Source organism: Akebia trifoliata, chromosome 8 (genome assembly GCF_017979445.1).
Source record: "Akebia trifoliata isolate Shusen 1 chromosome 8, ASM1797944v1, whole genome shotgun sequence".
In the NCBI taxonomy this organism is placed as follows: Eukaryota; Viridiplantae; Streptophyta; class Magnoliopsida; order Ranunculales; family Lardizabalaceae; genus Akebia; species Akebia trifoliata.
This window is the reverse complement of record NC_141382.1, coordinates 39967756-40218559: the sequence shown is the minus strand read 5'-3', so window position 1 is coordinate 40218559 and position 250804 is coordinate 39967756. Positions and strand designations below refer to the sequence as shown.

Below are 250804 nucleotides of genomic sequence, written 5' to 3'. Positions count from 1 at the left end.
TTTGGATTTTTTTAGAGATTTAGGCCGTAACGATTGCGATGACCATCATCATCCTTTAGTTGAGCTATCTATGGGCTAGGTTTTTGCCTAGCTCATCCCAGTGTGGATCATGTTTGGGTAATGTTAATAAGATCATTTAGTAATCAGGTAGAGCTAGGTTTGATTCATGTTTAGAGTGACTAAGTTGGGCCTCGTTAGTGTGGGGTGTGGGATGCCTTAATTGAATTTATTGACCTGTCAATGATGATATGCATGCCTTGTTGGCATCTATATGAATTTATTGGCATTTTTAAGATTTGTGTCAATCTAGAAGTGAAGACGCATATCATCATTAGCCCCCTACATGATAAGAATATGTAGTTTATTATCTTGCAAAACTAGATATTTTTTACGGCTTTGGGTGAGATCTTCAAAGCCTCGCAGAGAAAAGCCCCGCAGACCAACCCACTCTAACTCCACCACCCCCATGTACCAACAAGGAACATATAAAGCTACTTGAAGCTCAGATGGCCCAACTATCATGCCTCGTTGATGGTACTGCTCAACTAGGTGATCGTCAGGACACGTTCGATAACGAATCCGTGACCATCAATGCTAAATTGATTGACCTTGAGAAAGATACCCGAGGATCCTTAGTACACCTATATGAACAGAATACAGAGCTCACTACCAAGGTGGTCTCCTGGTAAGAGTCGTTGATAAGGAATGACCTATTGATGGTGAAGTTCCTCCCTTGCGCATACGAGTCCCTGAGCCACGTGCCTTTAGTGGTGCTTGTGATGCGAAAGAAATAAAAAATTTCATGTTTAATATGGAGCAATACTTCTGTGTTGTTTGCCCTGATTTAGAAAAGGTAAAGGTCACCACGACTTCCATATATCTAACAAGTGATGTTAAACTATGGTGGCATACCAAGTACTCCGAAATGGAAACTGGCCAATGTTCCATTGACACATGGAATGACGTCAAACAAGAGTTGAAAAATTAACTCCTACCAGAAAATGTGGACTTCATTGCCAGTAGAAAATTGAGGCAATTTTGCCAGACAGATATCGTGCACGATTACGTCAAGTAGTTTTCCACATTGACACTTGATATTCGTGACATGTCCAAGAATGACAAACTATTTTCATTCCTAGAAGGGCTTAAGTTTTGGGTTCAAATTAAATTCCAAAGGCAACGTGTGCAAGATCTTACGTCTATTATTTCTGCAGTCGAATGATTGATTGATTATACTTCCATGAATGGGGACAAAAAGAAGGTACATCTTCAATTGAAGGGGTACTCCCAGCAGCGTGAACATACTTAAGAGTTCTCTAAAGATAAGAATGGAAGACCTAAACTCAGTTCTAGCCAGGGATCCCAACGAGATTCTTCCCATTTGAAGAATACAGGTGCCTCGTCTAATAATTACCACAACAAGTTTAAATTCATTTTGTGTGGTGATCTTCATAATACATTCAAGTGCTCACAACGAACTACGTTGAACGTATTATTAGCCTCCTAATCACGAAAGTATAAGTGGCCGAGATGATGACGAGTCTCCTCACATGGGAACTTTACATTTGTTGAATGCAATCAAATAGACCTCTATAACTCATAGCCTTCAACGAAAGGATCTCAAATATGTGGACATCAAAATTGGTGGTAAGAATACACAGGCAATGGTCGATACAAAAGTTATACACAACTTTATTTTTCTTGTAGAGGCAAAGTGCTTCAATATTTGGCTCGAGAAAGATTCTAGCCGCATGAAAGTTGTTAACTCCCAAGTCACTCTTATCGAAGTATCAGCCAAAGTCGTGTCTATCAAGATAGGCACATTGAGGGGTAATCTTGACTTGTTCGCAGTTTCACTCAATGAATTTAGAATCATTATTAGGATGGACTTCTTATGATAGAACATGATTGTTCCAATGCCATTCACCAACACACTAGGCATACTAGGTGATGCCCAAACTTCATTTTCGTATCCATAGGTAACGAAGAGAGAAATATGATCTCAGCCCTTCAACTAAAGAAAGGGTTGAAGAAATGGGAGCAAACTTACCTTGTTACCTTACGAGTTGAGCCTAATGATTAGGACTATAGTTCCACTCCTAATCTGATTCGATATGTATTAAGAGAATTTGATGATGTGATATCGAATGAGCTTCCTAAAGCCTTAGCTTCACGTAGGCCGATTGACCATTATATTGAACTAGTATATGATATTACACCTCTTACAAGGGACCTTACAAGATGAGTCATCCAGAACTAGTCGAGCTACGCAAGCAACTTGATGGACTTCTAGAGCCTGGGTATATCATACCTTCCAAGGCATCTTATGAGGTGTCTATTGTGATTTAGAAAAAACAAGGTGGGTTATTGTAATTTTGTGTTGATTACCGAGCGTTAAACAAGGTCATCGTTAAGAACAAGTATCATATCCCACTGATTATTGACTTATTTAATCAACTTGGGGTAGCCAAATACTTTTCAAAGTTGGATTTGAGATCAAGTCACTATCAAATTTAGGTTGCAGAAGGATATGAGTCGAAAACTACCTTTTCTACTATGTACGGTGCCTATGAGTTCTTAGTCATGCCCTTTGACTTAACTAATGCACCTACTACGTTCTACACCTTGATGAATGCATTTTTTAAATAGTACCTCGATAAGTTTGTTATGATATATCTTGATGATATTATAGTGTATAACTTTATTCTCGAAGAACATGTTCAACATTTACGCAAGGTGTTTCAAGTGCTTTACGATAATCAGTTGTATGTCAAGCTAGAAAAGTGTTCATTTTCTTAAGAACATATCATGTTTCTAAGCCATACTGTGGCAGTTGACAAATTCTGATGGATATAGAGAAAATACGTGTTATGGATGAATGGAATACCCTCTCAATCATTACAAAACTTAGGTCATTCCTTGGTCTTGTGAACTACTATCCACGTTTCATCCAAGGGTATTCCAAATGTGTCGTACCTCTCACAGACTTGTTGAAGAATGATCAAAATTTGGTATTGAGTCAGACCAGTGCCATAAGGTGTTTGAAGGCCTCAAGCTTACTGTCATGCAAGATCTTATCTTAGTTCTACCCGACATCATCAAGTCGTTTGAAGTTTAGACTGATGCATTAGATTTTGTTATTGGTGGAGTGTTGTTATAAGATGGGCATCCACATGTTTATGAAAATCATAAGCTCAATGATACCGAAAGAGTTGTTAGCCGTCATCCATTGCTTAAAAATTTGGAGATATTATTTGTTGAGATCACAAGTCCATGTGAAGACTGATAATGTAGTCGTAAGCTATTTTTTAACTCAAAAGAAATTAACCCCAAAACAATCTCGTTGACAAGAGTTCCTCATAGAGTTTGATTTGGCCTTGGAATATAAGTCAAGGAAGGCCAATAGCGTGGCTAATGCCTTGAGTCGCAAAGTAGAGCTAGTAACCCTTCAACGTCATGTTTATCAAGTAACCAACAGTTTATAACAGAAAATTTGAATAGTGATCCCTAAGAAAAGTTCATACTCGATATGGTGAAAAAGGGGAAAATACATCATTTTTAGCTCGAGGATAGGTTGTTATATACCACAAAGAGTTGCATATTTAGTTCACGGTTAGACGGGTTGAGACGATAACTAATAAAAAAGTGTCATAACACTCTATGGGCTGGTCATACAGGCTGTCACCGCATGTTGCTCTTCTAGAACGAGAATAATACTGACCGAACATTTGAGATGATGTGTTGGACTATGTAATGACCTGTCTCATTTGCCAACAAAATAAGATCAAGTGAGACAAATCTATTGGGTTGTTCCAATTCTTCAAAGGCCTTGGGAAAGTGTCTCTATGGACTTTGTCTCAGGTTTGCCAAAAGTTGCCGAGTATGGTTCCATCCTAGTAATTGTAGATCGTTTCTCCAAATATGTCATGCTTATCCCAGCATCGACACATTGCACAGTAAAAGAAGTCACTTACTTATTTCTCAAGCATGTCATCAAGTATTGGGATGTGCCAAAAAACATTGTCAGTGATAAAGATTCAAGATTCACGGGGAAGTTTTGGACTGAATTATACAAATTACTTGGGTCTCAGCATGACTTTTTGACAAATGGACATCCTCAAACAAATAGGCAAACGGAGTGATTTAATGTTATATTGGAAGAGTATTTAAGGCATTTTGTTAATGCCAACTGCCAACTTTAAAGATTGGACGAATCTTCTTGATGTCACGCAATTCTGTTTCAACCTTTAGAAGAGTTCTTCCTCCAATAAGAGTCCTTTTGCGCTTATTACTAATCAACAACTTTTAACACCTCACATTATTATTGTAGGCTATCAGGGACAATGTCCAAGGGCGAATAGATTTGTTAAGATTTGGCAAGACAAAAATGAAATTGTCAGTTCTTACTTTGGAAAAAACGTCTAAACGAATGAAGAAATGGGCTGATGAATGTTGTCAACCAGATCCTTTCAAAGTTGGTGACTTAGTTCTTTTCAAGATAGATCAGTTGAGAAGGTTCAACCAAATTTAACGAGCACATAAAAGCCTAATACAACGTTATGAAGGACTAATGCTCACTTTATCCCGAGTTGGCAAAGTCTCTTACAAGTTAAAGTTACCGCACTGGTTACGCGACATTCACTTTGTTTTCCATGCCAACTGTCTCAAGCCCTTCCATGCAGATCCAACAGATCCCACACCCAGCATTTCAACACACATACCTTCTCATTTAGCAATTCAACCAGAGTGTGTTGTTGACAATGTCTTTGCAAAAGCGTCAAGTTAATAATAGTTCAAGCAACAACACGTGAAATACTTCGTCAAGTAGAAGAATATGCCAGAATGTGAAGCTACCTGGGAGAGTGGAGAGAACTTACTACATTTTAAGCAGAAGGTGGAAGAATTTCTCAAGGACAATGTGACGAAGACGTCTACAGAATAGGTAAGGGAGACCGTAAAGGCCATGTACTACGACACCTAGAGTTAGGTGTAGCTCGTCCTACAGTCACCTAAAAACATCCATGTAAATCTTTGTAAGGCTTATATATAAAGCCCTATTAGCCTCGTGTTAAGGTATATCTATTAGTTTAGTAGTATTTTTGTGATAAAAAAATATGACCGGCCTCTACTTTTGATGTTTCATTTTGGAAACCTAGCAAAAATTAGCGTACTCTTTGTAGGAAAAGTGTCTTTGTACCCAATTCCTAGCTTACACCCACATTAACCTTGAGCCTTCGCCTAAGCTATGTGGTGTCCCGGTTGTACTAGATCACTAGTTACTTGTAACACACCTTATTCGTTTTTGTAACGTGTTACTCCATGTAATTGCATACTATATCAACAAAGTTGCCTTCAGACTTTACCTCGTGTTGCCCTCGTTCTCTTGTATTACTAGATATGTTTTGTGTGTATGAACTATTTCAAAGGCTTGCTTGCAAGTTATCACCCCAAATGCCACACGACCATGACACTTAGGCATTTTGAGCCAAGATAGAGGTTTCCCCAAAAGGCAGACCTTGTTTACGTTAATAAGAGGTTTGTCCAAAATGTGGAAACCCTTTGGCCTTTTGAGCCAAAAGTAGGGGTTTTCTTAAAAAGTTGATGCCTCTTTGATGTTCAGCTTGGCAGCATGGGTTTAACCTATATGTTGGGGTTTCGTTTGTGTTTTGAGCCAAAATAAGGCTATCCCAAATGAATTTTGAAGTTATTTTTCGAAATGTGAAAAAAAATCTCGATCATAAAATCATTGATTTGATGCGAAAACAACACGCAAAACTCAACCGTTTTTCTTTTCATTGTCATAATAACTAGTAATATGATCTTATCATCATAAAAATAATATGTTATACAAGCTAAAATGTTATTGCATATGTGGTTGAAAAACTTGGTAGATATTCTAGTAATCCTAATTCCGCTCATTGAAATGCATTAATTGATGTTTTTAGATATTTAAAAGGCACTATGAACTATGATTTGCATTATTCAGGATTTTCAATTGTATTAGAAGGATATAGTGATGTGAATTGGCTAACTATTTCACAATAATGAAAGTCCACTAGAGTATGAATATTCACTTTTGGAGGTGATGTGATCTCATGGGGATCGAAGAAACAAACTTGTATCACATATTCAACTATGGAATCAAAATTCATTGTCTTAGAGGTATGTGGAAAAGAAGCGGAGTGGCCACAAAATTTAATTTTAGAGATTCACTTGATGGTTAAACCATTGCCTCTCATATCTATAACTATGATAGTGAAACAACACTATCAAAGACTTAAATAGTAAAACATGTAATGGAAAAAAATAGACACATTGGTTTAGGGTGTCAATGGGTCGGTTCTGATTCTATTCCTAAGAAACTTAGAACCATAACCATTATATTTAGTTTGGTTTTGATTCTTGTTGGTTTCGGGTCTAGTTCCAAAATAAATGGTATCGAAACTGAAATCACTAAAAACCACGGGTACCCATCAATTTTGGTTCTCAAGAATCGAATGAGAAAAAAAAATCAAATCATTATGAATTTTTTTCTATTCAAAAAATTAACATATTATCAACAAAATTATTAACTTATTTATAATTTGTTATTCTAAATATACATGCTAATGTATTTTTTTTTTCAAAAATAAAATTTATCTTAGTTAAAAATAATAATTTTTTAAAAGATTAACTCATTTTAAGCTCTAATCGAAAATTTATATGAAAATTTGAAGAATTTTATATAACTTGCATTTATTTTGAAATAAAATTCCTTAAATCATGAATCATCTATAATATGAAAATAAATGACAAAATAAATCGGCTCTAGGTACCCATTGGATAGAACCTAATGATTTCGGTTCCTATCAATTCGATTCCATTTTAAATCCGACTCTAATCAGTTCCAATAAAAAGGGAACTGAAATTGGGGTTTTCGAATTCGAATTCGATTTCGATTTTGTTGAATGAGTACCTATTAGTTAAAGAAATAACTATGTAAAACAAGTCCTAAGAGATTGAATAATCTTTGTAACTAAAGTCAGGTTTGCTTAGAACCTGGCTGATCTATTTACTAAAAGTCTTGAAAAAAATAGAGTGTATAAGACGTTAAAATGAATGGGTTTAAAATCAATTACCTAAACAATCACTTACAACGGGAATCTAATATAATATCAATTTGTCTAATGTTTAGGTTCAATGGGAAGAACAAGTTTTAAATTTGCGATGAATAGAGGGACACTACAAATTGATAAGTAAACTTCTAGTTTTCATCCAAGGTGTAATGATAATGTCTCACCTGTAATGGATAAAGGTAAGATGAGTATTGCTTTTGATAGGTCTATAACACTTTGTGTTGAGATGTTACAATTATAGGGATATCTTTGATAGATTTACTTATATAAGTGTGAAAGTGCATCTGCTTTCAATGATAAATGATTTTATCTCACAAACACTTATGAAAATCAGGGTAATAATATAAGGCTTAAAATGATTTAATATTTTGTTGGAAACCATTATAATTTTGAAGCTTGTGCGTCGGATGGTTTTAATTTGTTGTATAAGATCATTAGTTCAAGACTTTGGTTCACTAAGAGTCTTAACAAACTTTGAATTATTTTCACTAAGTGAATGTTCAAGTCTTCTAGACACCTTCATCAATGAACGATTTTAATTATTTAGTTTTGGCAACCATTAACATTGGATTTTCAAAATCAAAGGGTGTCTAAGACATCCATTTGTTTACTATTTATATAGATTGTTTTATCGCATTTGACATCAATTCCAACACAATAATTTATAATAAAAAAAAATCTATTTTTTTGGCCCACAAGTGCTTTAAATTTGATTAAAGTGTTTTTAATATTTTTTATTTTAGAGGAGCATGGCAGATTTGACATATCCATCACAAGAATTTAGATTCAGACTGTTGTATCCTAGAACCTACTTTGCCGGTAATCTGTTGTCTATCACGTGGTAAGGACAAATATTGATTTTAAAACAATGATATTTCTTATGCCTTAGATTGACTCTCTGAATTTTCTCATATTTATTTCCTCTCTTTTCAATTTCTCCAACGACGAAGATGTTCACAAACTACAATGTGAATTCTTTTGGAGGGAAGCAAATAAGACACTTCAACGTTACACAATTTTGTTAAATACTTTACATTTTTTGGATACATTATCTTCTTACTTTCTCGAGTATCTTACTTGTAATTAAAGGTTTATGGAGTCTAATCTTCCTCTTATCGAGAAAGAAAGAGATTGTTTGAATATCATGACTTAGTTCAATTTTTAGCATAGTTCAATTCAATTATTTAGGTAAATTCGTGAAAAGTTTTGTAAAAAAATTGAAAACATTCTAAAAATGTTCAACTGATTTTTTGGATTTCTTGTCAAAACCCATAAATTTTTAATTTCCTCAAAAACCCTATTTTGTTATTGAAGAAACTAAAATTTTGAGGGTGAAGGATAAAAAAATACTACCATATCCCATAATTAATCAATATATCAACGATTAATTCGATGATTCATGGATTTAATCAGCTAGTCTCTTATTTGAAGAATTTTATGTGTATTTTGAAAAAAAATAGGATATTAAAGTTTTGATGATGTGTCATCCATTAGCAAGAGAGTGGGTGCAGGTGCCCCAATGTCTCTAATATGGGATTTGGCTGGATCTACACGATACCCATAACCAAAATAGGGCTCCAAGCCGGGCTGCTTCATTCAAGTCTAGGGTCGGGTATTGATAGGTTCCATATTTCTCTTCGACACGGACCAAGACGGGAAAGAAGCTACCAATCTGAAAGACCCAGTGAGCACCTCAGTCAAACAAGATCGATCGCTTCGCTCCCCAATGCCAAGCCGGTCAAGCAAGAGAGAGTCATACATGCTTCACATGATTTTTTTTCAAATTGAAGAACTAAAACAGCATATTAAAGTTTTGATGACGTGTCACCATTATATGCTTCACATGATCTTTTTCAATTTGAAGAACTCCAATCTCTCTCAGGCCCCCATGTACTCTTTTTACATAGTTACAGTTACAGATTTCTTTTTTTTTTCACCCTATAATGGGGGGTTAAGTTTGTGCCCAAACTCAAACACCACACCCTTGAAAGCTCCACAGAACCCCAAAACTCCAAAAAAGTACTCTCTCTCTCTTTTCTGCCTGTCTTTCAAATCCCCCCACTGTGGTCTGTTGTTGGACAGACTCACAGACTACTATAGCCTGAGCTGGCGTGACTCGAATGGCAGATGTTCCCTTTATCCAACTATACTACCTCTATCAACAACAACTACACCAATAAAACCGAAATATTTTAACAAGCCCTACCCCTCATTACCCATCAGTTCTTCAACATTATCTTCTCATCCCTTTTTCTCATCTCTTCTGAAAACAAGACCCCATCTTTTATTCTCTCATAATGTCCAAGAAAACAGCCATGAATGGAAGCTAGACAACACTACAACAACTACCATTACCAGCCATGGAGAACATGGGTTCCTCCCCTGATTCTTCACTTAATGGATTGAAATTCGGCAAGAAAATCTATTTTGAAGATGTGGGTATTGGTGTTTCGGCCAAATCAGAAGATGGGTCGTCGTCTATTTCGGGTTCTAAGGGCTCTAATTTGAAGAAGGGAAGAGGATTTGTGCAGGGAGGGAAGCTTCCGAGGTGTCAGGTTCAAGGGTGTAAGGTGGATCTGAGTGGTGCCAAGACTTATTACTCTAAGCATAAGGTCTGTGGGATGCATTCCAAGTCTCCTATGGTGATTGTTGCTGGTTTGGAGCAGAGGTTTTGCCAGCAATGCAGCAGGTCAGTTTGATGAAATGTCAGGGTTTTCTTATTTGTTTGATTTTTCTAGTAGTTTTGCTTTGAATGCTTTTAATAGAGTTGATGATTTTGGAGATTTGCATTTTGTTTGTGTTTGGGTTCTTAGTTACGCGGGCCCTTTTTCTTATTATTGTCCATTATACTGTGTGATTGTTTACTTATGTTTCTGTTTTTTTATTTTTGATAAGTTAAAATTTTATTTAAAAAGGAGGATGGGTCGAGATGACCCCTAACATACAAAAACTTTTCAAAAGAAAGGGAAAATGAAGCTCTTAATTTGCCTCCAAGTTACTAATAAAATCCCAAAGAACAACAAAGTCCTCAAAAAAGATCCCCTTAAACTCCGTAAAGGCCTTCCCCCAAAATAACAGCAACCCCAAAATGGATAGGGTGATGTCTAGAAATTGAAACTCCTTCCCCCTCGAAAGTGCGTTTGCTCCTCTCCTTGGAACCCCCCCCCCCCCCCCCCAACTCGGTAATAGACCCTAGGAAGCATCCAACCACACCAAAAAGGCCAAGGAAACGACACCAAACTTCACGTGCAAGACCGCAATGCAAAAGAAGATGATCAACGACTCCCCAAGCAAAACAAACAACAATTTGGAGATTGGAATCCTCTCAAGATCAACTGGTTCATAGTGGTTAATCCCCTCAACACCGTTAACTAAATAAAAATTGATACTCGAGAGAGGACCTTAGCTCCCCAAATGAAAGATGCCGGAAAAGAAGAATTCGTGGACACCAAACCAGCCTTATACATTAAACGCACAAAAAACTTACCATCCTTGGTACCATCCCATAGTTGAAGGTCCTCTGTCTCTATCCCAACTATTGTTCCCTCGATAGTTTTTAAAAGCTGTCTCACACTACTCAACTCTCAATCATTAAATTTCTTCGAAAGCTAAAGTCCCACATCCTATCCAAGGAATCACCAACCAAAAAAGACTTGATTGGCTTACCCTTCTTTGTAGACACCGCATATAACTCTGGGTAAAGAACCACAAGAGTTGAATCCCCACACCACCTATCTTCCCAAAAAGAACCTTGTTTCCCTTTCCTACATTAAACTTCGCATTCTTTCGAAACAAAGAAAGTCTTTTGAGAATGCCTATCCAAACTCCGCACCTGAAAGCCCCTTTTGCTTCCCCATTTTCCCACCCATGATTTTGCGTCCCAAACTTTTGTGCAACAACTTCCCTCCAAAGACTATCACTTTCCTCCCCAAGTCTCCAAAGCCACTTTGATAACAAAGCCGAGTTCATAACAACAAAACTTCTAAAACCCAACTCCCCAACCTTCTTTGGCAAGCACATCTTCCTCCAACTTAGCATATGATACTTTCTTATATCATCTTTATCATGCTAGAAAAAGATCAACAAATCTTATCCATTTTCAATTTCACACCATGAGGCAAAGAGAACATGGAGTGATAATAGTTAGGAATGCTGGCCAAGGTGCTCTTGATTAGAGTTAATTTTTCCCCTTTCGACAAATGCTGAGCCTTCCAAGCGATTAACCTCTTCCCTATTCTCTCAAGAATTGGATCCCATATGTCTTTACTTTTATATTCCGCCCCCAAGGGAAGCCCCAAATAAGAGAGACAACTCACCCACCCTAAAACCGACTGAAGCCACCATGATATCCACCCCATGAACACCACTTATCTCGAACACCTTACTCATGTTCAAATTAACTGGAATGCCTGAAAGCAACCAAGAATATTTCTAAGGAATCTCAATTTGACAGTGAAGAGGTCCAAAAAGACCAATGTGTTGTCTGCAAAATGTAGTTGGGAAATAAGATGGCCCTGAGTACCTACCTTAAAACCAGACGAGTTGCCATTCGACACTGCCTTGGATGGTGTATGAGTTAGGGCTTCCATGACCACCAAAAAAAGGTAAAATGAAAGTAGGTCTCCTTGTCTCAGTTCCCTTGAGCTTTTGAAATAACCTTCTAGGGCCCCATTTACTAGAAGGAAGGAATAGAGACACACTTCATTAACCAGAAAGTCCATCTTGCCTCGAAGCCCATTCTCCCCAGTAAATATTCCAGAAAAGACCCACTGACATGGTCATAAGCTTTCTCCTAGTTGATTTTGCGCACAAGGCACGACTCTTTCATCTTTCTTCTAGAGTCTATGCATTTGTTGGCTAAGCACACTGTCTAGAATTTGGCGGACAACAACAAAAGACCCTTGAAAGGACCAATCACGCTTTGGATCATGTGCTTCAATCTAGAAGCTAAAATTTTGGACAAGATTTGTTAATTGAACTAACTAGACTAATCGGTCTCAAATCTATGATATCCTCCGCCGAGTTACAAAAGTGAAATGCAACTCGTGATCCAAAAAGCCATTGTAGAAGAACTCCAATGCCGCCAATAAGTCAAACTTTTTACCTCCCAACAAACTTTGAGAATCCCATGAAAAAGCCATTCAAGTTGGGAGCTTTGTCGTCTACCATCCCACTAACAATCAAACGAATCTCTTCTTCCTCAAAGGGTTTCTCGAGCCAATTTTTCTGATCCATAGATCTACTATCAAAATACAAATTGTTGAGCAAAGGCTGAGCCTGGAATTTCTCAGTATAAAGATCACCATAAAAGTTGACCACACCCGAAGCTACCTCTTTACCACCAATTCTCCAAACACTACGCACCTTCAACCTTGAGATACATGGTTTGCTTATCTTGATTTCATTGTTTGTCTCTCTTTCCTATTTTGTCTATGACTCATGGTCCACCCATTCCCTCTCCCTTACCACTACCATTGCCACCACACTCTCACCATGACCTGATACGTGCCTAAATTCATACTCGTGTTAGACATGAAGATCTGATGTATTCTAATATGTATTGAGCTTGTGTTTAAGTGGCGATTTGTGATTAGTTAGTAATTATAGGTGCAGTTACTAGCTTGTGTAAGAGTCGTTGCTAAGCTTTTAGGGTGGTTGCTTGAGTGTAGGAGTGGTTACTAAGTTGTAGGGGGTCATGAAGAGTTGATGTGTATTTAAAATCTTCTTTGAGTAGAGAAGGCATGCCAGTTTTCCCATAATTCACTAGCTTAATTAAGGAGATTGGTTACCCTTGAAGTAACCCCTTGTCTTCAAAATTGCTAAGAATAAGAAGGCATTGGCATTGTTGTCAAAGTGATTGATTTTGAGATGGCAGAGGGAAGCCATAATTCTAAACTCGACTAGATGATGGGTTTGTTGAGGGTAACGATTGAAATCTATGAGTTAGTAAAGTGTGGGATTATGTAAGCGCCGTTTCCAATTCTTGTAAGAGTTGTTGCTAAGTTTATAGGGTGGTTGCTTAAGGGTAGAAATGGTTACACTAAGTTGTAGGTCATGGAAAAGAGTCGTGTTGTATTTAAATTCTTCTTTCAATAGAGAAGATAAGCTGATTTTTCCATAGTTCACAAGCTTATCTAATGAGGTTGGTTACCTTCGAAGTAATATTGTGTCTTCACAGTTGTTAAGAAGAAGAAGGCAAGTAACACGATCATTGCCACCACTATGATCAACACCACCACCACTGCTTCCACAAACAACATGAACCTGTTGCTCATTTGATAGGACATAAAAGTCCCATATGGCATTCAATATGAATTAAATAGCATCACCAATGTTTGCATTCTTATGCACCTAGGGTTTAAATGGGATATACTTTTTGTATGCACTTATAATATCCAGGTGGCCCCAAGCTTGTTTAGCCTCATCAGGTTCTTTTGCTAAGGTTAGGCCAAAACCCTAGCACTTTGATCCCCTTCTTCCCTTATCTGAGTGGTAAAGGGGTTCTGGTTGAAAGAGGGGGATAGTAATACATGTTTTTTTCATAGGGTGACGATGTGTCATCAGAGGACCAATTACATCTCTAGGTTGAAAGTGGGAAGTATTTGGTTGAGTGGGGTGGATGTTATTCGGGATGGGGTCATGGATTACAATTAGAGATTATACACAAAGGAGCATGTTGTGAGACCCAAGCTTGATGGTTTGCATTTTGATAGTATGTCGACTAATCAAAAGGAGTTGCTAGAGAGAGACCCTTCAATGAGGAGGAGGCCTTGACATTTATTTCAAGTATGTGTATAAAGATTAGGCTCCTGGTCCAGATGTTTTCTTGATGACATTTTTTTCCAGGTTTGCTTAGATATGACAAAAGGCGACTTGATGACTGAGGTTTTGGACTTCTCTTACTTTACCTTTTTGGATAATGGGTCGAAGTGTTCTTTCGTTGTGCTGATTTTGAAGAAGCTTGGTGTGGAAGACATTTTGATGAATGAATGGAAGCATGACAGATCAAAACATAGATGCACTCGCGAGCGATCAATGGCCTCTCTAGAACACTCGTACGGACTGAAAGAACGAATTCCTTTCAGCCAACTCAAGAGTAGGTATATATTTTCTTATAAGGTAAGGGTGATCGTAGATCAGATGAGAAAATGGCACAGTGAAATTCTTCACTTCCTTTAAATTAATTGAGCCTCTTTTCGCGCTTCCAATGCATTGGGGTGTACCCTATGTCGGGCTGATCCCAGGAAAGTCCCACGTTCCTAGTAAGCGGGGTCACAGTGGATTGTCAACCCCGATACCGTAGTTTAGAGAGGTGGCGCGGTCTGGTCCCATCCTTGCTACACTAAATTGTTTTCAAAAGAAAGGGATAGGAGTAAGCGCCTCAAGCGCTGGGGCTTACAAGAGTATGTTGAATCTCGACCAGGCTCGTGTCCATTTGAAACTGGCGTACTCTTTCTTTGCTTCTGGGTCAAAAGAGTACGTATATCGGAGCTCATATTACATTGACCCTCTTTAGCTTCTTTTTAGCTTCCTTCGCATGGAGCGTAGCTGTTCCCTGGAGGTTGCCGGGGTTGATAGATTTATGCCAGGCCAAAGAGGAAGTACTAAATGTCGTATACGAAAGAGAGAGCTGTTGACTTGAGGCAAATAAGTTTGGTGGGGGGCTACTTATATAATTATCTCTACAATGCTTGCAATAAAGTTGAAAGAGGTCCTTACTAGTATTATTGGGGTGTCAAGGGGCTTTCTTGAAAGGGAGACAGATCTTGGATGGGAGTTCTAATTGCAAATGAGTGTATTGACTCAAGGATCAAATCTTCTATCCTGGGTGTGAAGTGCAAGCTGAGCATGGAAAAAGCTTATGACGATGTTAGATGTAGTTGTTTGAGACATATTATGGGTCAGATGGGTCAGATGAGTTGTAGTGAGCATTTGAATTTGACTAATTATGCTGCAAAAATGTTGTATCACTAGTGCCTTTTTTATTTATTTGAATCCTCGCTTAATAGCAGTTCCATAGTGCTTTGATTTGGTAACACTTATAGTAGCTGATTGTCATCAGTATTAATCACTTGTCTTTCTTAGTTCTCATCATTATTCGTGGTACTCAAGAAATTCCAACTCGTAGATTCATTAAAACTAGTTTCAAAGTAGTTGTAAAAAAAAAAAAAAAACTAATTTCAAAGCAATTGGGGTCATTGTGTTGGTTAGGATTTATTTGTTTGAACTATGTACATTCTTCTCCATGATTGTGTAAATGTTTCCCCTCCTGTTAATTTCATCATCCCATAATATGTTAAATGAATTCGAATATCGATTCTTTAAAGTGATGGCCCCTTTTGGTAGTTTATGCACAGATTTCATCAGCTACCCGAGTTTGACCAAGGAAAACGAAGTTGTCGTAGACGTTTGGCTGGCCACAATGAACGTCGAAGGAAGCCACCATCTGAACCTTTATTATCTTCACGTTATGGACGACTCGCCGCATCTCTCCAAGGTTAGAGGACTCACTAGTTTTAACATTAGCACGAAAAATGACGAGTTTTTATCCAAATGTTTGATACCTTCATTGACAGAAAATAGCAGCCGTGTGGGAAGCTTTGTCATGGATTTCACGACGTACCCCCCAAGACTGCCAAGTAGGGACATGTGGCCAATCACAAGAGCTGGGGATCGCATACCGGACAATCAACACATTACTACGGGAAAGTTTCTTCCACATCAATGGCAGGGAAGCTCGGGGAATCTTCCAACGAATGTCCTCTCTCAAACGTCCCACCAATATCTGCAAGATTCATCAGGTGTGACGGCCTTTTCGAGTTCCGAAATTCCTTCGGGCGAATGTTTTACAGGAGTCTCCGACTCCAGCTGTGCTCTCTCTCTTCTGTCAAATCAGCCATGGAGCCCTAGAAACCGAAATCCGTGTCTCATAGTGAATAACTTAATGAGCAACGAAGGGACTCCAATGGCTCAATTAACGGCACCACCTCATTGTGCTGCCACAAATAACTTCACAATCAATGAATGGAGCTTCAAGGGCAATGAAGCTAGTACTAGTTCACATGAAATGTTGCGTGATTTTGGCCTTGTTCATCAAGCCCCACAGCAACCTCTCCACCTATCTGGCCAGCTTGAGTTGGCTCTGCAGGGAGACAACAGGGCTTATGGCTCTTCCACTCAACAGATGCATTGGCCTCTTTAAAGACTCTTGGAGCTCTGCATCTGTGCTTATCCTACTATTTACTCTATTTTCTTTCTCCGGGTTTGCCTGGACATCTTAAGTTTCATCTCAGGTTTGGCCTACCTTTGAACTAACTTTGGTTGGCACAAAACTACTCTTTGATTGGAACTTCTTGGGTTGGTTTGGCATAAACTCAAAAGCACTCTTTTATTGGACATGTGTTCCAAGAGGTGTAGAGTGCAGACTTGATTAGTAATGATTAAATTTCTTGGTTTTCCTATGATTTGTACGTTCCTAGAGTGTTCCATGTCCCAATTGCTTGAGCTCTCTATCATTTGCAACTGCAGCACCTTCTAAAAGACAAAGTCCACTCATTCTTACTGTGCCATGCCCTTTGAGAAAGTTGTGTCACATTACTGCTTTCACATTCTAGATTCAAGTTAGAGGCCGTGAATTCTGATTCTTTAAGCACAAAATGCAAGTTTTGGTAAAGAGAGTAAGAGATCTTACAATGTCAAGGAACTGAAATGGCTGCTATGACCAGTACTTAATCACCCCAAGTTGTTTAGTAGAACGTCAAATATGCATTACTAGGCCCAGAAACATTTGCAGCCCCCATGAATGTGAAGTAGAACATTCTTACTGGAAAAAAAATTTGCATTTTGTTTAAACATCAGTAAAAATGCAGGTGGTATTCTCTCTCAATCAATAGTTGACACAGGTGCCACAGCCAACACAGTTGTCTCAGTGAAATGTTTTTTATTTCATTTTATTTTACTTTTGGTCTTAAAAAAAAATCTCCTTTCAATCCTTTGAGCTTCATCCCTTTTGCAAGCTGGTGGAAATTTGGATAGGAAGGAATGGTGTTTAAATGTAAGAAACTTTTGGGACAAAAGAAGTTATTTTCAACATCTTGAGATTGGATCTATGATTTTAAAAAATAAAATGATTTAGGGTTTTCTTCTTAAATATTTTGTGTTTAGGTCGGGATGATGAGCTGTATCTTGGGTTGTATCTTATTAGATTCAGCCGGTATAGCGGTTCTGAATCCAAACCACTCCAACCGAGTTCAGGTTTTAGACTGAGATTGATAGGTATGAAAGAGAAGGAAGAGAGGATCTCCATCTGAAGGTGGTTGTTATGCTTGCTTGCTATGATATTCGGATTGGTGTGTTTGCCTCTCACGGAGGTTGAAACCCTGAAGAATGTTAAACTCGTGAGTTTGCTTATATATATATAGGGTCCCTATCCGTGGCCAACAGTTTGGCAAACATTTTGGCAAACACTTTTTCAAAACATGGGTTAGAGGTCTTGGAATGGGCTGATTTTTGGTGAGGATGATCTTTATGGTGAGGAGATCATCCTCACCAAAAATCAGCTCATTCCAAAACTTCTAGCCCCATTTTACAAGTTGAAAAATCGTGAACCGTCCATTTTTTGTAAACCATTTTTGATGAGGTTAGAAGTTTTGGAATGGGCTGATTTTTGGTGATGATGATCTCCTCACCATAGAGATCATCCTCACCAAAAATCAGCCCATTCCAAGACCTCTAACCCATGTTTTGAAAAATGTGTTTGCCAAAATGTTTGCCAAACTGTTGGCCATTGAACGCTACTCATATATATATATATATATTTCATTGTATGTCATTAACGTATCAGATAACGAAAAAGGGAAATTTCATTGACATGCTTCAATACTCCAAGGCCCTCTAAATTTAAAAAAAGAATTTTGAAAGGTAAATGTTTTAGAGCACCTCACGAACTAATCCCTCTCTAAATTCCTTATCCTCCATCTATTGTACATTGTCTTCTCCGGTGAACCAAGATGCCAAAAATTTCAGGGCTCAACACCGATAATCGGAGTCAGAATCTCATTGGAAAATTCTATATTTTCTAGAAATGTGAAAATTTTCTGCAAATCCTTGATGGTAATCCTTTGAAATCCTTAAATCACTTTTTTAAATGTTTAGTTTAAGTCATACTTCTCATCCTTAAACCTTTCTCTTCCATCTAAGGTTGTATTTTCCTTGTTAATTAAATAGGCGATTAGAGTGTTTGAAGATGCCTTAAAATGAGATTTTTACAACTCATTTTTATTTGATTTTTGAAATAAATGCAAATACCAGTTATGGATGCAATGCAATGTTGCATATTTGCTTCATTTTTAATGTGTCAAATGTATACTTTTGACATATGTTTTACAATGTAGGATGTTAGCCCTTGACATGACTTCACGCATATCGAATATCCACTCTTGACACAGTGAATAAAAATTAGGAATAATTTATGTCGGATGTGAGCCATTGACATTATTTTAAGTATGTTGGATGTCCACTCTTGACACAATGCCCTTCGTCATTACAATATCTAATCTCATTAAGAAAATCCCAAATTGAAGGAAATTGCTTATTACTACAAAGGATTTCAACAAGAATTTGAAATCTATCTTCGTTGTGAATGAAACTTGGTAATCTCTATGCCCAAACGAAGAATTAACTCAAAAATTCTTATGTCTTTTCAAAATCTGCTCGACCAAATGAATAGATATAACTGTGAAGAAACAATGTAGGTTGAGTCTAGATTGTGATGAGGGTTTTGAATATCACTAAGAACATGAAAGATCTGATTCTAATCAAAATTGTTGGATTTAATGGAGTTAAGAGTCACAAGAATAGTCGAAACTGTTTCAAATTAGAGGATGACGACAGTTCAAGATTATAATTTAAAAGTTAAAAAGAAGTGCCCTTAGAAAGGGAATGTCCTAATTTATTTTTAAATTTTTTTAGAGCTGCCCTCAAAAAATTGGAGGACTTAAAGAGTAGTTTGGCATGTCAATAAAATTTCCCCAAAAAAAGATATATCATTTAACTCCACTAAGGAAGAGATATAGAATTTTACTCCACTTATTTATATCGACTTGGATAAGTGTCACAATGAGGGTTATTTCATTTTTAATCTCCATTCAGCACTTAAAGTGATACCTGATTAATCTCCACTTATTTTATTATTAGAATCAATTGGAAATGAACCAGTAAGCCAAGCTTCTTTCAAGAAAGTGGTATTATTTGTTGGTACTAGAACTGCAGGTTATGATTGTACTTACATTGATACCTCAAACAAAAAATGACCCATTTTAAATATTAGCTGATAGGCAAGAATGAGAATGATGGTATATATATAAAAATTGGGCTCACAAACCCTATCGACTTGCTAATACTTTGCTAGAGTATACACGAATTATTAGCTTGATTGGTGACTTCTTATCATTAAATTTGATTTCTATTTGTTCTTGATAACCTAGTATCCGTGTAGACAGGGGATCGGGTCCGAGTCCGAGTCCCAGAGCACGTGCAACACCTGCACATCACATGCACCAGGTAAGTGAGGGTATGCCCTTGTTGGTGGCCCCTGAGGAATTAATGCTCATACTAGGTATCAAGTTCAGTACCTACAGGCATTAACCGCTTATCGATCCAAAATTGACATTGAGCCAACCCCTCAGGGTTTAGTCAAAGTAAAATTTGATTATTATATTATGGATGGTCAAATCTAACTAGTGTCTATAAATCACCAATCAAGCATATTATTCGTGTGGTCCACCAAAAGATAACCCAATTATTCATAGGTCTGTGGGTCCTAATAATTTAGAAGAAATAGACGGCTTCAACTGCATGCTTCTTGTGTGATGGTAGGACATCAAATTTACCCTAAAACTGAATTCCTAATTTTTTTTTTCAGCTTCATAATCTTTCTTGGTGCGAAGGTGTGATATCGAATTATATTCTATGATGGTACCCATATGAACTAGGATGTGTTGATGATGGTACCCAAATTCATAGATTTTTTTTTTGAAAAAACAAATTAAAAATGAAGCGCTGCTACTCGACCTTCATAACGGCAGCAAAATTCAAAAAACCGTTAAAAAATTCAAATCAACAACAACTGCTCACATTAGTCGAGTCTTGCAAATCCATGGATCAAATCAAGCAAGCTCACGCCCAATTGATAACTACAGGCCTTATCCTATACTCCATCCCTGCAAGTAGACTCATTAAACTCCTTACTCTCTCACCCTTCCCTTCTTCTCTCTCGTATGCCCATCTCGTTTTTGATCAAATTCCTTCACCTGATCTCTTCATATACAACACCATGATCAAAGCCAATTCCTCTCTTAATAATTCTCTCGTTATCTTCCGATCAATACTCCAAAATTCGCGTATTCTTCCCAACCGATACACTTTCGTTTTCGTTCTTAAAGCGTGTTGTTATGTTTCGGAAGGTGAACAAGTTTGGGTTCATGCAATCAAACTTGGGTTGGATCATAATGTGTTTGTTACGAATGTTTTGATCAACATGTATGCGAAAAATTGGGGATTGGTTGATGAGGCAAGGAGGGTGTTTGATCAGAGCATCATCCACCGGGATTTGTATTCTTGGAATTCGATGCTGAATGGGTATGTTGGATGTGGTGATATTCATCGGGCTAGGGAATTCTTCGATGAAATACCTGAACGAGACGTTGTCTCTTGGACTACATTGATCGTGGGCTTCGTACAGGTATATTAGATTGCACTCATGTGGTTTTTGATTGATTTTGGGATCAAATTCTTTGATAAGTACTCCAATGTTTAATCTTTAGGCAGGCTGCTTCATGGAGGCTATTGAGCTCTTCCGTGACATGATGAATATGGGTCCCGCTCCAAATGAGTTCACTCTGGTGGGCGCTCTTGCGGCTTGTGCGAATCTAGTGGCATTAGATCAAGGAAGATGGATCCATGTCTATATAGGTAAAGCTCGAATCAAGATGAACGACCGTTTACTTGCTAGTCTCATTGACATGTATGCGAAATGTGGAGAGGTAGCATTTGCATTTAAAGTTTTTTGCAGTGAAGACAGTACTCGTAGACAAACAATTTGGCCTTGGAATGCCATGATCGGTGGGTTTGCCATGCATGGGAAGTCGGAGGAAGCGATCAATCTTTTCGAGCAGATGAGGATTAAAAATATAACTCCAAACAAAGTCACTTTCGTTTCGTTGTTAAACGCTTGCAGCCATGGAAAATTGGTAGATGAAGGAAAACGGTATTTTAAGTCAATGGCAAGTTCTTATGGTGTCGAGCCAGAAATAGAGCATTATGGGTGCCTGGTGGATCTTCTAGGCCGTGCTGGGCTCTTGAAGGAGGCGGAAGAGATCATATTAACTATGCCTGTGGCTCCGGATACAATCATATGGGGAGCGTTACTTGGGGCATGTCGGATACATAGAGATATCGAAATGGGAGAAAGAATAGGAAAAGTTATTAAAGAATTAAATCCTAACCATGTAGGTTGTCATATCTTACTAGCTAATATGTATTCAGCTTCTCAGAGATGGAAGGAAGCAAAGATTGCAAGGGAGAAGGTTGAAGTAGGAGGCGTGAAGAAGACTCCGGGTTGTAGTTCGATTGAATTAAATGGGATGTTGCATCAGTTTCTCGTAGGAGACCGATCCCATCCACACACAAAGCAGATTTACACATTTTTGGATGAGATGAGTAGTAGATTGAAGGTTGGCGGGTATATCCCGGAAACAGGAGAAGTCTTACTTGACATAGATGACGAGGAAGACAAGGAGACAGCTCTATCAAGGCATAGTGAGAAGTTAGCTATTGCATATGGGTTGATCAACACAGCACCCGGAACACCGATTCGTATAGTGAAGAACTTGCGTGTTTGTGGGGATTGCCATGAGGCAACAAAGTTCATATCTAAGGTTTACAATCGAGAAATTATTGTCAGGGATAGGATCAGGTTTCACCATTTCAGAGATGGAATGTGTTCTTGTAAAGATTACTGGTAGACAATGGAGGTGTTGATATCCAAGGAGTCACAGATTGATTTGATCTAATTGACTTAGCTCTCACTGACCTCATTCATTGGAAATTCAATTACGGAAAGAGAAAAAAAAATATAAAAAACACGGTACATCATTTTATTCTGATAAAACTATACTAAGAAAAAGTCGGCTAAGATGATTTGGGCATGTTCAATGAATGCCGATTACAACCCTCATCGAAAGAAATATTCCAGTTGAAAATCTTAAAATATTGCCTAAAAGAACGTGGCATGGATATTGTTTCTGGAATCTACTTAGGGATCAGAGGATGGTTGATGATGATCTCGAATTTTGTGTTGATTGCTCCTTGATGTTCTCACACCAAAAATTCTCCTATGCCAAAGTCGGATTTTTATAAGCATTTGAAGTATTTTTTTTGCCTTATTTATTAGTTAATATTCTAGACGGGGCTTCCTGGATTCTTGCTTAATTAGGGCGCTGGTGGTAGCACACGTTTCACAATGCCCTTTCCTTGAATTAGACATGCATGTCTCGAAGTGTTATTCCCATGTCAATTTCCCTATCATCTGAGAATTGCATCTTGGAACACTATCCCAACTGTTCTGAGTCTCCCTCCGACCATGTTTCCCAAGAACGCTCCTCGATGAATCAAAACAGTACATCTTGATCGAGGTCTGATATGAATCCTTGTGTCGATTTAACTCTCTATGGAGAACATAAAAACACATATTAAAGATGAAGTCACTCTCAATAATAATAAAAGACTTAGTTTGGATAGAGTGGAATGGAGGAATAGGATTCATTTAACCAATTCCAAATATTTGCGTTAACAAGACCAAAATACCATTTTATTCTTTCTATGTGGTTATGTAACTATAATTAAACATAATTATAAGATAATCTCCTTGATAAAGTATGGATACTATTGCTCAACAATATCAAAATAACTGTATAGATCAAATGATATTATAAGTCGGTTATTCAATTGAGAAGGGTACCGATTAGTGGTTCAGTCTAGTAGGAACAAATCTGGTTTCAGGTTCACCACTCTAGAACAAATCCGATTTGTAAAAGATATTTTTGTAACGAGCATTTATATTAATCTCAAAAGAAGACCTAGTTCAAGAAGGCATATCATTATTTTGAAAACATGGGTATCTTTAATATTAACCAAAGCCTGGGGAGTGAAGGTTTAAACCATTGACACACCCCTTGATCATGGTCTTTTTTTTTTTTTGAGAAGTATAATATATTGATCAAAGAGGACAAAAAAAAAAAAATAAGGAGGCCGAGAAAGCCTCACAAATAGCACTAAAGGAAAGAAAACTACAGAGTTAGTAATTACATAAAGAGTGCTATCTCAAAATAAAATCTTCAAAAGTAGTTCCCGAGAACTCTATGCTGTGCCTTGACCAAAGGTATAAAAAAACCCCAAGATCTCCAAGAAAATCGTATGGAAGGTACTACTCTGTTGTTTTCTTTCGTTCCAGACCCCCCAAGCAATAGCCGAAGGAAGCATATTCCATAAGATCTATTTTCTGTTGTGGAAAGCATTACTGTCCCTTGATCATGGTCTTTGATGAGCAGACTAACTTTAAAATGACCAAAAACAGAAAACAAAAATGCTCAAGTGACCTCAGCCTATTGCATGGGAATCATAAATGATTTTCATCGAGATACGAGTGAAAAACATCAATGGTTCCTATCCACTTTCACATCAACAAGTGCAATATGAGGTTCCAGCCTGCGGTCACTCCAGCATGACTCAACTGAAAAACATGCCCATCTTCAACATTTTGCCAAGAAACATTGAAATTTTGTTCAAAATCGGTCGATTCCACACATTTCTAACTTTATGATGAAAGCTTTGATTTATTTGATTAACCCTGTACTTTTTTGCCCCCTTAAAATCAAAATTTCTTTTCTTATTAGACTTGGAAGATGAAATGACAGAAAATTGATTAACTAATTAATTCTTACGAAGAACAATTAGTAATCTTAACGCCAAAATTTAACTCCAAAGGGTTGGTGAGATGGCAAGATCACACCTCAGAAAGTGGAGGTCTTGAGTTCAAATCATCCCTCAGGGGCCACCCTGTAACACTAGAGACCAGGCACACTATTATGATAAACCCATTTCAATCTTGATTTGGATAATTCAACTGTGTTTAACATATTTCCGAAAAATAGAAAAGCATGTCTTTGCTTGTACAAATCATCCAAATATCAAAGATAAATTCAAGAAAAATATACAGTGCTTTAAGCAAAGTTTCAGCAGTATGCATATGATGACAACCATTTTTGTGAGGGTACAACAGCACATAGTTGTGCAAATAAGGATCAAAATTCTGAAAATTATTGCAAAAAATAAAAAATAAAAAATAAAAAGTAAAAAGGAAACACTATTGGCATCAAATAAATTACTTTTTGCACATCCTCAAGCGAAAAATAAATAGAAGTAAACAAAGTTCGCCTCGGTTGAAATTTTAAAATGACATTTTTCGCTATCATGCAAGGGTGATTGGAATTTTACCATAGAGAATAAATTATGCCATCCCATGTATGATTTTTTAAAGTCCAGAATCACCATCTGAACTGAGTGCATAATTTGATTGGAAATGCGTGCAAAAGAAGCTTATGTTGAGTTAAAGAAATGGATCTTTGGTTGATACTGACTTTGGGGGATCTTTATTCCAGCTTGTCGCATAAAGATGTATATGCCGCACTGCAAAGCTTGAATTTTTCCTCTGCAACAGCCTGTTCATTTGATCAACTAGTTAATTTTTTTGGTCACAAATCCATCTGTTTTCACTTTGAAAATCAGTAAGACTGAAATAAGAGATCTTATATTGCCACACCAACTTTTATGACCAGCTATCTTTTATGGAGCATAGTAGTGTAACGTTGGGCTGTCAAGAAGCATCATATTAATAAATTGTGTGTAGCAAAGATGAGGATATTTAAATGGATGAGTAGAAAAACTAGGAAAGATAAAATTAGAAATTGGCTCCATAAGATGATAAACTAAGAGAGAGCCAATTGAGATGGTTTGGACATGTTCAACAAAGATTGATTACAACCCCAGTTAGAAGATATTTATAGGTATAAGGTTAGTAGTTAGCAAATGAAGTTGGGTTCCAGGGAGTTTGAACCTAGGATGTGGGAACAACACTCCACATGTCTTATCACTTAGCTAAGTTGGCACTTCAGTTAGAAGAGATATTCAAGTTGAAGGTTTCTAAGAGAGAGAGTAGATCCAAAGAACATTAATGGAGATAATGAAAACAAATATGAACACTTCTAATAATAGAAGATGTGGCTTTGGACACAGTGGAATGGAGCAATATGATTCATTTAGTTGGTCCCAAATCTTTGGGATAAGTCTTTGAGGATGAATGATGTGGATAATGATAGGTGCAAATAACCACTCTACTTTTTCATGATTGCACCCCTTTCCCATTTATTATTCTCCAAGCTATTTAAGTTTATTATTTTTTTGCTAGGCAAGCGAGATCTATAGTCGGTAATTAGTAGGTGGATGTGGGTTTTGAACCCAGGTCATGGTATCAACGCTCACAGACTTTAACCAACTTAGCATGCTCACACTTTCTGGGTTCTACTTCAAATGAGAAAGCTCGTCAAGGTTTAAAGGAACATGATATGGGAGACGGTCATGAGGAAGAAATCGAAGGTTGCCTTTTTCTGGATTGCCATTGCAGCAACTCATTTCTTCCTCCCCAACCCCATGTTTTTCTATTTTATTTTTTTCAAAACTCCTTTTATGGAGTGATATAATTTCATTGGATTGTTACTAAAAAATGATGTGGCAATATAAGCTCTAAAAGTTAACAATGTCAACAATGGAAATATCTAAGTCTACTTTTTCTCTCTGTCATTCCCACGAAAATAGCTAATATCACTCATAAAGATGAAAGGGAAAGAGCCTACTAAGAAAGAAGTAATTAATGAAAAGAAAATTTAAGATACCTTGGAAGAACCATGATGACGGTCTGGATGCCATTTCAGGGCACACGCTCGATATCTGAAAAAAAAAGGTAAGACATTGGCAAAACTAAACATGTTACTTAGCTGTCCCTATAGGACCTCAAAATGGCTAATACAACGGAAGAACATTAAGGACTCCAAGGCAACGAGTGCTGTTAGCAAGATGGTTTTGAAAGAACTTACGCGGTTTTGATATCATCGAGTTTCAGAGGACCAGAAGGACTCAATCCAAGGATAATTCGATCAGAAGCTAAGTCTGATTCAGAGCTATCGTTGTAATCTTCATTGGTGTTGTAATCATCTTCAAACCTGTATCTCCAATTCCAAGAGCTCCTACTATTTCTAGAGTGGTTTGACGAGCTCCTCCAATGAGAATAATCATCATTAATGAAGGACCAATAGGAGCATCGCTCCCCACCGAACGCAGATCGAAATATGGTCTCTACGTCTTCATCATCAACGTAGCAGAATTGAAAACCCTCTTTTCCTGAACAACAGTAATAAGACATAGGCATGTGATGCAAATCCCAGAAAGAAAATCTGGTATTCTACAATGAATGACATTTACATGCACATGGTGGCACATATGAGAGTGGGACTAACCAATCTGAGGGTCACATTTGGGACCTCTGCTACATTAAAAATCAATAGAAATCAGATGATCATATATTCATAACCATCCAACCAAAATAACTATTTAGCCAAATGCTATTTTTCCTGACCAGGAGAGTGTACAGTAAATGGTTACAATCATCCACTAAGGTCTACTCTTGATTTAGGAGATGATGGTGGAAACCATAGTAACAAAAATCAGTGATTTTTTTGAAAAAATGGGGATTAAATCACGATTTTATTAGTTGTCGATTAAATCATGGGTTTTACAAAAAAACGTGAAGTTTTTGAAAAAATCTTTTAGCTTTCAAAAAATCATGATTAATGGTGATTTAATCGATGTTTTTTTTTTTTTTTTGTTGAAAAAAGACGGATTATGTTTATTTTAGCATTTTAAGATGTTATTTTATCATTTAATATATCCTTTATTTATTTTTTATACATTTTTATTCTTAAAATTTTGTTTTTATTTATTCAATGTTTTCCTGACTTTTTCCGAACCTTTCCTTCTCTTGCCGAATTATTCTCAAACCCCGACTTTGTCTCTAAGGTGGAAACTGTCAAAAGGCATACTCCACAAGCACTGAATCTTATGTATAGATATGCCAGCAAAGCATACTCTAGAGCAAAGAGGCAGATTTATAAAATGGTTGAAAAAACAGGTGACCTTACCTCTGCGCCTATAAGTTTCCCACTGAGGTTCATGAGAACCAGAGCCATTCCATTTTGTTCCTCTCGTCCAATATTGTCTCTTAAACCACGAGGCACCTCTACTAGAAGATGGGTCTTTAAAATCATCATCATCCTGCCAGCTCTGAAATCTCGGGAAAAAGATCATAGAACATGGTTAGAAATCTATCCAACATGAACAATTGGTTGCAAGTTGTAGCAACCATGTGTGGGAATGGATGAACAATGAATAGGAAACTAAATTAGTATGAGAATTTGATTCCAAATTAGGATCTTCAACCGGTAATTACATATATTGAACACACCTATGTTACCAAGAAAATTAATGTTTAGATTGAAGTTGGAGAGAAATTATCAAATCATAAAAGTTGAAATAGAGAAAATTTGAAAATATTGGGTCAAAGTGGACCAAACTAAAAGGATGGCCTTAAGTAACTAACTTGGAAAACAAATCAGTGAGTTGTGTTCTCCCATTTTCTCTGCTAAAATTAAAGAAAGTTTTCTGTCTGTTCGATGGTGCTTGACCACATCTGATTCCCATTCTCCCACCTTTTTTCCCTTCCGTACAATCTTTGAGGACTGTTAACCAACCAACTACTCCAAAAGACTGATCTGTTGGAGAAGGGGAGAACTATGAATATAAGAGGGTCACGGGGCTTAACTGGGGTATGACTCATCTGAGAGTGGAGGAAAATATACACTCACCAAGGACTTTATGGGTAGATGAATTCAAAGGTGTCTTCTTTGAGGACTTTATGGGTAGATGGGAGTCAATTTGTAGACTTCCTTGATTTTGTTGGCTTTCGTTCTGTAATCTTTGTTGGTCACCTCGACCACTTTTAATGAAATCTGCTCTTACCGATAAAAAAAAAAAACCCTGGTCCATGGTGTTCAAGATCCAACTGAATTACTTCAACCAATAGCAAGTTTCAAGGAAATCCTATGACAATTTCCAAAATTGGGTTTTGGATAATTTGTGTTTTGTTCTTTTGTTAAGCGATCGTTGGGTGCTTGCTCAATTCTTTTCAGGTCAAATTCAAACTGAGAGAAATGGAACACCTTAGCTCTGGACTGATGTTGCTAATATCAATTACAAATGGCTCTACTAGAGATCCATCGTAATCTTTAAGATGAGATGCAAAACTTCTCAAAGCTACACAAGCTGGTGCCCGTTGAAGCCATTGGAGGCAGTTTTGGATGAGAATTCAAAGCTCAATAGTAAACACAGTTGTAGATATGGTTTGGTTGACGAGGTAGGCTACATTTGTGAGTTCAACAGATCCCACAATGAAATGGCCAAATACATGGAATCCATGGTTTGAAGTATTTTATTTTATAAAAGTAGTAAAATATTAACAGAATATTGCATTGATAAATTTTAAAATAAAGGCCAAAAAGTCTAGAGACTACACTTTTGGACCATTTGGTACCACCTTTATGAAATATTGGACTCTGTGTAGTTAAGAGTGCAGAACACACTGAAGTCGCTAAGGCCTCCTTAGCACCTAAGGTGCAAGGCACACACTTGAGTGAAGCAAGGCACATATAGAATAATAATATAAAACTAGGAAAGTTTACAAACTTAAATAATGAAAGGCAGATTCAAGACAGTTCATAATTGTTGAAATAAGTCTAGATGTCCTTTTTGGTCTTTTTACCTACTTAGATTATGTAAACACTTTAAAGCCCAATTAGGGCTAATTAATCAAATAATCTTTTCTCTCAACTTTTAACTTGGTATCAGAGCCTGCGATCTGAAACTCTGTCGAACTTCTTCTTCTTCCACTACAAACTCAATCGACTCACTCCCTCCTTAAAAAAAAAAACTCCACAGCATTCGTCTTCAACCCATATCACCCCTACGGGGGTTCTTTGTTGCTGCAAACCCCATGCGATAGGAAGTTAACGTGGTTCAAAGCCTGCGATCATGCTATACTCACAGCAACGATGCTGTTTAGGGCTTGCGACACCTAAGGTGGCTGCATCTCAGTCGTGCAACACCCCTGGTGGCTGTAGTGAGGTCGTGCGACACTCCTGGTGGCAGTCTGGACATTTGCAATCACAGCAGGTGATTTGTTGAAGTTCTTTTAACACAGCAGGTGGCTGTTCTGCTTCGTGCAACACAGCTGGTGGATGTCTGAGCCTTACAACTATAGCAAGTAGTTGAATCTTCAGCAGATGACACTAGGAAGGTGTTGTTCTGACCTGTGCAACACAGCAGGTGGCTGTGTTTTTAATTTTTTGATTCCCGTAGTGGTTATATGAAGGTGCCGGTAGTTTTTTTTGAACACCTACGAAGTTTTTCGATCACATCAGGTGTTGTTTGAGGTTGTTCTCCCACTTATCTTGCACATTGATTACCTATACTTGCGGTAATGATTACTTGGGTCACCCACAACAGTGCTTAATCAGCCCTTACAGCCCTTTTGATCATGCATTGTCACCTTTAGGGGTGCTGCGATCACTTTATCATAGGGAGTTGTGCCCTCATCTTCTTGAACTCTCTTCAATCCAAAGTACTCGGATTATTTGATGACCTCTGAGTCATCCTCTTCCTCGATCACTGGTACTAATAATGGATCGAGTGGTTTTCCGTCTCATTCAACCAACTTTCCTGGCATTCAAATCACTACTGTGAAATTAGATGGTCCTAACTATCTTCTTTGGGCACGATTGGTTGAAATGTTCATTGGTGGAAAAGGGAAGATCGGTTACCTCAAAGGGGCAAACAAACAACCTACACAGACCGACAGTTCTTACTCCCAATGGTTTGCTAATGATTCTATGGTTCGTTCTTCGCTGGTCTCATCTATGCAACCACACATTGCAGTTGGTTTTATGTTCTCCTCGATAACAAAACAGATATGGGATTCCGCAAAGAGTATTTACTCACAACGACAAAACAATGTCCGGATTTTTAATCTAGAGCGTGAGATTTCTTGTCTCTCGCAAAGTGACTCTTCTGTTACTACCTATATATCACAACTACGTGCTCGGTGGGAAGAGTTGACATTTTATTCCTCGTACTACGCTTGGAAGGACCCTCTTGATGAAACATTGTATGCGTCAATTCTGGACAAGAATCGGGTTTTTCAGTTTCTAGCAGGTCTCCGGGATGAGTTTGAGAATGCGAGAGTTCATTTATTGGGTATGGATCATTTTCCGTCCCTCCAGACTGCGTATTCTTATGTCTTGGCTGATGAGAGTCGCCGTGCCGCTGTCCTACCTCTTTCTTTAGGAGATCATTCCGCTAAGCTTGCTCTCCTACCTTCTCCACAGCCCTCTGGTGGATCTCTGCCTACTCGTCAGCGACATAAGTGTGATCATTGTGGAAAGTTGGGTCATGTGAAGGCTCGTTGTTATGTACTTCATGGTCGTCTTAATTAGAACCGCCAACAGTCTCAACGATCTTCAGCTCATGTAGTCTCTCAGCAGACAACTGATTTAGCACATTCTTTAGCTCCTACTTCCTCATTGGAGTCGGTATCTCTATCCCAAGTCGAGCTTGACAAGTTCAGGAAATTCTTCAATCAAATGGAGACCTCATCTCAGTCGGTATTTACCTTCGCTCACTAAGGTACCTTTGCATCTGCACACAGTGTTTCCACCATTTCCTTACCATGGATCATTGAATCTGGTGCCTCGGATAACATGACCGATACGTCTTCTTTTTTTCAAACTTATAGTGTTTGTTCTGTTCATCGCAAGGTTCGCCTGGCCGATGGTTCTTTGTCTTCTATAGCTGGTCAAGGTCATTTTCCTGTTACATCTTCGTTATCCCTACATAACACACTTCATGTTCCTTAACTTACTACTAACCTTATATTTGTCAGTAGTCTTACTAAAAATTTGAACTGCAGTATAACCTTTTATCCCTCTCATTGTGTCTTTCAGGATCTGGGGTCGAAGAGGACGATTGGAACTAGACGTGAAGTGAATGGATTATATCTCTTGTACGTACCCGGTTTACCTAGTACCCATTCTGTTTTTCAACTCAGTAGTAGTAGTCAATCTAATAAGGCTCTTGTAATGCGGTGGCACCTACGCTTAGGCTATATTTATTTGGTTATTTGAAACACATGTTCCCTACTTTATTTAATAATAACAAGTTGCTTGATTTTTCTTGTGAAACTTGCCAATTAGTTAAACATGTGCGTTCGTCTTATCCTGTTAGTATGAATACTACTGCACTTGCTTTGTTTGACTTAATTCATTCAGATGTGTGGGATCCTTCCCCAGTTGTATCCACTCTTGGTTTTCGATATTTTATTTTATTTATCGATGATCATAGTTGTACTACTTGGGTTTATCTTATGAAACACAAGAGTGAAGGGATCTTCAAACAATTTCTTGCTATGGTCCAAACCCAGTTCGGTCATACAGTCAAAACCTTCTGTTCTGATCATGGAACTGAGTACACCTATAATGAAGTTTTAAAACTTTGTTTAGAGTCTGGCATTGAGCATCAAATGTCTAATGTTAAGACCCCTCAGCAGAATGGTCGTTTAGAACGGAAAAATGTCATATTCTAGAATTAGCCCGTGCCATCTCTATTGGTATGAATGTGCCACAATCTTATTGGACCGATGCCGTTCTTACTGCTGTATATCTTATTAATCGAACCCCCTCCCGGGCTCTTCAGTTTGCCACGCCTCTCTCTCAGCTCTGTCCGGATCGTCCCGTGTTTCCCCTGTCTCCACGTGTATTTGGGTGCACGTCTGTTTTGTTCAAATTCTTGACGAAACACGTACTAAACTTGACCCTAAGGCTGTAAAGTATATTTTTTTGGGTTATTTTTTTACTCAGAAAGGTTATCGTTGTTATCATCCTCTTTCTCGACGGTATTTCATTTCTCGAGATGTTTCATTTTTTGAGCATATCCCATACTACAATGGGTCCGTTGGCATTCAATCTGAGTGGTTTCCCCTAGACTCTCCTGATGATCCCTTGCCTATACCCTTTCCTCTTCCATTCCCTGTTCCTCCCTTTTCAACCCCTGTCAGTTTGTCATCTCTTCCCCTACAGGTGTACTCTCGACGTCCACGTGATACTACCATCACTCCTATGCTAGATCAGCTTGCCACCTCGCCTCCGGCTCCGCCTTTTTCTGTTCCCTGTGATGATCTTCCTATTACCACTCGTAAGGGTAAGCGCACTTGTACTTATCATATTTCTTTCATTAGCTTCTCCTACCCATGTTTGTTGTCTTCGTCGTTCGCTTTATGGACTAAAGCAGTCCCCCCGCGCATGGTCTGAGCACTTTACTACGGCCATGCATCAATTTGGATTCCATCAGAGCTCTGTTGATCACACTCTGTTTTTACGTCACTCCCAGGGTAAACTGTTGCGCTGATTGTTTATGTAGATGATATTATTCTTATTGGAAATGATGATGATGGCATTACCGAAGTAAAAACTTACTTAGGCCGTCAATTTGAGATTAAGGACCTTGGTAATCTTCGCTATTTTCTGGGTATTGAGGTTGTGCGGTCCCGGTCTGGTATATTTATTTCTCAACGCAAGTATGTCTTGGATTTACTGAATGACTCTGGTCAGCTTGGTTCTCGTCCCGCTGATACTCCTATTGAGTAGAATCATAGGTTGGCTGATTCTGAGGGGGAGTGTGTGTCGGATATTGGTTAGTATCAACGTCTTGTAGGAAAATTGATCTATTTTTCTATGACTCGTCATGACATTGCCTATGCTGTCAGTGTTGTAAGTCAGTTTATGCACTCACCTCGAACATCTCATCTTACTGCAGTTTATCGTATTCTTAGATATCTTAAGGGATGTCCTGGTCGAGGTATTTTGTTCAGTAATCATGGTCATCTTTGTATTGAGGCATGGACAGATGCAGATTATGCTGGTTCAGTGACTGATAGACGGTCCACTTCTGCATATTGTACTAAAGTTGGTGGCAATTTGGTAACATGGCGCAGTAAGAAATAGGATGTGGTTTCTCAGTCGAGTGCTGAGTCAGAATACAGAGCTATGACATTTGAAGTGTGTGAGTTGTTGTAGCTCAAGATCTTATTAGCTGACTTGTGTCTTCTTGTGCCAGTCTCATTCTTATTATATTGCGATAATAAATCAGCTATTAACATAGCGGCAAATCCGGTTTAGCATAACAGAACGAAGCATATCGAAGTTGATCGTCATTTCATCAGAGAAAAAATTGTTTCTGGACAAATTTGTACTCCTTTTATTCCTACATCTCAACAACTCGCTGATGTTCTTACCAAAGGTGTTAGCAAAACCACCTTTGAAGGCATCCTATCCAAGTTGGGCGTTATTGATATCCACGCACCAACTTGAGGGGGAGTGTTGAAATAAGTCTAGATGTCCTTTTTGGTCTTTTTACCTACTTAGATTATGTAAACACTTTAAAGCCTAATTAGGGCTAATTAATCAAATAATCTTTTCTCTCAACTTTTAACTATAATTTTAACACATTATAATTAATTTTATGAGTTTCTAAATCACCCCTCAATTTGGTGATTATTTAAGACACCCCTGTGTTTTCAAACTGCTAGCATGCCCCCTTTGACTGGGTTTTCCCCTCAAGTCCCACCCCCCCTCTTTCCAAATTAATTTTTTGAATTTCTAAATCACCCCTCAATTTGGTGATTATTTAAGACACCCCTGTGTTTTCAAACTGTTAGCATGCCCCCTTTGACTGGGTTTTCCCCTCAAGTCACCCCCCTCCCCCCACCCCCAACACACATAGACCCCCCATTTTTTCTTGGATGATTGAAGTTTTGCTGAATACTAGAGATACCCCTATTTGTTTCCAAATTGATAACATGCCCCATTTGACTGTATTGCCCCATAAGGTGTACGCTTTAGTCAAAATGAGAAAAAAAATTGGGTGTGCCTCCTTTAAGGGATAACCCTTTTCAATATTTCTTAAATAAAATGTAAGCCATTGATGAAAATGGCCATTCTTTAAAGTCTCAAGGTGTTTTTTGAGAACCTTGCCTTGACTCGGAGACTCCTTTAATAGCATTGGTTAGTATACTAAAAGTAGCTGGGCTTTCTTCATGAGAAACAAATAGGATTTTAACACTATCCTACAAATAAAGTTTTACTGTAGATTCAAGAAGATGTTGCAGGTGACAACACCTTGGATTTACACTAGTCTAGAAGGAATACAAAGTGGAAACAATATGGACCAATTTGCCTTAGAGAATTCAGCTAAGAATATGACGTAAAGAACCATGATAAGGTTCATTTCTAACTCATGATCAGCTGGACCTAACTTCATATTTTAAGTAAACATAATATAATCAAATTGGCATTATGTACTTTTTAAGCATTTCGTACAGTAAAAGAGGATGAAAGAGATTAAGTAGGTCATCTTGACCAAGAAGGCATTGTTGTCTATCTTTATTTGTTTTTTGTTTTTTTCAAATAAGACTTTATGCTTGGAAAAACATTGAAATATAAAGTTCACAAGGTAGTACATGAAAACCTGAAATAAGGACTCCGCATAAGCACTGACATTGCGCAACAACGTCTGTTTAGAATGTATCTTCCTGAATCTTTTCGAATAATTGTTAAAACTCTGCAAATAAACCAGTTCCAAGCAAGCATGAATTTGTCGTTAACTTAAGGCATTAATTTATTAAATAAGAAGAAATGAATTTCATATAGATTTTTCTTTATTTTATTTAAGGCAAATGAATTTCAATAAATGTTTCATTCTTGTCAAATGGAAGAGAGTTAAAGGAAGGAAATCCTTAAAAAAAAAAAAAGAAAGATTCAACCTTTGATGAATTTCTAGAAGCACCTCCTCCACCCTGCAAAAAAAAAAAAAAAAAAGGTTACATGCTTTTGATTAATTTTGTTTGTAATACAAAATGATAAATAACTAAGGAAAATAAGACTATACAGACAATCAGCTCAAAGATTATGAAGGCTTAATCAATCTCCTTTATAAAAACCAATCTATTATCTAGTTTCATTATTGAAATTCCCTATTTATTTTGTGTGATAATTAGGGATTGAAATTGCAAGTTATAATATTTGACTGAGAGTAACCTCTTCAAGTTATAATCAGGGATTGCAATTGCAATTTATGATTTTTTCTTTGTTGGTTATCAAAAACAAGTTATAATTTTTTATTAAGAGGAACCAATTCAAGGGTAAAATAATGATAAATGTGGATTTGGATTCTTATTTCTTCCTTCAAAAAATATATGTATATACATCAAAATCCAGAACCCAAAAAGAAAATTTCATTGAAAGAAAGAAAGAGGGGAAGAAAAAGAAAACTGACAAAATCCCAATGAGTCCGCCTCTTCCGCTCGGAAACAGGAGTCGAATGAAAAAATGCAGCTCTCAGGTAGATGTTGTTGTTCAAGTTCAAGGAGACAGCTTTCATGGCTGTACCACTCATATTTGCTCAAAGAGAGAGAGAGAGAGAAAGATCACAAAAGGTTAGAAGGGCCCTAAGAAATGAGCGTCCACTCCAGAAGAACTCGGGTCACCCCTGTTTTTTGTACAGCTGCTATTGGCACTCCAACTTTTACTTATTACACTCCAAGTTCTTTGATTATTTATTAGATCCTAATTAAAGATAAAAACCCACCATTCAAAACATTACAAAAGGTGGATTCAAGTTGTTGTTATTTCAGTATTACAATTAACAAAGCAATTTCAACAGTTGACTTATTTTTTAAAGAGAAATTTTAATAAACATATACAACTTATAGCAAAATTCTGATTCTAATACATTATTTACTTTAATTTTAGTTGGGGTGCCAATAGCATGTCATGCCTGAAATTTGACTATACATCGACTCGGCAACATGATTGGGGATACTCGACCATGTCCAAAATCTGAAACTTGAGCATAAATTTCAATACTATGCAAGGGAGAGATCTGTTAATACCTGAAGTTTATTGGTCTAGATACCACATACTAGAACTCCTATGATTCCCAAGGTATGGGTTAAGAGTTGAGATAACTCAAAGGCCTTTCTATTCAAAGAAATTTTAAATTACTTAGCAATAGAAGGAATTAATTATTCCATAAGCTAAGAGTTAGTAACATAATAATTTTATTTAAATCATAGGTGATACTATCATATAAAGATGTTCAGTGACATAATATATCATAACAATAACAAATGAGTAGTACATAGGATATAATAAAAGTATGAAACAAAGTACGTCCCGAAGGACAATATACATAAATAAGCCAAAGACATCTCAACATCTAATAAAAGATATACTATTGAGAAAAGCAAATTGTAGCAGCGGCAAACAAATGCTCCTCAAGGCACAACCTTTGCATCAAGGTCTGACTCGTAGTACAACTCTAACTTTGGTTCCCAATATGACTCATCCTCAACGTACTTCTCCACCAAGAAGAAGTTCTTTATAGGAAAATCTGAAAGGTGAAAAAAAATAGTATGAATGACAAAATCACTTAGCACGTATCAACTAACCCTAAGTTAGTCACCCAGGGGTGAGAAAATAATCTAATTTATAAGTTTTGTGTCTTTAAAATACGGTGTGTGAAATAAATTTTATTTATGAAAATCATGATGCATAAATCGAGAATTATATCTAACTATGTTTAAATGCATCTACTAATAAAAGAAAGGAAGTAAATCTCATGATAGTCGCATATTTAAAACATTGCAATAATAATCAATTGATTTTAGTTCAGTTATAATTATATAATGACATAATAAATATGCATACAATATCATATTACAATACATAAGATGAGGGGTATGTCTAATAGGTCCAAGTTTGTGTCTGATCTTCCAATCAAAATTGCCCTTTCAATCATTTAGAGTTCTACTATGTACTGGTGTAGAACAGAACTAGGGTCCCATTAATTTACCAATGAGAGATTCCTAACATTATTGGCCTTTTAATACGGGCCGAGTGTTTTCACTTGTCATGATTTTTCAATCTAGTGTGGTAACCATTGACTCCCATGGAGAACGTGGGATAGTTCGTAATATGCCATTTTTTCTGCCCAGGTTGCCATTTGACAATAGAATCAATGATCCAATTAAATCTTATGGCAATCAACCATTCGATGACTATAGTTTAGGATGGATTCATGTCTAAACCAAGTGTGAACCTCACTTTTAATCCCTACCAGGCATACGTGCAATCTCAAATCTCTCTAGCTACTAACCTCAACCTCTTTACAATCAAAATCAAGGTTTATCGGAAAAGATATAACCAGTACTTCCTAGACTTCGTTGGGATTGATCGTCTCCAAGGCATCCCATACTACCAAGGAATAAGTGAAATTCATCGACATCTTAGGTAATTCCTCATTTTTGGAAGAGCCAAGGAATTACTCATAAGGTAATTTCACGAACCTTGACTCATCAATTATACTAAAATAATATATGCGTTTTATTTAGAAGATATCCCGAATATTTTAGATTTTGAAAAGTATTAGTTTAAAATTAGTAATACAAATATTTTAGAAACATGCCGGGTAATCTACCTAGGGTGAGAAAGCACACATCTTCTTAAACCGCAAGCACATCTCGCAAAAATTTCATTCCTCGGTCTCAGTTCTGTACCCAGTTCCACTACCTTGAGTTCTTTTTGGGTTGAAATACAAAAAGACGTCATTAAGTATAAATGTTTATAGTTTATATTCTAGCTAAAATTTCCTTTACTAATAGATCTTACCTAAGGTTGTATGTGTTCCTCTTCAAAAATACTTGAAGGTGAACTCTCCTAGAAGAGTTAATGTTATAGTTTCTAAGTGAATAGAGAACCTAATAAGTAAGGATGGTGTAAAATAAGAATTTGTTAAGAGAAAATGAAAAATATAGAAGAATATGTAGTAATGGAAAATCACTTACCTTAATAAGTATAAATCAAGATTGTTGATTTTTCTTCAAAAATCTTTTAGAACTTTTTAATGGTGTTGAGAGAAGAACTTTAGAAGAGTCATATACACAAAACTTGAGTTATAAAGATTTGTAGAGGTAACTGAGGGGGATGAGAGGTTTCTAGAGATGCTTAGAAATGAAGAATGCATGTAAGGGTAAAAACATGGAGATTTACCTAATTTTTATATAATAGAAAGAACTATGAGTTGAAGTGGGAATATGGAGTTATATGGACTAAGTGGAGGGGGTCAAGTTGTAAGAAGTGTTTGCATAAGATCATAAAGATTGTGCTGAGATTTAATCATGGGTAGAGATAAACTAGCTAAGATTGAGTTAGTTAACTAAGTTAGTTAGAATTTCACTTTACTTAATGGATGACTGTGATTGGTAAAAATTTAAAGCAACCATGGTTAAATTAAGTTCTAACTACGAGTGATGTATGAGAGTTAACTATACATGTCTCTTAATTAAAGACATGGTGTCTTTAAATGAAAATTTGATATGGTGGCTATTGTGAGGTGGATATCAATAAGAGGATTAAATTTTTACGTGACAAGTATGATTGAAAGCATGGTAGGTAGGTTGGACACATGCAAGACCATATGTAATGATTTGCAATAATGATGTTTCTAACGTAAGTAGTCAGTTTGAGGTGATTAGAGATAAAATTTTCTATGGTATGCTACATGTAGTAACATACAAAGTTATCTCCGATGGACGAGATTTCGGATCGCTCTTTCAAGCTTGTTTTGAGTTCGATTTTAACGATCCAATAGTTGATTCTCATCTATTTAAAGAAATCTATGCAATGATATAGTTTGATCTCATCGATGATGCTCCGATCAAGGATCATCTTACAAGTAGTATGCAAATCTCAAGACAATACCTCAAGGTCCGATTTACACAATCTAATAATTTATCTTACTTGATTTCTATATATCTTTCTATTGGTCATACCTAAGTTAGGTGATCTTATAATCCATCCTAAGTAGTTTTATTTTTTTTCTTTATTTTTGAGAGAGAATCATTGATGATGCTTGTTCATTTGATTAATTCCTACGTTAACCTTTAATCCTCTTCTAATTCTAGCACCTATCTTGAGGAATTATTGAAAGACATAGTTATATGATTGTATAATCATTCTTTTTGAGACGAATAACTGTATAACCAATAAAGTAACATGAAACAATTAAATTACAAGGCCTTTCTTCACTCACTTCGATTGACAGGTCTTGACATATGATTGACAGGTCTTGTATTAACCTTCCACTTTCAATATTTGTCTCAACGATGTATTACATCTTCAATTGTGAAGGAAAGTGCTCCTTTTTAGGCACTAGAAAATTCAAAAGAAATAATGGTGACATGAAGTGACAAAAGGACGAATCACAAGATCTTGTGCACAAGTCGAAATACAAATTCCTCCTCGTCGTAGAATATTTACAAGTTTAACACTTAAATTTAGCTCTACTCTGATGACAAAAGTGTGCAGAAAACCATAGAAGTTTTTTTTACAGACAAGGAAAGCCTACCGTTAATGCTACTGGAAGTCACTATAGCAAGGCACTTTAAATATATTATTAAAAAGACTTCAAATGTAACAAGTCAATGTGCAATAAATATTGTAAATACTTTTACCAAAACCCTTTCAATAAAAGAAAAGCACTGAAAGAGAGCTAGGAATAAAAATTCATGTGACGTACCATACCAACACCAAAAGAATTAGAACACATCTTGGGGTGACGGTAGCAAACATTGGTTTGGCAATAGAAGCTCTCATAAACAAAATCACTACAATAAAAGTAAATTTTCATCTCATCAAAAATAAAAGTAAATTTGTTTTTTTTTTTTACAGATGCTCCGACCCAAAAATTAGTAACAGTTCAATGAAGAGAAATCAGATCAATTGTCTTGAGTTTTACCCCCTTTGATATGAATGCTGATCACAACTCACAAATAGATTACCAGTGTTTAGTTAGAGAGGGAGTTCTAACATTTGAAAGAGAAGAAAAGAAATTTACATTAGTTAATCTACAACCCTAACGACGGACAACTAGCGGGTAATACAGGTGTGTCATATCCCAGTATTAGGGTTGTTTCCTGCAAGGATGAGAGAGATCTCTAACCCACGGCTGAATGCCTGGTTGAACATGAGACGGGTCTGGAATGTCGACACAAAAGGGAACCATGAGCAAATAGCAATAGGGATGAAAATGAGCATCCCCATCCCAGCATCATAGAGACGGGCAATTGAACGGATGGATTTCCATAACCCCAGCTTCTTCATCACAGGCTTCCAAGCTGCAGCAATCTGAAACCACAGAACCACTTCATGTTAAATGAAAGAACAATAGCTGTTCCGAGAAATTAAATTTTTTTTTATTTTTTATAACAAAGACAACGAAATTGGCCACGACATCACTGAGTTGATCCAGTTAGATTCATTCCCCGCACAGTTCTGCAAATAAATTGCGGGTTTATGATAAATATGAAGAGATCATAGCCTAGATCATATTTTGTGTGATTTCAGTTAGTGGACCCTTCTTACATTTCTCAATAGAAATGGCCAGAGTAGTATTAAGTAAAGAGTAATCAACAAGTTTCATCTTCTGCTGGATTAGCATGGAAGAGAAAACCAACAAACCTATTTCACAGAGTCAGAAACTTTCCTAGTCTTGAATCTTCTCAATTTTCAGTCTTCAACATGGCAGATAGAAAAAGTGGGGATACACTCAGTGGTTCAAATTTTTGGAAGAATATCCTCGAATATGTTTTGGAATTTGGAGTACCTCAAAGGTTCCAACTTAGCTAAGTTCGTGAAGGTGTGTGGAGTATTGATCCCACAACCTAGGTTCAAATCTCATTGAACCCACCTTCACGTTGACTATAACCACCCTTTGCTTGCCTAGCCAGAAAAAGAAAAAAACACCTAAACCATGAATAGCCTATCAAATCTAATTAGATGAAATTGAACTTTTACCCACGTAATAGGTTATGCAGCAAAGACCTCGAATTCAACTATGGGTCAAAATCAGAGATCAACTTCCCTGACCAAATTTTCAGAAGTCCTGAAAACCTAAACAAAATCCAAGCCTATACCGGTTGACTTCAAATTTTAAATAGCTGAACTGAAACTCATAATCCTAGCTACGGCAAATTTCATCCCAAATGGATCATTGACGAACTAAATGTAGCCAAGGTTCAAAATCTTGTAATGTTTCAATGTTTCAAAAAACAAAAATATCAAAGATACAATGGGAAGAATTCCTTTTCATTAATTTTTTTTTTTGCATGAATAAGGCCGGGCCTGGGGACCTGGACTGACACTAGTGTGGGCACAACACTTCAAGGCATTGAATAATTTCTTGGACAAACGGGAACGGTGCATTGGACCATGGGATATAGAATGCTGAAGTAATTACTGAATCTGGAAGGGAAAATGTCACATGATCCTCATGGTCTGAATGTGTTTCTTCATTTCCTTTCCATATGAAAACCTCTTCGCAGCTGTAAGAGTCAGTCTTGACTTTGGTGTTTTGAGCAGACTCTTTAGTGTTTCTCACCTATTCATATATTATTGTGATGACCGCTATAGTGTGGTAAGAAAAAGCTAGGTTTGATTTTTCTAAGAACATATGCCGTCCGCCGTGTATATGCCTAGAAATACCCAATATTTTATTAAAGAGAAAAAAGTATCACAAATGTTGCAGGAAACTCACAGAAAGAATTCCCCATCCGGTCGGTACAAATGCTAGGATGCATGCAAATATGTCAGGCACGGATAAGTCCGTAAAAATAATTGCAACGGCTAAACCAGCCGTGGCTAGCATAAATGAGAGGCCTTGGATTAAGCGCAACAACAGCTGGAAATTGACAGATATTTTCTGGCTGAAGGTGAACACCTGAAAAAATCGACATGAGATGATTATAACTAGAGATCAGAAGCTGCACTCACTTCTAAAAATTGCGGTATCATATTTGATTGCACAGTTATATAACACACCTTGAAGAGAATTGTTAGCACAACCAGAACGATCCATGACAGGCCAAATACCTACAAATATTACAAATGAGCCGAGGAGAAATTATTTGCAGTCAATCTTTCCAAGTTACCCTGGTTAACGTATGTGCAAGGCAAAACTTGCAATGGAACAAATGACAAGATAAAACAGAAAGTGACTTAAATCTACATGTTGAAGAAAAAAGCTTTTTCTTTACTAGCTAATTTTTTGGCTCATTTTATTTTACTGTTTAATGCAGAACTAAATTTTATTTTTGACTATAAACCATTTATCATAACAAAGATACTCCAAACATCAGGAATCTAATGCACTACCTAACTATAAGGTGCCGCCAAGATAGAACCAAAAGCAGGTATGTTCCAACATCCTTTGAGAAAAGCTCAAAAGATAGAACCACAAGCATTAAATCCTAAGAATCTTGTCGATGGTACATCGACAAAATATGGACCCCCAAAATCAGACAATCCATCATCATGGAAAAATCCTGAAAGCTTTTCATTTGCTTTCCATTACTAAATAAATATAAGAGAAAGCTGACTCCAGAGCATGCAATCATGTGAAATGTATCTAGTGACATGAATAACTTTGTACTAGGTCAATACAGATTTTCTTTTTCTTTTTCTCTTTTTGGTACTCGATAATTATATCTGGGAAGTCAATCTAGGGTTAGCCATTCAAGAAAGTAGGCAAAAATTTCACCCAGTTTTCAACGAAAGCAGGCGAATAAAAGGAATATGCGATCCAAACTGCAATTCAGAAAATACTCACTTTCAATCAACTTTTGGTATAGAAATTGGTTATGGCTGTCAATAATTAACAGATGTTCAAATATTTCAATCATATCAATTTTAAGAAAAAATTGATTTTAGAAGAGACTGACAACAATCGATAACAGAGTGAAAAAAAAGGAATGTATGAGTTGTCTACAAACTTGGTGGAAAAAGACTAATGATGGTTGATAAAATATAAGTTTAACTAAAGATATTGAAATTTGTGGAAGAGGATTTATACCGTCAATGAAGTATCACTTCCAGATACATTCAGCTTGTAAACAACACCATATTGGAAAATAAAAAACCTTAAACTCAGGATAGTCTCCATTAGCCTCCCCCCAAATGTTCGGATATGTACCTGTACATGTGATATAGTATAACTGTTAACAGGAATAGTAAAAACGTTGTAAAAACACAATGAAGTAACAAAACACCATAAAGCATACCCTATCAGGTCATTCATTAAAGATTAAGGTCATGACTGGGTTCTATAATGATACAATAACCTATAAACTATAACTAAAAATTGATAGGGCTCAGTTCTCCAGGACTTGAATATTTACATAAGAATGAATTTACACTTCAAAATAATTTTTTGCTGATACTCACGGCACAAATATCAAATGTTTTCATTTGATGGGTAAACAACACTTTGAAATGTCTAACATACGATAAATTCCCAAAACATGATATATTAAATATATCTTGTAGTATCAATCACCATGATTTCATGTTCGTATCATATACAATACCACGTGGTGTCAAAATCAGAATCCATTTTGTTCTTCCACTTTCCAACATAAACACAATTTTTTGCAAACAAGGTCTAGGACTCTAGGTATACATCTACAAGAGAAGCTGCATAGTGCAATGGGAGAGAATGAGGCACAATGTTGTGGCTAGGTTAAGTGCAAGCTAACATTACTTTGAAATTGAGGAGGATTTATTAAAGTGACAAAACTTAACAGAATCCATTGGTGCACTGATGGAAAACTTGGGGCACTAAGGGTAAACCACTACAACCACCACCACCACCACCAACTATAACAATGATAATGATGGTTAATTTTTCTAAAGCTTAAAACACTTGTAACATTGATTTTACATGTTTAGGTGAACTTGTAAATGCTTAGCACCTAGGCACTGCTGTTGTATTAGTGCATACGTAGGCCCTCCTTTGTAACTAAGGATTTTAGCCAGGAAAAGCAATTGCGAAGTCAAAACTACCATCCCAGTAAAGAAATTTAACTAACAAATATGATCACAAATTTAGGAAAAACAATGAAGAACACACGTCTTTCTCTAAAATTTTTTATGGGACATGTGAACTTAAACATTTTGATGTAAAATCTGTGTGAATACATTTTTGATAGTCACCATAGATAAACTATGATTCTATGCACATTCTCATGCTTGTGATATTAAAATTAGCATGGTGGCATATTGTCGGATTACAACAGTGATCCCTGAAATATAGCAGTAAAATTAAAGTGCGACCTGGGCCATTATATGAAAGGACTAGAGAGGAGTGATCCTACATGATTAGGTAATACAACATTTGTCAGCAACAACATACATTGTTATGCATTTAATTTGTTAACTTATTATGAAATAGTTGAAATTCATGTTCATTGACCACATGCCACGTGGAGTGGAGTTTCTTTGACTATATTACTGATGGGTTTTTAAGTGTATCATCTACCTCTTTTTCCACTTGTAAATATCTCATCAGGAATGAGAAATTCTTCAAAACATAGTGAGGATGAAACAGCGAAGTGAGGAGCTAACGGCAGAACGGAAGGTATTCGAGCTAAACGAGGTTTGGATCCATCGCAAGAGAGGGATGGAGATTAAGGAGAAAGGAAGAAGATTGGAATCTATACTTCAGCTCTTGGAGGAAGAAGCACTATGGGTAGCTAAGCAACTTGAATTGGAGAAAACTTCATCGAAAATCTACAAGGTGAAGTATTCGAAGGATGGTAGAATCTTTCTGATTCAAGGAGAGCAAAATATGTATGATAGATACCTGAAGCTCCAACAGTTTTCGGAAAAATTTCGATCACGTGGGATAGTGTTCCCAGCAGGGGTAGGAGGAAATGGATGGGGAGAAGTAAGTCTAGCGGTAAAAACAAGATTAATCCCGGAAGAGAAGATGAAGATGAAGGACCCGGTGAAGGAGGGTGGGCCAGTTAATCCGTGGGGGAAGGTTTTCAATAAAACTACCGAGTCTAAGATAGAGCTTCCTGCTTCGTTAGGAGAGGAGAAGAGCCAGAGTCGTGAGGTCAAGCAAGCTCACAACAATGGGATTGTGTTCGGCAAATGGAGATGGGCATTCATATGCAGTTCGAGTTCTATGGAAGCAGAATGGGAGGAATTTTTCTCTACAATGAAGAAATATCTGCCAGAGTCTACGAAGATAAAATTGTTAGCATGGGAACCAAATACTCAGATTCTGATGGTGGGTAACATAACAAAATTCCAGAAGGTAAACTTAAGGAGAACAGTTTTGGCAGGGAATGATCTCTTCAATTTACGACCATGGTTTGCGGACCGCAATGCTTTAAAACCAACTTGGAACGAAAAGGGAACTTGGGTCTGCATCAGTGGTTTGCCATTCCATTTATGGATCAACGACGCCTTTCGAAAGATTGGTACTCAGTTAGGCGGACTCCTAGAAGTGGACACGAATACTCTTTGTTGTGCGAGACTGGTCACTGCGAAGCTTAAGGTAGGATGTAGTCCATGGAAGATGCCACGTGGTTTGTATTTATGGGTTGATGGATTCAGGTATAAGTGAGGAGTCGAAGTGGCAGGAGAAGATATTCAGAAGTTGGAATCTGTAGTAGAGGTGGGGATAGGAGAAGATCATGGGGTCGAAACGGCAGAGGAGACAGATATCCAGGCTAACGATAAAGACTTACAGCCAGTAGAAATTGTGGGAAGATTGGAGAAGAAGAAACCTGAAAATAACAAATCAGATAGGGTTGTATCAAAGCTGGGCGGAGGTTGCGTGAGATCCCATTGAAATTTCAAATCTTGTCAATGCTTAGGGACAAGTGTTGCTCGAAATAGAAAGCTGAAGCCTTGCCGTCAATTTGCAAAAAACGTGCATACAGTGCTGTTATTTAGAAAGGCAGCTCGTAATCTAGCCTATATTAGGTGGTTGCGTGAGAACAGATTAGTGGAGGTTACCAAGCCCAATGAAGCAGGTATCGGGCCTTGGTGTGAAGGGGCCCAAGGTGATGATGCTCGGCCCACAACCAAGAATGGATACAAAGACGACAATGGGCTAGGTTGTGCGAGCCCATTGGGTAATAGCAAGGTGATGAAAGCTTCAGGCCTAGTTGGGACTGGGTGTGTAGAGGCCCAAGGGGATGAAGTGCTATCCACATTAGTCAAGAATGGGTATAAGGGAGATACTGGGTTGGGCTGCGAAGGCCCATTGGGCAACAACAAGATTACAATAATTTCAGGCCTATGCCCAGTTAGGAAAACAGCAGGTCAGAAACTTAGGAGGACTAAAATTCGAGCAGGCCCGATCACGACGAGGAATGGATTGAATTTGAAGAAGGCCCGCGGATGTTGTTTTTGCGTCATCGAGTTTATGAGAACTTTAAGGAGGGAGTTAAAGAGGTAACACAATCGTTATCTCCTCAGCCTTTGGGTTCTATAGACAGAAATCTAAACAAGGATACAGATCAGGAGGTTTGGAGGGAAATCGAAGCTGAGGACACTCCGACCATTGTGAACGCAGTTACAGATCAAGCTGGGAACGAGATTAGAGTGATTGGGCAGAATTTAACTCATAAAGGGGACTTAGAGGCGGGGATAAGAATGGAGAGATGTTTCGAATATGTGCGAAGGGATCTTCCAATAGACTATCCCAGCGACATCTCCAGTCAGAAGGTGGTTAAGGCGACGCGAACATCATCATCATCATCACCAAAGGTTCAACCGAAGCAACTTGAAAGTGTTGCTGTGGAGGAGTTTGAGGAGGGGCATTTGGAAGTCTGGATGCAGCCTGTGCATGGGGCAGTAGTTAACTATACCATAGAGGCGATGGATTCATGGTCAAATATTCGACGAGAACTGGACAAAACGGAAAGGGAGCGGGTGATCGGGACTTACGAGGCAACGAAGACACTAGAAGCTCCAAGGCAAGAGAAAAATGGAGAGGAGCAAGTTAAACATCATCTAGTTGCGGCGTCTAGAATCTGGGATAGATTGTGAGCTGATCTATAGCGTCACTCGGTTGTTTCGAAAGTTGCGAAAACCCCAAACAGTAGACTGGACGAGTGTAGGACCATGAGGACCTTAATCGTGAAAGTTTTTATTGGCCCATTCTCCCTTCCTCAGGTTTTTTCGGTGTCTCCTGGTGAGTGTTTCCATTTTAGCGGTCATAACTGTCATGCGTTAGTGTCACTGCTTTCTTCTACATATATTCCGTTGTGTGGTCCACGTGTTGTTTTCTCTAAGTACAGGTCTCAAACTCCTTCAGCACCCATCGAATCTTCCCACTCCCTTGACCTTGTTCGAGAGATGGAAGGTAGAAGGGAGAATAGGACAGATGACCGTCAGTTAGCTCTAGTTTCATTACCCTCAAATCAGATAACAAGAAAGGGGAATGTTGCCAATCAAACAGAGGTGAACAGTGATGGAAATTGGGTTGACAGAGACATGGATAAGTCAATAATGGAAACTTGTGAGGAGGAGATGGTCAGGACAGAGTTGGAGATGATGGAATGGCTAGTTAGTGAAGCGCTGATTTTGGCAGAAGACTTTGGATTAGTCTCAGAGATAGAGGATAGGGAGTCTTCCTTGATCTTGAGAGTGGCTGTGGGGGATTCGCGAGATAGAACTATTCTAGAAGAGGAACTCAGACGTATCAATCAAGCTGTCGGAATTGAGGAGGAGGAGCAAGTAGACAACGAGAACCCTCAGGAAATCAGAAGCCATAGGGATGGCGAGAATAATGAGTTGGTGGTGGTCGCCCCCTTGGAGATGACAAGGAGTTTAATCAAGCCAAGAGCGGACAAAGCGTTGGTTAGGTCGGCGAAGAGGTAGGTGTCTTTGGTAGCGGTGGGTTTAGTTAAGTGTCTAATGTCGCTCAAAGTTTTATCTTGGAATGTTAGGGGATTGGGGAGCAGAAGAAAAAGAGCAGCAGTGAAGGTTTTTATTAAGAGTAAAAATCCCCTCATTGTCACACTTCAGGAATCGAAATTAGCTAATTGTGATGAAATGATCATCAAGGAAATTTGGGGGAGAAACATTGATTGGGTAGCCTTTCCTGCCATAGGTTCTGCCGGGGGTATCCTTATGATGTGGAACAAAGAGTGGATCCAAGTGACAGATAATTTAGTAGGGGTGGTTTCAATTTCTATTTTGTGCAGGAATCGGAACGATGATATTCAATGGGTGTTTTCAGGGATTTATGGCCCAACCATCAATAGGGAGAGAGAGCAATTTTGGGAGGAGCTTGAAGATGTTGCAGGTTATTGGGATAAACCTTGGGTTCTGGGAGGAGACTTCAATGTCACCAGATTTACCCACGAGAAGAACAGGAGATCAAACATATCTAAGGGGATGAGAAATTTCAATGAATTTATAAGTAGCCACTACTTAATGGATCTTCCTCTTCTGGGGAGACGATTCACGTGGTCAAACAACCAAGGTAATTCGAGGATGTCTAGATTAGACAAGTTTCTAGTTGATAATGAGTGGGAGGAAAAGTTTCAAAATGTGTTTCAATCAGCTAGTCCTAGCCCTGTTTCTGATCATATGCCTATTTTTTTGGAAGCAGGTCACCCTAGAAAGTACCCTCTTCCTTTCAGATTTGAAAACATGTGGTTGCTTCAACCAAGCTTCTTAGATCTTGTTAGGAATTGGTGGAATGAGTGCCCCTCAATAGGGAAGCCAGGTTTTGTGTTTAAGAAGAAGCTCAAATTTCTGAAAGATAAATTGAAAACATGGAAAAAAGAGGTCCTGGGAAGTATCGAAGAGAAAAAAAAGAAGATTTTGACAAACATTGACACTTCGGACAGAAAGGAGGAAGAAAGGGATTTGAGCTTGGAAGAAAGAAGTAAGAGAATGGAGTTGAAATCGGAATTCTAAAGAGTGGCGCTTATGGAGGAGATAAGTTGGAAACAAAAGTTGAGGGTCAAATGGTTGAAAGAAAGGGATAATAATACTAAATTCTTTCACAAAGTCGCCAACTTCCATAGAAGAAGTAAGCGGCTTGAAAATCTCAACATCAAAGATTTCATGAGGGTAGGAGAGGACGAAGTTAGGGAAGGGGTGGTGAGTTTTTACAAAGATTTGTATAAGGAAAAGGAATCCTTAAGACCGCGGCCGGATAATTTAGAGTTCCAAGTGTTTGAACCAAGAGGACAGGGTGTGGTTAAAAAGACAAATAGGGGAGGAGGAGGTTAGGTCTATTGTCTTCTCGATGAGTGGGGATAAGGCGCCGGGACCGGATGGACTTAATATGGAAATTTTCAAATATTGTTGAGAGATCGTCTTGAGAGATTTCATGGAGGTCATCAAGGAACTGCAAGATAAGGAGTGTATGAATTACAGCCTGAATAGCACTTGTGTGGCTCTAATTCCCAAGAAAGCCGGGACGGATAGCATAGAAGATTTCAGACCCATCAGCTTGGTGAGCTCGGTATACAAGATTATATCCAAAGTGCTAGTGTCACGGTTGAAAATAGTTATCCCTAGTATGATCGGTGAGGAGCAAGGGGCTTTCATTAGGAGTCGACAAATTCTAGACAGAGTTTTGATGGCGAATGAGTGTCTGGATTCTAGGATTAAGAATAAGGAAGAGGGGATGATAGGGAAAATAGATTTACAAAAGGCTTATGATCATGTGAGTTGGGACTTCCTAGAGTACATGATGGAGAGGATGGGCTTTGGAGAGAAATGGATTAAGTGGATAATGAAGTGTGTCACAACGGTTTCTTACTCGATTCTTGATAATGGGAGTCCGACTGGTTTTTTTAGGGGGTCGAGAGGATTGAGGCAAGGGGACCCCTTATCCCCATTCTTGTTTCTTATTATAGCGGAAGCCTTGGGTAGATTATTCAGAAGAGCGGTTGATTTAGGTAAGCTTTTGGGGTTTAGGGTGAAAAACGGATCACTTATCTCCCACTTGCAATTTGCGGATGATACACTTTTTTTTTGGAGCATTCAAAGGACCAGGTGAGGGTGCTCCGAGTTCTATTATGTTGTTTTGAGGCGATGTCAGGATTACACAATAACTTACAGAAGAGTAAGCTATTTGGGGTAGGAGAGGTAAATGATATTCATGTGATGGCTGCAACTTTGGGTTGTGGGTATGATACCCTGCCTACGTCATATCTGGGATTACCATTGGGAGCACCCTACAAAAGGATCAAAATTTGAGATGGCGTAATTGAGAGATTGGAGAAAAGGTTGAGCACGTGGAAGGCAAATTATTTGTCGAAAGGAGGGAGAGTTACTTTGATCAAGAGCACTTTAACGAGTATTTTAGTATACTTTCTCTCATTATTCACGCTTCCAAGGTTCGTCGAAATTAGATTGGAAAAGCTAATGAGGAACTTTTTGTGGAATGACAGGAATGGCATGAAGAAGTATCATTTGGTCAGATGGAAAGTGATCTACAAGCCCTAGAAGAATGGGGGACTGGGTATTAAGGGGCTTAGACTAGCTAATAGCTTCTAGGAAAATGGCTTTGGAGATTTGGGGAGGAGAGGGATAGTTTGTGGAGGAAGGTTATTAGGGCCAAGTATGGGGAAGGAGTTTAGGTTGGTATAGTGGCAAGTCTAAAGAATCGTATGGGTGTAGTGTTTGGAAAGGGGTTCTTAAAGTGAGCGAGGATTTTGAGAAAGGGTTTAGGTACAAAGCGGGTTTGGGAGATAGAGTTAGATTTTGGGTGGACAGATGGTGTGACACCTCGTCTCTGGCAATTCAATTTCCGTCTTTGTATGCTTGTTCTATTAAGAAGAATTGCTCTATCCAGCAGTGTTTGAATTGCAATGAATCCAGTCCTACTTGGGATTTGGGGTTTAAGAGAAACTTCAATGATTGGGAGCTAACTGAGGTGGCATCTTTCCTTGATCTCTTGCATACGGTCCACCTCAATGACAACGAACAGGAAAAGTGGGAATGGACATGGGCCAAGGATTTGAGATTCTCTGTCAAGTTTTTCTTTAAATGGCTCACTCCGTGTGCAGAACGATCCCTATCAGGACTCATCATTTGCTCCAGGTTAGTCCCCTCGAAAATTTCTTTTTTCGTTTGGCTGGCTTCCCTTGGTCTGATCCTTACATTGGATAATTTGATAGTGCGGGGTTGGATTACTCCCAATTGTTGTCCCATTTCCTTGAGTGATGGGGAATCGGTTGATCATATTTTAGTCCATTGTTCATTTTCTTATATTTTGTGGTCAACTTTCCTTGACCTGTTCCGTATCAATTGGGTCTTTCCCCGTAAGTTCTCCTCGTTGTTAGAAGAATGGACTAGTACTGCTTTTCATACCAGAAAGCGGATCTTGTGGGCTATGCTTCCTTCGGCTATCGCTTGGGGGGTTTGGAAAGAGAGGAATAACAGAGTGTTTAATAACAAGAATAGTAGCTTTTATGTGACTTTCTTGGAGATCTTGGGTTGTTTATACCTTTGGTCCAAACAGAACATAGAATTTGCGGGAATTTCTATTGTTGATTTCGTATTTAGATGGCACTCTCTATGTAATCACTGAGATTGTAGTTTTTTTTCTTTGTTTCTCGGGAGGCTTTCTCGGCCTCCTTGTATCTTTTGCCCTTATCAATATATTATACCTTTTCAAAAAAAAAATATATATATATATATATCTCATCAGGAAGTTTAATTGGGAGTTCCAAGACTTGAGGCAAGGTGACCACGTCTTTTCTTCTAATTAGTTACCATAGTAGCAAAATCTCTTAGAAGCTTGGTATGTAAGCTCGAACAATTCAGAATTTTTTCTGCCTTCCAGAGGGGATTATACCATATCCAAAAGGCTTTGGGGCCTAGTCTGGAAAAGAAGTTGGCAAGTTGGATAAAAGCTATTACTTCTTTTTAATTTTATTTATTTCCATTTGGTAGGAGGATTACATTGATAAACAGCACCTTACCAAGTTTGTGTTTTAGCTCTATGTCAAAAAATATAGTCTATTTGGTAAACAGAATATAGTTGGTAGAAATAACTTGGAGGCAATGAATTCCCAAGATTGAGAAAACCGGATAAGGAACTATCAAAAGAAACGGAAAAAAAAAAAGGGAATTTTGAATAAGGCACACTTGGTAAAATGGTTGTGAAGATTCAGTATGGAAGAAAACTTATAATGGAAAAGAATTGTAGGTCACGAACATGAGGTCTTATTGATGGCTTGAGTGAGAGGAAGTGATCTCATTTAAGGATAGGTGTTGAAAAAAAATGGATTCTGAAAGTTCACAAGGAATTTGTTATTGTTGTTGTCTCATTCAAGATGGGGAATGATGAGAAGATTAGGTTATAGGAAGAAAAATGTGTGTTTTAATTTTGGTTGGTGGGATTCTCAAGGGAAAGAATACGTTTTATCCATTTAGGAGTCACAGATCTCTCTTAGAATGGAGGAATTGATTAGTCGGTTGCTCTGGGAAGAGCAGAGCGTGCATGCATTGTGTGTGTGCAGGCGGGGGCGTGGGCGTGATTGATCAGTGGGATTTTCAGAGGAAAGAATGTGTGATATCTATTAAGGAGTCACAAATCTCCCTTAGAATGTAGGCATTTATTTGGATGGTTGTTCTGGATAATATATTGATGGTAGCTCACTTAAATCATCGTCAGTTGATTAAAAAAAATGCACGATGTTCAAGGAGCACAAGGAGTTCATTAATCAGTTATTAATCCACTACAAGGAAACTCGAGCTGTGTGGAGTATTTTCCACTAGTTGCTTGGAAGTTATTGAGTATTTCCTAAAGAGATGGGGCTTCTTTGCTTATTGGTGATATAAGTTCCATGAGAATTGTCGCGTTCAGTATTGGGGCATTTTGAAGGAGCATAACAAATGGATCTTCATAGATTGTAGTCTGGAGCATTCGACTGTGCGTAAGGCCAGAGTAACTTGTTTCCGAGTGATCTTCTATTTAAAAGGAATCACAAGATTAAATTGGAACTGGAAGTTTTTTTTTTTTTAAATTGAGGGCCTCTGATTCATGAATAAGTGTCTGTGGGAGGGAAAAGAAGGCCGGTGGGGGCATTCCCCTCGTATTTTTTTCTTTTTAGCCCATGTTTTTGTTTTATTACTTTGTGAGGGAAATATCTCCTCTTAAGATTGTAGTCTTCACCTCTTTCAACATAAATACTGGTTACCTACACACACAAAAAAAAAAGGTTCATGCTACAATGCAAAGATCTAGAGACAGAAGGAATACCAGTTCCTCATCCCACCAAGCTTCCCAGCTTTCCTCTCCCTTAACTCCAATTCCACCTCTATAAAGAAGCCAATTTGTCCAGTCTCTGAAGTCCTCAGCTGTCCTGAAAAGGACAAACATAATATGATTTGTTAATACCAAAAAATAAAACCCTAAATTGAGAAAAAAGAAAAAAAAGACTTACTTTTGCCACTCAAAACCAGATGGATTAAACATATAGGGAGCGAAAAGCCAAGAAAGCGCCATGAACCAACTGCTAAGAGTAAGAAGAATATAGGCTAATGCACCCTCTTCATTAAATCCATATGCGATGTATACCACCAACATTAGCACGACTTCAAATCTACACATTTTGAGGGGGAAATTGTTTTAGAAATTGCTCCAGTTTCAATACATGCATTAATGTTAGAGTGATAGAGATTACGAACGCTTTAACAAAATGACTACGGGAGTAAAGCCTGTAATTCTCTGAGAACTTTATATGGCGAACCACAAACCCTCTACCAGTTGCTTGATACTGTTTAGTGATAAAAATAAAATAAAAATCGATCAATTATTCCCATCTCAAAAGGAGAAAAAAGAAGCAGGAGAAGTGAGTGCGAACTTGCCCTTGCACCACCATGGAGAATTGTCCGACCAAAATAATGAGTCTTCGTGCCGAGGGAGAATGTGAAAAAGACGGAACAAAGCTGAAGCTGCATTGTGACAAAACTGACAACTGCCTGCAGAAGGAAGCACATGACATCATAAGTCATAACTTATAGTCAAAGCAAAGAAAATTACTTCAATACTAATGCAAACTTCATTATGGAATAGGTGCAGAAATGGCTTCCATGTGGCAGCTAGATAATATGAATATCATTATATAAGATACAGTAAGTCATGATTCATGAAGAGACTTAATTGCAAGATGCTGATAAAATTTTGAGAAATGAACATTTGAGTAATGTCCCAACTCCCAACTTCATCAAGAACTAAATTTATAAATTTCTCTTGAGATTGAGAAGCATTAGAAAAATTAATCAGATAACGTGAAATTCCTATGGAGACCAAAAAGCATAGCATTGTCTAAAAATGAAGATCACATAATTATTCAATAAACGGCTTATAAAATGATATAGCATTAAATTATAATGCTATAGCTCGGGCATTGTGGGCGATTCAATCCTGTAATTTTTAGGCTAGTGCAAAAAAGGCATATAAGCCATAGAAGTTATATCAACCTTTTAAACAACATTATTGGCTTTCCAAAATAACGAGAATGTAATAGAATTACGTAGCAATGGTCATATTAAAAAATGTCTTCTGAAATAAATGTATTTAAAATAAAATCTGAATTTTAATTTTGAACTTCAATTACAAAATAATGGAAAACAACACCACTTAAACCCTTTTTGTCTTTTGCAAAAAAATTTACTTAATGCCGATATGTTAACTTTGTTCATATTCGTCAAGATAATATATTTCTTGATTTGCTAAGGTCAGGAGGATTACAAACTAATTCCATTCACAATTCAATGAGCTGTACTTTGGCTAGGATCTAACCTATGATGTCGGATGTCCTAATAAGAAGTGAGATACAAGTTGACATTTCCAAAATCTATGATACTGATATAATACATTAAGAAGGGTAACATACTCACTCCCTAAAGTCTCTGACATGGATCCTTGAACATATATATGCTATTATGAAGAGCATAACAAACTTGTGTGTAAACATAGAATAGAAGGTATACAATAGTTAAACTAAGATCAATAATATTGAAAAATTGATTTAAACTGTTACTGACACACTAGTATTTTTGTGTGACTTCTGCTATAAATAAGAGAAATATCCTACCAATATCTGTGTTGTATCCTATAGGTACTGGTACTTTGGCCAAATATAGGTATTTTTTCATACACAGCCATCCAATTATCATGTCATTCTTTCAAGCAAAATATCTGGTAGGGGAGCTCTCGATATAGTTGTCACATGTGACCGCATATGCCATTCCTGGTATCTGTTGGCATACGCGATTTAGTGTCCGTTAGGTCATCATGCAATCCTATACAAAAGTATGCAATGCCATATTGTTCAATGGTAAAATTTTGGCCATTGGGCAAATTATTTTAACCTATTCCTATAAATATACCCCCCCCCCCCCCAAAAAAAAAAAAAAATACCCGAAACATCCAGCCACTAACAAAATAATCTAACCTACTTATATACCCATTTAAGCTCACTTCTAGTCTTCTAATCTATTTTCATTTAAGCTTCCATGATGCAACATAGTCTACATTACAAGTCACTAAAAATAGGGTGGGGCAAGTAGCACGCTAATTGTTTTCTGTTTAGCAGACCATGGAGCATCAAGGAAGCAAACTATATGCATTACTTCTTCAAGATTCAAGTCGATTCCACATGGAAAGTGGTGGTAGTGGAAAAGGAAACAAATTTGATCAATAATCATGAAATGTGCACATTCAGAGCATTGCATAAGAAGAAGTGTAAAAAGTGAATTCGTACAATTGGGTGTGCTAGCATCACATACCTGCATGAATACTATCTCATTTAGGGGAGATTGTTGCATTTAGTGAGTGATACTTTTGAGGAAATTGGTGATAGTTTGGACGCAAACATTAAGGGAAGAGACTCTAACAACCATTTTTGACAAATTTTGTATGAGCAGACTCAAATTACTTGATAACTCTTGGTCAGACTCGGATGGATTTATGGTTTTGTGGCATAATTAGATGCTTTAACACCCCTGGAATTGTCAACAAGCTTAGATGGCCAATAACAAGTATATAAAACCTTCTATAAATATCAAAGAAAATGCTGGCAAAAGTAAGCATTCATGTTTAAAAAAATCAGTTTGACTAGATTTGAGGGTTTTATTGATCAAATATCAGATAATCTCGAGAACAATGATGCATCACAGAGATCTAATATTCTTCAAGCATTCTGCAAAACCTCCTAAACGAGAGCACATTATGTTTTCCTGAATTTACAGTTAACATGGGATGTTTCATGATCACAGTATCAGACAGCATTATGCACTAAACCTTTCAATAAAGAATAGTAAAAGAGCTCTATTTCAGTGAGATAAGAAAAATAAATATACCCTGAGAAAACCCTCTTCCAAAATGCAGCCCAAGATCATTGGGATGGCAGTAAAAACACCAATTTGGAGAAGAAACTGTGTATTGAGAGCAGCAGTCAAAGACGTATTATCCATTATCTGAGCTTGTATCTGAATAGTTGCGCCAACTCCAGAGAGTGCCTGAAACAAGACCGTGCATTAGTTTCAACATGATGTGAGAGAAGAAACTAATAAAGTGAAATTCAATTATAACTATCTACTCAAAATATGTGCATTAACCAATTTGAAAGCATGGCAGAAAAAAAAAAAAAAAAGCAAGGGAAAAAAAAACGGGGAAAAAGAACATGTAGAAAAAGAAGTTGAAGAACCATGATATTTTTATTTCCATTAATCATTATACAAGAAACATTAAATTGGAAGCCCACAAAAGACTCATTACGATAAAGATTATAAATGTAAGGAAGATGTTCTGGACCTCTTTTTAAACTGATAACTAACTAGTCTGTATAGTGTTCAGGACCTTCAGGTCAAAATAAAAGGATGGACCTAGTTCAAAACTACCAATACAATACGAAGTGATACATAGTTCAAGATCACAATTCAAGTGAGGCAATAATGGACAAGTCGGGAGTCAACAATCACGAGACAACTATAGTGAAAAGTCCACAACATCATTTAACCAAATAAAGTTTGTGATACTGTCTCCTAAACATGACATCACACATTCCTTCACTACAAGTGATACATAGTTCAAGATCAAAATTCATGTGAGGCAAAATGGACAAGTCGGGAGTCAAGAATCGAGAGCCAACTATAGTGAAAAGTGCCACAACATCATTTAACCAAATAAAGTTTGCAATACTGTCTCCTAAACATGACATCACACGTTCCCTTCGCTGCTAGTGATACATAGTTCAAGATCAAAATTCATGTGAGGCAATAATGGACAAGTCGGGAGTCAACAATCAAGAGCCAACTATAGTGAAAAGTGCCCCAACATCATTTAACCAAATAAAGTTTGCGATACTGTCTCTTAAACATGACATCACACATTCCCTTTGCTACTAGCCACCGTTGTAAAAGACAATGTCAATTAATGAAAGACAAATAAATTGTTTATCATGGTATGTAACAATGGAAAGGACAGATATGTTAGATAGTGACCAGATTCTTCTGTTAAGGGTGCTCCTCTCGTTTTCAAACTTCACTCTAATGCTTTGGAAGCTGATCCTTCTCCAAAGCCCACTCAACATCAAAACTTTTAATTGTTAAAATACATTAATTATTTAGTACTAATAAGTAATAATATCAATCAAGAACTAGTTGGTTTAGCTTGGTGCAAGTTGTGAGCTTGATAGAATAGCAATTGGTGGCACAAGTTAGGTTCAAAGTTTTGTACCGTGTCGGTGTAACATACCATGAGAAAATATAAAAAATGGAGAGTCCTTGCTGCGTTGCTTCACATAAAATTTAAATTCACAACAAAATGCATTTTACAGAATAGCAAAAAATGTAGATGTCAAGAGAAATTGAAGATAACACATGGATTTCACATGCAAGACATGTAACCCTGGAACCTATGAGGACCAGAAGGTCATCATCATGACTTTTCCAAGTAAAACACACATGCTTGAATGGATTATGGAAAGAGACGGACATGATATACTCTTTCCACATCAGCATATCTTCCAGAAAGTCAGTGGATTCAGAAATTTCTTGCATCAACATGATATGATTTGCATATTTAGAAAAACAAAAATCCAACTCACCAAATACGTCTTCCCATAAAGAAAGATGTATACAGTCAGCACTGTAAGCTGTACAAACAAAAAAGGTTAATAGTCATTGGCAGAAGAAACCAAATAAGTTTTTAAGTGTCATAGTTGCATCCGGAGTAATAAATGTCAACATATTTCTGCGAAATATACCTAAATATTTTCATTTCCACAAGATCTGACACGACATATAATCAACAGTTTCTTTATGTATATATTTTGGTGAAAATTACTATTCATTTCACGAAACATTTCAATGATTAGTGAATTTCGACTGAAATAATCAAATGCTAAGTATAATAATACAAAATTTTGGTGGAAATATTTCAACCGATATATTCATATAAGTACGCACATACAATCATTCATTTTCTAATTAGTTAGATACATTAGCAACTTATTCATAAATATTTAAATGATAAAAATATATATGAGAAAATGAGAATAAATGTTTATAATAAATTATAATAATGTCATAATGTATTAAATATAGTTTGTTCATTTATTAAAGTATTGTTGTTATGTGATATAACTAGAGTTTACCCGTGCCTACAGCAAGGGCATCCTCTTTGGGGTTAAAGGGTTAAATGAGAAAAGGTTGTAAAGTTAAGAGGCATATTATTGAAAAAGGGGGTAAAAATAGTACAAGGATATTATTGAAAATTGTGTGGGTGGGTGGGTTGGGGGGGGGGGGGGGGGAGGGGTTGTGTGTGGAGGAGAAAGACAATGAAGTTGAAGGGGATGAAGAGGAAAGGCAATAAAATTTTTGGGGGGTGAAGAAAAAAAGCAGCAAAGTGGGGTAGTGTGAACCCCCGTCCACTGTAGCTGGAGTGGGACGTTTATACCCCACAACACTATAGCAGACTGGGACCCACCATTGTATTTTATTGTATAGATTATTCACATTTCCAAGAAGCATATAGTTGTTTCAGGTGTCACTTTTAGATACTCATTTCAGCGTGTAACAAAATGTTATTAATCTTTACTTCCATAATCCATATGGTTGTTTAACATATTTGATGACTTAAAAGTGTGTTTTCATTTATGTTTTATCATTTCTTATACTTTAAATTTCATAAAAACTTCCTTAGCATTTCTGTCATTCCATAATATTTTCATCATTTCCTCAAAATTGTATTGATTTGCACATTGGTCGAAATATTTCCAAGAAGTATTTCCATTTCCAAGATAATCGAAATAGACATCAAAATCAAAATTTAACACCTTGGTTGCATCTTTGATCATAGTACACATAAATTGATACATGTAGCTTCTGAGTTTGAAGAGCAAATCTATGTTTAGTCCATTGCATATTGTTTGGTTATTTCCAAATAAGTTCTTTGCCATCTAAAGGTTAAAGCTCTGGCGTTTGGAATAGAGCATGCATCTCTTCCTTCCATAGTGATTATAATCAAGGTTTAAAATATTGTTTCTACTCATTGCCTCGGTCAGGTGAAAAACCTAGACTGTCTCAACTGAGACAATTTGAGACAATCCCAAACCTTCAATGTCTCGAGGTTACACCATTTGTTCGACAAGCTTAGATGTCTTAACGGAGATTGTACGAGAGAAATTGAGACAATGATAAGATGAGCTCGAGACAAAAACCCAAATTTCTCATTTCGACCCCTTGCCTCAACTGAGATGGAATGAGTCAGTGTCCAGATGAACTCATCATATGAACACAAACAAAAAAAAAAGAAGATAAATAGCAATTGGTGGATGCTGTAGTGCATAGGTGAGAGAAATGCAATGTTCAAATAAATGCAAGGACAACTTAATAGAAAGTGTAGCAGGGGTGAGGATGTAGAGATGGATGAGTATTCATGAAAATGAAGGTCTAGCTCAAATAAGTTATACACTAGGGGAAAGTTTCTTAAGATGGTTTGGTCATGTACAATTTAAACTGATGACAGCACTGATGAGAAGAAATGTAAAGGTTGAAGGTTCTAAACGGACGAGGGGAAGTCACAAAAAGATGTAGTTAAGGTACAGCAGCAGTTTTGAATACAGTTCAATTGATGGAAGGCATAACTTAAGATAGAACTGAATGGATGAATAGGATTCATTCAGTCGACACCATTTCTGTCTGGAAAAATGTTACAGTGTAGATGCATTGAATTTAATCATGAAATCTAGCATCAGGATTTTAGATTTCGGAAATATATAGTCAGAAACTTTACAACATATATAAAAATTGAAAACCATGAAGCAATTACACAATGAAAAATCTTGGTTTCAGCATCAATTTTAGTTACACAAAATAAATTCAGAAGTTTCATAATTTACTCAAAAATTTGATCAAGATATTGTTATTGGGTCTGAACATGCCCGCCAAAATTACTAGTCATTACTGATGACTAGTATTACTGTATCTTGTCAACAAATGACTCCAAATAATGTAAACAATCTGGTTAATTTAATAATTAGTAGGATATTTCATATTGCAACAAACAATTATCTTATAGTTGTAAATATTTTGGGATCTTTATGACATTAAACAATCTTCCATAACCCCCTCACCAAAGTTTTATATAACCAATCCTGTACTAGGGAAATCAAAATGCAAAAAGTATGTGAAACAAAATTTCAGAACTATAAAGGTTTATTTCCTTTACAGTCATAACTATCTCCATTATTGACTATAATTATTTGTATAAAAATTCAGTAAACAAGGATCCATTCAAAAAATGCATTGTTATATTTTTCACTAAAGCTGGTTATAGTAGTCACTTCATTTGTAGGTTCAAGCGTGGAGGTGAGTATTTTATCCCAGGTCTGTGGTACTACCACATAGCATATCGAAGCCTTAACCCAAAGAATGGGGATCAGTTACATGAATCTTGTTCCTCCATTCAATTTTGTCAAGAGCTACACCTGCTGTTATTTAAAGTTTACAGATCTGTTATTTAAATAAATCTTGCATACTCCAAACTGGGCTGTAATCAGCCTTCGTTGCATTTGACCAAAACATCTCCTTCAACTTTCTCTAAGTTAATCAGCCTTCGTTGCATGTGACCAAACATCTCCTTCAACTTTCTCTAAGTTCATCAACTATTGGAGTTACTCCTGCATTTTCTTGGAAGTGTTCATTTCTAATTTTATCTTTCCTAGATTTTCCACTCGCCCATTTAATTATATATAATCGAAAATTTGTTAAAGAATTCAGAACACTCTCCTATTTTGTTTTTAAAACAATAATCACAACTCAAGCCAACCAATTTGAACCAAAGCTTGAGCAACTCAATGCTTACTAAGGCAATGGTGCCATGCACTATTCTCATGCAATGCAGAAGTAGCATACCATGGTACAGAAATAGAAACCGACAGTAGTAAAGTAGAATGACAGCATGCGGAAGAAATCCAAGAGCTGCCCGAGTCTGTAAATGTCCCTACTAAGAACTTGTTCACCATTGCCACTAGCTACTTTTCCCTCAAATAGCGCAATCTGATTCAGCCCAACATCTCGTCCTTTTCCAACCTGTGGATTTGAAATCAGCAAATTTTCATCCATATAGATTCATCAAATAAAGTAATGGTCAGTTTTACCTGAATGTACTCATGATGAGTAATATTTCCTTGCCGTAAAGTAGAATTGAACCCTGTATGTAAACTGAAAAATTAGAGATAGCTGGAGAAATATAAAATTTTCACAATTAAAATGAAAACAGTTTATGGAACATTTGTATAAACAAGTTCTTACTATCTCAAAGCAATATAATTCTCAAATCATTAATATCATCATAAAATGGCGTTAGCTGAACAAGTCCTGTCCGTACATTAGCTTCTATGTAGATTGTAGAGCCGTGTATTTTGAAATTCAAGTGTGTTTTACATCCTTTCTCACCACATCAATCCACATCCTTTTTGGTCTTCCTCTCGCACTTTTATAACTTGCACTTCCTTCTAACTAGGGCTATTATCCGTCTTCGATGCATAAGAAAAAACCAGTGCAAAAGATTCCCCTTAGTTTTTAACCAATTGGGAATCTAAATTTTCACGAATGCAATCATTTTGAGTTTTTATTTCTTGGTCTTTCCACTAATCCATCTCAGTATCTTTATCTCCACTATGTTCAATCTGAACATGATATTTCTTGATTCCACGAAATTCAGCTCTATAGAGCATAGACATTCTTGCCAGATATTTATATAATTTTGGTTCAGTTTGATTGTGACGTGAACTTCATATAACACTCTAGAAGCACACCATCACTTTAATCATCCAATGCTACTTTTATGGCCAACATCCTCCTCGGTCTCTAGATAACATAAATGATAGCTTCAAGGAACTTCTTGGACATCAATTTTTGTTGAATTGTACAGTTGTCATGGTTGACTTGAATAGTTGTCATAGGCTAATTGTTAGGAAAGAAATCATCATGTATATTTAGTTAGGAAAATTATTCCGATCCCTTGAATCATGGGATTTGTAATGATAGGAATTTTTTCTGATTTGGGTAGATTAGTTTCCTATTTTTCTCCCTAAAATAGCTTATATATTTCTGTGTACCAATTATTCTAATTCAATGGGAAATTATCATTCTCTATCCCTTTTTACGATATGGTATCAGAGCTTTAGGCTCTTTTCTGGGTTTCTATCTTTGATTGTAGCCTTCATTGCTGTGATATTTTATGTTTCATCCTCAATCCCTTTCTTCCAATCTTTTTCTCCTTTCGATCACCATGGCCACATCCAAAACCGAGGCTTCAAATGCCTCTACTCAAACAGACGAGGTCAACGCATATCAAATGACTAGAGATCTGCAGAGTGTTCGGGCTACATAATGATTGAATGAGAAAAATTATCTCAAGTGGTCCTAATTTGTTAAAACGTACCTAAAGGGTAAAGGGAGACCAGCCATCTTCTCGGGACCGGACCGAAAAAAGGGAGACTTAAAGTTTAAAGCATGGGATGAAGTTGATTCTATGATCGTGTCATTGTTATGGGACTCTATGGATCCTACAATTAGTGACACCTGTATGTTTTTCACAACTACAAAGGAGATTTGGGACTCCGTTAGGCGAACCTATTTAAAAGCTCATGATGCAGCCAAAGTGTATGAGATTAAGGTGAGGACCAGTGCAACCAAACAGGGAGGCAAAAGAGTGACATAGAATGCCAATTTACTAACGAACTTGTGGCAGGAACTTGATCACTATTGGGTATTTGAGATGAAATGCCCAGAAGATGTTATCTTGAAAAACTTCATTCAAAAGGACTGAGTATATGATTTCTTGGCTAGACTGAAGCCTGAATACGATTAGGTTTGGGTTTAGATACTTGGCAAGGAGGAACACCTTCATTGGAAGAGCCGATTTCTCTATTTTGGGCAAAAGAAGTCGAAAGGGCATAATGCTTGAACCTCAAGCTTTAGATGGCTCAACCTTGGTGATTAAAATTGAACAACCTTAGATGAAAGAAAGGTGAAAAGCAGACCTGTCAAAATTATCAGGGAGAGATAACAAGGATAATTTGTGGTGTTCCTACTATAAAAAATCGAGGCACACCAAGGAGAATTGCTGAAAATTGAACGGTAAACCACTAAGTCGAGAATGGGGAAACCATGGAGGTCAGTAGAGGTCTCAATCTCAGGTTCATCTGACAGAACAAATCAACCAAAACGTGGGACTCAATAGTGAAGAGATTGAAAAACTCAGAGGCTTGATTGAATCTCTAGAGAATCCTTTTGCTGCATGTTCATTGGCACTCTCAGGTAAGTCTTCATTTCCCTTTGGATTACATGTCCCAGAAAAGTGTTTGATCAACTCTTGCGTAATTGACTCGGGGGCCACAAACCATATGACTTACATCTCACAATATGTCAACGCTTATACTTCGTGTCCTAGTAGTAGGAAAATTACCGTTGCAAATGGGTTTTCACTTTAAAATACAAGACTAATGGTTCTATTGAGAGGTATAAGGCGAGATTGGTTGCTAAGGGCTGTACTCAGACCTATGGAGATGATTATCAGGAGACGTTTGCTCCTACGGCAAAAATGAACACTATGAGAATCTTATTTGGCAGCTCAATTTAATTGGCAAATTCAATAGTATGATGTGAAGAATGCCTTCCTGCATGGTGACCTAGAAGAGGAAATTTACATGAGCATTCCACCAATATTTGAAGGAAAGGGAACAACCAACAAGGCGTGCAGATTGAAGAATGCCCTATATGGACTAAAACAGTCACCCAGAGCTTGGTTTGAGAGATTTGCTGGTGTAATGAAAGCAACAGGATATAGACAAAGTCAAGGAGACCATACCCTTTTCATCAAACATTTGGCAACAAGGGGAGTCACGGCCTTCTTGGTATATGTTGATGATATTATTGTCACAAGAAATGATGCAAAAGAGAAAGAAACTCTGAAACAATGCTTGATCAAAGAATTTGAAATAAAGGAGCTTGAAAGACTAAAGTATTTCCTTGAAATTGAAGTTTCATACTCAAGACAGGGAATTTTTATCTCACAGCCAAAATAAGTGTCGGATCTCTTGAAGGAAACCGCAAAACATGGTTGTAAACCAATAGCTACATCTATTGAGCCAAACCAGAAGCTAGAGGAAGTAGGTCTGATTTGCATGCCTTATGTGCCTTCAAGGAGTCAACTAACAGATGTCTTGACCAAAGGACTCAACAATGCAACTTTCCATGGTATTATTTCCAAGCTAGGAATGGAAGACATCTATTCCCCAGCTTGAGGGGGAGTATTAAATTGTATAGCTGTCATGGTTGACTTGTATAGTTGTCATAGGCTAATTGTTAGGAAAAAAATCAGCGTGTATGTTTAGTTAGGAAAATTATTTTAATCCCTTGAATCATAGGATTTGTAATGATAGGAATTTTTTCTGATTTGGGTAGATTAGTTTCCTATTTTTCTCCCTAGAATAGCTTATATATTTCTGTGTACCAATTATTCTAATTCAATGAGAAATTATCATTCTCTATCCCTTTTTACGATAGATTTTAATGGCCCTTCTTCTGTACATGTTACTAGTAAAGCTACACTCCACATACTCTGTTTTGGTCCTACTTATTCTAAAGCCCTAGAACTCCAAGACCATGTGGGATCTGGTGGTTGAAAAAGTAAGAAGGAGACCCCATTCTTGGCAATCAAGCTATCTCCCTAAAGGGGGCAAGCTGATCCTTAATAAAAGAATGTTGGCAGCATCCCTATGTACTTCTTGTCCTAGTTTTCTTTGCCAAGGAGTGTGGAAGCGAGGTTGGACCAATTGTTTCATATTTTCTTATGGGATGACAATTTGGGCACTGCAGAAGAGTACCTATGCATCATTTGGTGAACCGTTGCACAACCATGGAATCAAATATTCATCAACATTTAAGATTATTACTCAATGAATTTTCATTGTAAATTCTGAAAGTGGAATAAGTAAATTCTGAAAGCAGAATGAGTCATCCACCATGCATGAGGGCACAAAAATAAAATGAATTCATCACAATGGACCTCAGTAAATGAAAGCTTTACCCGCATATATATCTTCGCTAATGTTAATGACCTGTGAAGCCTTGCTGATACCACCTCTTGTTATGTGGAAGACTCTATCAAAAACATCTGGATGACCATAATGCATGCGGACCCTATATATTGGATAAGATTTCATATTACAATATTCCTTAACTTGAAGATAATTCAAGTAAAACAAATCATATACATTGTAAATGTTAACTTACTTAAGAGGATTTGCCAAAACACGCTGACCTAAAGTTACAAAGCTTGTTTCTTGGTTGGACATAAATGAAGCTAAGGAAGAGACACTGTGATTCATTACAGAAGTAAATTAAGATATAATAATGCAAACTATCACAGAAACAGATTAAAGTGCAGATAAGATAAAATTGAAAACAACAAGACATTAAAGGAGACAAACCTTCCTGTAAAGATATGTTCTCTAACACCAAGAATTGTTGGAGGACGAAGACCATGATCACGATAAAATTCCTCAAGAAGATTTCTCATCTTCAAAGCTTCCTCAAAGTAATTATCCTAGGAAAGAAAAAAAAAAGGAATTAAAAAAAAAAACATAAAATTAAGTAATAGTACACCTCCTGAAGATGTAAAATTGACAAATAGGAGTATGCAACCAAGTAATGAGCAGGAAAAATCAGTGTAAAAGACAGAATATTTATCTTAACGTCTGAACCCAAGGAAGGCATAAAAATTCAGCTGGAAGAAAAATCACGAGTTTTGACTTTATTCACGTCATAACCTTAGAAAGATTAAAAGTGCTTGGTTAGTATACATTTATACTAGAACAAACATAGTTCACCTGATTCATATCAATCGTCTGAACTGCGTTTCCTCGGGTGAAGATAATAGCATGGTTCTGATTTTCAGGCTTTCCTTCACCAATTTTTGGATTTCCTGGCAATTTGATAGAATAGATTTCCTGCAACATGAGGAGAGACTTTATCATCATGAATAAAGTAGAGTTCTAAACAAGCTACGAAGAGTAATCAAAGAAGCATAGAGAGAATGGTTAAGATGTTTGCACAAATAACCCTGATTAGGGAAAGATGCAATCACTAAAATTAGAACATAGTTGGTCCCATTGCACGTTCTTTCATTCCATTTGGTCCCACTTCTTTGGTCTTTTTAAAGTTCTCTGGATTGCCTCAAATTCGGTGTTGTCCCTTTTCCAGAGTTGGGATTCTTCTCTGTTTTCGGGGAGAGAGAAAATTATGTGGAGCTTCCTTCCTTTTGCTACCACTTAGGGGTTATGGTTGGACAGGAATAAGAAAATTTTTAAGGAGGCAGAATCATCTTTCCCGGACATTGTGTTAAGACATTCTTGGGTTGTTTTTTTGGTGCAAGTTGTACCCGGACTTTAGGGGAGTTTTCTTTGAGGATTTAGGTTTTAGATGGGACATTGTTAGTTAGGTGCCTTTGTCCCTTTTCCTTCATTAGGTCAGTCACCTCGACCGTCGGTTGTATCTTTTCTGATCTGAATAAATTTATACTTATCAAAAAAAGAAAAAAAAATGAGTACAGTGTAAAATGAGATGCTTGGTTAGGGAAAGATTCGATCACTAAAATGAGTTATTTATTGAATGCCTCGACCTGCATTTATGACTAAAGGGAGAACAAATTTCAAATTTATCTTTAGTCACAACCAACATAGAGTAAGAGCTCCTGAATTTGAATTTAAAAATTAAAATCAGCCAAGTTAGTAAAACATTACATCTGTGTTTGATTGTCATCCACTATAACAAGTTTTGAAGAAATGAAAAAAACAAAGTCAGGCAAAAAACTAATGCCCTAGGAGGCTAATGAGCTGGAAAGTCCCTTTGTCACCTAAAGACAAAAAAGTCCATTTTCAAAGAATCTTCCATGTTGGATTTTGTGTAATAATCATGTGAAATATGCCAAAAATAACCACAAAAAAAAAATCTCAGTTTATTCAAAATATTCTGCTTTCAGCTACTATTTAAGTTTTGATTTATGGAGATATAAGTTTCCAGGTTCTTACGTCGTATCAACATGAAAAATATTTTAGAACATTTATTCTTCACCGTATGAAATAAAATTTTCAAACCAGCTGCTTAATTGGGGTTTGTGAGGAGCAGTGTTTGACATCTGTCTGTCTTCATTACAGTTAGTTATGGAAGACGAACTTCTCCTTCCACCACCAATTTTATAACACTAAGGCATAAACCATTCACTACTGAAAAATTATACAAGTAGGAGTGCATCACAATTTTCAAGAATTTCCTGATTGGTGAACCCAGGTTTGATGCCACCAGACCAGGTACTATCTAGGAAAAATGAAAAAGGAAGATTTCAAAATAAATAATACACACATTTTTCTTTCCAATAAGGAGTACAGTAGATCAAGCCCTACTAACTTAGTAAGATTTCAAATCTTACTAAGGGCCGTTGAGCCCACCTTGTGGAATCCAAAAACATGATCTGATGCCACAGGACACAAGTATATGAACATTTAAAAAATAAAAAAATTAAACAGATTATTTTTCACCATTAAATTTTAATTTAAAATTTGGGAGTTCAATAACCATCCATTTTAACAACCTTGGATCAAGCCCCCCATTTTTTTTTTTTTTTAATTTTATTGTGTTTTTGGATCTGAGTTGTTCCATGAAATTTAGAAGGCTGTGGTGTTGGATTGCCACTTTAGTAATCCATTTGAGCTCAAAGACCCTAAATAAGATTTGAAATTTTGAAATCTTAATAGGTGACTAAGGATTAAACAAAGTGTTTCTCCAAGGAATATATCATATAAATGGAAGAAGAAAGAACATCAGTGTAGAAAAAAGAATCAATAAGACTTCCAAGGTTAGCGAATTCACCAACTAAAAATCCAATATAAAAACCTACAATTAACCATTTAAGTTGGTACAATGGATCAAGGAATACCACTTATTAATGATGGAAAAAATTGTACAAATAGTACACTTTAGGTTTCATTTTTTTTCCGTTGATCGATAGAAGTACAATTATCATCATCGTCAAAGCCTTATCCCAAATATTTACGATAAGGTAAAAGAAAAGTATAAAGATTGAGAGAGAGAGCATGTGCAAACCATGGTGGCAAAAGCCACAAAATGTATATATGGGAGATGCTAACATCCAAGACCTTATGGGGACGTTAGCATTGTCCACCACATTTGTTTCCAATAATACTCATCCCCATTTTATTTTTTAGTGAAAAATACAAGAGTATGTTAGTCTTTTACATAATAAATACATTTATTATGCCTTTACTAAATGCATTTATTATGTTGGCATTGATTGCCTAAGCATTTACTACAAAAAAATGCATTAAAATCAAAAGACTAAAATGCCTTAAGCATTTATTATATAAAAGACCAACACACCCTTATCTTTTTCACTAAAAGACAAAATAGGGAGGGATATTATTAGAAAGTGAATTTGGTGGGCAATCCTAACGTCCCAATGAGGTCTTGGACGTTAACATTCCCCTATGGAAGGGTTCAAGGGACAAACATTTTGACATGTTACGTCCTATATAGGTTAGAAATTTCAGAATGTGCTGATTTTTGTGAGGATGATCTCTATGGTGACAACAATTTTTGTCTATATGGGTTAGAAGTTTCGAAATGGGCTGATTTTTGTTATCTCTACGGTGAGGAGATCATCCTAGCAAAAAATTAGCTCATTCTGTAGCTTCTAACCCCATCAAAAGTGGTTTACATATAATTTCCCTGTCCATAATTCTTCAACATTGTAAACTGGGGTTAGAAATTTCAAAATGGCCTCATTTTTGTGAGAAAGAGTTCTATGGCGAGGAGATCATCTTAATAAAAAATTAGCCCATTCCAAAACTTCTAACCCATATAGAGAAACCGTTATCATAAATGCTAATGTCCAAGACCTCATGGGGAAGTTAGCATTCTCCACCACATTCACTCTCTAATAATACACCTATCCATTTTATATTTTAGTAAAAAGACAACGGTATGTCAGTCTTTTACAAAATAAATGCAATTTTGCCCTTAATAAATGCATTTATTATGTTGGTATTAATTGCCAGAACATTTATTGCAAACAAGGCATTTAAATCAAAAGATTAAAATGCCATTGGTATTTATTAGGTAAAAGCCAAACATTTATCATATAAAAGACAAACATATCCTTTGTCTTTTTTTATTAAAAGACAAAATGGGCAGGGGTATTATTGGAAAGTAAATGTGGTGAAGAATGCTAGCGTGCCCTGAGGTCTAGAACGTTAGCATTCCCCTATATATATTATAATGTCTGAAGTATTGGTCTTGCCCCTATACCCCAAAGATTTATTGGCTGGGAAATTTTAACACTATATTCCTATATACCTGCAACAACAAATGTAGTATGAAAAAAAAATAGCCATATTATCAATGACAAGTCGATCAATTAGAGTCGCACATTTTTTTCCCTTGTATTCGTATTCCTTGTTAGGTGCCTTCTCAATCAAATATATATACTCTAATTGATCAACTTGTCATTGATAATGTGGCTATTTTTTTTTCATACTGCATTTATTTTTGCAGGTGTGTAGGAATATAGTGTCAAAATTTCCTAGCCAATAAATCTTTGGGTACAGGAGCAGGACCAATACTTCAGACATTATAACATTTTACTATTTCTTTTGAATGTTTTTTTTTCTTTTTATAAGTGAAGCTTAGTATATTAATCTAATAGTATTTCTTGTATTACTAGCAATCAAAAAAATTATTTCATGCATTACTGCATTAGGAAAAGATTCTGCTAATCCATTTTTAAGCCACTTACAAATGCCACATCAATAGGCTACCTTGAGATGACCGAATCGTTTCAATCTCCACCCTTCAACATGTCTGAAATAAGTCTGCAATACGTCACCATTCAAGCATTTAAAATTTGATTTTATATGCGGATAACTTCACCTTTGTAATCGCCTACCATTGTCTTCAGCTACTTCCCAAGCCCAAAGCATCCCATGAGAGAGATTTTAAGGGAGACTCAGAATACAGCACCCCCACCCCACCCCCTTCCCTTTCCCTCTGCCCCTGCCCCTGCCTGCCATTCCCTTTTCCACCTTTAGTTGTCTCTATAGTGTTTTCCCCATTATATGTTCCAAAGTCTGGATCATTTTTTCCCAATTAAAAAAGGTTCATCATCCTATTTGATGTGAGTGCATCCTCTATGTTTGGCTTTTGGTTTTTTTCTAATCTTGCCAAATCCTCTTTTTGATACTTAGGCAGAAATCAATAGTGTAGGCCTCCCAATTACCAATGTCGGGTCCAATTATGCACATACAGTGACGACATTCTCACATTTGTTATCTATCCAAGGGCTTATAATTCACCCATCTTTGGACTCTCTCACCTTTCTTCCAAATGAAGTTGACTATTGGCTAGTGCTCCAACACTTATGAATGATCCAATCTTCATCTTCATTTCTTTTCCATCTTCTACTATGCATATACACACGTCATCTTTGTAATCCTAGTATTGTCTCAGTTGTTCTATCATTGAAAATCTGATTTCTTAAAAACCAAAAAAGACAATGAGTGATTTTAAAGTTATTATTCTTCAGATTATTGTTCAGAGAAAGGGAAAAACGAAATAGGATCAGTTCGAGTGATATATAACTATAAGACGAAGGAAAAACCACATCAACATAACATTGAAAACTAACATGGGTGTCAAGAGAAAATGGTTGATCATCATTTCATTAAGTTTTGGTATTTAACCTGTAGACACCCCATTTTTGCTTGCGTTGATACCGAGAGCATTAAAACTTTCTGAGAATGGACTCAACACAGAGAGTTTACTAAGTAGTTTAAAGTCCGAATATCAAGCACGGGGACTTAGTAATTTGGAGAGGTTCAACTAAAATTATTGGGAACTTGAAAATTTAGGACCAATTTATTCCTAAAGGTCTCCCAAAATCTTATAAATAGTAGACCCTTCCAAGTCAAAAGAAAAAGCTCATTTAGTGATCCAAAATTCTATCCAAATCTCTCCCAAACCTCTCTAAGCCTTCCTATTCTCTCAAAACCTCTTTCAAAATCCCTAGAAGAGAAATCCAAGAAGAAGGAAGACGAAGACCAAGGTGGGGTTTAAGCCCTCCATTCCCCATTTAATCTCCCTACTCTCACTCTCCCCTTTCTCTTTACTTTCAAGCACTTTTCTCTATTTAGTTTACTTTCATGCTTTCTACTGTAGTTATTTAAATTTCTAGTTTAGATGATTGCAGAGAGAGAGAGTAATCCCTCTTTAATGTAATCTCCCCCAATAAGTCCTCAATAAGCTCCTTGAGAGCATTAGATTAGGATGCTTTAATTTCATTTACTTCACACAATTTAAATTTCATAGTATAGATGCGTTACTTTCTTTACTTTTCTTATACTTTAAGTTTTCTAGAATAATAGTTCTTCGTTTTATTTTTCCTTAGATGGCAATAGAGTTAGAAAGTAAACCCTCTTAGGAGGTAACCTTCTCTTGCTAAGTCCATCCCATGTATACACTTTTCACACACACCCACTTTCAAAATGGCCACAAGTTAGGATGTAGGTCTTCATAGGTTTATATCAAACCTTTAGAGCTAACAAAAACAGTTCAAAAATGAACAAAATCTCATGCATGTAGTCTTGATTCCTAAATGGTGTGATTCAAATCATGAACCTCACTAAAGAATCAAACCTTAAACAAAGTCCCCCATGGGAGCACATAAACTTGTCTAGTAACTTTGGGACCTCAAATGATGAAATCCAAGTGAATTTTCATCAAAGTCCTTGGCTCACAAAAAAATCCAACAAACACCTATTTCTAGTAAAGACTTTTTCCACGCCCCTCAACCGAACTCCCTTACCAAAGAATCTCTAGGAAGACCTTTTCCCTATCTTTTGGATATGGAGTCACTACAAGTCAAAGAAAAACAGATTTTAAAACATTTTTATAATGTCCATTCACACTTTAATTGAATGGTGGCGACTCCTAAACTAGTGTAGATGAGCTCAAACCCCCAAAGGTTTCGAAGTCAACGTATCTACAAAACCAACAAAACATTTAACACAAAGATGCAAGTTTAGGAAACGATTTTAAAAAAAACCTTATCTTTCCCATTGACATCGGCCTTCACAAGTTTTGAGAAAAACTCCGTGTGAACTTTGCCATCCTTTAGAGTTTCAACATCATCAATAAAAGCAACTCTAAGAGCTTCATACCTAGTAGTAAAAGCAAATCGCAGATGTCAGAAAATTCCAACATAGATATCATATACTAAGGGAAAATAAATTATATACTAACTGTTGCATTAACAATGCAATATCTGTAGCCTCTGGTTTTTGTTCTTCCTTCTGTTTCCCATAAATTTGACATGTAACAACATACGTAAACTTCAGATCTGCCTGAGCTCGAGCTTCGGGAGACAACTCAAAACCTTGACCTCCAGTTGCATCCATACCAGCTTCGACATCTGTCATTTCCACCAAAGTATGAGAACCCATCACAACATATGCTTTAAACAATAAATCTAAAAAGTGGTATGTGCCAACCTCCAGTAGCAACCCTTTCCATATAGCTCTGAAGCATAAGAGCCTTTCTATAGTACATCATTCCCCGAACTGCATCATCACCAATAAGTCATCAAATTGCATATTGCATACATGAAGGCATGTATGCATGAATGCATATATATAATTTCAGCAGAACTGGAGGAGCTAGGAATTAAAAACCCAAATATCTGGAAATCTATAACATTTATAAACATAAAGAATTTTTCTGTTATAATAATCCCAATGTGAACAACAACCAAAGGCTAAAGCTTAGCTTTTACAATTTCTTTCACTTTAAGAAAGCACTATTCTTGTCACCAGTGGCTGAACTGGTACAATTGTGTTCTATGAGAACTAAATGAAAAAAATATGAAATAGCATGCCTAACAATGGTGAAACATAAATCAACATGTACAGTAACTGCTTGATTTAAAACTTCAAAAGCAGGAAAAGTACAAGAAAAGAATTAGTAGTAATTAGAGGTAGATTCCTTTAAAACACAATCAACACGTGTTCCCTAGTGTAGGGCAAAAAGGAATACTAGGGAAAAGACAAGGTAGAGAACAAAGAGGCAGATACTAGAATCCACCAATATCAAAATTAATTTAGTTTCACTGACCTAAGTGACATTGGCACTATTAAAATTAATTTTTTATTATTATCTTGGAAAAAAATAATAATAATAATAAAGAAGGTTCCAAGGTACACTTAAAATGGCTAACATGAACTAGTTGAGCCCCTGAGGCTGAATATAGGGATACTTTATGTACAGATGACCACAAATTTGAAAGACCAATGAACTCCTGAACACGTAATTCCAAGAATAAATTTACCAGTTCTAGCTAATGTTTGCCCACGGTAAGAAGCCCAAAACCGAAGTTCCAAAATATCATTGGCACTATCAAAAAGTTCGGTGTCTACTGCATTTTCATCACGCCCTATTCGAGAAAGAAAGTTCTTCCACTCATCTGCAGTCACCAGCATTTCAAATCACCATAATAAGTGAGAAGATCAATATCTTTTTTTGCAAAATGTAAATCATTTCAAGACAAAAAAAAAAGTTGCTCAAGAGAATGGATAAAATGAAAGAAATGCTAGCTAACAATATCTACCAAATTCATGTAGCAATCAGAAATAGAGACTCCTAAACATGATATTTGTATCAGTTAAGGTAACTCTACGCACACATCCCTCACAGTTAAGATGAAATAGCCTCCAATATTTCAGTAGTGAATATTCACAAATTATAAGTATCCTCCACAGTAGTCTATGCTATGTTCATTTAATAGGAAGCGATTAGAGCCAATGACCCACTACCAGCTTACCCTCTATTAACCCGTTACCCTAACTGCACTCTTGGTTCTTATGATTAAGGGTATATTCAAATTAGTGTATGGATATGTATTAGATTCGCTTCTCTTGTGCCCTAGAAAAAAACTACAAATGTCATTTTTTAGCATTGGAATTAATGTACCACATTCTCCATAACATAGGCTCATGAGGATGCAATGACGATGGCATCGAATTTGATGATTCTAACCGGTTAATGAATCCTAACATAGGCTCATGGAATTTGGTGATTTATTATTGTAGTTTAGCAATGGACTTGATTGTATACCATGAGAAACCCCACTTAATAAGAATAACTACACAGCCCAAGTCTAGCTCGATTTTTCCACATTTGCTACAAACCCTGACTTGGTGACTTTGAATACAATGGTATGTCTTACAAGCACACACAACATAACATGAGCACACCATGTATGCGACTCCATTGTATAAATAGCCCATCCCCCAGATGATCATTCCTCAAACCCCAAAAGACAAACAAATGTGCATGTAGAGGTCATGTACCAAAATGTCAAGAAGAGCATAGCTAAAATACTACAGTTTGTTAAAATTGCATATATGTACTACGTTCCGAACAGAATTGAACAAGAACATCAGTTTGTTGATTTGAGTACAAGCGCTGATCATACCTGGAAATATCTTTTGAAGGTAAAACAATATTGATATCCCATCTTCATTTTTCTTTAAGAGTTCGTGCATACTATAAAGTACAGTCTCAGAATAATATGGAGTAAACACACTGCAATGTAAAATTAAAATTAATCATCTCTATCGAACTTGGATATAAGAATGACGCAAGAAGGGTGCTCAGGAAACATAATACCTAAAGGAAAGCATTTCCCGAACTGGCTTAGGAGTGGGAATATCCATAAAAAGTGAATTTGTGAAGAACTGCAGTCTTCGTCTTGCTTCTAGGTTTTGGGGAATATTTGCAGCCGATTCTTTGATCGTTAAGAGTGAATGCAATCTCTTAACTTGTGCTTTCTGTGTTTCTTATGCAATTACTTAATTTTATACAAGTGGATTTTCTATAGCATGTAACATAAAAGAAAAAAAAAAAAAAACAATCCATATATAAAGGTCATAAATATACCAACTCAGCATCTTTGGGCCACTCCAACTTTGAAAAGAGACGACCTTCAGTCCTTGCTTTCGATAAAATATTCCAGGTTTCATAATTATCTCTGGAAATTTTTCATGCAAGCATAGTTCAACCACAGAGAAAAATGAAAGCAAGAGTAGAAAAGAAGTATGGTAAGCATACCTCATATTAACAAAAAAAATATCATGCTGCACAACATCGTAGATATCTTGGATGGCTTTCACTGCTCCTTCTGCTAACTCAGGTGTTTCTGTCCCTTTCTGTAACAGTCAACAAAATAATCCTATTATTTCTATGTAATTCCTACTATTCTATCCCTTGAGATTTTCATGTCATCGACTTCCATGATTCTTCTTGAACAAAATCACACATCTTCTTGTTGAATAAGAAGGTAATACGGCTAAAAAATGACAACCAAATCTAAATAATCCTTTTTTGCAAATTAATGAGTAATGAAAAGTTTGGATTTGCTGGATGACACAGTTTAATGACTGAAGCATGAAGCAAAGAAGTAAATGATCAATTTCATGTAAAGAGAAAACCTAATATAGATCATGTGGTAAACGTAGAACACCAGATATAGAAACAAAGCCAAAAGAAAAACAGATCACATTGCACAACATCCTTTATACACCAACAAAACTGAAACCATGAATAAATAATACATCTGTCAGGAGACAACCAATGATACTAACCAGTATCCCAACCAGAGCAGTAATCCTTGAAATCACAAGTGGCAGGTTTTTTATCTGAAAGTCAACAAGAATTGCCTTCTTGTCCATACTTTCTTGAATATCTTGATAAATCCTCTCCACCCTATCACAGCATGATAGAATCAGAACAATAGGCTTCATTCAATAGTGAAATTATTAAATGCTATGAACAAGTAGTCATACTTACCACATCTTTCCCTCATCATCAAGTATTGCAGTCAAGATAAATTTAATAATGTGGAAGCACTCCTCAACTGCATACATCATATAATCATCCCGAGAAATCCTTTCGAACAGCTCTTGTGAATCTTTACTTTCTATTGCAATGTCCTTAGCAAGAAATATCTGAAAAAATAATAAAGAAAAACCAATTGAATTTTTTTTAGCTACATAAACAATAAATGGAACTCCTAATATAGGAAATGAGAAAAAAAGAAAAAAAAAAAAAAAAAAGGCAACGTATGGTAATAGCTGAATGCATGCAATAATGAGGGATGACCTTGCTAGCAAGAAGGAATAGTGGCCATTGAACCAGCGGAAGTTTTCCAGAGTTTAGTGGCATCAGAAGCAAATCCATTTCCCTGCAAATCGCCCGGGGTGGGTGGGTGGGTGTACTCAATAAGTGTCATGAGCAAAATAGAAAACAAAGTTTACCTGAGGTGCCTTATGATACTTACGAATCACTAATGTAATCTTCTTCACGCAGATTCTTTATAATTTCATTCCAAAATGGAGAAAATCGAGTAGCATCCACCTTATTCTTTTTAACATCCTTCAGTTATACAAGTTAATAAGTTTCCAAACAGTTCAACACATCCACTAACTACTGTACAAAGGAAACAAGTAATATCCACCATATAACAAATTGGTCCAACATCGACTACTTAAACAATATTCCAGCAAGGAAATGTTCTGTTTTATCTACTTTTATTCGTTTTGTGCAGTGTGTGCCAGAAAAGCAGCACAAGAAATAAAATCAATGGGCACGTATATGAGCAATGCTTGCAGCGAGTTAACAGGTGCACACTTGGATATTGAAAGAACACAATTATATTATGAATCATGATACATTTATACACGTTTCTGCTCCCACCAGTGGGACCACTTGGCGATCATGTTCAATCCAACCACACAGTGAGATTTCCGCCCCATGATGATCATAACTGCCAAAATTCAGTCCATTCAAGCATTGTAAACCATATAAATATTTAACCTGAAGTAATTGTTTAAATGGTTAATTTTTTACTAGACTAGCCCTCACTGTACGGTAAACTCATTGAGCACTTGGAATGTCCAACATGATCTCCATAGGGGCACCAAAAATGGGTGTAAGAAATGGGAGTATCGAATAGTTACAGATCAAACCTGACAAAATAATTATTTTTTTTAATAAGTAAACCCAACTAAATAATCAACAGTTTCACTAACAACAAACGAAAGATATGCTCATTCTAGGATATTTTTTTCCTCGATAGGTCTAATTTATGGATCTATGATTAATATTGGAAATAATGATTATGTTTATGTTTTTCTGTTTTATTTATATGTAAGGGCATTTACGTCTATTCACTCTTTTATTAATATATATATATGTCAAGCTCTCATTATGAGATTGACAATTTCTCTTCTATTATTCTTCTTGGTATCAAAGCCCTAGAGGACCCACGACAGCCCCTCCTTGAATTTCTTCCTCATTGGTTTTTGACTCTTGAAGCTTCATCGCTGTTGTCATCCTCTTCTCTTCTCTTCCTCATTCCTTTTTTTTTATCCTTTAGATCTGTGATGACCTAATCACAAGATGCGATTGGATTCTTTTGTGTGATAAGGTCAGGCTATGCAATATGGCTGTTGGCTGTGGTGTGCGATAGTTCTGCTGTTGGTTGTTGGCTGTTGGCTAGTTTCTCCTGCTCAAAGCGACAGAACTGTCGACTGGATTGTGCAATAAGGCAGCCCATGTTCTGTGCGATAGGACTGTTGGTTGGACTGTGCAATAGGACTACCCTACTATTTTTCTAGGATGTTTTTTGCTGCTGCCTATGATAGGAGTTTTGCTGCTGGACTGCGATAAGCTTTCTTTTTATTGTTGGTCTTGTGATGGTGCTGATTAGGGCAGTGTGCAAGTGCTGTGGTTGTTTTGGGCTGCTATTCTGCGAGTGAACCTACCTTGTGATAGGGCTTAGGGCTGGCTGGTGTGGCTGCCCCCCCCCCCCCCCCTTTTTTTCTGTCCGCTGTTTCTTTTTGTTTTCTAGTTCATATAGGCTGCTATTTGGACTGACAGCACTGCTGTGATTGCTACTGTGATTGGACTACAAGGGTTTGGCTGGGTTGTGTGATAGAGTTTCAACCCCCCCCCCCCCCCCTTCTTCCTATTTGAGGCTGCCCTTTGCCCTTTGGTGATCGTGAGACCTCCCTTCAAACAAAAATTACTTCTTTTCCAGCAAGTAATGACAGCCAATCCAGAATCTAAGGATTCTCATCCGACTCTTAGGGAAAAATTTTCAGTCCAACGTATCACCACTACTCTTCTTGATGGCCGGAACTTTCCATCATAGTCCCGATCTATGCGACTCTATATAGGCAGTAGAGGGAAATCTTGATGGCTCTCTGAGACTGTTACTAAACCACCACTTATTGATCCTAAATTCGAATCATGGGAGATCGATAACTGCACTATCCTTGAGTGGCTATTTAACTCCATGCAGCAGTGCATCTATACCATGTTCATGTATCATGAGACAGTCTCATCTTTATGGTCAGCACTTATTCAGACTACGCTCATGCCAAGAATGATTCGAGGATTTATGAGTTTTATCGAGACATTGCCCAGATTACGCAAAGGATTCAGAGTGTAGCCGATTATTTTGGATTCCTTCAATCACGTTAGGAGGAACTTTCTCATCATGAGTCTATGGCTGAGTTGTCTTTAGAAACAGCTGATTTTGTGGTTAAGAAGACTGCTCAACATCAGACCAATCAGTTTCTTATGTGTCTATGTCCAAAGTTTGAGGCACTTCGGACACAGATCCTCAACACCACCCCTTTACCTTCTTTATTTGAGATATTTGCGACCATTGGCAATGATGAGCGTCGTCGCCATATTACTCCTCCCCAGACTCAGGTCCCTGGCATTCTTTCTACTCCAGCTACAAATTAGATGGCCTTAGCTGCCAACTCAAGTTTTTCCTACTCTCATAACCTTAAATCAGGGAATCGTGGCCGTGGTAGTCGTGGTCGTGGTAAAAGGAGTGGCATTACCTACAGTCATTGTGGTAAGACTAGTCATGAGAAGACCCGTTGCTTTCAGCTCTATCCTTATCTGATACCACAATCTTCATCCACTTTGTCTTTGGGACAGACTGCTCCTCGTGCCACTACAGTGGAATCATCATCTATTCCTCTCACTGATTCTCCTTCTCCACTTGACACGATTGACTTGCAAAAACTGGAGACTCAGATTGCCACTATTGTCAAGGATCAGATTCATGCTCACACTCACCCCTCTCCGACTATGGCCTCTGTTACTATGCCTCCAGGTACATCCTCTGCATTCAATGTCACTTAGTTTGACTCTACTCCTCTGACATGGGTTATTGATTCCGGTGTCTCTAATTACATGACTGGTGAGTCTAGCCATTTTATTTTTTCTGCTTCTCCCACCACCCATAAGGAGGTACGCCTTCCTGACGGATCTCTTACACCTATGCACAACAAGGGTATCATCCCTTTATCCTTTGAGATTTCTCTAGATTATGTGCTTCATATCCCTCATCTATCTCAACAGTGAGCTGGAGGGAAGAGAGTGGGAGGAAACCGTACTTGTCATCTTATGTTTCTAACTATTCCTAGTCGCAGAAGTTGGAAGCATTACCAAATAGGCCCTAGGCCCTAGGTTTGTAAAACCAAAGCTTACATCAGCCCCTTGAACCCCATAAAAATTCCACTACACACTAACTTTAAAACCCTACAAAATCTGTGCAGAAATTTCCCATCACCTAATCAAGTCTGTTTTCATAGTTTCACCCATCTAAACAGTCCAAAAGCTGAATAAATAGATAAAATAAACAGTCTAAAAGCCTTTACGCCCAACCCATTTCCATATAAACACTATCTATCTCTTGTTCCTTCTAATTAAAGGGATAAGTGAAGGAAAAAAAGCCTCCTGGTATTGCCTGGCATCACTGCACGATAAAGATCGTGTATTAATGTGTATCTAAATAGTTCATGAGTAGGACAACATACTCGTAACTTGTTCAAGACAAGTTGGAAACTTGCAGCAAAACAACATTAAATTCAACCCTGCTTAATGAGAGAGACATGTAGATAGTGCAAACTTAGTTTCAACATCTCACCTGACTGGAGCTATGGAGGGAAGTCCTGCAAGACAGAACTCACATTAAGATGCTTAAATAAAACATAGTGGGTTGACCGTGTGACAGAAATGAACACAGTGATATAAAGAAATACAAATGCCACTTTTAGTAAATATAAGCCATCATCACCTTTCTGATAATGGAACATGAAGAGTGTCCATAAAAGCGCCAGGAAATTTTTCAAAGAGGTTATGGACGGATTCCAATGATCTAATCTGAAGCACAAGAAAAAGAAATGGAAAATATTACCGGCTCTCTAATAACCCAGATGCAAAGTTGTTCTTTTTATGTCCCAGGAAATCATGACGTAAATTTCTTGGAAGTCAAGTGGTACTGTTAAAACTAGAAACAAAATCCCAACCTCAGAATTTAGATGAAACAGTTTAATCTTTCTTCAAAATATTCTCTCTTACTAACCCATTTAAGGGAACTCAAAAGTTCTACCACAGAAAATGACTTACCTCTCCCAAACGTGCTCTGGCTCCAAGCAAGAATCCCACAACAGCAGAGATAATGGTGTAAAAGACATAAATATCTAAGAGATATATCTGGAAAAAGAAAGGCAATTCAGTAAAATCCCAAATTACCATTACAAACTAGAACATAAAATAGTACCAAATCAGAGTGCTAAAACAAATGGAGTCGATCGGCACATGTTCTAAAGTCTCTATTTGATGAACGTCTTAGATGAAATCAACTAAGATAGCACTACAAGAACCAAGACATATTGAGACAATCAGAGATAAACCCTGAATGTCCCATTCCAATTACCCCTGAGATCAAGACGTTTCGCCCAAAACAAATTTTGAACTGAAGGCAACTCAATTAAGTTCACTTAATGACGTCAGAAAATGGGCTGACTCAACATATTGTCAAACTACTGGTATATTGATCAACACTCAACTCAAGATGAAAAGTTAGTTGAGATCTCAATTCAATCGGATCTCTCAACTTATTCTTGTCTATTTCTAATTAATAAGGTTTAGGCATTATCATCCTCGATTCAATCAGATCTCAACATTTTTTCTTTTGCTCATTTTATTTATTAGATTTTGACATTAAATTTAGGTGTAGAAGGATAGAATCATTCCCGTCCCCACATCTTAGATAAAACACAAACCCAGTTCACCATATTAAATTACATATGATGTATTTAACACATTTCCACATACAGAAATACTTTCATTTCCACAGGAATTGAAAGGATAAATTACTGGCATATTTCCATCTCCATGAAATAGATAATTAAATATAATATGAAGTTATGTACAATTTTTCAATAAATAATGAACTATTTGTAAATAGAGCAGGTAATGGCGAGCTCATCAAATATTAACGTCAAGTAATTAGTTTACATTTAATCCAACTGATTTATTACATCCACAGTTTGATTTTGATAACAACATTAGTTCTAATGAAGTACTTGTTTTAAAAAATTAGAAAGAAAAATAGGATATCATAGTTTGTGTGACCACGTGGGTTATGTCCTCATTACATCACAAATAAACAACTCTTGAGTTTTATCTTCTTGAATGACATGATTATGAACATTTAAATGTGTGAGTCTAAATATGAGAGTCCAACAGTCAAATAATTTTATTTCCGAGATGATCAAAATTTAAACAGAAATCTAAACTTAAAGCCTTGCACAATGTATTAGATCAACTACTACATTAAATTATATAAAGTCAACACAATAATGTGGTGGATGTCTCAAATCATTGCAATGACCAATCATTGGTAACAAGGTTTAAAATCTAGTCTTCAGGTAATGTTCTGGTCAGGAGAAAAACCAAGACAGTCACCGAAACATTAAAGACAATCTGAAACATCAAATGCCTCATGGTCCATGTTACCTCTTCAATGAGTCAAAATCAAAATGTCTCAGATGAAACGTTCTGAAACGATACAAAACCATAATTAGCAAGGCTACTGTTTCTAGATCATGAAGCTTAGTTTTAAGAAGCAATAGGTGAAGGGGACTCAGGTGAGAAAGTAGGAAGCTGTTGTTGCAAACCAATTTCAATCGAATCATTTTAGGAAGGGGACTCTGGTGCACAAGTGGGAAGCTACAGTTGCAATAATTGAATAATTTTAAAACATCACAGCAGGAGTGAGGTACCAGATAGAGAAATGGAGCAACACCTAGAGAAGAAGGCCCCTGCAAGATAGTTTTGAAGTGTGTGCACACAAGTAGCAACTAAATAGGCTGATGGTAAAATAGGGTTTATACTCCATGTCAAAACATAAGGCCAAACTACAATTTTTTTTTTTAATTTTTTTTTTACATTTTTGTTGAGTGAACTATAGTAGTTCAAGAGGTGAACTGCAAATAAAACACAATCAGATACCTTCTAGTGCTTTCACCCTGCGTCCTGGATACTTAAGCAAATTCTCACACTCGCAACCGGACAATGTTGTCATATTCATCAATAATAATAAAAAAATGGTAAATTGGTATGTTTTGGGGTAAATGTGACTTTCCTATAGAGAGAAGCACTTGATAGAATTATTAGCAGATATATCAATCAACTTGATAATTCTAGTTTATTGGAGATATATCAACCAACTTGATAATTATAATTTTAGGAATCCTCTACCAATCGACAAGAAAAAAAAATAGAAATTTTTTTTATGCTTAAGCGTGATACAATAGCTCAAGCCTTTGATGGTGTACAATTTAGTCAATAAGATGGATAAATAGAAGAAAATCATGCACAAGAAAACAATGAAATGTGAAAAAAAAAAATACTTACAGCAACCACTGGTGCCCATAGGGAAACGATTGTCAAAGCATTATGGTTATCTGCAGCCACAAGTAGAATTTTCATCATGCAAGTCTCGAGTGGAATAGGAAGAAAAGAATACATAAACCCTCCAAGCACACCCTTCTATATGCATTACTAAGGTAGGGCATTAGAGAACTTCGGATGAGATGCATGGTCACAAGGTGCCTAGATGATTCTCGAAAGCCTCTAATGAATGAGGTCCAGATAATGATGACCAAGTACATGATGTCTTATTCAACGAAAGAGAACTACTATGCACATTAATATTTGTTGGTTACCTCGACCACTTTTAATAAAAATTGCTTTTACTGATTTAAAAAAAAAAAAAAATACCATGCACATTACCATGATTATGACCAATCAGAAAATGTAGGTGTGGTCAAGGTAACAAAACTAAATAAAATGTATACGATCTAGATTTTTTTTTTTAAGTATGGGATATTCATTTTTCTTAAAGCCAGAGAAAGGGACCACTCTCTCACATCTAAATATCTACAATGTTGAAATGAAATGTTTCTAAATCCAACCAAAGCCGTATGGGAGATTCTTCAGAATATCTTTTCTACTGATAGGAAACACCGAGAAACTGCAAGTATTTGAAGATAAAATTTTGAGAGATTAGATCTTATGTTATACATTTAAGAAAGTTTTAGGATATTGAAGCAATTAGTCATTACATTAACGACAAGTAAACGGATGGAGGTTTGAGTGGGTAAGGAGTATGGACACAGATAATGGAAAGGGTGTGCATGAGGGGGGGAATGGTAGTGTGATGGACATTGGACAACTATTTTTCTACTAGAGAATATCAGCATTGTAGAGGTTGAGAGACGTGTGTGATGAGAAAGCATTGGTGTTCACTATGAGTAGGAGAGTAAGCTCTAGTGAAACCTAGAAAACATCTTCCCTTCTCATAGGAAGTTTCCCCCCTCCATCCCAAACTCCATTTTAAGGAAACAAAATTCTAAAACAATTATTAAAAAAGGGACGAGAAATTCCAAAATACAAAGCTTATCAAAAAGAGGGTAAAACAAAGAAAACCACAACGAAACCACGAAAGCTATCACTAATCTCCCAATTTACAAACGAGATCCGATCAAACCACAAAATCTTCAAAGAAAAAGCCTTCAAACTCTTCTGAAACCTTTCCCCTATGGAAAAGTAAACCCAACACATTAAACTTGAGCTTTTCAAAAGGTGACTCCTTCCCTTCAAAAATACGCTTATTCCTTTCCTTCCATAAACCCCAAAAAAAGGCAAATGACAATAGACTCCACACAATTCGCTTTGAACGACGAAAATAAAACCCCCAAAACAGCCACAAATCCAAAAGATCCCAAGAGGCACTCCACACTACTCAAATCGTGGAAGTGAGAAAAAAGGAAGTCAGATTCAGTATTTCAACCATATACAATGAGCGTACAGTAAAGCCCCCTTGTACTATCCTATAACCTATGAGCATCTTACTCACAAAATGTAGTACCCTCATCAACTATCTTCAAGAGGCACTCCACACTACTCAATTCCCAATATTTGAAGTCTTTCCTAAAACCAAAGTTCCATGCTCTCTCCAAACCATCTGCTACTAAGAATGAGTCAGTTGAAAATAAGAGAACAAAAAAAAGTATTTCATTACTAAGCCCTAATTAGGCTTTAAGGTGATTACATGGTCTAATAAGTGAAAAGACTAAAACGGACAAAAAAATTGTAAAACTAATAAAATAAGAATTATTAAACACTCCCCCTCAAGTTGGTGCGTGGATGTTGGCAACGCTTAACTTTGACAAGACACCTTCAAAGACGGTTTTGCTGACACCTTTAGTAAGAATATCAACAAGTTGCTGAGACGTAGGAACAAAGGGAGTACAAATCTACCCGAAAACAATCTTCTCTCTAATGAAATGTCGATTAACTTCAATATGCTTCGTTCTGTCGTGTTGAACCGGATTTGTCGCTATGTTAATAGCTGACTTATTATCACAATATAATGAAAAATGGGCTGTCACTGGAAGCCACAAATCAGCTAGTAAGGTCTTGAGCCACAACAACTTACATACTCCAAGTGCCATAACTCGGTATTCTAACTCAGCACTGGACCGAGAAACCATATCCTGCTTCTTACTGCGTCAAGTTACCAAGTTGCCACCAACCTTAGTACAATACCCAGAAGTAGACCGTCTATCGGTAACTGAACCAGCATAATTTACATCTGTCCATGCCTCAATGCGAAGATGCCCACAATTATTGAATAGAATACCTCGACCAGGACATCCCTTAAGATATCTAAGAATACGATAGACAGCAATAAGATGAGATATTTAAGACGAGTGCATAAACTGACTTACAACACTAACAGCATAGGCAGTGTCAAGGCGAGTCATAGACAAGTAGATCAATTTTCCCACAAAACACTAATACTGACCAATATCCTCCAAACACTCCCCCTCAGAATCAACCAACCAGTGATTCTGCTCAATAGAAGTATCAGCGGGACGAGAGCCAAGCTGACCTAAATCGCTGAGTAAATCAAGAACATACTTACCCTGAGAAATAAATATACCAGAATGAGACCACACAACCTCAATACCCAGACAATAGCGAAGATGCCCAAGGTCCTTAATCTCAAATTGACGTCCTAAGTAATTTTTTACCTCGGCAATACCAACATCATCATCTTTAGTAAGAACAATATCATCCACATAAACAATCAGATCGACAGTTTTGCCCTGGGAGTGACGCAAGAAAAGAGTATGATCAACAAAACTCTGATGGAAACCAAACTGATGCATGGCCTTAGCAAAGCGTTCAGAGCATGCGCGAGGAGACTACTTCAGTCCATAAAGAGAACAGCAAAGACGACATACATGTGTAGGAGAAGCAGATGTGAAAAACCCAGGAGGTTAGACCGTATAGACTTCTTCCTGAAGATCACCATTAAGAAATGCATTCTTGACATCTAACTGAAAAAGAAGCCATCCTCTAATAGTGGCAATAGAAAAAAGAACGTGAAAGGTGGTCATCTTAGCAACCGAAGAAAATGTCTCCTAATAATCTATACCATAAGTCTGAGCATAACCCTTGACCACTAAACGGGCCTCTTATAACGAACAATAGAGCCATCCGGATTAGTCGCAGCCTCTAAATACCACCCTTGTGGTGATCGCAGTCGCTAAATACCACACCTGTGGTAGTCGCAAGTACCAAACAATCCTGTTGTAGTTATAGATTCCATACGATGCAAACAACAGGTCGTGGGTTCCAAAACAATGCAATAGCAGGTTGTGGGTTCCAAAAAACAATGCAAACAGCAGGTCGTGGTTCCAAACGATGCAAATAATAGGTCGTGGGTTCCAAAACAATGCAAATAGCAGGTCATGGGTTCCAAACGATGCAAACAGCAGCCCTGCTGTGATCGTGGGTTCTAGACAATGCACATGCTATAGTCGCAGGTTCCAAAACAACAGCCCTAATGCGACTGTGGCAAACGACCTAAAACCTGCTGCCGCAAGCCTCTAGAGCCATCGGTTGGTCTAAGAACAGCAACCCTGTTGTTGCCGTAAAGCTTCAATGAGGTTTAATGATCCTATCGCATGTTGCGATTAGGGATGGAATAAAACAACCCCCTTAGGGGTGATGATTTAAACTAGACTGAGAGGTTGTGAGGTGGATTTAAGAGAGGGGTTGTGCGATGGGGTTGCAGCAAGAAGAAAGGAGAAGAGATAGAGGTAGGCTCTGATACCAAGTTGAAAATAAGAGAACAGAAAAAAGTATTTCATTACTAAGCCCTAATTAGGCTTTAAGGTGATTACATGGTCTAATAAGTGAAAAGACTAAAAAGGACAAAAAATTTGTAAAACTAATAAAATAAGAATTATTCAACAGAGTCAATGGCCATATCCCCTTTTTGCTTGACACCACAAAAAGATCTGGAAAATTTTCTTTCAAAAGAATGTCTCCACACCACTTATCTTCCCAAAATTGAACTCTATTACCCTTCCCCCCTTAAACCTCACCTTCTTGCGAAAAGAAGGTAAGTGACGTAAGATGCTCTTCTAAACCCCACACCCATATACCCCCTTAGCCTCTTTTGTTTCCCATCCCAACTCCTTCAACTCAAATTTGTCAACCACTACCTCCCTCCAAAAGCTACCTTCCTCTTCACCAATTCTCCACAAATAAAATAGCAGAGTTCATTGTCGCAAAATTTCAAAGTCCCAAACCTCTCTTAAACAAATTTTTCTCCAACTCACCATGTGGTACTTTCTTTATCCTCCTTATCATGGAAAAAAAAACCCCTACAAATCTTAAGAAATAGTTGGGGATGCTAGCAAGTGTACTCTTAATAAGTGTTAATTTATCCCCTTTAGATAAATACTTGGCTTTCCATCCCCTCAACCTTGTGCCCATCCACTCTAAAACTAGATCCCAAATCTCCTTCTAGAATTCGCACCAAGTGGTAAACCATGATAGGAAGTAGGCAAAGAACCCCTAATTAAACCCAACTAATGCCGCTAACATGTCTACCCCTTGAGTCACACAAACCCCCATCACCATGCACTTGTTAAAATTAACAGGTATGCAAGACACTACCTCAAAACACCCAAGAATTCTACTAAGAAACCCCAATTATGTCGACGACGAGTCTAGAAAAATAAGAGTATCATCTGCAAATTGGAGATGAGACATGTGATGCCCATTACTGCCCGCTCTGAACCCCGACAAATTACCATTCTAAACTGTTTTTGATAGCATTCTGCTAAGAGCCTTCATTACTAACAAAAACAAGTAGGGTGATAACGGATCCCCCTGTCTTAGACCTCTTAAACTTTTGAAGTACCCTTCCAGTAACTCATTAACTAAAATAGAGAATGAAAAAGAAGTGACACATTTCATCACCCAGTTGATCCATAAATTACCAAACCCCATCCGTCGTAACATGTACTCAAGCAAGGACCAATTGACATGGTCATAAGCTTTTTCGAGATTGATCTTAACAAGACCTGCTTAATTTAGTTTCCTTCTTGAATCAATGCATTCATTCACTATTAAAATACCATCCAAAATCTGGCGACCCGCTACACAAGTCCCTTGATAAGCCCCAATAATGCAATGCAACACCATCTTCAATCTCTTTGCTAGCAGTTTGGATAATATCTTATACACCAAGCCAATTGAACTAATCGGATGAAAGTCAAAAATATCAGTTGCCCGTTCCTTCTTCGGAATCAAAGCTAGAAAAGTGCAATTCAAACCACGATCAAGAAAGCCTTCTTTAAAAAAGTCATCAACAACCGCTAAGAGATCCATATTGATAATGTCCCAGCAATACTTAAAGAATGCCATAGAAAACACATCCGGGCGCGGTGCCTTGTCATCCTTCATACTCTTAACAGTGGAAAACATCTCTTCCTCTTTGAAAGGTCTCTCAAGCCAAGCCTGTTGTTCCTACGAAAGACACTCAAAATGGAGAGTTTTTTGCATACAAGTCCTTGTAGAAGTCAACAATTCCATTTGCTAAATTCGTAACCCCCGTTCTCCACTCACCACGAATCCTCAATCTTGATATTTGATTCACCCTATTATGATAGTTAGTGATTCTATGGAAAAACCGGGTATTGATATCTCCCTCCTTGAGCCATATAACCCTTGATTTCTTTTCCCATGATAATTCACTCATAGCTACCAATTTCTGGAATTCCACTCACAAATCTTCTCTCTTACCTCTTCCTAATTATTCACATCTCCTACCTCCTCTATTCTATCAAGCTCCCTAATTTCCCCCAATAATGCCTTCAATTTTTCATCCACTAAACCAAAGACCTCTCTATTCCATTTCTTTAAATTATCTTTAATCGCTTTGAGCTTACTTCTAAACACCACACCCGGTCTACCAACAAATGACAACTCATCCAACCAATTCTTAACCATTTCCTTGAAATTAGGATGCCTCAACCACATGTTCTCAAAGCAAAAAGGTATTGGCTTGCTTCTACGATCCCCGAAAAACAGAGATATGGGGCAATGATCAGACGCTGGATTTGGCACCACTTCTAGCACTATCCTTCTAAATCTCTCCTCTCAACTTGGCGAAACCAAGAACCGGTCCAATTTATTAAGAATTGGGTCTTCTTGACAATTAGACCAAGTAATGTGCATCAATTAAACCATTAGAATTCATGAACTCTCCAAAGCATCTCATCCTTGAAGAGATCTAAGAATCGCCCAACTTCTCAAAAGAGAATCGGAAGACATTGAAATCTCCACCCACACACCATGGCACCTCCCAACAAAAACTTACATCCTCCAACTCTTCCCAAAACTGCGACCAATCACCATATAGCAGCAGACCATAACAGAAACATAATTAAGGACTTAAAAATTTTCAGAAGTACACAAGGGAACAAAAAAAAAGAGGATTGAGCAAGGTATTAAATTCGGATTTCCATTTCAGTCATCCTAAAAGTGGAAATATTTAGTTGAAATGTTTAGACCAATGTGGAATTAATACAATTTTTGAAATGGTGAAAATATTATGAAATGATAGAAATGTGAAGGAAGTTTTTCATGAAAGTGTAGGAAAAAATAAAACATACATGAAAATTAACTCAGAAATCATCAAACAATAATAAGCAAGCATATGAATTGTCAAAGTGAAGATCAATAGCATTTAGCAATATGTTGGCATGAGTATTTAAGAATCTGATATCTTAAACAACTATATGCTTCATGGAAATAAGAATAATAATGCCACATTAACTACAAATACTTTAATACATAAAAAAACTTTCTTATATGAACAAACTATTATGTACTACATTCTCACATTATAAACGGTTATATGTGCAAACTTATATGAATGTTCAGGTCGAAGTTAACTATTCATTGAAATATTCACTGAAATTTTGTATTTTTATATTTGATTATTACAGTCGAAATTAACTGTTCGGTGAAACATTTCACGAAATGAATAGCGATTTCCATCAAGAAATTGTCAGTTAAATTTCATGTCAGACCTCGTGAAAATGGAAATATTTCTGTATATTCCATAGGAATATATCATATTTTAATGGGTCAGAGTTTGTCCCTTCAAGGATGCAAATAGATTCAGTGAAAAAAAAATGTAGCAAACTAAATGGCATATGATGCATCATGTGTACAGGTTATGTGCTTACTTTTAGATACAAAATCATGCCATGAATATCGTATTGGATCGAGATCTATTATAATCTGTGTGGGTTCCACCAATGGTTTAATCTGCATTAACCAATAAGTAAATGTTATAAACCTATAAATCATAGGAATCATTTAAAACACCACAGGAAATGAATGTGTTGAATGCATCTTTCCTGAAGAAAATAGGCAAATGAAAATTTGCAGCCCAAAACAACGAGCCAGAAAAGTAAATACCTGCACTATCAATAATGTTAGCAAGCATGTTTTGGAAATCATACAGATAATGCACTCTTTAAAAGTACTACTGTTTAAGTCAGTAAAACCCTAATTGAATAACCAATAATAAAAGAGGAGGGGGGGAGGGATTTGAAGGTTCTTTCACAAAATTATACTAAGAAACCATGCATCATCTTAAAATCCACATTTAAATAACAACTAAGGGTATGATGTGTAAATGGTGATTCAAAGTTCAAACAATTACCAAAGCATCGTAGATACAGAGATCACCATCTTTTATTCAAAAAGTCTTTAGGGTAATAGTTTTAGTTTTCAAGGAAATGGTGAACATTTACACGTGCACAGTGAAGGTAAGTTTGAAAATTATTTTGAACTCGTAAGGGAGGAAGAAGCTTACCCTTCAAAAATTATCTAAAAAGAAAAGAAGAAAACATATCCTACCATAATACAAAGCAGGAAGGAATTAATGTTGTGAATACAAGCACACTATAACAAAACAGATGGTGACAATCAATATCCATAACAGCCAGAAATGGAAAGGCCCCCAGTAAATCTTCCAGCAATGAGAAAAGCCTATGGAGATCATTGAGAACATGAATATGAAACAGAACATCTATACAAATGCAGGAAAATTTGTGTAGAACAACAGAGATGCAAGATTTACTTGATAAAATCACTCGTCCTCTCATACATCCCACGTCCTAGGTAGTGTCGCTCCTTCAGAAATGGACAGAAGGTAGCATAATTAGATATAGATATATATATATACAAAGAGAGAGAAAGAAGGTGGGGGGAGAAAAAACTATAGGTTACAAAATGAAATATAGAAAACCAAGAATATTTACATGGAAACAAACGAAAACACAAACCTGGCGCATCCACTTAAAAAAACGAATTACAGGAAAACGATCACATTGATTAGTCAGACTGTGACATGCTGGTATGCGCATGAGGAAACTAAAAAAAAGTTGGACGCCACCATAAATGCCTAAAACAATGATGTATATCCTGAAAATAACCGAATTTGAATTCGGTTTACTTTCCTCCTGGAGGGCTTTCCTGAAAATAGAACAGAACACAATTACAAGATTACCCCTTGATCCACTAATGAAGATGAGCACAAGACAGGACAAAACATATCAAATCAAAAATGAATATATGGAAGGTATTTAAAAGTAATAAACAAAACTTACACATAAAGATAAGAAATGAATACAGACGCCATGCTAAACCAAAGAAAACGGAGAAATATTCGAGAAACAGCCAGATGGCGTGTTGTAGAATATGCGCCATACATCATGAAAATGTCCAGTACACCTACATGACAATACGGATCCGTTAAAAGAAAATTGTGGTGTGGTATGTGACAGAATAGAGATATTTTCCTTTTATAGTTGCAGCTCATCAAGAACATTTAAGATCATGGCATTTTTAACAGTTTACAAACCAAAATAAACAAGTAAGTACCAAGTTTGCACAACAGATGAAATCTAAAAGAACCTTCATAAATTTAAATTCGTGCAGAACCTTACTTTCAAAGAACTTCATTATGACAAACGTTGGGCCAAGACTGAGAACTTCTCTTATGGTCTTTGAGTTAAATTTTCCCTTGTTAAAAGCGATGATGGTCAGACCCTGGAAATAAAGGGAAAAAAAAAAGATTCAAAAACCCATATCCACCATGGACTCTAAACAAAGTATCGATCGACTTCAGCAATTAAAAAATATTCAAAAAGTTGATAAACCAAACATAAAGAATGCAATCAGGTTAGCAGAAGCCATTCATATAGTGATTTAATCTTTATCAATCTTAATTAATCCCTCAAAATATTGTGGAAGTATTTAACTTCAAAAAATAGAAATATACCCAATTTACAGTAACTCGGAACAACCACAATAAGAAATAAAATACTTGAATAAAAATCAAATATGTAGGCAATAAAGCCAATAATAGCAGCTACCAAAAGCTAGCATCATGGCACCGCCAATATAGGCAATGGCTCCAAATTTTTCAGTGACTAAAAAAAACAGCCTAACGATGACAAAGAATGCCAAAATAATGTCAATGTTAATTAAAGAAACTCAAAATAAGGGTTGCCAAATTTTGGACAGAGCATTGATTGCCAATGAATGCATCAAATCAAGATGAAGGAGAGAAAGCCAAGGGTCGTTTACAAGATTATATTTTTCTTAAGGGTAAACTGGACTTGAACCCATGACAACAGAGTTTTCAAAAGATGGAGAAAGTCGGTAACCAGAACAACTAGGATACAATAATGAGATAGGGGTTGTGAGGAAAACATTCACCTTCAGAAACCATATTAGAGTGGCTGAGAGAGGAACCAATAGGGGCGGGGATTTTCTGAAAATCTTAGACTTGTCTCCAAGAAATCAGTGCAGCCCTCTTATGCTCCTTGAAGGGACCAATGGTTTAGGATGGAAGTCTTTGATTAAAGGTCTTGGAGAAATCCCAGATTCTATAGCTTGTCCAACCATTTGTGGAGGGCATCAGGTTGATTTTCAAAAAGGTAAACCCCAAGAGACTACTAGTCCATTAGTGGTTGATGAAGATTGCGTCAATTATTAGATTGTGGTTCCATATCGCAGATTTGGTAACTGACCTAGGAGCATTATTTGCGAGGGTTAAAATTTAACGAACTGGATAGATCTTCCAAAAGTTTTATTCAGTAAACTGAAGATCATGTAACTTACCTTCGTATGGGGAGGGACGCAAATTATTATCAGTGATTTTTAAGGAGCATTTTCATTGGCTCCTGTTCACAGGATCAGTTCTTTTGACAAGGAGTTCAGTTACTTTTCACTTATGCCCACTCGAACAAGCTACCGGACCATTGGGAAGAAGAAAATACTTGGATTGATATATATGGCATACGTCTACAATTCTAGAATTTAGAAGTCTTCACCATCCTGTGCAAACAACTCAAAGGTCTAGTTAAGGTGGACGATTCGATGATTAACAGAAGTAGATTCAAGCCGGCAAGAGTTTTGGTCAGCAATCAAGGTGGAAAAATAGCTAGGAGGGCGAAGGTGACAATTGGTAATTTCATGTACGATGTAACTTTTGTTGTGGTTGGTTTGAATTTCTGACCAACTGTATTGAAGTATGTGCTGAAGGGAAGGGGGGCAATGGTAGAATTAGGTGGTGTAAATGCTGTTAAGCTGGGGGATACAACAACTTTTTAGCATTGGTGCGAGGGCAAATCATCAAAGAAGATGATAGCCTCTAAGAAGGATCTAGCCCATGGATCATGTCAATCGGGCCTTGATTCTCAAGCCCAGGCTCAACATGTTGTTGAGGCTGTTTCAATCCAGCAAGTTGTACCGTACATAGTATCATTGAATGCGGCGACAGAAACAAGAAGTGTTACCAGTAGTAGGTGAGTTGCAAGGACAAAGGGTCAGAGAAAGTTTTCCTACCATGTAACCAAGATAAGGTTTTGCAATCAAATCATCGCCAAGAGGCAGGGGCTGTAAGCAGAAAGGAAGAGATCTACCCAGATTTGGATACCAGTGGTGAGCAATCCAATCAAGAACTTTCTCCGTCAATGTAACGTAAAATCACCCCTGGATTTGGACCATGAAGCATGTTCATCATGTTGGAGTGAAGATCAATCGTACAATTCAACTGAATCTTCTGGGAAGAACTTTGTTGATGATTCTCCTACAATGACGAGAGGAGAAGATGGGTCTGAGAAAACGTCTTTGGAGAAAGAGGATTTACCTATTGGGGTTGAAGGGATAGGGACAGGTGTTGGATTAACAACAAGGGGTGCTGGTGATGAGCTAGCAACTATTAAACATCGTCCGAATGGGCGTAGGATTCCCATGCGCAAACTTCAAGTGGGTTATTTTTATCGCAAGTGCATGCAATTGGGCTGATCAAAGGCCAAGGTAAAGAAGCCCAATGGGCGTGCGATTGGGACGTTATTATACGCAGGCCCTATTAGCGACTGGACTTGGACCTTTGTCCTCCGGGCCGGGTTATTGACTCGATGAAAGAGGGCTCAACAGCTTGGACCTTCTAAATTCTGAGTGAAAAAGACCTTTTCGTTTGTGGGCTAGACCTGGGGGGTTCTCATGAGGACTTAACTAAGCCCAAAGACATTGAGTTAAGGCGCGATTAGTAAATTTTGGGAGGTTTGATTCTCTTCAAACTTATGTAAGGGTGGGAGCCAACGATAGTGTATGTATTCAGAGTTGCGAGAAGTTCTCAGGGGGTCTCATCAGCTAGGCATGCTGCAATCTTTGACGAAGCAGAAAGTTCTTCAGGAGTGAATAAGCATAGTAAGGTCAACTCGTTATCTTCATCGCTTCGGGAAATTGACCGAGGTTCGCTAATTCTTTTGGATCCAAAAAAGGTTAGTGGTCCGATCTCTTTAAATCCTATCTTGTTAAGGAAAATTTTCTTTCTTGCTCGATTTCTTGGCCTTTTGATTATCTTTGTTACTCTTTGAGTATTATCCCCAAGATTGCAGGTCTCAGACTAAGTTGTTCTCATTGTTTTGTGTTACTATTTTCATTACCAAATCCTGGGTCTCCTTGGAAAGCCAGGAACTACATGGTAGTGGCTAACATGTCGAGAGAGAGAGATTGAATACCTTGAAACCCCAATCTCCGTCACCTCCTGGTCAATCCTTTGGGCCTACGTTTGAGAGGAACCTGGAGGGTAAGGGCAAGGAGGCTTTAACCTCTGAGATGCAAGGCCCTAAGGCGGCCCAAACCATGGTTGTCAAACATGGGGCCTAGGCGCCGAAGAAGCCGCCTAGCCTACTCAGGCACCCAGTGCTTAAAGCGGGATTTTTTTATATAAAAAAAAACTCCACCTTTTCTTTAGTCTTTTCAAAAAGACCATGGTCAAGGGTGTCTTATTAGATTTGTTAAAACATAGGGATGTCTAAAATATTCACCAAAACTTGTTTTTAGTATTTATACTTCTAAGACTTCTCAAAGTTGAAAGCTAGGGCTCACTTTCAAGCGAAGGAGGGAGATGACGACGATGATGACAATCGTGGTGACTATGCCCTGGTCAATTGGAGGGATGAGGGCAATATTGACTTTAGATTACGACATTTTGATAATTAGTTGATATCTACAAAAACTAAATTGAAGATACTCTATTTACATATTTCTCTTAATTGTTACTTTGATGGATTTTAAATAGCTAATATTCGGTTGACTTGTTGGGTTATGGGTTTTTGACTTGCAAGTTTGCTAATTAGTTGATGTTACCTTGGCAATTATTTTTTCCTATTTCTTATTTTTTGCATTATTTTTAATAAATCTAAATTAAAAGAGACTGTTCTTTTTTGTCACCTAGGCCCGCTTAGTGCTTTTAACAACCTTGGTCCAAACCAGTTCGAGGTCTCAACTATCTTTTGGGTGGGGGGTTGTCAGGAGTTGGGAGAGTGATGTATGAAGAAGTTATCAATGCTAGGAGGACAATGTTAGCCGAAGAAATAACTGGATGGCTACTGACCCATGTGTTGGACATCAGGGTCACTGTGGAAGTGTCCAAATTTGATGTGTTTAGCGGAGCTGAGATCTTGATTAAATTTGTGGTGGATAGAAGAATGGAGCTCGGGTTGGTGATCAGGAAGGTAGATAAGGCAAGAATTAACAATATTTTTGAGACGAATTTAGTTGTTTTGAAGGAATCCAAATTGGGTGGTCAATCAAGTACGATTTATAGGTTTAGGTTAGATAAGAACCCAAGGAATCTTGCAGACCATACTTTGAACGAGCTGCAAATAAGGGAATATGAAATTCATCCCAAACAAAAGAAAAGGAAAGGAAGGTGGTAAAGAGATGGAGACTTTGGAAAAAGATGTCATTGAATTCCCGTTAAATTCCGGTGGAAGTAGGAGAAGATTTAGGAGAGAGTCAAGTTCCAATGTTAGTTAAAATCTAGTCTTGGAATGTGAGGGATTTGGGCAATAGGCGGAAAAGGGTTGTGGTGAAGAATCTAGTCAAGAGTAAAAATCCCCATGTCGTCATCTTTCAAGAGTCAAAGTTGAAAATTGTTATTGACTTGATCATTTCAGATGTGTGGGGTAGGGACTTTGTAAGTTGATTGTCCCTTCCAGCAATTGGGTCTGCGGGTGGCATCATCGCGTTGTGGGATAACAGATTTGTGACAAATTAGGGTTTTTTATGTCTCTATCTTGTGCAATTGTGTTGGGTCTAATGAGACATAGGTCTTAACTGGTGTTTATGGACCGACGAAAGCTTGGGAATATGATCAATTTTGGCGTGAGCTAGATGATGTGGCTTCTTTTTGGGATAGGCCCTGGTGTGTAGGTGGTGACTTCAATGTCATTCATTTCGCTAATAAGAAGAAAATAGGTAGGTTGTGTGCCTCAAGTATGAATAAGTTTGAGGCCTTTGTGAATAGAAATCAGTTGGTAGACATTCCTTTGGGGAGTGTTTGCTACGCTTGGTCCAATAACCAGGCTATTCCAACTCTATCTAGATTGGACAGATTTTTAGTGAGTACCAATTGGGAGGATTTGTTTGGTTCTCTTCTCCAGTCATACATTCCTAGACCAATTTTCAACCATTCACCTGTAATTCTGGAGGCTAGATTTGAATTGAAGCGTAAATCCCCGTTTCACTTTGAGAATATGTGGCTGCAACACAGTTTTTTTTAGCTGATTAATTTGTGGTGGAATGGCTGTGCAGTATTTGGGAGACCGAGAGCAATTTTGAGGCTAAAGTTGAAGGAGTTGAAAGAAAAACTAAAAGTTTGGAATGTCGAATACTTTGGTAGAAGAGGTTAAGAAGAAATCTATGTTGGACGATATTGCTACTCTGGATAGAGAAGAAGAAAGGAGGGTAAGATTGAAAAAGAGAAAATAGTTAACCAACTCAATTTAAAAGTTGAGTTTCAAAAAGTGACTTCAATGGAAGAAATAAGTTGGTAGCTGAAAGCCAAAGTAAGATGGTTGAAGGAAGGGGGACAAGATGAGGGTGGTTGGAAAGACCCTTGGTAAAGATGAGGTGTTCCAAGTTATTGATAGCATGTGTAGCGATAAGACTCCAAGGCCTTATGGTTTTACAATGTGTTTTTACAAATTGTGTTGGGAAGTGATCAAGAAGGACCTACTACTGGCCCTTAGGGATTTTTTTAGGAAGGTTTTCTGGATTTTGATTCGAATGCTTCATTTATAACATTGATACCTAAGAAAGAAGGGGCAAAGCAGTTGAGGGATTTCAGACCAATTGGTTTAGTATCTTCAGCATACAAGATTCTGGCTAAGACCCCCACCTCAAGATTGAAGCTAGTAATCCCCAAGATCATTGGAAAGAAGCAAGGGGCTTTTATAAAAGGACGGCAAATGTTGGATGTTGTATTGATGGCTAACAAGTGCACTGATTCTAGGAGGCAATCGGGGAAAACGGGTCTAGTGTGCAAGGTGGATATTGAAAAAACGTATGATCAAGTCAATTGAAACTTTCTTTGGCATTTAATGCATCAAATGGGATTTGATGTGAAATGGATCAAGTGGATGAGAAAATATGTTTCTTCAGCATCTTTCTAGGTTTTGTTTAATAGTAGCCCAGCTAGTTTCTTCAAAAGTTCTAGAGGTTTAATACAAGTCGACTCGTTGTCTCCTTTCCTTTTCAACATTGTAGTTGCAGCTTTGGGGAGGATGTTCGTTCGGGTTGGGAGCCTTGACAAGTTTCAGTGTGTCGGAGTCGAAGCCTAAAGTAACTCACTTCAGATTGTTGATACGCTAGTCTTTCTAGATGCTAGGGCTAGTCAGGTGTGGTTTCTTAGGAGTCTTTTGTGTCGGTTTGAAGCGGTGTCTAGCCTTCTGATTAATTTGAGGAAAAGCAAAATATATAGTATTGGGGAGGTCCCTGACATTAAGGCTTGGGCAAACTTTTTGGGTTGCCAGGTTGATTCCCTACCCACGTCCTATTTGGGTATTCCTCTGGTGTGGCTTATAAATCTTCGGTGGTGTGGGACAAGGTTCTAGGGAGGGTCAGGAAGAGACAGGGCTCATGGAAAACGAAATACCTTTCAAAGGGGGGTAAGATGACGTTGATCAAGAATACGTTGACTAGCATCCAAACACATTTCCTCTCGTTGCTTGTCTTGCCTAGGAGTGTGGAGTTCCAATTGGAGAAGTTGGTGAGAGACTTTATGTGGAATGATAGGAGTGGTAATCGTAAGTTTCACTTGGTTAATTGGAAGTTAGTGTATCGTCCTAGGAAAGTAGTGGTCTTGTGATTAGAAGGTTCAGGGATATGAATAAAGTGTTGTTGGGGAAGTGGATTTGGTGTTTGGAAGTGGATTTGGTATTGAAAAAGAAGAGCTTTGGAGAATCTTGATAGTGGACAAGTTTGGGGAGGATCATTTGGGTTGGGAGTGCAAACAGAGCACAATTCCCTTTGGGTGTGGTGTTTGAAGAGGTATTTCTATGTGGGGAGCTTCCGTGGGCAATCATATTTACCATGAAGTGGGTAGAGGTGATAGTGTGCACTTTTGGGAGAATCAGTGGTGTAGTCATACCCCTCTTCAGATGTTCCCCGGGTTGTACTCGTTATCCATGAGAAAAGGAATGTTGGTCTCTAACTTCTTGGTTCCTAACGATAGGGGTGTTTCTAGGAATCTTGGTCTGAGGAGGAGACTGAATGACTGGGAGGTCTAGGATGCAATCTCTATAGTTGATTTCTTAGCCGCTACTGGCCTTTCGCTAGATAAGGTAGATTGTCGGATTTGGAAAGGAAGCGGTGATGGTCGTTTCTCCATCAAATATTTGTATTCCTTAATCGAAGGAACACAAGACTAGTGTTTCCCTTTTTCCTTTAAAATTATCAAGGCTTCAGCCTCACCTTGAGAACCGAAAATGCCTCAAGTGCACCTTCTTTAAAACATTGATCATGGGCATTCAATTTCAAGAGAAAATGCAATGATTCAAACATTCATTTTATTGCTAATCTCATTAGTCAAATTCCCACAATCACATCTTTCCTGGATGAGGATCAGAGTTGGACTAGTACTTGATTGAGTGTTGTCGATCAAGTTGTTACTTCATATGAAGAATTTCCAACTATTGTTTTCAAGGCCCCCGAAAGTCCCATCCAAGGTATCCTTCTTCATTTGGTCAATTACCTTAGGCAAAATCTTAATTATGGACACATCATAACTCGTGGTATTATAGCCATAGTGACAAAGTTGCGATTCGGGAACAATTCAACAAAGGAAAATACCAGAAAAATTAGCAAAGTTGGTGAAAAATCAAGAAAATAATAATAATAAACATATATACTATTACCTATGAATAATAAAAAATGTACAAAGTCATATATTATTAATAGATTTTATATTAAATAAAATATATATTGAGTTAGAGGATTAAATCGTTGATTGAAAGAATCATGAATTTTTCAACAAAAAAATATATATCGAAGAATTTTGTCACTAGGCGTACGGGAAGTGGAGAGTACTAATCATTTTCTCATTTTGTAATTTAGTTTGGAAAGTTTATCTAATTTCACATCACTGGTGCAAAATTTCTAAGTGTTTTCCTTGTTCTGTAGTATCCTTTTTTAAACTTGGTAGTCGCAAGCTTTTTTCAAATAAAGAAAGAATTTATAGAGTTTGAGCAGCCCTAATGTTGTTTCTTGCAGCATGTAGAAGGAAAGAAACTAACGAGTCTTTTAAGAGTGGAAACACGCAATAAAAGAGGTATCATTGGATTGTTGTTCTTTTGGAGTAAGCTCTTCAAAGAGTTTAAGGGTGTCATGTTTTGAAGTTTTTTTTTATAGTTGGGAGTCGTTATGAAAGGATGGGGGTAAGATTGTCCATCCTCCATTGTAATTGCCAGAAGAAGAAAAAAATCAAGAAAATAAAATAAAAAGATTCAGATTTTGGGAGAACAAAGATACAATGCCAAATGTCCATGTAGTGGGGACAGAAGACTAGGATAAGATGATTAAAAGATGGAGACAATGAGGAAACATCATTGGGTAAGTTAGAGTAAGTTATGTTTGCCCAAGAGGAATAGGGGTTTGGGTATTCGCAATTTTGGTTCGATGAATTCAGTTTTGTTGGGGAAATGGCTTTGGAGGTTTGGGGAGGAGGGGGGAAGCCTTTGGAGGAAAGTAATAGTCAATAAATATGGGATGAAGGTGAATGGGTGGGAGAGCGGTCCAGCAAGAAGCGCGATGGGTGTGGTGTGTGGAAAGGTATACTCCAAAGACTAAAACTTTTTAAGAAAAAAGTGAAGTACAAAGTCGGGAGTGGGACTAAGGTGAGATTCTGAGAAGACTGGTGGTGTGGGAGGGGTTCCCTTAAGGAATTATTTCCCGATCTTTATGATTTGTCTTTGAAAAAGAATCAAGTTATCTCAATATTCAAGAATTTCGTTAATGGCATGACAACTAGAACTTTGAGTTTAGAAGAACTTTCAATGATTAGGAGGTGGATATGTTAGCAAGGCTAATTGTGGTGATGGAAAATAGCTATGTGCAAAACTCCTCGGAAGACAAAAGAGTGTGGGAAGGTACTCGGGATGGGAAGTTTACGGTTAAATCTTTGTACGAGGGTATTATCCCTACTAGTGGTACAAATTTCCCTCATTTTTTTGTATGGGGTGATAAAACACTTCCTAAGATATCTTTTTTTCCTATGGTTAGCGGCATTAGAGAGACTCGCAACGTTGGATCAATTAATCAAAAGAGGTTTTATTTCCCCGAATCAGTGTTGTATGTATGGTTCTCAGGCGGAAACAGTGGATCATATCTTCATTCATTGTCGGGTGGCTCATCACATTTGGTCACACTTCGTATCCTTATTCGATATAGTTGGTTGTTTTCCTCGCTCCATCAAAATCAATCTTGGAAGCTTGGTTGTCATGGGGAGGTTCCGTCTCGCCTTCTAAGCAGATTCTTTGGTTCTTGGCGCATTTTGCGATCTGTTGGGGGTATTTGTAAAGAGAGCAACCGATGAATCTTTGAAGGGAAAGTCTCGAAGTTGGAAATACTTGTTCTTTCTATTTTGGAGTTCATGTTCTCTTGGAGCAAACTTTACGAGGAATTCAAGGGGGTCTTCTTTGAAGACTTTGTTGTGTGTTGGGATAGGGTATGCTCTTTGTCGTGAGAGTTTATTGTTGTTTGTACTTAGTTTGGTTGCTTTGTCATGTTGTGTTTTTGTTCTTCCTCTTTGTTTTGGGTGGGTCCTCTCGACCCCCTTTTGTTTTTCTTTTTCCAATAAAATTATCTTTAGCGATCGAAAAAAATAAAAAATGGAGACAACACCAAAAATTGTCACCGGTTGACAAATCAACATAATTGTGTGAGCCAGATCTCCAAATTAAAAATAAATTGAGGAACAATGAGGAGGAGGTAGTTGAGGGTGTTGTGTCCTACAAAAATTTGTATTCTAGAGAGCTCGTGGAAAAACCAAAGTTGGACAACCTTCACTTTGATGCCATCATGATTGATCAATGGATTTGGTAGGAACGGCTTTGCGATGAGGATGAAGTTTTATCTGTGATTAAAGGGTTGGCAGGGGATAGAGCACTAGGTCTGGATGGTTTCTCCCTGGATTTTCTCAAGTGTGTTGGGATACAGTGAAAGAGGACTTCATGGTTGCTTTTACTGACATTTTTAATAATGGCTTTTTGGGTTTTGGATCCAATTGCACATTCTTGGCTCTTTCTTATTCCTAAGAAGACAGAAGTGGGAGACATTTCGGATTTAAGACCAATAAGCTTGGTAAGCGTAGTGTATAAAATATTATCGAAAGTTCTTGCAACAAGGATGAAAACGGTATGCAAAATATCATAGGGTCCTCTCAAGGTGCTTTTGTGTGAGGGAGGTAGATTTTGGATAGTATCCTAATAACGAATGAATGCATAGACGCAAGGCTGAACTCTAGGGGTTGGTTTGCATGATCGAGTTAGAGAAGGCGTGTGATCGTGTCAACTGAAATTTCTTAAAGTAATTGTTGTGTCGCATGGATTTTGGGGAGAAGTGGGTGAAATGGATTTTGAAATATGTCTTTTCCCCCTCCTTTTTGGTTCTAATAAATGGGTCTCCTTCCAGTTTCTTTCGTAGCGCAAGGGGTCTAAGACAAGGTGACCCTCTATCACCGCTTCTATTTATTGTGGTGGTAGAGGCTTTAGGTCATATGATTGGGAAAGCAGTAAAAAACGGTGATATGTCAAGATTTTGGGTGGGAACAGGTGGACATGCGATTTCCCTTCTTCAGTTTGCGGATGATACTCTTGTGTTTTTGGATTATTGACTGTCCCAGCCTCCCAGGCAAGTTTCCATGGTGGGACCCTTGGGTTGCTTCGAAGTGATCTCAGGACTATCAGTGAATTTGCGAAAAAGCAAAATGTTCATAATTGGGATGGTGTCTGATTTAGATGTGGTGGCTGCTTCAATGGGGTTCCAGGTTGGGGTCTTACCAACTACTTATTTGGACTTGCCTTTGGGTGCAGGTTGTATAACAAAAAAGAGATATGGGATCCGGTGCTTGAAAGGGTTGGAAAGAGGCTTAGTGTCTGGAATGCTCGATATCTTTCAGGGGGAAAAATGGTGTTAATAAAAAGCACCCTGGCTACCATTCCCAACTATTACTTTTCTCTTCTTTCAGTGCCATGGAGTATGGGAAGCTTGAGACATTGTGTCGTGATTTTTTGTGAAATCACAAAGATGGAAGAAGTATAATTTAGTAAGCTGGAAAAAATTGCCTCCCAAAGAAAAAAGGAGGTTTGGGCTTTAGGAGCTTCAAAGAGATGAACTCAGCCCTCTTGGGGAAATGGCTGTGGAGATTTGGGGAGGAAGAAGAGAGTTATGGAGAGATGTCATTAGAGAAAAGTTTGGGTCTCAGAATTCGGGTTGGGAGAGCGGACCGGTGATAGGGTCATAGAGTTGTGGTGTGTGGAAAGGCATCTTGAAAAGGCTATCACTTTTCAAGAAAAATGTGAAATTTAAAGTGGGAAGGGGTGATAAGAGTCGGATTCAGGGAAGATTGGTGGTATCGGGATCGTTCTTTAAAGGAGGAATTCCAGGATTTGTCTGGGATTTCGAACAAAAAAGGGAGATTAATTGGGGATTCTTTAAAAGGAGAAGGGAATGAGATGTCTTGGGATTTCGGTTTCAGAACAGCTTTCAATGATTGGGAACTTGAAAGCTTGGGAAGATAAAAGGAGGTGGGACAGACCTCGAGACGGATTATTTTCGGTGAAATCGATGTACTTAGCCGGAAGTGAAGCGATGAGTGCCACTATCCCTCATGCCTTAATTTGTAGAAAAAAGGTGCCTTCAAAGGTTTCTTTTTTTATTTGGGCAGCAGCGCTTGGGAAGATTCTCACTTGGGATCAACTGAATAAAAGGGGTTTTGTTGGTCCGAATATCTGTTCTCTTTGTAAAAAGGATGGAGAGTCGGCCAACCACATCTTGATCCATTGTACCTATGCACAGCACATTTGGTCTCATTTCTTATTACTGTTCGGGTTAGGGGGCTGCTTCCTTGCTTCGGTACATGGTCTGTTTGGCTCGCTTGAGGAAATGCTTTCGCTAAGTCCAAGCGCATCCTTTGGGGTTTAGCTTCATTCACAATCTGCTGGATCTTGTGGAAGGAGCGAAATGCTCGAGTGTTCGATGAGAAGGAAAAAATCTGTTCAGGATATGATCTTCTCGGTCCTAGCTCTAGTTGTTCATTGGTGCAAGCTCCTTAAAGAATTCAGGGGTATTTTCTTTGAAGATTTTTTTGTCAGATGGGAGAGGGTCTTTAAAGGCTGTATTTTCTGTTCCTGTTCTGTTTCTTGGGTTGGTCACCTCGATCCCCTTTATTAAATTCCATCTTTACCTATCAAAAAAAAATGTAAGATGCATTCTCCATAACCTCAATTGAAATTCATGGAAAAAAATAAGCTGAAAAGTATTGAAAAGATGAAAAAGAGTGCCTTTGACATGCAATCTCAAACCTGGAACATCATAAAAAGAAATATCCACAAGCGGTGGAAACTGTGGTACAGATGGAGGAATGTTCGATGCTCCACAAAAGAAGTCTTCCCACGATGCTGACTTCCACCAAAAGCAAGCATACCCTGTACATCAAGTACCCTTTAACTAACTCAGGCAGGATTGTGGGGAGAAGAATAAAAATAATATGAACCAAAAAAAACTTTAAAAAATCAGAAAATTGTTCATAACATAAAATCATAAATATACGTATATTGGCCTCCAAAAAGGGGTAAAGAAAAAGAAAATGGAAAAAAACATGGGACTTAAGCACAGATGTCCAGGACTAACATAATATCCCAGCAGACATTTGTTTGCATATGTTGACAGCCAAAGTATGACTACTACATTAAATACCATAGTAGGACAATGAAAAGCCATGAATTTGCATATTCACGCTCCTGATATGGCACTAGATCCCAACATAGTCAATTAGAAGAGAGTTTTCACCTAAGCAGCACACAAATTAACAATAATAAATTGCTTCTTGAGCGAAAAATTAAATTTAGAGGTTCTAAGGGTATCAAATGATATCATACCAAAGTATATAATCCTACCCATGTTATGAATCTGCCCTTTAAGCCGCTATTCATTATTTTCATTTTTTTACCCCTTTTCAATGCATCGATCACATGGCTTATGTCCAACCTTAAATGCAACAGTTGAATTATTTCAACTTGCATCATTTCTTGTGATAATGGAACTTTAACAAAAAATGACACTTGAAACTCTAATTTCAAGTTGCATCAACCTTGTACAAGCCAGTAATTAGCCGCTAAGGGATAACAGAGAATAGAAACAGTAACTAGACTGAAATTTATATAAACTAGTAAATTAGACAATGATCTACCAACAGACACAGCTATGGAAAGGACAAAAATGAGTCGTGCTGGAGAGACCTCAAGCTTGTACCTCATATCGCACATCTTGACGTGGAAGTGGATAGGAACCATAGATCCTTTTTCACTCGTATCTCAATGAAAAGCATCTATGGCTCCCATACAGTTTCACGTCAGGATGTGCGATGTGAGGTACAATCTTGAGGTCACTTCAGCATTATTCAACAAAAATATATATAGAATGACAGTGGGAAACAGCAACAGAAGCAATGTCACCTGACAGTGAACGAACTTGCACTAAAACGGCCAATTGAAAGCCAAAAAAACAAAGGGCATGGATTGAAGTTGAGACCAAATTTGAAGATAATTGCATGATTCGGACTCATACAATCAACAACAAACAGTAGGGCAATTTTTAAGACGATGATGATGATCAGAGGTCCCACAGTAGAGCCTAATTATGGGGAAGGTTCAAAATAACATTTCGAGGCAATGCTTCAATCAGGAGAAGAAACAGTGAGAGTCTAGAATAAAACATTTCGAGACAATCCAAAACATCCCTGAAACATTCAATGTTTCCGGCTCAATGTTTCATTCCGATGTCTGTCTAGAACAGAATGCTCCACTGAAACCTTCCAAAATGGAATAAAACTTGACAACCAGATTTTTGGAAACTATTAATGACATAATCCAACAAAACACCAACTCCTTTCCTCAGTAGAGAAAATTCTTACGTGGTGAAAAAAAACACCTACCCTGACGGTGCATTGGCCCCTCTAGGGGGTAGGAATCACACTCAAATTCAAGATGGAATTATCCATGGGGGATCTTTCAACAAAAAATTTGAAAAAGCAAGTACATCAACAAGGGAACAATCCTTTCAGGTTGCCAATTTAATAGGTGTTTCTTTTTATCAGCATGAAAACTTTCAACAGTCCGGCTAGGTTTCTTTTTTATAATCAAAGAAATGGAGGTCGGGCAGACCAATCGAAAGAAAGAACAACAAACCTAAAAAAAGGCAAACAAGCCGCCAAAGAGAAAAAGAACAAGAAATTACCCCATATCTACATTACAAACCCTATCCCAATTAACAAGGAAATCTTTGAAGAAAAAACCCCTAATCTCCTTGAACCTTTTACACCAAAAGAATAACAGTGCTAAGACCTCCACAACCAACACGTTCTCATCATTGCTTTTGTTGTTGAAAGAGCGGTTATTCCTTTCCTTCCAAATCAACCCACAAACAGCAAAAGGAACTAAATCCCAAAGAGTCCATTTTCCTTTGTAAAAGTAATGACTCAACTGACCCTTCCTCTGTAAAAGCACCAAATGACCAAATCTTATAATTTGAAGAATTTCGCCATGTTCACCACCATTTTATCAATGATTCCACTGACCCTTCCTCTGTAAAAGTACAATATTGTGCATGACCTCACCTATTACTGTATTTTTTAGTGGAGCAACTCTTGATTTGGTTGCAGCTCCGAGAAGATTGCCAAACTCTAAAAATTAAAGCATCTAATGCAGGAATGAAGAGAAATTGGTGGAGGTCAATAACATGGGAGCTGATTGATATTAGGAACCATTTACCAAACACCTTCCCGTGGAAGATTTGAAGGGAGAGGCCTTTATCCAGAGAGCATCAGTGGTTAGATAAGTAAATAAGGAAGGTCTTTTTCTGGTTGGTGTCAAGAGATTGAATAGCAAACTCATCATCCTCTTCTCATCAAAAGTGGATAAGTTCGAAAATCCTTCAACTCAGTGGAGGGGATTTGTTGAATTCTTCTCATAAGTATAACGAATTTATTGATCAGATTGATCCAAACTATAAAAAAATTATTGATGGGAGCTAAGAAAGGGTGCAAAGAACGACCCACCAAGGAGGTAGAGGAAGGAGGTTCGGATAACCAGAAAAATAAGAACCCAAAAAACTCTACTCTTCAAGCATTGATGTCCCGGTCACCCACCTAAAACATAAGGTAATTGCCTCTTTTATCTTGATCGAAGGTATCGGTTGGTTGGACGTGAGAAATAGCATGAAATTCAAAGCATAGGTAGATTGCTACCTTCCATTTGTATGTCGCTGATGCTTGTCCACCTTTTACACAATAGGGGACTTGTGGTGGTCTTGTTGGGGTTCATCCTTTAACCTAACAATGGAAAATGTGGAGATTACCTAAGTTAAAAACTATCAGTATGCTACTCGAGAGGAGATTATGAGCCACACAGTTCAACGGTGTGGTAGGAGATTGAGCCAAAGGATAATGTGAAGCCCTTAAATCCACTTGACGAACATGTTGTTAAGAGCCATAGGAAAGCCACAAGAAGGATGCCAGGTGAGTTATTCCTTTCATCCGAAGGGAAAACATAAACGTTGATTTGGCAGGACTAAGCACAGCTGGACTCAGAGAAATTTCTGCTCATGCAACACATGTCCATAGATGAAGGTGGAAAGGTAAAGGTCAGAAGGATTCAAAATTAAAACTAAAGAAATATCAACTGCAACATGTAAAAGATGGGCAATCACCATAGTGATATATACAGAGAATTAGCTCAATCAGGAAGAAAAGAAAATAAATTAATCAGCAGCACTCCAGCAAGATGGGGTTATGGACCAAGAGCATGCTTCAAATCAAAATACGATCCTGCTAGCCACGATGAGTAACAACTTGGATCCACAGCATGCATCAAAGAGAACATTGTTTTTGGATTCAACACATCCAACGTGGTGAGTGATAATTTAGAAGTTGAAAATGGCAAAGTGGCCAGAGATTTGCAGGATTATCTTTGATTCTTTGAAGATAAAAAAATCATTTGAAATTGAAGTCCCAAAATATTTCGAAGGATAAGAATCGCATATCATCCATCCTCTAAAAGAAATTGAAGTCCATGGAAATTGATGTGCATGATGGTAAAAAAAAAAAAAAGAACATGAAGTGAATAAATCTAACATTACACTTACCTGGGTAGTAAAATACAAAGCAAAAGACAAATCAAACATTATCAATAAAAGAACATTCCAACATATATATGGGGTAGCGTTCGCAAGCCAACATTATGTCCTATATGGGTTAAAAGTTTCGGAATGAACTGATTTTTTATGAGATGATCTCTATGGTGAGGAGATCATCATCGCAAAAAATCAGCCCATTCCGAAACTTCTAACCCCATCAAAAGAGGTTTACAAGTTGAAGAATTGTGGACCGTCAATTTTTACCATTCATTTGTAAACCACTTTTGACGGGGTTACAAGTTTCAGATTGGGCTGATTTTTTGTGAGGATGATCTCCTCACCATAGAGATCATCCTAACAAAAAAAGCAGCCCCTTCCGAAACTTCTAACCCATATAGGACAAAGAGTAGGCTCTGTGTTTGCTCACAAATGTTGGCTGCCAAGCGGGATCCATATGCGTGTGTGTGTGTGTCTGTAATAGTCCGTAGAATAACCAACCTTTGCCCTTGGTTTTGGCTTCAGAAAAAATGATGAACTTTTGCGCCATGGCCAACTAAGTTCAAAGCAATGAAGTGACCTTTAAAAAAAATGAAGAATTGAGTTTAGTGGCAATAATTGTTTCTCAAAAGCATAGCTTCAACAAAATCCCTTACCAAAAGTATTCATTGAAATCGTCATAATTTCTCCATGAAGAATGAGGTGCTCGTCCATTATCATTGTTTGCAGCTTCCTGCGTTGTTCCTAGCATGTAAGTTTTTGCAAGATAAACATTTCAAAGGATAAAACTCAATCAACATTCTTGGTGGAACTCATGAATAGTCAATTCCAATATAAGCCATATCCCGCAAAAAAAATTACTTAGGAAGACCATGACTCTAGAAGGTAGAAATGTATTAATAAGGTTTAAAGATGCATCTGAAAGAAGAAAAAAATAACGAGGCCAAAAGAAACTAGTAGAGGAAGAACAATAACTACAGCAAGCTTCTCCAACCCTTTTTTATGATAAGTAGCTTCTCCAACCCTATTTACAACAAGATCCCATCTAAAAAAATCCTCAAAACTGCACTGGTAATTCCTTAGACAACTTTTGACCAGTAATACAGAAGAGCTTTAATATATAGAAGTCGTGAAGAACAAAGATTCCTTTTAAAATCAATTTTTAACATTTGGGATGCCACTCTAGATAAGATTCTGATGGTTGACCTTTCTTTTGATAAGTCTAAATTTTATTTATGAAAACAAAGGAGACAAGATGACCCAATAACAAACTTAACAAAAAAGAGGTGAAGAGAGCCCCTCAGGCCGCCTATAGATCACAAACAAAATCCTCAAAGATATTCCTTTAAACTCTTTGTACACTTTTCCCCAAAGGAACAATACCCCAAGATGGACATCGAAAGATCTTGAATTGCAAGTTCCTTCACATCAAACGTATGTCTGTTTCTTTCCTTCACAATCCACAACAAATGGCAAATGGAAGAATGTTCCAAAGGATCTGCTTTGAGACTTTGCAAGGATAACCCCAAGAGCTCCAAGACTCAAACAGCCTTTTGATTGAATAAGGTAGGCATCCCACTACACTAAAAAGACCAAGGAAGTGAGACCAAACTTCTTGGGCAGTGACTATCTAATTACCTCTAAGAAGATTATTGTTGATTTTTTTTCTCCATTTGCAAGACAAGTAATGAGTCTATAAATCATTTTCTCCTTCATGGTAATGTTGCAAGGGAGTTGTGGTATTGTTTCTCTCTATTACTAAGATGAATAGGACTAAGCCAAGATCAATTGTGGACGTATATAGGGGTTGCTTTACCAATGTTTTCTATTCTAGTGATCGTATATTATGGAGGCTGCTCCCATTTGCAATCTGTTCAGGCCTATGGAAGGAAAGAAATCATATAATTTTTTTTAAATATGAGGTGCATGGTTTTATCTTTTGTATCAAAGCTCTAATGTATAAATGGTCAAGAGAGATTAAAGATTGTCATCTTTGCTACAAAGATTTTGTATTTCATTGGGGCTCAATTGTGTATTGAAAAGGATCTTTTTGAATTTGTAATCCTACATAGGTCTATTTGAACTCTTAGGAGCATTGTACTTCTTTAAGGATACATACCTTTTACTATTTTAGTGCTATACTTTGTACCATAATATTAAATTTCCACAAAATACACCAAAAACATTATCATTTCCACAAGTAGACACAAGATTTAACCAAAACTAACTGTTGTATATATCTCTATGGAAATCACTATTCATTTAGCCAAATATTTGGATAAACATTAAATGTATACCAAAATAATAAAAATTCAGGTGTAAAATTTTGAAGGAAATATTTCAATGAGCAAATATTGACCAAATATTTTCAAAAAAGATGTTGCTAAAATTTGTAAAAATAAAAAAGATGATTAATTACTTGTAAAAGGACTTGTAAAATCACATATAACATGGTAGGATTCAAACTAACTCCAACCTAGCCATCAGTCCCATACACACACACACACACACACAGATATATACATACACACACTCATTGTAGCAACACTATACATTAATTATATATATATATATATATAGATATATATATATATATATTATATATATATATAGATATATATATATATATATATACACACACACACTCATTGTAGCTACGCTATGCATTAATTTTTTTTTTTTACATGCTTTCTGCTTGTACTTCCCAATTGGTCATCTCGACCACTTTATCAATAAATTTGGTCGCTTATCACACAAAAAAATACACATACACTCCTAATACTAGTAACTTATTACTCCTAATAGTGTGTGTGTGTTTATATATATATATATAGCATCTCTTTTTTTTATATACAAAGCATATTAGTACGTTCATACATGCACACTCATATAATCGTCCATATGCTAATTAGATGGAAATATTAATAATTAATTTATACACATTTAAAAATGTATAATGGTGAGTGAAAGTAGTACTAAAACGTTTGTTTGTGTAACCGAAAATTTTACAAGGTCTATAAAATTAATGTAACGTTGCCTAGCAAAAAATGTCTCATTATTCCAATTTCCTGTAGAATATAGTTGGTTTTGGTTGTCACTTCCAGACTTCCACACCCAGATATAGTGGAATGCTAGTAATCTTTCTTTCAACACTTCATGTGAATGTTTATAGTATTTTGATGACTTATGACCTATTTCATGTCTATTTTATCATTTTCTCTAATTTCAATGAGAAGTTAGTCAACAACTCCATTATTTCCAAAATATTTTCATAAAAGCTATTAATTTCCACACAAAGATTTTTTATTTTATTTTTTTTTAGGAAGGGGGGGGGGGAGAGAGAGAGATTTATGGGAATCTTCATTTAAGAAAGAATCTCAGTGATTAGGAGGTATAATCTGTGGCAAACGTCATGATTGAGATACTCACACCCCAACCCTAGCTCGAAAGGATGATCATAGAGTATGGTTATGCTCGAGAGTCGGTATGTTCTCTATCAAATTGTTTTTATTGCTCTTTGATGCCTAAAACAGTTTGGACTTCAAGAATTCCACTAAAGGTTGCATCTTTGTATGGTGTGGAGTGTTGAACAAAATTCTTACGATGGACAATTTTCTCACTAGGGGGGCATTTTAGCCAATCATTGTGCTATGCGTTTTTCTAACGGTGAATCAGTTAACCACCTATCCATTCATTGCGAATTCACATAGTCACTTTGGAGTCATTTCATTTCCCTTTTTAGTCACTATGGATCTTTTCATGTATTCATTTTTTTATTGTTCTACCGTTCTCCATCTAGGTTGCTTAAGGGAATAGAATGACTCATATGGGGGTTAACTACATTCACCATACGTTGGGGCATTTGGATAGGAGACATACCTGGGTTTTTTTCCTTACAAATACATGAAATTTTCTGAGTATATTGGGATTTTTTTATGTAGGACATCTACAGCTTTAAGTAGTTTTCTAATTCTATTAGATTTCTATTTCTATTTCTAGTAGGATTTATATTTCTACTTCTAGTAGGATTTCTATTTCATAATTATGTTAAGAGTACAATTCCTTGTTAGTTTCTAATTTGTTTTAAATTCGTTTTTATTATTTAGACTACAATTAGAAATGCTTAGAAGTCTCCAATTTGAGTTCTAATAGAATTAGAGAGTTAGTATTATGTTATAGATAGGTTAAGAATATTAATTTTTAGTATTTTAGTAGGATTACAAGTTGTTATGATGGAGTTATCTATATATAGAGCTCCAAATCCGAAAATCAATCAATCAATAATCAATTCAATTATCTTTTCTCTTTTAATTACTTTTTTTTAGCTTTATGCTTTATTTTCTTTCAAGCTATTGTTTGTTTATCAATTGAATCTATTGATTCAAATTGATTTTGAGTGTTCCATTGAACACGATCTATCGAATCTATTGATTCACACGCTCCGCTACGTCATTTTTTGTATGGTTGGTGCACTCTGTTTAGTAGAGTTTAACGGCGTCTTCTTCGAGGACTTTGTGTTTAGAGTGAATCCTTACATAAAAGGGGCAGGATAAACAAGGAAAATTATTGTAACTTTTGGTGATGCTTCTTCCTTTCACCAGTTTAATATATATATATATTAAGAGCTCAGTTTGATTAATGATAAAGCAATTTCAAACAATGAAGAAATAAACGCACCGCTGCAACAACTTCGTATAGAGGATAAATAACTTGATCAAGGAAAGAGACGCCATTCTCAGATTTGCAACTATTAGCTGGCTGTGCAAACTGCTGCCGCAATATTTCATCCAGTTCCCTTACCATCTGAACAAATGCAATTAATGTACCAAAGAGAATAAACAGGATTACATCCCCAGAAAAAGAAAAGGTAAGAAAAATGGCAGTTAGCAAGTGAAATATACATGTAAGTATATGTGTGTGTGTACACGCATTGAGTAAAATTAGGCTGTAGTCTATTCATATCCACTTTTTCTTCTCATTTACAAAGAAAAAGCATATACCATTAATAAAATATGTTCTAACTACAATTATCGGAAGTGCTCATCCTCATCCAAATATAATAAGAGGAAATATGGAAGGAAAAGACTAAGCAGAAAATTCAATGTAAGAAACATTCAACATGCGACCTACAACTATCTTCAACATATTTCATAATCAAGGTAAATGAAGCAAATCATTGGAACACAAAGATCATTTAGGAGGAAACCAAAACAAGCTCATATTAATTTATCAAAGATAGAGAAATTTTTTAAATTTTCAATTATTATCTTATCATCAATAACATTGCAGATCCTGTACCAGCACAGAAATTCTAAAGGTTTTAAGTGGGTTCTAAGAAGAGTAAATTTTAATAGAAAATAATCTGATGTTGCCACAGAAAATTAGTTTGTTAAGAATATGAATAAAATTTCACCATGAAATGCAGTTACATCACTGTAAATATCCACTTACATGATGAAATATGTAGCATAAGCATTCCGGAAGAAATCTTATGTTTGCAGCCTCACCCCATATCATAAAGTATAAAGAAACAAATAGTAACTTCTTTTCCCTGCTCACAGCCTCCAAACTGGACAGAACAATATATTAACTGTCAACATTCCATTTCTTCTAAATCAAAAGCACTAGAAAAGTATTTAAAGTATGGATCATATATATTCATCTCTTAAACAAATCCATACTTGCTCCACGCCGGTTGAATACACAAGTAGTTACACCACTTGGTGTAGTTTTCCAGGGATTTTAGAAAAACTATCTGCACAGCACCCTCATCCAATTTCTGCACCAGAAGGAAGGCATGGAGTAGTTAGTTGTAGGACGAAACAGAACAAGCTGAAGGGAATTTATCAAAAGAGAATTCAATAATTCATATGTTTCAATAAATCCACCAACCAACAGAAGAGCAAGGCATCGAGCTGTTTCTTTTTCACTTTCTTTTTCTTTTCTGATTGTTGTGGTGCATCGTGGGTGTGTCCCCACATATAAATAGAGGGCACAGAAAATGTAGAGATTACTTTTTTGTGCCCCTTAAAACTTTTCTCTCCCAATCTCTCTTCTTCTCTCTCTCTTTCTCCCAGGTATAATCCTTACACTAACATGGTATCAGAGGACTTTTAATACCTTAAACTGCTGTAAACAAGGTATTAATCTGCCTTTCTCTTTTTTATTTTCTCTCAAAATGTTGATTTATTAAACCCTAGTGATTTGATTGCAAACAAAGGTTCTAATACTCAGTGTGTGGAGTACATCATTGGTGGTCAATGAAATCCGTTGCTTGGCTCAGCCATATTGGCAATAACGAATATGATAAGATAAGTGTACAAGAATATAAAACTTATTGATAAGATGTCTTGCATATAACTGTTATGGATACTAACTTCTTACAAATCTGATACAGTTGATTAAGGTCGATACTAAACATTAATTGATAAGATGACTGTACAAGAATATTAAACTTGCAATACTTGTTCATCAATCTCACTCAAATAACTTTCCAAAATAATCTGAACACTCCATGATCCATTCAGACCCGAAACTGGGTTTCGGAGTTTGCATAGATGGACCAAGTAAATTCAAAACCGGTGAGTGAAGACAGGGTACACACTCTTCCTAATTAGAGAGGTTACCCCACTCTGCTATTGGTAAGGTGCTCACAAGAGGATACCAAATGCATAAGAGGATCCAGTCCCTTTCACTCTGACCACTATCTTTTTAAAAGCAGCTAGCTCACTGTGCTCATTCTATTTTATATTTAAAAACTTTTTCACCATAATAGATTTCAATTTATTCGAAATGATACAAAATATAGTAAACACAGCTCACAAGGCGCCCACGCTGGTGCCAGAACCGGAGGAAGAAATAACAACCTCTATCTATCACTGTTTCCAAGAACAGAAACATTTAATTTCGCAATTGTAATCACTGTACACCAAAGCTTCCATTCCCGAGAAGAACCGAACAAAAAATAAACACATCAGATTTGCACCAATAAAGACGGCAATACAGAATCTAGTAAACAAACCTAAGTCTAGTGCGAAAGTTCCATTGGTTAATAATTGAAGAAAAACTGAAAAGTGTGGCACTTAACATGCAATTAAGGGACTGAAAGACAACTACAAAGATTTGTATGAAAGAAATTAAGGTTTAGAGAGAATTTTAAGCATTGCATACATAAAATGATGAACAAATAGAATAAGCCCAGAGAAATACCATGAAAAAAAAAAAACAAGATATGCTAATGTAGAGCGTCTTTGAAAAGAAACCTGACCAAATTAAATAATATAATGTTATCATGACACCTACTGGTTCAATTTCATCTGGAATGCCTAAACGAGATTGCTCATTAGAAAGGAGGTGAATAATATGCTCCCGCTGGTTGGAAACATTGTCCTTCTGCCAAAAAACCAAATTTAAAGGTGTTCAGACTTGGGTAACATGTCATCAATGAGACTGTAAACCATACAGCATATAGTCTAAAATAAATAGCCCAAAAATAATTCAAATAACTTGTACCCACTGCTTTCAAGAACTTGTATATATTAAAAGAAACTAGATATTATACACAGATGATTTTCAATAAACTGTTAGTGGTTATCAAGTATTGGACTATGAATTATAAGAGCAGTTACTGTAAATCAGCATAAACTAACAGTTTATATTACATCAAAGAAAATAAGTCAACACATGATTCCGGGAAACGACTAAATAAAATATGGGGAAACAATCATTAAAGAGGAAAAAGATACCATAAATTTGGCAAATGGTGAATGTGTAATAAGTAGAAAAAAGTGTGTTATAATACCTATACGCTTTACATGAACTAGGAATGAGCCAATATCGCAATTTCAATACCGCTGCTACCACCATAGCCATTGCCCCCTTCCTCCCCCCCCCCCCCCCCCCCACACTAAAACCTCTGCTCCTTGACGGAACGGGAGGTGACCTTCGCTACACTCACCACTGGGAAGCCTCCTGGCAGGTATCGGCTTGTTCTATTCTGATGTTATTCTTCTTTTTCTTTTCTATGAAATATCGTGATCATAGAAAACTAGTTCAATTAATTTCTACACAGAACATACCCTAACAGACATACAAATTCAATTGAAACGCAACAAAGTATTGATTGACCAAAACACTATTATGTGACAACAAAGAAGGTGGAAATGAAATAGAGAATCCATTGACCAACAGAGAAAAAATTTATATATTTGAAGAAAAAAACATGCCAACAGTGTATCCAATAGATTCTAGTTCCTGGTAGAATTCAGAGCTACCTGTTTCTCCCCAGATAATCCCGACACTAGGTAGGTATTCTAGGAATATAGACGACCACCTAAGTGATCACCTATCTCCAAAGGCTTGCAGAAGGAGTAACATTTGAAACCAAGTGAAAGAACTTTTGAGTAACACATATGGATCTCTACCAGACTAGATAAGTAATTAGTAGTGGAAATGGGTCTGCAACCAGGGCTCTACTGTAAGTCAAAATTGTAGCATTCTAAAGCTAACCCTGATCCAATAAGGTTACTGAGAGAAGGGAAGACCAAGAAAATTGGGTAAGAGTAAGAAACTCTATGATTGGACCAACAGTGGAATCATCACCCATGATTGTTAAGGTGATCCGCAATGAAGATCTTATCAAACAAAGTTGTTCCAGTGAAACCTTTAACAAGTAGAAGCCTCATATGGCTTCCAGTGGAGAACTATCCGCCAACAAATCCCCCAATACCTCATAAAAGAATCACATGGAAAACAATACCTTGGGTCCTTGCACCATTTTGGATTGTCCTGTTCCCTTGGATCTATGTAACCCACATCCAAACAATTAAAAAGCCAAATACATTCTTTATTTCTTCTGAACATAGAATTTTGCACAATTTCTTCATTTTCTATTTGACAAAACAGTAACTTACACACATGTTCTTTAAAATGACTAGCTCGTAGAGCCAAGGGAAAAGCACACATGATTTTCATCCCAGGGATATTGAATTGCTGCATTGACAGTTCATCATTAAGAGTGCCTTGTACCAACTATTTAGGGTTTGCTACAAGGATGTTCCTTCACTCCATTCCAGTATGTGACGTTGTAACTTGGAAGTTAATAAAAGAAAACCTTAAACAAAACCATCCAAAGGACAACTGTTGAATATATTAAAAACCGAGACAAGTTTTCTATAAATAGGAAAAAAAATTGTCTACAGTAAAGTTAAAAAACAATCCTTTGACAAACAGTTTTCATAACTACTTACAGAACCACATGTTCTGTAATCTATGGACCCAAGGTATTTAGAACATGACCAGAGACCTATGAATAAAGACATTGATAACTGTCTGGTACTTGCCAAATGTACTTGTCACATTTAAAGCACCTAAAAACAAGATATCTTCCTAATAGAGAACCACATGAGATACATCAACAAGACCTTATCCATCTAGCCACAAACCTGGAATCCAAAAGTGTAATGCAGAAAATCGAGTATGTCAGCATTTCTTGAGGCAGGAACAGAAAAATCTGCAGGCAACTTAGGCAATTCTCTGAAGTACCTCAAAGCTGACACTGCTGCCCGTACCTGACAATAAACTACATGGATTAGAGGATTAACACAAGGGTTAGAAACCTGAGACCTAACAACAGAAACTACTTTACCTCAGGAAAAGAAACAATCACATTTGTTACAGTCGAAACATCCATAGGTATAATGTTATAAGCAACTAGGTCCTCTGTCATTGCTGCATCGGATTCAATCACTCGTTTCAGCTGAAAAGTCAAACAGACAAATCAATCGAAGCAAGAAAGTGTATAACTACATTACATGCAAACAATTCTATTTTTGGACAAGTATCATGCTAGAATTATATGTATATAAATATATTTTAACAAAATCTGGCACAACAAGAATCGCAAAGTCAAGCAATGGTACATATTGATGGGAAAAGATAAACAAAAAACGAACACCTGCAAAGACTCCGTTTCAGAAATACTCAAATGAAAAGTACTTAACAGGGATTAGAAATCCAACCTCTTCAGGGATCAACCTTTCTGCATCCTCCGGAGATACCTCCCTAGTAAGCTCCTCCAATACTGTCCCTAAAACCTTTAGATTTGCAAAAACCCTTTTCCGTTTGACAGTTTTACGCTGCAGTCTAATTTTTTAGGAAAAAATATTATTCAAAACTTAACTATAGAAATAAATGAAACGCAACAAAAGTAAATAAATAAAGGTGAACAAAAAATCAAAGGCATTTGGGTGTGAGAATGATTGAGCAATATTGTGCCCAATTACGAATAACCAAGTGGAATAGTACAAGTGAATGTCTACATGGGTTAAGTCTAGGTCTCATGATACTCCAAAAAGCCTTGATCCATTTTCCATAGTGGAAGAATTAAACTAGGAGGTGGATGAGTTGGCCTCCCTGATGAGTTGGTTATAGCAGAGACCCTGTTTCTGCAGGCTCAATGGATATAAGAGTTTGGAGGGAGGCAAAAGATGGTATTTTTTCAGTGTGATCTCTTTACAGATCCCTAATCGAGGATGGGGCTCCAAATTTTCCAGCAGTTGCCATATGGGGACCAAAATTCCAATCAAAAACTGCCTTTTTTTTATTTAGACTGCAGCGTGGGACAGTATTCTTTCCATGGATGGGTCAGTTAGTTATCTCTTATTGCATTGTGCGTGGGCTATGGAAATTTGGGGCTTATTTGGCGTTGAAGGATGCCTCCCTCGTTCGGTGAAATCCCTCTTCAAATCTTGGCCGAGTATGGGAGCCTTGTTTATGGGGGTGAAACGCATTTTGTGGTCTATTATCCCGTTTGCAGTTTGTTGGGGGAGTGAAAAGAAAGAAATCCATCGTGTCTTTGATGGGAAGGAAGTAACCCCTCGATGAAATTGTAGTGTCAATCAAAGGTTTCCTATTTTCGTGGTGTAAATTTTTTGTTGAGTTTAGAGAAGTCTTTTTTGAAGACTTCATGGGGAGATGGGATTGGAGGGACTAATCATTTCCATTTTGGAGCAAACTCTATAAGGAGTTTAAAGGGGTGTTCTTTGAAGATTTTGTGGTTAGGTGGGATAGGGTTTGTTCCTTGTCTCGAGAGTAGTTTGCGGGCGCTGTTGGTTTTCGTATTTTAGCTTTGCTTCTTTTCTGTGTTTTGGGTTGGTCTCCTCGACCCCCCTCGTTTGTTCTGGGTTAATAAAATTATCTTTATCGATCAAAAAAAAAAATTGGGATTGGGAGTGTAGATTGTCTTAGTTATTTAGGTTGGTCTGTTTGCACTCTTTTCGTAGGTCATCTCGACTACGTTTTAATATAAGTTGCAAATACCTATCAAAAAAAAAAAATCTTGGGGATATGGAATTGGTTTTGTGGTATTTCATCTTCATAGGGTGTGGTATGTATGAATTTTCCTTCCGTACCATTGGTTGGTAACCTCGACCTCCACATCTAATTAAATCTTTACTTATCAAAAAAAAAAAAGTAATTAAATTCAAACAACCAAGATCATATACAAACACACTCATGCACTAGTTAGGTCCACTCTTCTAGTAGTACATCCAACATAATGTAAAGACCAGAGCAAGGAATCTCAAACTCAGTAAGTCATCTGCTTACTCAAATGGAAACTCATATGACTGAAGTTTTCTCACAATTTGCATTTAAGCAAAAATAAATAAATAAAACCAGGGACTGCCATTAGAAAGGGAAAAAAATTACACAACTTACTTTCTAACATGTTCATAGTATCTTCGAACATTGTAAAAGATATTGAAATGCATGAATATGTGACAATAAAGAGAATAAAAACCACAAAGAGATGAATAATTGCAAGAGAGAAAAGGAAAAGGGAAAAATAGAATATGGAGAAAAAATGCAAAGAGAGAGAGAGAAACTAAAGCCAAACATTTAATATGAACACACTAGTGCTAGTCAGAATACATACTCTCCAAGGTTACCACTGAAACCACCCGACTCCCTCAACTTCATTTCATCCTCACGTAGCTCGTCTACTTTGTGCCTCTCTCTGTACGTCTTGTAAAATTCCCGCAAGCGAGTAATGTCCTGGCTCCTATCTATACCCCCACCTTCCCTTTTTGCAAGTTTTTGCTAGAAATTTGTTCAGAAGCGACAGAAAGCACAAAAAATTCAAAAACAATAATAACAACTCAAAGCTTTAGCAGGCAAGTACTCCATAGAAAGTGAATAGTGCACAAGGCATATCATACTTCCCATAAAGTGCAAAACCAAAATTTTCTATTTCTGTGAGTAAACATCCACCTTGATGACAGACATTAGACCAGTCTTGAACTGTAAAACACCTCTGCCCTCGCTATTAGGGTCCAAGTTTTGAGCCAATGTGTAAGCATGCTCACATACTGCAGTAGACAAACAGAACCAAAAGAAATGCATTTTAGTTCGGGGATGGGGTACTGCTGCTAGGAGATGTGGTATACAGAAATAGATATTGAGTATGAACTAAAGTAAGCAACCATATGATTCAAGTGTTGGACCGAAAAAAAAAAACATTAAAGAATAAAAAATTTAAAATTTAAGAAAATATGTTAAGAAGTACAAACATTATTTCTCGGTAAATGAAAGGGATAATAAGAACGTCCGTTTTAGTTACCAAAAAACCCGCAACTACGAACTAATTTTGCTTCTTTGCTAAAATGACTGTGGATTGGAGTAGCTATTTCATATGCCCCAAACCGTACACAAAATTGAACACTTGCCATGGCCCATGAGCATTCCACATCAGTTTCCATGGACTCGTGGGAAGCGTTTTGAGGAGTGAACAAGAAAATAAACACCACTAGAAATTAAGAAGAAGGGTTGAAGACACAAATTATCAAACCAGGCACAAGATAATGGTCAATGAATTGGTTAGAGATTGGCCATCTGCTTTGTTTGTTTTTCTTTTCTTTCCTTTTTTTCGGATAGATGAGATAAGCAATTTGTTGACAGCTACCAAGAGAACAGTAGCATTTCCACATTCATAGATATGCAACTCAAAATGTCATGGAATGGCAATCTTCAGTATTCTAAGCATGTATTAGTTCGGAATTTCTTTTGGAAGTACAACCCTTTGCCCTTTTAGGCTCTTCGCAACCCTTGTTTATTTTTTATAAACTATTGACCAGTTGATGCAGGACTATGAAACTAACTAAGATGTTGATTCTAAGATAACAATGGAATTACCAAGGATAATGAAGACCATATACTACTACAATCTACCACAGAAAATAAGAGAACTTTAATAAATAACTAACAAATAATTTGAAGCAATGTTTTAGTCATGTCAGGCTGGATCTAAAAATTAAATTGATGGATCTTATGAAAGATAGGACTTCCAACTAGACTAACGTAGGGTTTGGTAGGTTCAACTAGGTGTAAGGACTCTAAAGGATGTTGGTTGGGATTAATTTAGTGTTCAGAAGCAGAAAAATTGAAAGAAACTAGAGGAAGATGAAAAAGAAGAAGAAAAATATAAGAGTTGTAACTTTGAACCAAGAAGTAAATGGAGGAGATTGATGTATCTTGTTCACCAAGTTGAATGCCCCAACATTCAAGCAAATCAGAAAATTTTTTAATAAAATTTTTATTCGAAGCTCTTCTAAATTAATATAAAGATGTCTTTAATAGTAAAACAAAACCCTAAAGAGTAAAATACCTAAGCTACACTTAATTTAAAGATAAAAAAAACTCTAATTTTCTTAATTTTATCTACCGTAAATTTTATTTTTTCTTTTTGATAAGCTATCTACCTGATTTTTTCAACCCATATAAATCTAATGAAAAGATATAATAAAATTATCAAACTACCACCAAACATTTATACTAGGATCATGGGCTAATAAAACATAAAAATAATTTCAAAAAGAAAATTAAATAAATCTTAAGCATTCTAACATTGTGATCATTTATTGGTCAGTCGAACTCATCCAACAAGTCCTACTCAATTCAAAAACAACCCACATGCACTCTCCAATGTAGAGTCTTCAAAAGATTTTGCATATGAGGTCTTCAAGTCTGACGTAGCGGAAGCGTGTGAATCAATAGATTAGATAGGTTGTGTTCAATGGAACACTCAAAATCAATTTGAATCAATAGATTTAATTGATAACAAGTAATAGCTTGAAAGAAAAAGAAACATAAAGCTAAAAAATAATTAAAAGAGAAGATAATTGAATTGATTATTAATTGATTGATTTATTATTAATTTTCGGATTTGAAGCTCCTTATATAGATAACTCCATCATAAAAACTTGTAATCCTACTAAAATACTAAAAATTAACATTCCTAACCTGTATATAACATAATACTAACTTTCTAATCCTATTAGAACTCAAATTGGAAACTTTTAAGCACTTCTAATTATAGTCTAAATAATAAAAACGAATTTAAAATAAATTAGAAACTAACAATGAATTGTACTCCTAACATAACTATGAAATAGAAATCCTACTAAGAGTAGAAATAGAAATCTAATATAATTAGAAAACTACTTAGAGTTGTAGATGTCCTACATCAAAGTCCCCTTCATTGCTATCACCGATCCACAAGGGAACTTATGGTTCCACCCTCCTATGATAAGGAGTGATGATCGGATGTCCTCATCACCACCAATTCAAAATATTACACATATTACAAATGAAAAATAGATAATTGTGATAAAAGTATCTAAAACACCCCTGCCACATGTCACTAAAGGACTTCAAGTGTTAAAATAACCTCCCAAACTGAGCACTATTGCCATTCAAATACAATCCAACAAATATCAAATGGTAATATAACTCCCTTTCTTCTTTTCTTTTCTTTTCTTTTTTTTTTTTGATAAGTGTAAAATTTCAATTAAAAAGAAGAAATAAAGTACAAGAGGCCAAGATAGCCCCCAAACAAAGAGGAAAAAGCAAAACAAAAACAAAAGCCCTCAAAGATTCATGAAGCACATAAGGAATCCCATCTGAATAGGAAGGAAAACGGAGATCTCCAGTCTCCATAAAATAGTATCTTCTGGTAGACCATATTCACATTCTTGATGTGATTCTTGATAACGAAATTTTGTGACCTGCGGTTGATCACGTTGATTATGTGGTAGTCAACCTTCAAATACTCCATTCGATTCCCTCAAACTCAGAAAAAAGAAACCCCCATAAAATCTTTATTCAAATTTGACAAAAAGTAAATCAAGCCCAAGATATCCTTAATCACAACATGGACAGTACTCTCCTTACCCTGAAACACTCTTTTATTTCTCTCTTTCCAAAGACCCCAAGTAATGGCCGAAGGAAGATTAGCCCACAAACGTCTTTTTCTAAGATAGAATGTATTAAAACTCCACCCTTCCAACAAATGTAAAAAGGACGAGGAGATCAAGTGGGTGTTTGATACCGCTTCAAAAGCAGTTTTTTACTGCTTTTTGGTGTCAAAACGCAATTATGTGCCGCAATGCGCGTTTGATAACACTTCAAAAATCTGCGTTTCGAAGTTTTTTTTTTTTAACCGCAGTTTTGAAAAGTAGATGAAAAGAGCTTCGCACAACCGCGTTTAAAAGCGTCGAAGTGAAATGCCGTAAATACCCTTCATGATTTTTAATATTTCCAACAATAGTCCGCGACTAAACCTATCATTCTCTCTATCATTTTCAATCTATCGTGAACCTTCGATTTCAACAGCAACAGTGACCCACACCATTGACGACGACCAACGTTTTTCCGATCGATCCCATTGACAACAACGACGTTGCTTTTGTTCAATCGAAACCCATCGACGATGACCAGTTGTTTTCATTCAACCTAAACCCATCGTTGACAAGTCCATTTTTCGTTCAACCTAAACCCGATCAAGACGACGACCACGATCAACGCCATTGACGACGACGACACGAAATCTGATTGAACTAAATCCATCCGCTTAACCCCTTTTCCAATCAACACCTTCCGATCTCTTCCCACAACAGCTTCTTACAGCATCTCTGTGAGCTCTCTCTCTCTCTCTCTCTCTCTCTCTCTCTCTCTCTCTCTCTCATCAATCTCAATTTCTGTTATTGATTCTTAACGAAATTGCAACTTGAAGGTTGGATTAACAGAAATTTTTCTCTCTTTCTAATTGCTTGGTAGATTTTGTTTAGATGTTGAGATTAGAAAATTATATTAATTCTTCTCTTTTGTGACATCCTGTTTGAACTGGTCATGGGATTTTTTTTTCCCTATAATATACTGTGATAGATTATGTTTTGTCGACGATTACTGCCTTATATTGTTGAATTTCTTATTCTGATATGACATACTGGGAATTTGGAGACTAATTTGTGAAACCAGATGTGGAATGATTGTTTGTTATAAGACAGACCTTTGTGTCTGAAAGAGACGATAACAAAACAATTCTAGATACATCTAACACTAACAATTCTGAAAACATTTGAGGCCATTAATACAAAAATAGTCAATATTGTCCAAAATTTGGTAATATGTTTTAGCCACCTTAATTTTTTTTCTTTCCAATTTTAAATATTTTTATATAAGTTAATTTTATGTATATGGGGCTTATGCTTCAAGGCTTAAGTCTCGTGACGCTAGTTGTTCAAACACCTTGCCTCGCACCTTAGCATCTGAAAACATTGTTTTCTTTGGTATGAGAATATTTTGCATGTTGAAGTACAAAGTGACTATGCTTCCAATATTTTTAAAGAGGATCTGTTTTTATTTTTATTTTTTATGTGAAGAGGTTTTTTTTACCATTGTCAGATGGAAGATATAAATTCAAAAGGTACGAAAGCATATTGGACATCCAAACAACATGAAGTTTGGGTTGACATCTACTATGAATTAGTTAAGAAGGGGAAGAGACCACATAAAGTGCTTGACAAGATCGGTTATAGAATCTTGGTCAATGAGTTTTAAAAAAAAACTAATGTTTACTATGATAGAGAGCAAATGAAGAACAAGTGAGATAGACAAAAAGGCATTTCGAGACGTTGGAATAAGATTTGCACGAATATTGTCGTCTCTTATGATGTTGAGACCGGTATATTAGATGCAAGTGAGGAGTGGTGAGGAGTGGTGGGATGGGTGGTTAGATGTACATTTTTTGTTAATTTTTCCTTTTATTTATTTTAGGATTTTTGTCTCCTTATGTAATTTAGGATTTTTATTTTTTATAATATCATCCAAAAGATGCAATATTATTGTTGCCTGCATGGCATTGCACAATTTTATCAGAAAACATGTCATTATTGATGAAGAATTTGCTCGATTCGAGAAAGAATAATCAATGGAAGAGAAAAAAAAAGGCATCACTGATCAAGAGTATCCAGTTTCCCCATCAGTAGGTCGTCAGGGTCAACAAACAGTGAAAATACATAGGAATTCAATAGCTAATGCCATTTTTACTGGCAATCATTAATATATTTTCATATTATGTTTTTTTACTTTGTATTGTAAATGTAAATACTATTATTCGATGTTAGGATAAAGATTATACTATTTTTAAGTATATTTCCAAGATTCCATGCTTATTTATTTATTTTTTGTGTATAATGCATAGCATTGATGGCAAACTATACTTATCCACCATGTTGTTCATGTGGTCGAGTGATGACATTAGTCACAAATAAAACAAAAGAAAATTATGAGAGGATGTTTTATAAGTGTCCATCTTGACAAGGAATATCTTATTGATATTAATGTTGGGTGTGTATCTATGTAATTAGATTGATATTAATTCATGTGTTATTTTACTTCATAGAGACATGCAGGGTCTTTTGTGTGAGTAGATGAAGTTGACATTATCAATGATAATGTCACTCAAGATAAAGTAATAGAGTCAAATAAGAAAATTGAAAAATATATCTTGTATGCATTTGTTGGATGTATATTTTTATGTTTTTATTTATTTCAATTTTACTTATTATATTAGCTATGGTTATTATGTTTAAATGATGTCAAAATATAAACGAGATGTTATGTGGACGTGTTATGCATATAAGATGTAATGTGGATGTTAGATTGTGTATTATGCAGGTATTTTGTTTATCAGAAAATTTTCATATGTCCATTTTTAATAAGAGATAATGCCGAAATTTCTAAAGAATTATAAAAAATTTTATATTTTTTTGTAGAATTATAAACTTTTTAAAATTAAATTTTTTATAATTTTTTTATATAAATTTATTATATTTATATATATTTAGTGTAATTATATATTTATAAGGGTATTCTAGTAATTTTTTATGCATTCTAGGTGTATTATCAACATTGCGTATTATGCAGGTATTTTGTTTATCAGAAAATTTTCATATGTCCATTTTTAAAAGATGTTGCCGAAATTTCTATAGAATTATAAACTTTTTAAAATTAAAATAATTACTTTTATAAATTTTTTATATTTATATATATTTAATGTAATTATATATTGATAAGGGTATTCTGGATATTTTTTATGTATTCTGAATGCATTATCAACCTTAAAGGTATTTTGGTCATTTTACCCTCATACAGCAGAATCCAGCAGTGGTATCAAACAATAATTACCAAATTTTAGTAAACAACACAGCACTTTTACAAAGTTCTATCAAACAAACTTTTCAGTGTTCTAGCTTTTTACAACTATTTCTAACAGCAGCTTCTTATAGTAGAATCTGACAGTAGATTCTAGCAATTGTATCAAACAGGGCCCAAGTTATCCAAGGTTAAAATCCTCCCTAAAGAAGAAAACCAAAAATAGAAAGAAACCTTCGAAGGAATAAGAGTGAACCAAATAATCGATTTGGGGAACAATACCTCAAACGAGGGAAGTAAGGCTTTATAAAAAGATCTAACAGCAAACCTCTTGTCCTTACTCTTAAACCATTCTCTTCTATCCTCAACATTCTCCCAGATTTGGTAAGTATCAAGGAGATCTAGAAAAGATATCACCTCAGTTAACTCTCGATCATTAAAGTTCCTCCTAAATCCCAGATCCCAAGCAGAGTTAGTCTCATTACGTATCCGAAAATGTTGTACCAAACAATTCCTTTTTAAAGAACAAGTGTACAAAGAAGGGTATTGATTTGATGGAGATGAATTCTCACACCATCTGTCCTCCCAAAACTTGACTTTATCCCCCTTTTCTTAGTCTTTACATATAGATTTTTAGATCTTAACCTGGCTCCAAAACAAATAGTTTCCCAATCTAAACTTGGCACACAATGAATCAATCAAGGATCTTGTTATTCTGTGTGAGTTGACTATTCAAAGAAAGGTTTTTTGAGTGATGTCGTAGTAGTAATGACACCATCAAGAGTTCCCACGATCAATCTTTTTAGGATGGACATGTCAGATCAATTAGAGGCTCATAAGATATGTGTTACAAGAACTTTGAAAGCATTGCAATGAAATATTTCCCTTCCAAGTGATTTATCAAACTTTATTGGTCATTTTGCAATTAGATGTTTTTAGGAATCCACGGATCCTACTTCCAGTGCATTCATTTTTCCTGCCTCAATCATTGGAGTTACTAAAAACGTGTCCAAGTGGCATTCTCTTTTCAAAGTACTTCTCTAGACAAAGCTCTTAATTTTTTATCACCCAAGGGTGGTGGAGTTATTATTATTAACTTATGTTGCTTTTACTAGTTACAAATTTGCAAGTAAGTTTAACTTCTCATTTATTTTTTTAATTTGTTCAAAGTCCATTGGGCATTGCCTTACTCAGTATTGTACCTATTCGAAGTTGGTTATTATCTTTGTCTTCTCTAGTGTAACTTGGAGAAGATAATCGTTGCAATTGGTTGGGGTACTAGGAAAGAGCACAAAAAATGTTGATTGACGGGAAAGAGGAAGACACAATCTATTCTATTATTTATTTTTTTCATTGCTTTTATTTTAAAGCCATTGAGTTTCTTGTTTATGTAATTTTGTGATGATGATCTTCGAGTTGCTCCTTGTATTGTGTTGGATCCGTCAATAGGGTAAAAAAATCAAAGGATCCTATAAATATGTATAGGTCTCTAGGCCAATAATAGAAGTTTCAACTCTATTTGGAGGTTTTTTGTAGAATGGGTGCCAAATTTGAATGATCTTCATGGGTTGACAGCATTTCTTAAGAAAGTAGTATAGCATTATCAGTAACATATCGAAGATCAAGCCAAAGCTAAGTTGGAAAAGACCACCTATAGGCATCATCAAAATGAATTTTGCAATGTAGATATAAATGGAAAAGGGACAGCTTTTAGAGACAACTGCAATGTGTTTAATGCTTTTTTGGACTCATTGAAGTGATCAACACTGATGAGTCAGATATGTAAGACTTATTCTTTAAAGACTTCATTTTCAGAGGAAACTTTGCAAGCCCTCTGATAGTGCCAGGTATGTGCATGTGTGTGGTCTTCAGGTAGGGCTTAAAATGGGACGGATTTTATTTGAAATCTGAGTAATTCGAATCCGAATTTAGCGGGTTTGGGTCCTTCAAATATATCCGAATTAAAATATAATTCGGATATGGGTTGGTGTCCCTTGATCCAAGTCGGATACGGATCCATCCTTATATCTATCAGGATTTGAATGATATATTACTTTGCAAGTTATATTTTGATATTTATCAAATTATCTTTCATTAACCAACAACGGTTGGGTGTAGTGGTTAAGGACTCTCTTCAAAATGAAGAGGCCTTAAGTTCAAGTCAGCATTTGGCTATATTTTAACAGTTTTATTTGAATAACCTTGAATGGTTTGACGTTATCCGATTGGACTAACCCGAATCAATTAATTTGATCAAATCGGATCTGGATATGGATTTAATGAAAGTAAAATGGTTCGAATATGATTTTAGCTAGTTGGATTCAGATCCAGATAAAAAATTCGGATATATATATATATATATGAACATACTGATATCTGACCCGAACCTGACCCGTTTTAAACCCTATATAAGGGGCGGAGTGAAGCATGAGAGGGTCAGGCCTACTAGAATCAATTAATTTGATCAGATCGGATCCGGATATGGATTTAATGAAAGTAAAATGGTTCGGATATGATTTTAGCTAGTTGGATTTAGACCCGAATAAAAAATTCAAATATAGATATGGACATACTCATATCTGGCCCGAACCCGACCCATTTTAAGCCCTATATGGGGGTTGAAGCATGAGAGGGTCAGACCATCTGAGCATATAAGGGAACTCGTTGCTAGTCATGCAATTATGCTCTCTCACAATTTAAGGGAAGCTTTAGCAATTTCTTTGGAAAAATTAGGCTCACAAGGAAACATTTTGAAATTATTCATCAAAAAATAAATTGAAAATTTGGTTCACAATTAAGCTTGCTACTAAAAACAAATAAAGCAATCAATTAAGAATAATAAAGCAACCAAAAGCAAGAGAAATCTAAATCAAAAGCAGATGAAAAGCATGCACTTACAGATTCTAGAGACATTGGGATCTTCATCTTGAATTTCATCGGCAGTCCTTAGAATTGCATCTATATCCCTATTGTTCTCAAGAGATGACGGAACATTGCCGGCAATGCCAGCAGCGTAACGTCCCAATGCAGCAGCCCCAAGTCGTTCCCTTCGAAGTGCCGCACGCACCAACCTCTCCCAATTATCTTCTACTCGAGACATTGTCTGATCAAAATCAAAGCAAATATGCCTCAGTTCTAACTATAGAAATGAAGTTTCTAACCTAAAAATAATGGATTCAAAAGTTTGCAGAGCTGAGCTGCTAAAAATAACTAGAAATCAAGCTTAAAGCAACGCATGAACCTAAGATCGCTTGGTGAACGAATAATTGGTTAAGAAACCGTGTAGTCGTGTAGAAGATTCAAATCCATCAAAAGAAACTACAAAATCGATTAATTCAAAGCTGTTTGAATTGACCACAAAACCCTAGAACCTTTAAACCGAAATTTTTTTTTTTTTTTTTAATGAGAGAAACCTAGAACTAGATTGCAGTCGAGCCTAACCTCCAGCAAATGAAGACGTAATCCTTGGCAAATCAAAGAAAAGAATTCAAGCTTTAAATCTGATTTAATCAACCAAAAAAAGTAGAAAACGAACTAGAAAGGAAAAAAAATGGAGAGAGAGAGAGAAAGAGGGAATTTTCTTACAGGTAATCGCGTTTGTGGACTGGAAGGACGCGTATGCAAATTCGATGTTTCGCGCCCACTCCGTGGCGAGCGCTTGGCTTCGAAATGAAGAAACTGTAACTTGAAATGAGATTTATATTTGTTACATCTACGGAAAAAGGTTCTCTCCACAGACAGAACAGAGAAGAATTCTCGCGATCACTTTTGAAAAGAAAGCTGATATTGGCACCCCAACTTTTACTATTATAACTCAAGTAAAAAATAAAGAAGATATTTCTTAAAACGTGTGCAACCATATGTCGATTTTCATTCCGGTACACTCTTGATTTTAATTTTCAAAACATGTTTTTCCAGTGAATTCGTTGATAGTATTTTATTAACATATTTGTTGATTATAAAAATGATGAATTTACTAAAATAAAACACATGATTCATGATTTGGGAATCAAAATGAACAATGTATTGGACTCAAAATTTCGTCATATTGAACACACGAAATGGAGATACACCCACTAAAGAAAATGAGTGAACAGTTATGAATAAGTAAAAGTTGGATTCTCAATAAAAGTTCTCTCATTCTTTTTTGCTAAATTTCTTTTCATTTTTTTGAGCGGGGGAGGGGGGATTAGGATTTGATTGCCTAATCATAATTATAAACAACCACAAATATGGTTTGAAGAAGTGTCGTAATAGTTTGTAATGTTGGGATTATAGTTTGAACCAAGCCGTGGTAATGTTTGAAGAGTGTGTTTTAATCTTTGATTGGGGTGTAATAAATAAATTAAGAGATTGTAATGTAATAAGTAAATTTTGGGGTGCCAATGGCAGTTATCTTAAAAGATTAGTAAATTACCATTATAAACAAAGTTGTGGATTCTTTTTTATTTTCTCTGTGCTTTATATTATAAACAAAACCCATGGGACGAGCTTTTTTTCAAAAGTATTAACAAAATGACAAAATAAAGAGTAATTTAGACATACCCCTTTACGTTTTGGTAATACATCGTATATACAAAGAGATGGCATGCCTCCTTTTGATGGGTTTTGTAGAAGGCAAGAGGTTTGTAGAAAATAGTTGAAATGCCTTTGTCTTCAACCTCTAGCTAGAGCCCGATGAACTTTCTCTTTTTTTAAAAAAATCTATCTTCAACATTGTCAATAAAAAATAAAATAAAAAACACTTGATTTTTCTCCGACGACAAATTGCTTTTAACCTAATCATCCTTGTCTTCAATCCACGTTTTAATCTAAACTTTGTCTCGTGAAGAAAACCCTTAGTTTTTTTTCCCAAAACTAGCAATCATCTTCAACTTCCCTTATATCCTACTTATTCTTGAGGTTTGTAGATTAAAGGTGGTAGAAATTTTTTATGAAAGATGAGGAATCAAGATTTTACCTCGAGAGATAAAAAATAATTGGTATGCATGTCAGCAAATGATGACACATGTCACACGAGGAAGTGATTCAAGAAGATCTATATATCTAAACTAGTGTCCTAGGGTCATACACTTGACAAGTTACAAGTCAGGATACTTTGATAGGGTGTTGAAGCTCGAACCATCAAGAATCAATCAGTATAGATTGTTATCTTCAAAGTCAAGACAAATCCTAGAAAACCAGATATAAGGAGGGCACTTTAGAGATCAATATGCTATCTTAGACTAGATTCTAAGTCGCAAAATCAAGAAAGATGAGGAATATTAAGATTGAAAGACTCTTGATTAAACAAGGTTGCTTGATCGAAAACAATGGATTGAATATGAGATATAATTGATCAAAATACTTTAGCAGAGGTTGTAGAGCTTGAAGATGTAACTCATGGAAGAAAAATCAAAGTTTTTTCTTTTTTTTTTTGTTACAAGTTGAAGAAGTGGGTATTTAAATATATTTTTTCACTAATTACAATCATAAAACCTTAATTTTTCTTCTCTAAACCAAATATGTTCAACCTCAATTATTCCCAAAAGCAATCATCTTCGATCTCTCTTGTAAACTAATTTAAACTACTCTTCAACTATAAGATTCTATATTCTTCACCCTTAAAAAAAAAATTAGTCAGACTCTTCAAATTTAAGATTTTATTTACATCAAGAATAAGATAAGACTTTTGAAATAGGAGACAAGGGAATTTTAAATATAAAAATCAAGGTTTCTTATAAGGGATTAAGGAGAGGTTAAGAACGATAAAGGGAAGGTAAGGTTTAATAGATTGAAACAAGAATAATGATAAATTGACACCCCTCCTCTGACATACACCCCTAACGTGGCCTTTGCTAGAATCATAGATTTTTCCTCAAGATAAATATGTGAACTTGTGTATCCCGAGGAATATCTATGATTCTAACACATGCCATGTCAAGGGTGTATGGGGGGGGGGGGGGAAGAGGTTGTAGAGCTCAAAGAATACTTGCTTTTGAAAAAAGAAAAAGAATGGTTCTAGAGTTTGAAGATGAGATTATTTTTAATCAGTCTATAAGAGAATAACATGGTCAATGAGAACAAAACAAATTTTTTGTTTGGATTTTTTTTTAATTCTCAACATGGTAATTTCACAGATTTGAGAAATATTTTTAAAATCCGCTAGTCCAATAATTTTCTTAAGACTTTGTGTTATTGTGGTAAACTGATAATTCTTTTTTTTCTTTACCATTATAATGAGAGAAGATGGAGTAGAGGGTTGTTCACGTTAAAAAAAATTCTTCAATAGATGCCCTTATAATACATTTGAACTTGCCAAATTATTAACTACTTATTGGTCTAAATGAACAAAATTGCAAATCCACCACTACCAAAACCATGTCTGTTAATATGTTTGAAATTACAAAAGTACTCTCATTCGTCGACATTAAAATTAGATAATTGTATATACAAATTCAAATTAGACCTAATTATACTGAATCAAGATCACATACGGTGTTCCGCTTCGATAGAATAGGAATCATGTCTATGAGGGCACTGGTTTGGTTGGAATTTAAAACACATTGAAATCATAACCAAGCCATTTTTCTAGTCATAAACAACCCAACGGGCTTGTTATCCGTCAAATACATACTGTGTGGACACCATACATTGTTATAGAAACGGGACACCATTCTAGATTGCTACTTATTAATAATATTTGGTATTACAAGGATACCTTGAAAAAAAATTAAATAATAAACTATGATATAAAATTAGATAACCTATTTAAAACTTATAAAATTATAATTAAAAAAAAGAAAAAAAATCAATCTTACATCAATCCTAATTTTGGTAATATTTATCGAAAACGAAAAAAAAATTGATAACAAACATGGGTTTGGGCACCTTACCTATTAGTTTGTAGGTTTAAATAAATGTGACTCTTATGTTGAGTATTGTATCAGGGTGTAAGCTCCATATCCAAATTTATGAGTTGTGCTGGAGTGACGTAAGGCTTAAACCTCGTAATGCACTTGTTGACGTGAAAGTGGATAGCAACCATAGATGCTTTGATTATTTCCACCTTCACGTCAAGAAGTGTGATATGAGGTCACTTCAGCATTATTCTCAATTTATACATAACTGACATTAAGAATGAAAGCAATTACATTAATGCCTCCTTAAAGGAGTGATTTTTTGCTGACATTGTTAGAAAATTCTCAGTGCGTGCCACATCATAGCAAGAATAGTTTTGTAATTAAGAAGGGTAATTTTGTAAATTGGGGATGTCATTCGATACACACGGGTTCATGTGATTGGTGGATCCTGAATTCTATGAGCATGTCAACAAAAATTCAGTGAGCAAATAAATTTCTGCACTTTAAAGAGGCCACGTGGACAGTGGTGACCTAGATCCTTCGGTAGAGGATGGTGGGGGCAAACCGCGTGGACTATTCAGGGCCCCACTTCTCAACGTCACCACATGTAAAGTATACAACTGTGGAGTCTCTTTTTCTCATCTGTCTGTGTAGGAAGGAGATCATCGTTGTGCGGGAAAATGGTTCAACTTACTTTACCGGTTATTGCAGGTGATACAAGACCATAATAAGACTGCTTCAGTCGGTCACCAACCTTTAATCATTAAGAGGACAAAATTGGTAGAGATCTGGATCGAACGAAAGAGATGTTAACGTGTATTAAGATGGTGTGTTTGATTGCTATTGGCCTTCGATTCTCTCAAGAAAATACTTTTCTTCCATGTTGAAGTCTCGAAGACGACATCTTCTGATGTTTTGCAATCTAGAATTTTTAATCAGTAATTAAATGTAAAACAAAGGATTTCTTAATTGGTCACGAAGGTTCCTAATTATCAAAAACGGGTGGCAAATACTTTTGAAGAAAGAACATGAAAAAGTAGTTTTGTAAAAGTGAATTTGGGTTCTCTTGGAAGACTTAAAAGGGTGCCGCCCACTATAGACCAAGTAAAGGACAGTCAGAATCAACTTTATTACGTAAACAAAATAAAAATAAAATTAAAGTAAGGTGTTCCATCATATTTAATTTCAAAAAATTAAAATCTTCCTTATATGAAAAAAAGGGTTTTTTTTAATATTTGAGATAATTCCTTACGTTTTCAAACTGATGACTAGGACTAGCAATCATGGTTTTTAAATTCAGTATCGCATCTCGTCTCGGATGAATTTTTCGATACGTTTGAGACATCTTGTGAGATAATTCAAAAAATATAACGTGAGACATAAAATTCGGTCAAAAAAATGACTTTGTGAGTTGGTCTCATTCAGCTCTGATATCGAGTTAACTCGAGTGATACGTCTCGGTCTCGAACGAGTTTAAAAACCATGCTAGCAATGGGTTGGATTTTTGTCTAATTCGATTTGTCATGGATCATGTTTGGGTTTAGTAATTTAGTTATCAGGCCGGGCTAAGCCTGTTTTATTATAGGGTCGGGTTTTGAATGTAGGTCTATTTGGTGGCCCAAACCGCTATACTACATTAAAATATATTACATAATTTTACCTTTTTATAAATTAAAAATGATGCCCATAAAATATTATTGTATCGAATATAATTAATTTTGTCAAATCTAACAATAAAATATTATTTTAATCAATTTATTGTTATTTGGTATGTTTTTTATACAATAAAAAATAATTGAAAAGGGTTTCGGCCCGGTTTGCTAATGGGCCAAATATATGTGGACCTGACTTGTACTAAGGTTTTATTTCTTAAGCTCGGCCCAGGCTATGTTAGATGGGTTGTGTTCAAGCCAAGTGCTTTAACCTTAAAGGCCCGGTTCGAACCCAGACCACTAACAATCCTACTAATGACATGCATCCCTTGACCTTGGTCTTCTCTTATTGGCTAACGAAAACTGACCTAAATACCATCATCTTCAACCTTTAGTCAAAAAATGTTGGTTTTTCTTACGTAAATTTTTTAGTCCACATCTTCAACCATAAGATTTACCTACTTAAACCTTCTAGCCTCTATAACAATTTAGGATTTTTGGAGAGGCAGAAGACGATGGAAATTTGGGTAGAAAAATAAAGAGTTTTCTTTAAAGTGAAGTTGAAAATGATAGATTGATAAAAAAGGAGCTTGAAGTAGTTAAGTGAGGTTTAAAATGATTGGTTGAAAAAGAACAACTTGAAGATGATTGGTTTGGGTAGAAAAATCTAGGTTTTTCATTAAAGCAAAAAAGTTGAAAATGATGAATTGAAGATGATTAATTTTGGGAAAAACAATTAAGGGTTTTCAATAAGGTGGGGTTGAAAATGATGTATTGAAGATAAAAGGACTTGCAAATGATTAGTGTGGATTGAAAAACCAAGAGTTTTCATTAAGGGAAGATAGAAAATGATAGGTCGAAGGTGAGGAGTTTGAAATGGCTGCAAGTTTTGAGAGGAAAAAAATTATTATATTTTCAGTTCCTTAGTCAATGAATCTTCATCACATTCAAGAATATTGAGTAGTTCACTCAATTTTTTTGTTTTCCTTGGCCAGTTTCACACTTTTAGTCAAAAGTTTCTTGTAGGTTATCTGAAATTGATCGTCACTCTCATTTTCAAAGACATAGTAACTCTGATCAGAATGAGAAAGTTGTAGACACCCCAATTTGCTCGAACTGAGTCGAAGAGCTTATCCAAATCCAGTGAGAAGGGTGAACCCGACAAAATTTAATCAACCAAGTGGGACCCACTCTAAGTATAACTAAAAATTCATATTTTTATGATTCCAAGCCTGCCTTTTAGTGACCAACGACCAAGCTTACTCGTGCCTTGGTCGTTAGTCACCTAATGGCCAATCACTTTTTATGTTGGATTCATCCAACATACATGTTGCATTTTTTGCCTAGGCTTTTACTCAGTTAAGGTCCGGCCCATTCTTGCTTTGACCTTCACTTACTTAAAGTCAATTGCGTTAGACAGTTGTGCTGGAGATGAGAGTACTTGAGTTTTCAAGATTTTTTTAAGAAAATTAATTCATAAACGTCTCTCTTAATTGTTTATTCCTCAAGAAAATCCCACAATTTTTTCACTTTGCCCATGCATTAAGCTTTCTCTAATTTTACAATTTCAGTCTTTTAGGAATTGTCGAAAGTCTTCTAATTTTGTCTCTTCATCGTCTTTGGTACCCACAAGGAGCCAATTATCTTTTTGTCCCTAATTTGTTGAGACCCAATTAGGGAGGTTGACACTTAAACTTATCTTTTCAATATTTTAATTCGAGGTCGTGTCTACATAATTCTTTGCAAATTGATTAGAATCAAGTGACCTTGACCCTTTTGCCTATTCAATGGAATTTTGTAGAACCTCTAGGCCTTTTATACTTCTAACCTCATTTTGTTAGGAGGTTAACTAGTGCAATTGTCCTAAAAGCCCAAAACTCATATCATAAATTATATGCCATTACTACTAGGTTTTCAAGAGATTGACCACATTCAAGGGGTTGTGAACTTCTATCCCTTAATTAGAATTCTCTAGAACTTTGAGTGTTTTGACACCTCTACCATTTAATGATCATGATTGACAAGATTCGGAGAGGTGCAAAGACAATCAAGAACAAGTTGATGGAGGGTATTTGAAATTATTCATTGAGGTATTATTGAGGATATTTTAAAATTAAGAAAATTGAACAATTATATCCTCAAAGATTTCACTAGAACCTATAAATAGAGGACCCATCCAATGCAAATGGGAAAGGTAAGTCCGAGACTCAAAATTCTACCATTTTTTCTTCTTGGAGTCTTCTAGTATCTCAAAACTCTGTCCAAGTGGTGCTGTTTCATACATCCTAGAAACCTAAACCAAGAAGAAAAAGAGAAGAAGACTAAGGTGGGGTGTAAAACACCATTTTCTATTTTTATGTAGTTAAACCCCTAACTCCCCATTCTATTTAGCACTTCTCTTTATTTTTCAAGCAAATTTACTTTTTGCAATAATATAGTTATTTACTTTTAATGGCATAGAGTGAAAGAGAGTAAATCTTCAATATATGAAGTGATTTTCCTCTTCTAAGTCCATAATAAGTTCTTTAAGAACAGTTAATTCCATGGAATTTATTTCAATTTCAAGTACTTTAAAATCCTAGTTTAGCTTATTTCTTACAAATGACTTAAAGATGAGGGATCAAGTTTTCCCTATGTGAAACAATCTCCCTTTTATAAGTTCATTCATAGACCATAACATGCATACACCATAATACACACCATCTCTTGTTTATTCTAGAAGGTTATGAGTCAAAACATAAGATCTTATTAGATTTGAGATTACAATTCTAAATCAACAAAAATAGTGCCACAATGGATAAATTCTCATGCATAAGGTAATAGTTCCATCAAGGACATGATCAACCTATAGACATACTCCGAGACCCAAATAAATGTGTAGTTAGAGCTTGGAGGTCAAAAAGATGAAATCCATAATGATTTGCATAAAAATCTCAAGCCTACAAAAAATTTCAACAAGCATATATTTTTGTATATGACTTGCTCATTGAGCATTTTTGGCAAATCTCTAGGTTGAATTATACTTTGTTTAATTGTTAAGATCTTTATCATCCCCTTTAATTTCAAAAAACTATAAAAATTGATTTTCAACTTCAGTTTGATTAATCTTTAGTAATCACCAACTTGATGGTTGAGATGGGGACACTTTCCTTATCTCACAACCGAACCTTGTTACCCTTAACCTCTATGGTTAAACTAGATTTGAGTCACTACTTGTTTAAAAAAAAATGAATTTCAAAACACATTTTATGGTATCAATTCCCACCTTAACTCTTTGAATGAAAATGACGCCTAAACCCACATAGACGAGTTAAAAATCTATTGAACCTCACATATCTATGAAAGTCATATTTTACAATAGGATCAATTGTTAGAGTTTCACCAAATTCAGATTCATTAGAATCACTAACCTGATCACAATCATCCTATGCAATAGTTAGTGCCTTTTACTTCCCTTTTGACTTTCTAGAAGGGCAATCTATAGAAATATGATCATATTTCTGATATTTATAACATTGCACTGACTTCAGCATAGACTCTGAGTTTTCTTTCTTCTCACTTGTCCCAGATTTATCATGGGGTATCATCTTATCTTTTGATGATTGACCTTTCTTGTCAATGTCCTTGAGTTTGCCATAGAATTTAGAAAAAGATTCATTATACTCCATCTTAATTGTTTCAAACTTAGCCAACACTCCTCAAGTTTTAAAATTTTCACTATGGAGGTTCCTTCATGTGACATTACAAGTGTATCCCAAGCTTGTTAAGTAATGCTATATGTAGAAATACGCGTAAACTCATTGGGTGTAATACTAATAAATATGATGTTTAAGGACTTGTTACTTCGTGATTCGAATCCACATACTACTTTTACAGTTTCACCATCACACGATCCGAATCAATGAACCGCAACACCAACACTCGATCCGATGAACAACAACCAAACAATATAGGTTTATGTTTGGTTCTTCATTCTATTCTCTAAAACAATCATAGATCTAAATGAATTTTAGAGTTTGAGAAGAGACGACACTCTAATAGATGGAATTCGAGCCCAACCTTTCTGAGATTGTGCATATGAAACCCTAGATCTGAAAATCAATTTATAGAAAAAAAATAAGTAAAAAAAATCAGAGTTTTAATATAACTGAAACACTATTCACTGATCAATCAGATCAACCAGGGTTGATCGACCAATTTTAATGCCATTGCGGTTGAACGGTATACAAGTAGATTGATCGTTTTGAACCCAAATTCAATTGATTGGTTCTCTCTGGTCGATCGATCAAAATTCATAGAAATCGATTTTGCAATTGCAATTACTTTTCAATTTGGTATCCAGAATTTAAATCTAATCACTGAGGCGTATAATGGTCTCTAGGTCGCTTACAATCCGAATTCATCGAATCGAATGATCTTGTATTTCCTAGAACAACATGCTCAAACCTTAAATGATCATATTCTTCAACCAACTCAATGATTCAAACTTGACTCATGTTTTGAAAACAGAACAATGCCAATTCTAAATTTCTTAACAAATCGTTATAGGCACATTTGATTGAATCTTTTGAGATGTAATAAGATCCAAAGATTCATGAAAATTCCGCATTATATTCAATTTAAATCATGTGATTAGGGACTTGTCAGTGTGAAAAAAATACAATTATAACTTCTGAAAATTTCTCACTAAGATCTCCACCATAAAATCCATTATATTTAAATTATAAAAATAATATACTTAATTTAATTATAAATTGTAGCAAGATAGTAATATTATTATTTTAAATATTTTATTGACCCTCCAATAAAATTTCATACGCAAGAAAAATTACATGAAACATTGTACATTCAGTATTGATTTTCTAACTAGAAAGTCTTCACTCGGTCAATACTTGGCTGATGTGGCATGGACATGGAATCATAAATCTTTTTCCTTGGGAAACACAATCACACATCTTTATAATATTGACCGAGCGAAGACTTTCTAGTCAGAAAATCATCATTCTTATACATTTTTTTTGTTTGATTGCTTATTTTCCATGCAAATGATTTTCCATCCTAATCTAAATATCAAGTATTGCCGGATTTTATTTCTCCACTCAGGCCCATGAATTCATTCATAGGAAAATGAAATCCAGGCGCTATCCCGCACTCCCCAAGCGCGGTCTCTCCTGTTTTTTGGTAGCCTTTTTTTTCGGGAAATTCTTTTCCAGAAAAGCTTGGCTCCTGACCTATTCCTCCCCATAAAACTTCTCTGGAGAGGTGAAAATATCTCTGGAAGAACAAATTTCCTACATCTTAAGTTTAGCCAGAAACAATGAAAATGAAAACAAGAATATGGGCTCTTAACAATCAAAATTATAAATTGTTTTAAAAACTGATCATATCAAATATTTGTCGAATTGATCGGACCACGGTTGGATCCTGGTTCAATTTCCTCACAAAGCCAACCCTTAATTAGCTGAACTGATTTTATTACAAAACGGACCACCAGATTGGTCCAGTTTTTAAAACACTTAATTCTAAATTGATACAAAAAGGCAGAGCCATCAACTACTAGCCATAACCACACATGCCAAAGGAACAAGTCTCATCTTGAGCACAAACAATCCAACACTTCCCACAATGATTCCAATCGTTCTTGATGTCCACGCAGACTCCCGCGCAACACCTCCTTCCATGCTTGCACTTGTGTCCGCATGACCCGCAATGAAATGGGTTCGTGGAGATATCCTTACAAAATCGGTTGAAGCAACAAACATGGTGACCCGACAAGGCCTTACAATAATTTGGGTTATGAGCACACATCTGATTCTTCTTCCTCGAGCTTCTCGATCTAATACTTTGTGACCCATGAGAGTGAAGTTGAGAACTTGGTCTAGAAGAAAAACCAACAGTAATAGAAGCATTTGAGGATATATTACTATGGTTTTGATCAATTGGTGAGGTTGATAGCATTGTTGGTAATTCACAAAGAACAAGAAGGAGTAGAGAGAGCCTGATGGAACCCATTACAATTGACTGGGGTTAGTTTGTTGGGTATAAGCTTTTAAATAAGTAAAAGTTCAAAGGAAGTAAATATTGACTATTGGAAGTATTGAAAAATCACATGGAATGTTTGATTTTAATGCTAAATTTGAAGATAAAAGATTTAGAAAATATTTGCAACAACACATTTTTTTTTCCCATTAAGATACAAATAGAAAAAGACATGATAGAAAAAAAAAAAAAAGTGAGCACTTAGAAGCATAGTAATCAAGTTTGGATTCAGAAATTATTCGACGGGTAAATTTGAGAAAATTTTGAAAAAAATTGAGGAAGTTTTGTGGGCGGATTTTTCGGAATGGGATAGATTGAGGATGCTAATCTAAATTATAGAGACTAGAAGGTGGGATGTGCAAACGCACATGTATCAAAAGGACTTCTTTGTAATTTAAAGTATTGATTAAGTAAAAAAAAAATAAGTTAAATAATTTTGAAAACTAATGGGTTGCAATTTTCTTGGTTTTTGTTCAAAATGTCCCTGATTATATTAAGTTTAAATGCCAAAGTAAAGGGCATTTGTGAGATCCAAATTTTGGTGTCGAGCAACTCATACTCGGCCAGTCTGCCTTCTTTCATTATAGAACAATGCTGAACTGACCTCAAGATTGGACTTCACATCGCACATCTTGACGTGACAGCGCATAGGAACCGTAGATGCTTTTTTACTTGTTAACAACTTTCACGTCAACATGTGTAATGTGAGTTCCAATCTTGAGGTCACTTCAGCACGACTCTTCATTATAATAGTAAAGATAAGTTTGGTGCATTTTCAGTTCTCAAGATCAATTAATGATTCCAAATCAGTAAATTCAATCAAGTATGTTTAAGGAAAAAAAAGTTGGGGTATGAAGGAAGGCTTTTCCATAAAAGGAAATCTGTCGACTTTTTTTGGTTCTATCATTTGGTTTGTCCAGCTATATATGTAAATAAAGCATCGGTCATCAGTAGAGAACCATATGCTGGAAGTTTATAGAAGTTGATAACAAGAGCATTGTGAGCTTGGGAAGACTCCTCGCATATTAATAGATTCATAAAATTGGTGACCATAAATAGAAGTTAAATCACTCATCTTGATTGAAGCCTCAATTTTTTTTTTCTTTCAATAGTCAATATTCATTGTTCCTAAGTGATGAGACTTGTTAGCTTCCTGCATGGTTTGAAATCTCGTCTGAGACAGAGACGACTCGTCTGATATATCTTGATATCATCCACCAACGAGATAGATAGACAAGTCAAATGTATCAGACAAGATGTAAAATCATGATTCATTTTTCTCATTATTGAATGAGACAACTCAAATGTATCGAAAAACTCATCTGAGACGACTTGGACTCGTTCATAGACAAGACGAGACGTCAAAACGAGTTTTAAAATCATGCCCTCCACCCTTCTAAAAACGCAATCAAATTAAAAAGGCAAAAATACCAAATGGTTACATTTGGTGATCTCTTACCAAACCCATTCGTGATAATTTGACCTGTCATCAATTTGTTATGATTAGGATTAGAGACTGGTCAACAAATGGATTCATTTGGTATTTTCGTTTTTCAAAGTTGAGTCTTCTTTAGGTTATCTCCTACTGGATTACCATATTACTTTCAAATTTGAAATTTTGTTGAGAATGTTGGATAAATATTACATGAACTCTAATAGGGTATTTATAGAAATGATATCAATCAAGATATTAAAAACTAACTTAATATGGATATATTAATTATCTATAATTTCTAATTTAAAATATCTTAATAGATATTACTAAATATTTTATTCTCAATCACCACCTTAACCTTCCTTTTATTATGAGATACATTAAAAATAATACCATATATCTCATGCTTCATAATATGATGCATCTCTTACACTATAATACTTAAATTATTTATTATTAAATAGATAATTTTATCAAGAAAGTAAAACCAAAGCAAAGTTCTCATCTCTTTCACCCGCATTACCGATAGGGCTGTCAACGGATAGATATCCGATCGGATATAGCTATATCCGAATTCGAATCCGAAAAATAATAATACTATCCGAATTCGAATTCGAATCCGATCGGATATCCCTAACAAACATTCGAATTCGAATTCGAAAACTATATCGGATATCCGATAATATCCGATTCGATAAAAAATCGAATAAAAGTCCGTCTTCCTCGATCTGTTGGAGTTCGCACAGTCGAAACCCAAATTTCATCGGAAACTCCGACTGGTTCAGATCAGAGAGGAGAGAGAGAGAGAGAGAGAGAGAGAGAATGTACCTGGATGCTCGCCGACCGGAGAAGACGTGTCGGAGTTCGCACAGTCGAAACCCTCATTTCTTCGAAAAATCACTCCTATGGTTTAGATCGGAGAGAGAGAGAGATGGTTGCCGGCGGAGAGGACGATGGTTACAGGCTTAAAGCAATCGAACCATCGAAACCACGATTTCGTCTGGTTCTCACTCGTCTGGTTCTTCATGCTTGAAGGTATGAAGAAGATAAAGTTTTTAAAAAAAATTTGGTTGTATTACGCGAATATATAAGATGATATATACACATATATAAGTTTTGTTGTAAAACATAAATACAATATATGTATATTCTTATCGGAGCGGATACTATCGAATCGGATATCGCAATATCCGAATTCGTATCCGAAACTCATTCGAATGTTAAACTGACATCCGAATCCGAATCCGATATCCAAAAATTTCGGATAATATCCGATTTTTCGAATTCGGATTTCAGCTATCCATTGACACCCCTAATTACCGACACGACAGTTTCTTAAAGGTCATTAGTTTTAAAATTTAGAATTCGGGCCTTTTAAGTAGAGTTCCTATATTGAATGGATTAGTGAGCTTTGGGAAGTGTTGTGCTTGGGTTTTAAAGAAAAAAAAAAATGCATTTTGGTAGAAATGGTGTTGGAATGCTGGATGGTAATTGTTGAAATTTAAAACAAAGATATCAAACAAGATCTAGTACAGATCATACAGAATGATCATTCCAGGCAAGACGAGGACATCAGCCTTGAAACATGGGAGTGTGTTAATATCCTTTGGTTAAGACTTGTACTTTCCACTCAATTAACGCCTAGGTGTTTTGGTTTTAACACAAACCTGCCACATTCAATTTTGAAATTCGAGTAGGGTTAAGGACATTAAACTATTTTTGACCAAGTTTTTTAATTCCAATATACTCCAAGGATCAAACCCTTACATTCAATTTTTGGATCACTAGAATTTCGGGTCAAGTCCAACAAGCAAAAATATAAGTGTGGATGAACTGCAAATGGTACACTTCAATTAATTAATCGATTACAAAATGAAAGACCAATATTAGGCAATCATCTCTAGTTTAAAATTATCAATTACAAATTGACAGAAAAATTTAATTGGGTAGCCTGCAGTTTCCAATCACTTTAAGTTATCAAATTTACTACCCGTTTCTCGATGATAATTACAATAAAATTTTACACCTATGGATGATACTAGACAGAATACATTAAGGATTTATCAAATGTTCTCTGGATATAATCGAGGAATGGATATCTATGTGTTGAAATCGCTCTGTAGGAACACTTACTCTTTGTTGCTAGATAAGCGCTCCTTCCTCTGCCCACCAAGAATACGAGAGATTTGAAGCCCTCGGCTAAATGCTTGGTTGAACAGCATTCGGGTTTGGAATTCTGAAACAAATGGAAACCAAGCTAGAAATGCAACTGGAGTGAACAAAAGCAAACCCATGATGACTTCATAGCCGCGAGCGAGGGTCCGAACTGATCCCCAAAAGCCGGCTCGGTGGACAAGAGGCCTACAGGCTTGCGCAATCTGGTAAGAAAAAATAAATGAGAAGGTAATTTAACCGCATTGAAAAAATGTATGCACAGAGAGAACAATAAAAAGAACCAGACTAGCCTTAGTAAGATTTGGTCATTAAGCTCACCTTATGGCATCCAATTACATGATCTGATGCCACAGGTTTGGTAGAGGACGGAATTCAATGAACTAATTTTTTTTTCCCAAAAAATGTTAGTTTTCACCATTGAATTTTAATTTTAAATTTGGGAGTTTGGTAGCCATCCATTTTCAAAACCTTTGATCAATCCCAAAATAAAATGTTTGTTTTTGGGACCTGGGTTTTTCCATGAAATCTAGACTGGTGTTGGATTGCCAATGTGGTAATCCATTTGAGCTCAACAATTCTCGATAAGACTCGAAATGTTACTAAGTTAGCAAGGAAAGTGTTTTTCTAAAAAGAAAGGAAAGCGAGAACCTAAATGATTTATACTAACCAAAAGCAATCCCCATCCGCTTGGCATGAATGCAAGAATGCAGACTATGATGTCCTTCACTGTCATATGGGGAAGTGCTATCAAAGTGATGACAATCGAAACAAATGTCAGGAAGATAAGGCCCTTGATTATCCGGAACACGAGCTGGAAGTCAGCACTGAATTTTCGCCTTCCGACTGACACGGTCTGCAGAAACCAAACATAATAGACACAAACTGATTAAGAAACCATGAAAAACCAATAAACCTTTTACAACTATAATGAGTCTTTCAGACATGTAAAACCATAGGTGCTCCAATTTAGAAATCACACATTTATTTTGATTCAAAATACCCAAATAATTTCTTGCCCATCAAATATCACATTAGGTACTCCTATTGCGGCCTTACAGAAGTAGCAAAACATTCTCTAATTTGGTCCTACTTTTCATAATATTGGTCCAAAAGGAGTCCATCCATAAATCAAGTATTGCTTTTAATCCCATTGTAGTATAAAGTATACAAAATTTGCAAATAACACACCAAAGGGCACCTATTGAATGAGGGGCAATTGTGCAACACACTGATAAATTGAGAACTTATCTCATCTTACCACCAATTGGTTACACACTATGTTACCACTCATAAATGTCACCGATGATGCATAGATCCGCCCAAAGCCTTTCAAGGAAATATTTTTAATGAACAATTTTCCATAGAAAAAGTTCCTAAGCTTCCATACATGGCCATACGGTTAATATTTCTTCATTCTAAAAAGGGAAAGGCTGTTTTACCAAAAAATGTGCTGAAATTTCCCAAAACGGTGGACTATTCATTTTAATTCCCAAAACGGTAAATAATCATTTTCAGAATTAAAACATCTTGGTTAACATGGGAGAAATTTTAGGGACAATGATAGTAAAGACCTATTTTTTTAAAATATGTACCAGAAAGTCCCTTCTAAAAACATATGGACTCTTTAGTATTCTTTTTTATCAAATATTAGTCTAAAAAGGATTTTTGAAGCAAAAATACCATAACTACCCTTTCAAAGATTTTTGAGATTTAAAGCAGTGTGCTTATTTGAGAATATTTTAGGTACTCCTATGTTTTAAAATTAATAACAAGCCCATTGACTATGGTCATCTCTTACAAAACAATGAAAAAATATATATAAATGAAAAAAAATATCCTTGTTTTCTCTTCCCAAAACTAGTAATCTTTAACTCACATAGATGATGATAATGACCACAACAAAGATGATGATGGAGATGAGTATAGTTGTCATATGTTTGATTTATTAAAATATATAAATAAATTTTAATAATTAAAACATAACTTTAAAACTCGACGTCAATGTTCATCAAATTGATTCAACTCAAAGATTAGCAAGTCGACTTAAATGAGTCAAATAAAATTATATTGAATTTATGAATAGATTTTAATAAATAAAAATATTTATTTTTTATTTTTAACAAAAATATTAATAGCCAAATAAATTGGTCAAGTTTTTTATTTGACTCGATATATTTTTAGAACAAACCACTTTGTAAAGTTGTTAAAAGGGTATTTCAGGTATTTTTCTTAAAAGAATCTTCAAAAGATCCTAAATAGGTTAATATTTTATTAAGTGGGACTTAAATGGCCCATCTTGTTTATTAGGGGACTATTCAGTACATATTCTCAATAAAGAGTACTTCAGAGTCATTGTCCCAAAAATTTACTGTTTTATAAAACATAATGATTTTTAACCGTTTTACTGAAATTACAACAGGAAAAACATGTACTGTTTTATAAAATAGGGAATTTTTTACCCACTTTAACCAAAATGCTTTAACCCTGAAAACGGTTATTTACCATTTTCGGAATTAAAATGAATAGTCTACTTTTTGGGATTTTTCAATTTTTCTCAACATTTTTTGGGAATTTTCACAAAGAGAAAAGTAAATGCAGTTGTTACTCAATCCGCTCTTGAAGGTCACCCAATGCTCATCTCTTTCATAAAACAATACATGAACGTTTTTTTTTTTTCTTTGGTGGGCTGCACTTAACATCCGCCTGCATGTGACAACAGTTAAATATGCCACTTTATGTGGAGGTGGAGGGGCATATAGAGACTCGAAGGTGTGACCTGGGTAGAACCGATCCCATTGCGGTCAATGAATCCATGCCCCATATGCACCCTATATCTCTTCAAACATTTCTTACATACCCATTGAAATCTTTTTTTTTTTTTTATAAGCAGAAAACTTTTCTATTATTAATAATAAATATCTGCTAGGTTGCGGCAACTGTTAGGAATTAGATATCTCAATGAAGATTGTGGAATATGGGAGGATACTCAAAGATATGCTTTTTAAAAATGTCACCTTTCTCGTCATTATTTTCAGACATGCAAGTATGGAGACAAGGCTTGCTGTTACTCACCTTCATCACAAGCAGCACAACGAGAATCACAAGCCATGAAATGCCATAGACCTGAAACCCACAAATGATGATGAACTTTAATATCTTCAATGTGTCAATCTCCAAAAAAAAAAAAAAAAAAAAGTAAAACAGTTGACATGTACATGGCATGACAAATACAGTTAAAAAAAAAAAACTAGAGACAAAACATACCAAAACACTTTTTGTCTTTTTTGTTATGTTCAAGTGATATACAAGCCCATACTGATAGATAAAGAATCGAATTGATAATAATATCTCAGCAATGATACCACGCTTTCCAGAATAACGAAGATGCTCTTGTTCCTTCTCCCACCATGATTCCCAACTTTTATCTGGAGGCACACCAATTCCTCCTCGGTTGCTTATCCACTTGTTCCAATCGGTCCAATCATCAACAATCTTTTGCCACTCGAATCCCGATGGGTTGAAAAGGAAAGGTGCAAAAAGCCAAGTTCCCACCATGAACCACATAGACACAGTGATCAGGACATATGCAAGTGCACTTCTATAATACTGGCCAAAGATTTGGTACACAATAAGTAGAATCATAATCTCAATTCCCTTCACAAAGTGACTTCGAGAATAAAACCTATAGTTATCGGCAAACTTGGCATGGAACACCACAAATCCACGACCCGTAGCTCGATATTCTGCGCCTCCATGAAGAAGTGTTCTTCCGTAATAATGGGTTTTTGTTCCAAGAGAAAATGTGAAGAATACGGGGGCCAACTGCAATTGCATTAATATAAATTCACTTAACGCAGTCCGGAAACCTTTTTCCAAGCCAATTTCCATCATCATAGGCAAGGCCATCAGAAATCCAAGCTGAACAAAAGACTGAGAAGCAAGAGCAACTTGAAGAGGCTTATTGTCCCGAATAGCTGCTTGTGTACTCAGTCCTTCTTCAAGCCCACTAAGAACAAGATATAGGCGACCATATAAAAATACATAGACTGTGAGCACAGTCACCTGTGGTACATAACCAAAAATTCAGATAACCATACGAGATCACCCTAGCCATGAATAAGTAAATATGGTAACATTCTTAGAGTCCCACTAGCCTTACTAAGTTAGTAAGGATTTCACCCTGACTAAGGGTCCATGGGCTCACCTTCTAGAATCTAAAAACATTATCCGATGCTTCAGGGTTGTAGAGGAATTTTTTTTATGAAATTTGAAAAAAAAAGTTATTTTTCACTGTTGAATTTTAATTTTTAAGTTTGGGAGTTAGGTGGAAGTTTGGTAGCCGTCCATCTTGAAAACCTTGGATCAAGCTCAAAAGAAATTGCTTTTGGAACTTCTTTTTTTGGATCTGAGTTTTTCGATGAAACTGAGGGCTGTGGTGTTGGATTGCTGATGTGGTAATCCATTTGAGCCAAACAACCCTTAGTAAGGCTTAAAATCTTACTATGTTAGTAAGGAAATTGTTTCACAAATTCTTATCATACCAGTGTACTGAAGTAGAAACCAACTGTGGTGAAATAACAAGATAACATTCGGAAGAAATCAAAACGGTGCCCAAGCCGGTATATGTCACGACTTAATGTCTGCTCTCCATTTCCATTAGCAATCTTTGCCTCGAACAATGAGATCTGGTTAAGGCCCACATCTCTCCCTTTGCCAACTTGCATGTATTCATGATGAGTAACGTTTCCTTGACGAAGAGTAGAATTGAAACCTGCAAGCCACACCCCAGTGAAAATATAAATTAGCAGCTGAACACATGCAAGCTTTTAAACTTGCAAAGAGGAGAAAAGTTATCAGTTTCAATCACACCTGCAAATATGTCCTCGCTTAAATTGATAATCTTAGAGGCTTTGGCAATACCACCCCTTGTGAGGTGAAACAATCTATCAAACACATCAGGATGGCCGTAGTGGAAACGGACCCTTGGTAGGCAGACAAACAGAAACACATTTTAAATCAGCATACAAAAAGGAGAAAGAAAACGCTAAATAATGCTAACACATAAATAATTATTCAAGTAAAACCAACAAGGGGTTGGTGAGATGGCTGGGACCATGCCTCAGGAAGTAGAGGTCTAGTTTGAATCACTTCACCCCTTGTTGGCCACCACCCTGGTGCTTTAAAAGGCCAGGTACACAAGGCATGTGATAGAAGCGGTGATGGGCGTGTCCATGGGATTAGTCAGACCAAGTCTGGATTCCCATGTATCAAAACAAAACAAAACAAAACAAAATTCGAGGAATGAAAGGCATGCAGGAAATCATGTATTCCTGCAAAATATTGTTTCATTGTAATTTGTATCCTTGAAGTAAGATATGAAGTCATATTATTCCGGGATTTATGAATTGATGTATCAAGGAAAGAAAGGAATGCATTGTTAGGAAACCTAGACTAGACCAGGAAGTTAAAGTCACCAAGTCTCTAAATTGTCAAGTAACATTGTATCCTTTCTTTTATGTTTTCCAAGATCTAAAGAAAAGGAAGAGGATTGAGCAAAGTGTTGTTGCTCAATCTAGCAATGAAGCAGAATACAAGGCTATGGCTCACACTACATGTGAGCTATTTGGTTGAAATTAGCAAGAAATTGAGTTTCCAGTTATTTTGTGATAACCAAGCAGCAGTTCATATTCCATCCAATCTAGTATTCCATGAGAGAATAAAACATATTGAAGTTAATTTTACTTCGTTTGAGAAAATGTGAGTGAAAATGCATTGACTCCATTTGAGATATGTTAGAATACAAGATATGCGAAGACCAACTGGCTGATCTGTTTACAAAGTCTTTTGAGTCGTAGGCCCTGTTTGGTACACTACAAATTATTTGCATTGCAAATGGTTTGCAACGAAAGATTTACTAGTGCTTGGTAACCATTGGGAGGTCCCTTGCATTTTTTTTTGTGGTTGGATGGTATTTGCAATAAAATTTTTTGTTGTGATTTCTTTTTAAAATAAACGTGGGAACAATTTTAACTTAATTTCAATACTTGCTACAAACATATCCTCAAAAAAGGTGTAGTAACCTACATACAGGAACTATAAAAATAACCATCATAAAAAACCATTCAAATTAAAAAAATACTTTTAGTACTTGTTAGTTGTTACACTAACATGCATATGAATTTACCAAAATACCTCCATGATGAGGGATGTTTTTATAATAAAATTGATAAGGGGTAATTTTGTAATTTTCATATGCAAATAAACATTATGATGAGATATACTTTTGTCAATTCATATGGATGTCATTGCAATAAATATTAAAGGCTATTTTTATAATTTAAAAGTTTCTTTGATGAAGGGCATTTCTGTAATTTAATTATGCAATTTAATGTATCTTCGAGGAGGGTATTTTGTAAATTTATGTGCATATTGTTGCATCAAGTAATTTATAATTTGATTAAATTTACTTGATAAGGGGTATTTTAGTAATTTTGATATGTATAAGTTGGAGTCAAATAAATTGCGTTACTTTTTGTGCCGCAAATCATTTGCTGAAATTTCTTTACGAATTTGGATGATCCATGCAACTTTTTTGCAATGCAAATCATTTGCATTGTGTAACCAAGCACCAATAAAATTGAATTTAGAAAATTATTTGCATTTGCAAATGATTTGCAGCATACCAAGCAGGGTTGTTGTTGCATTGCGTTAAATGGTACCGAGATGGAACTATATGGTATATACTCTCCAAACTTGAGGGGTTGTATTAGAAAATGTCATATGAATATAAATGAGGGGTATCTATGCAATTTTATATTAAGTTATAGTTTACAAACATAAGAGAATGTGAGATGGGGTGAGTTAGATTTTTCTCCCATGGTTCCCTCATTCTTTTCTCCTCTTTTATTCTCCTACGACTATCATAAACAAAGCACCGAATTACATGATATGCAAAATATTAAGAACTGGAACTATTTCATTAGCTGCAATTGATCACTCGGTCTTTAATGAATGTTAACACATGCATTAGGGGTGGCAATGGGTTGTGTTGAGGTAAGGGTATTATGAAAATTTACCAAAAGCCCAACCCATTTAATAATTGTGTCAAAAACTTAAACCCAAACCCAACTCATTTATAAATAGTTATACCTGACCCAACCCATATATAACCTATTTAATTAAATTCTAATCTTTATTGGAAAAAATAAGTTCCATTTCCACCACTAAAAATAATATATCATTACTAAAAATAAAGTCACACAACCGTAAACTAAGTTCAATGGTGAAAATAACTTTCTTTTAATTTTTTTTTCAAAGTTAGTACAATTTTGTCCTTTACAACCATGCGGCAACATATTATTTTTTTGGATGCCATAAGGTGATGAGGTTAGAAAACTTTCTTCACTAACTTAGTAAGAAAAGTTTTTTTTTCAATATTATTATTATTATTGGCTAAGCAAAGTGTATTTCTTTATCACATGAGAAATAACAGCCTTACTTGGTAAGATCTTAAATCTTACTAAGGGCCATTTTGCCAATATTAGGAATCGAACACTACATATTTATAGATTTGATGAAAAAATATAAATATAAATAAATAACTTATTAAGAAAAATATTTTTTCTTTCCCAAAACTAAAGCTTAACCATTTATTGATTTAAAAATATCTTAAAACACCCTTTATATTTAATAGAATTTGATATAAATAAAAAAAAAGTATTATGAAAAAGTTCTAGAAAAAATGAGTAATTTAAAAAATTCTTAAATAATTGTTGATGTATCTAAAAATTACACATTACTGGCAGAATAACTTAACGTGTCTAAATGAGTTAAGCGGGTTGACACTCATAACCCAAACCCAACCCATTTAATAATCGTGTTAGATGAGTTGACACTATTATGACCCAAACCCAATTAGACCTAACCCAAACCCACTAACTTCATGTTGTGTTCGCGGGTCGTGTTGTGATTGCCACCCCTAACATGCATAGACAACAATTTCATTCAGAATTATTTTGAAAGAAATATATTAACAGACCTAAAATATTATGGTGGTATGCCCAAAAAAAAAATTCCTTCAAAAAAGCAATAAAATGAAGTCATATGAAGCTACGCTAATACTAAATGGTTACAAGTTCTGAAAATATGACAACTTACTTCAAAGGGTTAGCCAACAATCTCTGTCCAATAGTTACAAAACTGGTCTCCTGATTTGACATAAACCATGCAAGAGAAGAAACACTGCACAATATAGCAAAAACAAATAAATAAAATCCCTAACAATCGAGGGAAAATTTAGTCAATGTTTCACTAGCTCTAAATCAAAATCCAAAATTTTTCACAACTTAAATTCAATTTCAGATTAACATAATCAGGACAGCTACCTGCCAGTAAATATATGCTCCCTAAGTCCGAGTATAGTTGGATGCCTTACACCATCATGTTTATCAAGAAACTCCTGAAGCAGGTTTCGCATCTTGAAAGCTTCTTCCATGTAGTTATCCTATATAGTAATGGACATTGTTATCTAGCAGACTTTATGCTGTGAGACTAAGGTTATCATAAACACTATGCAAATATATCCATTACTTTACCTGGTTCATATCAATTGTTTGGAGCCCCTCCCCACGTGTGAAAATAATAGCATGATTTTGATTTTCAGGTTTTCCCTCACCCAACATCGCAGGCCCAGGAAGCTTTATGCGGTAAATGACCTGCATTTGGAAATCCAAATAAAATCCAGGAATTCTTGTAGTAAAATAAAATTAGTCTTGTACTGAAATCTAAAATAGATATTAGAACAATAAGATTGTTTAACCCATCCATACCAGGAAAAAAAAAAAAAGCAAATCAGACCGAACAAGGCCAACAATAGAAAGAAAAAAAAAACCCACCTTATGTTACCTGTCTGTTGCTGTTCTGGTTTTCATTCCCCGACTGCAGGTCTTTTGTTAGATGTTGGGATGTTTCTTTTTGTTAGTCATCTGTATATTATCCTTCAGGATGTACTTTTTTTCTTATTTACGCTATATTCTATTTATGTCTTCATTTTTGTTAGTCATCTGTATATTATCCTTCGGGATGTACTTTTTTCTTATTTACGCTATATTCTATTTGTCTTGATTCAAATTTATGATATGACTTATGCTTCAGATAAAATTCTTGTGTTATGATTTCATAGCTTGTAGAATAATTAATTCGTTCTATAGTACCCTCTGTTAAGTAAATGATATATCTCTGGGTAGAAAAAAGGGACTTCGAGTCACATCAACTCTCGATTCATACCTTGGGAATCAAGGGGGTCACCCGGCGTGGTATCTAGACCGATAGGTCATGAGTGTTGGTGGATCTCTCACCCACATATCTCAAGTTTTTTGTGTGTGTGTGTGTCAAGTCTCGAGATTTGGAATGTGGTCGAGCATCCCCTAGTCATGTTTTGGGTGGCTTGATCTCCTTGGATGGAAAAGAAATCTATAAGCTTAATTGATGATGCAAATCTTGAAAATGTATAATTGTAAATTCTAAAGATTGTGATATCAACATAGTGAGATGTGTAACCTAAAGAAATTGCCCAATTATGGTTTGGAAGAACATAAAACCAATAAATACAATGTCATAGATGAGGGACTTTTTTAGATCGTTTTTTTGAATTAAAATAGATTCTAACTTAAGCATTGAAGGCTCTTTGGCAAGTACCACACAGTGCCCATCAACGATGTAGACAATATCATCAAGAAGTTTTGTTCGCCATTCATTGGTGATCTTGAGGTGTTTGTGATCGACAGAAAAACCATTCCACATTCATAATACCCAAATATAACAAAGGACACATGACACATGACTGACGTGATATGGATACTACATTTACATTTAAATTTGAAGTATAAGATTCGCTTACTAACATTTTGAAGTATCCACGTAAAAGAAATCAAAAGATTCTATCGATGACACCACCACTGTTCAAATTTAAGTATTATAACCCAACCAAGTAGACTTGAGATGGCATTACCTGGTCTAAATTTTGTACAGGCTGAGGTTCCGAAGATTTAATGGACTTAGGCAAAGCAGCTTTCACAAGAGCAGAATAATAGACCTTATGATCAATCTTTTTAGATTTATCATTGCTGCTAGTTTCTTCAACCTCATCAATGTAAGCAACACGAAGAGATGGATACCTAGCACATGACAATTACAAGTAACTATAAGCTATGATAAGCAGGGGCGAACCAGAATTTTGCCCAAGTAGGGAAACTAAAAGTGGAAAAAAATTTGTGGGAGCAAACGAGGCTGATTTTTTTAATTTTTGTGAGGGCAATAGCAGAGGATTTCTTTATCTGCCACTGTCATCTGTCACAATAGCTCAAAAATCCTCATAGATTTGAGAATTCTTGTGGGGGGAAGTGCCCCCATTGCCCCCACTGGAAATCCATCCCTGATGATAAGCAATATCCAAGTAATAGATTAATTTGGTATACATACGTCGCCATTAGCTTCAAAATGTCCTGTGCACGAGGATCTCCAGACCGCTTCTGAATTCCATAATTTTGGCAAGATACCACATATGTGAACTTCATATCAGTTACGGCTTGACATTGTGCCCACAATGATCTTTTACCTTTTGAATTTTCGTCGGTATTCGATTCGGCTGCCTTGTAACCGTCCATCAGTTCTAAAGGACACCATCAACCAAGATACAAAGAAGAAAATGTTATGTGCCGTAAAAGTGATGATCCACTTAAAAATTAAGCATTCCATACTTGTCTAAAGACACAACAAATTACCGTCACGATTCGCCATATCGAGGAAGGCCTGAAGTTCCAAAGCTTTCCGATAATACATCATGCCTCTTACTGGAATTTTGAATGATGACACAGCAGAAAAAGAACCAAATTGGAAGTTTCATGGTAAATGCATAAGTGGTCGCTAAAGAAGAGAAAAAGCGCAATAACAGTAGAATATAAAGTTCGTTTGTACCAGTTCTAGTCAAAGTCTGGCCTCTAAATGATGCCCAAAGACGGAGATCTTCTTCAAGTTCATCAGATCTTCTGAGTTCATCCTCGCTACTGCAACCAACCCGCTCAAGAAAATTGTTCCATTCATCTGTATATTATTAGTCCATTAATACAGATGATTTGACTTTCTTCAGAACGTTTGTAAGCTCACATGCTCTTATACAAGGTGAGAATAAAAAAGAACAAACCTGGATAGATTTTCTGCAAGTAAAAGAGAATAGATACGCCATCTTCGTTCTGCTCTTCTAAGTCATGTATGGAGAAAAGAACCTCTTCCGTATAATATGGGGTCAATACACTATAATAGAAGAAAAATATTAGGCACTATATGTAGCCAATTAACTAAAACAATAAGAGACTTATCAGTGCAACATGAAATCACATTTTCAACAGTTAAATTATGGAAGTGAAAAAAAATCACAGCATAAGAAAAATATTTTAGCTTGAAGAAAAATAGTATTGGGTTTGTGCAAAGAAAGAAATGGGCGAATTTGCAAAGAGGAGTTGTCTTTCCAAGAAATCATTTTCAGTATCATGGGTTTGTTGTTTTACTGGTGTAAGCAATTTCACGAGTTTAGGGGGGTTCCATTTCGATGATTTCTTGTTTAAGTGGGAGTTGATATGTAGTGGGTGATTTTGTGGGGGTGGGGATTTGTTTCGAGTTGTTCTTCCTTTGTTCACTCTTGTGCTTATTCTTGCGGACTCCTTGCCTTTAATAAAATTTTGGTAATCAAAAAACCAAAAAACAAAAAAAAGTTTTTGGGTAATCATATATCTAATAAGTTCTTTTGGATTATATCAATTGAAGAAAGGATTGGGATCCGTTGACTCCTAAGAATGACTCATGAAAAATACACATGATCCCAACCCTTTAAATGCAAAATCCAATGGTTGAGATTTATGAGTATCTTGATAGCACAAATCTCGGAGATACTTATCTTGAAGATAAATCTCAACAATTGGACTTTGCATTTAAAGGGTTGGGATCATGTGTTTTTTTTTTCATAAGTCATTCTTAGAGTCAAGGGATCCTGATCCTTGAAGAAATATACTTTAGATAATGAATAAATAATAGTAAATTCTGGCAATATCCAGAAAACTTACGAGAATGAGAGCATGTTGCGAACTTTGGGTGCTGGAGGCATTTCCATAAATAGTGAATTCGAGAAGAAAGAAATACGCCTTCTAGCTTCCAAGTTAGATGGAACATCCATGGCAGACTCCTTCACAGTAAGCAATAGATAAAGCCTTTGGATCTGCAGAGAATGATTAAATCAAAATCAGTATGAGACCTAATTCGGGGATTTGACCTCTCACTATGATAATCATCTTTAGCAATGAAGCTTGCCTTCTCTTTCCAGGCTTCTGTTTGCTCAATTGGGAACTTGATTGCCCCAGCAAATAACTGAGATTGTTCAGCAAGGGGTGTCATTATGTCGGGCCTTACATAGGATCCACCATGGTTTGAATCCAAAAGACTACTCCTGAAAAATATAATCAGACATAAGGACAACATCGACATATTAATACAATTTCAAGATAATTGCACCAAAATGCTTCACCTACCTAAATCCATCCTCCAAAATATCTCGAGTCACAACCTCATGCATATCCTGGAAAAGAATTACAACCTGACCCGCATCCTCTGGCTTATTTTCTAACTGCAAAAGGAAAAAAATCAAGTTAGAAGAACTAACCACGACTATTATCTACGATACTAATCGAACCATGAAACTTCTGTTAAGTTCCAAAAGTTTACCAGTATTTTGATAAGCTTAACAAAGTAGTCATAAAGGCTAGGGAGAGCGCTCATCTTCAACTCCCTTATCAAAGTGTCCTCCTCTATGTGTTTGTCAATTAGAGTGAATAATTCCTTTATAACACTAAAATAAAATAACATTAACAATAAACATAAGAATCTTGTAGGAAAAATAATTGGCAGCAAATGATATACAGGATCCAGATTTGCTTCTTTGCTTTTTGGGTTCTTTTTTGGCAGACCGTTGGGATATTTGCATAAACAAGAATAATAAATAATGAAACGAAAAGAATCACTTACAGTTTTTCACGCTCCCCTTGAACTAAGAAGTTAACAACGTTCCTAAATGAAGCATAGCACTCAAGAACAGCACAATACATATAATGATCTGCACTGATTCTCTTCTTCAACTCGCGGTCCTTACCATGGCTATCTTTAGCCATATCCAAAGCTATTGGAATCTACATAGAAAGAAGAGTGGGTATGACACATGAGATTTAAGTACACAGTACCTACTAAAGGGAAAAACACCATGGTATTATATTTCAATATATGAAATATACAGAAATTTGTACATTTCCTCAAGGCTCGACATAAAATGCAAGCAACAGGCTCTTTTTTTTTAAAAATATATTTCAGAGGAAGTCACTACTCATTATGCGATTTTTCAGTGAGAAGTAAAGTGGAAGATCCTGGTGGAAACATTTCTATGAACATTTAAATTTCGTAACTCTTTTCATATTCAAAAAATATTGATAACAATTATAAAGATAGGAAAAAAAATAGATAAATTGCTTATAGAAAGGACTTGTACTTTGTCACATATTCCAAGCATATTATCGTGTGCATAGAAGCATGCACATGCAATTGTTCATTTTTAATTAGTTGAATACGATAGTAAGTAGTAATATATTTATCATGAGTTAAGAAAATGAAAAATCTACATAATAAAATAGGATGGTTGAACCTTCCATCCTGTCTCAATCTTTATCCACCATAAAGAACGTATCTTGAGGGCAACTTCAACTTTATTGTCCCTTTTCCAAGAATATCCCTTCAACCTTAAATATTTCCTTTCCTCTTCTCCCTTTTTTCCAAGAATAGCCCTCCAAATTTATTGTCTTTCATTTCTTACCCTCCTAACACCAAAGAGGACAGCATAGGCAAACTCTAGTATATAATAATGGCCGAATATAGTACTCAATTATTCATTTTAGGAAAGTATTTTTTTTATTAGTTGTTTTTTACTACCAAACTCCCAAATGCATGTGCCAACATCCAGCAAAACATGATCATTATATTCACACTCCATATTGTTTACTGTAGTTGGATGACTTAAAGACTTAAAGAGCATACATGCATGCCTATCTTAAACTATCCTACTATTCCAATGAAAATTTCCTTGATATTTACATTTCCATATTTTCTATGTGAATTATATTAATTTCTACAAAATATTTCCACTTCTAAGTTTATCAAAATAGACATCAAATCCGAAATTTAATATCTTAAACTCAAGTAAGCACAAACCTTGCTAGCAAGTAAGAACGGAGGCCACTGAATAAGGTCCAAATCACGATCAGCCCAATACGGAACAAGCAGCAAGTCCATTTCCCTGAAGTTTAAATAAGCTCAGCATTCTTCCCACAATAAAATAAAATAAAATCATAATAATAATAATACTGAATTGATTATTCTTTGTCAGACATCAGTTAAATACAGTTAAGTTACAGGATAATCTTGATCCCTTTAACAGGAAAAATAAGTGGAATACAATACCCTGTCAAAGCTTAAACTTACCCTGTGAAGGGTGAAACTTCTCACAAGAACTATTGTTTTCAAATACCCACTTTGACACTTATCCAGGAAGAATAAAATGAGAAAAGTGAATCAATAAATAAAAATCTAAAATTAAGTAAAACATTTGCAAGTGATGGCAAACTTAAAATACTTTTTACTAATTAAGTCTTCCTCTCTGAAACTGCTAATAATTTTGTTCCACAATTGAGCAAATTTTGCTGCATCCAGCTCCTTATTGGGAGCGACCTGAAATAACCAGCAACCAATAAAATCAAGAAGAGATATATGAGCTTTCACCTTATTCATTGTTGGAGAAACATAAATCAATGGAAAGTAAGTCCTGATTCTATTGGCAAATAATACAGAGGAAAAAAATTGAACCTCATCAAATTTGCGAGAAAAAGTTGCCAAGAGCCCTTTCTTCTTAGGTTCCCCAGTTTTTTCAACTGGTATCAAACGAGCATTAAAGGCACCAGGCAACGATTGAAATCTGGATCTCAGCATTCCTAAAGTTCGAATCTGGAATCAACAATAACACATACAAAGAGGGTATTTAAGAATACAAAACTAAAGTAGTTTACATAAAATAAAAATACACTACCAAAAAAATTACCATAATATTTATTAATTGATAGGAATGAATTAGGATTAGTTAGATGTCCACATTATCTTACTTTGACACTAAGCATATTAGCTCATTCAAATAAGTAGGCACATCCATGATCTAAGTAGTTGGATACATACATACATATATATATATATATATATATATTTTGTTGTTTGTTTATTTAAGCAAGTGTTTTACATATTAAGGTATACATGGTTAATATAACATTATCATTGTCATTTTCATGCAGAATATGATTTTTTTTCATTGGTGGGATTTCACATACTCGGTTCTGCCACTTCCACGTGTAGCAGATTGTTGTTCATCTTCACTTTCACACTATATTATTGCTTATTGTAGGTCAGATTTTTGGAGGAGTATATGAAGAGAAGGACAGAAGAAAGGAGAGATGTTTTCAGCCTCACCCGTAACTTTGCTTTCCTCTTCTCCACCATACATATATTGAAAGAGGAAAATCACATCCATGTCCTTGATAAGTGAATAAAATTTTAAAAACCTATTCTACACTAACTTAATAACTAAAAGGTTGAATTATAAAAAATAAAACTACAATCAACACTCCCACTCACGCTGGAGTATATATATATCATATATATAAAAGATATGTCCAGCTTGGACTGAACCTTCTCCAACTGATTATGATTAAGGGCTTTGGTAAACACATCTCCTAACTGACAAGCAGATCTAACAGATGGTGTTAAAATAAATTTGGCTACTACTTTCTCCTTTATAAAATGACAATCTCTCTTTATATGCTTGGTCCTCTCAAGGAAACTGGATTATTGGTTATGTGTGTTGCAGCTCAATTGTCACAGTAAAGTTTCATAGGGCCAACAATAGGAAATCCAAGTTACCCAATCAAAGACCCTAGGGCATAAACCCACTAATCCCTGTCTGAGTTAAGTTAATGTAGCAGACAAGAATGCAACTAGGGATCCGAATAGCAGAATTACCAAAGGTTTAGAATGACGTTGCACAGGAGTGTTTCAGTCAAGAAAATAACCAAAACATTCACTGATGCGAAACAAAATATTCACTGAAATGAAATCAAACATTCTTCAACATTTGGAATTCAACATTTTGAGTATAAATAATGTAAAAGATATGTTTTAGGTTATACAATGACTCTTACAACTATTTATTCTAACAATAACACATTTTTTCCTCGTTGACGTGCACTGTTAGATACCTAGATGATATGAATACACTAAGTTAGATTGCATTAAAGCATTGTTTCTTCTTTTTTTTTCCAAGAGATACTAGATATCATTTGAATCTGTGTATTTTACATAAATTTCATTGGTTTTTCTGGATCTTCTTTTTCTTTCTCTGATTTGGAGTTTTGGAATGTCTGGGTCAAAATATTCCAACACATACCAATACAAAACGCAACATTCCGATACAAATCAGCAGTAATCCAAACGTTAATTCCGGGAACATACAAAAACTGATATGGACTGACCAATACATTCCAAAACGATACAAGATTTTGAACCATAGATATGACCACCATAAAGGGTTAGTAAAACAAGATCCACTGACCTCACCAAGACGACGAAATGCCCCATAGATACCTCCAAACAATGTTGAGAAAATAGCATACCAAATTTGTGTATCCATGAAATAGACCTGGAAAGAAACGCAGCATTAAAACTTGACAGGAAAATAAACTAATTAAAACAGCTAAGATGAGAAGGAAACATACAAGCATAATTGGAGCCCATAGTGCAATCACAACGCCAATATTGTTTTTGGCTGCAAAAAGAAAATGGCAGCATTAGTGAAATTTCCCACGTAATAAAAGCCAAGTACTGTATTCATGTGATTACCCCGAGGAAAGAACTCATGCCATTGAAAAGTTGATATGCGAACATCCATGATTGTTTTTGTTGGACCCACAAGAGGCTTTATCTGCATTAGAAAAAATGATCATTTTACAAGTAATCTGCATCACATAAATGAACTTATAAGTTTCCCATCATCAAAAAACACTAGTATTCCATATATATTTGGTACCAAACCTATTACCAAAATTCTTCAATCACAAGCACCTTGGATTCCTTTTATAACTAGGTTTTCAAGGTTTCAAATAACTTACCACCAACTAGTCTATTTCTATTCAAGAATGAACATATATGCTGCAATTAGCATTCAGTCATTCAGCTCTTCAAGTTAGCTTTGGAAATGGAGTTCAATTTATTCTATAGAAGTATTAGTTCACAATACAATGAGAACAAAACTACAGCCAGTATACTGATATATATAATTAGTTAATAAGAGCATTTTGGATGACAAATTCCACCAAAAATTGCAAGATGACTACTATATGGGTCGGGCTCCGAAGAGAAAGTGTTTTGTCCTATATGGGCTAAAAGTTTCGGAATGGCCTATTTTTTTTTTTGAGGATGATCTCTATGGGGAGGAAATCATCCTCACAAAAAATCAGCCCATTCTAAAATTTCTAACCCTGGTTTATAAGTTGAAGGATCGTGGACCATCAAATTTTTACTATTAGTTTGTGGTCACTTTTCATGGGGTTAGAATTTTTGGAATGGACTGATTTTTTGTGAGGATGATTTCCTCACCATAGAGATCAACCTCACAAAATATCAGCCCATTCCAAAACTTTTTAGCCATATAAGACAAAACTTTGTCTGCCGAATGCTGTCATATATATATATATATATTTCCCAAACAAATATATTAAAGATATTGTTAGGACCCAAATCAATACCCCTTTCTCTTTTTTCCATTAGTCACCCCTTCCCAGACTAATCATGGTGGCCTACTATGGCAGACCCTTCCATATCCCATACTACTTTTTTTTTTTTTTCTTTTTGGAACCCCTTCCATATCCCATACTATAGAAGAGCCCATTTTTCCATTTTTTTTCCATACTCAACTCCCCATAACTCAAACCTTGGACGTGAGGTTGGCTCTAATACCAAATGTTAAGACCGAAACCAAGGCTCCAAAAATACCTAGGTGTCAATGGAGCAGAAAGTTTATGTCTTAACCTAAGGATCGTAACAGATATGTCAAGATGTTTCTCAATAGTCAATTACTTGCCCTCACAAATTCAACTACAGATTGATTGCCTTTGAACCGATATCTGGTTAAAATAAATGAAGTCTACTCATTTAATATTAGCTTGTTGACAGATCATGATACTTGAAGGTGGATAAGAACAATACCTCTATGTAGAAACTGAATGCTATTTTCGTTATTATAAGAAGAATCCAGAACATAGTGTATCTGAAATTGGAAAATGAACATTAATATAAAATTAGAATGTGAAATTCCAGTCAAACCACCACCCAACATTATAGACTCTTACTTGAAAAGTGAGAACCAGCTTTCATGCATTCCCCTTCCTACGTAGAGACGAGGCTGTAAGGTATTAACAGGAGTTAGGCATACTATAAACTAGTGCATAACAATGGTTCAAAAGTATCGTCTCTAAATGTCTCGGCACAGACATTGCGATGTCATTGATGACCACAATGTATCACTTGAAACAATCTCAATTTTCCTAACCGAGGCAATTGCATGAGACGAGGTTTTAAACCATGTGCATAACCTAAAGAACAAACGAAATCAAGCAATAGCAATTCATTAAGATCTTACACACCTGGGACCACCACATCATAAGCATCACAATCCTATAGTCTGAACTTTCAAGAAATCGTCTAATGAAGGGGACCAGAAAAAACAAAACCCCAAGCATATTTGGTGACAAATATATGACAACGGCCAAGATATATAATGTAGATGAATTTGGACTATTCCCGAACCAACTCTGGATGGTTTTTGCAAATCCGAGAGGATTATCCCACGTATAGGCATAAGTTACTGGTAAAACTATAACCCATGCAGCAGATGAAACAACCTTTAGGATATATCTCAGCTTAACTTGCAATGACATGCTCTGCCTAGCTTTCCAGCTCAGGATTACATCAAGCACAGCTGCAAAGTGAAAATACAAACCTCTTAGAAATCAAAATAACACAATAAATTATTAGTTAAAAATGATTCTAGAAACATTACAATCGAATTTGATACAAGTAAAAAAGGACAGTTCGAACTCTAAAATTTACCCTGTCAGAGACTATGTTCTACTTATGTGCCAGAAAATGCAGACAAGCTTTCCAAACAAATCTTACTTTATTCAGATTGTGTCTTTTTCTGATAGATATTCAAATATGGTGCTTCCCACTAAGCATTACATAGCATTTATATGAGTTGGAAAAGAAGTTTACATCCATGGTTTAGATGGTTTGGTGCTACTTCTACAATTCCTATCTATTGAGTGTATATTTTCCTCCACTCTTGGGTGTGTCATACCCCAGTTAAGCCATGTGACCTTGACCATCTTATATTCATAGTTCTCCCCCTTTTCCAATAGATCGGTCCTTTGGAGTAGTTGGTTAGTTGACATGATATCGAAGTACCTCTGATTCTTAAATTCCATCCATTTTCTTCCATTCTTCTTACTCTCTGTTTTCTCCTCTCTCTCTCTCTGCTTCTCTTCTCAAACCCTAATTCTTCAATTTAACATGGTATCCGAGCGCTAGGTTTGTATAGTTGGTTAGTTGACATGATATCAAAGCACCTCTGATTCTTAAATTCCATCTATTTTCTTCCATTCTTCTTACTCTCTGTTTTCTCCCCTCTCTCTCTCTGCTTCTCTTCTCAAACCCTAATTCTTCAATTTAACATGGTATCCGAGCGCTAGGTTTGAATAGGTCACGGGTTCGATTATTTCCACCCTTATGGGTGAAGGGGAGTGTTGAGTGCGTATTTTCCTCTATTCTTGGGTGTGCATACCCTAGTTAAGCCACATGACCCTCTTAAATTTATAGTTCTACCCCTCTCCAACAAATCGGTCTTTTGAAGTAGTTGGCTGGTTAACACTATCAACCTGACACACCCCTCCTTTATCTAGGCTTTAGATACATGTTAATGCATCTAAGCTTTTAAAAGAAACCAATCTTCCAAAATGTAGGGCAATCTTCAGTGATATGCCATATTGAGTTTGAGGGGGTCATCATGTCTAACACTTGAAATTAACATTAATGCAAACTCAAAAGACTAGGTAGTAAAATGTTACTCACGAAAGAATTTCATAATTCCTTATGGTACAACACTTATAGTTTGGCATCATTTTACCAACCTCCTTCAAATTCATTGGATTCTCCTTGAAATTATCTCTCTATTACAAGGTTGGTAGTCCATGGCTTTTAATTCTAAATGGAGGATTGTTTCTTGAAATGGTATTCTTATATCTATAAATAGAAAAGCCTTTACATTTAGACTAAGTAGCATCAAAAAAGGAAACTCCATTTTCAAAGAATTTATCATGTTAGAAATTATTGTCATGATGTGAGCTGAAGCTACTACAAAAAAGAAAATTTTAAAATATAAAAGTATATTGTTTTTTAACATCATTCATAAATTGTTTAAACGACATTAAAGCAAATCTGATTACAAAATTATTGCTTTTTATATTTTTTGGTAAGTATTTTTTATTATTATTATTTATTAGAAATAATGTAGTTAGCTTATTTTAATTATATGTAAGGGCATTTATGCCTATTTACCTTTTAGGTTATATATATATATCAAGCTCTCATTAATGAGATTTGAGAATTACTTTTCTAAAATTCTTCTTGGAATCAGAGCCAAACTCTCTTTGGGTTATTCTCTTGGATTCCTCTTGAAACTTTCAATCCATTCTTGTCTCCTCCTCCTTCTCCTCCTCCATTCCCAACATCTCCAGATCTTGAGACCTAATAACCAAGTCGAAGCTTCGTTAAAAGGTCTCCCCCTTCCGGGGATTCTTTTATTTTTCTAGTTCTTTTATCACATGTTGCGATAGGATTCTTTTCTTGTTTTCTTCACATGCTGCAATTCAGCGTTGTGAGTTTTTCTGCCCTTTGATAGGGTCCTTTTGTTCTACCTTTACTGTCCTACAGAACTTTTGTGGGGACCTACAACAGCCACAGGTTGCTGTTTTTGAACGTACAACAACAGCGACAACAGCAGGGTGCTATTTTTTGGACCTGCGACAACAACAGGTTGCTGTTTTTGGACCTGTGACAACAATGAAAATACCAGGTTGCTGTTTTTGGATCTGCAACAACAGCAAAAACGACAGGTTGCTGTTTTGGAACCTGCGACAACAGCAGGTTAATGTTTCTTGACCTACAACAACAATAACAACAACAGATTGCTGTTTATGGATCTGCGACAATAGTAGGTTGCTGTTTCTGGACTTGAACAGCAATAGCTTGATTCTCTGGACTTGCAATAACGGCTGAAGTGTTGTGTGGGTGCCCTACGACAGCAGTAACAACAGATTTCTTTTTTCATGACCTTCGACAGCAGCAGATTTTTTTTTACCCATGGCAACATCCTTCAACAACAATGACATCGCATCCAGAAAACAAGGACTCCAACATCAGTCTTGGAACAAACTTCTCAGCCCAACGCATTGCTAGTACCCTATTAAATGGTCAAAACTTCCAGTCTTCGTCTTAGTCAGTTAAACTTTATTTGGGGAGTAGAGGAAAATCTTTTTTTTTTTTGATCGATAAAGATAATTTATTCAAATAAAGGACTAGGGGGTCGAGATGACCAACCCAAAAACAGAAATAGACTAACAAGACAAGAACAAACAAAACACTAAAAAGAAAGATAGACCCCCAAACTAATCTCGCTAAACCGCACACACCCTGTCCCAACGCACTACAAAGTCTTCAAAGAAGATTCCTTTGAACTCTTTATAAAGTTTACTCCAAGAAAACAAGAGTTCCAAAACAGAAATAATTAATCTTTCTATCGTTGAAACTTTTCCTTCAAAGATGCAAAGATTTCGATGATTCCAAATACCCCAAGAGATAGCAAAAGGAACCAAGAACCATAAAATCCTTTTCGACGAAGAGAAGGAAGCTCCCCACACCACCGAACAGTACAGCACCGATTCAACTGAATGAGGAAAGCAGCCCGCTATCCCAAAAAGAATTAAGAAATGCGACCAAATTTGATGCGCCACCCGACAATGGATGAATAAGTGATCCGCTGATTCCGCCTGAGATCTACACATACAGCACTGATTTGGGGAAATGAATCCTCTTCTGATTAATTGATCCATAGTGGCAAGTCTCCCCAAAGCCGCCAACCAAAGGAAAAACGATATCTTCGGAGGTATCTTACCGCCCCAAACGAAAGAATGAGGGAATACCGTTGTACCCCTTGGAGCAATGCTATCATACAACGATTTAACCGTAAACTTCCCATCCCGGGTACCTATCCACATCCTTTGATCTTCCAAGGAGTTTTGCACATAGCTACTCTCCACCACCACAATAAATCTCCGTAGAGTGTCCATCTCCCAATCAATGAAATTTCTTCTAAAACCAAAATCCCAGTTCAGCACCCCATTCTCCACACTCTTGAAAGCAGAAATAACTTGATTTTTCTTCAAAGATATATCAAAAAGATCCGGAAACGAGTCCTTAAGAGAACCATTCCCACACCACCAATCCTCCCAAAACCTCACCGTATTCCCGCTCCCAACGTTGCACTTCACTTTGTTCTTAACTATCGGAAGTCTTCTAAGGATTCCCTTCCACACTCCACACCCAAACGCTTCCCTCACCGGGCCACTCTGCCAACCATTCCCATTTACACCATATTTGTCCACTATAATTTTCCTCCAAAGACTATCGCCCTCCAAAGCCACTTACCCAGCAAAGCCGAGTTCGTCGAACCAAATTTGCGGAAACCCAAACCCCTATGCTTTTTGGGCAAGCATAACTTGCTCCATCTGACCCAATGATATTTTCTCAAGCCCTCCTTACCATGCCACAGGAAATCACGGCAAATTTTTTCTAATTGAACTTCCACGGATCTTGGCAATGAAAAGAGCGACAACGTGTAGACGGGAATACTAGCCAATGCACTTTTAATAAGGGTGACCTTCCCCCCTTTCGTTAAGAGTTTCGCTTTCCAAGTGCTAAGCTTCTTTCTCATCCTTTCGACCACCGGGTCCCAAACATCTTTACTAGAATAACACATCCCCAACGGAAGCCCCAAATACGTGGTCGGAAAAGAATCTATCTGAAAACCAATTGTGGCCGCAGCTACTGCCAACCCTTCCTCTTCACCAACCGCATACAATTTGCTCTTTCGAAGATTCACTGAAATACCAGATATTGCCTCAAAGCACCCCATAATGCCGCTTAAAACACTCAACTGACTTGGGGAATAATCCAAGATGGCTTTTGGCTACCATTAATAAACACCTCTTACTGATTCAAAAATTGGACAATGAGAAATTGACAACTGCACTATCCTTGGATGGATCTTTAACTCCATGGAGCAGCGTATTTACACCATGTTCATGTATCATGAGACAATCTCTTCGTTGTAGTCAACCTTCACTAAGAAATATGCGCATGCTAGGAATGATTCGAGGACGTACGAACTTTATTGAGACATCATCCAGGTTACCCAAAAGACTCAAAGTATAGTTGATTACTTTGTATTCCTTCAATCTCGTTGGGAGGAGCTCTTTCACTATGAGTTTGTGTCCGAGTTGTCTGCAGAGGTCGTGGAAGCTGTGGCCGTGGTAAAGAGAATGGCCTTATTTATTTTTTTTATCGATAAGGGAATGGCCTTACTGCAGCCATTGTGGGAAGACTGGCCATGAGAAGACCCGCTGCTTCCAGCTCTATCCCTATCTGTTGCGATCATCTGCCTTTCCTTCTTTGAGACAATCTATCCCCCACACTATAGCTGTGGAGTCATCATCAATTCCTCTTATTGACTTATTGATACTTCTGCTCCCATTGGCACTATTGAACTACAACTTTAGACTCAGATTGTTGCTATTGTACGAGATCAAATACATACTCATACTCACTCATCCTCAACTATGACATTACTTACTACGCCTCCAGGTACATCTCCTGCATTCCATGTTACTTAGTCTGGCTCTACTCCTTTGACTTGGGTAATTGATTCCAGTGCCTCTGATCATATGATCAGTGAGTCTAGCAATTTTATTTCTTCTATTTTACCTGCTACCCATAAGGAAATTTTCCTTGTTGATGGGTCCCTTACTCCTATTCTCAACAAAGGTACCATCCTCTTTTCTTATGGTTTTTCACTTGACTTTGTGCTTCATGTTCCTAACCCATCTCTTAACTTTTTGTCTGTGAGTAGTATTACCAAATCTCTAAACTGCTTTGAAACATTTTTTCCTATTAATTGTACTTTTCAGGACTTGACTTCAAGGAGGATTTTTGGTAAGGGGTATGAGAAAAATGGGCTATACTTGTTTGGATCTCAACCTATTGCGGTTCCGACGTCTATGCTTCCACTCTCCAGAAATTATATTTTTTCTTCTCAAACCCTTGATTTATGGCATGCTCGCTTAGGACATGCTAATTTTCAGCATTTATGTTATTTATTTCTTGCCTTAAAAATTTCTTATAGTGGACATAAATTTCAGTGCTCTGTGTATGAGCTTCCTAGACACACACGTTTCTCTTATATTCCTTGTATGCATCAATTTAATAAAATGCTTGATTTAGTTCATTCTGATGTGCGGGGATCTTCTCCTGTTACTGTTTTTAATGGTCATAGATATTATGTTACATTTATTGATATGACTATTCTCGTTGTACTTGGGTTTATTTGATGGGTTCTCGGTCTGAGGTGCTCCACATTTTTGTTAATTTCCGTAAAATGATTCAGACCTAATACAACATTATAGTTAAATCTCTTAGGTCTGATAACGGAGGGGAATATATTTTTGATGGGATTCGATTCAACTTCCATGAGCATGGTATACTTCATCAGTTAACTTGTCCCTACGCTCTAGAACATAATGGGGTTGCAGAACGCAAGAATCGTCACCTCATGAACATTGTCTGTTGTCTTCTTCCAAGTATGCATGTTACCAAGTTATATTCGAATATGACAGTTCTCACTATGGCCTTTCTCCTTAACCACGTTCCAAGTCACACCTTAAGGGGACAAGTGCCTCTTCATGTTCTTCAACCTAATAGCACTCTCTTCCCCATTACACCCAAAGTCTTTGGATGTACTTGTTTTGTTCAAGATAGGACTGCCAACGCACAAAATTAGATGATAGCCATTCGTTATGTTTTCTTGGGTTACTTATCTATGTCAAAAGGGTATCACTGTTATGACCCCTTATCTCATCGTATAATTCATTCTCTGGATGTAACATTTTTTGAAAATGTTCATTTTTTTAGTACTAAATCATTTTTTTCGCACCCTCTCCAATTTTCTCTCCACCTTCATCTTCTTTGCAACACTCTTCTCCTTTGCCGAATCCATCTTCCTTTTTGCCGCCTCTTACCGAACTTGCCAACCTCCTCCTTGGATTCAGGTATACCCTCTTCTACTTTTAACACCTATGCCTTTCATTTTTGACTCACTTACCTCTTGCACTTTACAAAGGTAAACGAGGGTGTGTTATTGATCACCCTATCGTCCAGTTTGTTTCCTATCAAGGACTTTCTCCTTCTTATCAAGTTTACCTTGTTACCATTGATTCCATTCAAACTCCACGGTATGTATCAGAGGTTTTGTGAGATCCTAAGTGGACTAAAGCCATGACTACTAAGATGCATGCTTTGCAAAATAGTCACACTTGGGAATTGGTACATCTTCCCTCCGAAAAACAGACTTTTGGTTGTAAATGGGTGTTTATTATCAAGTATCTCGCGGATGGCATTGTTGATCAATACAAGGCCTACCTAGTCGCTAAAGGATTTATGCAGACTCCAGAAAAAGATTTTAGTGCTACATTTGCTTTTGTAGTTAAACTCTCTACAATCCGTCTCCTCATCTCTTTAGCCTCTTGTCATTCATGACCTCTTCACTAGTTTGATGTAGAGAATGTCTTTCTGAATTGGGATGTGACTGAGGTTATCTATATGGACCCCCCCCCTCTCGGATTTTGTCTTCAGGGGGAGTATTCTAGGAAAGTATGTTGTCTTCTCAAATCTCTGTATGGTCTGAAGTAGTCTTCGTGAGCCTCAACGTTTCTTTGAGGTCATTTTATCTATGGAGTTTTTTAGATGTCATTCAGATCATATTTGTTTTGTTTGTTGAGGAGTGAATGGCCGTTGCACTGTTGTATTGGTCTATGTGGATGATATTATAGTAACTGGAAACGATACACAATGAATTGAAAGGGTAAAAATGTTATTGGATCGTGTGTTTGAGGTTAAGGACTTAGGTTCCCTCAAATACTTCTTGGGGATAAAAGTGGCACGCTCTCATTGTAGTATTTCGCTATCTCAGTGCAAATACACACTGGATCTCCTTTAAGACACTGGGATGCTTGGGTGTCGTCTTGCTTCCTCCCCTATAGATCAGAATCATTATCTTCATGCCGAACCTGATAATTTATTACCTGATCATTTTTCTTATCAGAGACTTGTAGGCCGCCTAATTTTTCTAACACAAAACCGGACTTGACCTTTGTGGTTAGTCAGTTCATGCATGTCCCACGCACTTCTCTTCTTGATATAGTTTATCATATTCTTCGATACTTGAAGTTTTGCCCTGATCTTGGATTTTTCTAATCTTCCACTACTCAACCACATTTGTCCTGCGTCATTGGTGCGGATTATGCTAGTTCTTTTATAGATAAGAGAACTACCTCTGGGTTCTGTACTTTCCATGGTAACCTGATTTCATGGAAAAGTAAGAAACAGATGTGATTTTCTGCTCTTCTGCTGAAGCTGAGTATCGTGCTATGGCCCTTGGCACTTGCGAGCTTATTTAGATTAGATCTTTGTTGATGGAGCTCGATTTTCTGTCTTTGGCCTATTTATTTTATTTTGGGATAACAAATCTATCATCATACTTGCTTCTAATTCAGTCCTTCATGAGAGAACCACGCATATTGAGGTTGATATTCACTTTCTTAGGAAGAAAATTCACTCTGGTCCTTTATAGATAGTCTTCGTACCTTCTTCAAAACAACTTGTTGATATACTTACAAAGTCTGTTGGTTCTTCTGTTACTAACTCTCATCTTGTCAAGTTGGGTTTAGTTGATATATTTGCTCCAGCTTGAGGGGGAGTATTGAAAATAATGTAATTAGCCTATTTTAAATATATGCAAGGGCATTTATGTCTATTTTAAGTTATCTATATATATATATATATATCAAGTTCTCATTAATGAGATTTTAGAATTACTTTTCTAAAATTCTTCTTGATTATATTAGAAGATTAGGATTAAGGAAAGAATGAGTCGGTATCTCCCAATAGGGTTTGGCCTCTCTTTTATATTAAAAATGTGGTTGATCGTGTAAACTTAAGTATTGGGCCCACACGACATTAAATAAGAACTTTAACACTCCCCTCAAGCTAGAGCATACAAATCTAACATGCACAGGTTAGTACAAAAAGTAATAAAGAAATTCCTAGATAATGATTTTGTGAGAACATTTCCTAATTGATTTTCTGACTTGATCTAGGGAGTAGATATCTTCTTAGCCATCACCATATCACAAACAAAGTGGCTATCAACCTCCATGTGCTTAGTTCTCTCGTGGAATACTGGATTACTAATTATAAAGCTAACAACTTGGTTACCACAATACATAGACATAGGAGTAGGAACTTCAATCCCCATCTCCTTTAGACTCTGAACTCGAAGCATCTCACATGCAGTATGTGTCATCGTCCTGTATTTTGCTTCAGCACCATAACGAACTACAACTTGCTTTTTTACTCCGCCAAGTCCCCAAATAACCTCCCACGAAAGAACAATACCTAGAAGTAGATCTACAATCAATCCTACTCCCAACCAATCAACATCTAAAAAGCCAGTAATGGATATAATTTGTATAATAATCCTTTGCCTGGTGACCCCTTTAGAGACCTCGGTATCCCAAACACATCACAATGAGTCTGTCATGAAGCATGCATAAATTGACTAACTACTCCTACATTAAAGGTAATATATGGGCAAATGACAGTTAGGTAGATTAATTTGCCACTTAACCTACGGTAACGCCCTGCATCATGATAAATCCCCATTCAGCATCAAGCTTGGTAGTAAGATCCATAGGAATATCGACTGGTTTAGAACCCAAAGTACCAATATCAAATAACAAATCTAGAACATACTTCCTCTAAGACAAACTAAAAACCTTCTTTGGAGCGAGTTACTTCAATACCCAAGAAGTAGCAAAGACGACCCAAGTCTTTCGTGTGAAACTGTTTGACTAGATGAGTCTTCAAATCTGAGATACCATTAGGATCACTTCCAATGATGATAACATCATCCACATAAACTATCAACATAATAATTCCACCAGACGAGTGCCTCATAAAAACTGAATGATCAGAAGTAGACCTAGCAAAAGCAACAAGCAATAACTAAGCTAAATTTATCAAACCAAGCTCTAGGCGATTGTTCAACCTATGGATTACCTTCCGTAGGCGACACACTAATCCAATCTTACCAGAGTCAACACATCCAGGTGGTTGCTTCATATATACCTCCTCCTGCAAGTCTCCATGTAGAAAGACATTTTTAATATCCAACTGATACAGGGCCAAGTATAACACACTGCAACAGAAATAAGAACTCTAATAGAGTTTAAGCAAGCCACTGGAGAAAAAGTCACAGTATAATCAACCCCATAAGATTATACCCCATAAGTTTGTCGGTAACCCTTGGCTACAAGGCGAGCCTTCAACCTCTCAATAGATCTATTAGGAAGATACTTAACTGAATACACCCATCTACACCCCACAACCTGCTTCCTAGGTGGAAGCGGAGATAGGTCTCAAATATGATTATGATGAAGAACTGCAATCTCCTTATCCACAGCTAGTTTCCATCCAGAGGAGGATAATGCTTGAATATAGGAAGTAGGAATAGAAATAGAAGACAAGGAAAGAGCAAATTGACAAAATGAATGTGACATTCGATGAAAAGACACAAAATCAGCCATTGGGTACTTAGCGCAAGTTCTAGTACGCTTCCTTAAAGCAATAGAAAGATCACTAGAAGTATAAGTAAATGCTGGTGGATGTGGAGGAACCTCAAGTGAAACTGATGAAGGATCAGAGGCTAGTAGAGAAGATGAAGGTGCTCGAAAACGAGTGCGTTGATATACTCAAAAAGGCACATTGGAAGGGTCGCTTGCAATAAGAATTGGAAGCATATGAGATGAGTAAACTGTAAGAAACAACTCCCCCTGACGAAAAGACACAAAATCCAAGTCAAATGAGGCACCAACAAAAGAAAAATAAGGTGTAGACTAAGAAAATGTCACATCAACACTTACATAGTAACGTTGAGTGACAAGACAATAACACCTATACCCTTTTCGTGTACGAGAGTAACCCAAAAAGACATTTGATGGATCTTGAGTAAGGTTTATCCAACCCAGGTTCAAATGAGTGAACAAAGTAAACACATCCAAAGACTCTAGGAATAACAACAAAAGGATGAACTTGAGGATAAACTAGAGAAAATGGTGATTGACCATTTAAAATTGATGATGACAAGATTAATAAGATAACAATTAGTGAGGACAACTCACTCTAATAAGACTTAGGTACATACATTTAAAACATAATGGTGTGAGCAACATCAAGTAAATGACAATGTTTTCGCTCAGCAACACCATTCTGTTGAGAAGTATTAACACAACTGGTCTAATGAATAATGACATTAACTGAACAAAAAGACTGAATAGAAGATTGTATTTATTCAAAGGCATTATCATAACAGATAATTTTCACAAGTTTGCCAAATTGGATTGAAGTTTGTTAAATAAAAAGTAAGTAATACTCAAAGTAAATCAGTGCGATCTTTCAATAAGAGTCATGTCATACAAGAATAATCATCCAAAACACCACAAAGTAATGAAAACTGGATAAACTTTTTATTTTTGCCAGACCATAAATATCCGTATGAATTAGTTAAAAAAGACTAGATTAACGACTCTCTGTATGACTAGGAAAAGAACTATGGTGATGCTTAACGAATTAACAGGCTTAACATTCTAAAACTGACACTGGACTCAACTTAGGAATAACACGGTGTAAATTAAACAAAGACACATGATCCAATCGATGGTACCACTAAAGGGCGAAACTGAAGCACTCAAAGCAGAAGCAGACGCATCACTAATTAAATAGTATAATCTATCTTTCTAATGCCCCAAACCAATCATCTTCCTTGTCTTGAGATCCTAAAAGACACAATAAAAAGGAAAGAAGGTTACAGAGCACTACAATAAGTTTGTAAGCTGATTAACAGAAAGTATATTAAAAGGAAAATCAATGACCAAAATAGTAAAAGATAAGAGAAGAGAAGAGTTTGGTAAAACATCACATTTCCCAACTACATTACCAGTAGACCCATCGACTAGTACAATGTGAGAATTAAGAGAATGAAAATTAGAAAAGAGATGAGATATACCAGACATGTGGGTATTACCTCTTGAATAAATGACACAAGATGAGAGAGACTTAGTAGCCATAAATGTGGGCTTACCTGAAGTAGTTGTGAGTGGATTAGGTCTTGCAATCAAGGTAATCAACTTCTGAAGAATCTCTCCCAACTGTGTGATAAGATCAGAAAATGCAACTTTAGATGTAGTTTGAGAAGTGGAATTAGAGAAACTTTGAAGAAATTCCTTTTGCGCCTGATTAACCCGATCAGATTTACCCCATTTATCCCAACAAAATTGCTCAATGTGGCCAGTGTAGCAACAATAGGTACACTTCAAATCACCAACATGGCCATCTCCACGACCACCATGACTTCCTCTACCAATACCATTAAAAATCCCCAACTTTGCCATCCAAGGAGAAGTAAACTAAAAATCCGCACAGATATAAAAAATAATTTCAAAAAAATAGAGTATCCCTTGGGATATTCTATGATATGCGGATAAGGTTAAGTGGCCAACGAACAACGATCGGAATAAAATGGCAAAACTCAAAAACACCTGAAAAAACATTGAGATCCGAACAAAATTTCAAAGTATTGATCGAGAAGTTGAAGGCGTTGATTTTTTTTTTTTTTTCCTAATCCTTTTTTGGAACCAGGGCATTAGGATTTGGAAGTATCAGATCGAAGAGTAAAAAAATGATTAAAAAAATAAGAGAAATCAAGCAGATCTAATGGTAGAAATGCTCTGATACCATGTTAGAAGATTATGGTTAAGGACAGGAGGAAAATAGAGAAGAAAATGAGTCAGTCTCTCCCAATTGGGTTGGGCCTCTCTTTTATTATTAAAACATGTGATTGGTCATGTAGGCTTAAGTATTGGGCCCACACAACATTAAATAAGACTCTAACAATTATTATTATTATTATTGGATAAATTAAAATTTCATTAAAAGAAGAGGGTCGAGATGACCAACTCAATGGAACAGAACTTAAAATATGACAATACAATATATCAATTTTACCCAACCAACTCAAATCATATAGAGAGATCCCATATACCCTATATATCCTATAGAAATACCCCTCTAAATTCTTTATAAACTTTGCACCAAAAGAATATGAAACCCAAGATGGAGATGATCGTCTTATATGTGGATTATTATTTTTATTATTTGTATACTGTACACCAATAATGAACTTAACATTATTATCAAAACCTAATCCAAAAATTTGGGTTCAGCTGAACGAATTTTGTTCTAATGTTCCTCCATTCAATCATGTCTAAAGCCTTACCCAAGATGGACAAGCAAAGATCACCCTCATTGAAACATAATGTAGAAGATAAAAGGAGATTGCCCACTAGAAGCAATTTTTGTGAAATTAAATGCAGTGAATTAGAGCTTTCTCCTTGGAAAATAATTTTCATATTTATGTTTTAATTGATTACAACTAAGGGCTTCACAATTGTTTCCTAAAACTAAGCTGTTTAAATCAGATATACTTAGGAGTACAACTTACTAGGCTTTTAGCCCCTGGACCCCATACATTCCAAGCAATTATAATCATTCTCTTAAAGTGGAATAATTGCAGTTAACATCAAATAAATAAAAAAATTTGAACACATAAACACAAATGAGTCATAATCATCTATGCCCAAATGTTTGGTTTGATAATTTGAATTATATTTCGCAGTTCAACTCAATCTTGAGCTATTTCTTCAAGCGTGCCACATGCCTCCAATATATTTTCCTTCCTTGCTACATCCATCCACCTCAATTTCAGTTTTCCTCTGAATTTTTTGAAGCCCTCAACTTGCACAAAAATGTCCCTCATGCGTGCCATATATTTTCTGTTTTAGGGTGTAGTGCATGCTCAACACATGCCAATCAACTTCCCTATATTTTCTGTTTTACTGGAGCAATTTCTAGATACCCACAAATTTGTCATTTTAGTTGTCTTCTCAGAATCATATCACTCATTTGGGAGCAGTTGCTACACTCATTCCACAACACATTGTTTCTTGACTGCCCCCTACTCAGCTTGATAAAGCATAGCTAGTATTTTAATTTGCAACCCAAATTTGGCCAAGGCTTTGATGATGATGGGTATAAATTGATAACATTACATTCAAGTACTCCTTATATCAACACAATGGAAACACATAACAAAAGAAAGAAAATATGGAATAAATAAATAATATGGCAAAGTGATGACATGTCAATAGCAACATGAAGATCATTTACTTTAGTCTAACCTTGTCCAAGCTTCAATATCGCTGCAGTTATGAATATACTTAACACTTTCTTGAAAACATCACCCTCAAAGATGCCGCTAGGTTGCCCCGATCCATTCCAAGCAATTATAATCATTGCCTAAATACGGAGAAATTACAGTCAATATTGAAACTCAAGATTTTAGACAAAACAAGAGGTACATAGAAATAAAGCTGAAGATAGCATAAGGAATGACCTGTAAACATAAGATGAAAAAGCTCCACATTCTATCAAAGCTTCTAAAAACATGCCAGAATGAGCGTATCTCAACGAAGTTGATCTTGCCCACCCATTGGTGCTTTGAAATTGGTTTGCTCTCCTAAATATCATGAAATCACCAGTTAGAAAATGCCATAAATCAACCTTTTGTCTTTTATTCCAACAACTTGAAAATAAACCAGCTTTACTATCTCTAGCAAAAACAATGTTTGAGTAATTTGCAAAATGGTATTGCAAGCTACACCTGCTTTATAAATAAAATAATCATCATTTCAAGGAATGGACCAATCGGAACATTTCACTTTTCCCTAAAAGCACTCATTCGAAGTAAGATCTTGCATTTCAATTCAAGATACGTAACCTGAAGATAGAATACTTCAAGTAGTGTGGAAATACTGCAGTTTTCATGGAAATACTAGAAATATTGTGGAATACACATTGAAACTTGACGTAATGATAAAAATAAGTAGCACATGTGTGTAAGAGGAAAATAAATACCCAATGGCAGTCTAACAGTCTAATTGTTTGGCCGAATGAACAACTATGAGATAAGGCTTTAATGGTGATGATAATGATGGAATGTATGATACAGAAGATATTAATTATCATAACGAAGAAAGATTTTTGATAGTACGAATGTAAGATGATCATCGATCAATACAAGGAAAATGGCCTAAATCGCATCTCACCCCATTTTTGTCATTTCGAAACTGTTCGGGAGGATCGCTAAAGAAATCTGCATCAGCCCGCATTGGCCATCCTAGCCGAAAACAATCAACCGACCTACACTTTTACACAACTAAATTGGTTTACAATCAATAAATGGAATATAGTCAACGAAGACAAAACAAAGAAGACAACAATACCAAAAATATTCGTTTAAATCATCATAGTTTCTCCATTGGGAATGCTTGGATTTTCCTCTTTCACTCCTTTCAGCTTCCTGTGAAGGAAGCAGAATGAAGTTCACATAAGAATGAGAATGGAAAAATTATAGTAAAGAAATATAAAATCGCAGGGTAACAAAAGTGATATAATAAGAGAAAAATATGCTACACCTTGGCTATTGTGTTATAAATTGGAGTAACAACTTTTTTTAAGAAAGCCTCATCCTCTCCTCCATAGGCTGGCTTCACATTTTCACCAGTCATTGGACTTACATTCCCAGCTAGCATACCATAGAGCTCAAACGCCATCTACACATGTTGAATTAAAACAAAATTCAATAAACATGAGGATTACAAAGCATAAAAGGTCCAATACACTAGAAGTCTCATCACAAGGAATGATATACTATAGGTGATGAAAGATAAATGCATAAAAAATGTCTAATTTCATGAAACTATATAAATTTTGATGGATATTTGTTAGAATTGTTAGAATACAAGGGATGGGAATAAATGACATTAAAGTAGCTAGATCTCACTAACAAAACTTTCAACTGTAACTAAAGCACAAATAAAGGCCAATGCTATCAGCCTAAGAGAGCAACTAAGGCCAATTAGTGTCGGTCGATGCTATTCTTCCAGTGTAAGAGTATCTCACTTGATCTATGTCCATTGTCTTCTTTAGGATTTCGAAAACTGTCAAATTAAGCACAATTTTACCCAAGTATTAGAACTTGATACAATTCCAAATAATGCCAAATAATTGGAAAACTAGAGAGGAGATATGTCACTGGGGAAAAAAATCAAATAATAATCTATTGAATCCCAATATTGGTCGCATTCAACACCTCCAATTCTCCTCAACTGTCTCAATGTTGCACCTATACCACACCTAAAATACCTATAGCTTCCTATAAGAAATTCATAAATAAACCACCAGGAGTACAAGGGTAACAGTGTCCTTGGTATTAACTCCTTACAACAAGGTGGACCACAAATTTGCTTAGCAAAAATCTGTGGATCACAAATTTTTTAAAAGGAAGAATTTTCAGTACCATAAGCAGAAAGATTGGGGCAAATGAGGATTTTCAAGGGAAACAGGGTATTTAGACGTACATGATGATAGATATAGCAAAGGCACTCGGGCATGAATCTTAAGTTTGCAGCTTCACCCCAAATGAGAAGATATAGACCCATGTAAAGTAGTTTGCGCTGCTGCACTTCCTGCTGTATGTTTGGCAACCTGCAGTACCAAAGGTAGAGTAAAACAAGATGCTAAAGGCAAGACCACAGTATAAACAAGTATATCCATACCAATGGAAAATTTTGTTCAGGGCTGTCTTACCAAAGACTACTCTTGCGATCCAAGTATTTGCACCATTTCTTGTAATTCTTAAACAATTTCTTCATGACTTCAGTAAGTGCTCGCTCATCCAGCTAAAACGGAAAATTAAATGAGTGTTGTAGAGGAAAATTGTGTTACCAGATGAAGAAAAGATAAGAAAGAATATATATTGTTAAAAGAAGAAAACCTTGGGCTGTTGGTCGGGCTTTGGAAATTGACGTATGTGGACATTTGCAAGAAGCAAAATCAAGTGTTCCCTTTGATTAGCAACATTATCCTTCTGCACATTAATAAAGGAAAAACTATATATGAGCATCAATACAATATAAAAAAACAGAGGACCCACGGATTTCTATTAGAACCTTATCAATTGAAATGAAATCTAACTCAAATAATTTCAACTGACTGTCCAAAACAACATGATCCTATGACTTTTGGAGCAGGTATATAAAGGCTCCAAAAAAAGAAACTACAATTCCAACTTTCCTAGGTATTTCATTAAATTACATTCAAGGGAATTTAGGAATAATCCCCAATACGAAATAAAATAAAATAATGTTGTTAGAGATAGTTTGGAATGTACAAGAAAACAGATGACAACTTTAGTACAAAGGAGCACTTTGGTGTAAGTTTTCGGATCTAAAAAGGAGGGAAGAGAGAAAAATGGTATCAAAGTAGTAAGAAAAATATATGAAGGGCGTGCCTTGATTGAAGATATTTCTCAACTTATAGCAGAATGGAGAAAAATATTATGTTTGCCAATCCAATATTTGGTATAAGGTGTAGATGATGATGACAATGATGAAGGTGATCACATTATTTCATATTTTTCTCTACTCTTTAAGGGAAATTGTTTTTTTTCCCCTTTAAATCTTATGACCTAAATTTGGAACCTAAAAATTTTTAAGCCAGATCTATTTTGACATTGATTGAACTTTTATCATGTTTCAAGGAACGCGATCTAGTAAGAACCAGGTGGATTGATGGAGAAAGAGGAGCGTAAATGATATAACCAAATCAATTTTCAGGTCATTTATATAATATCATTCTTTTATAAATCGGAATGTGTATCTCATGCCTCGAAAACTTACACAAAATCATGGGGATTAGTGTTAGATTTATATTATTATTATTATTATTAATTTATTTATTTTTATTTTTTGTTTTGGGGGGTGGGAGGGGTGACAGTAAACACTAGTTATTCACCTGGAATCCAAACATAGTCTGAAGCCAGTCAAGAATGTCTTCGTCTACTTTCTTCTTGTACCCTGTGGGCCACGGAAGGCCCCTGGTGTTACGAAGTGCAAGTACACCAGCCTGGATCTGGAAATGTGAAATAAATAACCAAGAAACATGAGGAGACAAACAAAACTAAAGCAGATGTAAGACAAATGAAACAGTTGGGACATAGACCTCAGGATACTGCATAATAGCTTGATTTGAACTATCAGGATCAAGAGGAAGAATATTGTATGGAACATATATCTCAGTCTTTTCTGCAACTTTGTTATGAGTTTCCAAAATCTGCATAATAGGGCAATCATCATTTTATAAAAATAAAAAATAAAAAAGACAAACTCATTCAGTCCAAAAATTTTAACAATTTAAAATCACAAACAAGAAATTGTTGCTTCACCTCATGATCAACTTCAATAGCCTGTGTCAGGTTGACAGCCTTTAAAACCTCAAAAAGGACATTGGCAGTTTGATAGGCTTTTGTAAGTTGCGCGCTGAATGGACAGACAGAAATAGCTATCACATCCAACATTGCATACTGGAGACAAAAAAATTTCAAGCAACAAAATTTACACTAATTTTTCTCAGGAAATCTCACCGATCTGCTTTATCGGCAGCATTCTGCAATGCTTGGATGTATTTTTTGTAGTAATTTTGATAGAAACCCTGCATTTCACGTGCGTCACTCTTTTTTACTCTTCCCATTAAGGTTGGATCATTCTCCTGAGAATCAGTAAAGGAGAATTTAGTGAAGTCACATTCATGTGTCTTGAAAAGGCAATTACATCACTTAATCTACCTACATGCAACAGAAGTTAATCATTCAATCAAACAAGTAATTGACATGAAGCAGGCAAAGAAATAATTTTAATCAACAAATATTAGAATGTAGTAGTAATTAGAGAGCTTCTATTGCCACAACAACTTTTACTAACGTGTGATGCAACGGGATAGCTGCTACTTAACCTCAACCAACTAAGGAATAATAATTTCCTCAGTGACAAAAGGTTATGGTGTTGTGCTCACTTGAACATAAAGCATCAATCTGTAGTCTAAAATCTATGCATCACGGTACAAATGTTGACCACCAAAAGGTAACACGTTCATCTGCTGGTGCACAGCATTTGATTTGTTCATTACTTCTAGGAAAGTGCTTTACACACCTTCCAGCATTCATAATGCTCAATGACTGAGGCACAAACCATAGTTAAATTCAGATGAATCAGATGATTGTCTCGTAAGTTGCAGTTTATAATTATATAACCCATAGCGTAGGGATTGTGCATCAAGCAGTTTTCTTCAGCTAAGGCCATATATGTCACAGTTCTCTCATAGGGATCCTCGGGCATTTTCTTTTTTAAGAGAGAAAATTTATTAATAGAAAAGAGGAATGCGGCCAAGGCCACCCAACAAAGCAGCAAAAAGAAAAAACTACTAAAAAACCTAGCAGCATACAAAACACTTAAGTATTAGGGCTGCAACTCGGGCGGTCGAAATCCGAACTTGATGGGTTCAACCCGACCTTGGGTTGGGTTTGGGCACAATTAGGTAGATTCGAGCAAAAAAAATTTGACAAAATTAAATCGGGTTGGGTTCGGGCATAGACATTGGATTGCCCAAACCTGAACTTAATATAGTAACAATTTAAATATCGTTGTTTCTTTCTCAGTCATAATTCACATACCATACTTTAGTTAATCATCATCATCTTCTTTAGGAAAAATAATTATGAGTTTTATATCTTTATACATAACACTAATCTTTTTATAAGTCATTATTATTACTAAATTATCTAGAATTAATGAGGAATGAGCCAACCCGACCAAACCAACCCAAATAGGGTTGGGCTTGGGTTTTGCATTTTATGCCTGAGGTTGGTGATCGGTACCCAAAAACATGCTTTTCTGTCACCTAATGAATGTGAAAGTGATAGGATTTCCGGTTAATAACCTGAGAATTACCAAAATGGACGTACAAACATCATCACATTTATTTTTCCCGAAAACATTGTTAAAATATAAATTTTAAGAAGTAATAAATAATGTTTGTTATTTTCCACAGAACCGTAATTGGAACGAGAATGAATGGTATGAAAAGTTAGGTCAAATAAATCAAAAAATGTAAAAAACATCACTTTTCTGGAGAGCAATATTGATAATATGAGCTTCTGTGCAACGTTCGTAAAATGAGTATAACTTTCTACTCCGATGTCAAAATTGAGCAAACTCGGATTCGTTCGAAACATAACGAAAAAAATATACAAGTTTGATGCAAAAATTGAGATAAAACAATGTGACCAAATATGAGATGATTAAGTCGTGACATAGGTTGATTGAATCAAGTAAACACGGTTTGTGTAACCCAAATTAAAGCCTTGGGTTATTGTATTAATGTTATAAACCTTTGGGTCTTTATAAATCATGTAACCTCAAACCTAAGTCCATTATTAAGCACAATATTAAGTCAAAATCAAAGAGACTACTGACCAAGACTTACCTAATTCTCAAGAAGCTATTTATCAAGACTTACCTAAATTCTCCTATCACCATTCCATTTACCTTGCCACCTCAACTCACACCTCCTTATTGCTCACCATTTCACCTCTTCAAATCCTATAAATAATCCCCAAGTCTAGGCCAAAAGATGACACCTTAATCAAACCATCTTTCCCTTCCTTCTTTAAGTTTCATTTCACTTGCCCTCAATGTTCGCCATCTCGCACCTCATTCTCACCCATTGTCCCCACCATTTCAACCTCTTCAAATCCTATAAATAACCCCCAAGTCTAAGCCTAAATATGACACTTTAACATCTTTAACTGATCTTCATACTTTTATTACAACTCCATGATAACCTTATTTGTTCTTACAACATACTTGAAGTTAAAACTAAAAATGAAACTTAAAGAAGAGGAAAAATAAAGTTTGGCAAAATTGAGGTGCTGAAGTGTCATCTTTTGACTTAGACTTGGGGTTATTTATAGGATTTAAAGAGGTGAAATGGTGAGGGACAACGGGGTGAGAACAGGGTGTAAGGTGAACATTAAGGGCAAGTGAGTTGAGGTGGTAAGATAAATGGAATGATGATGAGAGAATTTCGATAAGTATTAATAAATGGTCTCCTAAGAATTAGGCAAATCTTGGTCAATAATCTCTTTGATTTTAACTTAACATTGAACTTAATAATGAACTTGGGCTTGCGGTTACATGAGTTATAAGGACTCAAAGGCCTTTTACAATATTAATACAATAGTCCAAAGCTTTAACTTGAGTTACACAAGCCTTATTTATTCAAATCCAATCCAGCCATGCCACGACTCAATTATCACTTATTTGGTTGCATTTTCTGATCTTAGTTTCTTTATCAAATTTGTAGATTTTTTCGTTATGTTTCAAACAAATCCGAATTTACTCAATTTCGACATTGGAGTAGAAAGTTATGTTCATTTTACAAACGTTGTGCAGAAACCCATATCATCAATATTGCACTCGGAAAAAATGATGATTTTAGCATTTTCTAATTTCTTTGATGTAACTTTTCATACTATATTCCTTCTCATTTTAATTATGGTTCTGTGGAAAATAATAAACATCATTTATTACTTCTTAAAATTTACATTTTAGCAATATTTTCGGAAAATATAAAAGTGATGATGTTTGTACGTCCATTTTGGTAATTCTTTGGTTATTAACCGAAAATCCTATTACCTTCACATTTATTAGATACTAGAAAAGCATGTTTCTAAATACCAATCAGTTGGGTTGGGCACGGGTAGGTGTTTGTCAAGTGTGGCTTGGACACGATTTGATCCCCAACCTGTCTCAACCCGCTCGAGTTGCAACCCTATCAAGCATCACCGAGAAGGTCTCATATATATATAAACTCGAAAAGATTGGATGATTTTCTACAATAAAAGATTAACCCAATTATGAATATAAGAACCTCATGCAAGGAGTGCTCCTTCCCTAACCCTATTGTTCTACCCCATCACTAGCATTCTTCAGATTATTCAAGCCGACATATAGGCTAGGTGTGAGGGGATCAAGTAAATAATGATTTTGAGAGATCATTTTTCAACATTGGGGCCGTCATCCAATTTTAAAGATATTTGACCAACAGGTTGACAAATGGGAGTGTCCAAAAGAAAATTATATCAAACTGAACACTGATAGATCCTTATTGAATGAAGGTGGGGGCCTCAGGTTTATAGAAAATGATTATCAAGGGAGATTTCAGTTTGTAGGTAGCAATAGTTCCTCTTTCACTGATATCCCATCAATTGAATTGCAGGCGATGTTAGAGGTATTAAAATTGCCTCTTATCATAAGGGTTCCTCTAGACTGGAGGTGAGTTAAGCTTCTCGATATGTTATCCATTGTCTTAATAGTAAGATTGAGACATTGTGGAAGCACCTTCTCCTCTTAATATCCATTAAAGAAAATTTTCGAAGATTCATGAGCATTAGATTTTGTTGGTGACTGTTAGTGGGATAAGGTTTATTCCCTTGTCACATCCTTCCTTTCCCCTTTTATAATAATCTCCATCAATCCAAAGAAGCCAACTGGGAATCCAAAGATCCAGCCTTCGCCTCCACACCAACACCATCTGTCTAAAAGTACAACTGGCATTGCAGCATTGGTCCCACTCGCTCTCATTTGAATCATCTCGATTATCTCCACATGTCGCCTTTTCATAAGTCTACCCCTTAACTGTCTCTGCATGACCGTACATACAGTTGTCCTCGCATGCTCCCTCTTAACGGTCAGGAAGCTTCCTCAAACAGCCCTCATGCGATTGGCCTTTCGGTTTGTTACGTTGTTGGGCAAATGTTGCTTAATTGCCACCTGTATTGGCCACATCGTATCCCCTCCAATATGTCCATTATGTTGCGACAACATACACTATTACGGTACCACGCGGTATTGACTAGGATCACCAATTACACCATCGTTATGACCCTAATACAGATTTTTATTTGCTTGGAGAGAATTGAATAGAACTGCAGACTGGTTGTCCAAGAAAGGGGTCTCAAATCAAAACTTGTCCATTCTTGTAGACTTAGTTAACATCCCCTTGAGTTATCTTTAATTTTGTAAGAGGATTTAACTTGAATTTTTTTTTAAGGCTCTAGCCTCCAATAGCCCTTGCTTATCGATATATATATATAAATTAGAACTAGGATTAGATGTGCTCCGATACTATGTGAAGAATATAGTTCAAAGGTTAGAGAAGAGAAGAGCATAGATGAGAGAGAGAGAGAGAGAGAGAACTTAGGTTTGGCCTCCTCTATGGCTGTATATATCACATTAATAGAGCATAAACATAAGTTCTAGGCCCAAGACACTACATATGAACATAAAAATAAGAACCCCAACAATAACCAATCAAGAAGACCATTTAGTAGTTACCACGTACAATGGAGGCAATCACACTGACATGAAATAAATAAAAGAATACAATGAATTTCTTTAATTTATGTAGTGATAGAAAATGACAAAAATGATCCCCCTTTTTTCCATTAAATCAACTAAAGATGAAACCGTATAAAGATATTGTTTGGCAAAACATTAAAAGTAACTCAATAACATTACATGATATGCAAGCAAACATCTAAATGATGAAAATTAGATGCAGTCATATCTAGTAATACATAGAAGGAAACATAATGTTTACCCTTTCTAGACGTTGCAAAAGTGCAGTCTTAAATTGACGAACACCTCGTCCACTAGATGTAGGGTCTAACCTGTGAGCTTTCTCAAATGCGTAGAACCGACCTATTTCCAACACCAGCATTCATAAGCATAACAATAAATAATCTATCACAAAAATATATATAACAATAAATTATGTATATTATTTTTATAGGTATACTATACATAAAATAAAAACCCATCATAATCGGCCCATATCATTTTTATTATTTAAAACTTCATCTCAACCATAGTTAAAACTTTTGGCAAGACGTGTAAGGTTGGAAGTCTTGCAGACATAATTTCATGCCAGCACAATTCTTTTTGGCTGAGAGAGGAACGAAGAATTGACCATTTCGGAATGTTTAGGTTGATACTATTTCGATTTTTCTCTTGATCAAAACATTGCATCAAAAAAAAATCTGAAACCTAGAATACACCTAGTTGCACCTAGCTGTTTATACATGCATAAAGAAATATAACTGTTTAACCCATAAATAAAAAAAACATATAGACCCGTTTTATAGTAAAATCTCAATTTGTTCCATGTTTACGTTACCCCCAATGTTAGTAATCGTCATATTTTTCTTGGTAGGAAACTGTTCGTGTAATAGGTTATAACTTATATTGACATGTGTCGGATTCCTGCACTGCATAAACGCTAGTGTGACACTTCCATTTTTTTTCTTTCCATATTGCAAGAGATTGATTAGCATTTATCACAGGCTGCAAACCCTATCCTTTACAATTGAGGATTTACTTACAGAGATATAACAATATATTATGTATATTCACTATTATGGGTATAGAATAGATACCATAAGATATCCTATCATCTAAATTCATCAATAACACTATTACTATACAAAACTTTAGACCAAATGTGGTTTAAACTTTTGGAAAGAGGTAAAGGTTGGAAGTGTTGCAAGGTTAGAGTAAACCGCAGTGTTTATTCATGCGCGACGAAATCAAATTGTTTAATATAAACTCTCAATTTTTATTTTTATGTTTACATGCCCACATGTTAGTTAATAGCATAGTATTAAACTTCGACAAAGTCCAATATATATACCAAAATATTTCTATTTCCAAAAGACCCAACACAAAATTTAACCAACAGATACCTTTTATATATATTTTGGTCAAAACCCTTATCCATTTTGTGAAATGTTTCATGAACTGAGAATTATGACCAAAACAACCAAATTTTATGTATAAATTGGCAGGATTTCAGTGGAAATATTTTGATCGGGGATAAACTTCAGCTGAAATATTATTTCCTGAAAAAATATTCTAAAAATATTGATAAATTTCATAAAAATAACAAAACTTATAAATTATTTATACATTGGAGTACACATAATATTCAATTATTAGTATAAGAGTCAAGTGTGTTAGAATTAGTTAGGTATCTATATCATCTCATTTTGAAAAGTTCTAAGCATATTATTAATACATTCATATAAGCACGTGAATATAATCATTTCATGTTATAATTAGTTGAATATATTAGTGTTCATTCATACAATAAAAATATAATAATGCACGAATATAATACTTGATAATCTGTTTATTATGCAAGTCTTTTACACATTAAGAAACATGTAGTTAGTGTGAAATTAGCATTCTCATTTCCATACATACTAGTTTTCTACTCGCGAACTCCCAAATTGCATTTACTAGTAGTGGAAATGTGGAATGTTATTAATTTTCATTTCCACACTTCTTATGGCTGTTTATTCTTTTTATGGCTTATAACTTCGCTTTAATGCCCAATTTATCATTTTCTAAAAGCATTGCCCTAACACTTCATGATGGACACTTGTCCTAGAAATGGTGTTTCGGTAATTTACCAATATGCGTCTTTCCTTGCCGATTACCAAAATACCCTTATAGCAAACAGGTGTCGAGTCTATGAATCATTGGTGCTTTTTGTATTATCCTTCTATGAATATAAATAAAGGAATTTTTCCTATTTTTGAGATTTTAATAAACATGCATTGGTCCAACCGAATTGCATAGAGGGTCTGACCATGGTTGGACCAATTTGACAAATATTCAATCTGATCTGTGGGTTTTGTATATTTACACTCTTAATTCCAAACATGAAATTATAAGATAATCTTTGCTATTATATAACTTAATAAAGTCTTGCATCGAACAATCTGAGTGTTTGATTTTAACTTCATATATAGTCGTACTTTTTAATAGTCTTAGTGTGTAATTTAGTGAGATTATATTGCCATACCAACTTTTTTCTAAGAACACCCCACATCATGGGGTGCTCTTAGTAAAAGTTAGTGTGTAAATGGGTTGGAAGCTCGCTTAATTAAAGCGAACTAGAGAGAATAACTTACAGAGATAAGCAACTCTAGGGTTGCTGGATTCGACTTCATTGGCAACACGAAGGATCGGAGCAATCTCAACAAGCGAAGATGGTACAACCTCACTATCGAAGATCGAAGATTCTCCGAGATTTCCAGCAGTTTGAGTCCGCATGATCCGCCTCTGAGGCGGCGGATCAGTACCTCTTCTACTAGCAGACATCTTGAAACCCTAACAAAGAACACCCCAAAGAAGCCTTTTTCCTTGTTTGAACCTAACCACACATTTTGAGCTTAGAAATGAAGTAGATTACAGATGAAATAGAGTTCAAATCGCCATTAGAAAGAAGAGAGTTCTTAGATCTGTTGCAGATAAGAGTACCAGAGAACACGAAAACCCTTAAGACGAAGTAAAAGCAGAGAGAGAGAGTGTGTGTCTGCTTTAAGCAACCTTTAGTAGAAAGGAATAAAAGCTAATGAAGCAGATTACAGATGGAATAGAGTTCAAATCGCCATTAGAAAGAAGAGAGTTCTTAGATCTGTTGCAGATAAGAGTACCAGTGAACACGAAAACCCTTAAGACGAAGTATAAACAGAGAGAGAGAGAGTGTCTGCTTTAAGCAACCTTTTGTACAAAGGAATAAAAGCCAATGAAAAGAAGACTTGTGGGCAGGAAAAATAAAGAAGTAAAATCTAGTTTTTTGCTGATAAAAGTTTGTCCAGTTTGCAAGATTTAAGTTAATATTACTGAAATACCCCTACTGTTTGAGTCTGAAATTAAGATAATGATGGAAGGAGTCCATTGCTCTGCACTACATAACATTGAGCTTTGTATTTAAAATAAATAATAATTTAAGCTCATAGTTAACAATTCAGTGTACGGTAAAAAATCGTTACAAAATTGATTGGAGTACGACTGTAAATATATATTTAGCAATTCATTTAAATATTTGATCAAAACATCGAAAAACGAACAAATGTGCGATACGAGAATGTTTCGGGTTCTATTCAAGTTCAATACTCTAAAAAACTTTCAAAATTTTGTTTTATATATATATATATATATATATATTAATTTTTTCATAATACTCATATCTACATATTTAAAGAACTTCACAATCTTTTTAAGATATTATTTTTATATTTCATTTTACAGAATTACTATTAAACATAGAACTTATCTTTTTGAAAATTAAGAATATTTGATACTTCTATACATATTTATCAAATATTTAAGCCTTAAATCAAATCATGAAAACTCAAATACTTCTACACATATTTATTAAATATTTTAATTCTTCTTTTAGAATAACATAGAACAAATTTTAAATGAAGAACGTAGTAATTTTTGTATGATTAATATTACAGTTCACATAAATCTTTATAATACAAAGCACATACTCTCTTACTTAATTGTGTTGCCAATATTCCTGTTTAAAAAAATTGGGAGACCAAGAGAGAAGAGATATAAAATGAGTGAAGATAATATAAAATAAGTGAAAAACTAATTTGTTAGTCGATGATCTTGCGATTTGATAATGAACAATGGTGTGTGATTGTTTAATGGCAAAACCTTTAAGTTGAAAAAGAAAATAATGAAAATATTATCATGCGAAATTAGGATATAATTATTTTATATAAAAATAAAAGTTAATTTGTTTTCTCACCACTTTTTGTAAAAAGTATTTTTTTTTTAATTCGTGAAAAAAATCATAAATAATTCAAATAAGATAAAATAATAATAATAAAAAAGTCACAATTATTTATAGGGAGTCAAAATGGACGAAAGTTTTAATCGTTACTAGTATCATTAATAAAATTTGGGTATAATTCGCAAATTATTCTGAAATCACCTCGACCCTTTTTCATTAAATAGTGAAAAGGACTCTGATTGGTAAATGGGGGATTTTCTGAGAAATAGGAGTCGTCACTTAGTTTAGGTCTAAGAACTAAAAATAACTCTAGATGGATATGGATTGGTCAACGGATCAGAGAAATGGGTAAAAGGTCAAATTACGAGTTTTGGAAGGTATTGGGTATCGAACCCGTCTAATCAAAATGATCGGTCTCTACTACGATCCAAGACTAACCTATAATCAATGGGAAAGACTATGGTCAAGGCTCATCATCATCAATTTATATCGGGTCTACTAAATGAATCTTACGGCTAAATTTTTTCCAATCATTACATGATTTTTCGAATCTTGCAAAAAAGGGAAAACCTTGAAAAATCCCAAATCACATCATGTATTCTAGAGTTCATATGGAAATATTCTCCAATTAAAAATCCACACAAGCGAATATTTTCCAAATCAAATAAAATAGGAATTTATGAAAATTTTCCAAATTAAAAAATTATGAATGTGAAATTTCTAAATTGATAATTTATGAAGTTTCTAAATTAGGAATGTGAAAATTTTCAAATTAGAAATTTGCAAATATGATGAATTCCCAAATTAGAAATTAAAAAAAATGAAAATTTCAAAATAGAAACTTATGAACACGAATTTCCCAAGTTAGTAAAATTCCCAAATCAGGAGAATATGAGCCATAAAAATTACCAAATTGGTAACATACGAACACAACAACTTTAAAAATTGATAGCATATGAATATATGTAAAATTTATAAATTAAGAGGATTTCACATACGTCCAATTTTTGAATTAATAAAATAAGGATAAGCGCAAAATTTTAAATGTCCAAAATAGTCATCATCTGAAGCGTGCATGTTTACCAAATTATCTATTGATTAATTGCAAGCATAAAAACTTATCAAATTTTCAATTTTCTATCCAAGTGATAATTTTTATTAACCCAATAAGCATATCACATGCCGGAAATTTCTAAATTAGAGAAAACAAAATACTCGAACACAAATTAACTCTCAATTTGATAGTTAAATCACGAACACCTTCCAATCTAACAACCAATCTTTGAATCATCAAACAATACATCACGTGCTAGGATTAATTGAATTGAATTCTTATTTATTCCTAAACATGGATAATTGCTAAATTAATTCAAGTTATTCTAGTAAAAGAAATTCATGTAACTTTGATTTCACCAGCTTAAACATGGTGATCATAAATTTCACACAAATAATACAACCCCTAATCCTATGAGTATTAAAAATAAGAACGAAAGGGATGAGAACCACAAGTCACAAGATGAGTAACATCCAAGAACAATATAAAGCATCAATGGATAGAGCAGTCCTAAAATAAATTTTTTTTTAAAATCATGAAGAGAAAAATAACAAAATATAAAATAAAATAAAACAAACAGTATTAAAATCAGACTTACCTCTACAATAGAATGGGGGTTAGCATGTGTTCCTTCAAGCTTGATTCATCAAAAGCTTATGAGAGCAACGGGTATAGGTGGCTATGGAGAATGAAGATAGAAGTAAGTATTGGTGGGCATTGAACAAGACAGAGAAGATGTGCTATGGTGCGAGGATGCATTTGGGGAATTAAAAAGAGAGGGGGAGATGGGGTGACGATTGTTATGGGGTTTGAATTGAGATAGTGTGAAAATGAGTGAAAGGTAAAGGGAATGTACTGAGTTGTGTTTGATGAAGGATGTAGGTTGATGAAGGTGATAGAGTTGCAAGGTCTTCTTTTTCTTTTCAATCTTTTTTTTTTCTTTTGTTTGTTCTTTTGTGTTGTTGAAACAGAGTTTAAGAGAGAGTTTGATCTCCCTAGGCTACTACAAACATGATTGAGAGAAAGGCCTTGCTACTATAAAAAGTTAGAGAGGATTATGCCCAGCCCGTAGAGAGAAGTGGAAGAGGAGTTCATAATTTCACGTTTGGAGATAGTTTTGTGCAGGGGGAGGGACGTTGGAGATGGGCTGTGAGGGAGATGCAAGCAGAGAGAGAGGGCGCGTTTGAGATGGGCTGTGCAGCAGAATTTTTTTTTTTTTTTGGAGAGAGCCTGTAAAAGAAGACGTGGAGACGTGAACTGTGAAAGTTGGCGAGGGTTGTGAGAGAGATGGCGTGGACTATAGTGAGCTACAAGAGATATGAGACATAAACTGCGAGGACTGTGAAAGAAATGAGGGCAGAGAGATAATATTACACTAGTTAATCAGAGAAGAAAGGGCTGTGTTACAGTGGAGTGTGTGAAAAAGAAAATGGTAGGGAGAGTGAGAGAGATGAGTGCTGTCAAACGTGATTGGAAGTGATTTTTGCAAGTCTAATGGAAAAGAAGACTGGGTTTGTAATGACTAGGGGTGCACATGGTTCGGATTGATTCGGATTTAGGCAAAATTGGAACCGAACCAAACATAATCGGTTCTACAAATTTGGAACCGAACCAATCCAAACCAACCTTGGTTCGGATTGGTTCAGATCGGTTCTCGGTTCTCATACTTTCAAAATAGAAAAACTAGTATTTTTTCTTTCAAAAGAGGAACCCTTTGGATCAGATCATAAATAATGCCTATTTTAAAAATGAAAATGATTTTATGATTAAATTCTGACTGAAATTAGTAAAAATTGAAAATTAGATGAAGCTCGATGAGACTAAAAAAATTACAATTTTAAAATTGGTATTTTGGATGGATTAGTGAGGAAACTAATCCATAAATGGTAGATCAACGTATCCAAGCCTAGGTTCGTATAGTATATTTCATCTAACAAATACGGCATAAAGATTCTCGTAAAAAAAATAAGGAATCAAACTCTTTGAAAAATTTTCCATAAATGGTTGATTCATTTGAGAGTTGAGAGAGAGATTTGTGTACATTTTTATGAGTTTTTGTTAGAGAAAAAAATAGATGAGATAAAGTTGAAAACTTTAGTGAGTTACCTCTATATATAATATATATATATGATAATAGATACTTCGGATTAGTTCAGTTCTCAGATTGGTTCGGTTCTATTATACCCCTAATCCGGAACCAAACCAAATTAATTGGATTTTTTAATATACAATCCGTACCCGAACCAAACTATGCTCAATCCGAACCAATCTAATCTAAAAGGTTTCGGATTGGTTCGGTTCTCGGATTTACCCAATCCAATGTGCACCCCTAGTAGTGACGTGAATGAAAATAATGAAGCAGCAAGGGAGTTGGAGATGGGGGTGAGTGCAGGGATCAGAGCCCAAATCCTTTAAAGCATACCTTGTAGAAGAAGACGTGGAAAGAGAGAAGGACTATTGCTGAATTTTCCGTTGAAGAAGAAGACATCAAGAGAGAAGAAGAAGAGCTTAGCAAAAGGGTCCCCTTTATCTTTTCGTCCAACCTTTATAGAAACTCGATTTCTATTTAAAAGATTTTATTTTATTTTTCTTGCTTACACGTTTTTTACTTTCTTTTTAGAGAATGGGAGTAGCGTTATGTTATTCATTTTGTTTATGGTCATTCATCGATTGGGCTATTGAATCTCAATTTTAATTCGATTGACCTTTTTTATTCTTTGATGTAATCAATGTGAATCAATTTTAAGACATCAACAGAAACACAAGTTCTTACATATTGGATTAATACTCAAAGACTTGTGAGTATTGTCTATTATCTTTCTCATTTTTAGTCCCTTCTTCCCCCCCTACTCACTACGACTCGACATAGAAATTTACGTACGTTTAGGATCGCTACACCTTATACTTGATTTAGCAAACACATACCCTTAAGTTCGCTACACAGTTCGATAACTTAGAGACCTCGCTACGTTAAGAAAATATGACCTCAAGACTTAGAAATAATCACGTAAGGACTTAAAGAAACCTTGTGCTAAAATTCACAAAAATCTATAAAAATCATAAAAATAACGAAAATACCCCTCATAAATTTCGAACCTCAAAAAAAATCTCAAAAATACCTTCATTACACTTAGAATATGATTTCTAATTTAACGGGATCCAAATCAACGAAAATATAGAAATTTAGAAAAAATCATAAAAATGCCCTTCAATGTTCAATTCTAACCTATAGATTTTAATCCTTAGGAGGAAAACATGATAAATCAAAAAATAAAAAAAATTAAAATCAAATCGAAATTAAATTGAAAATCTAATCTAATGAAAATCAAATTTAAATTAAAAATCAAATTCAAATTCAAATTAAAAATTAATCAATCCGTTCAAATTCAAGTTAAAAATCAAATTCAAATTAAAAATCAAACAATTCAAATTAAAATTAAAATCAAATTAAAAATCAAATTAAAAGTTAACCAATAAAATCAATTAAAATGCAAAATCAAATTAAAATAAAATCGATCAATCGAATAAAAAGGTCTTGGTCTGTTTTCTCTTATATAAGATAAATGTATGCTGTATAATTTTTGATAATACATCTTTAATATTTCTAATCTTTCTTTCTTATTGAAGTTATAACGAGGCATTGAAAACAAGATAAAACTAATAATATAAGCAGAAGATAGATTACTTAAACAGTCTTGCTTTACAAAATAAGGAAAGCTTGGAAAATTATACTTCAAATTTAAAAGTTGAAAAGATTACCTAAATAGTTTCCTTTTCTGGATCTTTGATAGAAGATGATTGGCTAGAAGATTGGGTAGATGGTTAGGAATTCAAGGGCTTAGAAGGGAATTCAAGGATTTAGAAGGTTGAATGTTTTTTTCCGGATGCTTGCAAATGAAGTCACTTATTCCTTTTATAGACTACGGACTTGAACAAATTCTTTGGAGTCCGAACAGGGTTTTTGATAATGGGTTATACTTTTTAGAGGATAAGGATCTTGAAAGACAATGATAGGGTTAAAAGCCTCGGTACTATTATGTCTAAGAGACAAAAGACACCTCAATTTTACAGATTCCTTATTAGGACTAGTAGAATCCAGCCTTTGTGATGGGCCAATATACTTTGATAGCTTTCCAAATTTTACAGTAGCTCTATCAGATCCAGGAATTTTGAAAGTCTTAAGTCTTAATATTCAAACCTCAGGATATAGTATGATTCCAGGATCCCAACCCTTAGCATTAGTATTTAGAATAGTATACAAGACAATGACTACAACAATAAATCCAGGAGCATTATCAAAACCATCCTTAGAAGGAGAAACTCTTTTATTACAAAGTAACATATACAAATCAAATAAACTAGTTCCAAAAAGAATTTCTTGGAATGATGTCCAATTACCATTAACATGGAACCTTACAGGAGAAGGCCAATCACAAATCCCAGAAAATAAGGAACTAGAATCAATAATCCAATATCCTGATGGGAATATAGAAATAAACTTTCCTTCATTCAAAAGATCAGTCATACTTACAGATGAAACAAACTCTGTAACAACAATACCATTAACAGAAAACCTAGTCCCCGGAAGAACATCAATAAGCAGAGCCTCTACAAGTAGAGATCTAAAACTCAAAGGAATTAAAGATGAGACAATCCCTGCTCTATATTACCATGACCCCAGAAAGCCAAATATACAATCTCCTAATTCTTCTCCAACCCAATCACAAATGCAAGATGACTTACCACAAATTCATGTAATAGAAAAAATAGAATTTAAGCCAAATATTCCCCAAATAAAATAAAATTAGAATATCTCCTTTCAAAAGAAAAAGAAGAATTTGAAGAAAGATCAGAAAACTTTCAAGAACAAGTTTGGAAATATTATTATGATCACTTAAATAAAACAAAGAAACAAATTCCTTTCTTCACATGGTATAATAAATACTTCAAAAAACCAGTACAAAAGGAAATTGATGTAATAAAGTCAAACCATGGGATGTTCCTAGAATCGGACAAATACAATCTGTCCATCCTCCTCCCATAAACGAAATAGTAATTCCAGTAGATAAAGATACAGTAATAGGATCACCTTATAAAGCAATAAAATTTAAAGATATAGACCAACTAGCCCCTACAGGAAAAGACATAGACAATATAATGAAACAAAATAATTATACAAACAGATATCTTACTTCAATTGGAGAACAATTGACAAGAATAGAAGAAAACTGTACAAAATCCACACATGAAAACATACCCAAAGACAAAACTCATACAACTGATCCAAACAAGAATAAAACCCCACTCTTCACTCCTTATGAAATACCAGAAAAATTACGAATGACAATTCCAGATAAACAAGAAATGTTACAGGAAATAAGTGAAAAATTAACCAAATTAAGTTTAGGAAAAGGTAAAGAAATCATAGTAGTAGACAAAATAGAAAAATCAGATAGTGAGACAAGTTCTACAGACAATCAGAAAGACTATACAGAAAATGACATAGATCAAATAACAAGCCAATTCAACAATGAGGTAAGCATGGCATCTACCATACACAGAGCAAGAATTAGACCAAGTATACCCAACTATTATAGTAGACCCACACCATTGGATATAGGATATGAAGAAAAAAGCATGATGCCCCAATCAGTTTATGATGGAAAATCCTTATATGAATGGAACATAGATGGGTTAACAGAATACAATATTATATCACTACTACAAGAAATGACCATGGTTTGCACAGCTGCACAACCATATGCCTCAGACCATCAAATAGCCCAAAGGATAGTTTCAGGATTCACAAGTCAATTAAAAGGATGGTGGGATCATTATGTTACAGAAGACCAGAGAAACTTTATTCTTACCAAAAACAAGACAACAGAAGCAGGAGTATTAATAAAAGATGAACAAGGAAGAGACATAGGAGACCCTGTCAACACCCTCATACTAGCCATAACAAGACATTTTATAGGAGATCCAGATCCATATAGAGATAGAGCCTCAGAATTATTAACAAATTTAAGATTCCCAAAATTACATGACTTTAGATGGTATAAAGATGTTTTCCTTACCAAAGTAATGCAAAGAACAGATTGTGGACATAGTTTTTGGAAAGAAAAATTCCTTTCAGGATTACCTACCCTATTCGCAGAAAAGGTTAGGACAAGAATCAAAACCCAACACAATGGAACAATTCCCTATGATGATCTTACTTACGGTCATTTAATAGGATTTATACACTCAGAAGGCCTCAAACTCTGCAATGACCTCCGACTTTAACATAAATTAAAACAAGATAGGTACTCTACATGAAAAGAATTAGGACAATTCTGTGAACAATGTGGATTACCTCCACCTTTTAAATCCTCCCCTTCTAAACTCTCCAAACGTTCAAAAAAATTTCGCCCCCGATATAGTGGTAAGAACAAGAATAACAGTGAAGACAAAGTAATCAAACCTAAAAAAGTCTTTAAGCAACAAAAGAAGCCTTTTGAACGTTTAAAACAAACAAAACAAAAGAGTAAAACACCTACATGCTTCAAGTGTGGAAAAATAGGACATTATAAAAATCAGTGTAAAGTAAAAGAAAAGATAAATGAATTAGAAATAGACAAAAATCTAAAGGAACAATTAGCAAATTTAATGATAAATTCTGACTACACTAGCAGCAGCCAAGAAGATGATATGATAGAAGAAATACAAAGCTCCAGTGAACTAGAAGAAATAAAAGATTCATTTCAATTTTGTAACACAACATGTAGATGCAAGTCAATAAATACTTTAACCAGGGAACAAAGAGTCTTATTTGACTATATAGATAAGATAGAAAATCCAGAATTACAAAAAAGATATTTATTACAATTAAGATAAACAATAAAAAAGGAGGATACAAGATCTCAGAACTTTCAAGGTTATAACTTACAAGAGATATTCAAAAGGATCAAGGAATCAGAAAAAGAAGTAACAATCCAAGACTTACAAAGAGAAGTAAATCAGATAAAAGAAGAAATTAAAAGATTACACCTAATCAATAAAGGACAACAAGAACAGATAGATCTATTAAACTTTAATAAATTAAAACAGAAGGAAGTAGTAGAAGAAGAACAAACAGAGAAAAATTTTATCCAAATAATCAACAAAATTCAATACCAAAAATGGTTTGTTAATATAGAACTAGTAATAAATAGAGAGTTTACGATAACAATTGTTGTTTTAATAGATTCAGGAGCAGATTTGAATTGCATACAGGAAGGAATAATACCAACAAAATATTTTGAGAAAACTACAGAAGGAGTATCTACCGCAGATGGTTCAAGTCTAAAAATAAAATACAAACTTAACAATGTTCATGTCTGCAATCAAGGAATTTGTATAAACACTCATTTCATCTTAGTAAAAAATCTGACTAAATTTGTAATCCTAGGTACACCCTTTTTAGCATTAATCCAGCCTTTTACAGTAGACTCAAAAGGAATAAAATGTAAATTATTAGATCAAGAAATACATTTTGAATTTATGGAAGAACCTCAGGATAGAGAACTAAAATATAGTAAAAGAGAAAGTTATTACAAAAACAATTAACTTAATAAAAAAAAAAAGAAAAACAAGTAAAGTTTTTAAAACAAGAAATAAACTTCTTAAAAATTCAAGAACAATTAGGTAATCTTGAATTAAAATTAAGGATCAGAAGTTTCAAAGAAAATCTTGAAAAATGAAAAAGAAGTGTGCTCAAACCTACCCAATGCCTTCTGGCACAGAAAGCAACATGAGGTCAGCTTACCATATGAACCAGATTTCATAGAAAGAGAAATCAAAACAAAAGCAAGGCCTATTCAGATGAAAAGGAAGATTTAGAATATTGCAAGAAGGAAATACAAGATTTACTAGACAAAAAACTAATAAGACCAAGTAATTCCCCTGGAGTTGTCCTGCCTTTTACGTTAGAAAACATTCAGAGATAGAGAGAGGAGCACCCAGATTAGTAATAAATTATAAACTTTTAAACAAAGCCCTTAGATGGATAAGGTATCCAATTCCTAATAAAAAGGATTTATTAAACAGATTATCTGAAGCTACTATTTTTTCAAAATTCGACATGAAATCAGGGTTTTGACAGATCAAAATAGCAGATCAAGATAGATATAAAACAGCCTTCACAGTACCATTTGGACATTATGAATGGAATGTAATGCCATTTGGATTAAAAAATGCACCCAGTGAATTTCAAAGAATTATGAATGACATCTTTAACCAATTTTCAAAATTTATCATAGTATATATAGATGATGTCCTCATATATTCAAAATCAATAGAACAACATTGGAAACATTTAGACACTTTTGTCAATACTATAAAATTAAATGAACTAGTTATATCAGTCCCAAAAATAGTCTTGTTTCAAACCCAGATCAAGTTCTTAGGACACAATATCAAAGATGGAACAATAATTCCCATAGAAAGGTCATAACAATTTGCAAATAAGTTTCCTGATGAAATAAAAGACAAAAAAACAACTCCAAAGATTCTTAGGAATCCTAAATTATATAAGAGATTTCTACCCCAATCTTCATATTATAGCAAAACCTTTGTTTCAGAGACTAAGAAAGAAAGCTCCAGAATGGACCAAAGAACACACAGAAGTTGTTAAACAATTAAAACTAAGATTACAAGAATTACCTTGTTTAAATATTCCAGATCCCCAATTACTAAAAATAGTAGAAACCGATGCAAGTGATATAGGATACGGAGGAATATTAAAACAAGAGACAAACAAAAACAAAGAACAATTAGTAAGGTACACTTCAGGAATCTGGAATCCTACACAGCAAAAATATTCCACAGTCAAAAAAGAAATTTTGTCCATTGTTTTATGTATTTCCAAATTTCAAGATGATTTACTCAATGAAGAATTTGTTTTAAGAATAGATTGCAAATCAGCAAAATTTATTTTAGAAAAAGATGTCAAAAATATTACTTCAAAACATATTTTTGCCAGGTGGCAAGCTATATTATCTATATTTGATTTCAAAATAGAATATATAAAAGGAGAAACTAATTCTATACTAGATTTTCTTACCAGAGAAATTTTACAATGAAAACAAGATGAGTGAAAACCCCATGAAACCTAAATCCAAGAGTTCTTATGCAATGGCTACTGCCACACCAGCCAAAATAACTCCAGTAAACCCTCTCCAATTTGGCTCTCCAAGTAACCTGTCCAACAAGTTCCAAGTCCTAGGTACTACAAGTCCAATAAAACCCTATTCAGGGTCCATAGCATCTTCAAGTCAAGATCCAGAGCCAACATTCCCTTTCTCATTAAGGCCTCAATACATTTACAAGCCTAATCTAAGTCCAATAATGACAATAGAACCAGAATTAGAAAAGTCATGTCCAAAAACAATCGCCCAGTCAATCTTTGTCAAGCCAAACCATTTTATCTCCTCTGTTCATACCAAGACTCAAAAATTTTATGAATTCATCCTAGTAGACTCAGATTTTGCTCTTATTACCCATACTCCAGACAAAACCGATCCCAATAGAATTTCCCACTCTAAATGTCAAATTCTGAAGATCCTTTCCCTCACAACCTGGGGACAAAACCCAAATACCATGAAGAAGTTGTTATAAATATTTTTAATTGGGACTTTTGGTATATTCCAATTATGTAAACTTGTTTCAATATCTATAATAGAGTTTTCTTCCATATTTAAGACATCTGCTCAATTTCATCCATTACCAGCATTTTCCAGAAAATTCAAAGTTAAGTGGTGGGTCAACCTGCAATTCGACAAAGCTACTAAGGCAGGAGTGACAGCATGGCTGCACAGTCATCCTTAACAGAACTTTCAAGGTTATGACTTTATATCATATTGTTTGTTCATAAGTTTTTATTACCTGTAAACATATCGGTTCGACTTCAAACTTATCTCTAATAAGAATCGAAGAAAACCAGTTGAAGAAACTAAAACCCATTAGAGGTTAAAAAAGAGACGGTTGCTTCAAGACGATTCAACCATTTGAGGTGACTTACAACCAGCGATCGAAGAGAAGAAAATGAGAGCTTAACAAATGATTCTACTTAAACCAAACCAAACCAAATTACCCACACAACCAACACAGCTACACCTCCAACTCCACCAGTTCTATTAAATATAAAATATTAAATATTAAATATTTGACGGTGAGATAAACCCAAATTTATATTTTTTTTATGTATTTTATTTTTTTATTTTTATTTTCTTCCTTCTCTCTGTAGCACTAGTAGTTGTTGGGGTAAATGGAGGTAAGAGCCAAAAGTCCATCCTTTGAAGGAGTTTGGTATGGTTAAGTCGGTTTAAAGGGTAGATCCACCTGTGATTTAAGGCATGCCACGCGGCAACAAAAAGAAAATCTCCAATTATTATACACGTGGCATTCACCAGATGTGCAGTTGGATCAACTCGGTCCAGCGTAATTTAATGAAAAATCAATGACTTCTGTTTTTTTTCTTTTTTTTCTTAGAATTGTGATAATAAGACTACCCCACGTGACACACTCAATCAACTCTCTTGGCATGACAAGTTTGGGAACTGTCGATATGTACATCTCGAGATACAAAAATTTACTTCTCCATGGAAATGTGTATCTGAAGGGAATCATGTATCCTAAGACGTAAAGATCTACGGTTCTCGAATTTGTCATGTAAAGAGAGTCGATTGAGTATGTCACATGGGGTAGTCAGATTACATGACTCTTTTTCTTATTATGGATATCCCCACGCTTGGGATGAGACTAATCCCAAGGTCACACACTCCGTCCCCTTGGATCTTATGTGCAATTGGTTGAGTTGAGGAGGGCCTACCGAATCCTATAGAATGGCCTTAAAGAATTCATTGTTTCGTGGGATTTCAAACACTTCACCTACCCTTCCTAGGAGTTTATCAAGGCTTGGCTTGCCACTAGACTAACCTCAGTTAGTTAAGAATTAATGACTTGGTCATTCAAATTAATTGCATGGATTAATAATAGGAGGAAATTTATTAGTAAGGCATAAGTTATTTAATTTTGGAATGAGTCTATTTTGAGTGACAATCATGTGTTGGATCATTATAGTATAAAAGGATCTATGGTTGTTAATAAAGGTGGTCCAGAGCACCAGTATGGAAAATATTTACAGTATTTTAAAAAAACCCACTGTAAAATTGTTGATATTAGGTTTACCTCCTTGCAAAATGCAAGAGTAGGATTACAATCATTGACCCTAAGTCAACGTTGCATTTTCTTGATGATTTAATAATGAAATTTTGATTTTGATTTTTTTTTTCTTTCAAAATACTCTTTAAATACTTAAAGGACTAAATCATAATTTTATAAGGATAAAAATTTCTCTGTTAAATCATGAAAAAAAAAGAAGCAAAGTTGACTTACACTCAAAGGGGTAAACCTAATCTTACATTTTATAAGGGGGTAAACCTAATATCACAAATTTTTCACATGGGGTATTTCTAAAATACCCAAATACTTATTAGGGGTGGGTTTGATTAGACTAGTCTGGTCTGGTCGGGGTGAGATTTTAATAAACGATTGTTGGTGAAGAATAAATATATATGATAGATGGTGGGGGTGGACTTTGCTATATATGTTGGTCTCATTGCAGTCTTGAATCATTCTTATTGTCTCATCTTGATTTGGCTATAATTGTAGGTAGTCATGTTAATTTCATCCTTATTAAAGGTGTAATGTTTGTTTAGGGGAAAATATTTTCTTATGTGAGGTGAATATTAAGATTAACATGGTTAATGTGCTTCTCAATGACAGGTGGAATAATGTTTGATTAAACAAAAATTAATAAAAATTGAAAAATAACTTGGGGGTGTTTTAGACATTTTGAAGAATATTGCAGATACTCTTTACGTTCTCAAACTAATGGCCCATTTATAGGTCCGAGATTTGCATTTATGAATTGAAAGATTCGAATGATCAACTTTGCAATCAGTTGTTAGAATTAATGTGTTCAAATTGTTCATTTGAAGAGAAATTGAAATACTTCTTATTGGATGATCACGATATGTTCAAAAAAATCAAAATTCTTGATCAATGGGGGAATAATATCATCATTTTCGTTCAATAAGATACCAAAGTGTATGATTGACTCATTTCATACTAGAAAGAATTGCATAAAATCCTTTGATAACACTGATTCCTCTTTGAACTCAATCTTCCTTGACAAACGAATAGAAAATGGTATAAATGCCATCGTCTTCAACATAGAGTTGAAAACCTTTTTGTTTCCCTCAAAACCAATCAACTTCATCCTTAAGGCTGTATTTGGATTGAGAGAAATGGAGAGAAGAGAAAATAAATGAGTTTCTCTTTATTTCTCCCGTTTGGATTGGTAAGTGGGGAAGAGAGAAGAGAAAAAAAATTGGAGAGAAGAAGAGAGAAAAAAATGGGTTTTCTTTCTCTCCAAAAGTTGAGAGAAGAAGAGAGAAATGGAGATAAACCCTTTTAAAATATTTTATAATGCCAACTCAACCCCTAAAGGTATTTTAAAATTTCAAAATTATCCCAAGTTTTGTCTTGTCAATCCAAACATGGTAGGGGAGAAATTGAGTTTCTCTTCCCTTCCCTTCCCTTCCCTTCTCTTCTCTCAATCCAATCATACCTAAGAGTCTATCTACTTCAAACCTAATGTACTTAGATAGGATCTCTGTGAAAGTAGAAAGCACACTTCAAAATATGTGGAGGAATTATCATGTTTTTTTTTTTTAAAACTATATATTAAACATGAACATACATTCTCTTAAGAAATCAATTTTCTCCAAAATCGTTTTCTAAATAGATCTATTAGGTAAGAAAACATTCTCATGACAATCATTCACGTTTAAAATAAAATGGACGTCTAGGAAAAGCACAATTATATCATTTGGAACACTATATAATTGATGTTTGGGCATCCACCAACCCATTGATTTAATCCAATCATAAAAAATCAATATTTTAGATCAACGAAATCAATCAACTTAGTAAGATATGAATTGTTTGATTTTGGATTGAGTTTAATAAACGTAATAGTGATCTTCTGGAGTATCATGTACTAGATTATGGAGTCTAAAAAGATTTCTAGGTGTCAATGGTGACTCAATTTAATCAAGTTTAGTCTGGTCGAGGTATAATTCTAATAAATGGTTGTTATTTGAGAATAAATAATTAGGGAAATTTATTTAATGCACCCTGCACGAGGGATTCCTTCCAAATTTTTCCACGATATCTTCATGATTCATTTAGTAAGTTTTTTCTTTCTTTCTTAGTGCCTTCACCTCTATTTCAATTGATGAGATCAACAATTCAAATCGTTGAGATTGACCTTCGTTCAAATTGTCAACCTCGACAATTGAACATGAATCATTGAGATCAACGCTCAATTGTCAATCAGTCATCAAGATCAACATTTAAAATTTTGAGATCGACCTTATTATAATCGTTGATCTCGACATTTATACATGAATTGTCGAGATCAACAAATCAACAATTTGATTTCTTGGACATCGACAATTTGAGTTCACGGTCTTATCCTAAGAAAGAAAGAAAGATTTTAGCTTAACAAGGCTGTTAACATTCCCCAAGAACTCAAGAGTACACTTAGAAAGACATCCCTCCCACGGGTCTATTAAGTAATTTTTTTCATAATCTATGTTAGATGGGGTGATGAGCTTCCCTATGTTAATCTCATTGCAGTCTTCAACTGTTGGTTCTAAAACATCTATTTGAAAGTTTTAATGGGACCCAAACAAATGGGTTATCTCTTATTTACTCCTGTAAAATTGGACCACCTTTGATGTGATCGAAAATTAATTTAAAATTGTCGATTAAATAATTCAATTGTTTTTAGTACGTATAAACATAGACATTGTGATTATAGCATCGATTGATCTTAAAAAAATAAAGATATTTTGAATTGGAGTCTAAAACAAGAATTAAGAATAACCAGGCAATGTTAATACGTACATTGATTCATGTTATAAAAAAAGTAGGCTCGAATGCGATACAAATAAATACTCTTGGTAGGGGTACAAAGTTAGATCCATAAAAATTTGGTTAATTTTGAACAATGTTATTCACCCCTCTAGACTAGCATAGAAGAAGATCTCTTGGTCAAAATTTAAATCTAGTAAATTCGATCACAACCATACAAACTTAAGACTTTAATTTCTTTTGGGTACTTTAATTTGACCAAAAAACATTTTTTTCTTTACAAAATAAATTTTAGTAACAAAAGAACTTTAATCCGGATCGTAGATCAATGATCAAAGCTTAGGGATTTAATTCACATTGATGTAAACGTAAAGTATATGTTAGCCAAATAATTTTACGATGTAATTTTTTACTTATTTATCTTAAGGTTGGTTTGGTTGGTTCTCTTGCATTGCATTGCAGTGTGAGTATCATGCATTTCAACATTGAATTTATCAGATTTCATGGAAAAAAATTATAATGTATAAATAAGTATTGCATGATAAATCAAACAACCAACAATTCACATTCCTTGTGTTTCCTTTTTTTAATCCAATTGTAAATTTACTTAAATTGATTTGAAATGGGCCTCTTTGCATGACGATTTTAGCTTTTTGTCAGTAAGTCGCCGTTTATATGTTATTTATGATTTTTTTTTATATCTAAATTTATAATTATGGGATATTGGAGAAAACCAAGATATTGATTCTATTAGGATTAAATGAGAGAAAGTGAAGGTCATTCGAACTTGATCTACTTCTAAATGAATTGATGCGATCTAAAAAAAGGGTTATGTTGAAGAAAAAATAACGAAAAATATAAGATAAAAAGAACTTAAAAGATTGTTTGTGAGTGAAAATTGTGTTTTTCATGCTCTACCAAGACTCACACCAAATCGTTTGCAAAACGAAAGAAATTATGATACAAGTTACATTAGGTAGACTAAGACGATAAAACTAGTTGGTAAGCTATGGCCCTGATTGGTTTTTTATTAAGCTTCATGAAGGTATTGGTTTTCATCTTGAGGATTATGCATGAATTTTGAGTAGAAAGAGATTTGGGAGTTGTGTGGATGGATACCAAGTAATCAAAGTGACAATATTCTCTTGAAATTGTAGTAAAACCTGGCCTCTTGACCCTTTTGCTTTTTCAGTGATACGAACGTATTTAAGTAATTGTCGCTCTGTCAGACCATAATGAAAATGTAATTTTTGTTTTTCTTCTTGGTGAATACGATATTGAGATCTTTTTCCGAAAGAGATTGATTTCTAAGATCACTTCCGGGTCTAGGCGTTTTACTAGTTTGTCTCGGTAAAGCCCCCAGATGACGTATTTTTTTGAAACGAGACCCTCGGTAACGAGACATAAAGACTCCTTTATTTATATTTATTTTATTAAAATTTCATTTTTAAAGAATAAACCTAAATTAAGACTGAACTAAATGATAAACGAAGCGAAATCTACTGAAGTACTATACTAAATAAGAATAAGATGAATTGTATCAATATCCAGATTGAGTGGGGTTTTATTCTTGTTTGGATCAGTTGTATGAGTTTTGTCTTTGGGTATGTTTTCATGTGTGGATTTTGTACAGTTTTCTTCTATTCTTGTCAATTGTTCTCCAATTGAAGTAAGATATCTGTTTGTATAATTATTTGTTTCATTATATTGTCTATGTCTTTTCCTGTAAGGGCTAGTTGGTCTATATCTTTAAATTTTATTGCTTTATAAGGTGATCCTATTACTGTATCTTTATCTACTGGAATTACTATTTCGTTTATGGGAGGAGGATGGACAGATTGTATTTGTCCGATTCTAGGAACATCCCATAGTTTGACTTTATTACATCAATTTCCTTTTGTACTGGTTTTTTGAAGTATTTATTATACCATGTGAAGAAAGGAATTTGTTTCTTTGTTTTATTTAAGTGATCATAATAATATTTCCAAACTTGTTCTTGAAAGTTTTCTGATCTTTCTTCAAATTCTTCTTTTTCTTTTGAAAGGAGATATTCTAATTTTATTTGGGGAATATTTGGCTTAAATTCTATTTTTTCTATTACATGAATTTTTGTGGTAAGTCATCTTGCATTTGTGATTGGGTTGGAGAAGAATTAGGAGATTGTATATTTGGCTTTCTGGGGTCATGGTAATATAGAGCAGGGATTGTCTCATCTTTAATTCCTTTGAGTTTTAGATCTCTACTTGTAGAGGCTCTGCTTATTGATGTTCTTCTGGGGACTAGGTTTTCTGTTAATGGTATTGTTGTTACAGAGTTTGTTTCATCTGTAAGTATGACTCTTTTGAATGAAGGAAAGTTTATTTCTATATTCTCATAAGGATATTGGATTATTGATTCTAGTTCCTTATTTTCTGGGATTTGTGATTGGCCTTCTCCTGTAAGGTTCCATGTTAATGGTAATTGGACATCATTCCAAGAAATTCTTTTTGGAACTAGTTTATTTGATTTGTATATGTTACTTTGTAATAAAAGAGTTTCTCCTTCTAAGGATGGTTTTGATAATGCTCCTAGGTTTATTGTTGTAGTCATTGTCTTGTATACTATTCTAAATACTAATGCTAAGGGTTGGGATCCTGGAATCATACTATATCCTGAGGTTTGAATGTTAAGACTTAAGACTTTCATAATTCCTGGATCTGATAGAGCTACTGAAAATTTGGAAAGCTATCAAGTATATTGGCTCATCACAAAGGCTGGATTCTATAGTCCTAATAAGGAATCTGTAAAATTGAGGTGTCTTTTGTCTCTTAGACCAATAGTACCGAGGCTTTTAACCCTATCATTGTCTTTTCAAGATCCTTATCCTCTAAAAAGTATAACCCATTATCAAAAACCCTGTTCGGACTCCAAAGAATTTGTTGGATTATCCAAAAACCTGTTCGGCTTTTAACCCTACTGTAAAGGCTGGATTAATGCTAAAAGGGTGTACCTAGGATTACAATTTAGTCAGATTTTTACTAAGATGAAATGAGTGTTTATACCAATTCCTTGATTGCAGACATGAAACATTGTAATTTGTATTTTATTTTTAGACTTGAACCATCTGCGGTAGATACTCCTTCTGTAGTTTTCTCAAAATATTTTGTTGGTATTATTCCTTCCTGTATGCAATTCAAATCTGCTCCTGAATCTATAAACAACATTGTTATCGTAAACTCTCTATTTATTACTAGTTCTATATTAACAAACCATTTTTGGTATTGAATTTTGTTGATTATTTGGATAAAAATTTTTTTTTCTCTGTTGTTCTTCTTCTACTACTTCCTTCTGTTTTAATTTATTAAAGTTAATAGATCTATCTGTTCTTGTTGTCTTTATTGATTAGGTGTTAATCTTTTAATTTCTTCTTTTATCTGATTTACTTCTCTTTGTAAGTCTTGGATTGTTACTTCTTTTTCTGATTCCTTGATCTTTTGAATATCTCTTGTAAGTTCTTACCTTGAAAGTTCTGAGATCTTGTATCCTCCTTTTTTATGTTTATCTTATTGTAATAAATATCTTTTTGTAATTCTGGATTTTCTATCTTATCTATATAGTCAAATAACTCTTTGTTCCCTGGTTAAAGTATTTATTGACTTGCATCTACATGTTGTGTTACAAAATTGAAATGAATCTTTTATTTCTTCTAGTTCACTGGAGCTTGTATTTCTTCTATCATATCATCTTCTTGGCTGCTGCTAGTGTAGTCAGAATTTATCATTAAATGCTAATGTTCCTTTAGATTTTTGTCTATTTCTAATTCATTTATCTTTTCTTTTACTTTACACTGATTTTTATAATGTCCTATTTTTCCACACTTGAAGCATGTAGGTGTTTTACTCTTTTGTTTTGTTGTTTTAAACGTTCAAAAGGCTTCTTTTGTTGCTTAAAGACTTTTTTAGGTTTGATTACTTTGTCTTCACTGTTATTCTTGTTCTTACCACTATATCGGGGGGAATTTTTTTGAACGTTTGGAGAGTTTAGAAGGGGAGGATTTAAAAGGTGGAGGTAATCCACATTGTTCACAGAATTGTCCTAATTTTTTCATGTAGAGTACCTATCTTGTTTTAATTTATGTTAAAGTCGGAGGTCATTGCAGAGTTTGAGGCCTTCTGAGTGTATAAATCCTATTAAATGACCGTAAGTAAGATCATCATAGGGAATTGTTCCATTGTGTTGGGTTTTGATTCTTGTCCTAACCTTTTCTGCGAATAGGGTAGGTAATCCTGAAAGGAATTTTTCTTTCCAAAAACTATGTCCACAATCTGTTCTTTGCATTACTTGGTAAGGAAAAAACATCTTTATACCATCTAAAGTCATGTAATTTTTGGGAATCTTAAATTTGTTAATAATTCTGAGGCTCTATCTCTATATGGATCTGGATCTCCTATAAAATGTCTTGTTATGGCTAGTATGAGGGTGTTGACAGGGTCTCCTATGTCTCTTTCCTTGTTCATCTTTTATTAATACTCCTGCTTCTGTTGTCTTGTTTTTGGTAAGAATAAAGTTTCTCTGGTCTTCTGTAACATAATTGATCCCACCATCCTTTTAATTGACTGTGAATCCTGAAACTATCCTTTGGGCTATTTGATGGTCTGAGGCATATGGTTGTGCAGCTGTGCAAACCATGTCATTTCTTGTAGTAGTGATATAATATTGTATTCTGTTAACCATCTCTATGTTCCATTCATATAAGGATTTTCCATCATAACTGATTGGGGCATCATGCTTTTTTCTTCATATCCTATATCCAATGGTGTGGGTCTACTATAATAGTTGGGTATACTTGGTCTAATTCTTGCTCTGTGTATGGTAGATGCCATGCTTACCTCATTGTTGAATTGGCTTGTTATTTGATCTATGTCATTTTCTGTATAGTCTTTCTGATTGTCTGTAGAACTTGTCTCACTATCTGATTTTTCTATTTTGTCTACTACTATGATTTCTTTACCTTTTCCTAAACTTAATTTGGTTAATTTTCACTTATTTCCTGTAACATTCTTGTTTATCTGGAATTGTCATTCGTAATTTTTCTGGTATTTCATAAGGAGTGAAGAGTGGGGTTTATTCTTGTTTGGATCAGTTGTATGAGTTTTGTCTTTGGGTATGTTTTCATGTGTGGATTTTGTACAGTTTTCTTCTATTCTTGTCAATTGTTCTCCAATTGAAGTAAGATATCTGTTTGTATAATTATTTTGTTTCATTATATTGTCTATGTCTTTTCCTGTAGGGGCTAGTTGGTCTATATCTTTAAATTTTATTGCTTATAAGGTGATCCTATTACTGTATCTTTATCTACTGGAATTACTATTTCGTTTATGGGAGGAGGATGGACAGATTGTATTTGTCCGATTCTAGGAACATCCCATGTTTGACTTTATTACATCAATTTCCTTTTGTACTGGTTTTTTGAAGTATTTATTATACCATGTGAAGAAGGAATTTGTTTCTTTGTTTATTTAAGTGATCATAATAATATTTCCAAACTTGTTCTTGAAAGTTTCTGATTCTTCAAATTCTTCTTTTTCTTTTGAAAGGAGATATTCTAATTTTATTTGGGGAATATTTGGCTTAAATTCTATTTTTTCTATTACATGAATTTGTGGTAAGTCATCTTGCATTTTGTGATTGGGTTGGAGAAGAATTAGGAGATTGTATATTTGGCTTTCTGGGGTCATGGTAATATAGAGCAGGGATTGTCTCATCTTTAATTCCTTTGAGTTTTAGATCTCTACTTGTAGAGGCTCTGCTTATTGATGTTCTTCCGGGGACTAGGTTTTCTGTTAATGGTATTGTTGTTACAGAGTTTGTTTCATCTGTAAGTATGACTGATCTTTTGAATGAAGGAAAGTTTATTTCTATATTCCCATCAGGATATTGGATTATTGATTCTAGTTCCTTATTTTCTGGGATTGTGATTGGCCTTCTCCTGTAAGGTTCCATGTTAATGGTAATTGGACATCATTCCAAGAAATTCTTTTTGGAACTAGTTTATTTGATTTGTATATGTTACTTTGTAATAAAAGAGTTTCTCCTTCTAAGGATGGTTTTGATAATGCTCCTGGATTTATTGTTGTAGTCATTGTCTTGTATACTATTCTAAATACTAATGCTAAGGGTTGGGATCCTGGAATCATACTATATCCTGAGGTTTGAATATTAAGACTTAAGACTTTCAAAATTCCTGGATCTGATAGAGCTACTGTAAAATTGGAAAGCTATCAAAGTATATTGGCCCATCACAAAGGCTGGATTCTACTAGTCCTAATAAGGAATCTGTAAAATTGAGGTGTCTTTTGTCTCTTAGACATAATAGTACCGAGGCTTTTAACCCTATCATTGTCTTTCAAGATCCTTATCCTCTAAAAAGTATAACCCATTATCAAAAACCCTGTTCGGACTCCAAAGAATTTGTTTCAAGTCCGTAGTCTATAAAAGGAATAAATGACTTCATTTGCAAGCATCCGGAAAAAAACATTCAACCTTCTAAATCCTTGAATTCCCTTCTAAGCCCTTGAATTCCTAACCATCTACCCAATCTTCTAGCCAATCATCTTCTATCAAAGATCCAGAAAAGGAAACTATTTAGGTAATCTTTTCAACTTTTAAATTTGAAGTATAATTTTCCAAGCTTTCCTTATTTTGTAAAGCAAGACTGTTTAAGTAATCTATCTTCTGCTTATATTATTAGTTTTATCTTGTTTTCAATGCCTCGTTATAACTTCAATAAGAAAGAAAGATTAGAAATATTAAAGATGTATTATCAAAAATTATACAGCATACATTTATCTTATATAAGAGAAAACAGACCAAGACCTTTTTTATTCGATTGATCGATTTTATTTTAATTTGATTTTGCATTTTAATTGATTTATTGGTTAACTTTTAATTTGATTTTTAATTTGATTTTAATTTTAATTTGAATTGTTTGATTTTTAATTTGAATTTGATTTTTAACTTGAATTTTGAACGGATTGATTAATTTTTAATTTGAATTTGAATTTGATTTTTAATTTAAATTTGATTTTCATTAGATTAGATTTTCAATTTAATTTCGATTTGATTTTAATTTTTTTTATTTTTTGATTTATCATGTTTTCCTAAGGATTAAAATCTATAGGTTAGAATTGAACATTGAAGGGCATTTTTATGATTTTTTCTAAATTTCTATATTTTCGTTGATTTGGATCCCGTTAAATTAGAAATCATATTCTAAGTGTAATGAAGGTATTTTTGAGATTTTTTTTGAGGTTCGAAATTTATGAGGGGTATTTTCGTTATTTTTATGATTTTTATAGATTTTGTGAATTTTAGCACAAGGTTTCTTTAAGTCCTTACGTGATTATTTCTAAGTCTTGAGGTCATATTTTCTTAACGTAGCGCGGTCTCTAAGTTATCGAACTGTTGTAGCGAACTTAAGGGTATGTGTTTGCTAAATCAAGTATAAGTGTGTAGCGATCCTAAACGTACGTAAATTTCTATGTCGAGTCGTAGTGAGTAGGGGGGGAAGAGAAGGGACTAAAAATGAGAAAGATAATAGACAATACTCACAAGTCTTTGAGTTGTTTGCGCTCATGTAAGAATCACGATAATTGGGTGACGACTTATCGATTAGACAGATGTAAAAATGAGAGTCTACATATTCAGACAATTATTAACTATAATTAAGCCAACAATACAAATGTAAAAGTCATTATTTAAAAAAGCACAATACAAGTATTAAATGAGTATATGTAAAAGTGCCATAGTTAAGACTCTGAGTGTAAGATCATTAAACAATCAAAGATAAATCCACTTTGTGTGTGAGAAGTAAGAATAAGATTAATGGGAGAAAAAGTGTTTGGTAGTTCATACTCAATATTATAGGACAAGACTAGACTATTATCATGTTTCATATACTTGTTCAGGAGAATATTATATCCATGGAAATGTACAATTTGGTTTAAAATGTGCCTACATTGCGATTCATGTGGAGTAATCCTATGGGTAAATCAATCAACTAAGATATATAAGATATAGTCTAGCATTTTTTTTTTTTTTTTTTAAAACTTTTTGTCATCGTCCATATAATTGCTTTATTTGGTTTAATAATAACAATAATAAACCCATCATGTATTGCCTATCCAAATAGATGGCATTGATCATCAATGTTAACTTAAGGTTTATGTTATTAAAAATGACTTAATCACCACATACACGGTGATTAGAATACAAAATAGATTTGTTACAAATTTACATGAATATGTTAACTCGGTGTACTATTATGTTAGATATCATATTTTTCCAACATTTAAATATAGACATTGGAAAGAGGGGGGGGGAGTCTACCTCTAAACCCTCTAATTTATCATTCAAATTTAATTGTTTTGTTGAAATTCAATGCTAATCGAAATATTTTATGAAATTAATATTATCATTGACATAAAAAAAATATTGGTTAAATTTTGAATAAAATATTATTAAAAATAAAATATCATATTAAATTTTATAAATATAAATCAAAATCTAATGGTATAAATTTTCCCACAAAACTATTAATATTATATTTGGTAGCCAGAATGTGATCAAATAGATTCACTACTTCTATTTTAGGGAAAAAAATGTATGAAAATCGAATGGCTTTGTTTGGCATTAAGATCAACTACCGAGGGCATTTAAGTCAAATAACTGGAAAAGGCTTGCCAGTATGTAGGGGTATGAAGTGTAAAACTTGTCCAAGTACGTGGGCAATTGGGTAATAATCAAAAATGAGTGCTCCTCTTCAAATTAGAAAGTCTTCCACGGTATAGTTGGGGTATCCGGGAGGAAAAAAAAAAAATTTCCGTTATATGCCACGTCATCCGAGTGTGAAAACTCAAATTTCAAAAAGGTGTGCCACATTTCGGCTATGGGAGGGAGAATATTTGTTCCCCCAATAAATAGAGAAAGTAATCTTGACGGTTTTGCCCTTATAAAGCCTACTAATTCAAAACTTAGTTATCTAGGTAATTTCTCCCCGTTAGTCGGGTATTTTACAAATAAGAAGGGTATTATTGGTATGACACCTAATTAAAAGATAATAATGGAGGAGATGACCGTTTGTTTTGTCCTAACCAAATCTACTTTTTTTTTTTTACTTTAATTATACTTAATAGTGGGACCCACTTACAGTTTGTCAGTCCCACACTCCCCGCACTAGCCAATGGCGCACGTGAGTGGGGGAGCTGACGAGTCATTCAACAGTACTAGACAGAGATCTTTGTCCATTATTTCAACACGTGTCATCATTTTATTAGTCGATCATAGGAAAGGAGAACATTAGAGAGCTACTATTGACACATCAAAGTTTACTAATGCCACACTTATATTCCTATATAAATCGGATTACACTTAAAAATTGGCGTGTCAATAGCAACTCTCTTCAATTACATTAGTAAAGTGCATAATTTTCTTTTTTATTATTAAAAATTATGTTTCAACTAATTAATTGTAGAATTTCCACACAGATTATTATTAAAAATCAGAGAAATTTTTTTTTGGTCCTCAAACTAACTGTAGTGACAATGTTTGTAGAAGCCAGAAGTAAAGCTTAATTGTAAAAGGATCACTATAAATCTTCCAAGACACAAAAGATGCCTCATTTTTCATTGTGAAAGTCTACTCGAATCATCGAACGAAACTAATTCAGACCACCAGTATACTCGAAGGACCTTAATCCATTTCCTTTTAAAGAGGCAAATTACCATTTTGTGATGAAAAATTCTGAGAAGATTGGTTATATTATTGTCTTTGAAAAATTCCTAACCTCACCATGACCATCAAAGTGATGTTCTCTTCCAAAGCACTCAAGTCGTTCGTGAAGCTGCACTGACTAGTCATCAGATAAATAAAACTACTAAAAGAGTAAGGATGAAGAATATATGGATATCAACAGTGGCTAAGAGAGTGTAATAGAATATTACTCACTATATATATTTTTTGCAATCTCTAATTAACAGTCGTGATGCATGTGTAGATGTGAGAATAAGAGTTAGAATCTAAGAACAAATTCTTATATAATGCAAGGAAGTTGTTTATCAGTTTCTTTGATATAGAATCATTGTTAAGTAATGCAAAAACTGAATTTATCAAACAAATGTCTCAGGCAACATGGATAGGAGTTGGAGAAAGTCCAATGTGTTTAAACACGTAGAAAGGCAATTGTAAAGACCCTCTATAAAAAAATCGAACAAAACAAATCAAGATGATAATCTCAAGATTCAGACACTAACAACCTAGTAAAAATTACCGACATGAATTAGTGCAAGAAAAGACTTCTTGATAAGTAGCGTTGAAGATGGAAGAAAGATGTAAAATTCAAATGAGAAATTTGAGATTTCAAAAAAGATATTACCAAAAGTATTTAGAATAAAGAGGTTGAGCGAGATGCTGGGGATTGTGTTGCTAGGACTTGGTTTCTAAAGTATTTGATGTGAAGCCATCGTGTCTTGTTTCTCAATGTCCCTAGACAGGTAGCTTCATTGGTTTTGAGAGACGAGGGATTTGGTGAGGAGTGGTAGAAAACCCAACAAATCATAATGATAAATTTATAGGTCTAGAATTTTATTTTATAATCCAATATGAAATTAATATTGAAAATATGCTTTTAAGGATGCCAAAGTAATGAGATGATGGCCGCAGTAATACAAAATGATTTGAAGAGTACAAAGCATAAATGATACTTTTTGCTTCCACGAAGTGAGATGTAAATGTTTATTTTTGGAAAAAATTGAAATCTTTTTTAATATATGAATCAATTGAAGAAATGAAGAGAAAAATCAGGGGCAAAAAATTAATTTTTCTTTATAATAGGATGTATAGGTTAAAAGTAGTTATCTCAAGGAAATAATTTTAAAACAATATCTAATTATTATGTGATTTTGTGGGGGTGTGCAAGTCGCCATCGAATTATTTCAAAAGTCAAATCAATTGGTCTATATCTCTAAATGGTTATAATTTTCCACCAAAATCATATCAGTTGAAAGAGGAATCCCTTGACACTACGTGAAAATTGGAAAATTCTACAGAAAAAATTGACGGCCCAAGGCCCACGAATTTTAGAAACCGAATTTTCATTGCTTAGGATTGTTGAAATTCTTGATGTTCCCAGATTTGACGGCTTAGAGCTGTTGAATTTCTCTTATCTTTTATTAATTTGACAGATTCAGCCTGTTGACAAAAAAAATTTGACAATGAAAAATTCGACGCCAATTCGACCTTTTGATCCATCGAATTTTATGAAATTTGACAGCCCAAGGCCGTCAAATTTGGTTTTTTTTCACATTATGGGAAGATGGTAGCATATGTAAGCACTCAATTTATCAAAATCAGTTGTTTATAGATTCTTCTTAATAGATTTTATGATTCATCCAAAAAAAAAAATCAAAATATACTAAAATAACATAAAGGAGTTCAACTGAAATTAAAGCATGACATCAAGAATGTCTTCGTCTAATTTCTTCTTGTACCCTGTGGGCCACGGAAGGCCCCTGGTGTTATGAAGTGCATATACAACAGCCTGGAACTGGAAATGTAAAATAAACAACCAAGAAACATGAGGAGACAATCAAAACTAATGCAAATGTAAGACAAATGAAACAGGTGGGACATAGACCTCAGGATACCGAAGAATATTCTAAGACAAATTAAGCAACCTCGTTACGAGTTTCCAAAATCTGCATAATAGGGCAATCATCATTTTATAAAAATAAAAAATAGAAAAGACAAACTCATTCAATCCAAAAAATTTAACAATTTAAAATCACAAACAAGAAATTGTTGCTTCACCTCATGATCAACTTCAATATCCGGTGTCAGGTTGACAACCTTTAAAACCTCAAGAAGGACATTAGCGGTTTGAGAGGTGTTAAGTTGTGCGCTGAATGGACATACAGAAATAGCTATCACATCCAACATTGCATACTGGAGACAAATTTTTTTCAAGCAAAAAAAGTAACAAAATTTACACTAATTTTTCTCAGGAAATCTCACCGATCTGCTCTATCAGCAGCATTCTGCAATGCTTGGATGTAGTTTTGGTAGTAATTTTGATAGAAACCCTGCATTTCAAGTGCGTCACTCTTTTTTACTCTTCCCATGAAGGTTGGATCATTATCCTGAGAATTGGTAAAGGAGAATTTAGTGAAGTCACATTCATGTGTCTTGCCAAGGCAATTACATCACTTAATCTACCTACACGCAACAGAAGTTAATCATTCAATCAAACAAGTAATTGACATGAAGCAGGCAAAGAAATAATTTTAATCAACAAATATTAGAATGTAGTAGTAATTAGAGAGCTTCTATTGCCACACCAACTTTTACTACCGTGTGATGCAACGGGATAGCTGCTACTTAACCTCAACCAACTAAGGAATAATAATTTCCTCAGTGACAAAAGGGTTATGGTGTTGAGCTCACTTGAACCTAAAGCATCAATCTGTGGTCTAAAATCTATGCATCACGGTACAAATGTTGACCACCAAAAGGTAACGTGTTCATCTGCTGGTGCACAGCATTTGATTTGTTCATTACTTCTAGGAAAGTGCTTTAAACACCTTCCAGCATTCTTAATGTTCAATGACTGAGGCACAAACCATAGTTAAATTCAGATGAATCAGATGATTGTGTCATAAGTTGCAGTTTATAATTATATAACCCATAGCGTAGGGATTGTGCATCAAGCAGTTTTCTTCATCTAAGGCCATATATGTCACAGTTCTCTCATAGGGATCCTCGGGCATTTTCTTTTTTAAGAGAGAAAATTTATTAATAGAAAAGAGGAAAACGGCCAAGGCCACCCAACAAAGCAGCAAAAAGAAAAAAAACTACTAAAAAAACTAGCAGCATACAAAGCACTTGAGCATTAGGGCTGCAACTCGGGCGGGTGAATCCGAACTTGATGGGTTCAACCCGACCTTGGGTTGGGTTTGGGCACAATTAGGTAGGTTAGGGCAAAAAAAATTTGACAAAATGAAATTGGGTTGGGTTCGGGCATACACATTGGATTGCCCAAACCTGAATTAATGTTGTAACAATTTAAAAATAATTTTAAATATCAGCTGGGTACCAATCAGCTGGGTTGGGCACGGGTAGGTGTTTGCCAAGTGTGGGTTGGGCACAATTTGATCCCCCACCTGACTCAATTCGCTCGAGTTGCAACCCTATCAAGCATCACAGAGAAGATCTCATATATATATATATATATATATATGGGTCGGGTTCCATAGACACATAAAGCTACTCATAAAGCTACAACATTTTTGTCTTATATGGTTAAAAAGATTCGGAATAAGCTGATTTTTTATGAGGATGATCTCTATGGTGAGGGGATCATCCGTGCAAAAAATCATCCCATTCCAAAACTTCTAACCCCATCAAAAGTGATTTACAAAAATTGGATGGTCTAAAATTTTTCAACTTGTAAACATGGGGCTAGAAATTTCATAATAGGCTGATTTTTGGCAAGGATGATCTCCTCACTATAGAGATCATCCTCACAAAAAATCTGCCCATTCCAAACATTTTTGCCCATATAAGACAAAACACGTTGTAGCTTTATGAGTAGCTTTATGTGTATACGGATCCTAATCCTATATATATATATATATAAACTCTAAAATATTGGATGATTTTCAACAATAAAAGATTAACCCAATTATGAATATAAGAACCTCATGCAAGGGGTGCTCCTTCCCTAACCCTATTATTCTACCAAATCACTAGCATTCTTCAGATTATTCAAGCCGACATGCAGGCTAGGTGTGAGGGGATGAAGTAAATAATGATTTTGAGAGATCATTTTTCAACGTTGGGGCTGTCATCCAGTTTTAAAGATATTTGACCAACAGGTTGTCAAATGGGAGTGTCCAAAAGAAGATTATATCAAACTGAACACTGATAGATCCTTATTGAATGAGGGTGGGGGCCTCGGGTTTATAGGAAATGATTATCAAGGGAGATTTCAGTTTGCAGGTAGCAATAGTTTGTCTTTCACTGATATTCCATCAATTGAATTGCAGGAGATCTTAGAGGTATTAAAATGATCTCTTATCACAAGGTTTCTCTAGATTGGAGGTGAGTTAAGCTTCTCGATATGTTATCCATTGTCTTAAATAGTAAGATTGAGACATTGTGGAAACACCTTCTCCTCTTAATATCCATTAAAGAAAAATTTCAGAGATTCATGAGCATTAGATTTTGTTGGTGACTAGAAGTGGGATAAGGTTTATTTCCTTGTCACATCCTTCCTTTCCTCTTTTATAATTATCTCCATCAATCCAAAGATGCCAACTGGCAATCCAAAGATCTAGCCTTCACCTCCACATCGACACAATCTGTCTAAAAGTACAATTGGCATTGCAGTATTGGTCCTACTCACTCTCATTTGAACTATCTCGATTATCTCCACATGTTGCCTTTTCATAAGTCTACCCCTTAACTGTCTCTGCATGATCGTACATACAACTGTCCTCACATGCTCCCTCTTAACGGTCAGGAAGCTTCGTCGAACAGGCCTCATGCGATTGGACTTTTGGTTTGTTACGTTGTTAGGCAAATGTTGCTTAATTGCCACCTGTATTGGCCACGTCGTATCCCCTCCAATATGTCCATTATGTCGCCACAACATCCACTATTACGGTACCATGCGGTATTGATTAGGATCACCAATTACACCATCGTAATGACCCTCATATAGATTTTTATTTGCTTGGAGAGAATCGAATAGAACTGCAGATTGGTTGTCCAAGAAAGGGGTCTCAAATCAGAACTTGTCCATTCTTGTAGACTAAGTTAATATTCCTCTTGAGTTATCTTTAATTTTGTTAGAGGATTTAACTTGAATTTTTTTTAAGGCCCTAGGCTCCAATAGCCCTTGCTTATTGATATATATGTATATAAAAATTAGAGCTAGGATTAGATGTGCTCTGATACTATGTGAAGAATATAGTTCTAAGGTTAGAGAAGAGAAGAGAATAGACGAGAGAGAGAGAGAGAGAGAGAGAGAGAGAGAGAGAGAGAGAGAGCTTAGGTTTGGCCTCCTCTATGGATGTATATTTCACATTCATAGAGCATAAACATAAGTTCTAGGCCCAACACACTACATATGAACATAAAAATAAGAACCCCAACAATAACCAATCAAGAAGACCATTTAGTAGTCACCACGTACAATGGAGGTAATCACACAGTGGCATGAAATAAATAAAAGAATACAATGAATTTCTTTAATTTATGTAGTGATAGAAAATGACAAAAATGATCCACCTTTTTTCCCATTAAATCAACTAAAGATGAAACCATATAAAGATATTGTTTGGCAAAACATTAAAAGTAACTCAATAACATTACATGATATGCAAGCAAATATCTAAATTATGAAAATTAGACGCAGTCATATCTAGTAATACATAGAAGGAAACATAATGTTTACTTTTTCTAGACGTTGCAAAAGTGCAGCCTTAAATTGACGAACTTGTCCACTACATGTAGGGTCTAACTTGTGAGCTTTCTCAAATGCGTAGAACCGACCTATTCCCAACACCAGCATTCATAAGCATAACAATAAATAATCTATCACAAAAATATATATAAAAATAAATTATATATATTATTTTTATAGGTATACAATACATAAAATACAAACCCATCATAATCGCCCCATATCATTTTTATTATTTAAAACTTTATCTCAACCATAGTTAAAACTTTTGGCAAGAGGTATAAGGTTGGAAGTCTTGCAGACATTATACACCCATGGTTCAAAATTTCGTGCCAGCACACTTCTTTTGGGATGAGAGAGGAACGAAGCAATGACCCAGAACATTGAGCATTTCAAGAATGTTTCGGAATGTTTAGGTTGATACTATTTCGATTTTTCTCTTGATCAAAACATTGCATCAAAAAAGATCTTAAACCTAGAATACACCTAGTTGCACCTAGCTGTTTATACATGCATAAAGAAATATAACTGTTTAACCCAAATTTTTTTTTACATATAGAACTGTTTTTATAGTAAAATCTAAATTTGTTCTATGTTTACGTTACCCCCAATGTTAATAATCGTCGTATTTTTCTTGGTAGGAACTGTTCATGTAATAGGTTATAACTTTTATTGACATGTGTCGGATTCCTGCACCACATGAACTCTAGTGTGACACTTCCATTTTTTTTTCTTTCCATATTGCAAGAGATTGATTAGCATTTATCACAGGATGCAAACCCTATCCTTTACAATTGAGGATTTCCTTACAGAGATATAACAATAAATTATGTATATTCACTATTATGGGTATAGAATAGATACCATAAGATATCCTATCATCTAAATTCATCAATAACACTATTACTATACAAAACTTCAGACCAAATTTGGTTTAAAACTTTTGGAAGGAGGTAAAGGTTGGAAGTGTTGCAAAGTTAGAGTATACCACGTTGTTTATTCATGCGTGATGAAATCAAATTGTTTAATATTAACTCTCAATTTTTATTTTTATTTTTATGTTTACATGCCCACATGTTAGTTAATAGCATAGTATTAAACTTCGACATAGTCCAATATATATACCAAAATATTTCTATTTCCACAAGGCCCAACACAAAATTTAACCAACAAATACCTTTTATATATATTTTGGTCAAAACCATTATCCGTTTTGCGAAATGTTTCATGAAAATGAATTATGACCAAAACAATCAAATTTTATGTATAAATTGGCAAGATTTCAGTGGAAATATTTTGATCAGGGATAAACTTCGGCTGATATATTATTTCCTAAAAAAATATTGATAAATTTTGTAAAAATAACAAAACTTATAAATTATTTATACAATGGAGTAAAATTAGTACACATAATATTCAATTATTAGTATAAGAGTCAAGTGTGTTAGAATTAGTTAGGTATCTATATCATCTTATTTTGAAAAGTTCTAAGCATATTAATACATTCATATAAGCATGCAAATATAATCATTCATGTTATAATTAGTTGAATATATTAGTGTTCATTCATACAATAAAAGTATAATAATGCACGAATATAATACTTAATAATCTGTTTATTATGCAAGTCCTTTACACATAAAGAAATATGTAGTTAGTGTGAAATTAGCATTCTCATTTCCATATATACTATTGTTTTCCACTCGGGAACGCCCAAATTGCATTTACTAGTAGTGGAAATGTGGAATGTTATTTATTTTCATTTCCACACTTCTTATGGCTATTTATTCTTTTTATGGCTTATAACTACGCTTTAATGCCTAATTTATCATTTTCTAAAAGCATTGCTCTCACACTTCTATGAATATAAATAAAGGAAATTTTCCTATTTTTGAGATTTTAATAAATTTACATCGGTCCAACCGAATTGCTTCGAGGGTCTGACTATGGTTGGACCAATTTGACAAATATTCAATTTGGTCCGTGGGTTTTGTATAATTTACACTCTTAATTCCAAACATGAAATTATAATTTAGAGAAATTATATTGCCATACCAACTTAAAGCGAACCAGTGAGAATAACTTACAGAGAAAAGCAACTCTAGGGTTGCTGGATTGGACTTCATTGGCAACACGAAGGATCGGAGCAATATCAACAAGCGACGATGGTACAACCTCACTATCGAAGATCGAAGACTCTCCAATATTTCCAGCAGTTTGAGTCTTCATGATCCGCCTCTGCGGCGGCGGATCAGTACCTCTTCTACTAGCAGACATCTTGAAACCCTAACAAAAAACACCCCAAAGAAGCCTTTTTTCCTTGTTTAAGCCTAACCACACATTTGGAACACGAAGGCCCTTAGACGAAGTAAAAGCAAAGAGAGAGAGAGAGAGAGAGAGAGTTTCTGCTTTAACCAAACTTTGGTAGCAAGATTTAGTTTTTTACTGATTAAATTGGGCAGGAAAAGTAAAATCTAGTGTTTTTTACTGATTAAAGTTTGTCCAGTTTGCAAGATTTACAAGATCTTGAGGATTAAGTTAATATTACTGAAATGTCCCTACTGTGTGAGTCTGAAATTAAGATAACGATGGAAGGTAAAACATCGGAAAACGAAGAACATAGTTAGCAATTCAATGTACGGTAACAAATCATTACGCAATTAATTGGAGTACGACTCTAAATATTTTTAGCAATTCTTTTAAATATTCGATCAAAACATCGGAAAACGAAAAAATGTGCAATACGAGAATGATTCAGATTCTATTCAACTTCAACACTATAAAAAACTTTCAAAAATTTGTGGTATATATATTAATTTTTTTCATAATACTCATATCTACATATTTAAAGAACTTCGCAATCTTTTTAAGATATTATTTTTATATTTCATTTTACTAAATTACTATCAAATATAGAATTTATCTTTTTGGAAATTAAGAATATTTGATACTATATTTATCAAACATTTAATTCTTAAATCAAATCATGAACACTTGAATTCTTCTACACATATTTATTAAATATTTTAATTCTTTTTTTAGAATAACATAGAACAAATTTAAAACGAAGAACATAATAATTTTTGTATGATTAATATTACAGTTAACATAAATCTTTGTAAGACAAAGCACATACTCCCTTACTTAATTATGTTACCAATACTCTTGTTTAATAAAAATTGGGAGATCAAGAGAGAAGAGATAAAAAATGAGTGAAGATAATATAAAATAAGTGAAAAACGAATTTGGTAGTCGATGATTTTGAGATTTGATAATAAACAATGATATGTGATTGTTTAATGGTAAAACCTTTAAGTTGAAAAAGAAAATAATGAAAATATTATCATGCGAAATTGGGATATAATTATTTTATATAAAAATAAAAGTTAATTTGTTTTCTCACCACTTTTTGTAGAAAGTATTTTTTTTTAATTCGTGAAAAAAATCATAAATAATTAAAAAAAGATTAAAAAAAAAAGTCATATCTTTTTTTACAATGAGTCAAATTGGATGAAAGTTTTAATGGTTTCTTGTATCATTAATAAAATTTGGGTATAATTCACGAATTATTCAGAGAATTACTAACTATAATTAAGCTAACAACACAAATATAAAAGTCATTATTTAAAAATGCCCAATACAAATATTAAAGGAGCATATGTAAAAGTGCATAGTAAGACTGCAGAGTGTAAGATCATTAAACAATCAAAGATAAATTCACTTTGTGTGTGAGAAGTAAGAATTGATAGGAAGAAAAAGTGTTTGGTAGATCGATACCCACTATCACAAGACTAGACTAGACTATTATTACGTTTCATATACTTGATTAGGAGAATATTATATCCATGAAAAATTTACAATTTAGTTTATAATGCGCCTACATTACAATTCATGTAAAGTAATCTTATGGGTAAATCGATCAACAAAGATATATAAGTATACAAGTTTAGTATTTTTTTTTTACCTTTTGTCATCTGAAATCGCCTTTGATCGCTAGTACGGATCCGTTTTTTTGTATTTTGAAAGTCGTTACCTAGTTTTACAGTTTAGGAACCGAAACATGACTCAAAATAGATAAAGAAGTATTGATTTACAAAAAGAACGGGTCCGAGGATCACGTTACGGGATTGCAAGGTATTAGGCACCAATCCCGCTCGACAAACGCCTGTCTCTACTTTTTCCAAAGATTTTTACATTGCAAAAATTGACCTAAAAATTAAAATTAAAATAATACATTTTTTTTACCTGGATGATTGCGACGGTCGATTCCCTCAAAACTGGAGGAAAGCGTTTCTCGTGTGAGTCTTCCTACTTTTGTCTCTGTTACTAGATCCGTTTCCGATCTCCGATATGAGGTGTTTTCCTCCTAGATCTGAATATTTTTTATTTTTTGGGTGTTTTGAGGGTTTCTAGGTTTTTTTTTTAAAGGATTTCTAACTATTTTTTGAGTAAAAAATGGGATTTGGGTGTTAGGTAAGGATTTTGGACTTCAGATTTTAAGTTTTGGGAAGGTTGGGGAGAGTTTTTGACTTCTCTTTCCTAGGATTTTTCTTGACCTGCGAGTTTAGGTTGTGGAGACTCTTTTTTATAAAGTTTTTTTTGGAGTTTTTCAGTTTGACTAGATTTTTGTCAAGATAAGATTAAGTTGTTTAATTAGGATTTAATTAAGGTTTTGAATTAGGGTTTTAATTTTTACGTATAATAAAGATTTTTAAGTTTTTGGAGAACCCCTTAATTATATTTTTAAATCTTTGGGACCCTCCGATAGAGGGATTTTTTAATAAATATTATGTGGGTCCCACTTAACTAAGTGGACCACCACTTAAAATTTAGCCCGTAGGCTTAATTAATTGATTTTATATGTTCAAAATTTTAAATTTAATTTATTAAGATTTCATTTTACGTTCATTAATATTTTAATTATTTGTTTAAGATTTTTGATTTTTAAGATTGGGAAAATTACTATTTTGCCCTCAAAGAGGGCTTTTGAGTTGAAAGGTTGATTTTCGATGTTTTGGGATCTTTTAAAATCAATTTTTCATAAGGAATTCAATGGGAGTATTAGTTTGTGTCATTTATGGATTTTTCAGCGTGAAATGATCGTGGACCCTATAAGGGTTTTTTCGTAATTTTGTCAAATTTTAAAAAAATTAATTATTTATTTGATTTTAATTTGTTGCTTTATGTGTTTGAAAGGGTTTTCCTAAGCATAATGTATGCTATAGAGATGTTTTGTTGTTAGGGGTATTTTGATAATTTGATCATTTTTTAGTGATTTTTCTTGTAAAGTTTATTTTTGTTTTAAAGATGATTTCTATGTTTTGAGTCATATTTTCCTAGCGTAACGTGATTTTCTAAAGTTTTGATTACTTGAGATAGCTCATTCGAATTTCTGAAACATATCAAGTAACAACAAAAAACATTGGAATATTCATTCATCATTGTGAACTATCACAATCGGGTTAACGAGTTGATTAATCAAGTGAGTGCCAAAATGGGATGTCTACAGATGCCTCTCTTTGATAGAGGGTTGAAACAAACTAGATAGCAAATCTACTTTGGTAGATAGTACGATATCCGAATGCCAAAGCTAGTGATAGTTTATTTTGCAACTTGATTTAACAATTCGTCGAGGTGTTCGGATCTTTGATGGTAAAACTCTTCCCGAACTAAAAGTTTGTTAGGTCCTTGAGCCTGAACTGTCATTGACGATGTCAGATCCTTGAATTTCAGAAAATTCTCTTTGATTAACGCAAAAGTGCACGTGTGTGCAATGGTGTGATACTTAAGGAGTATTTTATCGGATCATTGAGAATAAACTCTCATTGATTAAAAAAAGTGTTAGGTCCTAGAGATATTCTCTCACTGACAATAATGATTCCAATTGAAGCGCACTTATGCAATGAAAATAATTATGTAACAATGAGATAATTGGAGTCATAGCATTATCGGCATCAAGTGATGAAGGAGCTTTAAATCCTATTTGAAATTCTTTTTTAGAGTTCAAAAAAAAGTTTGAGTCCCGTTTATCGAACTCGAGCTTATTGGAGCCACGCTTATCGAGTTAAGGTTTGCATGAACTTAAAAAATCCTATTTAAGTTGGAGTCTCGTTTCTCGGACTCGAACTTATTGGAGTCACGTTTATCGGACTTGGATTGTAGGAACTTAAAAAATCTTATTCAAGTTGGAGTCTCGTTTCTCGGACTTGAACTCATTGGAGCCACGTTTCTCGGGCTAAGGTTTGTAGGAACTTAAAAAATCCTATTTAAGTTGGAGTTTCATTTCTTGGACTCGAACGCATTGGAACAACGCTTCTCGAGTTAAGGTTTGTAGGAACTTAAAAAGTCATATTCAAGTTGGAGTCTCGTTTGTCAGACTTGAACTTACTGGAGTCACGTTTTTCGGGTTAAGGTTTGTAGGAACTTATTAAAATCCTACCTGAACTCATATGTTATGAGTCAAAATGTTTAAGTCTCATTTCTCAAACTCGAACTTACCAGAGCAATGCTTCTCGGGCTTGTGTTACTTAAAGACTTGGTATTATAGAGCTCAAAGATTGAGAGATTGGACCGTTATTGACTTATATGCATCTGGATTCATAATTATCATTGGGCTTCGCTGGACCTCTAGACTTTTGAGTAAATTTTTTCTTTTTATCATGTGATTAAGAACGAAATTTGAAATCACAACAACTTTAAAAAATACCCTTAATTTTAAGGTTGGCTTCTAACTGGAATTTGACTACGAAATTGATGGAATGAATTACTTTTGAAAAGTATGTACGAGAAACTATGGACTCTGATAAATGACAGATAAAAGAATCGACATTCCTTTAAATTTTCAAGACTCTTAATATTATTATATGTGCAATAAGGAATTTGATCATTTTTTTAAAAATTTCTTTTAAGAAATGCTTGAGCTGGAATTAAACTCTTGATAATTATTGGAATAGAAGATCTTTATTTTCAAAATGGTCAATGACTGTATATTTTCCTTTAGTGAACACTTGGACAAGTAAACATACCCTTAAAGATCTGACATGCTCAAGATGACTTCGAGTTTCATCGATTTCAACACTGTTTTCGTCAGATGTGAGCTTTTGGCTGAAAAACAAATGTTGTAACTTAAATAATTTTGTGTATTTCCTTATAAACTTCATTTTGAATTTTTCTTCTCAATGAGAATTTTCCTTTTCTTTTTTTGTGTTCTAATTTTTGCATAGATTGCCTTTTCAGGTTTTCAATCTAGCGGGTTTTGCTTTTCTTTTCTAAGGATGCCTTGATTTTTTGTCTAGGTCGCTTTTTCAGGTTTTCAACCTAGTAGGCATTTTTTTTTATTGTTATGCCCTAACTTTTGCTTAAGTCGTCTTTTCGAATTTTCAACTTAACGGGTTTCTCTTTTTTCTTGATGATATTGAATACTCAACTCGATAATTTCTTGTTTCTTTGCACCTTAACCGGGTCAATTAGCATTCAAGAAGACTTAATAGGTGGGCTTAGTACATGGTTTAGAAAGAAAATGTATAAGGCTTGAATTCCCAAAATGCCCCGAGTCTGATATTCTTTATTTTCTGTCAATTCTTTTGATTATTTTTTTCTTAATGCCCCTAGTTCGGCACTCTTTTCTTTTTTTGTAAATTCTTTTGATTTTTTTTAATACCCCTAGTTTGGCATTTTTTTTTATTTTGAACATTTTAATAGGGGATTTTTCTTTTGGATGATACTTTTATTAAGAGAATACATTTTTTTGTATGTGACCGAACCTGAAGTAATTTCTTATGTAAAATCCCGAGTTCTTAATTCGTATCTCGAGAAAAAATAAATATTAGAATTTTGAAAAAATCTTGAAAGTGGGACTTAGGGGGTAAAACTTTAGGATGTTTCTGATCAATTTTAATGGAATCTGACCTCATCATTGGATGCAAAATGATTGAAAAACATATTTGCCTGTAAGCACGCTCAAATGCGAGTCCGAATAGAAAAATTACAAAATCCTCGATTACCGAGTCGGACCAGGCTAAAATAGTAATTTTTTGTTAGAGCAAGAATTATTAACATTCGATTACACCATTTGATTCATAACGAAAATTTATTGAACATGGACTATTTATTTGTCATTTTTGGAGATCAAGAAGTCGAATTATCGTCAAAAACTAAAATGACGTCAATTTTAGGGGTCACCTCAAGCCAAAAATATAAATTTTTGTTAGAGATAAAATTTGTAGAAATTAACTACACCATTAGATCCAGAATAAAAAATTAGGCGAAATAGAGTATTCATTCGTCACGTTTGAAGTCCGGACGATCAAGTTATCGTTGATCAAAATAATTTTCAAAATACCGATTTCGTCCCAAATTTTAAATAAATAAAAATTTTAAATTTTTTTATATACTTCGTCTTCTCCAACCCGTCCAACAGCCAACCCATTTAAAAAAAAATTATTTTTTTCTTTGATTTTCAACCTCAGATTTGTCGCAAACGGCTCGCCATCGTCGACCGACGCAAAAGAGAAAAATGTCCGCAACCGTGTTCTTTACAAAATCCACCCAAATTCTTTCTGTTTTCTTTTCTTTTTCGCCTCGTATCATAAAAAAACAGCCGTATATATATACGTGAGTTTCGTAACTTCGACATCGAATTTCATCCGTTTCAAGGTCAAATCGTCTTCCGTTGTAGAAGGGAGAAATGATGACTACATCGAGATCTTTGAAACCACCAGGCCGATTTCAAAAATCAGCCACCTAGAAATATGAGTTGTCTCCATTTTTGTGTCAATTGCCTCGATTTCTACGCACGTGCTTCAATTCCGTCGCCTAGTGATTGTAAGGAACTCTCTATTTTTATTAGTAATCGTAGATTATAAAAATTTTATTTAGGATTTTATTAAAAAATTTGTGGTGAGTTTTTAAAAATATAGAATTCAATTAATTATTTCAAATTCACTCCAGAACTTGCATATTTGATATGTTTAACTGTATTTTATAACAAAATATACGTAGGTAGGATATCTCACTGGATTATTTTCATCAGTTGGGTCTTGTGTACTGCTCGGACCCCATTTTAATATAAGTTTTGTACTTTTTCAATGTTTTTGATAAAAATGAATTTCATAATTGAAAAAAATGATTTAATATTCAATGAACTCATATTGAGTTGATAAATATCAGAAAGTTGATATTTTGTTTGAGAGATTGAAAATTGTAAAATCTGAAAAAAGGGAAAAATGGTATGAAAATGGTAAAATGTCAGAATCACACCCGAGGGGTGATGTTTGCATTTTACATTGTTGTGTTGTATGTAGGTTGGTGAACGAGTATCCAGAGATAATATTACTGGTTGCATGTTTATTTACTTTCTGTTAGTGCGAGGTGCTGTTTACGTTTCAGTTTCGTTATTTATTTTAGGCCAGTTGGTTACAATTACATGGTAGAAAACCGGATATCCATTCTCAACCTTGTATTATTAATTTCTCTTTTATTTTCAAATGAAAATAATATATATATGTAGCTATTTTGTGAGCTGTTAAAGAGTCTGTGAATGCCTGAAGGGATAGTGCGTCATATCATCTGGAGTAGTATACTATCCTGGGATGTACGGTGGGGACCACCAAACTCATATGTGGTATGGGACGCGTATGAGAATTGACTCACAACTGGAATCCGGGTTTATTCCTCTCTATCTTTACCAGTGAACTTGTACTGTAAAGGTGGTCGTATACAATGGTTTGTATATTTGGGAATCACATGCACGCCTGATAGGCATAGACGAAGATGATTAGTCAGTGATCACCAGCAATATATAGTAGTTGAATGTTCTGACACATCGAAAAGAGATCCATTGTTTACGGTCACGTTAAACGGCCAACTTGAGCCAGATAAATGGTCAACCAAGGGTGGTAAGTGTAGCGACCGACTACAAAATCAAGAACTAAAAGTCAGAGAATAATTGTAACATCATGTCCCGACGGGGTGTGATCCAGTCGTGAATCCTAACTCTCTAATTCCAATACTCCACTACTCCACTATAGTGTATTATGTATCTGTTGTTTTACTTTGATATATAAAATGAAATGCATGTTTAATGTTTCTATTTTGTCAATTAAATTTGTATATAAAGAAAATGCTATAGTGAGTACTGTTGATTGATGTAATGCTAGTTTTTAAATGTTTAGTTGTTCATCCCTGGCTATATGTACCAGTTAATCGTAGTTTATTCTGTAGAACTTTGCATATGTTAAAATGATTTAGTACGCTTATTCGTTCATGCTAGAAGACGTTATTGGCAGAAATTGTTTGTTTCCTTACTAGGTAACCATTGTTACTCACAATTTCCTTTTCCATTTTTTTAGTTTCAGATCCGAAGATTGGATAGGCAGATGTAGAAAATGAGTGAGAATCATCTGGTGGGTAAGATAGACAGTTAGAGTCCGTTACTTGTTGAGTATTGGGGTTATAACCCCTAATGGAGTCGATTTGTCCAAAAGTATTATAGATTTTGGTTTTGAGTGGTAGGACTTTTGTTTGAGTGAGGAATAATTGTATAATCCTGTATTCTGGTTATCCTTCTACACTATGATATTTCGTACGTTATTAGACGTATATAGGCTTCCGCTTGTATTCTATTTTATGTGTAAATATGCATGATTGTATGTCGTTTATCAGGTGCAGGTTATTCGCTTTGGAATGCTAACATAAACAGAGGAGACCATGCCGAAATTTCGAGGTGCCACATAGTACCTCGAGATCTGACATGGGGATTTGTGTTAACGTTTGGCGGGGCGCCACATCTTAGGTTGCCTATGTACCCCAAATATTTATTTTCTCTTTTAGGATCAGGTTAAAACGTAATTCATACAAAGATTTTCCTTCCAAGGTTGGTTGGTGTGGTTTAGAAAAAAGAGGCTATTGATTTTTTAGAGATTGCAAGGGGCTAATGAAGGTTATCTTTTTTTTTTGGCAAGATAGAAAAATTGTTTAACCAAATAAGACATCTTTTGGTGAAATGCTGCTTGATTTGGTTAAGTTTTTAGGAACTTGATGTCTTAATTACTTTGTAGAGTAAGATTTTCTTTTGAGAATGAGTAATCTTCAATCTTCTTCTACGAAATTGAGTATAATTGAGTTCTTTGTATTTGACATTGACTCGTTCAATCTTTTCCAAACTTCAAAGAAAATCTCATATTCTTTTACGAATGAGAACTCTTCTCTCTCGAGTGAAAAACATGAAGAATCCCTTCTTACGGATCTTAGCACCTTTGTCGATGCTTTTAACTACATCATTCTTGACCGATAATATTTGATTTTGAAGTTCACCATCGACTTTATGCCTTAATCTATTTTGGTGCAATCTATCAATATATCATCATGAGGCCATGTAGGAACGTTGTTGAATTTCTCAAGTAACTTTATTGTCTTCTCACGTTCCCCTGAAAATAATGTAGTACTCATTTGCATTTTTTGAGTGTACTCTTTAATTCTAATATTTATCAAGCTTGATTAGTGAGCCTTGAGTAATTCCTCATGTCAAATTTTATGTTCACATAATTATTGCACGTATGATAATAATTTTTTATTATTTATTGGAATAAAAAAACATAGACTGACAAACTTGACTGAAGCCTAGAATTAAAAAAACTTAATATAGTCGAAATGACTAACTAAACTCAAAGACTAACGCAAGGTAAAAGAAGACTTAAAATGAGGACATCATTCCAAATGGAGAGACACAATTCTAGGGTCTATGCCACTTCAGATATCTTTGATGGGTGACTTGAACTTGCTTGCTTTTGCTATCTCTTTATATTCTGATTTGAGCATGTCACATGTTGAATAACCTGTTGTTTCAATAATCTCTCTATTTTTCAGTTCTATCACTGTCTTATGGTAGGTGGGCTCATTCTAGCATGGGGATGATGCATTGTTAAGACCAATTGAGTAAATGAAAGAAATTGGATCAACTAATTCGAGTTTGAATATGAATATTAGGTTCAGAGTAGGAGGGGGTTGATTTTGAAATGTCGACAAATGGTTAGTTTTAACATTGGACGTGGTAGGAGCAGGTATGGTGACATTTCCTTGCTTAATAAGGTCTTGAATAGCATGGCAGAGAGTAATGCACCTATCAAGAACATGGTCAAGCATTTATTAGAATTCACAAAATTGTCCATTGTCCAAATTTGGAGGGAGATGATTGGACAAAGGCTTAGGTTGTAATGGTGTCAACCATTACAAAACTTCTAACCCCATCAAAAATAGTTTACAAAAAATGGACGGTCCACGATTTTTCAACTTGTAAACATGGGTTAGAAGTTTTGGAATGGGCTGATTTTTGGTGATGATGATCTCCTCACCGTAGAGATCATCCTCACCAAAAATCAGCCCATTCCAAAACTTCTAACTCATGTTTTGAAAAATGTTTTGCCAAAAAGTTAGCCATTGAATACTACCCCTCCATTATATATAACAACTCTCACTCTCTCTCTCTCTCTCACTCTCTCTCTTTCCATGAAGGCTGTTTGCCTATTAGATATTTGGGGCTTCCTCTATTTCCATCTAGGTTATTGATATCCAAGTGTCATCCGTTGATTGAAAAAATTCTTAAAAGGCTTGAAGGTTGGAAGAGAAATCTTCTTTCTTATGCTAGTAGAGTTGAGTTGATTAAATCGGTATTGTCATCCTTCCATATTTATTGGACCTCTTGTTTTGAAATTCCTGAAGAAGTTTTCCAAAAAATCGAGTCTTTGTTTAGCCATTTTCTTTGGGGTGGGTCTTCATTTCATGTGATCAAATGCGGTAGGGTGTGCTGCCCTCGTCAGGAACGGGGGCTGGGAATCCGTAAAATCCATTATTGGAATAAAATTTGTCTTATGAAGCTTTTTTGTAGGATGGTAAAAAATGAGTCGCTTTGGAGCAAGTGGATGCATGCTCGGTACATTGGTAATGCACTACGTCATATTTCAACTAAAACGACGATCCAAAGCCGTCGTTTTTAAAGAAAAACGACAGTTCTCACCATTGCAAGGGCAGTTGTAAAAACGAAGTTGTTTTTCAAAAACGACGGACATCATCTGTGAACAAAATGTCGTTAAAAACGACGATTTTTGCATGTAGCAATAAACGACGGACGAAGACCGTCGTTTTTGTGTCGATTTCAAACTTAACATGCAATTTATAAACGACGGGTGAAGACCGTCGCTTTTTTTGTCAATTTCAAACCTTAACATACAACTTATAAACGACGGTTATTATCCGTATTTTTGATAGACTTTTTTTAACGACATCCATCGTTTGTCTTTTTAATATTTTTTCACGTGAGAAAAATGAAAAATTGCATTGATAAGAAAAATACTTCATTTTCATGATATTGATTTTTATCCAAATAATTACAACTAAAATCAAGGTTCATTACTAAAATAATAAGTGTGTTATAGTTCAAAATGAATTCATTACAACTGGAACATTTGGATCTACGTAGATCCAACCTATGCATATTAGAAAAATTGTGACCTCGAAAACAGATTACATATTAATCTATTGTACAAACCAGAAGTCATGAGAGACTCTGAAGAGTACAGGTGTGACCTAGATGGGCTTGGATCCACACCATAACTCAAAACGATTACTAGAAGCACCAAGGCCATATGATCCAATTGCTGAATTCAACTAGTGAGAACTAGCAGTAGCCGGAGCCAGAGCAGGAGCAGGAGCACTGCCAACCAGTTGACATTGGGATGATGATGAACTCATCATGTATGGATGCATAACTACACCATCCTGTAAGAAGCCCTCAGGCTGCAAATGAGCATAAGAAAATTGAGCAACAGAAGTAGTAGTAGTAGTAGCAGTAGCTATGGGCATGGACACAGATGCCCTGTGACGCTTGTTTCTAGAATGCTGCTGCTGCTGCTTCTTCTTGGGAATGGGTCCAGGGCCAGAAGCAGGACGTTTTCTATCCGCCTTCTGCTTCTCCAACTGTCCAACATATTTCTTGAGGCCATCTCGTGGGTATTGTGATTCAAGATCATGCTCTTCGATGCATTTGATTATTGTTCTTAATGAAGCAAGCTCCTTAGTCATAGCCTCGTTCTGTTTGGCAAGTGTATAGCACAACGTATGCAATGAATGCCGACTATGAATTAATATGAATTCAAAATGATGCATCTAACACAAGGAATGTATCTGAACGTACCTGGGACTGTACTGAATGATTTCCCTTACTGCAGATTTCAACCGCAACCTTCTTGGATTGCTTCAAGTGGGCTTTTAAAAGGGGTACTGGGGGGAACTTGTCAACAAGATCAAATGCATAGGCAAACTTAACAGCCTCTAGTTGCTTCCCTTTATTATTTTGTTTTTCAATAAGATCTGCAACATAACAGAGTGACAAGCACTCATCAAACTGCTCTGCCTCTAAAGGCTGGATGGGTTGAGAAGACAAAACCAATATGCAGCATTTGACAACTCAGTCTAAAAACTAATTAGATAGAACATCAACAAAAGATTTGACAAGTCACTACAATATTGTATAATGAAATTTAATTCCTTAAACACACCCCAAAAAATAAGTCAGACAACAATGTGCTCCAACCCATTTGGGAAATATAATTTGGGGCTGTAATACCAATTTGGATTACAAAGGACACCAAAAAAAATTAATGCCCAATGAGCATCTTAGTAGGTATATTTTTGTAAGAGTATGTTACTGTAGGAGGACTTTTAACCCAAGCCTATGGTTATTATCACTCAACGATCTTACCTCTTGGACAGTCAAAAGAAGATAAGGGTGCAATACTGTTCAAGATGTTTAGGAGAACCACTAGGGAAAAAAAAGGAGTAATGACATTGGTATACTAAAAAAGTGGAGCAATCACTTGCTTCGTAAGGAAGCAATCACAGACAAACATTTCAAAACTACAAGCGGCACATTAATATACTACAAAAAATTAAAGGGAAGCAAAGAAGGGTCATTTTTGAAAAAGTCATTCTATGTCTGATAAAAAAGAGAAATTTTTCTAACTGAAATAATACACTTTTTGTTTAGTGGAAAATTTAGAGTGCAACTATAGGCCTCAGAATTGCAGAATTGACAACAAGACATAATAGCCATTCAGTCCCGAAAGATGGTATGAAAATTATTGATATCATCATAGGCCCTTCATGCAAAAAAAGAAAACACACAACAAGTGGAAAAAATGTTGCAGATAAGAACTACACAGCACAGGTTTAAAAAGCAAGTAATTTATCAAACAGGTCCAAGCTGTAGGGAAATTCATGCAAGAAAGACACTAAGAAGGAAAAAAAGATTCCCTCAAGAGGCATATATAATTATAATTATAAATAAAAAAGCTATTGGTACAACTGAAAATGTAAAAACAAAGTTACTCAACTAAAATGAAAACTAAAAAAAAAATGTAAACGAATACAAGGTTTACTGATAGGTTTTTTACAGGATTGCAGGTAATGGGTTTTAATAAGAAACCCAAAAACATCAGTACTATGTTTACTAAAATGTTCCCAATTTTTTACAACATTTTCCCAAAATTGTCTAAATTAACTTAACTGAATCCTGGCAGAATAATTGTCAAAATGGTCAAGAGCATGAGAAGTGAGATGACATAAAAACCTTCTTGGATTTTCCTCACAATGTAACATTCATTTACTCGAGAAGCTAAGATGACAACCAAAACAATATTTTGATAAGAATTTAAACCTCAAGTGAGCAGGGGACTGGAAATAGAAAACATATTAGAATTGGAAGAAATAGTTTGCAAAAAGAACAGGAACAGTGTAGAATGGATAGCAAGCTAGATGGAATGAGAAATAAATATTTCAAGGCCAAGGGTAGAAATATTGCAGAATATCTGTTGTGCAATAAGAACCACAACTGACCAATTTTTGTGAGTCCTGTGCTAGAATAGTGGAATCTACTAATAAGAATTATATCTTCGGGAACTTGAAAGACATGCTTTATGAAATTAATTCATAAAAGGAGAATGATACACAAATTATGGAATTGAGTTTCAAACAAATGTGTGTCTCATGGCCAATCCCAAGAGGTAATGGCAACAACGCTGCTTCACAAGGCAATGGAATATGAGACCATACATATGGTGGTCTAGCTCCAACAAGGGGGGACCATCAACACAAATGATGTGTGTGTGTGTGTGCGCGTGTGTAACTTAAAGAAAAGCACATATATATAGTTATGAAAATTATTACAAAGGATATATATGATTTATATAAAAAAATTAGGCACAGGTTTTGGGTCTCTCCTGTCTGGCATTCATCCAAATGGGACCATATTGCATTGAAAAATAAGAGAAGATATTACTTTGATCCCATAAAAATATGCAAGTACCTGACGATCTGATTCTACAGTGTTCATTACTAATCTATTGTGTTGTCCGTTCATGTTTAGAGCCAATTTCCATAAACAAATCAGATTATGCACAAAAAAAATCTCTTTACCATTAATATTACTTTGATCCCATTGGCTAGTCATCCTTCTAGATTGCTAACTCTATAAGCTTCTACCTCTTCTTGTTGATGAATTTCATATGCATATACTATTAAATTGTGAATATAATAATTCTATTTATAATGGAAATAATCCAAGCAAGTCATGAACAAACCATACAGACTGACTTTGGCAGATGCTATGTTCGTTGAAAATATTTTAATAGCAATGTAACCAAAAGTGTAAGCGATTGAGGTCCTTCAGGCATGGGCAAAGCTTCTGCAATGCCTAATCAATTATTTAGTAGATGGGGAGTCTATGTGCTTGGGATAGCTTCTTGTCTTTTGTTTCTCCTTGTTCTTTAGGTTGATCATCTCGATTGCCTACTTGTACATTCTTCTCTTCAATTAATAAAATTTATACTTATCATATATATGTATATATATAGTACTAGATCGGAACTCTACTTTCAAAATGAAAATGTTCAGCAAAACAAGAAGGCACTCAATAACAAGATATGTGATTGTGATCATCATAGACTACATCTACTAAACAACAATGACAAGCAAAGAAGATTAAATAATAATAATCTTGTAGTTTTTTTTGCATCTTTTGTTCTTTTTGAAATATAACAAAAGGTTACAATTGGAATTTAGACAAAACCAATATCACAAACAATCTTTAAAGATTTATCCACCTCCTTCTCATTCTAAATAGTGTTTTCTACTTCTGGAGATCATCCAAATAAACTAAAAAGAAATACTTTAGTGATCGAATTTTTACAACTAAGCAACAACTTAACAGATTCAACAAGAAAAAAGAAATTGTGAAAGATCTCAAAAACCTAAACACAAATAAACAAATTAATCCAAACTCATAAAAACCTAAATGTACAAAACAGAACGAATCAGAAATGAAATTGAAAAATGAAACTCACCAACCTTCCCACACTCAGATCTTCAACGTGTAGTCTCAAATTGTTGGATTGCACGATTAATGAAATGAAGACATGTGTGCTGGAGAGAGACAGAGAGAGAGAGAGAAAGAGAACTACCTGGAACGTTTGTGTTAGAGAAGATGGTGTCGAACCTCGCCTAATTTCGTAACTCTTTCGATGAGAATGAAAACTTGCTGAAGAGGAAAATGTGAGAGGAGATCGAAAATCCGAAACTTCAAATCAACAAGGAGAACATCGAAAGTTCGAAACTTCAAATTGCGAAAGAGGAAAATGGGAGAGGAGATCGAAAATCCCAAACCCTAGGATCGTGAGAGAAAAAATCGAAAAAAAAAAAAAAGAAACAAACAATCAAGTAAATGGATTTTGTTGTTTGAGATCTGAGATTCTTAGGTTTTTTTTAAAAGGAAGAAGATACAAATCAATTTTAAGTGATATAAATTATTACTATCACCTAATTTTTATTAACACCACACCAATTGGTGTAATATTAGTAAAAATTGGTATGATAAATAGTGGCACCCAAATTTTATTAACGCCACACCAATAAGTGTAACATTAGTAAAAGTTGGTGCGGCAATAGTGGCATCCAATTTTTATTAGCACCACACCAATTGATGTAACATTAGTAAAAGTTGGTGCGGCAATAGTAGCTCTTTTACTTAATTAATAATGGATTAAATTAGTTGTTTATAATCGACCATTATAAACGTCATTAAGAACTAAACAATTGATGAAAACCGTCATATATAAACGACGGCTTTAGTCCGTCGTATATAAACGACGGCTTTAGTCCATCGTTTTTTCCGCTATATTTAGTCTTTTTTTAGTGTTTGTGACGTAGTGATGGTGATATTTGGAGATGCCAAGCTCCTAGGGATGCATCTTGGGTGTGGAAGGGAATTTTGAATGTTCGAGACCTTGCATCAAAGAATATTAGAGTTATTATTGGTGATGGCACCAATACAGCCTTTTGGAAAGACCCTTGGTTGGAAAGGGGATCCTTGATTTGCCAATTTGATAGAAGACCAATATTTCAAATGGGTAGTGATCCTAAAGCTAGAGTAGCTGATTTTGCAAATAACAGTGGGTGGAATTTTCCAAATGAAGATGATGGGAGATTATCTCAAATCTGAAATCTTGTCCATGATCATCATATCCCTTAGCCAAATGAAAAAGATTTTTATGTGTGGACTGCTACTCCTTCTAGAGCATACACTTATAAACCTGCTTGGCAATCAATTCAACATAATAGAGATCGTATCAATTGGTTTGAAATTGTTAGGAATAAATTCAGTATTCCACCTCAATCGTTTATCTCTTGGGTTGCAATGAGGAGAAGTCTTCAGACAATTGAGAATTAAAAAAGAAGAGGGCTTATAATTCCTTCAAAATGTGTTCTTTGTTGTTCGAATGGCGAGTATAACGATCACATTTTATTTGAATGTGAGTATAGCAGTTGCCTTTGGAGGAATGTGCTTCGTAAGTTTGGAGTGAATAAACTCCAAGTTGGATTGCTTCAGACTGAAGTAGAATTTGTGAAAGGCCTCTTGTTGTGTAACTCAGTAGTTACAAACATGCTTTATGTGACAGTTTGTTCACCAATTTACAAGATTTGGAAAGAGAGAAACATTAGAATTTTTGAAAATAAGAAATGTCCTCAAGAAGTTGTTATTTATATGATTCAAGCTGATTTACAAGGTGTTTTCATGGGAGCAAAAACGACAGCTAACAGCAAATTGATTTTTGATAATTGGTATTATTTTTTTCAAATGGAGGAAAATCAACATCAGTTAGTGCGTTGAATTCAGCCAAATGGAGATATAATTAAACTTACTGCAGATGGGTCGCTGAAATGACATGGTGCGTGCTTTGGTTTTGTGGGCAGAGATTCTTTGGGCAGACTCATGTTTGCAGGATATGGGAAGTCTTATTTTTAAGATGTCCCTTCTATTAAGCTGCGAGCTATTCTGAAGGCCTGAAAGTTGCTATTCAGATGAATATCCAGTTGATTTTAATTTCAGCCGATTTGAGCTATGCTACTAAAAGTTTGAACCACAGCATCACTCATTAATGGGGACATACGTTATTAATTTGAGACATTGAAGAGCTTAAAACTTGTTTCTCTAGTATTACCATTGAGTTTTAAAACTCAATAACAATAACAATAACAATGTGTTGATTCATCAAATAATAAGTTGTGAGGAACAGAGACAGATTTAGCAAAAAGAACAAAATTATATTAGATAGAGAAACTCATAATGAAACAGTACTAGTAACGAGTTAGATTTAATTCTTACTACCTGAAGGTGCATGGGTAACTCGAGGCTTTATCGCACGGAAAGTATCAAGGCGAAATCCAGCAAGCTCAATATGCTAAAGCATGCTCTCTACAATTTAACTCCAAATACACCTAGTCATTGGAGAACAAGAAATTAGATGATTAGATCTGTTCTTGGGACTGCACCATAAATTTATAACTAGGAATCATATTTTACTTAGCAGACTACACCCACAATCTTGTATATAAAGATTCCCACTTTATGGAGCATAATTGGACATCTTAGGCTAAATTATGTCAATATACAGGATATATTTACATGGTTTTTACACAGATTTGCTGGGGCCAAATTGACCACACCAAAAAAAACTCCAACCCAAAAATGTTTAACCTATCAAAAGTGGTTTTCAAGTAGAACAATATGGGTCGTTCATTTAACCATCAACTTTGAGTCCTTTTTTCATAGGGTTCGAACATTCCAATAGGCTGATTTTTTGTAATTAAGTGATCCTTAAAAACTCAAAGGCCTCAATGAAGATTTTTAATCTGCACTTCATTTGTTACACTTGCATGTGTAACTGTTTACCAATTCCCTAATAAGTAAATAAATAGTCCAAGTATTATGCACAATGGAAACAAACTCCATGCATAATCCATATAACCTCAACCTTTCAATGGTATTCTAATGTCTAGAAAGATGTTAAAAGATAACCCATGTTTTCCCAGCTTTGAAGTTATTGATTGCATCTTCTCACTGTAACTAGTAAAGTTTTGTAGAAATCTTAAATTGTTGGAGAACAAGTGTGGATAACAGCTATGAAGTAATAGAATAACTTTTAACAGATATATCCAATTCAGCAGCAGTATACCTCTGCAAAACTTTGCCGAAGTGCAAGCAACTTCCCTTCTTCACTTCCATCAAAAACCAATTTTTTACTTTATCAATTCTGAAGCAGAGTTCCTGTACAAAATATTTCGATTGAGAAGAGATTTAACAATAAATATTTGGATTTTTTTTTAATTGAGTAAATGTAAGATACTCTCAGAACCCAAACCTAAGATTTATCAACCAAAACACATAGTACATGTGATGGACATGCAGAGAAGTGGAACCCATTACCAAAACAGGTTCCATGTTCAAGATTTGTTCTAGGCAACTTGGATGGATGGGTGTATGGGTGGTGTGTATGAGTGTATGGGTGGTGTGTATGAAGAGATGCATATATTCAGAACGGTCCAACCAAATGGGTATTAAAACAGAGTAAATGACATAAATAGTTTTGAGACAACAATTCAAGTTTAATTATATAGGGAATAATGTCAAGCAATACTAACACTGAAATTGTGCCCAACACTATAACAGGTTTCGACCATATCGATCAGTTATAACTCCCCAAAGAACATAAGTTAAAGCTCTTCCAAACATATATGAAGCTCCTACAACACATTAAACGCATTATAAGCTTTGTATTATGAAGTACTCAAATGTTAACTTTGACCACTAGAACTAGGACAAAGTATTTTAATGATGACTACAAAAGTCGCATCTTTCAACAAACAAAAATGTAATCGAACTGACAAAATAAAAACAATATAGACATGCAAAGAGTTGTTGCAACCTCAAATATTAACATTAGTTACCTGCCCAACAGAGGACACCCCCTTGTCAGTTCTACCGCACCTTGAATACTGAGACTCCTCTTTGTCACAACCAAAAGCCTAGTCTTCTTAAGTGCCTCAAAAATTCAGATTGCATAAAAACCAAAACCTAAGTAAATAAGAATCAACACAGGTTAATCAAACTGTCTTGTTGCCATCATATTCTACTACGGGACATGGTTGTGAATTTGCAGATGATATGCTCCAGACAGATGGTTCTAGAAGGAACTTCGGGAAAAAGTGTTACTTGATAGGAAGATTCAGCCTCCATGTACCAAATTGTAGGACTGTAGGAGAACCAGTCCCAAAGGTGTCAAGAAAACAAAATGATGCAGGTAATTTAGTAACCGGTTTAGCTTAATTCCAACATAAATGGATTTTGGAGGGCGATCAAGGAAAAGGGATCCCAATTACTAAGTTGGTAAAAGTCTGAGGTGTTTGCATCATAGTCTGGCCCCAAACCCATCTTCAATCACTAACGAAACATAAAAAGAAGAGAAACTTATGCACCTCAACAGTTGGATCCATTTGTGCCTCAGATGCAATCCCATAGAATCTGTAAATATAGCACATATGATGTAAATTAGAAAGCTAACTGCAACATGAATTAATGCAACAAACACAAGGACTCTTCAGTGAAAAAATAAAAAATCAATCCCTCAACTTAAAACCTATCACTCTTATTCTCGAGTCGCTCTCATGGAAAATTTCTTTATTAGTAAAAAGATTTATTGAAGAAGCATAAAAAATAAAAATTTTAAAACAAGATACAAAGAAATCAAAGTAGGATTATGGATAGAGAGCCTCAAAGAGCAATGGCTTCAGTACATCCAAGACTCAATTACTAATTCAAAGCTATGGGTATCAATATGTGTTTGAACTGATTGATTAACTCAAACTGTGCTGCGTTTAAAATGTACCATTGACCAAAATACATGATTTTTAGAGCAACGTATCTCCTGGTGTGGTGATGCATGGCCTTAAAAGTTACAATTTGTACCCAAAAGTAGCTAAGCTTGTAAAGTACAGAGAATTTATTAGAAATGTAAGACAAAGAGGAACAATTACAATTGTAAACCATTAGTTTGAGGTGACGATCTAAAGAGAAAAAAATAATAAAAAAGGACAAGGAGACAAAATTAACCTTTCCTATTTATAATCGATGCACGATGGAACAGAAAATTCTCAAAAAATGACCCTTTAAAGTATGGTAAAACTGAAGTCCACCTAAACAGAATATTCTTAATGTACAATATGATGTTATTTAACTATATGTTTTCTCCAACAAAAAGTATCGTACTTCCGTACTTCCAAATGCCCAAAGAAAAAAAAGGGTGGAGTCTCCATTGGCCCTCTTAAATAGAAGGCCGATGAAAACCAACTATTATACACCAATATAACTACAACTGGCATGGTCTAGCAAAAAGATAAGCTCTATGCTTATTCCAAAACCACAACATAGATAAAAGTAATAACCTCATCGCACTTAACATGAGAGATTAACCAAAGATAAGCTTGTAAAAACCCTTCAATGGAGGGTGCTAAGGAATACACAACAACAAACTAGAGTGTCTTGACACCTAGTATTTCCGGTTTTCTCAATTCTTTGTAGATTTACCTAAGTTTCAACATTGATTGACTCAAGAATATATAGCCAAATAAAAAAATTAAGGATGAAAATTATAAGAAAGCAGACAAATTGTTTTCTTTTTTATTCCTTTTCTTGGGGTACTTGTGTTTGGATTAAACTCATGACAAAGGTTGGAAGTTGGAACAAATTTCACTGCCAGATTGAATTATGGGCTCAATCCACAAGTGGGATACGGTTTAGGTGTTGAGAATTGAGAAAATAAAAAGATTAAAAAGAATACAAATCTATAGTTACCTTATAAACCGGGCTGAACCCTCCTTCACCTATCTTATTTGCATGTTCAAAGTTCCCCGTTGCAGCTTTAATCTGTCTTAAACTGAAGCAACCAGTTTGAAGTTCTAGGCCAACTCTAAGTTCTGCCAAAAGAAGGGCAATAAGGAAGAAATAATTTAGAGGGCAAGAAATGATCACAGCCACACCTCTAAGAGAAATGGAAAATGCTGAAGTGGTTGAACAGGACACTGTGTCAATAACTGCACTGATGTGGCCATAGATGTTTCTCCTCAATATACACATGAAAAGCATAAGTGGTTCTGTGCACATATCATGTCAGCGCAGTGTCTTGCCAGTCACTCCAGCACGACTCAAGAAAATTTTGTACTTGTGCCTTCCAGCGCCCTATGGAGCAATAAATATTTTTTCTATATAAAGAAGAAAGTTGGTAGAAAATACAAAGTTCCTTTAAAGAGCCAATACAAATTCAGAAGGCAGTCACTGTTCAAAGAACTTTCAGAAACTACACATTTATGGGATAAGGTTTTGATGATGATGATAATAACAAAAAAAAATAGCAATTGAATCAGGATACGGTGTAGGTCTACAAAATTTATGATCCAATCCAAACCATCCCAGCTAAACAGCCTTAAAACTCGAGCCCAAGCTCAACACCCACTTCATTTAATTATGATCCAATCCAAACCATCCCAGCTAAACAGTCTTAAAACACGAGTCCAAGCTCAACACTCACTTCATTTAGGGTCATCACAATTTAGCAAAAACACAATTGGCGTTGAACAACATATTTGTTAGAAACACAATTGGTTTCTCTCTCTTTCTCTTGAAAATGCTACTTTTTCATTGGTTCGATTCAGATCGGATCAGTTTTAGTTCGAATGAAGACTTAATTGGATCAGATTTGGTTCAGAGATTTATTGATATGATAGGAATCATAGATGCTTTTTGACTCTTATCAAGCATCTAAGGTTCATACACACTTTCACGTCATGATGTGCGATATGAGGTACAATCTTGAGGTCACTTCAGCACTATTCAATTTTAAAATGATAAAACCAACTTTCTTCATTTACAAGGAATTGGGTATAAAATGTTAAAAGGATAACTACATTGTTCAAAAGAAATTATTTATTTTTAAAGGAAGAAAATGTCCCTCATTTACAATGGGTGAGGTGCTGGACCTATTGATAAAAACCAGTTATTGATACAGTGTCCTGCTCAACCAAGCCAGTATGGACAGAATCATGTGAAATATATACAATACCATAAGAACATTCCTCTCAATGGTTTGAAAGAGGAACGTGAAACCCATTCTAGTGATTTTGAGCAATGAAATAATGCAGAACTTTAACAAAATTGATAAAAACCAAGTAGAAAACATGCGGAACTTTGACAAAGCTGATAAAAATATGATATCAACAACCCTCTAAATATGGTGGCTATACTCCCTACTAAAACAATGAGAATTTGAGTCAAAACCTCCATCGACATTGACCATTTATAGTCAAAAACTCCACACCGAAACTCTATCTTCTTAAGAGCAAATGATCGAAGTGCAACCTATACTAGAACTAGTGCAAAAAGTGTAGAAAGCATGCACATAGTTAAGCACATTAGAGAAACAATGAGGACCAATTCAGGGTTTTGTTTACAGCATGAATATCTGAACTAACACATATTTTTGTGACGAAATAAGTAGGTTTTTGGATACAATGTGAAATCCACAATTTTTTTGGGATAAAATCCTAAAATTCAAGTTAAACACTAAGTAAAGATTCAATCTAATTCACACAAACAGATAAGAAAAGAGATAAGAGATTTAAAATTGGAATGGTTTCTCTTAATTTAGATTTAGGTTTTGTGAGGTAAAAATCCATTCATTTCTCAATCAAATCAGCGTGCATGATGAAGGATTGGTTTAATTTCAGGGTTAAAAATAGAACATCTGCAGAGAAAAAAATTGGGAGATTAAGAAAACCTAGATTCATACCTGAACGCGGTCTTCGTGTCCTTCATTGGCTTTGTAACCTTAATCCAGTTGTACAAACTCGAATCAGATATTGATTGAAGGATTGAGAGTGATGTGAGTCAGAGAGAAGGAAAATACGAGGGTGATGGGGGGGATTATCAGAGAAAACGACAGATCGAGCGAAATCGAAAGAGATGTGAGATCGAGAGAAATCTAGAGATTGAAGAGATGTGAGATCGAGAGACAAATCTCTGTTTAGCAGGTCAGGGTTTTTAATCTCAAATCGATCGAGAAAGATAGAGAGGAAGAAAACCTTCCCCTCCTCAGTCTTCACTCCTCAGCTCTCCCAAACTAATGAGTTTGCTTTTATTTATTTTTTCTTTTCTATTAAAAAAAAAAAAAAAAAACCCTCGGCCTAAAGCCCACGAATTCTATTAAAAAAAATTGACGGTTTGAAAACATAAGTCTTGTCGTCATATTTGGTCTTTTTTCACGTAGTGTTTCTTAGCATGAATCGAATCGGGTTGCAGATTGGTTAGCAAGAAAGGGTGCTTTATTGTTAAATGACTTTCTTGTGTTAGATGTCATTAATCCAAGAGTAGAACCATAACGGCCTATTTGCTTATGCAATTTTTGTATAAAATTTTATCTAAAATCTTGGCCACTAGATTAGGAGAGATCCTTCCTTCCTTAACATCTCCTGATTAAGGTGCTCTTGTAAAATGTAGGAATATTTATGATAACATTATGTTGGTTCACGAAGTGTTAGATGATATTAATCTGAAAGCTAGAGGGAATACTCTTGTGATGAAGATCGATATGAAGAAAGTTTATGACAAGCTTGAGTGGCCGTTCTTAAGGGCATTTCTTTCCAAGATGGGGTTTTCGGGAAAATTTCTAAAATTGATCAACGGGTGCCTGCATAGTGTTTCTTATTCGGTGCTAGTCAATGGGAGTTCATATGGATTTTTTGGAGGTAGTTGTGGTCTAAGTCAAGGAGACCCATTATCTCCTAGCCTCTTCATTCTTGCGGAGGAGGCACTGGAATCAATTAGCACAATCAGAAAAAATGGAGAGATTTGTAATTTCAAAAAAAGGGGTAGCTCTAAGTCACCTCTTATTTGCAGATGATTTGACTATTTTCTCTAAAGTTACTACGAAGTCTCTAAAGATATCAAAGATTTTTTGGAATCTTATGAAAAGGCTTCGGGTCAACAAGTCAGCTTAGAAAAGAGCTGTTTCTTTGTGACAGATCATGTAGAAGGAAGGAGAATAGATCTTGTTTAGACAATTTTGGGCTTTCCTAAGGGTTCTTTACCAACCAATTATTTGGGTGGTCCGTTATTTATTGGAAGAGTTACGAGAGAAATGTGTTGGGGCTTGGTCTCCAAGATTTCGAGGAAGATGATGCGTTGGAAGTTCAATCTTCTATATGAGGGTGGTCGTTTAACCTTGCTCTCACATGTTCTCACTTCCATTCCAGTATACCTTATCTCAATTCTACCCATTCCAAAGTACATTTCAATTCTTTGGAGTCGTGCTTTGCTAAGTTCTTTTGGGGTAGTATTGAGGAGAGGAAGAAAAACCATCTTGTGACTCGGCATAAAGTGTGCAAACCTAAGCTAGAAGGATGGCTAGGTATAAAAACTCTTGTTGAGGTTCATAAAATGGGTTTAATGAAAACACGCTGGAGACTACAAATGAGAAAGGGTTGTGGATAGACTACCTCAAGTAGAAGTATGTCAATGATGAAAATTGGTGGAATCCGTAAAAAACAAGGGGCTCGAAGATTTGGAGAACCATTTGGAGTCTTTTTCAACCAACAATAAGCCTTTCAAAAAGGTTGATTGGAGAGGGTGCAATGACTTCCCACTTCCTTCACAACTAGAGAGGATCAGTTCTGTTGATAGACCATTACCCGGATGCAAATAAAAATATTACGGTGAAAGAGGTGTGGAGTTAAGAGGGTTGGAATGTAACTAAACTTAGAGATCTAATTCAGGACGACAATGTTGTGGAAGAGATTCTTGCTTCAAACATTCAGCAAAGTAGTTATGATAGAAAAATCTGGATGGTGACAAAATTTGGCTTGTTTTCATCACGTTCGGCATGGGAATCAGTGAGAGAAAGAGGTAATGAATCTCAAATCTGCAAGGCAATCTGGAAGGCTCAAGTACCTACCAAGATGAAGACTTTATCGTGGAAGATCTATCATAAAGCATGCCCGGTGGATCGAAATCGAAAAAATGGGGTTTTTCCATGGCTTCAAGATGCCTATGCTGTGAAGGTGAGGATGAATCTATTGAACACCTTTTCTTTCAATGTTCTCTTTCAATTAAGGTGTGGAACTTTTTCAATTACCATTTCCTAGAAGAACAAATCAGTATGATGACGTCTAGATTACTTCTTAAATGGGATCTATCGAGAAAATCTCAATCTGGAAGTGTCAAAGGAATGATTCCATGGGTAGTTTGCGGGAACATTTGGATAAGAAGGAATCGTTACATATTTGAAAGCAAGAAGCCCTCTATCCAGGGAATTATAAACAACTGTCTGAAATGGTTAAAGGAACTTGAGGGGCATCTAGTTGTTAACCTTCTTTCCTCAGATGATGAAATCAGAAAGCTTCAAGGCATTGGAATACATAAGAGATTGAATCCTTGTCGACGTATAGTTAAAGTTTGCTGGAAAAGACTGCCTTCGGGTTGGTTTAAACTCAATACAGATGGTGCGACTAAGGGTAATCAAGGTCTTTCAGGAAGAGGCGCTATTCATCGTAATGAACATGGAGAGCTTGTGACAGCAGGGCACTGAATTTTCAGGGAAGCGACAAATAATATAGCTGAAATCCCTGCGTTGGTGGCTGTATTGGAGACCTTTGATTTAATTGGTAAAAAAATCGTTATTGAAATGGACTCAGCTATCATAGTGACGGGTCTTGCAAGTCAGGTCGTCTCTTGGAGACTAGATCAATGGGTGAATAAGGCTCGGACAATGCTATCGAAAATTGAAGTTAGAGTAGTTCATGTTTGGAGAGAGGCAAATGCTGTTGCAGACGCCCTTGCTGCTACAGCAGTTCATAGTCAACAATCGTTGTTGTTCATGCGAGAAATGGAGTTACCCCTAAATGTAAAAAAAGGCTTACATAGGAGATAAGCTCGATCTACCTCAATTCCGAGTTGTAAATCGTTAGGGTCTGCCCTATGAACACATTTT

At 35.3% G+C, this 250804-nt stretch overlaps 7 protein-coding genes and 1 non-coding gene across 20 annotated transcripts; 2 read left to right on the top strand and 6 right to left on the bottom strand.

The window, feature by feature from the left end:
- Nucleotides 1-8822: 8822 nt before the first annotated feature.
- LOC147396807 (squamosa promoter-binding-like protein 14) lies at nucleotides 8823-16930 on the top strand. The gene is made up of 3 exons (XM_086452011.1): nucleotides 8823-9804; nucleotides 15473-15612; nucleotides 15692-16930. Exons 1-3 carry the CDS (start codon nucleotides 9476-9478, stop codon nucleotides 16315-16317), a joined length of 1095 nt encoding a protein of 364 aa, XP_086308137.1. The 5' UTR covers nucleotides 8823-9475; the 3' UTR covers nucleotides 16318-16930.
- A 2862-nt stretch (nucleotides 16931-19792) lies between these two features.
- Nucleotides 19793-22255, top strand: LOC147396806 (pentatricopeptide repeat-containing protein At5g66520-like). Its single transcript, XM_086452008.1, has 2 exons — nucleotides 19793-20856; nucleotides 20939-22255. Exons 1-2 carry the CDS (start codon nucleotides 20167-20169, stop codon nucleotides 22136-22138), a joined length of 1890 nt encoding a protein of 629 aa, XP_086308134.1. The 5' UTR covers nucleotides 19793-20166; the 3' UTR covers nucleotides 22139-22255.
- LOC147396805 (uncharacterized) lies at nucleotides 22161-35926 on the bottom strand. Of its 2 annotated transcripts, none has more exons than XM_086452009.1 (8): nucleotides 35721-35926; nucleotides 35209-35241; nucleotides 34914-35006; nucleotides 27425-27566; nucleotides 26324-26627; nucleotides 26123-26177; nucleotides 24812-24892; nucleotides 22161-22840 (listed from the first exon to the last, which is right to left on the bottom strand). In XM_086452009.1, exons 1-7 carry the CDS (start codon nucleotides 35838-35840, stop codon nucleotides 24824-24826), a joined length of 816 nt encoding a protein of 271 aa, XP_086308135.1. In that variant the 5' UTR covers nucleotides 35841-35926; the 3' UTR covers nucleotides 22161-22840; nucleotides 24812-24823. The 2 variants fall into 2 exon arrangements, with proteins under 2 accessions (XP_086308135.1, XP_086308136.1); XM_086452010.1 differs by lacking the exon at nucleotides 22161-22840 and adding an exon at nucleotides 23297-24238.
- A 4172-nt stretch (nucleotides 35927-40098) lies between these two features.
- GSL10 (glucan synthase-like 10) lies at nucleotides 40099-131171 on the bottom strand. 2 transcript variants are annotated; one of them, XM_086452007.1, is made up of 52 exons: nucleotides 131015-131171; nucleotides 130328-130532; nucleotides 121208-121305; nucleotides 120873-121036; nucleotides 118957-119080; nucleotides 118584-118694; nucleotides 118381-118506; nucleotides 116240-116329; nucleotides 114619-114716; nucleotides 114389-114506; nucleotides 113615-113740; nucleotides 109594-109670; nucleotides 109439-109517; nucleotides 105112-105234; nucleotides 92677-92779; nucleotides 92338-92461; nucleotides 92014-92203; nucleotides 91809-91861; nucleotides 91084-91141; nucleotides 90907-90991; nucleotides 83702-83751; nucleotides 81407-81493; nucleotides 81075-81160; nucleotides 80925-80949; nucleotides 77253-77347; nucleotides 77075-77156; nucleotides 76763-76920; nucleotides 76558-76678; nucleotides 76025-76122; nucleotides 75854-75944; nucleotides 75584-75744; nucleotides 75390-75499; nucleotides 74244-74378; nucleotides 73411-73479; nucleotides 73163-73331; nucleotides 72966-73080; nucleotides 66682-66801; nucleotides 66283-66398; nucleotides 66086-66169; nucleotides 65880-65992; nucleotides 61942-61994; nucleotides 61697-61873; nucleotides 58387-58434; nucleotides 56639-56797; nucleotides 54140-54253; nucleotides 53960-54048; nucleotides 53716-53874; nucleotides 53532-53634; nucleotides 43353-43472; nucleotides 42323-42373; nucleotides 42039-42221; nucleotides 40099-40630 (listed from the first exon to the last, which is right to left on the bottom strand). In XM_086452007.1, exons 2-52 carry the CDS (start codon nucleotides 130527-130529, stop codon nucleotides 40394-40396), a joined length of 5727 nt encoding a protein of 1908 aa, XP_086308133.1. In that variant the 5' UTR covers nucleotides 130530-130532; nucleotides 131015-131171; the 3' UTR covers nucleotides 40099-40393. The 2 variants fall into 2 exon arrangements, with proteins under 2 accessions (XP_086308133.1, XP_086308132.1); XM_086452006.1 differs by lacking the exon at nucleotides 131015-131171 and adding an exon at nucleotides 130871-131008.
- A 14055-nt stretch (nucleotides 131172-145226) lies between these two features.
- LOC147396803 (callose synthase 3-like) lies at nucleotides 145227-190847 on the bottom strand. The gene is made up of 42 exons (XM_086451994.1): nucleotides 190250-190847; nucleotides 187876-187976; nucleotides 182801-182925; nucleotides 182603-182696; nucleotides 182380-182490; nucleotides 182173-182289; nucleotides 181154-181246; nucleotides 180967-181058; nucleotides 180738-180864; nucleotides 179793-179930; nucleotides 179601-179677; nucleotides 179424-179517; nucleotides 178712-178834; nucleotides 178497-178614; nucleotides 164403-164737; nucleotides 164109-164161; nucleotides 163966-164026; nucleotides 162601-162682; nucleotides 162477-162526; nucleotides 162314-162400; nucleotides 160525-160662; nucleotides 160295-160389; nucleotides 159874-159958; nucleotides 158644-158804; nucleotides 158344-158467; nucleotides 158151-158245; nucleotides 157933-158068; nucleotides 157689-157840; nucleotides 156773-156882; nucleotides 156547-156672; nucleotides 156354-156422; nucleotides 156052-156241; nucleotides 155582-155747; nucleotides 154167-154286; nucleotides 153957-154075; nucleotides 153730-153813; nucleotides 150442-150554; nucleotides 150114-150343; nucleotides 148837-149634; nucleotides 148645-148695; nucleotides 146240-146425; nucleotides 145227-145775 (listed from the first exon to the last, which is right to left on the bottom strand). Exons 1-42 carry the CDS (start codon nucleotides 190437-190439, stop codon nucleotides 145527-145529), a joined length of 5865 nt encoding a protein of 1954 aa, XP_086308120.1. The 5' UTR covers nucleotides 190440-190847; the 3' UTR covers nucleotides 145227-145526.
- Nucleotides 190848-218258: 27411 nt separating this feature from the next.
- LOC147396802 (callose synthase 3-like) lies at nucleotides 218259-224769 on the bottom strand. Its single transcript, XM_086451995.1, has 6 exons — nucleotides 224471-224769; nucleotides 222375-222472; nucleotides 218933-219057; nucleotides 218729-218819; nucleotides 218556-218616; nucleotides 218259-218465 (listed from the first exon to the last, which is right to left on the bottom strand). Exons 1-5 carry the CDS (start codon nucleotides 224658-224660, stop codon nucleotides 218587-218589), a joined length of 534 nt encoding a protein of 177 aa, XP_086308121.1. The 5' UTR covers nucleotides 224661-224769; the 3' UTR covers nucleotides 218259-218465; nucleotides 218556-218586.
- Nucleotides 224770-235772: 11003 nt separating this feature from the next.
- LOC147396800 (uncharacterized) lies at nucleotides 235773-247975 on the bottom strand. Of its 11 annotated transcripts, none has more exons than XM_086452003.1 (9): nucleotides 247610-247962; nucleotides 245805-246003; nucleotides 245620-245741; nucleotides 243717-244290; nucleotides 243411-243512; nucleotides 242945-243036; nucleotides 242098-242207; nucleotides 236572-236747; nucleotides 235773-236468 (listed from the first exon to the last, which is right to left on the bottom strand). In XM_086452003.1, the coding sequence occupies exon 9, from the start codon at nucleotides 236457-236459 to the stop codon at nucleotides 236046-236048; it is 414 nt and encodes a 137-aa protein (XP_086308129.1). In that variant the 5' UTR covers nucleotides 236460-236468; nucleotides 236572-236747; nucleotides 242098-242207; nucleotides 242945-243036; nucleotides 243411-243512; nucleotides 243717-244290; nucleotides 245620-245741; nucleotides 245805-246003; nucleotides 247610-247962; the 3' UTR covers nucleotides 235773-236045. The 11 variants fall into 11 exon arrangements, 9 of the variants coding, with proteins under 9 accessions (XP_086308129.1, XP_086308125.1, XP_086308123.1 ...); XM_086451999.1 differs by lacking the exon at nucleotides 245805-246003 and adding an exon at nucleotides 239781-240096; XM_086451997.1 differs by lacking the exon at nucleotides 245805-246003 and adding an exon at nucleotides 239894-240096.
- LOC147396801 (small nucleolar RNA SNORD96 family) lies at nucleotides 237447-237536 on the bottom strand. Its single transcript, XR_015181244.1, has one exon. It is a non-coding gene; the product is annotated as a small nucleolar RNA SNORD96 family (small nucleolar RNA).
- Nucleotides 247976-250804: the final 2829 nt, after the last annotated feature.

What these genes read in the sequence shown, in the direction of transcription:
- LOC147396803 (XM_086451994.1), bottom strand. Translation starts at nt 190,439, where the DNA reads ATGTCTGCTAGTAGAAGAGGTACTGATCCGCCGCCTCAGAGGCGGATC. An exon ending in AGACTATGTTTGGATTCCAG is followed by an intron (nt 181,247 to 182,172) that starts GTGAATAACTAG and finishes ATTAATGTGCAG; the next exon opens with AAGGATAATGTTGCTAATCA. An exon ending in TTCGAAATGACAAAAATGGG is followed by an intron (nt 178,835 to 179,423) that starts GTGAGATGCGAT and finishes CATGATATTTAG; the next exon opens with GAGAGCAAACCAATTTCAAA.
- LOC147396800 (XM_086452003.1), bottom strand. Translation starts at nt 236,459, where the DNA reads ATGACTAAGGAGCTTGCTTCATTAAGAACAATAATCAAATGCATCGAA.
- GSL10 (XM_086452007.1), bottom strand. Translation starts at nt 130,529, where the DNA reads ATGTCTCGAGTAGAAGATAATTGGGAGAGGTTGGTGCGTGCGGCACTT. An exon ending in CCTTCAAAAGATATTTCCAG is followed by an intron (nt 74,379 to 75,389) that starts GTATGATCAGCG and finishes TGGTGACTGCAG; the next exon opens with ATGAGTGGAAGAACTTTCTT. An exon ending in TTTATGGGAAGACGTATTTG is followed by an intron (nt 56,798 to 58,386) that starts GTGAGTTGGATT and finishes GTCTTGTTTCAG; the next exon opens with GCACTCTCTGGAGTTGGCGC.
- LOC147396802 (XM_086451995.1), bottom strand. Translation starts at nt 224,660, where the DNA reads ATGTCTGCTAGTAGAAGAGGTACTGATCCGCCGCCGCAGAGGCGGATC. An exon ending in GCTGCTGATAGAGCAGATCG is followed by an intron (nt 218,820 to 218,932) that starts GTGAGATTTCCT and finishes ATGTCCATTCAG; the next exon opens with CGCACAACTTAACACCTCTC. An exon ending in ATATTGAAGTTGATCATGAG is followed by an intron (nt 218,617 to 218,728) that starts GTGAAGCAACAA and finishes CCTATTATGCAG; the next exon opens with ATTTTGGAAACTCGTAACGA.
- LOC147396806 (XM_086452008.1), top strand. Translation starts at nt 20,167, where the DNA reads ATGAAGCGCTGCTACTCGACCTTCATAACGGCAGCAAAATTCAAAAAA. An exon ending in TGATCGTGGGCTTCGTACAG is followed by an intron (nt 20,857 to 20,938) that starts GTATATTAGATT and finishes TTTAATCTTTAG; the next exon opens with GCAGGCTGCTTCATGGAGGC.
- LOC147396805 (XM_086452009.1), bottom strand. Translation starts at nt 35,840, where the DNA reads ATGAGTGGTACAGCCATGAAAGCTGTCTCCTTGAACTTGAACAACAAC. An exon ending in CTCGATGATATCAAAACCGC is followed by an intron (nt 26,178 to 26,323) that starts GTAAGTTCTTTC and finishes TTTTTTTTTCAG; the next exon opens with ATATCGAGCGTGTGCCCTGA. An exon ending in GTCATCATGGTTCTTCCAAG is followed by an intron (nt 24,893 to 26,122) that starts GTATCTTAAATT and finishes TCAAATGAACAG; the next exon opens with GCTGTTGCAGAGGAAAAATT.
- LOC147396807 (XM_086452011.1), top strand. Translation starts at nt 9,476, where the DNA reads ATGGAGAACATGGGTTCCTCCCCTGATTCTTCACTTAATGGATTGAAA. An exon ending in TTTTGCCAGCAATGCAGCAG is followed by an intron (nt 9,805 to 15,472) that starts GTCAGTTTGATG and finishes GTTTATGCACAG; the next exon opens with ATTTCATCAGCTACCCGAGT. An exon ending in ACTCGCCGCATCTCTCCAAG is followed by an intron (nt 15,613 to 15,691) that starts GTTAGAGGACTC and finishes CTTCATTGACAG; the next exon opens with AAAATAGCAGCCGTGTGGGA.